The sequence below is a fragment of the Corythoichthys intestinalis genome, chromosome 20 (assembly GCF_030265065.1).
Source record: "Corythoichthys intestinalis isolate RoL2023-P3 chromosome 20, ASM3026506v1, whole genome shotgun sequence".
Taxonomy (NCBI): domain Eukaryota; kingdom Metazoa; phylum Chordata; class Actinopteri; order Syngnathiformes; family Syngnathidae; genus Corythoichthys; species Corythoichthys intestinalis.
The window spans coordinates 13,602,386-13,862,500 of record NC_080414.1 but is presented as its reverse complement, the minus strand read 5'-3'; the positions used below and the strand labels follow the sequence as shown (position 1 = coordinate 13,862,500).

The 260,115-nt window shown below is 40.0% G+C and overlaps 2 protein-coding genes and 2 non-coding genes across 6 annotated transcripts in view; 3 read left to right on the top strand and 1 right to left on the bottom strand.

Moving 5' to 3' along the window:
• The window catches only part of prpf4bb (pre-mRNA processing factor 4Bb), a 17,935-nt gene extending 1,312 nt beyond the window's left edge, over positions 1 to 16,623 (top strand). Inside the window, exons 3-15 of one of the 2 annotated variants that reach the window (XM_057825038.1) lie at positions 1,775 to 2,886; positions 2,963 to 3,136; positions 6,435 to 6,593; positions 6,706 to 6,787; positions 6,850 to 7,051; positions 7,413 to 7,486; positions 10,643 to 10,733; positions 10,808 to 10,955; positions 11,029 to 11,320; positions 12,057 to 12,171; positions 12,243 to 12,394; positions 12,466 to 12,552; positions 15,327 to 16,623. In XM_057825038.1, the coding sequence (XP_057681021.1) occupies positions 1,775 to 2,886; positions 2,963 to 3,136; positions 6,435 to 6,593; positions 6,706 to 6,787; positions 6,850 to 7,051; positions 7,413 to 7,486; positions 10,643 to 10,733; positions 10,808 to 10,955; positions 11,029 to 11,320; positions 12,057 to 12,171; positions 12,243 to 12,394; positions 12,466 to 12,552; positions 15,327 to 15,530 (2,892 nt within the window). In that variant the 3' untranslated portion in view covers positions 15,531 to 16,623. Of the gene's footprint in view, positions 1 to 1,774; positions 2,887 to 2,962; positions 3,137 to 6,434; positions 6,594 to 6,705; positions 6,788 to 6,849; positions 7,052 to 7,409; positions 7,487 to 10,642; positions 10,734 to 10,807; positions 10,956 to 11,028; positions 11,321 to 12,056; positions 12,172 to 12,242; positions 12,395 to 12,465; positions 12,553 to 15,326 lie in introns of both variants that reach the window. The other variant, XM_057825037.1, reaches the window with a different exon arrangement.
• Positions 16,624 to 21,026: 4,403 nt separating this feature from the next.
• gli3 (GLI family zinc finger 3) lies at positions 21,027 to 258,209 on the bottom strand. Of its 2 annotated transcripts, none has more exons than XM_057825060.1 (15): positions 257,919 to 258,209; positions 211,073 to 211,246; positions 169,677 to 169,898; positions 131,113 to 131,218; positions 77,853 to 78,064; positions 67,128 to 67,292; positions 56,739 to 56,940; positions 53,631 to 53,853; positions 53,053 to 53,166; positions 50,259 to 50,399; positions 32,777 to 32,926; positions 32,536 to 32,700; positions 31,928 to 32,221; positions 28,834 to 29,224; positions 21,027 to 28,472 (listed from the first exon to the last, which is right to left on the bottom strand). In XM_057825060.1, the coding sequence occupies exons 2-15, from the start codon at positions 211,203 to 211,205 to the stop codon at positions 26,257 to 26,259; spliced, it is 4,734 nt and encodes a 1,577-aa protein (XP_057681043.1). In that variant the 5' UTR covers positions 211,206 to 211,246; positions 257,919 to 258,209; the 3' UTR covers positions 21,027 to 26,256. The 2 variants fall into 2 exon arrangements, with proteins under 2 accessions (XP_057681043.1, XP_057681045.1); XM_057825062.1 differs by having other exon boundaries at positions 169,677 to 169,895.
• trnat-cgu (transfer RNA threonine (anticodon CGU)) lies at positions 58,036 to 58,109 on the top strand. The gene has a single exon. It is a non-coding gene; the product is annotated as a tRNA-Thr (tRNA).
• Positions 59,803 to 59,876, top strand: trnat-ugu (transfer RNA threonine (anticodon UGU)). The gene has a single exon. It is a non-coding gene; the product is annotated as a tRNA-Thr (tRNA).
• Positions 258,210 to 260,115: the final 1,906 nt, after the last annotated feature.

Below are 260,115 nucleotides of genomic sequence, written 5' to 3'. Positions count from 1 at the left end.
GCTTTGCATTGAGCGCTTTTCTTTTTTGAACATTATTTTTTTTGAGAGTAATATTATTTTTGTTGTGCTTTCACTAAATGATACTGTGGCGACTTAACTGTTCCGCCCAAATGCATGATGGGAAGTTGGGCAGCCATGACTGTTAGTCGTGGCTACCAAAGCTTAAGCCAATAAAAGGCGCGGTCCAATGAACGCCTGTTTCCACTCGCATTTCCCTGCCTTTTCGCTCTCAATGTGCTAAAACGGCGTCATTGTAAACTATTTGAGGCAATGCATGAACAGGTCATTCCGTCAATTGCGTCAAATATATATATATTTTTTATTTATTAATTAAAGGGTATGACAACACCTGGGGAAATGCTAATATTCCATCATTTATCCATAAACGCATGTCTTTTGGATTCATATCATGCCACTTCGTGTAATTACACACATCGCAACACCAAGAAAATGATAGAAATTTGGATCGATTGTCAAGCTAAAAGGACCCGCCCACGAGATCCCGGAAATCTAGCATATTGTGTGCGTGACATCACTACAAGGAAACAACCGGCTCAGTGCTTAGTACTGAATGGCGGCGATGATAGCGGACAATTTTGTTTCTAGTTGCAGCGACGAATCCGACGTAACGAACATTCTCCTAATGGTGACGAGGAGAGTTATGAACCTTTCTTTGGTGTTTTGGGTTATCAATTTGAGCCCAAACGAAAGCCAATGCAGCCTAATGAAAGGATCATTGAGAGGAGCAATCACACTGATGAAACACCGGCAACATCGTGTGGGAAACACCGAATGGTTTGTTTTGCATTTCTTTTTGTGAAGCTGATACACCGTGACCGCAAAATAATGTAATGTATAGAATAATTATCATTTATTGTGCTATCATAGGTTTTCACTCTGCCAACAGACACAAATATGAATGGGATTCAAGGATTTGTTGTATATATTTTACGAGCGATAATTTATACATGTGTCCAGTCCTATATCCAATGCGTGATATGTTTTTAATTATAAAAGAGTACGCACTCTGGCCATTTCGAGCTTGGCTGCTCCGCTCCTTTGGTTAGCCTGGGGTGGTCTCATCAGAGCCAGTCGTCCTCTTTCTTGATATCTCGGGACATTTAGGTGGCTGCGCGTGTTTGGTGGCTGCTTTCATCAGCAATTTCTTAGCAAAACCTGATTTCATTTGTCCATAGTTCGAATAGCTTTTAGGTGTAAAATGCGCACCACACAAAACCGTGCCGGAGGCTGGTTCTGCAAAATTAGCCCTCTTAGCACGGACGAACTGTACTCTTTGTCAGCGTAGTCCAGCTCTTTTTCTCGCGTTCGGGAACTCATGGGTACTACATTGCGACAAATGGCTATTTGTAGACCACATAGCATGACAGGTTTGAACCATTTTAGCGATTTTTTGATAAAACACGAACGCAACTCTCTCATCGATAAACAATGATTGCACCTGCCTCGACCTTTCGTTTCCTTGTTATGACGTCTCCGCCCCATTCGGCTGTTTCCGGAATAATTTGGGAAATGTTCGTAATTTTCGATCTATTTTCAATAATTGCTCATGAATGCGATTTATTTTTTTGTTAACTTTATTAATATTTGTTATCTTGCCACATAACGGTTCTATTGATATCTGACAGCCCCTTAGTGTTTTAATACCCTTGAAAAATAATTAATTACCGCGCGTTAACGCGATAAATTTGACAGCCCTAAATTTAACATGTTAAAAGTTTCAGTTATGACATTATCGCGCTCATTTTATTACAAGGAGGAAGCAGAGACTAACGGCGAGAAGGCCGAGGAGCCCGTCAAACAGCAAAGCGGTGGCAGTGCAGGCAAACACAAGAGAAAAAAACACAAGCATCGCAGCAAGCACAAAAAACATAAGCACGCCTCTGAGGAAGACAAAGAACGCAAGCGCAAGCATCGGCACAAACACAGAAAACATAAGCGCAACAAGGAAGGCGCTTCACCCTCAGCCAATGCCGCCATATTTGCGTCATCGGGCAACAGGAAAGGCGAAAGCTCCCCATCCTCGGGCAACCCCGGCGTGGACGATCGGGCGCTGCTGGAGGACCTGGAAAAGCAGAGGGCCATGATTAAAGCGGAGCTGGACAGCCAACTGATGGAAGGGAAAGTCCAGTCGGGCATGGGCCTCATATTGCAGGGTTACAACTCCGGCTCGGAAGAGGACGGAGCTGACGGTCGGGTCAGAAATGGCGAACAGCGCAGGAGGGGCAGCTCAGGGAAAGTCAACTCCCCTCGCGCGAGCGGTGGCGGCAAATCCAGACGTGACTCCACAGAGGCCAGTAAGACCGCCTCCAAGCGGCACAGCCCCAGCAAAAACACGGAGCGGACCACGAAGGATTCCAAGCCGGACAAGGTGAGCAAAAGCAGTAAGGACACAACCGTTAAAGACAGAGGCCGTGCTAGGAGCGCCTCAAAAGAGAGAAAACATTCAGAGAGCACTGACAGGTCGAAGGAGAGGGGCGGGAAGTCCCCCCCGGAGCAGAAAAGCAGTCGCGCCGAGAAACCCCGTTCCTCACCGCATCGGGAAGAGCGGCCGGCGCAGGAAAAAGCACGACCCCGATCCAGGTCGCCTGCACGGGAGCGGCCCGGTCGCTCCGACGCTGAGCGAGACAAAAGACCAAACAAGTCCCCGTCCAAAGACGCTTCGTCCGGCAAAGAGAACCGCTCGCCGCACCGACGGCCACAGCCCAGCCCAGTAAGGAAGCGCAGTGCCTCACCTCGACTCAGAGAAGCGCGCCACGCATCAGCCAGCGGCGCCGACCGCGTCAGGGTCAGGTCGCCGCCACCCAGGAGGGAACGCTCGCCAGTATCCCGTAGGAGAGAAGTTGAGAGGCAGGAGTCGCCAGTCAGGTTAGTTGACTTGCTGAGAACAGGCCATGTCCTGGTTTTTGACCGTGATGGTTAAGCGTCTCCGACACTTACTCAGGAAACGGCTGCGACCGGAACCCGGGTCAGTTCGCGAACGCTCGCGAGACAAGAGTCCACCGGCGCCCTCACGTCGCAGGGTGAGCCGTTCACCACTTAGGCGCCGCTCCCCATCGCCGCGCCGACGCTCCCGTTCGTCACCCCGTAGGCGGAGCAGGTCTCCACTCATACACAGGTAAGAATGGACTTGATCCCTCAATTTTTCAATTACAAGTTAGCCAAAATCATTAGACAGGCATGAAAATCACTCACCGTTTTGAAGTCAAAAGGGGTGACCTACGTGATTTGTGTAGATCCGAGAAGAACATTTTTAAGGGGATCGGGGGGTTGTAATTCCATCTAACTAACTAACGACATGTTTTATTGAAGTTGCTAAGCCTGTTGCGAGATGCAATCCATTTGTCGCGAGGTAAATAAAAATGAGGGCGATAATTTTCACGACTGCGTTTTATCGCCGCGTGCGTGCATGCATGCATACATTTGTGCGTGCGTGTAGAGAACATGAGACTCCAGTTCATTTTACAGATGTTTATTGGTAGTCAAAACGCCGTAGAATTACAATTCAGACATACAAAATAAGGAAACACATGTATATTAAACACTGGAAACATTAGCATTGCTACATTGAGACTAATGGGGAAAAAAAGACAACCTACTTTAGCCTGCTATAAAAAAAATTGGCAGTCTTGGCCAAAATGCAAACTTGCGGTTAAAAGGGGACATTTCAAACATTAAAAATAGCTGGTTAACAGCATTTGCAAACTAAAAAATGAAAAGAAAAAAAATCTGAGTGACATCACAAGCATTGACAATAAGTGCTTTTTTGCCGAGTGTGAAGCTGTTAGGGGTTTAGCGAACGTACTTCTGGTGAACATACCAAAATAAAAGCACGCCACATTCATATAAATAACAATTTTTGGAGTTAATCCTCCATAGAACTAATACTATAATATGTAAATACTATAATACTACATAATTCACATTTTACACTAAGAATAGCTTTAAAATTACACCCTTTTTGAAAAATATGATTGGCAGTGAATATTATAATTCTTAAAATATGATTTTATATCTTAGTATACTATAATAATAATGCTATTTTTTTTAAAGTGTTTTGAATAATGTTGGAAAGGAGACGTCGGTGTTCTGAATCTGTTAACATTGTTATTTACATGTTTATTTGTACTTTAGTAAAGAATTTAAGTATTTTTGTGAATTAACAAGCGTCAACAAAAATTTCTTTTCTAAATTAGTAAAAAGTGGACTAATAGTAAAAATTGTCGGCTAACTAATCGGGAGAAAATGAGTCGTTTGGGACAGCCCTACCGGAACATATTTCCTCCACACCCTTCTCACCTTTTTAACCTCTGACCCACTTTCATGCCTGATTAGAGAGAGGTGAGACGACGACTTTAAAGCACATCCTTAACTTATTGTCTGATCGGTTTAAGACGTATGGTAAGGTAGATCCACACTGGCGCTTTGAAGCCAGATGCTGTTCAAAATATTCCACTTCCGAGCATATATTTAGGCGCTTCCAGGAGTTCACACAAACAAGCACAGAACAGAAGGTCCAGTCCAGAGTCTAATCCAGGTTGTACTGAATCCATTTTTGGAGATTCCGTGGGTTCCTCTGGTTTGATTTGGCAGTTAAAAACTTTGTCGACTTCAACCGCAATGGCGTACCGCACGCAAGACGTCACTTTTGCTCATTAATATTCATGACGTTAGCAATTGCTGCTAGGTGGGTCAAGCTCGCGTTTGTCCCAATGCTAAATGCATGTAAATAGTGTAGGCACGAGATGTTTACAGAGCTAAACCTACCAATTCTTTCGGAAAATGATGTCCCTTGTGCCAAATTCACTGGCAAAGGTGTGGAAGAACATACAAATTTTCAATTCAAGAAATGGCTTGAGTCTCGAGGGCTGAAAAAGATGGGGAAAAGAGCCGACCCAATCCAGAGGTAGCTTTTTTATCGACATCTTTTTCTTGTGTGGATTGCCTTACTCCACTGACAATGACATTCACCTGTTTCAACAATCTATCCTTAACCACCATATGCCCTGTCTTTCTTATATATTATATCCTCTGGTTGTCTTACGTCTCTGGCCGTTCTTGGGGGTAATTTACGTTGCCATTTTTGTGTAGCGATCGCAAATGCTACTCAGTGACAGCCAAAGAACACTTTTAATTTTTTTATTAATAAGAAATCTTAAGTCTATAATTTATTTACACTTTTCCCCCTTACTAAAGTTGTTTTTTACAACAGAAAAGGTAACAACAGTGGCAGTCAGATACCATTTCATTTTTTTTCAGGTCATTCATCTGACAGAAGCAGCATTACAAAACGCCACGCTAAAATATAAGTAAAAATATTAAAATGGCTTACCTCTTCGTCCTTTGTTGGACCATTGCCCCCAACAAAATGTTTACTGCATATGAAGGTGAATGGCTTCCCCTTGCTGGCGTTAAAGTAGTCTTTTGGACGTCCACAAAAGTTGATCCATTGTTCACATTTTTTCCTCTTTTTTTGGCTTCGAGAAACGCATGAAGAAATATCCTTCATAGGTCGTAATTTCTAGAGTCGTTTTTCCATAGCAGCAGTGTTTACTCGGCATGTTCGTTTTTGAAAGATTACCAGCAGAAAACAAGCAGTCATAACACGAGTTGTATGCGAGGGCTTGTCTATGTTGACCCACTTCCGGGTCTGGAGGTCTGGAGCAGAGCTGTCAAAGATGGCGCCACCCAATTTTCGCTCAGGAATCGTCTATGATTTCAAGAATTTAGACAAGTTTAAGGTGAAGAAGGTCCTTAAGGATTAATTGGCCATCAAAATAGCTGTCGATTAATTTGCTATCGATTTGTTGTCGATCAATTGTTGTATAGGTGGAAAGGGGAAAACAAGGGTAAATTAGGGGGAAAACCCTAGGTTGAGAAGTGGGGAAAGGAGCGTGAATGAGCGGAAAACATATTTGGTAGAAATGGGAAAATTAGTATGGATAAGGGAAAAATCAATTTGTTGAAAAAGTGAAACAAAAGGTGTGATGACGGAAGAAATACTTAGCTGGTAAAGAGGAAAAACCTTGGTGGATGAGTGAAAACTCTTCAATTCAATTCAATAAACTTTATCTCTTGGGAGACTTCCCTCAGGGAAATTAGTTTCTAGTGTCCATAACTCCACAGCACCAAAGATAAAAATATAAGGTGCAACATGGTAAAAAAGTATAGTAAAAAGGATTAAAAACATATAATTTAAAAATGAAATCAATACAATATGCTATTACTTAAGAAATACATTGAAAGAAATAATGCACACCAGGCAGACTTAGGTGGAAAAAGGAAAAAAGGATGGGAAAAACAAGGTGGTGGGTGAGGGAAAACCACTTTTGTAGAAAAAGGAAAAATGTAGGCAATGTTTCTGCCTTCAATTAATAATTTTTTGATGTTAACAAATCCTCGATTTTGGTCGTCAGGTCCGGCGACAGAGACCGCTACGGGAGGCTCCGGCAGTATCGGCGTTCAGCGTCACGTGACCGCGGCAGGAGGCGAAGACGGAGTAGAGACGAAGACAAGTTCAAGGGAAGTCTTTCAGAGGGCATGAAAGTTGACCAAGAGTCTTCAGACGATGATATGTGGGTAACATCTCCTTTATTCTACTAAACCAGGGTACATATTTTCCACCTGAAAAATGGCAGGCTTTGACTAATGCTCTACTTTTTGTAAAGTTTAATATTTCCTTTGCAGGTTAGACGATTTTGACGGCGAAGAAATCGATGAAGAGGCCTTAATCGAACAGCGCCGACAACAACGAATGGCCATCGTACAGGTTTGTCCGTCCGTTTCCTCGCTCCATTTTTCTCTGTATATAACATGCTCGCTCTCCTTCAGAAATACAAGACGGCGAGCGAGGACGCCAACATGGTGTCTGAGCCCAGCAGCCCGCAGAGCAGCACGCGCAGCCGCTCGCCGTCGCCTGACGACATCCTGGAGCGAGTTGCTGCTGATGTCAAGGAATACGAGCGCGAGAACCTCAACACCTTTGAGGCCAACATCAAGGCCAAGCACAACCTCATCGCCCAGGAGAAAGACGGTAAGGAATAGGACTTTCATTCAATTTGGTAGTTTTCGATCTTTTGTTGATGCTGTTTTTCCAAAAATGACATCACAGTTCTGATGTATTGCCAAACTCTGGTTTGAGAGTCAATTTTCTGGAAAAGACACGAGCAAAGTTCTTTTAATGGTGTGTCTCTCTGTCATGTGTTCATTCAGTTGCTGGCTTGTTATCCAAAAAAGCCTGGCTGTGTCTGCCACCTGCAGCATGTTTTGATCTCTGCAGAGTATGTCCAGCAAAACACATGGAGCAGATATACTCTGTGACGACTCTGTCGCGACAGCCACGAGCATTCACCTTTCTCCTTCTGTTTTTTGGATATCATTCTCTCCTCTAGCAGGGACCAACCCGAAGAAGCCGTCGGCGCCCGACATGTTCACCGAGTCGGACGACATGTTCGCTGCAGACTTTGATGTAAGTCAATTTGTGTTTGAGATGCGTTCAGGCGATTGTCGTAATCGTTGATTGCCAAAAAATTGAGGCTTATATTGGTGATCAGACGTGAGTGTATTTTTTTTAACCCTTTCAGGGACATAGGGCACTATAGTAGACATCTATACAGAAGTTAGCATTAGCTTAACTCATTCACTGTCAGCCCAGGTCACAGAGTATGTGTTGTAGTACTAGTAATTATTAAAAGGGGGAAATTGATATTGAAACAACCTAATAAACTCCCAGTTAAAGTGGATTGGATGTCTATTGCAGTCAATAGCTGCCAAATCTTTAAGATATGTGAGATCACGAGAGATTTATATATTTAATAAAACGATAAAATTCCGAGAGCAAAATACACACTGGCCACAGTTGTTTTTGCTTTCATATTATGTATTTTATTTATGTATTTTATAATGATTTAGAAATGATATTATTTTATTTTTATCATTTTTATTTGGAATTATTTACATTTTTTATTACTCAAGGCTTTTAATATATATACATATAGACAGGTAGTCTCCGAGTTAGGAACGAGTTCCGTTCCTATGATGGCGACGTAACCCGAATTTCCACATAAATCGGAATTAACCCTTTAAGTACCTCTACAAAATAACTTTCCAAAAAGTCCAAAAGGATTGTATTTATTTAAAGTGCATGTGACACGAAAAAGCATGTTTATTTCATAATACACGCGGTATTTTATGCTCCTGAATGATATGGACCGCTTGGATGTGTGTGGAAGCGATCGCTATATTTATTTAGTTATTTGAATCCCACGCCATGAAAATGAGTGACTTCCAGCTTCGGTCTTGCATTGAGGAGGAGGGAGCTGTGACGTGTACGGTAGAAGACGTCCTCTTCACTGTACAGCGTACTGTTGTGTATGAGGACGAAGGATTCAGCTGATTTTGCGGATTAATATGTTTATTTTTCGCATCACGCCAGCCAAACGGCTGCAGAAAAATCTTGCTGTATGAGGGAGAGGCAAATGCGCCTTTTTGGAGTTTCAAAAGGTTCCCATTCACCGTGGATATTGGCCAAAACAAGCCCGACTACAGTGGGGCCATTGGACTTAGGAGGAAGTGAGTAAACATCTTGTTTAGTATTATGTCAAATATTAATACAGCTATTACAAAGTAAACACTACAAACTTTCTTTAAATAAAGGACTACTTACGTTTGATCATTGATAGGCATGTAAAAAGCTCTCCTCATGCACATTAGCACGTTAGCTGCACAACAACTGCAGCCACCCTCCTCCGGGGAACGAACTGTAAATTGCTCTCTGCCGGGTGGTTTGCTGATCCACGAAGACATTCAACAACTCAGTCATCATGTCAAATAATCCAGGCGAGTTATGTGTGATTTTCCGCTTCGAAGACTTTGAAACATCACTCGGTTCGGGTTAGCATGTCGGCTAGCTGTCACGCCTTTTGGTTTGTTTACATTCTCCGAAGCCGGGGAAGGGAAATGACATACAGTATGTCCGATATAGGTGTCATAAAATATCGTTCGGGAGGTGCGACAGTAAAGGTGAAGTCGACAGTTTTGACCATTAATAGTAATTTTGCCATGTCGTCCTGAATAAATGCATTTTTATTATTTCATATTCCATTTAGCACAAGACTGTTATTTGTGTCATAACCACGCCGTTTATTTAGCAATTGGGGAAAATACTTGGATAAAAAGAATATCTTGTAAAAATATTGAAGTAAAGAGACAGAAACAATGACATTTTGCAGCTCTCTTCATCGCGTTTTCCTCGTTGTGAATAGTTCCCCCTCGACGGGCTGACTGGTCCTTCTCAAGCCATTTATATAGCTATTGGGGATAAATACTTGGATAAAAAGAATATCCTGTAAAAATATTGGAGTAGAGAGACTGAAACAATGACATTTTGCGGCTCTCCTCGTCGCGTTTTCATCGTTCTGAATAATTCCCCCTCAATGGGCTGATGAATAGTAAAACCGATGAGCCCAGTCTACCGCTGACGTCATCCACCTGTTGGGGACGCTAAAGCCCTATAATGGTAGGCGTGGCTAATCAGCAGATTAAAAGACTAATTTCTCGTCATCTGCGCTTTGCTAAATTGATGTATACAGTCGAATCGTCTCAAAATATGATTCTAATTCACATAATAATGCCATTTAAGACTTTTTTTTTCTCATGTCGTATGCTCTTTAAGTAATGGAGGATACACTGCCCTTTAGTGGCAGCGTCTGGTCTGGCTGGACTCTCGCCTTGTATGACTGAGAAGCAGACTTAGACGTCTGACATAGATAAAGGATAGATGCGCTCTGGTTTGGCCTACATAAGGCTGTAAGTTGTTTCAGCTAATATATGTTTGTGTATGCATTTGCAATTAAGTTAACAGCGTGTGAATTTGCTATGAGAATTGTAAATATGTTAGCATTCGTAGTGTTTAAGCTAGCGGACTTTTGTTAGGCAAATTAAGCTAATTTAATATACTAAATTTACATATGATTATTGATACACTGTATACTGGACTGTCTCAGGAATACACAATATTCTAATTTCCTGACTGTCTCAGGAAATTAGAATATTGTGTATTCTAATTTCCTGAGACAGTCCTGTATATATACACAGGACTGTCTCAAAAAATTAGAATATTGTGTATTCTAATTTTCTGAGACAGTCCAGTATATATTTTTAATTACCATTTGCAAAATATGTTCTACCAACACTGATAGATTTTTAGTGACACTTAAGGTCCAAATCACAACAACATAGCACAAACAAAAGATAAAAATTATAAGAATGTAATAAAATAAAAATATAAACAAAATAACAATTAAAAATAGTGAACTACAAACTGGGTCTCCTTGCGACCCACTTTTAAAAGGCACCTATACCAGCGCTTCCAAAATATAATGTAAATGATAATATACAGTGGGGAGAACAAGTATTTGATACACTGGCAATGGGTTTTCCCATTGGTAGTGTATCAAATACTTGTTCTCCCCACTGTATAAATAATACTCCAATTGGATGCTAAATAGGGACTGCAAGTTTAAGATGTTTGTCTGTATGAATGTAATCAGAACATTTAAGGGAAAAATAATCATAATTGTTGCATGAAAGGGTTCATTTGTAAATAACACTATTATGTTTGCAGAGTGCCCGGATGAGAGCCTGCGGCGTCGGCAAAGACTTCAAGGAAAATCCCAACCTCAGGGACAACTGGACCGACGCCGAAGGCTACTACAGTAAGTTCTTTCAAAACGGGATCGCTTTCAAATACGCGTTCTTCTCATTGAAAACCACTCACGTTATCTCAAAGGGGTGAACATCGGCGAGACACTGGACAAGCGCTACGACGTGTACGGCTACACGGGGCAAGGCGTGTTCAGCAACGTGATCCGTGCTCGAGACACCGCCCGAGCCGGCCAGGAGGTGGCGGTCAAGATCATCCGCAACAACGAGCTCATGTATGCGATCTTTATTAGTAAAAGAATCATTTTCAGTTTTTAAATAACGTACATTGACATGGTTTTTTTTCAGGCAAAAGACGGGTTTGAAAGAACTAGAATTCCTCAAGAAGCTAAACGATGCCGACCCGGACGACAAGTTCCACTGCTTGCGTCTTTTCAGACACTTTTACCACAAGCAGCACTTGTGTCTGGTCTTTGAGCCGCTCAGCATGAACTTGCGGGAAGTTCTGAAGAAGTACGGCAAGGACGTGGGGCTGCACATCAAGGCCGTGCGCTCTTATAGTCAGCAGCTCTTCTTGGCCTTGAAGCTGCTCAAAAGATGCAACATCCTGCACGCCGACATCAAACCCGACAACATACTGGTAACTAGAGATGCCGCGATTAATCGGCTAATCCACAACAAATTGGTTATCGAATTCATCGACGACTGTTTTGATAGTCTGTTAAGCACTTAAGAGACATTGACAAGAAAACGGTCTTTTGATTTTATCAATTGAAAATATTCTTTCTTTTTAGTTTATGCTTATGGAAAAGGGTAAAAAACTAAATATTTTCCTTGTTTTTATTTAAAAACATTTGTTTTAATTAATTGAAACAGGAAATATTTTCTTTTTTATTAGAAACGGAAAATGTACTTTTATTTCATTTTTTGTTTATGTACAATTCTAATAAAAAGCCACTTACAGAGGGAAATTAAGTAAATATTCAGATTTTTTTGTTTTCATTCATCAAAGGGAAAAACTAACTATAAAGATATTTTCAGTTAGAAGAAAATGACTAAATTCTATTACTCCGCTATTTTTAAAAGCTTTCAAATTTTATTATAAGATGTAATTATATCTAAACCATATATGAACCTTTTAGTTGCCTACTAAACTAAATATACGTAGATTTTTTTTTCAGAAGGCAAAAAAGGATTACAATTCAAATTTTCCCACTATTCTTAAAAGTTTTCAAAATTGATTATAACATAATTATATCGAAGCAATATATGAGCCTTTTAGTTGCCTAATCACAAAAATAATAATTGTTGCAGCACTACTGGTAACTTTTTCACTCAAAAAAAAAAAAAAAGTCTTATTTTCATTCCTTTTTTAGGTGAACGAGTCTAAAACCATATTGAAGCTGTGCGACTTTGGCTCGGCATCGCACGTGGCCGACAACGACATAACGCCCTACCTGGTCAGCAGGTTCTACCGAGCCCCTGAAATCAGTAAGTTACCTTTACTCGCTGTTCAACTTTAGAGTTTTCACTCCTCACCATCCGTCTCCGCCGCCCGTCAGTCATCGGCAAGCCGTACGATTACGGCATCGACATGTGGTCGGTGGGCTGCACGCTCTACGAGCTCTACACGGGAAAGATCCTCTTCCCGGGCTCATCCAATAACCACATGATCAAACTGGCCATGGACGTCAAGGGCAAGATGCCCAACAAGGTAGGCCGGATACGCTGTTACATCACCTACAATGTGATGATGATGCAATGCTGCTGTTATTGTTTCCGCAGATGATCCGCAAGGGATTGTTCAAAGACCAACATTTTGACCAGAACCTCAACTTCCTCTATATCGAAGTGGACAAAGTCACAGAAAGGGTGAGACTGCTTGCAACACACGCTCAAATTGACAGGAAAACCTTTGACATGTAAAAATGGACACTTGGTTGAAGAACTAGAAATAAATATCTGTAGCATATATGAAAAAATTTAAAAAAAAAAAAAAAAAAATTGTACGTGACACGTTTTGTTTGTAAAACAATAAACATTTATTTTAAGAAAACAGTAAATATTTTTAAAACATGAAATCCAAGGAGTGAAAAAATGTAATAAGTAAAATATAATAACAAAAGTATATAGTAAGGAGCAGACGTTTTTGCACCCCTTATGATTTTGCAAGTTCTACCCACTTCTGTTAAAGACACACTGCTTTTAACGAGATATTATCACGTACTTACCTTTTTTCGATCCAAAAACGCCGTGTAGCATCTATCACCGAGTGTAAAGACACAGGTTTGATTGCCGTTTATGGCTGAAACATGGTCATTTACAAAGGGGGCACGACGTGAAAGTCATCGACAAAAATGAGTGGTGGAAAATTCGAGAGTTTCTTTTTCAAATATTTACCCTTTAAACGCCCCGCCCCCATTTTTCTTTCTTTGGATCGATTATTTATCATCTAAAATATCGGGGGAAATGCGACAGCAGCAATAAAAAAGACAATTAACCAATAGTTATGAGGTACATACAGTGGGGCAAATACGGTAAGTATTTAGTCAACCACTAATTGTGCAAGTTCTCCCACTTGAAAATATTAGAAAGGCTTGTAATCGTCAACATGGGTAAACCTCAACCATGAGAGACTGAATGTGGGAAGAAACCCCAGAAAATCACATTGTTTCATTTTTAAAGTATTTATTTGCAAATCATGGTGAAAAATAAGTATTTGGTCAATACCAAAAGTTCATCTCGATACTTTGTTCTGTACCCTTTGTTGGCAATAACGGAGGCCAAACGTTTTCTGTAACTCTTCACAAGCTTTTCACACACTGTTGCTGGTATTTTGGCCCATTCCTCCATGCCGATCTCCTCTAGAGCAGTGTTGTTTTGGGGCTGTCATGTGGCAACACGGACTTTCAACTCCCTCCACAGATTTTCTATGGGGTTGAGATCTGGAGACTGGCTAGGCCACTCCAGGACCTTGAAATGCTTCTTAGGAAGCCACTCCTTTGTTGCCCTGGCTGTGTGTTTGGGATCATTGTCATGCTGAAAGACCCAGCCACGTCTCATCTTCAGTGCCCTTGCTGATGGAAGATTTTCACTCAAAATTTCTCGATACATGGTCCCATTCATTCTTTCCTTTACACAGATCAGTCCCTTTGCAGAAAAACAGCCCCAAAGCATGATGTTTCCAGCCCCATGCTTTACAGTGGGTATGGTGTTCTTCGGATGCAATCCAGTATTCTTTCTCCTCCAAACACGAGAACCTGTGTTTCTACCAAAAAGTTCTATTTTTGTTTCATCTGACCATAACACATTCTCCCAGTCCTCTTCTGGATCATCCAAATGCTCTCTAGCGAACCGCAGACGGGCCAGGACGTGTACTGGCTTCAGCAGGGGGACACGTCTGGCAGTGCAGGATTTGAGTCCCTGGCGGCGCATTGTGTTACTGATAGTAGCCTTTGTTACTGTGGTCCCAGCTCTCTGTAGGTCATTCACTAGGTCCCCCCGTGAGGTTCCTGGGATTTTTGTTCACCGTTCTTGTTATCATTTTGACGCCACGGGGTAAGATCTTGCATGGAGCCCCAGATCGAGGGAGATTATCAGTGGTCTTGTATGTCTTCCATTTTTCTAATAATTGCTCCCACAGTTGATTTCTTTACACCAAGCGTTTTACCCATTGCAGATTCAGTCTTCTCAGCCTGGTGCAGGGCTACAATTTTGTCTCTGGTGTCCATCGATAGCTCTTTGGTGTTGGCCATAGTGGAGTTTGGAGTGTGACTGACTGAAGTTGTGGACAGGTGTCTTTTATACCGATAATGAGTTAAAACAGGTGCCATTAATACAGGTAACGAGTGGAGCCTCATTAGATCTCGTTGGAAGAAGTTAGACCTCTTTGACAGCCAGAAATCTTGCTTGTTAGTAGGTGACCAAATACTTATTTTCCACTCTAATTTGGAAATTCTTTAAAAATCAAACAATTTGATTTTCTGTTTTTTTTCCCCACAGTCCTTCTCTCATTGTTGAAGTTTACCCATGTTGACAATTACAGGCCTCTCTATTCTTTTCAAGTAGGAGAACTTGCACAATTGGTGGTTGACTAAATACTTATTTGCCTCACTGTATCAGTGACATATTTACACAATTTTTTTCATTGTGATGTAATTTGTTTACGCGAGTGGATAACTTTTTAAAGTAGTTTTTCTTTTTAAAACTAATTATTAGACATCAATTAATGATTCTAAGCTTAAAATGATAGACCGTTCGAATAAATTACATTACTTACCTTCTTTTTATGGCTTGGTTGAAACAAAAGTAGTTGCGATGTGTCCAGAAACATGGGTCTCCGGGATAAAACGGTCAAATTAAAATAGTCCTGGGACATTTTGCGCCATTAAACTGCTATGGCAGCATATGGACATATTGTTATATCAAACACAACAGTTCTTTTGGCTTAAAATAACGCAGTTTATTTAAAAGAGGGGGGAAAGAGTTGTGTGTGTTTTCCGCCACAGATAAATAAATTATTTGGACATGTTTCATGTACTCATTAGCTGCCATTGACGATGCAAGACGTCTAATCCATTTTGACTAGGAGGGGCGAATAAATGAAAATGTGAAACTGACCAATTTGCTCGCTTTGTGCTTTCTAGGAGAAGGTGACGGTGATGAGCACCATCAACCCCACCAAAGACCTCCTGGGCGACATGATCGGCGGTCAGCGTCTCCCTGAGGAGCAGCGCAAGAAGGTGATGCAGCTCAAGGACCTCCTGGACGCCACCCTCATGCTGGACCCCGCCAAGCGTATCAGCATCAACCAGGCCCTCCAGCACGCGTTCATCCAAGAGAAGATTTGACCAACAACCGAAACGGCCAGACTTATTTTCGCTCATTATTTTTGTAAATACCACACGGAAGATTCAACTTCTCAATTTTTCGATCGTTCCAATTAAACGTTGAGTGTAAATAATGCATGCTTTCAAACGTTCCGTGTACAAAACAAGATCGAAAAGAATAGTTTTTTGTTTTTGTTTTTTTTAGAGCACGGCGGCGTGCTTGAAGTGCCTCCTGTTGGCGCCTCCTCGTATGACACCTTCTTGTACATAGTCGCCCTCGTCATGGTTCTTTTGTTCCCTCGTTCACAAATACATGGTTCGGTCCAATCTGGTGATTTCATTGAAAATGACAGTAGTTGATGCCCAGAGAACACCTTCACTATACTTTTTAGTAATAAATGGTTTCCTAATGATCAAACTTGCCTCTCTTCATTTTACGCACACGTGACATTGAATGTAGAGTTTAATTTGCTTGCCATTGACGGCGATAGATGTCCAATATTGTGCATTTGAATTTTTCAAATGGTTTAGTCCATAAAATCTTAGAGGAGGAAACCTCTGGACACCTCACGATACAATTTGCAATATGAGGCTCACAATACCGATCTCACGATATGGCGATACAACACTTATCAATACATTGGTCAGGAAATCATTTTACAAGTATTAAACTGAAAAACAAGCCATTTTCATCTTTCTGCTGTGAATTGGAATGAGTTTATCACTAGTAGACTAGAAGACGTCCAATCCATTTGAAGTGTCAGTGTGGCAGCGAATGAATTGGATGTCTATGGCCAGGAAATAAGGTCATTTTGGTGCATTTCACGTCATTTACTGTTGGTTTTCGGTCATTTTTGTTTTTGGGGCATTTACAGGTCTTCAGGTATCTTGTTGATTTTGGGTTACTGAAAAGGAAGGGGCTCAAGAAAGTCCGCAAATGAATAGGAAGGGACTCAAAACCAACAGGAAGTAACCTGGAAATGCCCCAAAATGAACAGGAAGTGACCTGTAAATGCTCATAAAAGTGGCTGTGAATGCTCTGGGTTCAGTGCTATTGACAGCGCTAGACGTCCAATCTAGTCTAAATGAGTTGGAAGTCTAGCGCAGTGAGCTAACGTAAATACTATTCTAATGGAAGATTTTTGTAGCAACTTGTTAGTTCCTTTAGAAAAAAAAAAAATTAAACGGTACCACCTTTTTAAAACAATATATCAATTCTTTTTTTTTTTTTTTTTTTTTTTTTATGGAGGAAAGGGCCAAAATACCAGCAACAGTGTGTGAAAAACTTGTGAAGAGTTACAGAAAACGTTTGGCCTCCGTTATTGCCAACAAAGGGTACATAACAAAGTATTGAAATGAACTTTTGGTATTGACCAAATACTTATTTTCCACCATGATTTGCAAATAAATTATTTAGAAATCAAACAATGTGATTTTCTGGGTTTTTTCCACATTCTGTCTCTCATGGTTGAGGTCTACCCATGTTGACAATTACAGGCCTCTCTAATATTTTCAAGTGGGATAACTTGCACAATTAGTGGTTGACTAAATACTTATTTGCCCCACTGTATCCTTTTTCCAGTTTTATACAAATCAACCATCCTTGTCTTCAGACAGCTCTTTTGGCCGATCCACGATGCACATCAGACAATGCTTCTCATCAAGACAATTCTTACCAGGTGTGTGCTTTATAGTGGGCAGGGCAGATTTAAACCACTCATTAGTGATTGGGCATACACCTGACTTAAACTGTATGGTAAAAATGGTTTTCAATTGCTCTTTAAATCTCCTTAGGCAGAGGGTTCGCTTATTCTTTTTCCCCCCTTCTGTCATTGTTTTATGCTATCCTCATTAAAATATGAAAACCTATAAATGTGTGGGTGGTTTTAGTTAAAGCAGACACTGTTTTTACAGCTGTGTGATTCTGACAAAGATCAGATCACAGTTGATGGTGATTTTATGCAGAAATGTGAGAAATTCCAAAAGGTTCAGATACTTTTTTCATACCACTGTATTGACAAATACAAATTGACAGATACAACAGCAGATTATTAGCACTTTAATTGCTCCTTTAAAGAAAACAACTACTGGAATAACAACTCATTTGTAATCACTACTCGAGCAGCCTTATCTCTAAGAATTAGTTGACAGTGCAAAATGATTTCGAAACAGCAGAAAAACAGCTATGCATCTAAAGGTGAGAAGGTCAAGTGATGGACAAAAAGGCAAACATTACTCATACCGTAGCATGTAGCATATATCAATTCTTGGCAGAAGCATATCGATAATCTTTTGGGCTACAAAGTATCACCATATAGCAAATTTTCCAATACGTTGTAACACCTACAAAATAACAAAAAAAATCTGCATTGATGCATAGCAGTTTTTTCGTCAACGATGGCGATAACGATATTTCGTCAACGAACAATTTTTTCATGACGATGACGTGCTCAAACTATGTCTTGGGAGACTAAAACAAGGAGATGGATACCAGTTGTCGTGTGACATGAGAATGGGATGAAAATTAACCAGTTTCTGGCATAAAATCACAATGTGTGATATTTTCTTATTGTATGTGTAGTTAGAACGCATTTAGCAGTGCTTGGTTGTGTTACTCATTCGATGTGTTGATTTGTCATCACTTTTGCACTGTTGGTTTATGTTGTTCCAACGTTGAAAACCTTACAAAACCTAAACGTCATTTCGATTATTAATGATATTGGAACAACGCTGAATCAATGTTGTTTTCCTTCATTTTCAACCATGATGCTATTAATGCTTTCAAACATGATAATATTTAGATGTCCTACTTTATTTACAGACAGAAGAAACAGCTAGGCTGACTAATAAAATATTATACATGAACGATTAAAAAAACATCAAATACTTCAATTAGGAATAAATAATAGAATAAAAAGTTGTCGAGATTTCAAAATTATTTTAAACTGAATCACAATAGAAAACTTCATTCACTCTCAGTAAAATTATTTCAAACTTAAGCCTCCTCCTCACTCAGTATAACGAGCTTTGCTGTTAATTTAGCAGACCGACGTTAAATAAACGTTGATATTCCATCAAAATCATCAGTATGGTTGACATTGAAAATTTCGACAATAAACAATGTTGAATCAACATTGCAAATACCGATGACGCCTGACAGTGACGTTAAAAAAACGTTGTTCTATGGTGTGTCAGACGATGGTTGGATTAACATTGTTTTATAGTTGATGAAATAATGTTAACAAATAGTTGATATTTGATTGACCGGGAAATATGATTGAAAAGTCATCGAATTATGGATGAGCGGGAGTTATGGTAAAAAAAAGTGTTGTGTTGAATGAATGCTTTAATGAATGAATGAATGAATGCTTTATTTTGGACATGAGAAAAAAATAAAAATAATAGACAAAACAAACGAAAAACAAAATGATTTTTTTTTTTTTTTTTTTAATCAGACAGAACCAATGATATTCTTGAGATAACAGAAACAATAGTTAAGACAATAATAATAATGATAATAATAAACAAGATCAGAATTTATTCATTGTGTCCAAAAAGGAGTAGGATGAAGCATTTGCTTATTAAAACCTACCCCCCATTTCTATTCCTTAATTATATCTGTCCGCCCTATGTAACTAGTCCTCATATTAACAATGAAATAAACTAAATAACCATATACATAAGATGCAAGATAAACCAAAATAAACAGGACTTAGCCAATAACAGATTTGTGAAAACCCCCTATAATTTAACCCCTTCCTCTTCCCTATACCCAGTGAAAACCATGTGCTTGTACCACTTCCTAAACTGGGTCATGCTTGGACATTGCTTGAGCCCCTCATCTAGTTTATTCCACAGCTTCACTCCACAAACTGAAACACAAAAACTTTTTAATGTAGTTCGTACCCTCTGATGCTGTAAGTGAAGCTCCCCCCTCAAACTGTATTGTCCTTCTCTGTTAAAAATAATTTCTGTATATTGCCAGGAAGTGACCTGTGTGAAGCCTTATACATTAGCTGAGCTGTTTGAAAATGAACCAAGTCCATGAATTTTAATGTTCCGGAATTTAAAAATAATGTATTTGTATAATCCCTATAACCAGCGTTATTTACTATTCTTATGGCTCTTTTTTGTAAAATGGATAGTAAATTTATTGTACATTTATAAGTATTACCCCAGACTTCTGCACAGTAGTGTAAATATGGCAGGATTAAAGAACAGTAAAGTATGTGGAGTGATTGAGCGGGAAGACAGGTATCAACTCAAACGAACTCCACTTGAAACGCCTTAGCCATATTTAAAGGTAAACCTGTTGCTTTTCTTTAGAGCCTTTATCAAATTATCAGCAATGATGTCTGACGGTAGATAAACCGCGTTTGTCGTTGAAGTTGTACATAAATCGGTTTGCCTGACATAACGTCACAAAGTTGTTAAAAAATGGTGCATTTGCTGTGCTTGGCATACAAGCGAAGACCTACTTAGCATAGATATTCGCTAAGTAGAACTTAGGTCAGACAAACGTATTTTTTTCCAATTAAAGTGCTAAAACCATTAGATATGACACATCCGAGCCTTGTCTAAATTAATTTATTGAACACAAATGCAGTCATTTCTCCTTCGTAGCTAGCTAACTAGCTAGCTCCGTTCCCATATGTAGCCCTAATTTGGTTTGGGATTAGTTGAGAAACTCACTTCACGGCAAAATACTGACGTTTGTTAAACTAACCCATGACACCTGCTTGAATTCCTTGATATGAATTAACTGTGAAAGCCGTTTTGTTTGTATTTTTGAGATTCACTGAAGAGGCACATAGGGATGGCCGCGTCACAATATGCATTTGCTGCTGTTGTGGCTATTTCATTCGGTTATTGCAATTACTAATGTTCCCACACGAGTGCGCCATAGGCTCGATAAAGCTATGCTAGAAAAAATCTTTCAAACTAATATCTTCTTGATTATTTTCTTACTACTTTATACACAAGTGGAAGTCATCGTTTTTCAAGTCTCAAGTAAATCTGAAGTCTTTGCCCTCAAGTCCCGAGTCAAGACAGACTCAAGTCGATTCGTAAGTACACTTTCAGTTTCAAGTCCTTATGAGTCATTTTAACAATATTGTTGCTATTTAATTTGGATGACACGTATGCGTTCAAAATGTAATTTATAAATGTCAGTAAAAAAAACCAATTATTGTCTCACATGTGACTTTTTAAACTTATTGTGATTTTATGATTTAATTTTATTGTGTGCGTTGTTTGGACTTTGTGACTTGATTTTATAAAGTAAATATTATGACCGTCTCTGCCACGTAAATATATACATAATTATTTACCAGTGACCACATTAAATTGTTTGATAGTATGTGTAACCATTTAACCACACGTTTATATACACAAATATTTGTGGTTTTGAAATATTAAAGATTCACTCCTAAGTGAAACTGGAGTTCTTACATCTAATTTTAAAAAAGTGTCTAGTGAGAAAATCTCACAGAAAAACACATCAAGTCAAATATAATTTCCATTTTTATTAAAACAATACAAACATTGGGAGTCAAGTTATAAAAGAGCCGAGTGGCCCCTCTGGCTGGCTTGCTGGGTATTTGGGTGGGCCGGTGAGGGGGGCCCACCCCCCTGCCGGCTCGCAGGATGTTCCCCTTTTTTCCTACACAAAGCATAACATATGGACACTTTTTTTTATATATATAGTCATATATTTATATATAAAAAACAAAAAGCACAGTAAAATGTGAAAACAACATGAAATCAAAGTAGAATGCGTTTGACAAATAAGGACTTTTCCCACAATTGGACATTTTCATATAAATGTTCAATTTTTTTCCACCTATTTTTTTGTTCTTCATTATTCACAATGGAAGATTGGCAGTGTTTCTTCTCTTTACTGAAACGTATAAGGCACATACCTCAATGCAATTTCCTCCTTTGAAAGGAAACCGTTTTGTCCATTATTTATTAAAAAGTCAAGAATAACATCAATGCCCTGCTACAAAAAAAGACCAAAAAAGTACCCAGAAACAAACAAAAAAAATGTACCTCATTGCTGTAACGCCAAACTACTTTTGATACTGCGCGCATACGAACTAAAAAAAAAAAAAAAAAAAGCAAGGCAACAATAAGACTAACACTGCTGATGACGTCTGCAATACTTGACGGCGGAACACATTCGCAATTTAAGAGCTTTGGAGAAGACAAAATTATAAAATATAAACCAACTCATCACTGTACAGCATTTTTTTAAAAAAAACATGTGCTGTTGGACCAGCGTCAGCGTCCATTTAAGACAAAAGTACGTACGTGGGCGAGCACCTGAAAAAGGAGAATATAAAAAACACTGTTACAGTATATACACTTAAGTACCGCACCAGACAAACTCAATCATAATGCTTGATTGTTTTAGCCTAGTTTCCTTTTTTCCCCCACTTTGTTTTCAATTCAAAAAACATTGAGTAGAAATACTGACAGGAAATCATGGCAGGGAACTTTTTTTTTTCTCCCATCAGGCGCCATTAAAAGTCTGCTGGAATCTGTGAAAACATGATGCAACCACCAAACTGATGTTTGAAAATTCAGCCACTAACGCCTGTTTCACCTAGCAACATGAAATTTGGCAGACATGTTGGTCATAACTAGACCCATAAAAAAGTCTCAAGAACCCATGCCCGAAAAGAAACTGGAAGCCAGGACTTTTTGCTTTAAATGAAACAAACATTTTGGCTATTTTTAATAGATATTGAATGAAAATTCAGCCCCCGAAGCTAGTTTAATTTAGCAACGTGAAATTTGGTAGACATGTCGCTCATTAGTAGACCTACAAAAAAGTCTCAAGAACCTGTGCGTGATAAGAGACAGGAAGTCTGGCATTTTGGTTGAATTGAAGCGGACATTTTGGAAATATTTAGGCTAGTTCTAGATGACCATAAAAAAAAATTCAGCCCCTTGAGCCAGTTTAATTAACCCTAATTTTCGGACTATAAGCCGCTACTTTTCCCCCTCATTTTCAATACTGTGGTTTATAGTCCAGTATGGCCTATTTATTGATTTATTTGGGTTAATCAGTAACACTTTATTTGACAGCGGTGTCATAAGACTGTCTTTTAATTATGACACTATCATGGGCATTAATGAATGCTTATGACATGTCATTAAATATCATCCGGCAAATTATGTCACTAACTTCATTTATGTCCAGCTCTAATTTTTTTACATCCATTGAAAAGCGAGATAATTTGCCGGATGACACAAAATGATACCTGTCATAAGCATTCATTAATGCTCATGGCAGTGTCATTTCATAATTATGATGGTCTTATGACAGTCTGATGGCATTACTGTCAAATAAAGTGTTTCCAAATAACACTGTATAGTCCAGTGCGACTTATTTGTTGAGTGGGTTAATAGTTGGGCTTTCAAAATTATCGCGTTAACGGGCGGTAATTAATTTTTTGAATTAATCACGTTAAAATATTTGACGCAATTAACGCACATGCCTCGCTCAAACAGATTAAAATGACAGCACAGTGTAATGTCCACTTGTTCCTTGTGTTTTTTTTGTGTTTTATCGCCCTCTGCTGGCGCTTGGGTGCGACTGATTTTATGGGTTTCAGCACCACATGAGCATTGTGTAATTATTGACATCAACAATGGCAAGCTACTAGTTTATTTTTGGATTGAAAATTTTACAAATTATATTAAAACGAAAACATTAAGCGGGGTTTTAGTATAAAATTTCTATAACTTGTACTGACATTTATCTTTTAAGAACAAGTCTTTCTATCCATGGATCGCTTTAACAGAATGTTAATAATGTTAATGCCATTTTGTGTATTTATTGTTATAATAAACAAATACAGTACTTATGTACCGTATGTTGAATGTATATATCCGTCTTGTGTCTATCTTTCCATTCCAACAATAATTAACAGAAAAATATGGCATATTTTATAGATGGTTTGAATTGCAATCAATTACGATTAATTAATTTTTAAGCTGTAATTAACTCGATTAAAAATTTTAATCGTTTGACAGCCCTAGTTAATAGGTAACACTTTATTTGACAGTGGCGCCATAAGACTGTCATAAAACGACATTATGATGGCCATTAACGAATGCTTAAGACAGATGTCATTAAGTGTTATCCGGCAAATTATGTCACTAACTCCATTTAGGTCCAGCTTGAATCTTTTACATCCATTCTGAGATAATTGATGTTTGTCATAAGCATTTATTAATGCTCATGGCAGTGTCATTTCATAATTATGACATTATGTCTTATGACAGTCCTATGGCGCTACTGTCAAAGTTTTACCAAATAACATAACTAGCAGTTAAACAACTGGAATAGTAACTGAAGAAATAATTAGCAAAGAACATGAATTTTGATTGTTATTTACATCTCCAGCGCTACAATTCATGCTAGGAGGCATGTTGGACGACAACAGTGGTGGCAGCAGAGGTCGACTGTCTCCCCAAGGGAGCAGTGATTGCCAAATGAAGTTCTTGAAGCAATGATGGTGGTTCATTTGGTCTTATGACAGTTGTGTGATGCCGCTGTCAAATAAAGTGTTACCAGTTAAAGTCTGAGCGGTGTAAATATCCCATAATACAGTGAGGGACAGCTGCGGCTCATAGTCCAGTGCGGCTTATCTATGAACAAATGTCGTTTTTGTGTCAAATTTGGTTGGTGGCGGCTTATAGTCAGGGGCGCCTTATAGTGCGAAAATTACGGTATAATTTAAAAAATGCGTACATATATTTTAATAAATGGGTTTTAAGCACTTCAAATGTAATAATTTTGACAAGTTTTAAGCAAGCTTTATAGTCCGAAAATTACGGTAATACCATGAAATTTGGTAGACATGTCGCTCATGAGTAGACCCCAAAAAAGTCTAAAGAACATGTGCGTGATAAGAGACAGGAAGTCTGGCATTTTGGTTTGAATTGAAGCAGACATTTTAGAAAGATTTTGGCTAGTTCTAGATGACCATAAAAAAAAAATCAGCCCCTTGAGCCAGTTAAATTTAATGCCATGTAATTTGGTAGACATGTTGCTCATAAGTCAACCATAGGCGGAGATGCGGGGCGGAGGAGGGGGTGTGTCAGTGCATGTAATTGACTTTCTTATAAACTGATTTAAAGGGGAAGTTCAGAATTTTTGACATAAGACAATCTTCGAGATTGTGGGGGTTTATATAGTGGGTGGAGTAGGTTTCAACAAATTCCGTGCAGTTTGCTAGTTATTTGTTCATTTCAGGGCTCCGGGGTGGCTATGCTAGCGCGAGTCATTGGTGCCCACTTAGCATACCAACAGCATATGCACGCATGAGAGTCACAGATGACCCATGCAATCAATAGTGTTGGCTATATTTTCAGGATAGTTATTACAACCTACCATTGCATGTCAATAATTGTAGTATGAACAGCAACATTTGTAATCCAGCAGCTCTGCAGGGAACAGGCTGTCTAGGAGAGCAGGGCGGAGTGATATCACATTGTTTTTCTCACCGCTGCAGACCGAGAACGAGAGCCGAAGCACTCCTGTCTATTGTGGTCGCGTTACGCATATAAAACAATAGTCCTGCTGAATGAAATGAATTACAGCAGTTTAGCGTGACATTGTTTTGGCTGCGTAAGTATTTCGAACAATGATCTATATTTTGATTTTTTTTTTATTTACTATGTTAAATCTGTTAATATCGTTTTTTATTGGCATGCTGCTAAGCAGGCGCCATTGATTCGCGCTAGCTTAGCCTCTCCGGAGCCCTGAAACTAACAAATAACTGAGAAACTGCAGGGAATCTGTTGAAATCAACTCCACCGACTTATTAAACCCATGCTAACTCGAAGATAAAGCCTAATGTCCAAAATTCTGAACTTTTGAAATAAAGACCTAGCCGTTAAAATGTTGGCTATTAAAGTTGCAAAGCAATAAAACAAGCAACCAAAATTAATGAAATGAACAAGAATATATATATGTATAGTAAGTTAATTTTATTGCTGACATTGTGTTCCATGGTCAACATGTTTTGACCCCCTCCCATAAAAGTCAAACTCCGCCTATGTAGTTGACCCACAAAAAAGTCTCAAGAAAGCATTCCAAAAAAACACACTGAAAGTTGCCACTTTGGTTTAAAGTGCCAATTTTAGAGCTAGTGAAAGTTGGTATATGTACAAATTGACCCACAAAAAATTCATAAATCCTAGCTTGAAAAGAACACAGCCCGTCTGCCATTTTGGTCTGAACTCTGAAGTGGCCAATTTTGGGTCGTTTAGGATATTTCCAAGTTTTCCTCCAAAAATCAAAGTCTGAGATTTTTGTTTCATTCAGTAAAACTCGAAGCTCGGCAATGACAATAAGTCTATATCATTGTTTGTGGGCGTGGCATGGTTGCAAAGTTTGATGGCTCATTGGAACAGGGAGTACTGGTTTATAAAGAATACATGCGTTATTATTCATCTTCTTGTGTTTTTTTTCTGACCAATAGTGTTTACAGCAAAAACAGTGACATTAAGTAAGAATACTGTTTGAAGGAGTAAGCTCTTATTGTCATACAAAGAGAAAGGCTTGGAAAAAAAGCCTTCATTCCCCAAAAAAGGAATACGACTATTAGCTATACATCATTTTCATCTCACATGTTTGTGAGAGTAAATCTTTTGAAAGAGCTATTTCCACTTTTGGCCTTCACATATACCATTTTTTTTCTGAGAGGAGACAGTAGAGGAGAACGAGCGACTACTGCATGATGGCGAGAAACTTGCTTTCCTCGGCAAGGGTGCTGAGTAGCGAGCTCATGTCGCCGATGGCCATGTTGTTGACGCCGGGGGCCACCACGGCCGGGAACGTGGCCGACGCCCGCGGGGTTGTCAGCCGAGAAGAGGTCCTGGAGAGACCCTGCAAAATGGAGGGGCTCAACGGGCCAGAAACCAGACTGCCTTGGTCGAAGCCGTCCTCTATCATGGCGTCAAAATCCAGAGCAATGGCGTCGTCCAACGCAGCGGTGGGCACCAGCGTGCCATCTACCGTGCTGGTTACTTGGTCGGAGGCAGGAGACAAGAGGGATATGGAGTCACCCGGACCGCTGCTGCCATCTATGGTGTCCAGCAAGTAGTGGTCTTCCACGGTTGGGAATGAGGCTGTCTTAGGATCCGTTTGCTGGAAGGAAATGGGATCACTGAAGCCATGCTGGAGGTATCCGTGTTCTGGAGCCTCCAGTTTCAGGGAGGGGAGCGTCCCACCATTCTGCAGTTGCTGCGGGACTTCAGTGCAGCTTCTCTGGTTGAGATGGTTCCTTACAGAGTTCCTGTATGTGTTGACAAAAGGGCGTAGTCCTTGCTGATTGGAGTGAAGGACCTTATCCTGGGAGAGGCTTTGGAGATTTTCTATAGAAGCCCGACCTTGGTTGTGACATGTGACTCTGCTGTTGAGATTCTGCTGGAAGTGGTTCTGCGACCTGCAGGGTTGGTACAGAGATTCATCAGTGGTCTTGGGGAAGTGAGGTCTGGCAAAGGTATTGGGTGGGGCTCCTTGCATTTCCATACACGTGTTGGGAGACGTCTCCAGTTTCACCCCAACAGGACCTTGTGTCAGGTTGACCTGAGAGCAACTGCCGTGGACACTCAACGACGCGTTCTGTTGCACCACCATGTTTCCAAACCTGCCAAAAGGTTCTGAAGCAACCTGTCCGCCAGACCACTTTACGCAGTTGCGATCCCTCTGGGGCGAGCGATCGGCGCTACCGGAGCTTACTTCGTTCCACTGGACGGGGAGCAAGCTGGGGCTCCTCCTCTGGACCATCTGCTGCTGTTGGAGGCAGTGGTTGGCCTGGAAGTTCACCCCCTCTGTCCCATCCACCAAGTGTTGCGAGCGCTCTCTTTCACATGAGACGATTTGGTCCTCGATGTGCATGTAGGGGCCACCGTCTTCCTGAACTTGGGAGCGGAGGTACTGTACCATGTCATCCGGAAGGATATCTTCATCACCCAGAAATGAGTAAGCCTCTCCGTTACCTTCCATGGCCAGAGCTTCCAATGCGGCGTGCTCCGCAATGCTTGGAGTGTATGTGGGGTGTTGCAAGCTCCTCTGCAGGTTCCCCTCGGAGCGGTTGTAGTTTTGTAAGCTCAGGTTGTGCGTGTCGATGGGTGGTGGCTGCTGCTGGGACAGAGGCGGCAGAGGGTGGAGGTTGCTCAGGCTGTTGAAGCGCTGGACAGGGGGTAGTACGCAAATGTCAGAAGGCTGCGTCCGCACTGGGTCACTGGCCCTCCGGTTGCCTGACACAGGACCCTCGCCGGGGTATAGGACCCTCCTCCTGTGGCCTGAATGTCCCATGACCCTGTTGGCATCGTTGCAGCGGTGCGGCGCGACAAGGGGGGGCAAAGCATGGTTGGTTCCGCCTTCATCCATCATGGCCATGCGAGCTTTGAGGCTCATTCGTTCCATGTTGGGTAGCGGTGTCGGTGGCGGACCACCGGTCGCAGCAGCGTACTTGGCCTTCAGGTGGTAGTGCTGCGCGGGTGTTAAAGTGAGCATCCCTCGGGACCCTCCCGCGTCCCCGCTACCTCCAACGCCTCCACAGACTCCACCAGATAATACGCCACCGCTCCCATGCGCCCCGCCTCCGTAGTGGCTGGCGTCGCTAGAGCGGCGGGAGGCATCGGTAGAGATAGGGTCGTACGAGTCGGTGGAGCTGAGGTTGTGAAGGCGGCGGTGCTGGGCGGCGGCTGCCACGCCCTCGTTTTGGGAGGCCTGGCTGGAGCGGCGGCTGGAGAAGCACGGCGAGATGCCCGACGAGCGCCGACTGCTGCTCAGGTAGGCCGAGCTAGCGGCGCTCCCGCTGCTGTCGCGACGGTCCCGTAACAAGTTGAGCACCGTTAACTCAGTCGTACTGCCTAGCTCAGGGTGAGCAGGTGGCTGAGGAGCGGATGAAGACCAGTGCTTGCCCAGGATGGATCCTGAGGAGACACATACAAAATCATTTAAAATATTTTCATCTTGCTCATGCGAAATGAACCCTGGAGTCAAATTAAAATGACTTAAGTCCATAAATGTCCAATTCTTTCCAGATCTTTATTGTTGTGGACATGAGCAACAGCAAGGATTGCAGCAGGTGTCGCCATAAAACACGGTTACATGCTTTCTCTATCTGCTGTGATCCATAGCGGAACGGCAAATTTGTTTTTGCCTGTGCCAGGAGATGGCAGGATAATTTATTACGTTGGGTGTGACTCATTGTGTGAACAGGTGGTTTTCATCTTGGAAGGCGAATATTTGAGAAAGAGTTTCTCACAGGCTTGAAAAGTATTCAGAACTCACCCTTCCCCTGGATGCCGGCAAGTGCAGACCCCTTGGGGGGCGGCATGGGAGCCAGGGGCCCCAGCCTGGGCATCGCTCCGTTCACTTGCTTCAGCCTCTCCATCTTCATGTGCTCCATCCAGCGCAGGGGGCGGCCCACGCTACGCCTCGCCTGCAGGGTCAGCATGGCCGCCGTCGCCGTGGAGACAGTGGAGTCCATAATGGGCGCCGGCGCGACCCGGCATCCCTCCTCTGCCTCTTCCTCCTCCTCGTCCTCATCCTCCTCATCTAACCCCTCCCCTGGCGAGCGTCCGGCGCTCACAGTAAGCTGGACTCCACCGCTGGGATGGACGCTGACTGGGGACTGGTCACTGCTGCATGTAGACTGACCGCCAGGGCTTGGCTGAGACGTCTGTGGACATAGAAGTTTCAGTCTTACTTACAGTACATAATAAACATTCATTTTCATATTTCATGGGCTAAAGCGCTGAACAAAACACATTAAAACTGGTTTTAACGCTGCTTTGTTTTTAAGTTACCATCTTGTTGTAGCATCGCAATCTTATCTGCTCTTTTCTTTCCGGAAAATAGCCTAGCTGCCGGTCTGTGTGCTCCACTTGAGCCGAACAAAAGAACACTTTGCGTTCGGGGCTCTTTCATAGGACATACAAATAAGATGAAGGCCTCAAGCGACACTGACTGGTGACTAATTAGGTTGTTTACCCAAATGGCTGTCGGGATCGGATATTTTTTGGCAGTGTTTGGAGACGTTTCATCCTGTTTACTTTTGATAAGTTTGGCCGCATTTATGAGCTCTGAGCACTGTCTGCCATCAACACTTGGCACAGTTGTACGTGGTGGAATGCAGCAAGCAATATGAGAGACAACCTTAATGAATGAGAATGGAAGGGAAGTTCGATAAGAATGAAAACGTCACACATTTGTGATGAGATGAGTCATGAGACTGTAAAATAAGAAGACACCTGTCTCACCTGATTACCCACTGTCCTTAGAAGACAACAAAGCAATGCCCAAGCATCGGATAGAGGAGAATATAAATTTGTTAGAAGAAGTAGATGGTTTATTCAAAGGTAACATGTCAATCTAGATGGGTTTGTATTTCCTCCACTGGTGCAATTTATGTTCACACAACAGTTACCTACAGTTATGGACGAAATGGCACCCCTGTTTTTTTTCCCAGACATTAACACAATTATAAATGTTTACAGTATGAATGTGTTTATTTTTTTGATTTGCATTTGAAAAACACAAAAAAAAGCTGAAGAGAAAAGCCAGAATGAACGCAATTTTACACATAATGCAAAATTTGGGCTGGACAACATTTTTCAACTCAATATTTGGTTGCGCATGCTTTAGATGAAATAACAGAAAGCAATCACTTCTTATAACCATCAACAAGTTTTGTGCACCTCTCAGATGGTATTTTGGACCACTCTCCTTTTGCGAACTGTTCTAGGTCTCTAAGATTTGAAGGGTGCTTTCTTGCAACACAAATGTTGAGATCTCTCCATAGGTGTTCAATGGGATTTAGATCCGGACTCCTCGATGGCTACCTCAGAATTCTCCAGAGCTTTGTCTCCAACCATTTCTTGTTGCTATTTGAGGTATGTTTTGGGTCATAGTCCTGTTGGAACACCCATGACCTCTGACGCAGACCCGATTTTCTGACACTACATCCGACATTGCGGTCCAAAACATTTGATAGTCTCCAGATTTCATGAATCCTTGCACACTGTCAAGGCACCCAGTGCCAGAGGAAGCAAAACAACCCCAAAACATCTTTCTTTTTTAGTCTGCACTGGGTGCCTTGACAGTGTGCAAGGAGTCATGAAATCTGAAGATGGGCCGCAATGGAGAGTGTAGTGTCTGAAAACTGGGTCTGCGTCAGAGGTCATGAGTGTTCCAACATGACAACGACCCGAAACATACTTCAAATAGCAACAAGAAATGGTTGAAGACAAAGCACTGGAGAATCTAAGGGGCAGTTTACATGGCCACTCTGCGACACAAAGACGCAATGAGTGAGTAGCGGACTCGCCTCACGTGCATATGGTGTCGGCGAAGACGAAAAATTCAGAATGCTGCCTCCAAAGTGGAAGAATCTAATTGCCAGGGATTGAGGGGGGCTTCCTAGGCATGGATATCAAAGGCTCCCGCGGTGCGAGACCGCGCATTAAACGTCAGCACTTGTACACGTCACATTGAAAACAGCAAATATGGCGGAATGTCGGGTTTAATTTACTGTTTTAGTAATATTTTTAAATTAAGTACGTTGAATGTTTCATTTTTTGTGCCTTTTTGAAAAAAGAAAATGCCATTGCTTCGAGTGGGCGGGCATATTTTTTTCCGGGCTGAGGGAGCATGGTGGGGTCAAAGTGCATCATTCTCTGTCGTCCTGTAAATCTGCACTACCCCCTAGGGCGTGGCATGAATATTACAGCGTTTTCATGCGGAATTGCGACATTGTTCAAATGGAGACGCAAATGCAAATTTGAAATTTTTCGTATTCTCGGAGGGTCACCATGTAAACAGCCCCTAAATCCCATTGAACACTATGTAGAGATCTCAAAATTGCTGTTGCAAGAAGGCACCCTTCAAATCTGAGAGACCTGGAACAGTTCGCAAAAGAAAAGTGGTCCAAAATTCCATCTGAGAGGTGCACAAAACTTGTTAGGGGAAGCGATTGCTTTTTGCTATTTCTTCCAAAGGATGCATAACTAAATAATGAGGTGAGGGTGCCAACAATTTTTGTCCAGCCTATTTTTTTAGTTTTGTCTAAAATTGTGACAATTTTGACATTTTTTTCCTCAGCTGTTTTGTGTTTTTCTAATGCACATCCAAGAAATAAACACATTCGTACTAAAAACATTTGTAATTGCATTAATTTCTGTGATAAATTCTGTATTTTCTGGAAAAATTCCAGGGGTGCCAATAATTTCATCCATGGCTGTATACCTCAGATAGTAGGTGAGATGCAATTCAAAAACAATTCAGTTCACTTAAAACACAACTGCACCAAAGAGGGAAGGCAACAACAGTTCCATATGAACCAACTAAAGTTCACACTAAAACTCATCCTGATATGGAGTCTCACCATGGGCTTCTCCGTCTTGATGGATTTGACCTGCAGACAGTCGTCCTGCTTCGAGGTAACGTGGTTGCTGTACTCCCTTTGGTCCGCGTAACCACCTAAGCCGAGCTGCCCTGGCGAGTGGCCCTGTCCATTGGAGCCCGGTTCGCGAGGTTGCGCAGGGGGCCGTGGGTAGTCCCCACGCTGCTTTTTGGTGACATGTGCTTCGGGCCCGTGCACCGTTTTGACGTGCTTGCGCAAGGAGCTTGGATCGGTGTAGCGCTTGGTGCAGCCGGGGATCTTACACACATAGGGTTTCTGACAACGAAAACAAACAGTGAACCCTGTTTTTTGAGTAGGATGCTTTCACTCTAGTACAGTGGTCTCAAACCGGTCCTCAAAGGGCCGCAGGGGGTACTGGATTTCATTCCAACCAAACGAGACAAATACCTTTTCACCAATCTGGTTTCTTACAAGTGTAATCAGTTGATTGCAATCAGGTGCTGCTTATGTTAGTAGAAACCTCATTGGTTGAACTGTTTGTGCTGGATCTGTTGGAACAAAAACCAGGACCCACTGCGGCCCTTTGTGGAGTCGGTTTGAGACCGCTGCTCTAGTAGGTCGAAGCGTACCTCATTTGAGTGCGTACGGTTTTGATGCTTGGCTCGATCCGAGGCGTTTGAGAAGGCCTTGTTGCAGCCTTCGTGCTCACACACGTAAGGCTTCTCACCTGTATGCGAGCGCAAGTGAGTCTTGAGATTCTCCAGACGGGAATAAGCCTTGGTACAACCCTCAAACTGAAAGCCGGAGAGGATACGTCTTACGCTTTCTTGTGTAAACACGTCACGAAGAGTCAGTCAGTCGTAGCCTTACCGTGCACTTGTGAGGCTTCTCGCCAGTGTGCCTCCGCATATGGACCACCAGCATGTACTGGGCCTTGAAGGGCTTCTGTTCCCTGGAGCATTCTTCCCAGCGACACACAAACTCCTTCTTCTCACCGTGGATGTGGTCATTGTTGATGTGCTGCAAACACATGAACACGTTGGTTTCTTCCGTGTAAACAGAAACTTTCTGCAGGGTTTGTGATGTGGAACAAGGAAGATCCATGACAGTTACTGAAAAATGTGTGCAGAACCAGGTAGTGGGTAAGGACAAAAGTTCCATTCTTGTGTCTGTTCTGAGTTGGCGTTTCAAATTTTAGCCTCTAAAGAACCAAAAAGTGAGAAAGTGTTTCATGAGTGAGCGCACTTAAAAGCCTTTAGAGGTGAAGTCACCAATTTGCCTCTAGAAGAGACAATTTACACCAACATTGACCTCAGCAGCCAATCTGAACTGTCTTTTAGAGACTACGGACAATAAAAGAAGCTCATAAAAGTCTGGATTTTTCCTTTTCACACAAGTGCTTTCTCGGAGTTGTCAGGGTCACAGCCCTTCCAGGCAGGCCTCGACCCCCCCCCGACAATGGCATCTTTGTCCCGCCCCCTTGGCCTGACTCTGACCCACCAAGCATCCCGCTTTTGCAACATTCGTACCCCGAGGCCTCATCTGGTAGAACAACTGCGGTCATTGGAAAGTGGACCTCCATTACTCTCGCATGGCACTTTTTTAATTTTCAAATGACAAAACGAGACTAATCCTGCGGAAAATGATTGGGTGGTCGATGAGCGTTAGCCAAGTCCCCCCCTCGCCTCGCCTCTTGAGATTGATCTCCTCGGTCGGAGGCCCTTTAGCTGCCGCTTTGCTAGGGAATCCCCGCGGCGACCGATCGCGCTGTCGGCCGGCCGCTCAATATCCTCCCGAGAGCGATGGACGGGCGGCGCGGCGGAGTGGCGGACGGATACGCGCTCGCGCCCGCGTCCGCACAAACGAAGGAGGCGCTTGACGGATGTGATGCATGAGCCGGCGAGCTGACAGCGAGAGGGGAAAGCTAATGGCAATTCTTATTGGATCAATAATCTCCATGCTGAGCGGACGCGACGACATCGACAAACAGGTGCTGATAGTGGCCGCGCCGCGCTTATTCATCTTCCCCCTGCCAGCTTATCGGACCACAAGTGTAAAAACGCCACCAAGATGGATTTAGGGGGGGAGGCGGCTGACAAGGTGCGCGTACGGGGGGGAGACATTGAGGTCGCGTGTGCGCACACAGCCACTTGTTTGGTCGTCCGGATTTTTCGAGCCAAAGTATACGGGTCATTTCAGAATTGGGGGACAACATGACATTTTTTATACCGTTCAGATTTTGAACTATCATCAAAAACTACTAAAACAAGTTCATTAGTAAACTAACCTTCCCTGAGACCAAAAACTAAGCGAAAAGAATGCTTGAAAATATTCCTGGAACGCCCCCCGCCCCACACACACACACACACACAACATGCTAGCATAGCATCTGTTTGCATAAACTTTTTGGCATCGTAGAAGTATAAGATAGATTTGACAAAATCTTTGAAATAGTTTTCAAAAGGAAATTTGCCCTTCTATTTTTTCATTATTATTTTTTTTTACTCAACAATAAGTTTATCCTCTTGGTCAGCAGTTACAGCTAGCCAAAAAGCTAGCTTAGACTCTTAAGAAAAAGCTAATTCTACCACAAATTTACTAGCAACTGATGTGTACAGTGATCCCTCGCTACTTCGCGCTTCAAACTTCGCGCCCTCAGTCCATCGCGGATTTTTTTTTCAATTGAAATTAATAAATAAAATGCATCTGATAGAGCTGTCTCGATCCGATCACGTAGTCTCTCACTCTTGCTCCTGCCGCTTTTCTTGGTCAGGCAGTGAACTGGAGTTTCTTATTAAAGTTAACGATGATTGACAGACGTTGAGGTTTGAGCTTGCCAGAGACGCTTGAAAAGCCGAAACTTCAAAGGGCCGTATGCATCAATCATCGTTAAACTTGTTAAATAGTTGCTGTGACAACTCATTGTGCGTAAGTGAGCAGCTTGTGCGGAATTGAGTGGACTCACTCAATGAAGCATTTAATAAAGACAAGCATTTTTTTTGCTTTATTCTTGTTTAAATATAATTCAGTGGGACACTAACATGCTTAAAAATAATCGCAATTACATTTGAAGTGCTAAAAAACCCATTTATTAAAATATATGTATATTTTTTAAATTATACCGTAATTTTCGCACTATAAGGTGCCCCTGACTATAAGCCACCACCAACCAAATTTGACACGAAAACAACATTTGTTCATAGATAAGCCACACTGGACTATGAGCCGCAGCTGTCCCTCACTGTATTATAGGATATTTACACCAAAAGATTTTAACTGGTAACACTTTATTTGACAGCGACATCATACGACTGTCATAAGACCAAATGAACCACCATCATTGCTTCAAAAAGCTTCATTTGGCCATCACTGCTCCCTTGGGGGAGACAGTCAACCTCTGATGCCACCTGCTGTCAACACTGTTGTTGTCCAACATGCCTCCTAGCATGCATTGTACCACTACAGATGTATATAACAAACAAAATTCCTGTTGTGTGCTAATTATTTCTTCAGCTACTGTTGTAGTTGTTTCATTAATTGGTAGTTATGCTATTTGGTAACACTTTATTTGACCGTGATGCCAAAAGATTGTGATTAGACAATCATATTTATGACATGAGACTGTCGTGAGCATTAATGAATGCTAATAACACATGTCATTTAGTGTTATCCGGTAAATTATCTCACTTTTGAAGGATATAAAAGGTCCGAGCTGGACATAAATGGTGTTAGTGACATAATTTGCCGGATGACACTTAACTCATTCACTCCCAGCCATTTTCACCGGAGCAAGGCCCTTCGCTCCCGGCCATTTTACTGGATTTTGACTGATTTTGTAAGGCCCACAGAAAATTCTGTTCTATTCCTATATGAACATGGAACCCACCAAAAGAAAGATTACGCTCTTCTTTCAGCAGAAAAAAAGTTAGTTAATATCTTTTAAATTCTTTAGAAATCAGCATTAGAAAATAGCTTAGTTTGAGCAATTTTCCAATTTCTGATAAAAAAAAAAAAACTGAGAAATTGAGCTTTTTGTGAAAGCATACATTTCAAACATAAATTTGACTTTAACACAGCTATTTTTCGCTTATGTGACATCCCAAACATCTGAATAATGTTTTCTTTCTACAAAATAGCAAACAACAAGACAAATAGAGCATTTGATCGCAAAGTAACAATTTATTTACACATAACTAAACTATTGAACTGTTGAACTATTTGCGCACATAACAACTGGGAAAGCTCTGGGCTGCTCCCGGTTGAATGAGGTGGCTCTCAGTAATCTGATGAGTCCGGATCAATATCGGTCTCACCTTTTTCATCATCATCTTCATCGTTGGTTTCAACCTCGGGCTAAGGAGTAACGCAACGTGAGCTCCGCAGAACGCGTTGTGGCCATCACCGTCTCTCTCATCAAGATAGATTTTTTTTAATCCTTCTTTGACAATGCTTTAGTTTTCTTTTCAAAACACTCCTCCGGGGTCGTTTGCCGTTTTTTCTCGATCGTTCTCCACATTTTACTCAAATTGTCACGTGTCTTCAGAAGATCCCTCCAACTTCCGTTTCCTGACTATTTTTCTTCAATTCCTTTCTTGGCCCGAGATGAGTTCTTACCAAATGCGCTACTGACCTCCAGGGGCCAGTTTTATTGCTTAAAAATGGGTTTTAAGCTTTGTGCATTATATCTTAGATAGATCGGAACCTATAGATGTCCCTTGTCAAAAAGACGTATAAATACGTTTTTGGGACACTGAAGCAATTAGAAATAGAACATATTTATACATTTTTGGGAAGAAATGACTTAATGACATCTGTCATTAGCATTCAGTAATGCCCATGATAGTGTCATGTCATAATTATGATGGTCTTATGATGCCACTGTCAAATGAAGTGTTACCTATTAACCCAAATAAATCAACAAATAAGCCGCACTGGACTATAAGTCGCAGGATTCAAAATGAAGGAAAAAAGTAGCGGCTTATAGTCAGAAAATTACGGTACTTTTTTGCGGGGGGGGGGGGGGGGGGGGGGCATGTCTTATATATATCTCTCTTTCCAATGCTAAATCTGAATAAATACATTGAACACACAATTTTATGGATGGGGTGGGCTACTTTGCCATTTTTCACTTATCGCGGCGGGTTCTGGTCCCCATCAACCGCGAAAAATGAGGGATCACTGTAGTATCGGAATAAGATAATCCTAAAATTCTAAAAATCTTTATTTATTTACATGGGTATGTTTATCATCTTCATCAGCAGAAACAGCTAGCTAAAGCGCAAGCTTCACCTGAGAAAAAGCTATTATTAGTCCACCGTTAGCTGCCACATGTTACTGTGACTATGAGCTAATTAAGTCGAGCAGAAAATGAGCAAAAGCTAATTTTTAAAGAATTTTGAAGCCGAAATGTTCCCTTAATCATCCAAAATTTATCCTTACTTTGGCTAAAATGTTGCAGTCTCTATGGGACGCATGAGAATGTTTACAAGGCCCTTCCCCCGACCAACACAACACAAGCCCGGGGACCCGCAACGTCGTTTAGCTTTTATCAAACACCCGCCTAATAAATCATACGCTCTTTTGTGATGTCACTCGGCAAAGTGCTTTGTTGTAAAGCACAGGGAGGCGAAAAAAGAGAGGAGTGCAGTTGGAGGGGGTCGGCTGAGGGGGGTTGCAAGGGAGGCGGCCGCCGTTGGCATGTGTAATTCAGTGCGCTCTTTTCATCTCGCGGCGAGATACTCCACGCCGATAAGCGGCCTAATCCTTCTCCCCATCGAAAAAAAATCTGCATTTTACCAATTAAAGGCCTGCGCCTGCAGTTAGAAAACGAAGGGGGGGAGTTGTTTTTACTCGGATACTTTGCGTTTGAACACAGTGGGAGCCAACAGGCCCTCGTTAATGCCACCTATGGGTCGTAACTAGGGCTGCTGCGAACAATCTACAACTAATTGATTATTTGTCAACAACTACTTTGGTAGTTGATTCATCGTTTAGAGATGCCATTGAGCTCTAAATCGACAAAATACTGTTTTTTTAAACTCTACTCATTGGCTGCTATCAACAGCAGATTGGACGTCTATCGCTGTCAGCGGCAGTGAAGGTATCTGTTAATTTTTCAATTATAAAATGTTTATTATAAAAGTATATATTATATAAATATTATAAAATAGAAATTAAATAAAAAATATTGTACTATTTAAAAGGAAAAATCTGAACATCAGTTTACTTCGAAAAATTATTCATTTAAATATATATATATTTAATAAGAGAAGATACTTTGCTCTTTTTAACTTTTTTAAAAAAAAAATTGATTTGGGAAATATATATTTAAAAAATAGCAAAGGAAAAATCAATAAATATTATTTTTTTATATTATATACTGTATAACTATATTTTTTAAAAAATATATATTTTTGCACCCATTTTTTTTCAATTTTTTAAATAAAAACGCAAAAATGAAAAAATACAGTAAATACACTAATATTTGTTCATTTTTTATTTTTTTAAAAGTTATTTTTATTATAAGAGGGAAATATTTTATATATTTTTTCATTTTCTCTCTGATTTATTTTTTCCATTTTAAACATGTTTATAGACTTTTTAAAATAATTTTTTAATGTACCTTTTTTTTATTTAATTAGGAAATTATATATTTTAAATTAAAAAAAAAAAAAAGGCAAAAATATTTCTTCATCCATATTAAAATGTTTACATGTCTAATGATTTAATTTGAAAACAAGTGAAAAAATGAAAAACTACCGTAAATATTCTATTTATTTATTTTTCCATTTTAAAATACTTTTTTTTTTTTTTAATTTGGAGTATTTTTTACTAGTGCTGCAATGATTAATTGCTTAGCTCGAGTAATTCGATTAGAAAAATCGAATTAAATTTTGCTGCTTTGAGTAATCGTTTAATTAAAGTGGCGTTGTAATGGTTTGTTTTGAAAGTGTTTGCATTTAGTTTTATCAATTTTGGGTGGATACATTGCCCACTAGTGGCAACAGTGATGTGACATAACTCATTTCACATGGCTGAATCCAGCTGCTCCCTGTTAAGAACAACATAAGCCAAGTTTTTGTTTGAGCTAATGTTTTTTTAATGCATTCATAATTTAGTTTATAGGTATATTTTTGCCGTTTTTTGGGGGGGGGGGGTAATATGTGTTTGAACCATTTTTTAAAAGCATTGTAAAAAAAAAAGTTAGCATTTAGTTAGCCATTTGTTCTTTTGTTTTACTTAGGTCCTCATTTATTTATTTTTTTTATACCGTTTGAGGCTCACCTCAGGTGTTTTAATTTTTTACGTTCCTTATCCGATTACTCGATTATTTGAACTAACTAGTTCATCAATTAACCGACTACTAAAATAATTGATAGCTGCAGCCCTCATTTTTTTCCTATTATTTCTCATTTTCTCTTTCATTTTTTAATTTGAATTGTGTTTATAGAATTGTTTTCATGAAAAAGTAATTTTTTTAATTTAATGAAAAAAATTGTATTTTAAATTTAAAAAACAAAAATGGAAAAAAACCTTTCTTTAAAAAAAAAAAAAAAAAATCTATAAATATCCCGATTTCTGTAACATTAAATACCTGATTTATATATGAACTGTTGAATCAACAAACTGCAAAAAAAAAAAATGTGTTAACATGAACAAAACACAAATATGGATTTACAAAACTTGTAATACTTCAACATACTTCCATGACGCCAATGTACTACTTCATTAAAAGCGCATTCTGACAAACTACAACGCCCCGTTGGACAACAAAAGACGTTGTAGGGAGGCCGTACGAGTGCGTTATGCGAGAGTGGGCTTGATTGGGGTTGTGAGACGGAAAAAAAAAAAATCCCACTTCAAGCTCAACATTAAAGAAGCCACCAGGCAGGCCTTATCTTGAAAAAGTCGTCCCTCTGAGGGGAAAAAAAACGCCAGGGAGGGAAAATGAAAGTGAAAATGAGAACGGGGAGAAGTGCGTTGAGGGGGTTCACCCCCCAAAATCAAGAGGCGGGTCCAATTGAGCAGGCTCGGCCGCAAATGGAATCAATGAAATAAACAGCGCAAAGTAAAAGTGACACCCGCCTCGCTTGTGCTGACTGGCCGGGCTAGATAAGTGAGCTAAATTGCACAGATCCCGCCTTTATCTTATCGGCCCCTGCCGATAAAGTAGCGCGGCGTGTTTGAGGCTGGAGAAATATGCGCTTTTGAACAAGGTGGAGCGCAACGAGGGTGGTGTGAAGGCTTAATTCCCGAAATGAGGCCAAGTGGCCGCCACTTCTGAAGAAAGCTGTTGATGTTTTTGTTAGCTATACATTTTGATTGACATTTGTTTGGTAGCTGCTAAAACGACCGTTACAGGGCGCTGGTTGGCTGCCATTGACGGTGATGGACGTCCAATCCATTTTGACTTGGAGGGGGCGAGTCATTGGCAGTGAAACGCGAGCATTCACGACCAGTGCTCCCAGTTTAGACAAATTGGGGCGTCTACTGTTGTCAATTGTAGCCAAAGAGTTTATATAAAAAAGTAAGTTGAATTGCACAAATTTAATTTCATTGAAAACAAAGTATTTTTTTTACAAAAACGGGCACCTTGTTCCAAATATGTATGTTAAAAAATCATTACAAATTTGTAATTTCAGAAAAAGAAATGCAAATGACTGAAAGATGAGCATTCACGGACATTCGTCCAATTTCAATTAATTGGACGTTGTATTTATTCCCATATCCTGTATTTGTTCATTTCATTTGATGTATTCGTTTCTATATGGTTTGTCTTCTTTCTGACTTTTTTGGGGATAAGATAAGAGTGCAGCTCTCAGGTGCTTCTGTGAAGGAAGGCGGTGAACAGATAACACAGCTGCCAAGTACAATTCCCGTTTCTTGTGAGCCATTAATTCTCTTAAAGGGAACCTCGGACTTATTATAGGTCCTAATGAGCCACAATTGTTCTCTTTTACTTAAATATGTTATTAGAAACACATAAAATATTGCAATTAATTTAAAAAATCTATAGTAGTTAGTACATGTTTTGACCTATGGAGGGCGCCATGTTTTATGCGTGCAATGGACGCTCGGGGTGATGACGTCCAACACATTCGTACATCGGTTAAAAGCGGCGCGTACTTACTATTTGTGTTTTTATTGAGTCTTTTATTACCGTTTCATTGCCTCAAAATACTTTTTGCATGTGTTTCCCTCTCATACTTTTAAACTTTGTGTTTTCTTCTGGTAGCTTTAAAGCAGATTGATGATCTGTAGACCACATTAGTCACGTAGCATATTTAAACCACCCTTATTTGATATTATTACGTTTAATTCTTTTTATAAAGGCATTTTTAATATGTTCTGTCTGTATGCATCTTAACAAAACAAGCCGAAAGCGCACATCACTACTTTGGGTGTCAAATTCGCCTCTTGTAGACGTTTCGCCGATGTAGCACACTTTGGCAGAACACCGTTTTTTTTCCCTACTCTCGTCTCGTCTCATCCCGTCTTTCCTGTTCATTTTGCTTTTGCTGCTTATTTTGTGAAATATCGACAGTGCTGTCATGCTCAATAATGTTCCTCTCAGGTTCAAATTGAAAAGTTTGAACAGATGGCATGTTTATGTCGCTAGAGTCATACTATTGAACACAGGCAGCGTAGCCATGTGACGTCACCGCCCTGCGACGTCAACAACAATGGCGACCTACTAGTTAAACTCATTTTAAAAATTGTATAAAAACGAAAACATCAAGAGGGGTTTCAATTCAAATTATTTGAATTCATAATAACGTTTATCTTTTAAGAAATACAAGTGTTTCTTTCCGTGGATCCCTTTAATGAACAGGAGATGATGACTCACAATTCAGGAACAAAATTAAAGCATTAATCACCTAAGCTAAATGCATTTATTGAAAAAAGAACAATAAAAAGCTAGACTGAATTCCTCCAAGTGCTCCAGGTGTCCTCTCGGAGCTTCAGCCCCGACCTTTCAATGCATACATTTTTTGTTATCTCATCCCAGTACCCAAATTAACTCTTCAAAGAACCTGTGAAAACAGAAAATCGACTTTTTTGTTCTCTAACTTCACCATCAGTGTCAATGGCACGCAAAAAGTTAAATACTATGAAAAAAAAATAAAAAAAAATTTTTTTTTGGGGTATTACTTTGAGCTGTACACATCATGTATTTTTGTTTTTATTAATTTTAATGTTGTTAATTTTGCTTTTGTTAACATTTAATTAATTTATAAATGTGTAATTTCATAATAAAAACAATATAAAATACAATAATGATGAATAATTAATCATATAATATTAATTTGAATCAGTTTTAAGTTAATTTCAATGACGAAAAATAATCACTTTCCATTTGTTTGTACGTTTTTGTTCAGGATAACTCAAGAACAAATACAATATAATAAGAAAAGGTAAAGATGATTACATTTGGGGCTAAGAGGTCAAAGGTCAAAGTTTTTTTGTTTTTTTTTTCATGTTTAACTTAAGTTACTAGATTAATGGACACTATGTTTTGGGAAACAAAAAAATAATATTTTTGTCAATAATTTATCAACATTTTTCTTGATTGTTTCAAAATATCCTCACATTCAATTAAAACAATTTTCAATGACATTTTGCAGAAACCAATCACTGAAAAGTGGCATTTTGGTCAAGATACCGTTTGTTTGCAATTTTGTTTTTGTATTTTTAGGGGGGGGGGTGTCAATTTTTGAGTGCAGAAGTTAAAAAAACAACAACAAAAGTTAACACATTACAATGCAGGTTTACAGAGATGAATAAAATACATTTTTGATAACAAGTAATAGTAAGTAAAAGTTTTTTTTTCGTAATTTCTCTAAATAAAAACACTTTTTCTAAAAACAAATATCCATAAATTACAGCAAAACCTCTTTTTAATGAACAAGTTGACAATTTTGCCTTTTTTTTGTCGTCATTTTTCAGCATTTTTTAATTTTTTTATTTTAAAGTGAATAATCTATGAAAAAAACACTTTTCACAAACACATTTAATTTTGGCAACGTCACCGTTTTCGTGATTAGGACATCATTTTTGTCAATTCCGACATAGTTGAAGGGTATTTCTGACTAAGTCCAACTTGGTACTGATCCAAACTCGCATTGTCTAGCCTTGGAGGAGGGAGGTCTTCTTTCTATCATACTTCTTTTTTTCTACATTTCTGCCCTCAAGCAAATTCAGAAGGAGGGCTCCATTGTTTGCTTAAATGGAAATCCCCCTCACCCAATCAACCCGAACACCCCCCTCTTGAACCTCCCCAGCAGGCTTGTGAGGGGGGAACCCGCTGTGGTCCAAATACTCTACTTATCCTATTACTGCGAAGATGGGGAGCGAGTAAGGGGGGGCCGCGAGGCAGATAAGAGCGCCTCGTCGTTGGGTCGGCTTGAATTAGACGAAGTGGCGACTTTTAATGACATCTCGTTGCGCATCTGTAGGAAAATGAGAAATCAAAAAAGCAAAAAACAATTGCGAGCAAATGGATTGGCACAATCGATACAAGCTGACGAGGCACCCAAAAACATGGAATATTGCCATAAATGGGAAGATTTGTCCATTAATGAACCCTGCATTTATCTGAATATATCCTGTATACGTCCAAAAGCGTCTAAAATAAATGAGTACCGTAATTTTCGCACCATAAGGCGCACCTGACTCGAAGCCGCCACCGACCAAATTTGGCACGAAAACAGCATTTGTTCATAGATAGACCACACTGGACTATAAGCCGCAGCTGTCCTCACTGTATTATGGGGTATTCACACCAAAAGATATTAAATGGTTACACTTTATTTGACAGCGGCATCATACAACTGTCATAAGACCAAATGAACCACCATGAAGCTTTGAACCAATTGGCTGCAATGCTTTATCGCTTCAACAAGCTTCATTTAGCCATCACTGCTCCCTAGCGGGAGACAGTTAACCTCTGCTGCCAGCTGCTATCAACTCTGTTGTTGTCCAAAATTTCTCCGAGCATGCATTGCAGCGCTACAGAGGTAAATATCAATCAAAATTCATGTTCAGTGCAAATTATTTCTTCAGTTACTGTTCCAGTTGTTTCATTAATTGCTAATTATGGTATTTGGTAACACTTTATTTGACAGTGGAGCCATAAGACTGTCATTAGACAATCATAATTATGACATGACACTGTCTTGAGAAGAAAAAAATTAAACTTAAGTACCTATTAACCCAAATAAATAAATAAGCCGCACTGGACTATAGGCCACAGGATTCAAAATGAAGGAAATAAGGAGCGGCTTATAGTCCGAAAATTATGGTAATCAATAATCGGATTAGGAACATTTAATGCGTTACAGAATACATTTTAGGGATGTAAAATACAGGCTTGCTAAGATTGCACTTTCAAAATAAAATTCCCAAGTGTTTCTTCAAACTATGAGGATTGCACTTTTATTTTAAAATAAATTAAAATACCTGAGCTTAGCCTCAAATAAATAAATAAATAAATAAATGAGAATCTAAGTACAACAAAAGACCAATTGCATAGCAAAAGTCTGCTTGTATATTTACAGGTCTTAATAAAAAAAATCAGTCAGGAAGCTGCAGCTAGTGCAGAATGCTGCAGCCAGAGTCCTCACAAATACAAGGAAACTGGACCACATTACACCGGTTTTGAAATCGCTACACTGGCTTCCAGTGAGTCAAAGGATAGACTATAAAATACTACTGCTCGTCTACAAAACACTTAATGGCCTTGAACCAAAATACATGCTTGATTTGTTAGAATCGTATGAAACATCTAGACCCCTAAGGTTGTCTGGAACCGGTCTCCTGTATGTTCCAAGAACAAGAACCAAGCAGGGTGAGGCAGCATTTAGTTATTATGCCCCTCACCTCTGGAACAAGTTACCTGAAGGTCTGAAGTATGCTCAAACTGTTAGCTCCTTTAAATCAGGGCTAAAAACGCTTTGTTTAGCACTGAATATCCATAACTGTCTATATATTTCATTCTATTTGCTTTCTATTCTTATCTCCATTGCTGATTTCAATTATTAGCAGTATTTGTTTTATTTATTTATTTATTTATATATTTATTTTATTCTATTTGTGATTAAATGTGATTTTTATGTATAATTTTATTTCCTATTTCGATTGTCTTTTTTTTTTTTTTTTTAACGTTCTATTGATTTTAATGTGATTTTTATGATCTTCATGTGACGTAAAGCACTTTGAATTGCCTTGTGTTGAATTGTGCTATATAAATAAATTTGCCTTGCCTTGTTTAAATGCTATAAAATGCTCACATTTTTTAACAATGCTCTCGACAATTCGTTTAAACACATATTCCCACAAAGAAACTGCTTAACATACCTATAAACTAAATTTCCAACATATTACGTCAAACAAAAACTTATCATATGTTTGCCTTAACAGGGAGCAGCTGGATTCAGCCATGTTAAATGTTTTATGTCATATTCACTGCCAAATCAATAAAACTAAAAGCAAACACTTTCAAAATTAACCATTACAACGCCACTCTAATGAAACGAATGATCGGAGCAGCAAAATTTGACTCGAAGTTTTTTTTCCAGTCCAATTACTCGAGTTAATCGATTAATTTTTGCAGCACTAAAATGAATATATACTGTATATGTCAAAAAGCGTCGGGGAATAAAATAGATGAGTAGATAAAAATAGTGATCATTTCAGGAAATTAAGTTGAAAAATACAACAAAAAATCCTAAATTCAAAAAAATCGTTTAAAAATAAAGAAATATTAATGGGAAAAAATGCAAATTAATTAAAACTAAAAAAATAAAAATTCATTATGAATTAAAAAAAATAAAAAATCATTTTTTTAACTCGCTGAACTCACTGGCCATCGACAGCGCTAGATGTCCAATCCATTTTGACTTTTAATTATGTTTAAAAAATAATACAAAAATACAATAATGATTCATAATTTGAAAAAATACATATATAATAATAATTCCTAATATTTAAGTGGGTATAATTATCCATTCTTGAACGCCTTCATGTTTGAATTGATTTGAATACTTATACGTCAAAAAACGATGTGGAATAAAATAATAAGTACATAAAAATAGTGATCATTTCAGGAAATTAAGTTGGGGAAATCCTAAATTCAAAAAATCATTTAAAAGAATAATTATGAATGGAAAAAATATAGAAAATTATTTACAAATAGAAATTAAAAATTCATCATGGAAATTAAAAAAAAAACAATTTTTTTTTTTAAACCACTGACATTGGCTGACATTGACAGCGCTAGAGGTCCAATCCATTATAATTTATAATTTTATATACAATACAATATTGATTCATAATTTGAAAAAAATGGGGACTAATGGGGATTAAAATAATGAGTTTTGAGATTATTTCTAACAATTTCATTGAAAAATCCTCAAATTAAAAAAAATCCTTAAAAAAAATAATAAAAATCAAGGGAAAAATATGGAAAATTAAAAATCAAAATAGAAAGCATACATTCATTATGAAATTTAAAAATAATAATAATATATATTTTTTTAATGTTTCATTTTTGTTTTTATTCTATCCCCAATTTTGAACTCATTGGCTGCCATTGAAAGTGCTAGATGTCAAATCCATTTTGACTTATAATAAAATAAAAATATATTTTTTTAAAAATTATAATATAATAATAATAAATGATAATAGTAATAAAATAATAATATAAAAAAACAATAATGAATAATATAAAAATAATTCCTAATATTTCAGTGTATTTTTTAATGAAATATAAAAAAATATATATAAATAGTCATTTGGGGTAAAGGTCTTAAGTGTCAACTTTTCAATCGTTAAATAATAGAAATTCCCAGGGTGCATTGTCTGCCATTGATGAGGATGATTTAATCCGTTTTTTTTTTTTTTTTTTAAATGATTCAAAACACAAATTTATATATTTTCACATTTTCTGTTTCTCATTTAACCAACTAAGCAGATCAACTCATTGGCTGTCAACGCTAGACGCCCAATCCATTTGACGTGGGAGGGTGGCAGCGAATGAACGAACGTTCATTCGCTGCCACCCTCCCATGTCAAACGGATTGGACGTCTACAAGTGATAAACTAATTTCCATTCACATTTTTTTTTCATTTCAATAACCAAAAAAAAGTACTAAAAATGCACAACAATTTGACATAAATTTGAAGAAAAGGATGTCGGTCGAAAGGGCCACCTGGTGCGATGCCGACCCCAACCCCCACACCTCCCACACTCCCCACCCCATCCCTCCAACCCTTCTCGCCATCTGAAATCGGCGCAAGAAGTTGTCAAGATCCTCCCGCGTTTGAGCGTCGCCCTTCAAAGATGGGAGGCAGGCGGCTCGCAGGTGAGGATATCAATTATAGATAGAGGTTACCACCACGATTGCCGTGTCAAGACGGAGAACAGACAGCCGTGGAGAGCTTGCGCGCGCGCTTCTCCTTTTTATGCTCCCTCCTCTAACTCGATGTCTGACAGGAGATGATTTCACAGTGGACGAGCGCCGTGACCTCACAAAGAAGCTCGCAATCTACAGAAACACCTTTCATAGCGTCGTTGACGACTCTAAATAATGTGTCTGTCCTGTGATGGAAAGGGGATCTTCCATTTAAGACATTTTGTAACATGAATCCATATTGTTATTGAAAACAATATTTGCTTCAGTGCTATATTTGGTGAAAATAAACATTGTGTTTATTCAAAAAAGTGGTATAGCGATCAATCGCTTCTTTGCACTTTGCACCCTCAGTCCACCGCAGATTTTTTTTCCCAATTAAAAAAAAAAAATACAGATGAGCTGTTCCAACGATGCTCAATTGGTACCAAGGGGCCCAAAGAGTGTAAAGAAAATATTCCCCACACCATTACACCACCACCACCAGCCTGAACCGTTGATACAAGGCAGGATGGATCCATGCTTTCATGTTGCTGACGCCAAATTCTGACCCTACCATCCGAATGTCGCAGCAGAAATCGAGACTCATCAGACCAGGCAACGTTTTTCCAATCTTCTATTGTCCAATTTTGATTATTGTGCAAATTGTAGCCTCAGTTTGCTGTTCTTAGCTGAAAACAGTGGCACCCAGCGTGGTCCTCTGCTGCTGTAGCCCATCTGCCTCAAAGTTCGACGTACTGTGCATTCAGAGATGCTCTTGAATGAATGAATGAATTTATTGTCATCATCATCATAATCATTGACAGTTTCAGAATGTGGAATTTGCCCGAGACTCTTCTCTCTTCTGCCTACCTTGGTTGTAATGGGTGGTTATTTGAGTCACTGTTGCCTTTCTATCAGCTCCAACCAGTCTGGCCATTTTCCTCTGACCTCTGGCATCAACAAGGCATTTCCGCCCACAGAACTGCCACTCACTGGATATTTTTTCTTTTTCGGACCATTCTCTGTAAACCGTAGAGATGGTTATGCGTGACAATCCCAGTAGATCAGCAGTTTCTGAAATACTCAGACCAGCCCTTCTGGCACCAACAACCATGCCACGTTCAAAGTCACTCAAATCACCAACTGTGTGATGCCATCATGTCAATATGGACCAAACTCTCTGAGGAATGCTTCCAGGACCTTGTTGAATCTATGCCACGAAGAATTGAGGCAGTTCTGAAGGCAAAAGGGGGTCCAATCCGTTACTAGCATGGTGTACCTAATAAAGTGGCCGGTGAGTGTATATATGAGTTGTAAAGCAATTAACTGCTACAAAAATGAATGAAATGAACAAACAAAAAAATTTTTTTTATAATGGGTCAAAATTATTTTTCGAACAAATCATGTGACCAGCACCTTAGACGACCATTTGCTTTGCATAGAATTTAAATATATATATATATGTTAAGGGAGGGCAATTATATTTTTCAACATTACTTCAATCAAAAAAGTTGCTTCAATAAAAAAAAAATTAAAAAAAATTTAAATCAAAGAAAAATAGCTTTCACATGCATTTAGTTATTAGTTTTTTGAGTTTCAAATTTATTTTTACATTCAAAAACTTTTTTTTCTTTTTTAATTGAAGTGACTTTTTTTGGTTGAAAATGTATATTTTGGTTGAAGCAACTTTTTTTTTTTATTGAAGCAACTTTTTTTGGATTGAATACTAAAGATAAAAATCTACCTACATATGGCTCCGCCCAGGGGATACAATTTTTGACTGGGGTAACTACATTGGCACGACACCGGCGGGCGTACCATATTCAATGAATGACAATCTTGGCGAAAAGTATTGCCTAAGCAGCCTGATTTAGAATTCCCCTCAAGAATGATGGGAAACAAAAAAACACTCATTGTCAACTTATTATTAAAAACAGGGGTGCACATAAGTGGTCCGCATGCGCGCATGCGTACTGGACGTAGAAAAACGCGCTGGCCCTCAACGGCTTCCATACGCTTTTGCGTACCGATAGCTGACCACTGTTTGCGGCGGACACGAGAAAATCACTTCTCAAAATGTCAAAGAGGCAGGCCCCACTGAGTAATTATTTCCGTGTTCCCCCACCCCCGTCAAAAGACAGACGACAGAGACGTCACCGGCGCAACCGAAACAAAGGACTTTTGCCGAAAAGTGGCTGCAGAAGGTACCATAGCTAGAAGCAAATGATGCTCGCACGGAAATGTGGTACAACATTTGCCATGAGAATCCCAATGTCGCTGATAAGAGCAGCGCATTTTATGTAGGGTCAAAGAATTTCCGCCATCCAAACTTTGAGAAGCACGAAAAAAAAACTGAGCATGTGTCAATTAAGCAACTATCGATGTCAGACAGGACCCTACTCGCCCTATGGACAAGTGGTGGAATAAAGTTAATGAAGAACAGCGCCATGAACTGACAAACGTGTTTTTGCTCGCATTTACCAAAGCTAAACATGCACGTTCAAGAGCGCTTATGAGGAGGACATCCCACTTTTACAAAGGCTTGGAGTTAATGTGGGAGCCGCATCATGCCTTATTTTGAATTAGTGCTTTTATGTTTATTTCTTTACATTTCACTTCAAAGTAATGGCAATTTTGTTGTGCCAGTTGATGTTAATCAATCATTAATTGTTAATATAATTAAAGGTAATTGGCTTTATGTAAAGCTTTTCATAATTTTATCGCATCAGACGGGTCGGCTCTCAAGCTCAATGAGGACCAAGTCACATTTTCAGGTCCTCCTCTGAGAACCTGGGCAAAAAAAATATTCTAGTAAGGTAATTTTATTGCTAACACTACATTTCGGGTCATCAACATGTTGTGCCCCCCCTTGCCCCAAAAGTCAAACTCCGCCTATGATATACAGTACGTTCACTTGTACAGTTTATCTCACTTGTTGTTGCGTTTTGTTGTATTTTTACCTGAACGAGTTGCTCCTGGGTGTCGAACTCGCGGCAACAACTCTCCCAATGGCAGTTTGTCTCATAGACTACCTCGGGCTCATGCTTGCCTTCGTCCTTGTCGCCCTCCTCCTTCACCAACGTCATACCGTCGGGGTGATCCTACCAAAAATTGATCACAACGTCAAAACCGTTCTTTAAAACCCCAAATTTCAAAGTTATTCCTAATATTTTGACTTGTTCCCGTTACTTAGCGACCACATGTATTGGCAGTGACCTTTTACTGCTTTTTCCAGCACAGAAGCAAAGCGGGGACTTTTGGAGGAATACGAGCCGCTCTTCCTGCTGCAGGCGCCTCCATTAACGCACGTATATTTCACTGTCACACTCGCCGGCCGCGAACTTTCCGTCGCACTCCACTTACGGCTGTTATTTATGAACACTTTGATTCGAGCGAAACGGGCGTTTCCTCCAAAGCGTAAAAGTTGATCCAGATGAACAGCTGCTGCTTATTTGTTGCCCATATAGTTAATACAAGAAAATGTTGTAATTGGCTGCCATTGACGGCGCTAGACGTCCAATCCATTTTGACTGGATGGGGTGAATGAATGAACGTAATATGGAACAAATTGATTGGACGCCCAGCGCTGTCAATGGCAGTGAAACATGAGCATTCCCAGCCAGTCCTCCCAGTTCAAATGAATTGGGATGTCTATTGTTGTCAAAGGATGGCAATATAATAATGAAAGTGGAAATGCACACATTTATTGTAATATAAAATATAGTATTTTTTTTGTTAATTTTTAAAAAATATATTTTTTAATTCCAAATTTTTATTTTCAGATATATATGTGTGATTTTATTTAAAAAAACAACAACAAAACATTCATGTTAAATGCAAAAGTCAAATTCTGATTCTAATCTTTTTTTAATCAAAAATTAAATGTGTTATTGCCATGAAATTATTCATCTTCTTAACATTTTTTTTATTCATATAAAGTAAGCATATTTGTAAAAATATTTTCCATCAGCATTATGAGTGCAAATAGAACTTCCCCTTCCTAAAAAATAAATAAATAAATAAAAACTGAGCCTTCCATATGAATGGATGATACAGTGGTATGAAAAAGTATCTGAACCTTTTGGAATTTCTCACATTTCTGCATAAAATCACCATCAAATGTGATCTGATCTTTGTCAAAATCACACAGATAAAAAAAGTGTCTGCTTTAACTAAAACCATCCAAACCTTTATTGGTGTTCATATTTTAATGAGGATAGCATGCAAACAATGACAGAAGGGGGAAAAATAAGTAAGTGAACCCTCTGCCTAAGGAGACGTAAGGGGGCAATTGAAACCAATTTTTACCAAACATTTTAAGTCAGGTGTGTGCCCAATCACTGATGAGTGGTTTAAAGCTGCTCTGCCCACTATAAAACACACACCTGGTAAAAAAAAAATGTCTTGATGAGAAGCATTTAGCATAAAGAGCTGTCTGAAGACCTGTGATCAAGAATTGTTGATTTGTATGAAGTTGGGATTGGATACAAAACCATGTCTAAAAGTCTGGATGTCCATCAATCGACAGTCAGAGTTGTCTACAAATGGAGAGAGTTTGGCACTATTGCTTCTCTCCCATGGAGTGGCCGTCCATCAAAGATGACACCAAGAGTTCATCGCAGAATACTCGGAGAGTTAAAAAAGAACCCTAGAGTGTCTGCTAAAGACTTCCAGAAATCACTAGAACAGCCCAATATCTCAGTGCACACATCAACTATATGTAAAACTATGGCCAAGAATGGTGTTCATGGGAGGACTCCACTGCTGTCTAAAAAACATTGTTGCTCGTTTAATGTTTGCAAAAAGGCACTTGGACACTCCACAGAAGTTTTGGCAAAATATTTTGTGGACTGATAAAACCAAAGTTGAATTGTTTGGGAGTAACACACAACGTCATGTGTGGAGGAAAAATGGAACAGCTCACCAACATCAACACCTCATCCCCACTGTGAAGCATTGTGTAAGGAGCATCATGATTTGGGGCTGTTTTGCAATCTCAGGGCCTGGACAACTTGCAAACATTAATGGAAGAATGAGTTCAAAAGTTTATCAGGATGTTGTGCAGGAAAACCTAAACAAGAGTTGGATGCTGCAATAAGACAATGATCCAAAACACAGAAGTAGATCAACTTCAGAATGGTTTCAGAAGAATAAAATACACGTTCTGGAGTGGCTAAGTCAAAGTCCAGACTTGAACCTCATTGAGATGCTGTAGCATGACCTAAAGACAGCGATTCATGCCAGACATCTCAGGAATCTGACTGAACTACAGCAGTTTTGTAGAGAAGAATGGGCCAAGATTAGTCCTGATCAATGTGCCAGACTGATCTGCAGCTCCAGGAAGCGTCTGGTTGAAGTTATTGCTGCCAGGGGGGGCGGGCACAAAATATTAAATATGATGGTTAACTTAATTATTTTTCCCCCTTCTGTCATTGTTTGCATACTATCATCATTAAAATGTGAAAACATATAAATGTTTGGGTGGTTTTAGTTAAAGCAGACAGTTTTTTCATCTGTGTGATTTTGACAAAGATCAGATCACATTTGATGGTGAATTTATGCAGAAATGTGAGAAATTCCAAAAGGGTTAGATACTTTTTCATACCACTGTATTTTACTATAACTTCAACCCAAATATGGATTTATCTATTTATGAACTCCACAGGTTTGTGTTAAAAATCCAACTAAATTGTTCTGTTTCAGTCCAGTTGACCTCATGAGAAAATGATTCCAGGTGCCATGAGGCATCAGTACCTGTAAACTGAGCGCTCCCGGGCTGGGCATCTCCTCCTCAGGCTTCATTTTAGAGCGCTTATGGTGCATCGGGTCACCGGTGCTGCTCACTGCAGACTCGCTGGTAGGTTTAATCTGCACACGAGAACAAGGCGTCATTATGTTGCCAACGACTCCCGACTACGATGATCCGCTGAGACGCTTGTAAGGCGGAAGACCGATTCAATATTCTGCGTATTTGAGTGCGACGTGGCGGCGGTAATAAAGATGGAATACGGGCTTGAAGCGTGGGCCCGCACATATAGGTAAAGCCAAGTAAAACCCCTTTGGATCCATCCATCCATGTCAATAACGGCCCCCCTCCCTCTCTTGTGATTAATGGAGCGAGCGGCGGGATGCGATGCTAACAAGCCCCTCGTTGTCGGGCGGCGTCCGCGTCGGGAAAATCCCAGGAGGAAGGACGCGGTGGCTACCGTTTCCGAGGTGTGGCTGGCGCGCGCTATTACCTGTTATGATGAATGGCCAGAGGTGGCTAAAGTACTCACGCTGTACTAGAGTACAGATATAGTACTTGTGTAAAAAAAGAACTGATCGATCACCTGCGAGGAGTCGCCAGAGACGGCAGAGCGGTCGCTTGTGGTGAGCCCGGCGGCGGCCGTGAAACCGGACACGGGTCTCTGCGTGGCGAAGGCCGGCGTCGGGTGGATGAGCGGCGGGCTGTGGCCGAAGGCGGAGCCGACCATGCCCGGCTGGCGGCCCATCAGCTGCTGGTGCATGTGCAGGGCCACCGGCGTCGGCGGGTAGGCGAAGCTCAACGCGGGGCTGATGCAACAAGAACAAAGTTGGGTTCAATGAAAATGATTTTTGCAGTTTTCCAATAACGGACTTTAAATCAAAACACAATTTTGATCTCAAAACATTCTGTAGTTATGAAAACTGCATGAGAAAATGTTTCCGGTACTAAGTATCAAAGTTGATTCTGTAGAAAACACAATTGAGTTGCTATTCATCCCTCCCCGCTCCCTGCTCCCCCAAGGACAATCTGACATGAGACGACGTTGCGCTAATGCCGGAACCGGCGGGGCCCGCGGCGAAGCTTTGCCGGCGAGCTCGTTAGCATGCGGCGGTGGCAACGTCGTCCTCGGAAAAGAAATGATTTGTGCGATAAATAAAAAGTGTGAAATCGAGCTCAATTCGTCAAAGCCTTACGAAAGACGGTTTATTTCGAGTGCGCACCTAGTACTGAACTTGCTATATTTTAGGCTCATCATGAAAACCCGAAGAATACATTGAAAACAAGTGCAGAGAAAGTTAAACCTAACAAATTCAAGGTTGTTAATGTCATAGCTCTGTTGCATGCGGCGTGTCCACTCAAAAGCGGCCCATGTGGGTGACCCTCTCCCTGGCAGCTAGTCGCACAACCTCCCTGGCGGCTGGTGTCAGTCACACGAACGGCCAAGCGGCCAAAGAAAACAAGACAGAAAGAACCGGCGGGGGGAAGATCCACGGCCCCACCCGCGGTCATTGATCAGCGATCCGCGCCAGGAGCCCGATCAATCAAGCTGCAGGCCCGGACCGCCGTTCCGTTGACAGGACCCAAATAGGCCGAAGCGGCACGCTTATGACTGATATGACAAGCCGGCGGGCCCCCAAATGCGTCTCGGCCCATTGATTTCCTCCGCACCGGTAATAAGATCAGCAGACTTATGAGCCGTGGAGAGCGAGAGGCGTTACGATGAATGGACATACGCGCGAATATCTTCGCCTACGTGGACCAAGTGAATCTATCTTTTATCTGTTTCTGAAAATGTTGTCTTTTGCCACAATGTGGAGTAACAATAGTCTAATTTACGAGTTTTTCTGCTCAGAATTCCAACAGCGAGGGTGGGTGAAGATCCAGAATTACTTTCAAGTGAGCTATCCACAATCCTTAATAGGTGAGTCAGCTTAAAGATATCGATGGAGAATGTAACATAAGAACCAGAGAAATTGAAATTTCTGTTGTCCTCTGATTGGTTGGTCGGAGCATAAGTTATTGGCTGCCATTGACGGCGATAGATGTCCAATCCATTTGGCGGGAGGGGCGAATGATTGTTCATCAAAGAAAAAAGGCATAAACAGGCATGCCCCAAAAAAAGCATGACGAAAAATGGGAATTATGCATGAAGACCTGCAGTCTGAACCTAGCCTTAGAGTGGTGGGCTAAATACAGTGGGGCAAATAAGTATTTAGTCAACCACTAACTGTGCAAGTTCTCCGACTTGAAAATATTACAGAGCCCAGTAATTGTCAACATGGGTAAACCTCAACCATGAGAGACACAATGTGGGGAAAAAAAACAACAGAAAATAACATTGTTTGATTTTTAAAGAATTTATTTGCAAATCATGGTGGAAAATAAGTATTTGGTCAAAACCAAAATTTCGTCTCAATACTTTGTTATGTACCCTTTGTTGGCAATAATGGAGGCCAAACGTTTTCTGTAACTCTTCACAAACTTTTGACACACTGTTGCTGGTATTTTGGCCTATTCCTCCATGCAGATCTCCTCGAAAGCAGTGATGTTTTGGGGTTGTCGTTGGGCAACACAGACTTTCAACTCCCTCAACAGATTTTCTATGGGGTTGAGATCTGGAGACTGGCTAGGCCACTCCAGGACCTGGAAATGCTTCTTACGAAGCCACTCCTTTGTTAACCTGGCTGTGTGTTTGGGATCATTGTCATGCTGAAAGACCCAGCCACGTCTCATCTTCAATGCCCTTGCTGATGGAAGGAGATTTTCACTCAAAATCTCTCGATATATGGCCCTATTCATTCTTTCTTTTACACAGATCAGCCGTCCTGGTCCCTTTGCAGAAAAACAGCCCCAAAGCATGATGTTTCCACCCTCATGCTTCACAGTGGGTATGGTGTTCTTCGGATGCAATTCAGTATTCTTTCTCCTCCAAACACTAGAACCTGTGTTTCTACCAAAAAGTTTTATTTTGGTTTCATCTGACCATAACACATTCTCCCAGTCCTTTTCTTGATCCAAATACTCTATAGCGAATCGCAGACGGGTCTGGACGTGTACTGGCTTCAGCAGGGGTACACGTCTGGTAGTGCAGGATTCTGTTAAAGCGATCCATGGATAGAAAGACTTGTAGTTCTTAACAGAAAAATGTTAGTACAAGTTATAGAAATTTTATATTAAAACCCCTCTTAATGTTTTCGTTTTAATAAAATTTGTAAAAATTTCAATCAAGAAATAAACTAGTAGCCCGCCATTGTTGATGTCAATAATTACTTACATAATGCTCATGAGTGCTGAAGCCTATAAAATCAGTCGCACCCAAGCGCCAGCAGAGGGCGGCAAAACTCCATAAAACACAACAAGTGAGCGTTTCACTGTGCTGTGATTTAAATCTGTCTGAGCGTGGCAATTGCGTCAAATATTTTAACGTGATTAATTTAAAAAATTAATTAACGCCCGTTAACGCGATAATTTTGACAGCCCTAGAATTTATTAATGCCCATGATAATGTCGTGTGTCGTGTCATTAGAACTTCACTTAACAAGGGGACACCATGTAGGGAGACGATACAGCTAATCGTGGATCAGAAAGCAAGAGGGAAGTCAGGACACATTCGGGTATGACGTAACTTTTTTGTTTCTGTGTATAACAATGAGTTGAGTCATAAAAATCTGGAAATATGGATTGGATTCACCTGATGGCTCCGGCCGACAGGTGTCCGTAAGATCCGCTAGTGGACGAGCTGGAGCGCGAGTTGTTGAGCATGGTGACCAGCGAGTTGGGCGAATTGCGGATCATGGTCTGCAGGTCGAAGCTGTGTTCCGACAGCGGCGAGATGGGCAGCGGCCGCTTCCTGCTGGGCCGAGACGGTAGCCTGGGGCTGGAGAAGCGCGAACCTGCCGGGGGGAACTGAAAGTTAATTCCGAAACCCTTCAAAAGTTTTGCAGATGACATCTTTGTCAATCACTCCACAAAAGGGGCCGGCGTGACGGAGCGCTCGGCTGTCACTTGATTCACTGCTTGCATTTCACGCCGAAGAAAACAAGCCTTTCATGTCGGCCCGAATGCTCCGACGGTGTATGCTAATATGTCTCGCGGTCCAATTTGACTCCTCATTCAGATGCAATCACCGTAGCGCTGGAAAAAAAAATGGGGGTTTGAATGGGTAAAAAAGGCGGCAAAAGGCGGCCGCCATTCTCCTCGCGCGCACAAAGAGCCACGGGTGGAGATTAAAACATGACTTTTGTTGTCTTTTCACACGCCGATGTCACAAACAAGACGGCGAACAACAGCGGGAGGGGGCGGAATCGGGGGGGGGCACCGAGGGGATGCGCCACTCTGTGACACAATGACTTTGTGACTCAAAACTCGCAAATAAAACATTTTGAATTGTTTCATAAAAGGCAAACAAAACCGGCTTACGCAGCTAGATCACCCCAGCCCCCTCCGCTACCCGAACCGCCACCCTCCACAACCACCCCCGTATTTACGTCCTCCACAATCCATCCATCTCCCAAATGTAAATGCTCCGTCTCTTCGCTTGACACATCCAACGATTACAGAACGCTCCATTCACATGTTAATCAGTGTGCGTGTGTAGCGCCGCTGTTCTGGCCCGAGTTTGTACACGAAGCTTTAAGGAAGGCAGCAACTAGCGCAAAGTCTCTCGAAGTGCTACGAACTCATAGACCGCAATTGACGACGGTAGACGTCCTGGCTCGCGAAGTCGCAGGAAGTAATGGCATGGTGCATAAGCTACCCGGCTGTCCATAAATCAAGAGGAAATTAGAGGGACAGTTCAGCCTCCCTCTTTGTACCGGCGTGAGGCCGATTCATCATTTTGCCGCTGTGCTAATAAACATCCGTCCCGTGAGGCCTTTCTATCGGCGCCGGGTGTCCGCCCCCCACAAGGTGGAAAGTGTCCCTCACCATTGCAAAAATTTGTTAGTCAGATTTTTTGCACAGACTGTGAGACAGGTATACGTATAGAGGGCGCTGTGGCTTAGTTGGATAAAGCGCCTGTCTCGTAAACAGGAGATCCTGGGTTCAAATCCCAGCAGTGCCTTTGTTAAACAAAATAAAAATGGAACAGATAAGACATGTAAGCCTGACTTATGCTCCTGCGTTGTAGTGACTACGGCGTTATTCGATGGTTCTCTGGCCAGGTGACGCGTTGCTCTGTAATTCACCGGCAAGCCACTAGAGGGGTGTTGTGTTATGTTTGTACGGTTTGGGGGCATGCTTGTTGACTTCCTCTTGTCTAGTTTAACAGAGAAAAAATAAATGATGCAAGATGGAACACTTGAATGTGGATCTTCAGCTCATCAACATTGAATAAATGTTTTTCATACAAATGTTGAGGCGCAGGAGGCGGTCTGTCCAACTTTTGATGCCGCATAGAGAGTTCTAGCCTCGGGTGAAAACCAGCTAGCTGTGGCGGCTAGCTTCAAACTGGTGTCGAGCACTTCGTCCAGCGTTTTGTCCGACGTCTGCAAAGCCCTCTAGCCTGATTTGTGTGCCGTGTCCTACAACCAGCCAGTGGCAAGCCAGAGCAGATTTCTGGCATCTATTGAAATTCCCAAACTGCGTTGGAAGCCTTGATGTTAACGTTATCATAAAAGCGCCGAGGCACTCTAAATTAGTTATTATGTATCGTGTGTGAACTGTCAGTTGTTGAAAATTAAGCATCAAAACAACTATTTTGAAAGCAAACCTGTGCTTTATTCTTCATATATTTGAAGTGTGACACGTAAATAAGTCACAGACTGACAGCAAACATATATACACAATAAATGATGAAGTGCACCAACAAAAAATACGACATAAAGTGATAAAAAGCTGGCAGTTTTTGGCCGACTGGCCACTCGATTCCGAACACACACGTCTCGGTGGTTTCAATCGCTGACCTTGCCATTTGGCAATCTTTACGATGTCTTGACGAGACTTGCTCTTCGATGATACTCCCGTCGGCTTGGTCTATTTTTGCATGTAGAAAAATAATGTTTTACAATGGCGGTGATTTCGCGCTGAACGGGAAACAACAGTCTGAGCAGACCAATCACAGTCCATTTCCCCCACGTCATATGCGTTGACGTGACGCTAAGGTTTGAAAAATCAATAGGTACACGTCAGGCTACGGCGCAGGGTTGTAAATCGGGTCTTCCTTGACGGCGCAGTTCTGAGGCGGAAGCTACATCATTTTTGGTCGGCATTGGCTGTCACAACGTTGATCAAATCGTGTTTTGTTCCAGAGCTGGTTGTGGGAGCGTTCCCTACGTCGTAACTACAACCAATTCAAGCTCATCAAGACTGTATTTAAGCCCAGGCGATCCAAGAGAAGGGTGCCAAGATATTAACTTGCTCGGTGCCATTTGACACCCTGCCACCCTAGTTTTGAATCCCCTACGTTGTGCTGGTATTTGAGTGTATTTGTTTTGTTGTATTATCGGCTCTCTGGCTACCGCTTAGGTTAGTATTATTGATCCCTGTCGACCTACTGTCACGGACCCATTGTGTTATTTCCCCTTTTCCGAAATCGCGTGAATTTTTGTTTGTATTTAATAAACCCTTGAACGCATTCCTTCGTTGTTTTCTGGCTGGAGGTACAACCTTGTTTCCGCAGTTGCCGACCCTAACATCGGCAACAAAATAAACCGAACATTTGGAAAAGATGGACGAGCTCAAATTGAGAGGTTTTTGTTAGTTGACAAAAGACAGTAGAATAACACGTTGATCTATGCTGGTCCCATCCACTTGTGGGCGCTGTGGCTAAGTTGGTTAAAGTACCTGTCTTGTAAACAGGGGATCCTGTGTTCAAATCCCAGCAGTGCCTCTGTGGAACGAAGCAATTAGCATATCAAATATCAATTGAGATTTTGTAGCTAGTTTTCTGCCATTGATTGAAAGGTAGTTGATCATTTAGCACTCAAGGCTAATATTTGGGGGAAAATAGCCTGTGTTCTACTGCCATTGCTAAAGAACAAAAGGCAGTAGAATTTTTTTTCTTTTAACAGTCAAAGACGAGAGTCTATTTTGTCATTTGTTTTATCCGAGGTTTGAATAATCATAAAAAAATAATATTTTGTGGGCTTGTGATATGTGCGTTGGATCACATGTTCTCAAAGGATGAGCTAGAGCTGTGGCTGAGTTGGTTAGAACAGGGGTCTCCATCTGCCGGGCCGCGGACCGGTACCGGTCTGTGGCGCATTTGCGACCGGGCCGCAAAGAAAAAATAATTTAATAACGACCACATTCTGGCTGAATTAACCCTGTGCCCCTGCTTAACACACCAATATCTCTGTCTACTCTAGATATAATACTACGGGATGGATTACAATGTTGTCATAGAAGTCCATTGATTGGACTGCTATCAGTACATCTTGTTTGTGTATATAATATATCTATGTGCGCTTGTCCTCGATAATAGCGTGTTAATAGGCCGCGGCGCAGCACATTTGTTCCCGGAAATAATTAGCCCCCACACGAGCGTAGATAACAGGAAAACAGACGTCTTGGGAAATATTTTTACGGCGAAAAGGATATTTTTACGGCGAAAAGGGCACCTGACGAGCCTACAACCTCGAAGACCCACGAACTGTGAAGGAGTGGATTCGTGACCCGTTTGTGAATAAACAGAGCGATCACAAATGACGGTGACCTTATTAAACGTACATTTGAGACAACAACTCTACCGAGGTTCTGGATTAAAGTCATTCTGGAATATCCTGACATCGCTATGAGAGCATTGAAAACCTTGCTACAATTTCCAACATCGTATCTTTGTGAAGCGGGCTTCTTAATTAATGTTTAACGACAAGGCGAAGTCGTTAATGGTGAGCGCGGTGTTCAGCTGTTGTGTGAAGCTTACATGGCAGGATGAATCTGAGGAGAACTTTTCTACAAGTCCTTCCATGATCAAACGTAAGTTAATATTCCTTTTTTTCAAGAAAGTTTGTAGTGTTTACTTTGGAATCGCTGCATTTGCGCATTTTGCGGCTATGTTTAACGTTACACGCATGCGCAGAACCGCATCGTTGGAATTTTTGATGGGTTGCAAAATCTGTCAGAACACCGGTCCGTGAAAAAAAAGACCCAAATAACACCGGTCCGTGGTGCAAAAAAGGTTGGGGACCCCTGGGTTAGAACACCTGTCTTGTAAACAGGGTTCAAATCCCAGCAGTACCTTTCTGAAAGCAAGCAACTGGCCATATTGAATCTAGATTGAGTGGTTTCACCTATTTAACTGCTGTTGATTGAAGGGTACTTGATCCGGTGGCTCTAATAGCAGATTCAAGGCTACATCGAAAAATTACAGATAGCCACTATTCTACTGCCGATTGCCCAAGAACGAAAGACCGTAGAATCACTTTTTGTTTTTATAGTGAAAGAAAGGAGATTGTTAAGGGGGTTAAAGGGTGCTGTGGCTTAGTTGGTTAGAATGCCTGTCTTGTAAACAGAAGATCCTGGGTTAAAATCCCAATAGTGCCTTTCTGAAAACAAGCAATTGTCTATCTTGATTGAGCTGTTCAAGCTAATTTGCTGGTTTTGATCTGGTTGCTCTCGTGGCAGAAAAAAAAAGCCAGTATTCTACTGCCATTTTCTAAAGCTATGAGAGTGTATTTTGTCATTTGTTTATTCGAGTTTTGAATATTCATAGAAAAGAATATTCATTGGATCACGTGTTAATAAATGAAGATCTAGAGGGCATTGTGGCTTAGTTGGGTAAAGCACCTGTCTAGTAAACAGGGGATCCTGTGTTAGAATCTCAGCAGTGCCTCTCTGGAACCAAGCAACATCACTTTTGCGCATGACGTTACCATTTGTGGCTGGGCGAGTCAACCTCGCGTTTGTCCCCAATTGTAAACGAATGAAAATAGTGTACGCACAAGATGTTTACTGAGCTAAACCTACCAATTCTGTCCGAACATGATGTCCCTGGTGCCAAATTCACTGGTAAAGATGTGGAAGAACATACAAATGTTCAGTTTAAGAGATGGCTTGAGTGTCGAGGGCTGAAAAAGATGGGAAAAAGAGCCGAGCCGACCTGTTTCAGAGTTAGCTTTTTTCTTGTGTGCATTGCCTTACGCCACTGACAATGACATTCTCCTGTTTCAACAATCTATCCTTTACCACCATATACCCTGTCTTTCTTATATATTATATCCTCTGGTTGTCTTATGTCTCTGACCGTTCTTGGAGGCAATTTACATTGCTATTTTTGTCTAGCCAACGAACAGTGTCAGCGACAGCCAACGAACGCTTAATTTTTTCATCAATAACAAATCTTAATTCTTTAATTTATTTACACTTCCCCCTTACTAAAGTTGTTTTTTACAGTGGCAGTCAGATACGATTTTTTTTTTTTTTTAGGTCATTAATTGTTAGACAGAACCAGCACGGCAAAACGCCATGCTAAAAAATAAGTAAAAATATCAAAATGGCTTACCTCTTCGTCCTCTGAAGGACCATGGCCCCCAACAAAATGTTTACTGCATATGAAATGTGAATGGCTTCACCTTGCTGGCGTTAAACTGGTCTTTTGGACATCCGCGCAAGTTGATCCATTCTTCACATTTTTTCCTTCGAGTTTTTGGTTTCGGGAAACGCATGAAGAAAACATCCTTTACATGACGTAATGTCTAGAGTCGTTTCTACAAGTTCCATAGCAGCGGTGTTTGATCGGCATGTTCTTTTTTGAAAGATTACCGGAGAAAACAAAAAGAAATAACATGGTTTGTATGCGAGGGTGTGTCTATAATGTCCCACTTCCGCGTTACGATGGCGACGTCACAGTCTAAAAATAGCATTCGTGCGGTACGCTATTAGCAAGTTGAACTGGGAGCTGTCATGCCACTTTCAAAGCAAATTTTAGGGGGGGGTTATAGCCCGTATTCTACTTGCTGAGTTTGTGGTATGGCTGTGGCTTGTGATATGTACGTAGGATCACATGTTCACAAAGCAGACTTATAGGGCGCTGTGGCTTCGTTGGTTAAAGCGCCTGTCTTGTAAACAGGACAGCAATTGGTAGCTCAAATAGAGATTGATGGCTTTGTTTTGGAAAAAAAATTGCCTGTATTCTACGGCTGTTTGCAAAAGAACGAAAGACAGAAGAATTTTCTTTTAAAGGTGAAACGAGAATATTTTTTTCTTTTGTTCAGGGTTTAATATTCTGTGACAGGGTTCACTAAATCTGGACCTCGATGCCATCTATCCCGTCGTGTTTTCCATGTCTCTCTCTCTCCAACACACCTGAATCAAATGATTATGTCATCAGCAACCTCTCCAGAAGCCTGGTAATGAGCCTGATTTTTTTATTCAGGTGTGTTGGAGGAGGGAGACATGGAAAACACGACAGGAAAAGTGGCTCCGAGGTCCGGATTTAGTGAACCCTGTTCTGTGGGTTTGTAAAACCAGCTAGCAGTGAATGAGAAAATATCATGCAGCCCTTTGCGATAGCCCCTTTCAAACTTATATCCCGCAAAATTCCCGTGTAAGGTGACGCAGGATTTACCCGTGTCAAGGCTGTTAGACATGGGGTGATGTACCAATAGTTACCCGGGTTGGACACTTTCAGAGTTGTCCAGTGTTGGCGACATGGCATTCTGTGACAGCATTTAATAACCCGGACATTACGTCATTTTTGGTCGGCATCGGCAACAAAATAAACCACAAATTTTCCAAAGATGGACGACTGGTTATCTCTTCCTCGGCTCTAAGATCCAGTAGCAGTTTAATTTTGTTATGTTTCCACTTTAATTTAGCTATTTTTCCAGTTTGCCATGTTGATATTTGCAATGTTTGTTTACCGCTTTTCGTCTTACAGCGAAGAAATGACGATCAGCCTGCCCTGATGTTTACGTCATCTCCTTTACGCTGTGACCCGGGAATTTAACGGCTGCTTTCACACATGCCGTGTCCCGGGTAAGTCCCAGACATTATATTTGGACGCGACCCGATTAATCTCTGTGTCATCTCCGTGTCAGTCGACCCGGAAAATTGCTTTCAGACTTAAGGGCTACCCGTTTAAATCCCGGGATTTAACCGCAGTTCAGCGTATGTCTGAAAGGGGCTGAAATGTAACTGAAGTGAATGTTGTCATCCCAGTTCCTGTAGCTTTACAACTGCCATTGATTGACAGGTAGGCAAAGGTCAATGTCGGGCTGGCAGCCCTCATGATAGACTGGCTGAATTTTGAAAAGAAAAACAGTTGATTTTCTTTTCCTGGTGGAAAAAAAGATTCTACTCTTTCATTTGGTCCATTCAGTGTGTGAAAAAATATTCTGCGGGCTTATGAAAACAGCTTGAAGTGAATGATTCAATATCATCTAGCCATTCTAATACAATAATTATCTTTAGTCCAATATTTATTTGTTTGTGTGTTCCCTTTTTCTGTTGACTAATTAGATACCAAATGAAGTTCAAGCACGTGCGATGATTAAAAAACGAAGAAATTAGGCAATCAATCCAGCCGTAATATCGTGATATAATACACGTTTTAATTGGGCAGTAAGAACGTAGACAAAAGCACACGATTGTTTCTTTAGCTCAACTCGCACTGAAGGTAATTACGCTCAAATAGTCGCCATAGTCCAGATTATCACGTCAAGCCTCCTGATGGGAGTCAATTCCGTTCATATTTTAGCCGCGGATGAGCTATTAGCGGCAAGGATCACAGGCCGGTTTTAAGTAAAGAGCAGCATATCCCGCTTAAACGTGCCCCTAATTGTTTGGTTCCCTCCATTAATCTTAAAAAGTGACAAAGAAGAAAGGATTTCCAGTACGATGAATGGCGGGACAGTCCAATTCAAGCGTTAATAGCAATTAATTCCCTGATATCCGTGCAAGTTTGCCCACTTTTAATTAGTTTGTCGCTCCCCATCAAAGCTCCGACCTCGCCCCGTTTTCTATTTACAATTTAAAATAGCTGATTTGCATAAGTCCTCGATAATAATGGCTCGTTTAAATGAGGAATGAACAATTTAAGACAAAACCAAAACAGTTACAGCGGGGCAAATAAGTATTTAGTCAACCATTAATTGTGCAAGTTCTCCCACTTGAAAATATTAGAGAGGCCTGTAATTGTCAACATGGTTAAACCTCAACCATGAGAGACAGAATGTGGAAAAAAACAGAAAATCACATTGTTTGATTTTTAAATAATTTATTTGCAAATAATGGTGGAAAATAAGTATTTGGTCAATACCAAAAGTTCATCTCAATACTTCGTTATGTACCCTTTGATGACAATAACAGAGGCAAAACGTTTTCTGTAACTCTTCACAAGCTTTTCACACACTGTCTGTCGTTGGGCAACACAGACTTTCAACTCCCTCCGCAGATTTTCTATGGGGTTGAGACCTGGAGACTGGCTAGGCCACTCCAGGACCTTGAAATGCTTCTTACGAAGCCACTCCTTTGCTTCCCTGGCTGTGTGTTTGGGATCATTGTCATGCTGAAAGACCCAGCCACGTCTCATCTTCAATGCCCTTGCTGATGGAAGGAGATTTTCACTCAAAATCTCTCGATACATGGCCCCATGCATTCTTTCCTTTACACAGATCAGTCGTCCTGGTCCCTTTGCAGAAAAACAGCCCCATAGCATGATGTTTCCACTGCCATGCTTCACAGTGGGTATGGTGCAATTCAGTATTCTTTTTCCTCCAAACAAGGGAACCTGTGTTTCTACCAAAAAGTTCGATTTTGGTTTCATCTGACCACAACACGTTCTCCCAGTCCTCTTCTGGATCATCCAAATGCTCTCTAGTGAACCGCAGACGGACGTGTACTTTCTTCAGCAGGGGGACACGTCTGGCAGTGCAGGATTTGACTTCCTGGCGGCGCATTATGTTATTGATAGTAGCCTTTGTCACTGTGGTCCCAGCTCTCTGTAGGTCATTCACTAGGTCCCCCCCCCCGTGTGGTTCTGGGATTTTTAGTCCCCGTTCTTGTTATAATTTTGACGCCACGGGGTAAGGAGGGAGTTGAAAGTCCGTGTTTCCCAACGACAGCCCCCAAACATCACTGCTCTAGAGGAGATTTGCATGGAGGAATGGGCCAAAATACCAGCAACAGTGTGTTAAAATCTACTAAAGATAACAAAGGCTCTGACTTTAATTTGCACGGATATAACATGACATGTAAAAACATAATTATCTGCTGTGTCTACCGAGCTCCTGATTCAAATGTCTAGTTTACTGATTATATGGAAAAGATACTGTATAAAACGAATAATAAGCATGTTTTTCGCTGTGGAGACGTCATGTCTGATGAAATTGTTACAGTGATCTTTGTGTGCGCCAATTGTTGCCACCATGTACACCTTAGCAATGTATCCTTTTAAGAGACTTATAAGAAAAGCATTTTGAGTCGCTACTCACACCAGCTGTGATAACACATAATCACTTTTGCCACACACATAGCCACAACAAAATGTTTCCACAGCAAACAGATGCAAAAATGTCAGGGACATGACAAAGCCATAACCTTGTACGCCCTGAAATTAATCGAGCTGCTTGACTGGACGCTGAGCTACTAAACCCAGATTGTTTATTGTACAGTTTTGTGGCCATCTGATGTATGTACCATGTCTGAATGTGCGTCTTTAGTTGTATGGGGGACGGGGAAACTGATAAGCATATGCTTCTTCCCGTCTGACTTTGTCTTCTTCTTCGGTTCCTTCTGGCAAATCATATCACACTTTGAAATTGTCAATAATTGTCAATGATACTGATGATGATGATGACAATAAAATTATTCAAAAAAAAAAAAAAAAAAAAAAAAGCTTGTGAAGAGTTACAGTTTGGCCTCCGTTATTGCCAACAAAGGGTACATAACAAAGTATTGAGATGAACTTTTGGTATCGACCAAATACTTATTTTCCACCATGATTTACAAATAAATTCTTTAAAAGTCAAACAATGTGATTTTCTGTTTTTTTCCCCCACATTCTGTCTCTCATAGTTGAGGTTTAACCATGTTGACAATTACAGGCCTCACTAATGTTTTCAAGTGGGAGAACTTGCACAATTAGTGGTTGACTAAATACTTATTTGCCCCACGGTATATTACGAAATCATCCACTTACTGTCCATGGCTTGAAGGTACTCCATGTGGAGGGCACCGGCGGCGCTCGCCCCAGCAGTGTTGGCCAGTGATGGCAGCAGATCGGCCGAGTAGGGGCTTCGGTGGCCCGCTAGTAGCGCCATCTGGTGGTGGTAGTACTCGGATGGCGTCAGGCCAGCATGAGGCGCTATGGACCAGAACACATTCAAGTTTGAAAAAAATTGATACTTTTGCAGTGTCGTTTTCGTCAACGATAACGATAAAGAAAATATTTCGTCAATGAACACTTTTTTAATGACGATGACAAGACGATAACGAACTAAAAACGTGTTTTGGGAGACTAAAACATAACGAGATGAATGCCAGTTTTCGTTTAACGAGATGAGAACGAGACGAACATGCGCAATAGTTTCTGTCACATGTTCACAATGTGTGAAACTTTACATGTAGTTAGCCTGCATCGTAACAGTGTCTGGTTGTGTCACTCATGTGACGTGCTGCTCAAACTCGCCAGTGTTCTCTCCTCTCAAGGCTTGCACACACGGTAAGATTTGTTTTCTTATCTTGCCCAGAGAATATATGCAATGTTGCTTTAGCCTTTAAAGGTCTTTGTTGAGTCATCATCACACACCAAATGTTACTCAAAGCGTTAACATAGCATTCGTGTTAGCATTAGCCTAATGCTAACAGCGAGCATCCTCATAAACTCTAAGACAACTTTTTTTTTTACATACAGTTTTTGGCCTCCAAGTGGGTATAATTAATTGAAAATAGTCTACTGTTTTTCTGCTGAGTGCAGACTGCTTGGAGACGGAACAATATCTGCTAGTCTGTCAATATTCATTCGAAATAGTTGGAACTTGGAAATCTTTATTTTTGGGTTAACATTTTTTTTAAGTTTACATGTTCAGTGAACGCCAACTAAAACTAAGCAAAATTAGTCTTGGGTTTTTGGGGAGTGTATCATGAGGAACTAAAGAAACGAGAGAATATTTACTGTTCAAAGAGATATTATTTTTAGGTTTATTTTCTATTTTTTTATAATTTATTTTAAGGGTAACAGGTAAAGTGCAAACAGAACAGGTCCTAAAACTGAGCCTTGTGGAACCCCACAAGAGAGAGAAGTGCTTGAGGAGGAAAATTCTCTTATCGTTACCTTGTATAGTACTTTCCTGCCTTTTATTTATCATGTGCTTTACAGTGATCCCTCGCTACTTCGCTCTTCAAACCTCGCGCACTTATTCCATTGCGGATTTTTTTTCAATTACAAAAAAATTAAATACAGATGAGCTGTTCTGAGCCGACCATGTAGTCTCACTCTCCCTACTGCTTTGTTGGTCAGGCAGTGCACTGGAGTTGCTTATTAAAGTTAACGGTGATTGACAGATGTGTAATGTTTGATCTTGCCACAGATGCTTGGAAGCCGAAGCTTTAAAGCGCCGCATGCGTCAATCATCGCTTAACTCGTTAAACAGTCGCTGTGGCAACTCATTGTGTGTAAGTGAGTAGCTTGATCGGATTTGAGTGGAATCACTCAATGAAGCATTTCATAAAGGCAACAATTTTTCTACTTTATTCTTTTTATAAAGACAAGAATTTTTCTACGTTATTCTTGTTTAAAAAAATGGTAGGACAGTAACATGTTTAAAACTTATTACATTTTAAGTACTTTAAAAAAACATTTATTAAAATATACAGTACTGTGCAAAAGTTTTAGGCAGGACACCTGCCTAAAACTTTTGCACAGTACTGTATATATATTTTTTTAATTATTAAATTTATTAGGATCATGGAAGCTTCCACTTGGGGAAAATATATACATACAGTATATCCTGTATATACATAATATAATAAAAATCTATATATATATATATATATCTATATATATAAATCTATATATATACAAAATTTATTTTTAATTATATTATGGGGAAAAAAAGTTAAAAAACATGTGTTATATACACTCACCGGCCACTTTATTAGGTACACCATGCTAGTAACGGGTTGGACCCCCTTTATCCTTCAGAACTGCCTCAATTCTTCGTGGCATTGATTCAACAAGGTGCTGAAAGCATTCCTCAGAGAGTTTGATCCATATTGACATGATGGCATCACACAGTTGGTGCAGATTTGTCGGCTGCACATCCATGATGCGAATATCCCGTTCCACCACATCCCAAAGATGCTCTATTGGATCGAGATTTGGTGACTGTGGAGGCCATTTGAGTACAGTGAACTCAATGTCATGTTCAAGAAACCGGTCTGAGATGATTCCAGCTTTATGACATGGCGCATTATCCTGTTGAAAGTAGCATTCAGAAGTTCGGTACATTGTGGTCATAAAGGGATGGACATGGTCAGCAACAATACTCAGGTAGACTGTGGCGTTCCAACGATGCTCAATTGGTACCAAGGGGTCCAAAGAGTGCCAAGAAAATATTCCCCACACCATTACACCACTAGGCAAGGCAAGGCAAGGCAAATTTATTTATATAGCACAATTCAACACAAGGCAATTCAAAGTGCTTTACATCACATGAAGATCATAAAAATCACATTTAAATCAACACAACGTAGAAACGAAGACAAAAGATCGCATTTAATCACAGAATAAAAATAAATAAATAAAATAAAAATAAAACAAAAACTACTACTAATAATAATAATTGAAATCAGCAATGGAGATAAAAACAAGAGGAATAGAAAGCAGGTAGATTGAAATATATAGACAGTTATAGATATGCAGTGCTAAACAAAAGCGTTTTTAGCCCTGATTTAAAAGAGTTTGAGCATACTTCAGACGTTCGGCTAACTACCACCAGCCTGAACCGTTGATACAAGGCAGGATGGATCCATGCTTTCATGTTGTTGACGCCAAATTCTGACCCTACCACCCGAATGTCGCAGCAGAAATCGAGATTCATCAGACCAGGCAACGTTTTTCCAATCTTCTATTGTCCAATTTCGATGAGCTTGTGCAAATTGTAGCCTCAGTTTCCTGTTCTTAGCTGAAAGGAGTGGCACCCGGCGTGGTCTTCTGCTGCTGTAGCCCATCTGCCTCAAAGTTCGATGTATTTTGCGTTCAGAGATGCTCTTCTGCCTACCTTGGTTGTAACGGGTGGTTATTTGAGTCACTGTTGCCTTTCTATCAGCTCGAACCAGCCTGGCCATTCTCCTCTGACCTCTGGCATCAACAAGGCATTTCCGCCCACAGAACTGCCGCTCACTGGATATTTTTTCTTTTTCGGACCATTCTCTGTAAACCCTAGAGAATATTGTGCCTGAAAATCCCAGTAGATCAGCAGTTTCTCAAATACTCAGACCAGCCCTTCTGGCACCAACAACCATGCCACGTTCAAAGTCACTGAAATCACCTTTCTTCCCCATACTGATGCTCAGTTTGAACTGCAGGAGATTGTCTTAAACCATGTTTACATGCCTAAATGCACTGAATTGCCGCCATGTGATTGGCCAGTGAGTGTATATCTCTTTCTAAACTTAAATCTGAATAAATTTTAAAAAAGTGTTTTTTTGCGGCTTTTTTGCAGTTTTTCAATTATCGCCGCGGTTTCTGGTCCCCATTAACCGCAAAAAATGAGGGCTCACTGTATTTTTCTTTGTTGTAAAGCACTTTGCGGACCTCTTAGGTCAACAAACGATGAATCAACTATCAAAATAGTAAATTTGATAATCAATTAGTTGTCGAATACTTGTGGCAGCCCTACTACTTACAGTAGATTTCTGTACGCTGGCACGTTTAGCTAATGTTTGTATCTGCTGTGTGCAGATAGGCAACCGCTTCCTTAGACGCTCTGTGCGGGTAAAAACAAAAGGCCTAAATCTTCCCACATATATCTGCGGCACGCACCAATGTTGGCTATCCCGCTCCCCCCCCACACCCATTCATTTTCCGAGTCGTTCCCCCTCGTTACGGCGTGCCGTAAGTCCTTGAACCGTAGCCTAAAAATAAACATCTGGCACTGGTGGGTTTTCCTTATGCAAATATTCCCTGAAAGAGGGAAAAGACGGAGGTTTTGGATGCGGATATGGAATGTGTTGAGAACCACAGAGTTCAACACGCCCCCCACCCCCACCGGCTCCCCAGAATGAGGAGATTTCCAGCATCCGATTGGCTGAATGGTGGTATAAGATGGGGAAAAAAAGATGCTAAATTAATTTGATCTGGGTATTATATCCCTGGTGGAAGTGGGGAGTCGGTCGATTGTCTTGGTTGTTCCGCCCCGGCTTTGCATTTGCATTGAGCCGTAATGTGGCCCATTCAGGAGAAGGCAAACGCGCCAGAGCAAGAAAGAGAAGAAGAGCTTTGCTTGGGGTTTCTAAATAAGAAACGCTGGCATCGGCGGGCGATCCTGAGGGCATCGCGCGTAGTGAGTGTGCGCTTACGTGGTACGCAACTTTCTTTTGCACTTTCTTCTTCCGCAGAAAACATAATGAGAAAACAAATGAAAAAACTATTCGAAGGAAAATTATTAAAGGATAAAAAAAAAGATTAAAGACATAATAGTCAATAATTTTTTGTGTCGCAATGATTTATCGGTTAACTGAAGTAATTCGAGCTTCAAATTTTGCTGCTTCGAGCATTCGTTTAATTAGAGTGGCGTTATAAGGGTTTGTTTTGAAAGTGTTTGCATTTAGTTTTGTTGATTTGGGTGGATACACTACCGTCTAGTGCAGTGGTCTCAAACCGGTCCTCAAAGGGCCGCAGGGGGTACTGGATTTCATTCCAACCAAACGAGACAAATACCTTTTCACCAATCTGGTTTCTTACAAGTGTAATCAGTTGATTGCAATCAGGTGCTGCTTATGTTAGTAGAAACCTCATTGGTTGAACTGTTTGTGCTGGATCTGTTGGAACAAAAACCAGGACCCACTGCGGCCCTTTGTGGAGTCGGTTTGAGACCGCTGGTCTAGTGCAGGGGTCTCCAAACCGGTCCTCAAGGGCCGCTGTGGGTCCTAGTTTTTGTTCCAACCGATCGAGTACCAACAGTTTAACCAATTAAGTTTCTACTAAAAAAAAGCAGCACCTGACTGCAATCAACTGATTACACTTGTAAAACTCTAGATTGGTGCAAAGGGTTCTTGTTTTGTTGGAATGAAATCCTGCGCCCACTGTGGCCCTATGTGGAATAGTTTGGAGACCACTGATCTAGTGGCAACAGTGAATAAGATAACTCATTTAACATGGCTGACTCCAGCTGCTCCCTGTTAAGACCAACATAAACTAATTTTTTTATGCATTCGTAAATTAGTTTGTAGGGATATTTAGCAGGTTTTTTGTTGTTGTTGTGGGAACGTATGTGTTTGAACGATTTGTTAAGAGTATTGTTAATTAAAAATGTTAGCATTATATAGCAGTTAAGCTAGCTGACGTTTGCTATGAAAGTTAGCTGATTGTTCTTTTGTTGTACTTAGATTCTACTTTATTTAATTTTTAATACCGTTTGAGGCTAAGCTCAGGTGTTTTATTTTTACATGAAACTGCAATTCTGCATAGTTTGAAGAAACACTCGCATTTTCGCATTTAATGCTCTTTGAAAGTGCAATCTTAGCAAGCCATTGCTTTACATCACCTAAAATTTATTCCGCAACACATTAAATGTTCCTAATCCGATAACTCGATTATTCAAACTAACTAGTTGATAGAGTAATCGAATACTAAAATAATCGATAGCTGAAGTCCTAATAATTTTTCACAAAAGAAGGCACAAAAGAAGAGCAATTAAAACCAAATAAAGCTTCATTAGATGTTTTTATGTATTGAAAATTAAAATAAGTACCTTTAATTTGGAGGAAAAAAAAAAAAAAGGAAAATACTGAAAAACATTTTTGGGGGGATAAAAAAAATAATTATTGTACAAAATTTGATAATAATTCCTTTATTCGTTCTTGGGTTAGTGCAAAATTCCTTTTTTGACCTCTGTGACTTTTGACCTCCTGACCCCAAAATCCTAATCACCCTTTACACTTCATCTTACAAAAATATCCTGCAAAATTGATAATAATCCCTTTTAGGGCTGCAGCTATTGATTATTTTAGTAGTCGATTAATCGATGAACTAGTGAGTTTGAATAATCGAGTAATCGGATAAGGAACTTTAAAAATTAAAATACCTGAGCCGAGCCTCAAACGGTATAAAAAATAAATGAGGATCTATGTACAACAAAAGAACAATTGGCTAACTTACATAGCAAACGTCCGCTAGCTTAAATGCTATAAAATGCTAAAGTGTTTTTTTTTGACAATGCTCTTAACAAATGGTTCAGACTCATATTCCCACAAAAACAGCTAAATATACCCATAAACTAAATTATGAATGCATTAAAAAACATTAGCTCAAACAAAAAGCTTGCGTTGGTCTGAACAGGGAGCAGTTGGATTCAGCCATGTGAAATGAGGCAGACCAGAGGGCAGTGTATCCACCCTTATCAATAAAACTAAATGTAAACACTTTTAAAATAAACCATTACAATGCCACATTAATTAAACGAATACTCGAAGCAACAAAATTTAATTCGACAATTTTTTCCTAATCGAATATTCGAGTTAATCGATTAATCGTTGCAGCACCAATCCCTTTATCCGCTCTGGAGTTATCTATAACACAAACAAACACAATTGTATACATAATGTCCGCTTTCTTAGGTTTCGGAGTAAGTTAATAAATGCTAAAAAAAAAAAAATAATAGAAAAACACAATGTGAGAACCCAGATAATCCCACCCACTTTTAAACCTTCATTAGATCCTGTTAATTCATTTAACACCATTCAAACGCTGTCCAATAAGAAGGCACGTTGCTCATATAGGAACCACACCAAAGCTGAGGATGGGTTAATTAACCAGAGTGTCGATTACAGAACTAATTAGCATGAAAATCATACGAAACACAAGTAATTACTATTATAAAGATTTGAAAATAGAGGTGGCAACGTTGTCATAATGACTCCATTATGAAGACAGCCGCCTATAGCCGTCAATGGCTGTGAATGAGCTAAATTGCCACCTCCTAAATACGCGTTATCTTCCTAACAAAGATCCTTCTATTTATTATAGTAATCCTTCGATTTAACAGTAATAAAAAATAAATGAAAACTCAAACTCATGACACATGACTCACGGCGGATTTTTCCACCCTCAAACTGATGAATCCAAACATGACGTCAATCAAATCTAATTATCTTTTCATCAAAAAGCAATTACAGACTCCATCCACCCCTTATATGTGAACTTGACCCCGCCCCAACCCCCCACTAGCATGTAACAGTAAGTGACCCTCGCGGTCTTGAACACGACTCACAGATCAAAAGGATTAGCCTACTGCGCACCCCCCCGGCACCTGCACGTGTCACATGACCTTTGAGCGCTAGACTGAACCCCAGGGTCCTAATAAAGATCGAAGCAGTTGACTTTCAGTACCAGGAATTAGCCTGATCTCGCCAATCAGGAAAGTTGTGGCCAAAAATCGATCGTAGCAACTACATTTTTCTTCAAGCGGAGGCGATTGTTTGACTGCAAGGAAAGCACAGCTTCCCCCACAATGTCAAAAAATAAGTGATCAAATTTTGTATTTTGTTGTGTGTAAATTAGGGCTGTCAAATTTATCGCGTTAACGGGTGGTAATTAATTTTTTTAATTAATCACGTTAAAATATTTGACGCAATTAACGCATGCACGGAATGACCCGTTCATGCATTAAATAATAAGTATTGTGGCTATCTTTTTCTTGACATGCTTATTTGAACACAACACAGAACATACTGCATACCATTTGCAGCCACTACTAACAGTCATGGTTGCCCAAGTTCCCATCATGCATTTGGGCAGAGCAGGAGACGATCTTTATCCTAACATGCTTAATTGAACACAACGCAGAACATATTGTATACTATTTGCAGCCACTATTGACAGTCATGGTTGCCCAACTTCCCATCATGCATTTGGGCGGAACAGTTAAGTCGCTACAGTATCATTTAGTGAAAGCAACAAAAATAATATTCCTATCTCTCAAAAAAAAATTGTGTTTACAAAAGGAAAAGTGCTCAATGCAAAGAGAACTGGCATTCCCAATGAAAATAGCTATGCAAAATACACATAAAACTTACTCAGACTTTGCCTTGGCTAGATGTCTAATTAATTAAAAACTCGCCATTGACACCTTGTGGTGTATTTCAATCACTACCTTACGTAGTTGAAGACACTGTGGAAGAACGGCAGGGAGCCCATGTGACGTCCCGCTCGGCGACGTCAACAATTGTGTCTCATCTTTCCATTCCAACAATAATTTACAGAAAAATATGGCATACTTTAGAGAATTGCGATTAATTACGATTAATTAATTTTTAAGCTGTGATTAACTCGATTAAACATTTTAATCGTTTGACAGCCCTAGTGTAAATGTAATTGACTAAATATGCGCTACAACCAGTGTTGTCACAGATTACTTGAAAAAGTAATTTAATTACTGATTACGCCTCAAAAAAGTAATCTAGTTACTTTACTGATTACTTCATTATCAAAGTAACTAAGTTACTTTAAAAGTAATCTATCAGTTACTTTTTACCCATTTTTCTCCCTTTGCCGCCTCAACATAAGAATGACAACAGAAAGATGTCATCACATGTAATTGACTTTCCGATGATTGAATTTAAAGGGGAATATCAGAATTTCGCGCTAGCTTAGCCACTCCGGAGACCTGAAACTAACAAATATTTGACAAAGTGCTTGGAATTTGTTGAAATCAACTCCACTGACCAATTAAACCCTGCTAACTCTAATATTAAGCTATATGTCAAAACTTCTGAATTTTGGGTTATGGTTAACAGCATATCAGTGCCAATGTAAAACAATGCAAACTGACTGCACAAAATTGCAAGGGTGGTGGCGGGTGCGGATGCGCGTGCACAACCCCGAAGTACTCCTCTCAACAAACAAGCGGTCAATTTGGCCACAAAACGTGGCGACAACTAAACACTTTACACTCAATCGGACTTACAACACATCCAACAGAGGCTAAACGAACACATCACCTCACGGCATAAATGTGCAACACGCATATGATGTAAACAAAGCTTGCCAACTTGGAGCGATGACTGCACGTCGTTACTTTTGCTGATACCCTCCAGAATGAAGGAAAAATACTCACCTTCATTCATGGATATCCACAGATCAACATTCCCTCGCAACGTCTCAACACTCGGCTCGAATGTCCACCAGCCTTAGTCCCACAACACATATGATGCGGGTCCAAAACAGGAAATAGCTAAGAGGTTGTCATGGAAACACGTACCGGGAACCTTCTATTTTAGCATTTTCTATTCAAAATGCTCTTCGTCCATGCCTACAATATTCTTCATTCTACATACGTTATGAGGCAATGGAAAAAATAATAACGCAGAGACACTAAGGAAACTAACTTTAATTACTGGTGTAGAAAAATGAACGCGTTAGATTACTCGTTACTGAAAAAAGTAATCAGATTACAGTAACGCGTTACTGACAAAACTGGCTACAACTCACTCAACTTTTGTTCAGAAGTGCTTCTTATCACTTGTTACGATGTGCCTACTTGTCATTCATTCGCACATCTTCACAGTTCTTTAAAACATTCATCCCCAACCACCGGGCTGGGAATAAATAATTTCTTAACGGTCGCAATCTGGCCTGTGCCTCTTGACACATTAATATGTCTGTGTACTGTGTGTTGACTAATCCGAGTAGAGAATTGCGTGCGTCGCCCTTTAGTGGTTGGACGCCATTACAGGAGGGTTTGCACACCTATAGCAGCCCAGCATCACTCAATGTAAACAGTAACGTTAGCTGCTGTTGGTTGTGTGCTGCAGTCCCACCTCAGCTATGGTGGATGGGACACTATAATAAAACTGGATAGTAGGGCTGCAACTATGGATTATTCTTATAATTGGTTCATCGGCCAATCAGAGACTTCACTATCAGTTGAAGGGACACGGGGGTGATCCATAGGGGGCCTGTTTTCAAAAACTTAAAATTCTAAAATTTTCAAAACCAAAGCCGCTATCGACCTAAAACCATGACGTGATCGGACCAGATCGATCGGGATGCCGATCGATCGGCACATCTCTAGTTGTAACAAAAGCGGTAGCGCATCATCTGTAAATTGGGGTTTCCAGGGTAAAACGGACAAATTAAAAATAGTTCGGGGACTTAATGCGCCATGAATCTGCTATGGCAGCATATAGACATATTGTTCCATCAAACACAAGTTCTTTTGACTTAAAATACAGCAGTTTATTTTAAAGAGGGGTGCAAGAGCTGAAACTGCTTTTTCAGTCTTGTCTGTGTTTTCTGCCATATACAATCACAACTTATTTAGATTGAATTCCGCTACTGCGCAGAGATACAAAATCCAACATGGCAGCCATCACAAAACAGAGAGCTTTTTAAGTTTAAAATTCTCGTAAATAAATGCTTAAATCGTAGAACTTCTCTAGATATAAGCGTAAAACAGTCTAGTGTAAAATCGGGTGAAACTTTCCTAATCATCCTAGCGACACTTGCTTTGTTAAAAACGACTAGCGAAAAATCAAGCTTATTTCTGGTGTTTTTTCTATTGTAGCTGCTTGTGTTTGGAGGCTTGACTCCTGGCACTCTAGTTTCTTTCCCTTCCGAATAGTGGGTGCCATTGAGCCCCACCACCGTCACAAAGTACTCACAGTGCTGCTTTCAAGAAAATGAAGACCGGTTTCCGCTCACCGTCGGCAGGGCTGAGGCCTCTGGTGGCCGATAGCACGGAGATGGAGGGGCTGGCGAGGGGCTGCAGGGAGCGGAGGTAGTCCATATAGTGGTTGTTGTACGGGTGCGACAGGTGGAAGGGGGTTTCGGCCCCGACCGAAGGGTTCCGTTGCGGCGAGATACGGATGAGGGAGATGTCCGAGAAAGCCGGGGTGCCCGTCAGCGCCGGAGGCCTGTGGAGGAAAGAAAATAAGACGGGAAAAAAATTTGTTGCGAATCCGTTGAATATTGAGGAAAATTTAATCAAACTCAAATCTAATAGAATTTTGTTTTCCCAGCTTTTACATCAACAATAGGTAACTTTTCAACCGTTATAAAATATTTTCATAACATTTGTGATGATATGTCGACTGACAACTTGTTCAATGACACCTCTTTATATCTTGAGGGGGTCTGTATCACTTTCACCGGCTTTCGCGCGAATTCTGCAAAGAAGGCGGAGCAACAGAGACAAAAGAAAAAGAAAGAGTGGCTACCAGGATATACAGATTAAACATTGGCCTGGCTTTCACTCGCTGGTAGGGATGGGAATCGAGAACAGGTTCCTATAGAGAACCGGTTCCGTGTGTTTCAATTCCATGGAATCGTTTGGCAGTTTATCTAACGATTCTCTTATCAATTCCAACCGGCACGAATTACGTCACGTAATTTACGCATGTTACACACAGTCGAACCAGCAAGTAAGACTACATGAATACTCAGAGTGACCAATCACCAAGTATAATCTGAAGAGTTGTCACCAAGTAATTTTCCATTGATTTTCACAGGCCAGTCATAATTCATGAGACTACTAAAAGAAATGGTGATTTTTTCCCAAAAAGTCTATTAATGGGTGTAACGTATTCCTCGTCGAATACTCTATAAGAAAAATATAACATATATGCATCTAAAATAATCCTAAACGATTTTATTAGCAATTTTAATACTCCTGTTAGAGAGGTTCATTGGGTATGCGTTGGTTCCCATAGCAACCAGTCAGTTACTTCCTATTCTTGTCCTACGTCACACGCGCTGCGTATTCTGGGACCGAGAATAGGCGCAAGGTGTGAATTTCGAGCAGGGGGCGGCGACTTGTTAATCTGTGTGCGTCCATGAACGAATGTAAGTATTTCCTCTTCATGTCATAAAGTTCTTATGATAAGTAAGAGCCGTTATCAGCGCGACTGTTTCATGTTTTTACTGTTACGTCGGCTGGTTGCTCCCGCACGTCCTGGCTGCGTCGAGGAGAGCGTTGTTTACATTATATTCGCGTTGCACATTTGTGTTAAGAGGGAATGTGTTAGTTTAGCATCTTAAGATGATGTTGTACATCCATATGAGTGTAAAGTGATAAGTTTTCGCCACTTTTATGGCCAAGATGACTGCACGTGCACGCAGCGTGCTTCCGGTTGTGCGCGCGCACTCGCGCCCCCCACCTTTGTGTTCATTGTACAGTGCGAGTCATGCATATGTGTCATTGACTGCTTTCCAGTCAATTTGCATTGTTTATTGCATCAGCACTAATATGATGTAATTTTCTTTACTTTCAGAACCACAAATATACCCACACATTCCAGTCTTCTTCCACACACATACAAATACATCAACATTATTCCACGCATGCGCTCATCTGCTCATTGAGTGATTTTCATATCAAGTGCCATTGCCTGTATATAGTTGTGCCTGTTGCCAAGTTGGATTAAAAGTGCCAAAGACCAACTCCACTCTCCGCTCCTTGTGTTCTAACCGACACCCCGAGACGAATGAACCATAAAACATATTGAACCCAGAACCTCATACAGTCCATTAGTCCAAATTAGAATCGATAAGAGAATCGATAAAGAATTGAATCGTTAAGCAATATCGATAATGGAATCGGAATCGTAAAAAACTTATCAATTACCATCCCTACTCGCTGGTGTGACGCCGCCCCCATCAACCAAACTCGTCAGCGCTGACGAGATCGGGTGGTGTGGTTGGGTTAGCCACACTAAGCCACACGGTTGCTAACCGTCATATGCTATTGTTTAGCCACAACTGGATTCATTACTAGAGGTGGGAATCTTGGGGCACCTCATGATTCGATTACGATTACAATTCAGAGGCTACGATTCGATTATAAATCTGTTTATTAACGCCAGCAAGTCTGTCATTTCGCATGTAGCTCTCAATACATGTGCTAACGCCGCAGAGTCTTTCATTTCGCATCCAGTTCTATATACATGTGATATCTACCGTAGCATTATGTGGGCGTAGTTTGTAGCAACATGGGAGAAGTTTGTAGCAATTGGGCGTTGTTTGTAGCAGCTGTTGGCGGTTTCTTTTCTAGCGGCACGAGTTGTGGAATGTGGATGTTTACTCTCGGTCCGTTCCTCATTGTGTCCCGAAGACCGCGCTGATGGTGTTTTAGTTCCGCCTTACTTAGCATATTTAAATAATCGGAATTAGGGCTGCAGCTATCGAATATTTTAGTAATCGAGTAATCGACTGAAAATTCTATCAATTAATCGAGTAATCGGATAAAACTTTTTTTTTTTTTTTTTTTAGGTAAAGAGCAATTATAAATATACATGAGAAAAAAGACATTTAATCCAATATTGAACAATTTTCAGTCAATCAATGTCTTTATTTTTGATGTACATTGTTGAAAACAGCCAACAATTGCATCTAAGATGTGACTAGAAAAAAAAATTCACTGCTTTCACTCAAAAAATTCGATCTTATAAAAAAAAACAACATATTTCTTACCTAAAAATGTAATTATGCTTAATAACACACATCACTTCAAAGCTACGTGTTTTTCCCACGTGTTTCAATTTAATTTCCATCTGTGTCAAGCTATTTTTAACTTTAAACTAGTTAAGTTTTAAGTTAGTCTCTAAACTGTAAGTACTGATAGGATTTTGAGTTTTTGCAGAGTTCAAAATAAATGTATGGTACCTGCCGTATTGGAGCACATTAGGGACCAATGCTACTTGGTGTTTTATTCAGCAATGACTACTGAGCTAAGACTGACAGTTAGCTTTATTATGTTTTAATTTTACACCCTCATCACTCTACAGCGCTGTGTTTTTACAGATTAAATAAAGCCTGTAAGGCACGTTAGCCACTCATCAACAGTGGTCATAATCAATAGAAACCTAGCCCTCCGAAGGGCTAACGTTACGTGAGCGAGTGACAGTAACGTTATATTTATTAACGATGGGAAGTCTACTGCTTAAAGATGGCGGCTGTTTACTAACGCTGCCCAGACGCGGCCGAGTCTGTCATTTCGCATCTAGTCCTAAATACATGCGATATCTATGAGACGCATCGGACACTACCTGCTACCACGCTAGCAACATTCGGGCGTAGTTTTAGCAACGTCGGCACAGTTTGTAACGGCTGTCGGCTGCAGTAAGGTATTTTTTAATTGCTTCTTCCTCTATGCACGTGACGTCAGCGCGTTGTCCCGCATTAAAAGTAGACCGGGCAAAACGTGATGCTTAGAGCTGGCAAAATGAAACGATTCCTACGATTCCTCGAGGTGAATAAAATTACTCGGATCAGTTTTTAAACTCGAGTTACTCGAGTTGCTCGAGTATTCGTTTCAGCTCTAATCGGAATATGGATGTTTGTGAATTGTTCTTGAATCTTCAGTGGCCGAATCGTGAATAATCTAAGAATCTGAAATTTTAAACATCTTTATTCATGACCTTATTATATTTCATCCTTCACACAGCCGCTGGATACAGAAATGTTGTTTAATCTATCTGCAGGCCATCATTATTTTTTTACGACACCAAGCGGGTGTGCGCTGGTCCTCATGGGAAACGCAGTCTTACTTAAGGCAAAACACTACCGCTTTTGTCCACCAGCGTCGTTAAAATCGACTAAAACTGAAGAATTACCAAGTGTTGAAGTGTGAATTACCATCTTTTAACCCTTTAACACCTAAACCTATTTTGGCCGAATTTGCATGCATTTAAAGTTGCCTTTATATTTCAAAGAAAAAATTGTTTACAATGGCCAAGTTGGGTCCCTTTTTTCAGGACACCTTGAACTTCATGTCCAAACTGTTGTTTTCTTCACTGACCAATTTGAATCCACATTTTGGACCCAAAAAGACAAAAAAAAATCCCAAAATCTTTTTTCAAAATATGTAATGTTGACGTCCCACTGACAACCAAACATGCTCGACCAACCGTTTTGAAGCTTGATCATATTTATTCAACTTGTTAGGATAAATATTCAATAGAAAAAAATAAGATTGAATAGTTTTATGTTTGACAATTCAACACAAACAGCAGGTATGGTCATAGGCGTTTTTGGCCTTTACACATACTATGGTCAAAACAGGTTATATACAGTGCAAAATAGTGAGAAAAAAAATTATATATTTCATCTAACACAAAAAGGGGTTGGAGGATATCTCTTTGTGAAGTTAGGTGTCGTACCCATCACCTTATCAAAAGTATATACCTACATGCAATCAAGCTTCTCGAACACACATCTACATAAAAATGGAAAAGATTATAGTAAAGAAAAAGTATATATAACATTGAAAAAAAGTATTTTAAAAAATATTGACAAGTAGTTCAGTTCAATTAAAATTTTTCAGGCATGCAACCCAATAAAGCTTTTTTTTTTTTTTTTTTTTGGCGCACTCAATAAAGCTTGAACAGGTCACGGAGCTGCGTCACACACAACGTGACACAGCCTACTCTTTCGCCGTTTGCGCGCTGCCGTCACTTCTATTCGCCGAGACGCCCACTCATGCAAAGAAAAAGACAACAAATACGGCTCATCTTCTTCCTTGAGTTAATGAAATAATGCATTAACTTGCGCTAAATGTAGTTTTATATTCATTCTGCACGTTTCAAAGTCGCTCGCTCAAACCAACCGGCCGTTGCTTGCGTCGCATGCCTCCCTTTCATTAGTTGGCGCATCGTTCAGAAATGTATTAAAAATGATCACATCCGGTTCGTCCTTCTTGACATCAGAACGGCTCTTGGGATATGTAGTCATTTGTGCTGCTTTCGGTTTTGAAAAAGGACAAAAAATGATGGAAATATGGAGATAGATACATGGTCCATGCAGCGTTTGAATGCATATTTATGCGTGTAATAAAACTATAAAACTCAAATGACATTATCTCCCGTTTTTCTTGGCCGATTGACTTCAAATAAAAACTGGTGTGGACATCAACGTCCGCACTTTCAAATGAGACCAACCAGTGGCACGTGGGTGACGTAATTACAGCGTGACGAAGCTTCAAAGACGATATGCGTAAACGCGTCGCTGCCGACACGTTCGGTGTTAAAGGGTTAATCTCCAACAGGATTTTGCATTTCATCTGTTCGTAATTTTTATCTTTTGAAAACTTGTTTTTTATATGATAATTCAACCGACTAAGTTTTTCATTAATCCCTTTAATCGTTCTTGAGTTATCTTGAATAATAATTGGATGCCTGTTATATTATCAAACTGAACCTAAACAATTGTTAAAAAAAATACCACCCTTTTTAATCATTTCCAACTTCACAGTATAATATTCTACCTCACCGCATATGATCTTAGAATTAATAATAATTAAATTTATCTATAGCTTTTACTCATTCGCTGCCACTGGTTTTAGCCACGTCAATTCTAGCCAATGAGTTCATCTGACATTAACATGGCTTCAAAACGAATCCGGGTCTTGACATCCCTCCTCCGACACTTCCCGGGATCAAAGCGAACCTCGACGGCGGCGCCGTCCGTCATCGACCCGCTGGCCGCTGACCGCCAGTCTTCAAATAGAACGTGCGAACTGCTTTTCTTCCTCTTTTTGATGTGCCTTATAAAAGCGGACAAAAGTTTCTCCCCCGTCTCCGTCCTCGTAATTGGCTAGGAGGGGACGGAAACTTCATAATGATGGCCTTCATCACAAAGGCCTTCCCTGGAGGATCTGGAGAAATCCACATATCAGCCACACATTAACAGGCTGAGAGATTAGAGCGAATTAGCCCCCCGTCTCCTTCTCCTTCCTCCCGGCGGACCCCGCGACAAAAGACCCCGAGAGGAAGCCGGGACCGAGAGCGCGTCGCCAGATCCGGCCGAAGAGTTTGCCTCGTCGTGACCTTGAACCTCGGAAGGGGGTGAGCGGAACGGACCAATTACGACCCCCGATCCCCCTGTCGACCGCGGCTAATGAAAGAGCTCAGGCCGGGGGCCAATAATGAGAGCGCCGCACATTATTAAAGGTTGCACTTTCTCGCTGCTAGCTAGCGGCGCCTTTCTTTAATTAGCCCGAAGGGTCTGTCAGGGTACGTTCAAGGCTTTCGCTAGGTTTGAGTGTCAACACATTTCAACATAGAGCTGTGGTTTAATCAAGTGTGCTTTCGGATGTTGTTTTTAGGTAGGGGTGTGAAAAAATATCGAAACGGTGATATACAGTGGTACCTCTACATACGAAGTTAATCCGTTCCAGGAGCTTGTTTGTAAGTCGAAATGGTCGTATGTCGAGCAGGATTTTCCCATAGGAATACATTATAATTCCATTAATTCGTTCCACAGCCCAAAAACCTGCATTAAATCCTTAAAAGATACTGCTGGTACTATTACAAATGGCAATTACATGTAGCAAAACAAATAAATAATAAATAAAAATCGGATTAATAATATAATAATAATAATAATTCCTGTAATAGTGTAACGAAACGGGTTCTAATAAGGCGGACGTTTTTTTCTGTACCTGAAGGCACCGCGGGGCTGACGTGACAAAGAGGGAGGGGAGCGGGTCAGAGTTTACTTTCGCTTTCAATGCTTTCTTGAGAGCATCGTCAATTGCGGCAGACAGCAGGCGTTTTGTGTTGAATAAGTTGTGAAAGAAATGATGAAAACGTGGCGAAGCTGGCGATTTCTCTGGAGATGTTACCACAATAAGAATTGTCAGCTTAACTTATAAAGACGGCGAACGATGGTCGGAGGAGGACCGTGGAGATGTATTGTTGAGCCATTTCACCCCACGCTCATATTTTTCTGTCATTTGCATCTTCATTTAGAAGGTAAGTGTCAACTTTTTCCTTGTTTCACCACCTGTACCAACCTTTTCTGAAACCTGTGTTGATTTGTCACACAAGAAAATCCGCCGTGCATTCGTCTGCGGTGCTGCCATTGTCGTCGTATTTCGAGCATGTCGTCGGATGTAGAAACAAATGGCGAGTCAAATTTTACGTCGGATGTCGAAAAGTTCGTGTGTCGAAGCGATCGTATGTAGAGGTACCACTGTATATTGATACTTTGTATCCCAAAAGGTTATCGATATGCTCCTGCCAAGAATCGAGATATCGTTTTAAAAAGGTGTCAATGTCTAAAAGAAATAAGGCTGTCAAACGATTAAAATTTTTAATCGAGTTAATCACAGCTTAAAAATTAATTAATCGTAATTAATCGCAATTCAAACCATCTCTAAAATATGCCATATTTTTCTGTAAATTATTCTTTGAATGGAAAGATAAGACACAAGACGGATATATACATTCAACATACTGTACATAAATACTGTATTTGTTTATTATAACAATAAATCAACAAGATGGCATTAACATTATTAACATTCTGTTAAAGCGATCCATGGATAGAAAGACTTGTAGTTCTTAAAAAAATAAATGTTAGAACAAGTTATAGTAATTTTATATTAAAACCCCTCTTAATCAGGGCCGGCCCAGCCTATACGCAGACTATGCAGCTGCATAGGGCACCTGACCACTAGGGGGCCCCCAATCTGGCGATTGTTTAATTAATATTCTATTTTGTTTACTACAGTTCGCTTTATTTTACTTTTGTGAGTTTTGATACTTGATTACAAGCTTAAAACAATAAAAAGTTCTTCCTTAACTTCTTTCCTCTTTTAGAAAAAGGTTTGGCGCTATCTACTGTAAGTACTGACAATCATTTGGGGTGAGAAGTTTGAAGTATGCAGTGCAACAAAATCTGATTAATATATAAAATATGGACGTATGGGTTGGATTGCATGTATGGGTTTCACAGTACACTGTGACGAAATGATGGGCCAAAAATATGGGCCCCTTTGCATTATTTTGTTTAGCGCCCCCAAATGCCCTGGGCCGGCCCTGCTCTTAATGTTTTCGTTTGAAGAAAATTTGTAAAATTTTCAATCAAAAAATAAACTAGTAGCTCGCCATTGTTGATGTCAATAATTATACAATGCTCATGGTGCTGAAACCCATGAAATCAGTCACACCCAAGCGCCAGCAGAGGGTGACAAAACACCAAAAAACACAAGTAACAAGTGGACATGACACTGTGCTGTCATTTTAATCTGTTTGAGCGGGGCATGTGCGTTAATTGCGTCAAATATTTTAACTAGAGATGTCCCGATCGATAGGCATCACGATCGATTGGGTCCGATCACGTCATTTTCAAAGTATCAGAATCGGCAAAAAAAATATCGGTCATGCCTTTTTTTAATATACAGTATATATATATTTTTAATTAAATCGTTTTGTATTTGTATTTAACGTTACAAACATAATATGTTACACTCATCCAGAGTCTTTAGTTTAGGCTTGAGGTAGGGTTATCAAATTTATCCCGATAACGGGGGTAATTAATTTTTTTAAAAATGTATCACGTTCAAATATTTAGCGCAATTAATGCATGCGCTGCACGACTTATTCACGCATTGTCGCGCTCAGTCTGTAATGGCGCTGTTTTACCTATACAGAGAGATAAAAGGCAGCGTTTAATGAGTAGAGTGAATTTTGGCAGCCTTTGCAGCCTTTTATTCATTGGCTTAAGCCTTACAATCCCTCTCCCTACGATTAGAAATATCATGGGAAGCAATGTGGGGAAGCAAGGTAGCAATTGATCTTTTTCTTAACACCTTAAGGTATTTCCCAACGCAGAGAAGATTTATCAATTGGTAGCACTACGCACAGTCATGGTTACTGAAAGCTCAACAAATACACTGGATGGCAATATTTAGTCACAATATACAAAGTCACAAGTCTTTCTATCCGTGGATCCCTCTCACAGAAACAATGTTAATAATGGAAATGCCATCTTGAGGATTTATAAGCGCTAATAAATAAGATTAAGGTTACTGTCACGTAATGTTAGCCCTGCGGAAGGCTAGGTTTCTATTAATTATGACCACTGTCAATGCGTGGCTAACGTGTCGTGCATACAGGCTTTATTTAATCTGTGAAAACATAGCGTTGTAGAGTGATGAGGATGTAAAATAAAAATTTAATAATGCTAACTGTCAATTTTAGCTCAGCAGTCACTGCGAGATAAAATACCAAATAGCACTGGTCCCTAAAGTGCTCCAATTCAGCAGGTATCATACATTTACTTTGAACACTGCAAAAACTCAAAATCCTATCAAGACTTACAATTTAGACTAACTTAAAACTTAACTAAACTTAAAAATAGCTTGACACCAGAGGTTGCGCTAGACTTTTTCGTTGTCTGTCATTTTGACTGACAGTGTCATAAAAATCCGGTCATAATCTATTTTTACCCGTCACTTACATTTTAAAAATGATAATAATGACATATTCAATAGTATTTAGTTTTCATTCATTTTTAATTAATATTCTGTCCGAACCAGCTTGACAAGAGGCAAATAGACAGCGGACTGCACAAATCAGTGACGGGCAGACGTGCCGTTAGCAAAGCGACGAGGGCAGGACGAGGGAATTGCGCGCGGAAGTAAACATACAAGAAGAACGGAGTTTATTCAACATGGCTAGTGCGAGACAGACTGTTGTCAATGTCTCGTGTCGATGTGTTTTAGCCCATTTAAAACCGAATTTACCGCGGATTGGAACATATTCTCAGCTCTCCCGTTCGCCATCCGTGTTGATGTAGAGACGACTTTTGGCGCGCAAAAGTGACGTTGCTCGTGAAGAACACGTCACGCAAATAAACAAATCTGATTTGTCGATTGATTTTGTACCTACTCGAGAGGCTGTGTCCCAGACTTTTCTCTCAGTGTTTAAAAAATACAGGGAGAACAGTCTGGCCGTGCCAGGCAAACACTCAGTTGCCTTGACATTTTTCCGAGTAAGGCCAACGACGTCATGCATCAAGAGAGACAATAGCTAATTAATATGCTCACTCGCCACCCTGTGGTCTGGGGTGTGAATTGCAACCTGTCAAAATGACGGATGGACTTCAGTTTTTTCCGTCACCGTTTTAAAAAACCAGTCAACGACGGAAACTATTCGGTTAACGCGACCCCTGCTTGACACAAATAGAAATTCAATTGAAACACGTGGGGAAAAACACCTAACTTTTAAGGGATGTGTGTTATCAAGCGTAATGGCATTTTTAGGTAAGAAATATATATATACAGTTGTGGTCAAAAGTTTACATACACTTGTGAAGAACATAATGTCATGGCTCTCTTGAGTTTCCAGTTATTTCTACAACTCTGATTTTTCTCCGATAGAGTGATTGGAACAGATACTTCTTTGTCACAAAAAACATTCATGAAGTTTGGTTCTTTTATGACTTTATTATGGGTGAACAGAAAAAAGTGATCAAATCCGCTGGGTCAAAAATACACATACAGCAGCGCTAATATTTGGTAACATGTCCCTTGGCCATTTTCACTTCAATTAGGCGCTTTTGGTAGCCATCCACAAGCTTCTGGCAAGCCTCTGGTTGAATCTTTGACCACTCCTCTTGACAGAATTGGTGCAGTTCAGTTAAATTTGATGGCTTTCTGACATGGACTTGTTTCTTCAGCATTGTCCACAAGTTCTCAATGGGGTTTAAGTCAGGACTTTGGGAAGGCCCTTCGAAAACCTTAATTCTAGCCTGATTTAGCCATTCCATTACCACTTTTGATGTGTGTTTGGGGTCATTGTCCTGTTGGAACACCCAACTGCGCCCAAGACCCAATCTTCGGGCCGATGACGTTAGGTTATCTTGAAGAATTTTAAGGTAATCCTCCTTCTTCATTATCCCATTTACTCTCTGTAGAGCACCAGTTCCATTGGCAGCAAAACAGCCCCACAGCATAATACTACCACCACCGCGCTTGACAGTAGGCATGGTGTACTTGGGGTTAAAGGCCTCACCTTTTCTCCTCCGAACATATTGCTGGGCATTGTGGCCAAACAGCTCGATTTTTGTTTCGTCTGACCACAGAACTTTCCTCCAGAAGGTCTTATCTTTGTCCATGTGATCAGCAGCAAACTTCAGTCGAGCCTTAAGGTGCCGCTTTTGGAGCAAAGGCTTCCTTCTTGCACGGCAGCCTCTCAGTCCATGGAGATGCAAAACACGCTTGACTGTGGACACTGACACCTGTGTTCCAGCAGCTTCTAATTCTTGGCAGATCTGCTTTTTGGAGATTCTCGGTTGAACCTTCACCCTCCTGACCAATTTTCTCTCAGCAGCAGGTGATAGCTTGCATTTTCTTCCTGATCGTGGCAGTGACAAAACAGTGCCATGCACTTTATACTTACAAACAATCGTTTGCACTGTTGCTCTTGGGACCTGCAGCTGCTTTGAAATGGCTCCAAGTGACTTTCCTGACTTGTTCAAGTCAATGATTCGCTTTTTCAGATCCACGTATGTATATTTTTGACCCAGCAGATTTGATCACTTTTTCTGTTAACCCATAATAAAGTCATAAAAGAACCAAACTTCATGAATCTTTTTTGTGACAAAGAAGTATCTGTTCCAATCACTCTATCGGAGAAAAATCAGAGTTGTACAAATAACGGGAAACTCAAGAGAGCCATGACATTATGTTCTTCACAAGTGTATGCAAACTTTTGACCACAACTGTATAAGATCTAAAAGTTTTTTGAGTGAAAGTAGTGAATTAGTCATATTTTTTATTCTAGTTACATCTGAGATGCAATTGTTGGCTGTTTTTAAAAAAAGGACATCAAAAATAAAGACATTGATTGACTGAAAATGGTTCAATAATAGATGAAATGTCTTGTTTTCTCATTTATATTTATAATTGCTCTTCACCTAAAAATATATACGTTTTATCCAATTACTCGATTAATCCATAGAATTTTCAGCCGATTACTCGATTACTAAAATATTCGATAGCTGCAGCCCTATAACAAAGAACTAGACGCGTTAGTAAAGAGCCGCCATCTTAAAGCAGTAGACTTCTCAAGAAGGCTCTGTTTTAGAGAACCTTCCTAGCAGACCTAAGTAACTTTCTATCTAAATTGCTCCTAAATCGGCAAAACTTAACTTAAATCTATCTTTAAATGATAAAAGAGTTTTAAAACTTACACATGTTGAAAATAGACAGAAGGGAACTAATGCAAGAACGGGGTGAATTTTAACAACTTTAACGGTTGATTCACAACATTAAATAACTTCCACACATAGCAAATGTTACTATTTAGTTATCGCAATATCCGCAATACCCCTGTGTCTAGTTAAGTTTAGGGTAAAGAATTGGGCAAGGACCAACTGTCCCGAAAACCCTTTAAACTTCACATTGTGTGACCTGTTTTTTGGGTTTTTTTGGGGGGGAGGAAAAACATGAAAATTATCACCTGTTACTTTGCCAAGTAACTAATTACTCTTATAATTCAGGTAACTGAGTTACTAACGCAATTACTTTTTGGGAGAAGTAATTTGTAACTGTAATTAATTCCTTTTTTAAAGTAAGATTAACAACACTGGTTACGAAGGAAAATGAAAATGCAGCTATTGATCTATTTCACTGGATGGAAAGACTGAAATTAAGAAATGAAGGAAACTTCTATAAACGACTGTAGTATGATCAAAAAAATTGAAGATGTGAACTGATTTTATAGTGTCTGGCACATGTCCAGAAGACCCCACTGTTCGGGAATACCGCTAGACAGGACTCTGAATAGAGAAAACTGACCCATGGCATCGTTTGATCTTGGAGGGAGTGCGGCACCCCCACATATTTACCCGGGTGCCTGGCAACTCCCTTGTCAGACAAAACATAACTCACATTCCATGAAAGAATTTCTATTAATTTAAGTTATGAGCCGTTTCTCTGTCTCTGCAGGTTGCACTGTATTTCTTTCTGGTGCAGAGGTATTCCGGCGTGGCACTTCCTGTTGCTCCAGACCGCTGTGTCAACACCGTTCCCGCCGCCACCGCCGCCGCAATGATACCTCCAACGCCCGAATGAAGCCGTCGAGCGCCCAATGAAAACCCTTAGTGTTGACGTGACCTCGGACAAAAGACGAGTCTCGCAAACCTACGCCGTCTCCCGACGGCATTTTTAGACCCTGGCACACGCACGGTCGTGCCGAAGCGCGAGTAAAACAACATCCTGTGGCCGCTTACACGCCGTGTCGTAAAAGACGCCGCTTTGAGCCGCGGGGAAGGAAATGGATTCCACATGTGCGTTACTAACTCTTTCCTTGCGCGCCGTCGGCGAGACATTGTCGGGGGGCTTCGAGGGGGTTGTGTAAATCTTTATGAAGGTGTGGGAAAACTGGCATGCATTCCTAATGTCAGGTTGGACTTGGTACACAGTGTAAGCAGACAATGTAACAGTCATAAATTCTTTATCCTATGTGAATAACTACAGTAGTTTATTTGTTTATTTGTTGCAGCAATGCTTAGACAAAGTCAAACCGATGACACTGATTTACACCTGATTCACAGCATTCCAACTCTAAAATGTTTAGAGCTGAAAAAATTACTCCAATAATTCGAATAACTCGATTTTAAAAATTGATCGAGGAATTTTCTCCGCTTCAAGGAATCATTTAATTTTGCGGCGGATACATTTAATTTCCAACCACGGATGAACATACAGTGGGGCAAATAAGTATTTAGTCAACCACCAATTGTGCAAGTTCTCCTACTTGAAAAGATTAGAGAGGCCTGTAATTGTCAAAATGGGTAAACCTCAACCATGAGAGACAGAATGTGGAAAAAAAACAGAAAATCACATTGTTTGATTTTTAAAGAATTTATTTCCAAATGAGAGTGGAAAATAAGTATTTGGTCACCTACAAACAAGCAAGATTTCTGGCAGTCAAAGAGGTCTAACGTCTTCTAACGAGGTCTAACGAGGCTCCACTCGTTACCTGTATTAATGGCACCTGTTTTAACTCTTTTATCGGTATAAAAGACACCTGTCCACAGCCTCAGTCAGTCACACTCCAAACTATGGCCAAGACCAAAGAGCTCTCGAAGGAGAGAGAAAAAATTGTAGATCTGCACCAGGCTGGGAAGACTGAATCTGCAATAGGTAAAACGCTTGGTGTAAAGAAATCAACTGTGGGAGCAATTATTAGAAAATGGAAAACATACAAGACCACTGATAATCTCCCTCGATCAGGGGCTCCATGCAAGATCTCACCCCGTGGCGTCAAAAAGATAACAAGAATGGTGAGCAAAAAATCCCAGAACCACATGGGGGGGCCTACTAAATGACCTACAAAGAGCTGGGACCACAGTAACAAAGGCTACTATCAGTAACACAATGCGCCGCCAGGCACTCAAATCCTGCACTGCCAGACGTGTCCCCCTGCTGAAGAAAGTAGACGTCCAGGCCCGTCTGCGGTTCACTAGAGAGCATTTGGATGATCCAGAAGAGGACTGGGAGAATGTGTTATGGTCAGATGAAACCAAAATAGAACTTTTTGGTAGAAAAACAGGTTCTCATGTTTGGAGGAGAAACAATACTGAATTGCATCCAAGAGCACCATACCCACTGTGAAGCATGGGGGTGGAAACATCATGTTTTGGGGCTGTTTTTCTGCAAAGGGACCAGAACGACTGATCTGTGTAAAGGAAAGCACGAATGGGGCCATGTATTGAGAGATTTTGAGTGAAAATCTCCTTCCATCAGCAAGGGCATTGAAGATGAGACGTGGCTGGGTCTTTCAGCATGACAATGATCCCAAACACACAGCCAGGGCAACAAAGAAGTGGCTTCGTAAGAAGCATTTCAAGGTCCTGGAGTGGCCTAGCCAGTCTCCAGATCTCAACCCCATAGAAAATCTGTGGAGGGAGTTAAAAGTCCTTGTTGCCCAACGACAGCCCCAAAACATCACTGCTCTATAGGAGATCTGCATGGAGGAATGGGCCAAAATACCAGCGACAATGTGTGAAAAGCTTAGGAAGAGTTACAGAAAACGTTTGGCCTCTGTTATTGCCAACAAAGGAACTTTTGGTATTGACCAAATACTTATTTTCCACCATGATTTGCAAATAAATTCTTTAAAAATCAAACAATGTGATTTTCTGTTTTTTTTTTCCCCACCTAATGTCTCTCATGGTTAAGGTTTACCCATGTTGACAATTACAGGCCTCTCTAATATTTTCAAGTGGGAGAACTTGCACAATTAGTGGCTGACTAAATACTTATTTGCCCCAATGTATTGCTCTTTACTTAAAAAAATGTTTTATCCGATTACCCAATCGATGGAATTTTCAGTAGAAAACTCGATTACTAAAACATTCGATAGCTGCAGCCCTAGTACATGCACTCTTACTCGCATGCCATTAGCACTACCTGCTCTACGCTTCATGCGCCAAGATAAAAGCATGTCCCGTTCTGCCCGTCAAGTTAATGCCTCACTCGAGTCAGAAAAAACCCAAAAAATCGGATTTGCGCATTAAGGCCTGCGGTATGAACTTAGCCATAGAGAAAAAAACAACCACTCATGCACACAGTCACACCTACGAAGCTTTTAACATAACTGGAAACTGCCATTTCTGGAGAAATTACAATGCGGCTTTGCTGTGGTAGCTACAGATCTATCAGGTCACTTCCTGTTAATTTGGGTACATTTCGGGGACATGTCCTGTTGATATCCTTTTGGGGGACACGTCCTGTTGATATCAGTTTACTTCCAGTTCATTTGGGGACATTTCGTGGTCTCTTCCTGTTGAAATCTGGTCACAAAATGACAAAGATCTATATTGGTAAATGGTCAAAGAACTTATGTTTTCCTGCCATTTAAAATGATTGGGAAATTTGGACGTACATGGCTGTCAATGACATCCCGTTCGAAATGAATGGGACCATTTTTGGTGAATTTTGGTGGAACCGTACATTTTTGCCAAATTCTGTATACAACTTTTATGACCTTTACCGTCCCAGAATTTTCAATGTGTAAATTATGCGATTCGGTCAAAAATTGTAGGACAATAGTGTTTAGAACATTATTTTTTTTTGGTGTTGTTATTTTTTTAAATCACGTTTACGGGCGAACGGAACATTTTTGGAGGGTCGTTCGAAAAAGTGTTGAGCGAGAATTCTGGTCATTTTTACATTTGAACGGTGACGGTCGGTCAAACAATTCGGGCCATGCGGCGTGCCGAAGAAACGCCATTCCAAAAAAATAAATAAATAAAGGAATTTTACTATATGGGCCTTTGCCTTGCAAAGCACCATCTAAAAAAAAAAAACGTAACCGCAAAAACCTAGGGCTGTCAAACGATTAAAAATTTTAATCAAGTTAATCACAGTTTAAAAATGAGTTAATCGTAATTAATCACAATTCAAACCATCACTAAAATATGCCATATTTTTCTGTAAATTATTGTTGGAATGGAAAGATAAGAAAGAAAATTTGTTGTGCTTTCACTAATTGATACTGTAGCAACTTAACTGTTCCGCCCAAATGCATGATGGTAAGTTGGGCAACCATGACTGTCAGTGGTGGCTGCAAATGGTATACAGTATGTTCTGCGTTGTGTTTAATTAAGAGTGTTACGAAAAACATCGTCTCTTGTGAGAGATAGGAATATTATTTTTGTTGTCCCTAAATGATACTGTAGCAACTTAACTGTTTTGCCCAAATGCATGATGGGAAGTTTGGCAACCATGACTGTCAGTGGTGGCTGCAAATGGTATACAGTATGTTCTGCGTTGTGTTTAAGAGTGTTAAGAAAAACATCGTCTCTTGTGAGAGATAGGAATATTATTTTTGTTGTCCTTTCACTAAATGATACTGTAGCGACTTAACTGTTCCGCCCAAATGCATGATGGGAAGTTGGGCAACCATGACTGTCAGTGGTGGCTGCAAATGGTACACAGTATGTTCTGCATTGTGTTCAATTAAGCGTGTTTAAAAAAAATAGATCGTCTTCTGTCCTTCTTCCCCACGTCGTTCGCCACAATACTTATATTGGATGTGAAAGAGTTGCCAGAGCTTAAGCCAATAAAAGGCGCAGTCCAATGAACTTCTGTGTCCACTTGCATTTCTCTGCCTTTTCGCTCTCAATGTGCTAAGACGGCGTCATTGTAAACTGTTTGAGGCAACACATGAATGGGTTATTCCGTGCATACGTTAATTGCGTCAAATATTTTAACGTGATTAATTAAAAACATTAATTACCGCCCGTTAACGCGATAAATTTGACAGCACTACGAAAAACCTTTAAATCCAGCCACTTACAAGCCAAGTTATGACTTAATTCATACACTGCCATTGACTGCGATAGGCATCCAATCCTGTCACCGTCAGAAATGTCTAAAACCTTGAAATGACACATTCCTACTCCCTTTCTTGGGAAAGAACACAAAACATATAGAGAAGGTGTCTAACCAAGGTCTGCACTCCATCAATTCTCCAGCTTTTAACTTTCACGTTCCCGGTCCGTTTTTCCACGCTACAATCAAAGCTCATTCCAGCCAGCGAGATAAGAACAAAACAAATCTACTGAGGAAACATGAAAGCCAAATTACACAAAATGTCTGCTTTCCCCCTCTGGTAATATCAAAGGACTCCACATGACTTTTATTGCAGTTTTTTACCAAGGACTTCCTTCTTTACGTGACCCAAATATATTGTTATTTACTTGTTTTAATACACGGTCGATGTCTTCCCTACTGGGCTTCGGAGTATATCTTTTTTGTTTGTGTTTACAGGTGAGGGGAAGGTGAAAGTATAAGCGGCGGCAGAATTAGCTGTCAGTGTTTGGACTTCCTGCGGCTCGCCCCGGGCTAACGGACCGCGGGACAACAAAAACAGGAAGGAAGCGCATCCGAGCATCCGTCTTTCCTTTCGCGCCGTCCGACGGGACGCCGGGCTAAAGACGGCCGCCCCCCATCAAACTCCAACCCCTGACCCCCACACGCGAGCGCGTCAGGTGCCGTCCAAAACAATAGCTAGCGCCGCCAGACGGCGCGTAATCCTTCAGATTGATCCGAGCTGGCGGAGTAGACGCGGGAGGGAGCATCAGGTACAAGACGGGAATAATACGTTGCCTTTTTCGCCGTGAAATCCATCACCGACCGGCTCTTAATACATACTTGCTTTGCGTGAGCGGGAATGTGCGTGAAAGAAGGCCGGCCTAGTTTGGCGCGGCTCTTACATCCATCTTGTTGGACTAATAAAACGTCAAGCGCCGCAGCTTGATATTTCATCATCAGGCTCGGGCCGACACCGCCGGGGCGCCGTTACGCAGAAAAGTGCTAAAAGGATGGAGGGGGGATCAATCGGTTTTGGTACAAGTTTGGATGGAGATGACCATTGGGATATATTTTTAGAAATTCTTTAAAATTTGAATATGAATACTTGAATATCATAAGCTTCAACAAGATGCAGTACGAGACTCTCACAAAATGGGATATGTGTAACGAGTATTTTCTTTTCTTTTATAATACGAGAATATTTTCCGACAGTTTGTGGAAATATATTAATTCTAGGGCTGTCAAAATGATCGCGTTAACGGGCGTTAACTAATTTTTTAAATTAATCACGTTAAAATATTTGACGCAATTAACGCAGATGCCCCGCTCAGACAGATTTAAATGACAGTACAGTGAAACGCTCACTTGTTGTGTTTTATGGAGTTTTGCTGCCCTCTGCTGGCGCTTGGGTGCGACTGATTCTATAGGCTTCAGAACCCATGAGCATTGTGTAAGTAATTATTGACATCAACAATGGCTGGCTACTAGTTTATTTTTTGATTGAAAATTTTACAAATTTTATTAAAATGAAAAAATTAAGAGGGGGTTTTAATATAAAATTTCTATAACTTGTACTAACATTTTACTTTTAAGAACTACAAGTCTATTCATGGATCGCTTTAACAGAATGTTAATAATGTTAATGCCATCTTGTTATAATAAACAAATACAGTCCTTATGTTGAATGTATATATCCATCTTGTGTGTTATCTTTCCATTCCAACAATAATTTACAGAAAAATATGGCATATTTTATAGATGGTTTGAATTGCGATTAATTGCGATGAATTATGATTAATTCATTTTTAAGCTGTAATTAACTCGATTAAAAATTGTAGTCATTTGACAGCCCTAATTAATTCAATTGCCCCCAAAAACATATAAATATGTTCTATTTCTAATTGTTTCAGTGTTCCAAAGATGTATTTATACGTCTTTTACGTTTTTTTTCCAATAAGACATCTCTGGGTTCTGATTCAATTTAGATCCAAAGCACAAAGCTGAAAATCCATTTTAAAGCAATAAAATTGGCCACTAGAGGGCAGTAGCGCATTTGGTTAGACCCGCAACCCGATTCAACGGCAACAAACGGCCAAGCCGCACGGGCGGGCATCGGCAGAAGACAACAAAATAAATGCCAGGCGGCGGATGACCGAGCAGAACAACCGGTAGGACGCCCGGGATGCAAGGCGCTGGACGACCGAGCAGAACGACCGGGACCACCAGTGCAGCGGACGATGCCTTTGTGTCCGTGCTGCTCGCGAGCAGAGCCCGCAGACACTCAAAAAATTTCATCTTTATGAGACGGACGGCGATGAGGGAAAAGTTTAACCAGCTGTCACGACCAGAACAGCGTCATCTTTCAGTTAGTTATGTGTAAATAAATTGTTACTTTGCTATCAAAAGCTCTATTTGTCTTGTTGTTTATCTTATTTTGTAAAAGTAAAACATTATTCAGATGTTTGGGATGTAACTAAAACAAAAAATATCTGTGTATAACTCAAAGTTATGTTTGAAATGTATACTTTAACAAAAAGCTCAATTTCTCCGTTTTTTTCATCAGAAATTGGAAAATTGCTCAAACCAAGCTATTTTCTAATGCTGATTTCTAAAGAATGGAAAAAGATATGAACTTTTTTTCTGCTGACAGAACAGGGTCTAGTCTTTTTTTTTTGGTGGGTTCCATGTTTATATAGCAATAGAGCAGAATTTTCTGTGGACCAAAATCAGTCAAAATCCAGTAAAACGGCCGGGTGCGACGGGCCTTGCTCCGGTGAAAATGGCTGGGAGTGAATGAGTTAATTTTACTTATTTTTATTTACAATTTAACTTTATGTTAAACAAAAGATGTATTTAAAAAGTTTAACACTCACATTATATACCGTAATTTTTGGACTGAAAGCAGCTACTTTTCCCCCTCATTTTGAATCCTTTGGCTTATAGTCCAGTGCAGTTTATTTGTTGATTTATTTGGGTTAATAGGTAACAGTTTACTTGACAGAGTCGTCATGAGACTGCCATAAGACCGTCATAATTATGACATGACACTATTATGGGCATTAATGAATGCTTATGACCGATGTCATTAAGGGTCACTCGGTAAATAATGTCACTCCATTTACAGTGGTATGAAAAACTATCTGAACCTTTTGGAATTTCTCGTATTTCTGCATAAAATAACCATCACATGTGATCTGATCTTTGTCAAAATCACACAGATGAAAATACAGTATCTGTTCTAACTAAAACCACCCAAGCATTTATAGGTTTTCATATTTTAATGAGGATAAGATGCAAACAATGACAGAAGGGGGTAAAATAAGTTCGTGAACCCTCTGCCTAAGGAGACTTAAAGAGCAATTGAAACTAATTTTTCACTGATGAGTGGGTTAAAGCTGTCCTGCCCACTATAAAACACACCTGGTATGTCTTGATGAGAAGCATTGTCTGATGTGCATCATGGCTCGGTGAAAAGAGCTGTCTGAAGACCTGCGATCAAGGATTGTTGATTTCTATAAAGCTGGGAAAGGATACAAAACCATTTCTAAAAGTCTAGATGTTCATCAATCGACAGTCAGAGAAGATGTCTACAAATGAAAGCGTTTGGCACTGTTGCTTCTCTCCCAAGGAGTGGCCGTCCACCAAAGAGTTCAGCGCAGAATATTCAAAGAGGTAAAAAAGAACCCTAGAGTGTCTGCTAAAGACTTACAGAAATTACAGGCACAGTCCAATATCTCTGTGCACACATCAACTATACCTGTATGTAAAACTATGGCCAAGAATGGTGTTCATGGGAGGACTTCACGGAGGAAGCCACTGCTGTCAAAAATAATCGTTTAATGTTTTGCAAAAAGGCACTTGGACACTCCACAGACGTTTTGGCAAAATATTTTGTGGACTGATAAAACCAAAGTTGAATTGTTTGGGAGTAACACACAACATGATGTGTGGAGGAACAATGGAACAGCTCACCAACATCAACACCTCATCCCGACCGTGAAGCATGGTGGAGGGAGCATCATGATTTGGGGATGTTTTGCTGCCTCAGGGCCTGGACCACTTTCACTCATTAATGGAAGAATAAATTCCAAACTTAGTCAGGATGTTTTGCAGGAAAACCTGAGGCTGTCTGTCAGACAGTTGAAGCTAAAAAGAGGATGGATGCTGCAACAAGACAATGATCCAAAACACAGAAGTAAATCAACTTCAGAATGGTTTCAGAAGAAGAAAATACACGTTCTGGAGTGGCCAAGTCAAAGTCCACACTTGAACCCCATTGAGATGTTGTGGCATGACCTAAAGACAGCGATTCATGCTAGACATCCCAGGAATCTGACTGAACTACAGCAGTTTAGAGAGGAATGGGCCAAAATTAGGCCTGATTGATGTGCCAGACTGATTTGCAGCTACATGAAGCGTCTGGTTGAAGTTACTGCTGCCAAAGGGAGGGCTACAAAATATCAAATGTGATGGTTCACTTACTTATTTTTTCCCCCTTTCTGTCATTGTTTGCATACTATCCTCATTAAAATATGAAAACCTATAAATGTTCGGGTGGTCTTAGGTAAAGCAGACCCTGTTTTTTCATCTGTGTGATTTTGACAAAGCTCAAATCACATTTGATGGTGTTTTTATGCAGAAATGTGAGAAATACCAAAAGGTTCAGATACTTTTTCATGCCACTGTATGTCCAGCTCGGATCTTTTACATCTATTCAAAAGTAAGATAATTTGCCAAATTACACAAAATGACATCAGTCATAAGCGTTCATTAATGCTCATGGCAGTGTCATGTCCTAATTATGATGGTCTTGTGATAGTCTTATGGCACCACTGTCAAATATGTTACCAAAATAACATAACTAGCAGTTAATGAAACAACTGGAACAGTAACTGAAGAAATAATTAGCACAGAACATGAATTTCGATTGTTATTTACGTCGGTAGCGCTGCGATGCATGCTAGGAGGCATGTTGGATGACAACAGTGTTAATAATAATAATAATAATAATTATACATTTTATTTTTAGAGCGCTTTTCAAATTCCACAAAGACGCTTCACAAGACAGATGGAATCACAATACCAACAAAACAATCATAAAAAGATTTAAAATTATCTATGAGCAAATGCCGTTTTCGTGTCAAATTTGGTGGGTGGCGGCTTATAGTCATTTGCGCCTTATCGTACGAAAATTTTGGTATTTCTTTTATTGTAGTATTTACATTTACTGTATACTGTAGATTTAGATAGTATGGATAGTCTATATATTTATGACATTCCTTTATATATGTTTTTTTTTTTTATTCGTTTTATATTTTATTTTTTTATATTTGGGAAAACGCTTGTATGGAAAATATTTATTCTTTTGGTATTTATTTCTAAAAAATATATACTGTATATTATGCACAGCATATATTCTATATTTTATGTATATAGTAGGTTTAGGGTTAGTTAACCCTTAGTACGAATCATCGAGTAATCGAAATAGGAACACAAAAAAGCAAAATACCTGATTTTAGCCTCAAATGGTATTTAAAAAAAAAGAATGAGCATCTAAGTACAACAAAAGAAAACTAGACTTAGCTGGGCAAGTTAGCCCAGCAAAAGACTTTTGCTGGGCTAACTTGCCCAGCAAAAGTCCGCTAGCTTAAATGCTATAAAATGCTAACTTTTTTTTCTTTTCTTACAATGCTCTTAACAAATCATTCAAACACATATTCCCACAAAAATCAGCTAAAAATACTAAGAAATTAAATTACGAATGCATAAAAAAATATCCCCTCAAACACCTTATGTTGGTCTTGACAGGGAGCAACTGCATTTAGCCATGTTAAATGAGTTGTGTCATATTTACTGTTGCCACTACAGGGTAGTGTGTCCACCCAAGCAATAAAAAGAAATATTAAGTATTTATAATATTAATTAATAATAATAATATAATATTAATTATGATATATTATAAACGAATCTTCGAAGCAACAAAATTTAATTCAAAGCTTTTTTTACAATCCAATTACTCGAGCGAATCGATTAATCGTTACAGCACTACTATGTCGTACTATGAACTACTTAATTTATTCATTTTTTTTTTGTTATGTTAATTAAAAAAAATCATGCTGCTGTTGCAATTTTTAATATTGTATAATAATTTATAAATTATTTATTTTTATTGTATTTATTTTATAATTGTATATGATTATTGTTTTACTTCATAAGAATTAATAGCTGTAATTATGTACACCAAGTACCAATTGTAGTATAATTTAATGATTGTCTAACAAAGCCTAAAAATGAATCATTTTATATTGCACATACACAGAAGTAAAAGAACGTGTTTTAAAGTGTACTCCAAACATCGTCTGCATGTTTTAATTTGAAGAAAAAGTGAAAATCCTTCATTTCGCCGCTATCAGTGCTAACGGACGTCACATCTGATAAGGCGGCCATCTTAATGCGCTGCAAATCCATTTTGGCTGCTGTGAGAGGAGTGAAATTTCAAGCGGATAAAGAATGGAGACCTTGCCTCAAACTTGAGGGAGGATGTGGGGAAAAACTCACCGTTCGTGATCATTTTATAATGCCATTGACGGCGGTAGACGTCCAATTCATTTGGACTGTGAGGGGCAACCGAATGATAAGCATTCACAGCCAGTCCTTCCAGGTATAATAGATTGGATGCCTATCGATGTCAATGGCAGGCAATGAGTTCATTTTAGGTCACTTCCTTGTTAATTTTAGGGTACTTACGGGTCCTGTTAATTTTCTGTCACTTCCGGTACATTTTGGGGTCACCTCTTGGACATTTTGGATCATTTTCTGTCCATTTTAGGGCATTTTCGGGTCTCTTCTTGTTGATTTTGACCATTTCTGGGTCACTTCCAACTGATTTCGGGCCACTTTCTGTCAGTTTTGGGGCCCTTACAGGTCTCTGTTTGTCAATTTTAAGTCACTTCCGGTGAATTTGGGGGCATTCATGGGTCACTTTCTGTACATTTTGGAACACATCCTGTTGTTTTTAGGTCATTTCTTGGTCACTTCCCGCTAATTGGTTGCTTCCTTTTGATTTTAGGGCATTTACATGTCACTTCTTGTAGATTTTGGGTCACTTTTGATCAGTGACGTGCGGTGAGGTTCATGGTTGGTGAGGCACTGACTCCTTTAGTGTCAGATTTCCAAATATATAAACCAAAAAGGGTAGCTTATTCAATTGGCTACTGGTTATTTCATATCTCATCAGCATTCTTCACAAAACACGCACACACGGTACATATTATCGATACGTAAAGTAAGAAAATAACATGCATTTGCTCTACACACTCAGTGTGTTGGCCGTCGCAATTCTATAATTCATGCAACATAAATGAGAGTAAAGAGTGGTGTACAAAACCACAGAATTCAATTCTGACCTTTAGTGAAATATTCAGTTGTTTTTAAAACTTTTAATTCTGATACTTTAATCAATTTATTACAGATTGCTAAACAAAAAGTGTGAAAAGAAAAAATATTTTATTTAAGGCCAAAATTTAGTTTTTAAATATTCTATTGTATTTTTCTTAGTCTCAGCTCTTTTTTTATAAGATTGAAATGAAAACTGTTTGTGGTCTTGCGCCTGTCCTTCACCACAAAAACCGGTGTTACTTTGGAAGGACATAGGTTTGGTCTCAACATTCGTAGGGACGATATAACAGCATAACCTGCCTATAGGTACACTTTTTGCTGGGGACGGGACATTAATAAGACATAACAGATTGGATGAAGGGGGCAAAGGGCCACATTTGTCATGTATATGAACTTAATTAATTAATAGGCAAAATGATCAATGCAAAATAAATCCTTATCTACTGAAAATAACTTTTACGTGCATTGGTTCAGATGATACACTGTTCGATTCAAACCTTTGTTTTCAAAAAATACTAAAGAAACATTTTGAAAACTTCCTGAATAAATGTCTGGTTTTTATTAGCAAACATAAACATAATGAAAATAATTCACTTAATAATGGTAGGGTCAATTCTATCCTTACAACATATGGAACTATTGAAAGATCTAAATTCTCATTACATTACATAATACATACAACATTATATCATGCAAAAAAGGTAAGGTTGCTTAAAAGTTGGTGGGGACAATTTTAGCATCCTGAAAAGTTGGTAGTGTTATGTCCCTACCGTCCCTATGCAAACCTACGCCCTTTTTGTAAAAGTCCTCCTTATTTTCCTTTACTTTAAAAAAAAATCCGCCTCAATGGAGAGGATTGCTTCAATTAGATCGTTCTGTGTTCTATTTGACAAGCCAGAAAACACAGTGGATGTGTCCAAATGTCTAGCTAACCTTTCATCTTTTTCAGCAAAACCATCTAATCGTTCTACATATATGCCACGTTTAGAAGAGCTTACACGCTCATCGTTACCACGAAATGTTAACTCCTGTTTAGCTAGGATACAGGTTGCATTAATGAGGTCTTTCAAACTCTTTCGGATTTCTTTTACCTTAGCATTGTGGCTGCTACCGTTGAGCTTCCGCTGTTTGTCAAAGCCAAATCGATCCTTGACCTTCCAAAAGTTTTTAAAGCAATCAAGCTTTGAATGTGAGTGGTCAAGCTGAGCTCTGATGTTTGCTGAGGCTTCGTGGTAGTTTTTTAATGTCACAATATCTCGTGTTAGTCCAGACATTGGCACAAGTTGAGAAGAAAAGGCAGGGAAAGCAGCAGAGGCGATTTTTCGAAGGACAGCCACATACCAAGTCTTTTCGGGCGTACCAGTCCGTTTAAAAAGCGCGAGTTATCTTCTGTCCCGCAGTTTGAAGCAAACCTTTTAGCTCTGGTGTGGTGTTAATCGCGTCCACTTTTGACGGAAAGTCCAGTTTCACGACCTCCTTTCAGTGCGGCAGAGTACTATCTGCCGCAACCTGTGCCTTTTCACTGTGGTTTTATTTCCCATCAGCAAAACTAAATATGTCGCTAACAAACATTAAACTTTAAGGGTTAAAGACATTAGCCAGACTGTAGAAAATCAGGTCAAATAAACGTATCTGAAAACATTATAATGGCGACATGCAGATGTACGGCAACCAGCACGCTCCAATTCCATGTATCAACCCAGTTTGTTATGGATTGCGCAATCAGAGGTGAGGCTTCACTGGTTGCTGCCGCACCTCTCGTTTCATTTCTTTATTTGAACAGGAAATTGGCAAATTCAGCGATTTTGATTATGAAAAATGTTTGAAATGAGTCATACATAAAGAGCAATGGACAAATATTAATATAAATTTGATGCTATAATTATTTTTTTGTCATGAGCCTCACCTGCCTCCCCTGACCGCACGTCACTGCTTTTGATACATCTTTGGGCATTTGGGATCACTTTCTGTTCATTTTAGGGCATTTCCGGGTCACTTACTCTTCATTGGTCACTACCTGTTAATTTTGGGCATTTCCGTGTCACTTGCGATTGATTTTGGGTCACTTTCTTTTAGTTTTGGAGAGCTTAGGGGTCACTGTCAAATTTAAGTCACAGTGAATTTTGGGGCATTCATAAGTCATATTCTGTACATTTTGGAACACATCCTGTTGATTTTAGGTCATTTCCGGTCACTTCCTGCTAATTGGTTGCTTCCTGTTGATTTTAGGGCATTTACAGGTCACTTCTTGTAGATTTTGGGTCGCTTTTGATACATTTTTGGGAATTTGGGATCATTTTCTGTTCATTTGAGGGCATTTCCGGGTCACTCCTGATTGATTTCGGGCCACTTTCTCTAGGTTTTAGGGCACTTACTGGTCACTGTTTGTCAATTTAAAGTCACTTCCGGTGAATTTTGTGGCATTTCCAGGACACTTCCTGGTGATGGGGATGTTGTGTAAATCTCCTTGAGGGCCTTGAAGGTGGAAAAGCGCTACACAAGTATAACTCCATTACCATTGAGGCATTTCAAAGTCACTTCTTGTTCCCCTTCATTTTGGGTCACTTTTGGAACATTTTTGGGCATTCTGGGGTCACTTGCTGAGATTTGAAGCTATCATATTGATTTTAGATAATTTCCGAGTCACTTCCTGTTCATTTGTCACTTCCTGTTGATTACCGGTCACTTACAGTTTACTTTAGATCACTTTCTGGTGATTTTGAAACATTGCCAGTAAATTTTGGGCTATTCTGGGGTCATTCCTGTACATTTTGGATCATTTCCTGTTAGTTTTCATTTCCGGGTCACTTGCTGTTCGTTGGTCGCTTCCTGTTGCTTTTGGGGCATTTCCAGGTCACTTCTTGTTGATTTTGGGTTACTTTTGGTACATTTTTAGGCATTCCGAAATCACTTGCTGAACATTTTTGGATTATGTCATGTTTATTTTAGGTCATTTGTGGGTCACTTCCAGTTCAATGACCGCTTCCTGTGGATTTTGGGCTATTTCCAGGTCACTTCCTGTTGATTTTGGGTCACTTTTGGTGCGTTTTTGGGCATTCCGGGGTCACTTTCTGAGCATTTTGGATCATTTCATGTTGATTTCATGTCATTTCCGGGTCACTTCCTGTTCATGAGCCACTTCCTGTTTATTTCAGGTCACTTTCAGTTGATTTTGGATTCCTTTCTGATGATCTTTGAAACATTCACGGGTCACTTCCAGAAAATTTCTCTTTCTGTTGTTTTTTTGGGGGGCAATAAGAGGAGGCTATGTTTTTTCATGAAAAATAATGACAATCAATAGAGAAACAATGAAAAAGTTAAGAAAATATACATTTGAGTTTATTTTTTTAATGCACGTAGTACCAAAACAGGTATGTAGTATTTTCTGGACTATGGATATCGAGTTGAAAATTTCAGTCGGGTGACATCAGTATGACACGCTCACGCACACACCTGTCTGTTATCAGTCCCTCTCAGCTGCGCACCTCTATTGTGCTCGACGGGAGCGCCGTAAATGGAGACCTCAAATGTGAATTGCCCGGGATAAATGACTGGTGTAAAGAAACGCTAATCCGCTAATGTGCTACAAACAAGAGATGAATGTCGCCCTTCTCCTTTTTACACAATCCTTTTATTAATGTACCTAAATGACACTTTACTTATGTCAGCCAGCGTTTACAGATTAGGAATACAATAAATCACATGTGTGGTTAACATGGAGTACTGCTATAGGTAAGTTGTATTGCAAATGCTACTGTTGTGAATTTAAATGAGTCTATCAGGACTAGAAGTCCAATCCATTTGAAGTGAGAGGGTGGAGGGTCCCACTTCAAATGGATTGGATATCTAGCCAAGTCAATGGCAGTCGATGAGTTAAATATATGTACATATTGCTGTTGTTGCTAGTTTTTTTTTTATTTTTTTTTTTTAAGAAATTGCTTTCATATTTGTCCACTTACAAGGTTGATGATTTGTGTATGTTTGGACTGCCACGATAAATCAACCAATTAACAACTGATTGACTTCCAAATTAATCGACAATATTATCGTTTATAAATTTGGGATTTAAAAAATAAAAAAAAATAGGGGGGGGGGAAACCCTACATTTTCTGTATTTTTCCCATTGTGTTTATTTATTTACAAAAATACATATTAAATAAAAATAGCAAAACTACAGTAATTGATGTGCATATTATCTATATTTATTATTCAAATGTATTCATGTACAATTTTTCAAAATAAAAAATGAAAAAAAAAAACAATAGCCAATTAATCTTTTATTTCATTTATTCATTAAAAATGTAATTTTAAATAAAACCAAAAAGGAATTTTTTTAGTTGAATTTTTTAAAAATTAAAAAACACACCAAAAAAAGCAGAAAATATTAAATTTTATTAATATCTATTGAATTTTTCAAATTTAAAAAGAAAAAGGATTTGAAATACTGTTAAGAATGTTTATAATAAATAATAGTTTTTAATAAAACTTTTTTTTTCATATTTATTTAAAAATGACAAAAAAAAAAACTACGTTTTTAATTTTTTGTGAGGAAAAAAAGGGGCAAAAACTACAAATATTCTCTTATTCTTTGCTCAGCGCATATTTTTGGTATATAATGTGATTTATATACAGTATGAGCCGATCAGTCGACAAATTGACAAAATGTGATTACCGTAATTCTCGGACTATAAGGCACCACCCACCAAATTTGACACGAAAACAGCATTTGTTCATAGATAAGCCGCGCTGGACGATAAGCCTCAGCTGTCCCCACTGTATTATGGGATATTTAACCCAAAAGATGTTAACACCCGGTAACACTTTATTTGAAAGCGGCATCATAAGACTTTCATAAGACCAAATGAACCAGCATGAAGCTTTGAGCCTATTGGCGGCAAAGCTTCAGTGCTTCAAGAAGCTTTATTTGGCCATCACTTCTCCCTATGAGAAGACAGTCAATCTCTGCCGCCACCTGCTGTAAACACTGTTATCTTCCAACATGCCTCCTAGCATGCATTGCAGTGCTACAGATATAAATAACAATCAAAATTCATGTTTTGTGCTCAATTTTTCTACAGTTAGTATTCCAGTTGTTTCATTAGTTGCTAGTTATGGTATTTGGTAATACTTTATTTGACAGTGGCACCGTAAGACTGTCATTGGAGAATCATAATTACGTCATGACACTCTCATGAGCATTAATGAATACTTATAACAGATGTCATTTAGTGTTATCCGGCAAACGATCTCACATTTGAATGGATGTAAAAGATCCGAGCTGGACATAAATGGAGTTAGTGACATAATTTGCCGGATAACACTTAATGACATCAGTCAATATCATTTGTTAATGTCCATGATAGTGTCATGTCATAATCATGATGGTCTTATGACGCCGCTGTCAAAAGAAGTGTTACCAAATACCATAACTAGCAATTAATTAAACGACTACAAGAGTAACTGAAGAAATAATTAGCACAGAACATGAATTTTGATTGTTATTTACATCTGTAGCGCTGCAATGCATGCAAGGAGGCAGGTGTTACCTATTAAACTAAATACATCAACAAATAAGCCGCACTGGACTATAAACTGCAGGATTCAAAATGAAGGAAAATTAGCGGTATTCATTATTAAAATGTATTTATGTACAATTTTTCATAATAAACCAAGGGGAAAACTATTTTTAATTGTTATTTCATTTCATTTATTCATTAAAAAAATAATTTTAAATAAAAAACAATAAGGAAAACTATTAAAAAAAAATAAAAAATAAAAACACACTACAAAAGCAGTAAATATTCAATTTTATTAATATTTATTGATTTTTTTTATTTGAAAAAAAAAAAAACAATTGAAATACTATTAAATTTTATAATAAATCTTTTTTTTTCTTCCATATTTTATTTATTTAAAAATGACTAAAAAAACTAAATGTTTTTATTTTCTGGTGAAAAAAAAGCAAAAACTACAAATATTCTCTTATTCTCATTTTTGTTTTAGTAAATAGTGTATTTTATATACAGTGTGAGCCGATCTAAGCTGACTAATTGACAAAAAGTGATTAATCAACGATCAAAATAATGTGGCTAGCCTGACTCATACATGTGACTCCGCCCAGATTCAAACGCAGAACCCCAAACCTGTAAGACCCCCTTTCCAACCACTACCCCACACCGCCCTTTTCCCATCTAAAAACCCACCCCTCCCAAAAAATCCCGTTCAACTCCATTTAAGGTCCTGAAATGCTGCTTCAAAAAAAAAAAAAACCCAGCATCTAATATAGCAGCTCCAATCTGCCCCATATATTTATCTCCTTTCTCTCTAAATCCTGCATTTTCAGAGCGCCGCCTAACTTTCCGTATTCCCCCCCTTCCTCCCGGTGAAAATTGAAGAGGCTTTATGTCAAATGCGGCTCAAGCCAGCCTCTCCATATCAAACAAACGCGGCGCGAAAAATTACCGCGGCGACGATAAGGCTGCCAGATAGAGCTCGGAGAGCCCGGCGAGGACCGACAAAGAGGAGGAGGAGGAAAGTGAAAGCAAGTGACTCTACTCAATTATACTGCAAAATTGGTATGACTGAATATTTTTCATTCAGGTGACTGATAGTATCAGCCGGGCTGCAATGCAGATAAATAAAGGGAGGCTTCTGTCAAGAATAAACACCATTAATCATCAAGAGAGCCGCTGCGTGACCGCCTGTCCTCCGTCCCCCCCACTCCTGAACGCGAGAAGTGGGCGAGAGGTGACCCGGGACAGATGAAGATGAAGAAGCCGACGGGGTCTCCGCGACAGCGCCACCTATCTGCGCCGAGATAATCGTGACGGCGGTTGTAATTTATGACGCTTAGCTGTAATCTGTCTTAGTCTAGACTGTATTCAAATGCTTCATTGGAATATTAGGACGAAACATTAACTGCGCGATATGATGAGATACGTTAAAAGATAGCAAATGAATGAATTGGCTCTCTTACTAGGGGTGTGACCAGTGCGGATCCTCGTCTTTCAATGAGGGGAAGCTCAAAGTGTGTTAGCCTGTGAGTGCTTTGTGACGGTGGAGCAGCTCAGCGGCACCATTTGATCGGTAGGGAAAGAAACTAGAGTGCCAGAAGTTAGGTCTCCAAACACAAGCAGCTACAATAGAAAAAAGCACCGGAAATAAGCTCCGTTTGTTAGGAACGGCAAGCCGTTAATGTGGATCCAAAACACAGACCAGGAGATCAGTAGAGTAAATGTTTGTATTTAATAAGTACAACAAAAGGAGCACGCTAACAAACGCGAGTTTAACAAGTACAACAAAGGAAGCACGCTAACAAACGCGAGTTTAACAAGTACAACTAAGGGCACGCTAACAAACGCGAGTTTAACAAGTACAACTAAGGGCACGCTAACAAACGCGAGTTTAACAAGTACAACTAAGAGAGCACGCTAAAATGCATGAATATAACAGAGTACAAGAGTCTAACTACAAAGTCCAAAAGAGCACTAAAGTAAAGCTAACCAAACCAGAATACGACCGTAGAACGTCGGGAAACTCGAAGGATGACGATGAACACACAGGCGGTAAGCAAGGCAAATAGCAAGCAATAGTCCGACACTTGCAGATGGTGACAGGCTTCCTTAAATACTGAGCTTTCCTAATCAAGCACAGGTGTGTCGTGTTACCCCGCCAATCTGGCTCAATCAGGTGCTGCATAAAGAAAAAAGAACTGAGAACACACACAAATATGACAGAACCCCCCCCTCAACGGACGCCCCCTGGCGGACCACCTGGTTTCGTGGGATGAAGGGAGTGGAAATCCCGCAGCAGCGACGGATCGAGGATCCAGGAGCGGGGGACCCATTGGCGTTCCTCTGGGCCATAACCTTCCCAGTCGACCAGGTACTGCACCCCCCTACCCCGCCTCCTAGAATCGAGAATAGAACGCACCGTATACACCGGCCCACCGTCAACCATGCGAGGGGCAGGCGGAGGCACTGGCGGAGGGTTCAGGGGGCAGGTGGAGACCGGCTTGAGCAGAGACACGTGGAAGACCGGGTGGATCTTCATTGAACTGGGAAGCTTGAGCCTGACCGCTACGGGGTTCACCACAGAGTCCACAGCAAAAGGGCCCACGAACCTAGGGCCCAGCTTCTTGGAAGTCCCAGCAAGGTGCAAATCCCGCGTTGACAACCAGACCATCTGGCCCGGACGATAGACCGGAGCGGGTCTTCTGCGGCGGTCAGCAATCAGGCGGTTGCGGGCCGCAGTGCGGACTAGTGCTGCCCTTGCGTCCCTCCAGACTCTATGGGCCCTCCGCAGGTGCACTTGGACGGACGGTACGACGACGTCGACTTCTTGAGAAGGGAACAGTGGCGGTTGGAACCCGTATGCAGTCATAAAAGGTGACCTCCCAGTGGCTGAGCAAACGAGGGTATTGTGGGCGTATTCCACCCAAGGCAGGTGTGAAGACCAAGAGGCCGGATGCAGTTGGCAAACGCAACGGAGGGCAGCCTCCAGCTCTTGGTTGACCCGTTCTGTCTGCCCGTTGGACTGTGGGTGGTAGCCAGAAGACATACTTGACGTGGCCCCCAAGGCCTTGCAGAACGCTCTCCAAACACGAGACACAAACTGGGGTCCCCTGTCAGAAACCAGGTCAGACGGAATGCCATGGGGTCGAAAAACGTGCGTTACCAGCAGGTCAGCGGTCTCCAGAGCTGAAGGCAACTTTGGGAGAGCGACGAAGTGCGCCATCTTTGAGAACCGATCAATCACTGTCAAGATGACGGAATATCCCCTTGAGCGTGGAAGGCCAGTGATAAAGTCGAGTGCAACATGGGACCAGGGGCGAGATGGAACAGGCAATGGGCGCAGAAGTCCCGCTGGAGCTTGATGGACTGATTTGCCCCGAGCGCAGATGGAACAAGCTGAAATGTAGTCCATGACGTCCTTTCGCATACCTGGCCACCAAAACCTCTGGGAAATTAGGAAGAACGTGCGGGACACACCCGGATGGCAGGCGAACTTTGAGGTGTGCCCCCACTTCAGCACTCCCGCACGCCGAGCTTCTGGAACAAAAAGTTTGTCAGCAGGGCAGCCTCCGGGCACCCTAACACCTCGTAGAGAGTCTTCCACAAGCCGCTCGACCTCCCATCGTAGTGCGCCGATGATCAGGTTCTCAGGAACAACAGGCTCCTCTGAAGGCCTCTCCTCCACTGGTTCATGAATCCTCGACAAGGCATCCGGTTTCCCGTTGCGTGATCCTGGACGGTAAGTAATCACGTAGTTGAAACGCGTCAGGAACAGCGCCCAACGGGCCTGGCGTGAGTTGAGGCGCTTGGCAGCCCGAAGGTACTCCAAGTTCTTATGGTCGGTGAGTATCTGGAACGGCACCTCCGTCCCCTCCAACCAGTGCCTCCATTCCTGCAAAGCCTGGACTATAGCGAGCAGCTCCCTGTTGCCGACATCATAATTTGCCTCTGCGGGGGTGAGGCGGCGAGAGTAGAAGGCGCAGGGGTGCAATCTCTGGTCGACTGCAGACCTCTGGGATAGGATGGCCCCCACTCCGGAACTCGACGCGTCAACCTCGACCACAAAAGGAAGATCTGAGTCAGCGTGAACAAGGACAGGAGAGCTAGTGAATGCCCTTTTTAGACTTACAAAAGCGGCCTCCGCCACCGAGGACCACACAAATGGGCGTTTATTAGAGGTCAGCCTGGTAAGGGGCTCGGCCCTCATACTATAGTTCCGGATAAAACGCCTGTAAAAATTAGCAAACCCGAGGAATCTTTGTAGCTGCTTACGTGAAGTGGGGGTTGGCCACTCTGCCACTGCCTGAATTTTGGCTGGGTCAGGCCGTAGTTGCCCTTTTTCTACGATAAAACCAAGAAACTGCATTGACCCCCGGTGAAACTCGCACTTCTCGGCCTTGACAAACAACCTATTTTCCAGAAGTCTTTGCAGGACCATGCGGACGTGTTGGCGGTGTTCCTGCAAGCTTCTTGAAAATATTAAAATGTCATCTAAATAAACAAAACAAAAGATATTTAGCATGTCACGAAGCACATCATTTATGAGGCTCTGGAAAACGGCAGGTGCATTAGTCAGACCAAAAGGCATGACCAGGTATTCAAAATGTCCGAGCGGGGTTTTGAAAGCGGTTTTCCACTCATCCCCCTCCCGAATCCTAACCAAATGGTAAGCGCTGCGTAAGTCTAATTTAGTATATATGGTGGCTGATTTTAACGGTGCGAAGGCCGAATCTAACAATGGCAGTGGGTATTTATTTTTAACAGTAATCTCGTTAAGGCCCTGGTAGTCGACGCACGGCCGAAGACCCCCATCTTTTTTACCAACGAAGAAAAACCCTGCTCCCAATGGTGAAGACGAAGGGCGAATTAGGCCAGTTGCCAAGGAAGAGGTTATATATTCTTTCATAGCCTCCTGCTCAGGTTTAGAGACTTTGTATAATCTCGAGCTAGGCAGAGGGGCATTGGGCTGCAAGTCAATGGCGCAATCGTAAGGACGGTGCGGGGGCAGGGTCTTAGCCTGGTCTATACTAAAAACGTGTTGGAGATCATGGTATTCGGCAGGCACATTTACCAAATTAACAGGCTCGGGAACAGTTTGGGCTTGATCAGGAAGTAGGCACGCCGAGCGTAAACAGTGCGCGTAGCAGAAGGAACTCCAAGTCACTACTTGTGTCTTAGCCCAGTCAATATTAGGGTTATGCACTTTTAGCCAGGAGAGCCCTAGCACAACCGGAGCCGATTTGCATGGCATAATCAAAAAACTACGGACCTCAAAATGATTCCCGGACAACTTGGTTTTAAGCAGGGGCGTTATAAACCTTACGTCCGCCAGGGGTCGCCCATCGAGATCTAAAACCCTTTTGGGAGAAGAGAGTCTTATTAATGGACATTTAAGCGCATCAACAACACTCTGGTCCATGAAACAGTCATCTGCCCCCGAATCTATTAAGGCAGTGAACCTAAAATTAACCCCACCATGCGAAACTTCTCCCGGCAATTGCAGTCTCATTTCACTTAGAGTTTGTTTTAGTTCTTTCAACTCGTTGCGAGGCAAATCATTTGACTGATTGCCATCACGTACGAACCTGGGCCCCCCTCGGGCGAGAGGAACCTCAGGAGCCGAAGATCCAGGACGACGTGAAGGAATCGCGTCACAGGTGGAGATGTGGTGCCCCGGCAAGCCACAGTAAAGACACAAGCCTGCCCTCATCCGTCTCCGCCGCTCCTCCGCAGGAAGACGACCGCCGCCGAGTTGCATTGGCTCCTCCCCCGTCAGGACCGGACTCCGCGTCGGCGTAGAGGCAGATGGCGATTCGATGAAGCCCTCAGCACGGACCCCAGCTGGGCCGTTCCACGATGACGACGACCCCTGACGTCCCCGCTGCTCCAAGGCTCGTTCCCTCTCACGCTCCTTCAGCCGATTGTCCAATTTTACGGACAAAGAAATCAGGTCCTCCAAGCCCGAAGAATCCTCCCGGGCCGCCAATTCGTCTTTCACCGCAGAAGACAACCCCCGCCGAAAAATTCCACACAGCGCAGCTTCGCCAAAACCGCACTCCACGGCCAAAATGCGAAATTGAATGGAGTAGTCCGCCACGCTAAGATCGCCCTGAAAAAAATCCAGCAGGCGGCTGCCTGCCTCCCTGCCCCTAACCGGGTGATCAAAAACCCTCACAAACTCAGTTTTAAAAATCTCGAACGATTGACGGATCGCGGGATTAGCGTTGCTCACCGCCATTGCCCAAGTGGCCGCTTTACCGGCGAGGAGACTCATAGTATACGCTACACGGGACCTGTCACTTGCAAACGTATATGGCTGTTGATCAAATACAAGAGAGCACTGGTGCAAAAATTGTTGGCAAGCGCCAGGTTTTCCCTCATAACGATGGGGGTGTGGCAACACCGGCTCCCGAAAAGAAGCCGGTGGAACAACCGGAGACGGGGTGGAGTGATCGGGCGCCGCGGCAGCGTTACCTACACCACCGGTCCGTGCAGGTGGGGCCATATTTTCTATTCTAGTGGTTAATGCGGTGGTCACGTTCACAAGTTCATTTAATAATTGTTCATGCTTACTGATCGTATGGCCATGACCGGCAAGTGCATGGCGAATACTCTCCGAGTCTGTGGGATCCATGGTCGGACTATTCTGTTAGGAACGGCAAGCCGTTAATGTGGATCCAAAACACAGACCAGGAGATCAGTAGAGTAAATGTTTGTATTTAATAAGTACAACAAAAGGAGCACGCTAACAAACGCGAGTTTAACAAGTACAACAAAGGAAGCACGCTAACAAACGCGAGTTTAACAAGTACAACTAAGGGCACGCTAACAAACGCGAGTTTAACAAGTACAACTAAGGGCACGCTAACAAACGCGAGTTTAACAAGTACAACTAAGAGAGCACGCTAAAATGCATGAATATAACAGAGTACAAGAGTCTAACTACAAAGTCCAAAAGAGCACTAAAGTAAAGCTAACCAAACCAGAATACGACCGTAGAACGTCGGGAAACTCGAAGGATGACGATGAACACACAGGCGGTAAGCAAGGCAAATAGCAAGCAATAGTCCGACACTTGCAGATGGTGACAGGCTTCCTTAAATACTGAGCTTTCCTAATCAAGCACAGGTGTGTCGTGTTACCCCGCCAATCTGGCTCAATCAGGTGCTGCATAAAGAAAAAAGAACTGAGAACACACACAAATATGACACAGTTTTACGCCAGTCGTTTTTAACAGGGTCTCTTCAGGTTTCGACAAGCTGAATTTAAGACTTGTTAAGACTTTTTTTTAGGATCACAGGGTTTCCCCTAAATAGAGAAGATTGTGGCGCACCGCCACACCAAAATAAAAGCCGACATGCATTGCAAATGAGATTGTTATTAAAGATACATTCTAATTTATAATTTGTATATTTTCTCATCTGACCAAAGCACACTGTGGGCACACTGGGTATTTTTGTGTGAGACCAAGATTGAGCTTTTTGGCAATAAACACTCTGAGTGGGTCTGGCGTGCCACGAAAGATGCGCATGCTGAAAAGCACCTCATACCCACTGTGAAGTATGGGGGTGGGTCAGTGATGCTGTGGGGCTGTTTCGCTTCCAAAGGCCCAGGGAACCTTGTTAGGGTGCATGGCATCATGAATGCTTTGAAATACCAGGGCATTTTAAATCAAAATCTGTTGCCCTCTGCCCGAAAGCTGAAGATGGGTCGTCACTGGGTCTTTCAGCAAGACAATGACCCTAAATATATGGCCAAATTTACACATAAATGGTTCACCAGACACAAAATCAAGCTCCTCCCATGGCCATCTCAGTCCCCAGACCTTGTTTTGTTGGCAAAAGGGGGTTGTTGTTGTGACACACATTATTTGATGTCAAATAATTTTTTCATTATGTGGGATTTTTTCCGCACTGAATGAATGCACTTGTATTGAAAGTTGGATTTTTCTCTCTTTTTCTATTAAGGTCCCATATTATTTGAATTTTAAAAAATTATTAGAAGCTAAAAAACACATCTTTTTCAGGGGTGCCAATAATTATGGAGGGCACTGTACGGCTATGGTAGATATCACATATATCTAGAACTCGATGTGAAATTACAGACGACGGTCGTGTTAGATCATATGCCAAGAACTAGATGCGAAATGACAGACTTTCCCGCGCTAGTAAACAGGCGCCATCTTAAAGCAGTAGACTTCTCTAGAAGGCTCTGTTGTAGCGAACCTAATTACTTTTTATCTAAAAAAAAAAAAAAAAAAAAAAACAAATAGGCAAAATCTTGACTTTAATCTATCTTTAAATGATGAAACAGTTTTAAAACTTTCACGTCGAAAGTAGACAGAAGGGAAATTATGGAATAACGGGAGCAACTTTAACAACTTTAACGGTTGATTGACAACATTAAATTAATGGCGTACCGCACGCAGGCTATTTTTAGACCGTGACGTCGCATCGTAAAGCGGAAGTAAAGCCGAAGTGGGACATTATAGACCCGCCCTCGCATAGACTTAACGTAATTTGTGCTACTTTTCGCCGGTAATCTTTCAAAAACGAACATGCGAAACGACTCTAGACATTACGACACATGAAGGATGTTTCTTCTTACGCTTCCGGAAACCATAAACTCGGGAGGAAAAAATATGAAGACCGAATCAATTTGCGCGGACTTTAACACCAGCTCGGTGAATCCATTCACATTTCATATGCAGTAAACATTATGTTGGGTTGGCATGGTCTTTCAGAGGATAAATAGGTAAGCCATTTTTATATTTTTAACTTATTCTTTTAGCGTAACGTTGTGCTGTACTGCTTCTGTCTGACAATGAATGACCTGAAAAGAATTACAATGGTATCTGACTGCCACTGTTACCGTTTCTGTTATATATATATATAAAAAAAAAAAACTTTAGTAAGGGAGAATTGTAAATAAATTATAGGATTAAGATGTGTTATCAATGAAAAAATTAAAAGTGTTCGTTGGCTGTCACTAAGTAGCATTTGCGATCGCTACAAAGCTAACTAAATTACCCCCAAGAACGGTAAGAGACGTAGGACAACCAGAGGATATATAAGAAAGACAGGGCTGATGGTTAAGGATAGCTTGTTGAAACAGGAGAATGTCATTGTCAGTCGGGTCGATAAAAAAGCAAAAGCTATGCTTAGGTCGGCTCGTTTTTTTCATCTTTTTCAGTCTTTGACACTCAAGCCATCTCTTTAACTGAACATTTTTATGTTCTTTCACATCTTTGCCAGTTAATTTGGCACCAGGCACATCATTTTCGGAGAGAATTGGTAGGTTTAGCTCTGTAAACATCTCCCTCGTACACGATTTCCATTCATTTCCTATTAGGGACAAACGGTGGCTTGTCCCTACTTAGCAACAGTAGCTAATGTCATGAATATTAATGAGCGGAAGTGACGTGTTGCTTGCGGTACGCCATTGAATGTAGTTTAAAGCTGCCGATACAGAATGGGGACTTGAGTATTTTATTTACTGTTTTTAACGATTAACTTGATACTGAAATAGTAGTTTGTTTAGCCTGAGAGGATTTCTGAACAATTTTGGAACTAGTCTACAAAAAATTAAAAGCGGGGTGGGGGGGTTGTGGTGCATCAATAATCGATTTATAATCAAATCGGAGCCTCTGAATCGTAATTGAATCGTTAGGTGCCCAAAGATTCCCACCTCGAGCATTAACCACCAAAGTGAAGTCTAAGGGTAACTGTAGATGTGCGAATAAACTGAAACTGAACTAGTCTTGAAACAAATCTGTATAAGCAAAGACATTGCAATAAAATAATGCAAACTGGTTCAACTTGAGAGTAGCTGAGATCTGTCATGACAGAACATCGCTTCAATGATATCTGGCGCCATCTAGCGTCGTGAATGGGTATAATGTCTAGACCGCGAATATAAGACGACCCCCACTTTTTCAGTCTTATTTCAATGAAAAAAAACACCGTCTTATATTCGGGCCAATACGGTAACTGATAATCAACAGGAAATGACGTGAAATGCCCCAAAATGAACTCATTGCCTGGCATTGGCTGCCACTGACGGCCATAGAAATCCAAGTCATTTGAAGTGCATGGAAAGGTTACTCCTGTCAGCTCCTGTCAGCTCATCACCCTGAACACACCATCCCCACTGTCAAACATGGTGGTGGCAGCATCATGGTTTGGGCCTGCTTTTCTTCAGCAGGGAAAGGGAAGATGGTTAAAATTGACGGGAAGATGGATGCAGCCAAATACAGGAACATTCTGGAAGAAAACCTGTTGGTATCTGCACAAGACCTGAGACTGGGACGGAGATTTATCTTCCAACAGGACAATGATCCAAAACATTAAGCCAAATCTACAATGGAATGGTTCAAAAATAAATGTATCCAGGTGTTAGAATGGCCAAGTCAAAGTCCAGACCTGAATCCAATCGAGAATCTGTGGAAAGAGCTGAAGACTGCTGTTCACAAACACTCTCCATCCAACCTCACTGAGCTCGAGCTGTTTTGCAAGGAAGAATGGGCAAGAATGTCAGTCTCTCGATGTGCAAAACTGATAGAAACATACCCCAAGCGACTTGCAGCTGTAATTGGAGCAAAAGGTGGCGCTACAAAGTATTAACGCAAGGGGGCCGAATAATATTGCACGCCCCACTTTTCAGTTTTTTATTTGTTAAAAAAGTTTAAATTATCCAATAAATTTTGTTCCACTTCACGATTGTGTCCCACTTGTTGATTCTTGACAAAAAATTAAAATTTTATATCTTTATGTTTGAAGCCTGAAATGTGGCGAAAGGTTGCAAGGTTCAAGGGGGCCGAATACTTTTGCAAGGCACTGTAGATGTCCAATACGTTTGAAGCGGGAGGGATGGCGGCGAATGAACGAATGTTCATTCGCCGCCATCCCTCCCGCTTCAAATGTATTGGACGTCTACTAGTGATAAACACAATTCAATTCACAGCAGAAGGATTCATTCATCTTCCGTGCCGCTTATCCTCACGAGGGTCACGAGGGTGCCGGAGCCTATCCCAGCTAACTATGGGTAGTAGCCAAAGCATTTTCTTTTTCTCAGTCATAACACAATCTTATTCGCAGAACATCTCAACTTTTTCACCTTAAAATTCCAGCTTTTTTCCCATGCAAGCATGCTAAACAACTGCACACAATACCTAATTCAACCCAAACACAGAAAAATACTCCCAAAAAACATTCTCTCTTGGACAAAAACTCCCCACGTGCCTTTTGTCTTGCTATTGTTTTCCACCGTGCGTGCATACGTGTATGTTTGCGCGCGCACTCTGCCTCATCCCATCTGTAGTTGAGATAAGGCTGCGCTCTTTATGCCAAGCACCGCGCCGCTCCTCCGTGCGCAGATTGGGCGCCCTGACAACAGTTTATGTAAATAACAAAACAAGGCACGCATCCTTGAAAACAAGCACAACAGAGGACGTCGCGCGTCAAAGTTAGCGAATAAAACTTGCCTGGAAGATGCCGCGGAATGCAAAATTACCCTTTTCGCTCAACTGTGTTGAATATTTGAATTGGGCTTGAAAATACAAGGCCTTAAAGTCCATTTCGCCTCAAAAATGTCTTACGGGTGAATAAAAAAACAAGGATTAGTACTTATTTTTGCTTTAAAGTCAGTCCAGTCTTTCCTCTTGCAGCTGAACAAACACCAATGGAATAAAAAACGCACGCCCGCACGGTCCAGACAAGCAGAAAATAACGTGTTTTTTTATTTTGCCTTTTTTGGAAACCATCTGTTGCGAAAAGTGGTTAGCAAAAGTACGATGTCATATATCGTTGACGTTTGTTTGCTTTTGCAGTTTTTTTAATTTAGGGTTGTCAGATATTTTTGAGGGTTCAGGAAGGTTTTTTTTTTTTTTAACAATTACTGTTGAGTGAGCAGTTTAGTGCAGAAAATTTGTGATGTTTTGAGGATAACATCCTATTTTTTCAATAATAAGGTCACACTGTTTAGATGAAGTCATTTGAATAGGAAATGAAAAAGCTGAAGTCACATTATAATTGAATTAAAATGCTTTATTTTCATTTTTGTAATGGAAAATATGACTCTAAAATTATTTCAAGGGATCCACGGATAGAAACACTTGTGGTTCTTAAAAGATAAATGTTATTATTAGGGTTGTTCTGATCATGTTTTTTTAGTCCCGACCCCGATATTTCCCGATCTGATTGCTGTTTTTTTTGCTCCCGATTCAATTGCAATCATTCCCGATAATTTTTCCCGATCATATACATTTTGGCAATGCATTAAGAAAAAAATGAATAAAACTCGGACGAATATATACATTCAACATACAGTACATAAGTACTGTATTTGTTTATTATGACAATAAATCCTCAACATGGCATTTACATTATTAACATTCTTTCTGTGGGAGGGATCCACCGATAGAGAGACTTGTAATTCTTAAATGATAAATGTGACTTTGTATATTGTGACTAAATATTGCCATCTAGTGTATTTGTTGAGCTTTCAGTAAATGAGACTGTAGCCATTTAACTGTTCTGCCCAAATGCATGATGGGAAGTGCAACCATGACTGTGCGTAGTGGCACCAATGGATATATCTTCTCTGCGTTGGGAAGTAACATAGGGTGTTAAGGAAAAGATCAACCACTACTGTTCTTCCCCACATTGCTTCCCACGTTGTTTCTAATTGTTGAGAGAGGGATTTTAAGGCTTTAGCCAATTAAAAAGAGGCTCCAAAGACTGCCAAAATTCTCTCTACTCATTTTACGCTGCCTGTTAGCTCTATATATAGGTAAAACGGCGCCATTATAGATTGAACGCGACAACGCGTGAGTGGGTCGTGCAGCGCATTCGTTAATCGTTAATATTTTAACGTGATTAATTTTTAAAAAATTAATTACCGCCGTTTACGCGATAAATTTTATAGCCCTACTTTAAGCCAAAACTAGACTCTGAATGAATGTAAGACATTTTGTCTGTAACGTTAAATACAATTAGAAAAGTATTTAACTAAAAAATATATATATATACAGTGATACCTCAGCTCACGAACATAATTGGTTCCCAGAAAGTGTGTGTAAGGCGAAAAGTTCGTCTTCCGAACATTTATTTCCCATAAGAAACCATTAAAATGAGAATAATCTGTTCCCAGGTCCCCATAAAACATAATTTTCTACTAAATAAGCCTTAAAACTACACAAAAATATACCTTATTTTCTTTAATGTCTTCTTAGGCTTAACACTAGCCTGTGGTGGGGTCTTTTTCGGTCCCATAATAGCAAACGTACACTCAATATGTTCCAAAATGTCTATCAAACACAAACCACGTCCGCACTCAACGAAAGGGAAGGGACGAACTGGGACGCCGTGAGCGTGCGTCAGCTTCGCGTGGCACTGTTCGACCGCGTGGTTTGGTTCATCCGCCGAAAATTAGTTCGTCAGCAGAGACTATATGCTCGCGAATTTAATGTTCTTGAGGCGAAAAGTTCGTGAGCTTAAGCGTATCACTGTATTAAAAAAAGGCATGTCCGATATTTTTTTGCCGATTCCGATACTTTGAAAATGACGTGATCGGACCCGATCGATGAGTTAAAATAATTTGATATTGAAACCCCTTTCTGATATTTTCGTTTTTATACAATTTGTAAAATTAGTTTAAATAGTACGAGAATGACTCTAGCGACATAAACATGTCATCTGTTCAACCCATTCAATTAGAACACGAATGGAACATTAATGAGCATGACAGCACCGTCGATATTTCTCAAAACGAGCAGCAAAAGCAAAATGAACAGGAAAGACGGGATGAGACGAGAGAAGGAGAAAAAAAATGGTGTTCTTACAAAATGTGCTACACCGGTGAAACGTCTACCAGAGGCGAATTTGATACCCAAAGTACTACCGTGCACTTTCAGCTTGTTTTGTTGGATGGTTTGGACGTCTATCGCTGTCAGTGGCACTGACACAGCAATTACTGACTAAATATCTCCACTTAAAAACAGTATTTTACAGTGCCCTCCATAATTATTGGCACCCCTGAAAAACATGTGTTTTTTAGCTTCTAATATATATATTTTTTAATTCAAATAATATGGGACCTTAATGGAAAAAAAGAGAAAAATCCAACCTTCAATACAAGTGCATTCATTCAGTGGGGAAAAAATACCACATAAAGAAAAAAAATATTTGACATCAAATAATGTGTGTCACAATTATTAGCACCCCTGGTGTTAATACTTTGTACAACCCCCTTTTGGCAACAAAACAAGGTCTGGGGACTGAGATGGCCATGGGAGGAGCTTGATTTTGTGTCTGGTGAACCATTTCTGTGTAGATTTGGCCATATGTTTAGGGTCATTGTCTTGCTGAAAGACCCAGTGACGACCCATCTTCAGCTTTCGGGCAGAGGGCAACAGATTTTGATTTAAAATGTCCTGGTATTTCAAAGCATTCATGATGCCATGCACCCTAACAAGGTTCCCAGGGCCTTTGGAAGCGAAACAGCCCCACAGCATCACTGACCAACCCCCATACTTCACAGTGGGTATGAGGTGCTTTTCAGCATGCGCATCTTTCGTGGCACGCCAGACCCACTTAGAGTGTTTGTTGCCAAAAAGCTCAATCTTGGTCTCACACAAAAATACACGGGCCCAGGCTTCAACTGGGACCGTGTGCTTTGGTCAGATGAGACCAAGATTGAGCTTTTTCCATTAAGGCCCCATATTATTTGAATTTTTAAAAAAATTAGAATCTAAAAAACACATCTTTTTCAGGAGTGGCAATAATTATGGAGGGCACTGTATGTCTACTTAGGTTATCCTTATCCATTAAATGAGTCTAAACCATTTGAAATGGATTGGACGTCAATGAGTTCAATGATAGGACATAATCATGACAACTGATTTTGGGATCAATAATTGAAAAGTAAAGCTGTAGGACCCCCGGTTTGAGAACCCCTGCTTTCATTGACTCATCCGGAGTAATTATCTCCTAAATCCACACTGGGTCAAAAGGCAGCTCAGTCAATAAGAAGCTTTTGTTGTTGCGGTCCACACAACAAGAGTCCGGGCTTCTGGGGTCCCCCCCGCACCCCCCACCGACTGTGCTCTGATGCTGATCATTGACTGTGCAAATAGTTGCCATTGTTGCGAGCAGTCGCTAGGTGACAGTGCTCAAGCTCGACCGTGTTTTCCAGGGTCGCGCAATAAAAGGAGGACCCTTAGCCCCGGTACAAAAGCGGTGGCGGGCGGTACCGGGACCCCCACGGATGGGTCGGAGCTTTAGACTTTCAACTGGGAGGGGATGGCTGTGAATCATCAAGTTTCAGTGCCAAAGCGGAACGTCTTTTTTGTATGATTCAGTTGTCTTATGCTCAAGACCAGGCTATCTGAGACAACGACTTGTTCAGGACCAGAAGTAAGCAAAACCTTTGGGAGTAGAGACTGAAACCAGACAAAGATTGAGAGTCTAGACAAGATCAAGACAGAGACAAACTAAGATTCAGACGAGATCAAGACAAGACCAAGATTGAGAGAAGCCAACACTTTGACCAGACGAAATGCAAGACAAGATCAAAATTGAGACAATCCAAGACCAATAAAAGCCATGATAAAGACGAGACCAAGATGAAGAGAAGCCAAGACCAAGAGAGGGACAAGCCAAGATAAGAACAGACCAAGAAAGGGACAAGAAGACCAGACCAAGACAATAAAAATCAGTTCTAAATCTTAAAAAAAAGACTCCATATAATGCCATCAATGAAGTTGAAGTTCTGTTCTTGCCCAGTCCGAGACTAAGACAAGATCAAACCCTTTGGGAGTCAGAAGTCGGACAAGACCAAGACCCTAAAAATATTGTCTCAAGGGTTACAACACGACAAAGTCCAGTGCGTTTTTTGAGAAAATATCATCTCATTTTTCGTAAATCCTCAGTTTTAAATCCAGAAACTGCGACCAGGACACTCGTTCCCTCTTAATCTTGCCCTCCCTTTCCAAGCCTTGGGCTTTAATATTGAATGGCATATTGGTACCTTCCCCCTTCAGAAATTCATAAAGTAAACGATTAGTCTGTAATTGCGCCCTGTTGCCTAATAGCCGAGAAGAGGTAAGGAAGGGGTCTGGAGGAGAGAACTGGAAAAACAAAGGACAGTTAATTTGTGATTTCCTCTGCTCATTCGAAGGCAAATTAAGTGTCAAACAGCTAATACGGAGCATATTTCATTTTATGAGCTTTTAATTCAATTCCGCCCGCCTCATAACGCCGGGCCCTTTAGCCCGCGCCGCCAACGGCCGCGCCTCGTCCCAAAGCAGCGTCCATAAATAAACACGTTTCAATTAGGCTTGTCACGCTAATAGGATAGGATGGCGTCGTTGCGTACTGACAGCGAGCGAGGAAACAAGCGCGCCTCGTTTTTGGCGGTCGGCGCGTAAAGAAAAGGGGGAAGCCGGGCTGGATTGATGGAAGCGCCGCAGGGTCCGACCCAAGTGTAATTACAGCCCGTAATGAGAGGCTGCATGGGGAAGTACTGCAATAATAGCGCCTGTGTACTTAGCCACAGTTCGCACGGCGCTAATAACGATGAATTCTTCTCACCGAGGAGGACTTGTTTAAAACAATGCCATATTTCTCCAGAAGCCTGTCCTATGCATCGCCTGCAGCAACAGCACACGGAGGAGTGCATCATTTCTTCAATCTGGAATTTGGGATTAGATTAGATGCTATAATGTCGGAAAATTCAACAGTCAAGGGCCATTAGGGGGAACAATAATCAGGTAGAGGAAGAATTAGTAAAAAGAAAAATACTACACACTAGAGGAAGTACAAATTTGCTTTCATTCTTGAGCCATCACTTTTCGGAGAATACCTTTATGCCGCATGTCTGATGCAGGCTCCAAAAATCCAGATTGAACATAACGGTAAACCCGAACCATGACCCTCTTGTTGTGCTGTGTGCACGACCACAACTGGGATTGATCCGAGACTTCCAAATCGCTGAAAGTAACCCAAGAAACGGACTTTTGGAGAGTCATGACCAAGAACAAGCCTGACAAAAACCAACACTTGCCTGAAACAAAATCAAGATCAAGACTTTTGGGTCTCAAGAACAAAAATGAAAAAAGACCCAAAATGAATCTTTTAGCAGTGAAGTCCAAGACAAGACCAAGATCTTCTCCAGTGTACCATCTTATCACAAACCCTGTTAACCTCAACCCCAACCACTATCCTAAACCCAAATCCTGAGAACTAATCTACTCTAATCCCAATAGAAACTCAGCCCAATAAAATGAATCTTAGTGTTAAATGGAGAGTACTTACAGTGGGGCAAATACGTATTTAGTCAACCACTAATTGTGCAAGTTTTCCCACTTGAAAATATTAGAGAGGCCTGTAATTGTCAACATGGGTAAACCTCAACCATGAGAGACAGAATGTGGGGAAAAAACCAGAAAATCACATTGTTTGATTTTTAAAGAATTTATTTGCAAATCATGGTGGAAAATAACTATTTGGTTTACACCAAAAGTTCATCTCAATACTTTGTTATGTATCCTTTGTTGGCAATAACGGAGGCCAAACGTTTTCTCTAACTCTTCACAAGCTTTTCACATACTGTTGCTGGTATTTTGGCCCATTCCTCCATGCAGATCTCCTCTAAAGCAGTGATGTTTTGGGGCTGTCGTTGGGCAACACGGACTTTCAACTCCCTCACCCTGTGGCGTCAAAATGATAACAAGAACAGGGAGCAAAAATCCCAGAACCACACGGGGGGACCTAGTGAATGACCTCCAGAGCTGGGACCACAGTAACAAAGGCTACTATCAGTAACACAATGCGCTGCCACAGACTCAAATCCTACACTGCCAGACGTGTCCCCCTGCTGAAAAAAGTACACGTCCAGGCCCGTCTGCGGTCGCTAGAGAGCATTTGGATGATCAAGAAGAGGACTGGGAAAATGTGTTATGGTAAGAAGAAACCAAAATAGAATTTTTTGGTAGAATAACAGGTTCTCGTGTTTGAAGGAGAAAGAATAGTGAATTGCATCCGAAGAACACCATACCCACTGTGAAGCATGGGGGTGGAAACATCATGCTTTGGGGCTGTTTTTCTGCAAAGGGACCAGGACGACTGATCTGTGTAAAGGAATGAATGAATGGGGCTATATACCGAGAGATTTTGAGTGAAAATCTCCTTCCATCAGCAAGGGCATTGGAGATGAATGGAATGTTTTGTACATTTGTTTCAAAATTGTTCAAAAATCCTCTCAGGCTAAACCAAACTAATATTTCAGTATCATGTTAACAGTTTAAAACAGTAAATAAAATACTCAAGTCCCATTCTGTATCAGCAGCTTTAAACGACATTCAATTAATTTAATGATGTGAATCAACCGTTAAAGTTGTTAAAATTCTCCCGTTATTCCATAATTTCCCTTCTGTCTACTTTCGACATGTTGACATTTTAAAACTGTTTCATCATTTAAAGATGGATTCAAGTTAAGATTTTGCCGATTTAGGAGTATTTTAGATAAAAAGTTAATTAGGTTTGCTACAACAGAGCCTTCTAGAGAAGTCTGCTGCTTTAAGATGGCGGCTGTTAACAACGCGGCAACTAGTAAACGGCAAGTCTGTCATTTTGCATCTAGTTTTTTTTTCACATGTTCTACCGGCGCCGTCGTCTGTCATTTTGCATCTAGTTCTACATATATGTGATATCTACTATAGCCGTATGTGGCCGTATGTTTGTAGCAACTAGCAACTGGGCGTTGTTTGAAGCAGCGGTCGGCCGCAGTCAGGTATTATTGTTTTTTTTATCTAGCGGCATGAGTTGAACATGATATTTACTCTCGGTCCGTTCCTCATTGCGTCCCGAAGACTGCGCTGTGTTTTAGGTCTGCTTTACCTGGTATAATTCAATAATCGGAATTTGGGTTTTTGTGAATTGTTCTCGAATCTTCCATGGCCGAATCGCAAATAATCTCAGAATCGGAAATTTCGCACGCCTCTAATGGTTACCATGCCCAAGGCGCTTTACATTCACACATCAATGGTGCTGCTCCCATGCTAGGTGCTGACAACCCATTGAGGGCAAATTAGGGTTTAGTGTCTTGCCCAAGAGCACTTCGACAGTGGGCAGTCGTAGCCGGGAATTGAACCCCTGACCCTTTCTTCCCAGCTACCAACTGCGCCACGGCCATTCTAACACGGCAGTTAAACCCTACCCCCAATCTTTCGTTCCAGACCACCAGCATTAGACATCATTCCCTTGCCTATTGCATTCTTTCTGTCCCAGAATGCAGTTCACCTACAGTTTGAGAAGCTTTACGACCGGATAAATTTTCCGGACGAGCCCCCAATTACCGGTTTCACAACAGCCTCCCTATCCCAACAAATAGTACAGTTCACTTCAGGTTGTTGAAGCCTTTGAGCAACCTGAAGTCGTCACGGGTAAAGCTTTATCGCTCCCCGAATCCAGCTTTTGTTGATGCAAAATTCCAGATCCAGACTTTTCCTGTCTTTAAGCTAACGACTCCTCTAAGATTCCTGTTTTCATCGGCGGTGGCAGCTGCCGCGCATCCTGACAAGAACGGATCCCGTTTCAAGCAACCTACCAGTGTGCGATCCATGACGCTTTTCATGCAAAGGCAAAGTCGTCAAATCCTGACAGCTTCACGTCTGTCAGAACGATACCGAAAACCAAACGACTTTTGGGACATCCTGCGTCTTACGAGCTGTCTCAAACTGTTCCCGTAAAGTCGGGATTACACAACTGTTCAAAAACCGTCCCCCAAAATTTACCTACAACTCTTGTTTTATAACCAAACAGAAAAAGTGCAGTACTCAAGGTGTTGCAGCGGTCGCTTGGCAGATAACTCCGCGGAACTCGTCCCCTCCTTAATTCAATTCTCCCCCTGACGGATAACAAGCCAGCCTGTTTGTTCGCGGCCGTGTTTGCCGGCGCGTGTTCGCCCCATTATCTGCGCATAAGCTAAATGCTAAATTATATTTGCCATTTTGTTTGCCTTGACACGGGGCATCAATCAGCTCCCCCCGAGAGGTGTGATGGGCCGGCGCATAAAAAATTCATTACGCTTAGCGCCGCGCCGGCCGGGGGGAGATATGACGGCGTTGAAAGGGAGGCGCGGAGGAAGAGGAAGGAAAAAGGGGGCGCTGATAATGATGAGGAATATCAAACATAATGCGGCCCAAGTAGCTGCCCCGTCCAATTTGTCCTCGTCGCGCGCTGATCGCTTCCTCCGTGTCCCAACAAACGCAGGCAGGACGGCGAGGCGTGCCGACACGGGGAATACAAATGACGCCGTGTCACAAGGGGGGGAGTGGAAATATGCGATTTTTTACACCATTACAGGGGACTCATTTAACTCAATAACTGCCAATGACGGCACAAGACGTCAGTGGTGTGCAATGATTTAAATACTATGAAATATATCAACTACTTTAGGAATTTACAGTGGGGCAAATAAGTATTTAGTCAACCACTAATTGTGCAAGTTCTCCCACTTGAAAATATTAGAGAGGCCTGTAATTGTCAACGTGGGTAAATCTCAACCATGAGAGACAGAATGTGGAAAAAAAAAAAGAAAATCACATTGTTTGATTTTTAAAGAATCTATTTGCAAATCATGGTGGAAAAAAAGTATTTGATCTATACCAAAAGTTCATCTTAATACTTTGTTAAGTACCCTTTGTTGGCAATAACGGAGGCCAAACGTTTTCTGTAACTCTTCACAAGCTTTTCACACACTGTTGCTGGTATTTTGGCACATTCCTCCATGCAGATCTCCTCTAGAGCAGTGATGTTTTGGGGCTGTCGTTGGGCAACACTGTTCTTGGTCAGGCATTGCACTGGAGTTGCTTATTAAAGTTCACAATGATTGACAGATAGTTAAGGTTTGATCTTGCCAGGGATGCTTTTCAGTCAAACTTCAAAGTGCCTCGTGCTTCAACATCGTTTAACTTGTTAAACAGTTGCTGTGGCAACTCATTGTGTGTAAGTGAGCAGCTTGACTGGACTCACTTAATGAAGCATTTAATAAAGACAAGCATTTTTTAAAATTTATTCTTGTTTAAAAATAATTCAGTGGGACAGTAACATGTTTAAAAATTATCATAATTATTACATTTGAAGTGCTTAAAAAAACAATGTCCCCAAATCAACAGGAAATGACCAGATATCAATAGGACGTGTACCCCAAATGTCCCTGATTGCATTTAAGCTTATGGAGGGTAATGCCATTGACGTCCATGGACGTCCAAACTTCCCATTCATTTCCAACGGCATTTCATCATATTTTTCATTCTATTAATGCCAATGTACTTAGATTCCATTGACACCTATGTAAGTTGATACCAATGACGTCAATGGACGTCCAATTTTTTCCCATTCATTTTCAATGGCAAAAAAAAACAATATCCCCAAATGACCAGGTAAAGACCAGATATCAATAGGACGTGTACCCCAAATGTCCCCGATTGCATTGACGCTTATGGAGGGTGCTGCCATTGACGGACACGGACGTCCAAATCTCCCAATCCTTTCTAATGACGTTTACTTTGTTTTATGCCATTGATTGGCATTATTGTCCATTCTATTGATAGACCTGAGAGGGGCTAAGATCTGTATTTCCACAGAGGAAAGACCCAGGTGTAATTTCTCCCAAAATTGCAGTTTCTAGTTACATTTGAAGTGCTTAAAAAACATTTGTTAAAATATGTATATTTACATTTTTTTTTTTTTTTTTTTATGCTTTGGGGGAAAAAAGGTGAAAAAAGCATGTCTTGTATGTATCTCTTTCCATTGATAAATCTGAATAAATACATTGAACGCACACAAATAAGAACATTTTTTAAAAATGGTGGCGGGGGCGCTCCTTCATGCGCAGTTTTTCACTTATCGCGGCGGGCTCTGGTCCCCATTATCCGCGATAAACGAGGGATCACTGTATTTCAGTTATTTTTTGTAACTTTCTTTATTTAATTTAGGTTAACATAACACTTATGTTCCAATTCGCTAATGTGTTTTGAAAAATAAAAATCCTGTTCAATGGAATTTTTGTTTTGTTTTGTTTTTTCAACCTGGATATCTCAAAATAACACATTTTAGAGCTGTAATTCCAATACCGTGATATTTTGGCTTAAGGTTATCATACCGTCAGAATCTCACACAGGCACATGCTTAATATGAATGTATTTTTACCTCTTCGATGTGCAATCTTTGGCTGCTGCATCTTATACTCAGGTGCGACTTATAGTCCGAAAAAACTGTTTACGTGTACATACGTTTATAAATATATAATATATAATATATATAATTGCTTTTTTTTTTCAAATGACCAAAAATATTCACCGACGGTCTTAAGTGTAAAAAAAATAGGGTTAATGATCTTACTGTAAGTATCAACTTTTGAATAGCTGTCCACTGTAATGACCACTGTTTAATAGTTTAGAGTGAACGTTGAAAAAATTTGACAAGCAGAATCTAAATGTTGACTAAAAGTAGCACTTATTCTCACTCACTAGCTTCCAAGAAATTTGAGGATGTATTTATATATACTTGTAGCTTCCGGGCTTCCTTCCGCCTGGCGGGATCAAAGTGCAGCGCCGAGTACACGCGCAATACAATCCGGGCGTCAGACACACACAAATGAACACGTGTCAGGGATTGGTGGGACCCCCGGAGCATGTGATCCTCATAAGAGCCGCTCATCAAGTACACTCACTCCTGACACATGCGATCGCCACCCCCTCGCTCCTCTTAGTCACATGATCAGAAGCCGCCAAGCGTAAATCAAGGTAAATACACGGTGTCACCAGAACAAGCTGGAAGTATTTGTAATTACAAGTAAGGCTGAAACGGGTTCCAACCACTCAAAAATGCTTCGGTTTTGAACTTTAAAGTCATCTATCGCCGTCAAACGGTTGACTTACACGTGGAGTGGGGGTACAGGGGACGGCTCGTAGATGTAGCGACCCTGCGAGTGTCTGTCGTCGATGGGCACCGGAGGGTGAAAGGCCGGGAAGAATTGCGGTGCGGCTGCGAAAGGACAAACACAGTCAATGGTTAATAAATGGATGCATTTAAAAATAGACCAATTAAGATGTGGCTTTTTTAGAAAAGGAACCAAATATATACTAAATAAAATGTAGAAATACATCAGTGCTAGATCATAGTCATACTAAATATAACACCAGTAAAAGTTTGGAATAACTAAAAGCAAACATAGAAAATTGTTGGCTAAAAATATAAAAAAAATAGTAGAAAATAAATACTAGAGGTATCCGATATTTTTTTAACCAATCTTCCGATATTGTCCAACTCCAAAAATCTGATACCGATATCAAACGAAAACCGTTATATGCGGTCGTGGACTTAAAATATTATGGCTAATAGTATTGTGACGTCTAAATGGATGCTTCAATAATGATAAATGTAACAACTCCAAGGTTTTTCAAATAAATATTCAGTGAAAAATTACTTCAACTGAAGTTATGGAAAAAGTGCCAACCGTAATTTTCGGACTATAAACCGCTACTTTTTTCCCTAATTTTGAATCCTGTGGCTTATAGTCCAGTGCAGCTTATTTATTGATTTATTTGGTGTTAATAGGTAACACTTTATTTGACAGCAGCATCATGAAACTGCCATAAGACCGTCATAATCATGACATGACACTATCATGGGCATTAATCTAGTGCTGCAACGATTAATCGATTAACTCGAGTATTCGATTAGAAAAAAATATTCAAATTAAATTTTGTTGCTTCGAGTATTCGTTTAAAGTGGCTTTGTAATGGTTTATTTTGAAAGTGTTTGCATTTGGTTTTATTGATTTGGTTGGATACACTGCTCTCTGGATTGCCTCTTTTCACATGGCTGAATCCAACTGCTCCCTGTTAAGACCAACATGAACTAAGTTTTTGTTTGAGCTAATGTTTTTTAATTCATTCATAATTTAGTTTATAGGTATATTTAGGCATTTTTTGTGGGAATATGTGTCTGAACCATTTGTTAAGAGCATTGTAAAAAAAAAAACAAAAAAAAACTTTAGCATTTTATAGCATTTAAGCTAGCTGACTTTTTCTTTGTAAGTTAGCCAATTGTTCTTTTGTTGTACATAGATCCTCATTTTAAAAATCTATACCGTTTGAGGCTCAGCTCAGGTATTTTAATTTTTCATGTTCCTTATCCGATTACTCGATTATTCGAACTAACTAGTCCATCGATTAATCGACTACTAAAATATTCGATAGCTGCAGCCCTACATTAATCAATGCTTATGACAGATGTCATTAAGTGTCATCCGGCAAATTATGTCACTAACTCCATTTATGTCCAGCTCGGAAATTTTTACATCCATTCAAAAGTGAGATAATTCGCCGGATGACATAAAATGACATCTGTCAAAAGCATGCATCAATGCTCATGGCAGTGTCATGTCATAATTATGAGTGTCTAATGACAGTCTTCTGACGCTATTGTCAAATAAAGCATTCCCAAATACCATAACTAGCAATTAATGAAACAACTGGAACAGTAACTGAAGAAATAATTAGTACAGAACATGAATTTCGATTGGTATTTATATCTGTAGTGCTGCAACGCATGCTAGGAAGCATGTTGGACAACAGCAGTGTTGAGAGCAGGTGGCAGCAGAGGTTGACTATCTCCCCCAAGGGAGTAGTGATGTCCAAATGAATTTTCTTGAAATAATGAAGCTTTGAAGCCAACCGGTTCAAAGCTTCATGGTGGTTCATTTGGTCTTATGACAGTTTTATGATGCCACTGTCAAATAAACTGTTACCGGTTAATATCTTTTGGTATATATATCCCGTAATACAGTGAGGACAGCTACGGCGTATAGTCCAGTACGGCTTTTCTATGAACAAATGTTGTATTCGGTGTCAAATTTGGTGGGTGGCAGCTTATAGTCAGTTGCACCTTATAGTCCAAAAATTAAAGTGCTTTTACTGTACTCTAATAAATACTAAAATGAAATAGTAAACTTCAATTAAAATTCAATTTTAAATCACTCAATATAATACCTCGGCAATAGCGTACCGCACGCATGCTATTTTTAGATCGTGACGTCGCATCGTAAAGCGGAAGTAAAGCCGAAGTGGGACATTATAGACCCGCCCTCGCATAGAAACAAGGTAATTTGTGCTACTTTTCGCCAGTAATCTTTCAAAAACAATCATGCCGATCACACATTGCTTTTTTGAAACTTGTAGAAACGACTCTTGACATTACGACACATGAAGGATGTTTTCTTCATACGTTTCCGGAAACCAAAAACTCGGGAGGAAAAAATGTGAAGACCGAATCAACTTGCGCGGATTTCAACACCAGCTCGGTGAATCCATTCACATTTCATATGCAGTAAACATTTTGTTGGGTTGGCATGGTCTTTCAGAGGACAAAGCGGGTAAGCTATTTTTATATTTTTAACTTATTTTTTTTGTGTAACGTTGTGCTGTACTGCTTCTGTATGACAATGAATGACCTGAAACGAATTACAATGGTATCTGACTGCCACTGTTACCGTTTCTGTTGTATATTTATAACAAAAAAAAAAAAAAAAAAACTTTAGTAAGGGGGATGTGTAAATAAAATTAAGAATTAAGATTTGTTATCAATGAAAAAATTAAAAGTGTTCGTTGGCTGTCACTGAGTAGCATTTGCGATCGCTACACAAAGCTAACTAAATTACCCCCAAGAACGGTCAGAGACGTAGGACAACCAGTGGATATATGAGATTGACAGGGCTGATGGTAAACAGTAGCTTGTTCAAACAGGAGAATGTCATTGTCAGTCGCGTCTATAAAAAAGCTAAGGCTATGCTTAGGTCTGAACATTTAACTGAACAATTTTATGTTCTTCCACATCTTTGCCAGTCAATTTGGCACCAGGCACATCATTTTCGGAAAGAAATGGTAGGTTTAGCTCTATAAACATCTCTTTCGTACACGATTTCCATTCATTTCCTATTAGGGACAAACAGTGGCTTTTCCCTACTTAGCAACAGTAGCTAATGTCATGAATATCAATAAACGGAAGTGACGTGTTGTTTGCGGTACGCCATTAAAAAAAATGTAAAGTAATGCAAAGCCATTAGATACCGTAAATACAGTACATCCCCTAAAATATAAAAATAAATATAATACTACTAAAAAATAAATTATTGCAATATATTACCATCATTATTTGCATTATAAATCACTCAATCTAATATAACACCAGTGCAAATTTTAAAATAACTAAAACTAGGGCTGTCAAACGATTAAAATTTTTAATTGAGTTAATCATAGCTTAAAAATTAATTATCGTAATTAATCGCAATTCAAACCATCTATAAAATATGTCATATTTTTCTGCAAATTATTGTTGGAATGGAAAGATGAGACACAAGACGGATATATACATTCAACATGCTGTACATACAGTGGGGAGAACAAGTATTTGATACACTGCCAACGGGAAAACCCATTGGCAGTGTATCAAATACTTGTTCTCCCCACTGTAAGTATTGTATTTGTTTATTATAACAATAACTCAACAAGTTGGAATTAACATTAACATTCTGTTAAAGCGATCCATGGGTAGAAAGACTTGTAGTTCTTAAAAGATAAATGTTAGTACAAGTTATAGAAATTTTATATTAAAACCCCTCTTTATGTTTTCGTTTTAATAAAATTTGTAAAATTTTCAATCAAAAAATAAACTAGTAGCTCGCCATTGGTGATGTCAAGAATTACACAATGCTCATTGTGCTGAAACCCATAAAATCAGTCGCACCCAAGCGCCAGCAGAGGGCGACAAAACACCAAAAAACACAAGTAACAAGTGGACATGACACTGTGCTGTCATTTTAATCCGTTTGAGCGGGTCATGTGCGTTAATTGCGTCAAATATTTTAACGTGATTAATTTAAAAAATTAATTACCACCTGTTAACGCGATAATTTTGATGGCCCTACTAAAAACAGAAATATTAAATTAGGAAATAAAGACAACAAATTCTACAAACAATTCTACATATTAAAAGTAAATACAAATAATATGCATTTTAAAACTATGTGATAAAAAAATACAAAAAAATATGTAATTGCTACGTGTCTGTCACATATTAACAAGTTACGGTGTGTACATTTTTTTTTTTCAATTTGGTGACCCTCTAAAACCCAACTCATTTTGAAACAGCTAATGATTTTTCTCGTAAAAAAAATATTCCAATCTAAAAAAAAAAGTCAAAATTTCCTCCCTTTTTTCAAACTTTGCACTATGAAATAACGCAGGCCGAGTTGTACAGCAGACAGGCCTGCATGAGGCCTCCTTCCAACAGGCAATTCCAATCCAAATTTTCCTCCTCCATCCAGACTGCTGTGCTAAGCGCGTGTTTGTAAAGCGAGAGACAAGCTGCGACGAGCCTCTGAATCAGCGGGCAGGTCCGCTTGTGAAACTTGGACGCCGTTCAACAGCAACAACAAATGATGACTTACCACCTTTACATTAACAAACACACATCTCCATTCACACGCACTCGCACACTTCTCCATTCACACGCCGAGCGCACGTGTCGCTTGAACGCCAGACCTCGGCGCCCCCGGGCCAAGCGTGTGTCAACATCTGCATACCTTCACTATCCGGGCTCTTGTTTTTTTTATATATCGACGTGATTTTTTTTTTTCAATTGGTTGGCGGGCGGAAACATCTGGCGGCGCCGTGGCAGGTGGCCGACAGCTCAACAAGCGTCGCTTTATAAACCTCGTCGCTCAGCCGTAGCGGTGTGGACAAAAGTATTGGGACGATAAGATCTCTTTTCTGGGAAAACGGGAGCAGTGATGGCATGCCTTAAAACACTAACTCTGCGTTGGAACCTTCATTTGAAACCCTTACCTTGAATTGAAACACTTAACCCAAGATAGTCTTTCTGTGAAACCTGAAACGTTTTAAAATACTTATTTGAAACCCTAACACTACGTTGAAACCCAATCTTGCCTTTGAATCTGAAACTCTGATTTTAGAAAACACTTTAAAATCCCTAAATTTTATCTGAAGCTTTAACTCAGGCTTTAAACTTTTGAAAACCCAAACCCAGGTTTAAGTCTATTTGCAAAACTCAAATCCTACTTTACAATCATATTTTAGAACCCTGAACTTTATTTTAAAAACTACTTTAAAACTTAAGTCTGAAAACTTAAGCCTAGTTTAATCCAAAACCCAAACTCAGGCTTTAAACCCTCACTTCAAACAAAAACTTTTGTCTGGATTGTAACAGTGTTGTTTTCGTTTACGATGACGATAACGAAAATATTTCGTCAACGAACATTTTTTTATGATGATAACGTCACGATGACGAGCTAAAAATGAGTCTTGGGAGAGAAAAACATAACGAGATCGATGCCAGTTGTTGTCTGACAAGACAAGAAGGAGATAAAAATTTGCCATAGTTTCCGTCATAAGTTCACAATGTGTGATATTTTCTTATCGTATTGTAGTTAGCACGATCTTAGCAGTGCTTGGTTGTGTCACTCATGTGAAGTGCTGCGCCTCCAACGCACAGGCCTAAGCGCGTGCCCATTCTAGGCTCCTTTTATGAAACGTGTCAGGTACTGCTTGGTAAGTTTTGTTTTTTTATCTTGGCTATCGCATGGTGCTTTAGGCTTTTAAAGGTCTGTGCAGAGTGATCGTCACACACTAAACTAACTTGTAGCGTTAGCATAACGTTCGCGTTAGCATTAGCATTAGAGCGGTGACTCGATGAGTGTCTTCTTAAACTCTTGGAAAATGTTTTACATCCAGTTCGTAGCGTCCAGGTGAGTTTAATTAATTGCAAATAATGTGCTGTTTTCCTGCTGAGTGTGTATGACCATCATGAAGATGTTGATGTCCTTGTAGACTTTACACTTATGTGCTCATCTGTCAAAGTCCATGGAAACCTTTTATTTATTAATTAATTAATCTATTTATTTATTTATTTATTCACGGACTAAACTTTTGAAGTTTACAGACGAAAACATTTTCAGAATCGTCGACTAAAAGTTTTCGTTGACTAAAACTAGACAAAGACGAACCCATTTTGAAATAACTCAAATATGACTACGTAAGACTATTAAGTATTTTTGTCCAAAAGACTAAGACTAAGATGAACATTAAAAGAGCTGCGAAAAACAACACAGGTTTGAAACCCTACTTTATTCTTAAAAACCTATTCCTTGTTTAGACCTGAAAGCTAAAAATCCTGCTTTAAAACTCATGAATTTGAAACCAAAACCTTCATTTATCTCTTATTCAAAACCCCTAGCTCAGGTTTTCAACCTAAAACCCTTGCTTGAAACTAGAGGTCGACCAATATCTCAGCCAGCCGATATATGGACTTTTTTTTTTCCAACATCGGCCATTGGCTGATTAATGAAGAGAATAAGCCGATAAAAAAAGGATTTTGATCTGGCATCTGTGTGGGCAACTGTGGCTGCTGCTGACTGACAGTAGGACCCCGGAAAGACCCTGCAGATTTTGTTTAATCTTGCGTGACAGAATATACAATGTTGCTGTAGCCTTTAAATGTGTTTACTAGGTGAGCCTTACACTCTCAATGTAACTCGTAGCGTTAGCGTAGCATTCGCGTTAGTATTAGCTGTAGCATTTCGAGCAACCTCTTAAACTTTCACTTGATTACATCTCGTTGGGTTCAATTATTTGAAAATTATTTACTGTTCTTGCTGAGTGTGTATACAGCGGTACCTATACTTACGATTTTCTCTACATACAGAATATTCAGGTTACGATACGCCCCAACGGGAAAATGTTGCTTCTTGTGATGAAACAAATTTCAGCATATGAAAGGCAAAAATACAGTATGGACTGCTACTCGCAGCACCCAGAGTTTACTGAACGTAAAATAATTATAGCCGCCCTGTGATTGACTGTTGCCGAGCATCCAATTGGCTAAGAGAGACCTCTGCATGTGTATGTGCATATCCAAGCGTCCTCTTCATTCGACCTGCTGGCCATGAGGTGTTCCGACAACTTTACATAGGTGTATTAACTTATATTCTTTACTATATTTTGTTTTTTTACACAATATACAACTCTCATTTTTAGTTTTTTTGTGCAATAATCTAATTGTAACATGTATTTTTTCCATGTTTTGATGCATTTTTATGCTTTATAAAACATCTATGTCCGAATTTTGGGGGGCTTGGAAGGGATTAGAGCATTTACATGGAAAATGCATCTGTACTTCTGGAATTTTTAGTTTAAGAAACTACTTCCAGAAGCAAATAATTTCGTAAGTAGAGGTACCACTGTAATCTTAAAAAAGTGCTGCGTTCGTTGGCTTGGTAACACTAGAAAGATTTCATCCTTTAAATCTCAGGTGATCATTGTCAATTTAAAGCTTTTGAAGCAATATTTTTTAAAATTGCCTTTCATAATCTACATGCGTTTAAAAAACAAAACAAAAAAAAAAGTATATTGGCCTCGAATATCAACTTACAAAATCGGCTTTGGATATCGTCAATCAGTTAAAAACCTTATTCCCTGGTTAAAATCTCAACTAAAAACCTGAATTTAGTCTTAAAACCCAAAATTGATTCTCAAAACCTTAAATCTGACTTCAAAACCCAAACCCTATTCCAACTTGAAACTCTAAACAACAAACACTTTCCCACTCATTTCCAACAACCCGTCCAACCTACATTACCCAGAATGCTTCTGTTCTATCCAGTCCTCTCCTTCCTTTGTGGTTTATTTGATTTCAACTCGTAAGTTTACTTAAGCCGAGCTCTATCTAAACAGAGCCCCCCCCTCCACATTAGCCAGGCAAACGGCCGTGTGTCACCGGGGGGAATGTACACACTCAAGTAGGGTTGGGGAAGGGGGGGGGGGTCTTGATCCATCCTGCAATCCATCTCCACAGCTTCCTGTGGGGACTCCACAGTGTTTACTCCGGCACTGAATTGCAGCCGCTCTTCTGGTTAGTCAAGTGGAAGGGCATTTGAGGTTGCTCATACAGCCCAGGGGGCGCTCTGGGGGGTGGGGTGCTAGTCGGAGCCCCGAGCTGAAAGTCGGGTTTTGATCAAGACTTTTCATCATCATCCAAATTTTTCCTCCTAATGACCCTGATGTCACTTTACGCAGAAGCTATGTTACTTTTTTTTGTTCTTTTTTTTTTTTTGGACAAGTCATTAAGACATGATTACAAGTGGGTCTTAATAAAAGGCAATTAGAGGCAAACTTTGACGAGGTTCATTAATTTCCACATAGCCAAATATCCAGTAAGTTCCCCCTCAATTAAAATTTGGACGGTAATTGCCTCGGCCATTTGTCGGACTCATGAATGCTATCAAAAGAAGAGGATCAAGCATAAAACACTTCAATTCTCTTTTTAAGAGCATATTTTTCTGTTTTGTTCCATTATTATGAATTGAACAGACAATCTCAGCTTCGACAAGGGGCTGCTGAGGGATTGTCAAGAGATAGCGCTCTGCTTCTAGAGGTCCGCCATTTGTTAATGTGGAACATATGAAGCCCTACGCTGACGCCTTTTATTATGCCACCTCGCTCAGGATGACTGAGCTCACCGTTGAGGCACTCTCGATTGACGCCAGGCACCAGAACTCAATGACATACGTAGGAGCTCACTAAAACCAAAGCCAAAGAGCATTAAATGCGAATAGAAAATAAAATCCCAGAGTGTTTTTTCAGACTAGATTTACAAGAGCAATAAATGCATTTAAAACTAAATTAAAATACCTGAGCTTATCCTCAAAACGGTATAAAAAATAATAATAATAATAAATGAGGATCTAAGTACAACAAAAGAACAATTGGCTAACTTGCATAGCAAAAGTCCGCTAGCTTAAATGCTATAAAATGCTAACTTTTTTTTTTTACAAAAGCTCTTAACCAATTGTTAAAACACATATTCCCACAAAAAATCCTGCTAATTATACTTCTAAACTAAATAACGAATACATAAACAAACATATTAGCTCAAACATAAACCTACCTTATGTTGGTCTTAACAGGGAGCAGCTGGATTCAGTTATGTTAGACAAATTATGGCATATTCACTGTTGCCAGAGGGGTCTGTATCCACCCATATTAATAAAACTAAATACAACACTTTCAAAACAAACCATCACAACGTCACTCTAATTCAACGAATCCTCAAAGCAGCAAAAGTTGATGCAATGCTTTTTTTCTAATCAAATTACTTGATTAGAATTGATTAATCGTTGCAGCACTAGAAAAAAATCATAATGGACATAAGTACATTTATATCAATTTAATCCTGAAACTTCATCGATTACTCAAGTAAAAACGTTTTGGTTTTATGTTTGAACTAGGGCTGCAGCTATCGATTATTTTATTAGTCAATTGATCTATGAACTAGTTAGTTCGAATAATCGAGTTATCGGATTAGGAACAAAGAAAATGAAAATACCTGATCTTAGCCTCATACAGTATAAAAAAAAAAAATAATGATAATAATTGAGGATGTAAATACAACAAAAGAACAATTAGCTAACTTGCATAGTAAAAGTCTGCTAGTTTAAATGCTATAAAATGCTTTTTTAAAGGCTCTTAACAAAGCGTTCAAACCCATATTCCCACAAAAACAGCTGAATATACCTATAAACTAAATTACGAATGCATAAAAAAAAAAAAAAAACATTAGCTCCAACAAAAACTTATGTTGGTCTTAACGGGGAGCAGCTGGATTCAGCCATGTTAAATGAGTTACGTCATATTCGCTGTTGCCACTAGAGGTCAGTATATCCACGAAAATCAAAAGAAATAAATGCAAACACTTTTAAAACAAACCATTACCACCCCCTTTAATTAAACGAATACTTGAAGCAGCAAAATTTAATTCGAAGCGTTTTTCTAATCGAATTACTCGAGTGAAGCGATTAATCGTTGCACTAGTTTGAACACTATATGACATTTCCTGCTTCAATGCAGGATTCTAAATACTTCATGCCTCTGTTGAGCCCAAATTTTAGACTTATAAAAGGACTAATCCGAGCAAACACTAGAAGGCTACGTACACAAATCTCTACTCCGAATAGTCTAATGTTGTTGCTACTTCAGCAGACTGCAAGGCAATGCTGTTGCATGCTGCCAACTACTGCACGGGAGTAGAAGTGCAGCCAATGAACTGTTTGTTTCCAGCAAAAACACACATGGAAGTAGTAATACATACGGATTTGGAATAGATACGAGAATTGTGTGACGTAATATCACGATATATCTCAGAATCAAATTTTTTTTGAACACCCCTACATGGACCTTTTCTAAAATTCCACCAAAACTTTAGAAGAACTGCACAGGAACTGTACACAATATTGGAACTAAATTGCTCAGGAACTTCATTCACATAAACAGCATAATACTTGACTAAAACAACACTAGGCTTATCTAAAAATCCACTTAAACGGAGCTAAAGCTACATTAGACCTACATTAAACCACTCTACAAGAACTATACTAGTACTTCACTAAAACTACAAACACTTTTAACCTGTCAGTTCTCCCTGATGTTCTCCCGCTGTAAGTCACAGTCATTTTTTATGTTCCTAGAGCAGGTTTAAACTGAAAAATTAATTTTTTGCATGTTTCCGACATACTCTGCCAATAAAAATGATCCCTAACTATTAGGGTTGTTCCGATCATGTTTTTTTGCTCCCGATCCGATCCCGATCGTTTTAGTTTGAGTATCTGTCGATTCAATTCCAATCATTCCCGATAATTTTTCCCGATCATATACATTTTGGCAATGCATTAAGAAAAAAATGAATTAAACTCGGACGAATATATACATTCAAAATACAGTACATAAGTACTGTATTTGTTCATTATGACAATAAATCCTCAAGATGGAATTTAAATTATTAACATTCTTTCTGTGAGAGGGATCCACGGATAGAAAGACTTGTAATTCTTAAAGGATAAATGTGACTTTGTATATTGTGACTAAATATTGCCATCTAGTGTATTTGTTGAGCTTTCAGTAAATGATACTGTAGCCATTTAACTTCTGCCCAAATGCATGATGGGAAGTGCAACCATGACTGTGCGTAGGGCTACAAATTGATATATCTTCTCTGCGTTAGGAATGAACATAGGGTGTTAAGAAAATGATCAACTACTACCTTTCTTCCCCACATTCCCACGTTATATTTATTTGCTGAGAGAGGTATTGTAAGCATTTAGCCACATAAAAAATGGCTCCAAAGGCTGTCAAGCGCTACCTATAGGTAAAACGGCATCTTTATAGATTGTACGCCTCAATGCGTGAGTGGGTCGTGCAGCACATGCGTTAATTACTTAACGTGATTAATTTAAAAAAATTAATTACTGCTGTTAACGCAATCTCCGCGACCCTCGTGAGGAAAAGCGGCATGGAAAATGAATGAATGAATGAATGTTAACGCAATAAATTTGATAGCCCTACTTTAAGCCAAAACTACTCTGGATGAGTGTAAGACATTTTGTCTGTAACGTTAAATACAATTAGAAAACGATTTAAATAAAAAAAATATATATATTAAAAAAAGTCATGTCCGATATTTTTTTGCCGATTTCGATACTTTGAAAATGACTTAGTAGCAAAGCACTAAAAGTACTTTACAACTACCTAAAACAACAAGGCAACACCATACCACTATGAAAGGGAGATCCCAAAACCCGGCCCAAAAAAAAAAGTTTTAAAAATAGATTCAAAAACAGGCCTGAAAGACGCCTCAAATCCGCAAACTGAACGCAGAGCTGTGATTAAGTTCGGAGGTAAGCATTCAAAGTTAATATCAGGTTTAAGCGGCATTTTGGTCTTTGCTTGCAGCCGTTCCAGCACGTGTTGGTTTGTCCATCATCGCAAGCTGAAATTATATAGAATCCGTCACTTTGTGGGACACACGTGAGTGACTTGGAGGGTTGGTACTGAATGATTGTGTTTTTCTGCTAGTCGTCCAATTCATTTCAACTGAGAAGGTTGACAGCAATCATTCGACCAATGGTAGCCAGTGAGCTAACCAAACTTGGAATTCACAGTATAGCTGCTTTTTCTATGACCCTTTCCAAAAACACACATCTTTGCGACTGAATGATTTAATAACCTGGATCGTTTTAGGTCTAATTGCCTAATTAGCACCCAATAAACTCCTTGCTAGAGAGAAAAACTCATCTTGCATCCGCTCCCCACCCTTATTCCACCCCCCGGCGTCTATCCCAACCCGGATCAAGGAGCGAGGGTTATTTCACCAGGCCTCTACGGAGCGGCAATCTATCTCCCGCATTTGCTGAATTTCTCCAGATCGGGATAAGCTGGGGGGAGCCCAACAAAGCGCTACGTGCCGGTCTCTCCGCCCAAATGCCTCCCCCGCTTCCTCCCCTCCCAAGCCGGGAGAGATTCACACAGCAGTTTAGCAGCCTCGCACACCTCCCTTCCCTCGGTCTTTATCTCCGTCAGATCCTTCTCTCCGAATGCTGATACGTCTCCGACACAAGGCGAGTTGATTTAAACCTCGAGTTAACTCGCCGACACCGGGATACGTCTATTTTATTTCTGACCCGCCGGGGATGTATTGGCCTCGTTCCGACATTCCGTATTTACGGGGAGAGTGATTGCTGGACTAACAAAGAAATTAAGGGTGGTGTTTTGTCTAAGGGAGCTGTAAATGTCCCAGGCCGTTCCCTCCTCAAACTGCGTTATCGCTGATGTCGTAGATAGGAGGAAACATGCGGCAGAATGTTTCAAAATAAAGACGGGGCCAAATATCTGCTGGTGAAACGCCAAAAAAAAAACAACAAACTGTATCAGAACTAAAGGACAACACTGAAACTGCAACAAAACTAGACTGATTCGACCAATAATAGAACTATACTACAGCTACACTTGAACCACAAATACTAGAACAACTGTTGAACAATACTTGAAACTAAAGATGTCCCGATCGATCGGCATTAAGTCATTTTCAAAGTATCGGAATCGGCAAAAAAATATCGGACATGCCTTTTTTTAATATACATATATTTTTTAATTAAATCGTTTTCTAATTGTATTTAACGTTGCAGACAAAATGTCTTACACTCATCCAGTCTTTAGTTTTGGCTTAAAGTAGGCCTATCGAATTTATCGTGTTAACGGCGGTAATTAATTTTTTAAAAATTAATCACGTTAAAATATTTTACGCAATTAACGAATGCGCTGCACGACCCACTCACGCATTGTCGCGTACAATCTATAATGGCACCAATTTACCTATATATAGAGCTAAAAGGCAGCGTAAAATGAGTAGAGTGAATTTTGGCAGTCTTTGGAGCCTTTTTTTAATTGGCTAAAGTCTTAAAATCCCTCTCTCAACAATTAGAAATATCGTGGAAAAGCAATGTGGGGAAGAAAGGTCGTAGTTGATCTTTATCTTTACACTCTATGTTATTTCAGAGAAGATACTGTATATCAATTGGTGCCACTACGCACAGTCATGGTTGCACTTCCCATCATGAATTTGGGCAGAAGTTAAATGGCTAAAGTATAATTTACTGAAAGCTCAACAAATACACTAGATGGCAATATTTAGTTACAATATACAAAGTCACATTTATCCTTTAAGAATTACAAGTCTTTCTATCCGTGGATCCCTCTCACAGAAAGTATGTTAATAATGTAAATGCCATCTTGAGAATTTATTGTCATAATAAACAAATACAGTACTTATGTACTGTATGTTGAATGTATATATTAGTCAGAGTTTTATTCATTTTTTTCTTAATGCATTGCCAAAATGTATATGATCGGGAAAAATTATCGGGAATGATTGGAATTGAATCGGGAGCAAAAAAAAACAGCAATCAGATCGGGAAATATCGGGATCGGCAGATACTCAAACTAAAACGATCGGGATCGGATCGGGAGCAAAAAAACATAATCAGAACAACCTTACTTGAAACTGTACTATGTGATAATTTAAACATAACTGTTCGACCTGAAATAGAAGTAAACATGAACTAAAACGTAACAACACAAGACTAAACTGAAGCTATTCTAAAACTGCAATCAGTGTTGTTTTTGGCAACCCTTTTCATTTTCGTCTTACTCTTAGTCTTTTGGACGGTAATACTTATTAGTCTTAGTCATATTTTAGTCATCTCAAAATGTGTTTGTCTTCATCAAGTTTTTGTTTTTACGAAAACTCAACACTAATTTAGTCTAGTTTTAGTTGACGCTTACTAAAAAGGTTTTTGTCTGTAAAATTTAGATAATCTACTCCAAAAATATTTTAAAAAAGGTTTCCAACTATTTCAAATTAACATTGACAGACAAGCACATATTGTAGCGTTGTCTACAAGGACAACGGCAATTTGGTGATAATGCATACTCAGCTGGAAAACAGTACATTATTTTCAATTAATTTTACCCACCTGGATGCCACGAACTATATGTTAAAAAAAAAAGTTGTCCAAGAGTTTAAGAGGACGCTCTCCGTTAGCATTAGCCTAATACTAACGAAAATGCTATGCTAACACTACCAAATCCTACCGTGTGTGCAAGCCTTGAGACTGGAGGACCCTGCACTGGTGAGTGGGGGGGGGGGGTGGGCACAGCACGTCACAAGAATAACACAAGCAGACACTGCTACGATGCAGGCTAACTACACATGAAACGTCACATACAGTGGGGCAAATAAGTATTTAGTCAACCACTAATTGTGCAAGTTCTCCCACTTGAAAAGATTAGAGAGGCCTGAAATTGCCAACATGGGTAAACCTCAACCATGAGAGACAGAATGTGGAAAAAAAAAAAAACAGAAAATCACATTGTTTGATTTTTAAATAATTTATTTGCAAATCATGGTAGAAAATAAGTATTGGTCTATACCAAAAGTTCATCTCAATACTTTGTTATGTACCCTTTGTTGGCAATAACGGAGGCCAAACATTTTCTGTAACTCTTCACAAGCTATCCACATACTGTTGCTGGTATTTTGGCCCATTCCTCCATGCAGATCTCCTCTAGAGTAGTGATGTTTTGGGGCAGTCGTTGGGCAACACGGACTTTCAACCCCCTCCTCACCCCGTGGCGTCAAAATAATAACAAGAACGGTGAGCAAAAATCCCAGAACCACACGGGGGGACCTACTGAATGACCTACAGAGAGCTGGGACCACAGTAACTCTAGATGTTTTAGAATTGGGCTCGGGCAATTGTACCAACCCCCCCCCCTTTTTTTTTTGGGAGAAAAAAAAAACATGAAAATTATCACCAGTTACTTTGCCAAGTAACTAATTACCCTTACATTCAGTTAATTGAGTTACGCAATTACGTTTTGGGAGAAGTAATTTGTAACTGTAATTAATTACTTTTTTAATGTAAGATTAACAAAACTGGTGACGTAACATATTTTAACCTCCCTTATTTAATATTACTCCGTTTAAGTATTTTCTTAAGGCATCTTTAGTATGTTCTGTCTGTATGCATATAAACAAAACAAGCCAAAAGTACACGGAAGTACTTATGGTGTCAAATTCGCCTCTTGTAGACGTTTCGCCGGTGTAGCACATTTTGGCAGAACACCGGTTTTGTCATACTCTCGTCTCATCCCGTCTTTCCTGTTCATTTTGCTTTTGCTGCTCGTTTTGTGAAATTACAACTGTTGTTCCTCTCGGGTTCAAACAGATGACATGGTTATGTCGCTAGAGTCATACTCTGGAAGCCCGGCAGCATGACCATTTGACGTCACCAACAATGGCGACCTACTAGTTAAACTAATTTTACAAATTGTATAAAAACGAAAACATCAAGAGGGGTTTCAATATCAAATTACTTTAGCTCATAATAACGTTTAACACTTAAGAACTATAAGCCTTTCTATCCGTGGATCCCTTTAAAACTACACAAAAGCTAAGCAAAGCTACTGCCTAAACCAGACATGTCCAAAGTCCGGCCCGGGGGCCAAATGCGACCCGTGGTCAAATTATATCCGGCCCCCAGCCTTTGTCATATAATCAATAACGTCTGGCCCGCAAACAGACTTAATAAATTGGTCAGCAGTACTGCTAACAGCATATGAAGTAGCTTACACACTTAATGGTGCTCCTTATTTACCCACTAAAAGGCAGCAGCACTCTAAGGAACATTAGCCCGTGGGACCTTTTACTTCCAATTTTCTAAAATGGCGACAATCAACAACAAAAAAAAGTTGACTGCGATGGCCGACGGCTGTTTTTAAAGAGTTCAATGTGAGGCGATATTACCAAACAAGACACGCTGACAGGTATGACAAGATTACAGGGAAGATACGCAGCGAGAAATTGAAGCAACTTCAAGCTAGTTTCATTTCACAACAGCAGTATTTCGCAAGAGCCCGAGAGTCGAAAGAGAACGCCACAAAGGCTAGTTGCGAAATTTTTGAAATGATTAATTAAAAAAAAATAATAAAGCAAATGTGACACACAGAATGGCTTGCTAAAATTTCCGGCTAAAATTTTCGGCCCCCCACATTTTTACCACACCAAATCTGGCCCCCTTTGCAAAAAGTTTGGACACCCCTGGCCTAAACTGACGCTACGCTAGCCCTACAATAAAACTACACCAAACAACAAAAAAGTAGACCACTAAAATGAAGGTAAAAGTAGACTTCAACTCCAGCTGCACTCTCTCTCCGGAAGCTAATCGCTTGTTTTCGCCCGTTCTCCAAAACAAGGACAAAGTTGTAATCCATTTAGCGCACCCCCCGTCAACCACATCCACCCCGGAATAATCCGCAAAGATTGTAAAGTGCTATCAAGGGAAGAAAAAGCAGCAGAATATTAGGGGAAGTCAGGCAGGATTGCAGGGGGAACTTGCGTCACGGTGAATTCGGGCCTTTTTGTCACGCGGGTGGCGCTCTGGGCTTCCCCGCCGCCCGGACGCGGATACAAACCGGTGCTGTAAAAAAAAAAAAAAAAAAAACTCGGATGGGATTAAGCACCGGCGGAGTGCTTTAATGAGACCTGAAAAGTTGCCGGGGCCGGGGCGCCGCTTCCCAGAGGTCCGCCCTCGCGGCCCCAGCGGTGCCGGCGGCGCAGCCACATCAAAGGGAGAATCCGGAGACGGTCGGAGGGGGGGCGGAGGGGAAGGTGCCCCGCGCGGAGGAATCCCTTATCTCCTCCTGAGAGGATGCTGCTCTCGCTCTGCGCTCGGAGATTGTCTGGAGCTGCCACCTGTCTCAGGCATCTTTGAAGGCAACACTAAAGCCTGTGATGGGCCTGACCTCCTTGCGCTCCCATTCTTTTATGTCTCTCTTCATTTTAGGCTTTGTTACTCACGCTTCCCCCCTCCTCCGCCTCGCCTGCCAAACCGCCACCTCTGCTACCGCCGTGCGCTTTCTCTTCCTGTAGACTTCTTGACTCACTTACACTCAGCAAGAGAGATATCACAGCGGTCAGAGAGGATTTAATCTTCAAAACAGCTCAATTACAAACACATTATATTGGAAATATTGCAAAAGTAATATACCGTGACAATGTAACCCTATCAGTTTTTGGCATGTTTCAGAATTTTCCTGAATTGAATCTCATTAGTAATGGACAACAGTGGCACCTCCAGAAACTTTTCATAGGGGTGGCCAGATGGGGCAACTTAAAATCTTGGGGTGGCCAAAACTAAAAGCCATAATTTCAGGTTTTCATTATATTTTTGCAGTAAAAAGGTCGGGGAAAACCATCAGAAAGACTCAAGGACACGGCTACTGATATACTTTGGTGTATTGTGTAATATTTGATGTTACTAATGATTTAATGTGTATAGTCCATAACTGTCCAGTCAACATTTTGAGTTCCACAACAATTCTGTTTTATTGTGTTATGTATATATTAGGCATAAGGTGTATATTAAACTAGGGCTGTCAAACCATTAAAAATTTTAATCAAGTTAATCACAGCTTAAAAATTAATTAATCGTAATTAATCACAATTCAAACCATCTCTAAAATATGCCATATTTTTCTGTAAATTATTGTTGGAATGGAAAGATAAGACAAGACCGATACTGTATATACATTCAACATACTGTACATAAGTACTGTATTTGTTTATTATAATAATAAATCCACAAGATGGCATTAACATTATTAACATTCTTTCTGTGAAAGGGATCCACGGATAGAAAGACTTGTAATTCTTAAAGGATAAATGTGAGTTTGTATATTGTGACTAAATATTGCCATCTAGTGTATTTGTTGAGCTTTCAGTAAATTATACTGTAGCGACTTAACTGTTCTGCCCAAATGCATGATGGGAAGTGGTTCAACCATGACTGTGTGTTGTGGCTGAAAATGCTATACCTTCTCTGCGCTGGGTACACTACAGGGTATTAAGAAAAAGATCAACTCCTGTCATTCTTCCCCACGTCGCTTCCCACAATATTTATAGTTGCTGTGGGAGAGATGACAAAGCTTTTCCCAATTAAAAGCGTGGCCCCAATGAATGCTTGTATCTACTCCACTCACTTGACACCACCTCTTATCGCTGTATATAAGTAAAACGGCGCCATTGTAGGCTGTTTGCGGCAATGCGGCAATCGCGATAAATATTTTCACGTGATTAATTTTTAAAAATTAATTACCGCCCGTTAACGCGATAAATTTGACAGCCCTACATTTAACAAAACAAAATAAATGCATTCATTTGGGATGAAATGCATAACTGATGCTACAACAATCTAACGATATACTGGCAAGCGGGGTGGCCAGTGGGGTGGCCAACCAATTTATAGGGGTGGCCGTGGCCACCCCTGGCCACCCCCTGGTGGCGCCACTGATGGACAACAGTACTATGGTTTAACAGTAGATGAACCGTGTTTCAACTACAGCAGATGGCTACAGCGATGCACTACTACATTTGAAACATAATACCGTAATTCTCGCACTATAAGGCCCACAAAATTTGTCAAGAAAACGGCATTTGTTCATACATGAACCGCACTGGATTATAAACCACAGCTGTCCTCACTGTATCATGGGATATTTAAACCAGAAATATTCATCGGTAACACTTCATTTGACAGTGGCATCATCTGACTGTCACAAACAAAATGAACCACAATGAAGCTTTGCAGCCAAGTGGTTCAAAGCTTCATTGCTTCAAGAAGCTTCATTTGGCCATCACTGCTCCCGAGGGGCAGACAGTCAACCTCTGCTGCCACCCGCTGTCAGCACTGTGGTTGTCCAACATGTCCAGCATTCATTCCAGCGCTACAGATGTAAATAACAATCAAAATTCATGTTCTGTGCTAATTATGTCTTCAGTTACTGTTCCAGTTGTTTCATTAATTGCTAGTTATGGTATTTGGTAACACTTTATTTGACAGTGGCGCCATAAGACTGTCATTACACAATCATAATTCTGACATGACACTGTCATGAGCATTAATGAATGCTTATAACAGATGTCATTTAGTTTTATCCGGCAAATTATCTCACTTTTGAATTGATGTAAAAGATCCAAGCTAGACATAAATGGAGTTAATGACATAATTTGCCGGATGACACTTCATGACATCTGTCATAAGCATTCGGTAATGCCCATGATTGTGTCATGTGATAATTATGACGGTCTTATGACAGTCTTATGACGCCGCTGTCAAATAAAGTGTTACCTATTAATCCAAATAAATCAACAAATAAGCCGCACTGGACTATAAACCGCAGGATTCAAAATGAAGGAAAAAAGTAGCGGCTTATAGTCCAAAAATTACGGTAAATTATTGCATGAACTACAACCCCCCATATTCATAGATTTAAAAATATATTTTTTTTTTTTTTACTTTTTCATATTCGTGGATTGTATTGTTTCCCTGATTCACATATTTTCAGATTTTATTTGTCAATTCATTTTTTTCAGTGAGTTCTTTTTCTAAAAGTGCTTTTGCTCACGTTTAAGTTGATTTTTTTTAGGGCTGTCAAACGATTAAAATTTTTAATCGAGTTAATTACAGCTTAAAAATTAATTAATCGTAATTAATCGCAATTCAAACCATTCTAAAATATGCCATATTTTTCTGTAAATTATTGTTGGAATGTAAAGATAAGACACACGACGGATATATACATACAACATACCATACATAAGTACTGTATTTGTTTATTGTAACAATAAATCCACAAATGGCATTATTAACATTCTTTCTGTTAAAGTGATCCACGGATAGAAAGACTTGTATTTCTTAAACGATAAATGTTATAGTTACAAGTTATAGTAATTTTATATTAAAACCCCTCTTCATGTTTTCGTTTTAATAAAATTTGTAAAATTTTCAATCAAAAGTAGAGTTAATATAATAATAAGAAGAATAAAAATAACAATAAAAATAGAGTGACCAAAGTCTAAGTTTTACGTGTATTTTGTATAGCTATTTTGATATGGAATGCCAGTTCATTTTGCATTGTTGTTTAACTGTGTGTCAGAATAGGGCCTCATTACTATAGACTGAAGTGCTTTTCTTTTTGTGAACATTATTTTTTTTGGGCGAGATAGGAATATTATTTTTGTTGTGCTTTCACTAAACGATACTTATGTTTGTTGTTAAGGAGTTGCTGAAGCTTATGCCAATAAACGGCGCGGTCCAAAGAACGCCTGTGTCCACTCGCCTTTACTCGCCATTGTATAACATGTATCTGTACATATCTTACCCAAAATACAACAAGAGACACATAATTGCCACTAAAAGAAAGAAAACTTACCGAAATATGTGTGGAGCACAAATAGCAATTTGCATTACATTGTGAATACAGCATAAACGTCTCACAACTACTAATTCCCCCACGTTTAGAAGAAATAACATGAGTATGGAACAGCGCTGCCCCCAAGCGGCCGGTGGCATTCTCTTCACTCTTGATGTCCATAAGCGCCTCAATGCCTCATTGTAATCTGTTTGAGGCAATATGCGAGTGGGTCATTCAGTGTATGCGTTAATTGCGTCAAATATTTTAACGTGATTAATTTAAAAAATTAATTAACGCCCGTTAACGCGATAATTTTGACAGCCCTAATTTTTTTGAAATTTTGTTTTCAAATTTGACTGATTCAAGGATTTTTTTTTCTGACTGACCCATTTGCAGATTTTTTTTTTCAATTATTTATTTTATATTTTTACGATTTTTTTTAAATCAATTTTTTGTTGTTTGATTTACTGAATCATGTCTTTTTTTAATTTAACACCTTCAGACCTAAGCATGCTCCTGAAAGGCATGACGCGTTCGCGTCTGTAAACTAATAAATACACTGAATTTAGTTGCTATTGCCACTTCTGGGAGATGATTGGATGAAACTTTACCCATCAAAATCAAATCATGAGGTTTGGCACGCCCTCTTTGCTATTTTTGGCTCTTCAAAAATGGCTGACCAAACACAATTTAAAAAGGATAAGGTAAAGTGCTCATTTCTCATTAAAAACACATGAACATAAACATTAAAAATAACCAATAAAGGCAAGAAACATCCCCGATCAAAAAATTGCACTTTGTTCTAATGTTTGAGTAGAGTAAAAATCATCAGCGCAGATTTTTCTTTCTTTTTTTTTTGTTTTGTTTTTTTGCCCACGAAGGGGTTAATTTAGTTTATTTGATCAAATATGAACCTTTTTAGGGGCAAAACCAACCTATTAAAAGCACTTCTTTCCAAATTTTGATCACTACCAGCTCTCCCGATTCAAATGCATTGGATGCCTATCACTGCCAATGTTAGCGAACCAATTAAAACTGCAATACCATTCAACAAGAAGTACAATAAAACTAAACAAAAAGAAAACTTCAACTAGATTAAAACTGCAGTCCTCTCCACTTTATTGTGCAAAGAACAGCATGTTCAGCATGTTTTTGCCTCTCATTAGAAGTGTAAAGTAGCTCAAGTTGTGCCCCGCTGAGAAAACTTAACTTATCTCTGACACAATACAAAAAAAAACAACACGAGCAATGGGCCCGAACTAACTAACACACACACGATTATCCGGCTAATAAGGAGGCCGACGAGGCTCTAATCAAAGTCTCATTGTCGTCAAGACGCCGCAAATCTTGCTTTTAAGCCTTCGCAACATCAGCAGAGTGTTTTGTGCGTGAATGGCGCGATTAAGAAAACGGGGAGAAAGAAGCGCTAGGACGGCGTTAGACAGATGTTGCCGAGCTGATACCGCGGAAAAGCGCTGGTCTTTGAACGTCCTAAGTTCCCTGGAAATTCTGCTTAATTCTCCTTTAGCCCCCTTCGCGTTTAATCTCGTCATTGTTAACGAGAGCCGTCGTTATTTCTCCGGACCGCGTCACATGACTTTAAGACACTTGAAACTCCGATGACCCCTCCCCCCGTAGCCTTCAAGTCATGAGGCGCTACAAAGAGAAGCTGGCATGCCAGATCAGGGTAGCGAGAGATGCCTCTAATAAGCTGTAAAAAGTGGATCATCTGATTATCCCTGGTGTGCCGGACCACCGGGACCCCCGTGTTGTTCTGTCCTGATGAAAGGCACGGGCCGCGGATGGAAGGCGTCCCTTTCGTTCGCCTGCAGAGCGCCCCGGGCTGCTTCTTCTTCTTGTTAACGTTGAGGGACTGCACCTCGCCACCGCGCTCAATATTTCAAGCGTCGCAAAGACAAACGTTTACCCCGGGTCTTCGCACCTCGGGCTTTCTTTGAAGGCACGCCAGCTGCTTCTTGTCAAGCTCTCCGTTGGGTCGCGCCTTGCTTTTCAAACCCCAATGGTAAACTTCAACGACATTACAGTAGACAAGATGTACACTCCAACTTAACTGGTGCCTTCTCGCTTCAGGGGTTCTCAGAAGGCACGCCAACCTCTTCTCGTCAAGTTGGACGAACCGAATAACAACACTCGACATGAATTTGTGAACTATACAATGATCTAAAATAGACCAAACTACAAAATATGTGACAAAATATCGAAATGGTGATATACTGTATCGTGATTAGGCATGTGTTGGTTACCAGTTTCACGGTTTACCGTGGTGTGAAAACGTCGCGGTTTCAAAACCACTAAAATTTTCCGTCAGACCGTAGTGCGGTATTCGCTATTTTTCATGTGTCAAAAATGCAGCCAGAAGTGGCTTGGCGCGGCAGCGCTCACCCCCCCCCGTTTGTTGCTGTGTGTGAAAGTGACGCTATCATCTAGACAGCCAGCGAACCCAAAAACAAATACTCCAAACCAGAGGTTGCGCTAGACTTTTTCGTTGTCTGTCATTTTGACTGACAGGGTCATAAAAATCCGGTCATAATCTATTTTTACCCGTCACTTAAATTTTTAAAATGATAATAATGACATATTCAATAGAAGTGTTGGTCAAAAGCGGTGCGTTACTTACTCAACTCTGAATAAATTGAAGAAACTACCAGCCATGTTGTGTCCACTCTCTGCTCTGTTGATTTGTCATCCAAGACTCGGGGTGCGTTCAGGTTTGAGAATAGCGCACGTACTTCTGACTCCAATCTGTTTGTCCCTGCTCATTCAATTAGGCTACGTTCATACTACAGGTCTTAATGCACAAATCCGATTTTTTTGTCATATCCGTTTTTTTGGCGAGCCCGTTCAGACTGCTTTTGTCCATTGAGACCATTCAAGTATCACGCATGCGCTCTAATTCGCAGTCCGACACGCGCTGGTGCGCAGAAGCATCAAAACAAATGACAAGTCATCCGTCATTCCAGGGATATCATATTTTGCTTTTCAAAAGGAGGAGACAAATACCAGACATAAATAATCCCCGTTTAGGCTTATATTCACAGTTTATATGGATCGATAGCATGCACGCACTGTCCGTGCATGTCACACACACATACGGGCAGTTTGCCCCGACTCTCCAAGACGGGCTGCAGCCAGACCCCTCTCCCGACTCTCGGCCGTGTAGGAAATGTTGAAATATAGCTCACATAGAGCAGAGAGAAAACCGATCATTCTTATGCTTATCCTCAACCCATTTTAATTTTTTTATGACTGTTGTCAAGCCCGGCCCTTCCTCAAAAGCCGTGTTCACTGCAAGCTAGGCGCTAATAACGCACAGCTGAAATCGGATTTGGGACACTGGACGGTACAGACCGCCGCGACAGTCTGGAAAAATGTGGCCCAGATCGGATTTGAACCACATACAAAAATGACCCAGATCGGATTTGAAATGGTCCACTTCTATGCGACTTGTCCCGTTCAGACCATCAAGTTAATGCCTGACTCGAGTCAGAAAAACACGAAAAAATTGGATTCGTGCATTAAGACCTGTAAAATGAAAGTAGCCTTAGACAATGCTCTCCAAAGCTTCCTAACGTTTCCGTGTTTGCTACACCTGAATGCTAGTTCGGACATTTTTCCGAGTAAGGCCAACGACGTCATGCATCAAGAGAGACAATAGCTAATTAATGTGCTCACTCGCCATCCTGTGGTCTGGGGTGTGAATTGCAACCTGTCAAAATGACGGATGGATTTCAGTTTTTTCCATCAGTGTTTTAAAAAACCGGTCAACGACGGAAAATATTCGGTTAACGCGACCCCTGCTCCAAACATAAGCTGTTCTTTTCTTCTATTTTTTGAGCTCTCAAATCATGGTAAGTGTAATATACAAAATGAATACATTTAAAACGTTGTACAATTGTATTTTTCCATTTGTGAGTAGCTTCAACAGATTAGCACCATGAAAAAGTTCGCCAAAAACAACACACACATTTTCCTTTCAAATTCAATATACAAACTAACTAAAAGCTTACAAAGACGAATGTTAGCGTGGAATTAGCTGGGAGAGCAACTTCGTCGAGTGTTACAGCCGCAGAGTGAGAAAACAAGCTTGATTCGCTTGAATGAAGGGGAAAAAGGGATATCGTCAAAGATCGTTAATTGCGAAAGATGATAAGCACAAATCCACGTTCGCTGGATCAAGGAGAGGTGTCACTCAATGTTTTTTTTTGTGTGTTTGTTTTTTTTTTTTTTAGATGAAACCTTTCCACAACAATATTTACATTTTAACTAACTTTTACATTTTTAACTAACTTATTAACTTATAAATTCTTTATGTTCTTTTTAACACAAAGGCACAAATGACACAGTGGCTGAAAATGGCGAAACTTCACTTGAGCTTTTCCACCCTCAAAAAAAAAAGTCATGCAGTATAAATTTTCAAAAATTTTATTCAGAACTGTTTTCACTTTTTTATAGAAATTATTTTGTTCTTGCTCTAATCTTGAGCAACTTGAGCCGTGGCTGTGGGTATAGTCTATAAGTTATAGTTTAATTTTATTTAAAATATTTGTTTTTTTTTAATTGATAATTTATTTATTTTAACAATATATTCATGTTCCAATTTGCAACTATGTTTTGAAAAAAAAAATCCTGTTCAATAGAAAAAAGTTATTTATTTTTAACCCATAAATCTCAAAATAACACATTTTGGAGCTATAATTGCAATTCCGTGATACCGTGAAACCGCGGTATTTTTGCTCGAGGTTATCGTACCGTCAAAATCTCATACTGGCACATGCTTAATCGTGATACTTTGTATCCCAAAAGGTTATCAATATGCTCCTGCCAAGAATCGATATATCATTTTAAAAAGGTGTCAATGTCAAAAAAAAAATTTAAATTAAAAAAAAATTTTTTTTTAAAAAGGAACCAACAAGTTGCTACCAAAATCTTCCACTATAATAGTGTCTCAGGTAACTCTATGGCTGCCATTGACGGTGCTCGACGCCCAATCCATTTAGACTGGGAACGTTCGTTCATTCGAAATAGGGCTATCGATTATTTTAGTAGTCGATTAATCGATGAACTATTTAGTTCGAATAATCAAGGAATCGGATAAGTAACATAAAAAATTAAAATACCTGAGCTGAGCCTCAAACGGTATAAAAATATAAATGAGGATCTATGTACAACAAAAGCACAATTGGCTAACTTACATAGCAAAAGTCCGCTAGCTTAAATGCTATAAAATGCTAACGCTTTTTTACAATGCTCTTAACGAATGGCTCAGACACATATTCCCACAAAAATGGCTAAATGTACCTTTAAACTAAATTAGGAATGCATTCCAAAAAATTATTAGCTCAAACAAACACTTATGTTGGTCTTAACAGGGAGCAGATAGATTCAGCCATGTGAAATGAGGTAGACTAGAGGGCTGTGTAGCCACCCAAATCAATAAAGAGAAATGCAAACACTTTCAAAACAAACCATTACAAAACCACTTTAAATAAAACGAATATTCAAAGCAGCAAAATTTAAAATGAATCTGAGTTAATCGATTAATCGTCGCAGCACTAACTCGAAACCAGAGCATTTGCAGTCATTCTGTCTGATTTTCGGGGCATGAACAGATCACTTGCTGTTCATTTACAGGTCATTTCCTGTTGAGTCAGAGTCACTGCTTATTCCTTTGGGTGATTCCCAGGTCACTTCCTGTTCTGTTACTCAAAATAAACAGGAAGTGACCCATAAAATACCCCAAAATCAACAGGAAGTAATATAAAATCAACAGGCAAATGACCTTAAATGCCCCAAAATGACCTCATTGCCTGGCATTGGCTGCCACTGACGGCCATATTCGCTGCCATCCCTCCCACTTCAAACAGATTGAACGTCTACTCGGGGCTATACAAATAAAACTGAATTGAATTGAATTGATAAACACATTCCAATTCACAGCAGACGCTTGTTTTTCTGTTTATTAGTTGTTTGTAGAATATCCTAGAATGATTTCCTGACCAATGTATCGATAATCGTTGTATCGCCATATCGTCAGATCATCGTTATCGTGAGCTTTGTAACGCAAATCGTATCGTAAGGTACCAAGAGGTTCCCACTCCTACTTAAACTCCAACTACAATTTACCCTTCTTCTTCTCACCTCTGGCTTTCCGCGACGTCTTTTCTTGTCAAGTTGTCCGAGAGTCACTCTCCGGTTTTTAACCCCCCCCACGCGACCCCAACCCCCTCTGTCCAAAACATACACACACCGTTGAAGATAAATGGAAATGTCTCGTGCAGTCCACACCAAGCGGCACGCTGTAATTACTTGTCGGCACGGCAAGGCCGTTGTTGTGCCGATCACGTTCGGCGGCGGTGACAGCCGGCTCACTCAGTTCAGTGGTCAGCTGCATTTTGATATTGAGACGGACACGTAGACGGACTGATGGACGTTCTACGGCTCAGCGGCCTCTGAGATCAGCTCGCCGCAGCAGTTTTGCTACCAAACAACCCCCCTTGGACTCTTTTCCTCTCTTCCGCGGATCACAGGGTGAGCCAGGTATTAGTCACCTCCATCCAGGCGGTAACAGGAACACTCAAACGAAACTCCCTCTTGACTGCCAATGAACAATAAAAGAACTCAACAGAATTCAATAAAACAAAAGTAGACTACACCTGAACGATTCAATACCTAAACTAGAGTAGACTCCAGGAAAACTAATGAGAACTACACTAAAGTACTTGAGAGCAGCAATAAAAGAATCCTAGAACTACACTTGAATAATACTGTACCAGATCCTAAATTAATTAAAATATGTTGCTGTAATAAAACTAAACAAGAGTTACAGTTGAACAACAGTATTAAACTACAATTTCATGACAGCGAAAAAACTATAGACCAGTTTTCTGAGCGAAAACTGCGCAGCGCCATCTTTGACATTTTTTTGCCACTGATTTCCGGTTTAGATTGACTTCCAGTTTAGACAGAAAACCATGAAGTGCGGTTGAAGTAGACAAAGTTTTAAACTGCCAAATCAAGCCAGAGGAACCCACTTAATCTGAATTAATGGATTCAGCACGAAGTAGATGAGGCTAAGGGAGCAGAAATGCGGAAGTAAAACGGAAGTACCTCGGAAACCTGTCTATACAGTGGGGCAAATAAGTATTTAGTCAACCACCAATTGTGCAAGTTCTCCCACTTCTAAAGATTATAGAGGCCTGTAATTGTCAACATGGGTAAACCTCAACCATGAGAGACAGAATGTGGGAAAAAAAAACAGAAAATCACATTGTTTGATTTTTAAAGATTTCCAAATTAGAGTGGAAACTAAGTATTTGGTCACCCACAAACAAGCAAGATGTGTGTGTGTAAAGAAATCAACTGTGGGACCAATTATTAGACAATTGAAGACATACAAGACCACTGATAATCTCCCTCGATCTGCGGCTCCATGCAAGATCTCACCCCGTGGCGTCAAAATGATAACAAGAACGGTGAGCGAAAATCCCAGAACCACACGGGGGGACCTAGTGAATGACCTACAGAGAGCTGGGACCACAGTTACAGAGGCTACTATCAGTAACACAATGCGCCAGCAGGGACTCAAATCAGGCAATGCCAGACATGTCCCCCTGCTGAAGAAAGTACACGTTCGCTAGAGAGCATTTAGATGATCCAGAACAGGACTGGGAGAATGTGTTATGGTCAGATGAAACCAAAATAGAATTTTTTGGTAGAAACACAGGTTCTCGTGTTTGGAGGAGAAAGAATACTGAATGGCATCCGAAGAACACCATACCCACTGTGAAGCATGTGGGTGGAAACATCATGCTTTGGGGCTGTTTTTCTGCAAAGGGGCCAGGACAACTGATCTGTGTAAAGGAAAGAATGAATGGGGCCATGTATCGAGAGATTTTGAGTGAAAATCTCTTTCCATCAGCAAGGGCATTGAAGATGAGATGTGGCTGGGTCTTTCAGCATGACAACGATCCTAAACACACAGCCAGGGCAACAAAGGAGTGGCTTCGTAAGAAGCATTTCAAGGTCCTGGAGTGGCCTAGCCAATCTCCAGATCTCAACCCCATAGAAAATCTGTAGAGGGAGTTGAAAGTCCGTGTTGCCCAACAACAGCCCTAAAACATCACTGCTCTGGAGGAGATCTGCATGGAGGAATGGGCCAAAATACCAGCAACAGTGTGTGAAAAGCTTGTGAAGAGTTACAGAAAACGTTTGGCCTTTGTTATTGCCAACAAAGGGTACATAACAAAGTCTTGAGATGAACTTTTGGTATTCACCAAATAATTATTTTCCACCATGATCTGCAAATAAATTCTTTAAAAATCAAACAATGTGATTTTCTGTTTTTTTTCCCCACATTCTGTCAATAATGGTTGAGGTTTACCCATGTTGACAATTACAGGCCTCTAATATTTTCAAGTGGGAGAACTTGCGCAATTAGTGGTTGACTAAATACTTATTTGCCCCTCTGTAATCGCTAGCTGCAAGCCCTACTGTCTTCATAAAGAATGTTTTGCCACATTTTTATCTTGAGACGGACATGCTAGAGCTCAGCAACCTTCCCCCTACGGAACACGGGACAAGCCAGGTAGTTGGCAAGTCACTAATACCTCGTAAATGGGAATCCCGGCGCCAAGACATTGGATTGCGCCTTCAGTCGAGTGCGATGATACTTTAGAACGAGGATTTGACGACAAAAACAATACACGGTCATCAAAAAACTCACTTTTCCTATCTAAATTCTTAAGCGGAGAGATTTTGACTTCACCCTGATTTTCATTTTCTCTGCCAGAAACGAAAGAATGGGCTTTAAGTCCCATCTTGGCAAATGAGGGCAAAACGTTTAAGAAAGAGGCACTTTAAAAGAAGACGACTGTTGCTGGACGGCTGACCGGATAATCGTCGCCTAATGTAAACAGATGTCGCATTCACACTTAAAGACAATTAGGATCTGGCCAAACAAACAGTCATTAATCCACGTGGCAATCCTTATCCTCTCCGCCGAAAGCCACGGGTGTATTAGCGCCTTATCCGCCGTGTTTGCTTGAGAAAAGCAGCTAAGACGCAAGCGTTGCCGCGATTAGGCCGCGCTCACAATAGGGGCCGCCTTTCCGTCGCCGCTCGAGTGGGTGGAAAGCCCAAAAGTAAACACGGGCTCAGGTCGAGTGAGGCCCGGTCTTGTTCAAAAAGCCGCCAGGTGTGCGGAGGCTGCAGGTGGCTGCGTATTTGCATGTTTTATGTGCTATTGTTGCCCCAAAAATGCTCAACTCAGGCTTGCCGTCTAGTCATAAAAATGCCACTGAAAGCGATACTACATAAATAAAAAACTCCAAATGATTTTTTTTTTTTTTTGGGATAAACTCTTTCAGTGCCATTGACGATGTTCAGTGTTGCAATATGATTATTTTCTTTCGGTAAAGAGCTATCTAGCGTGCTCATTTTTCCAAACCATTAATCTGCTTAAAGTTAGTTTCGTTAGTATCTGCGCGTTACTATTTTGTTATTGCTTCATTATGTATGTAGAGTGAAGAATATTGTAGTCATGTACAGAGAGCATTTTGAATCGAAAATGTTACAAAGGTTCCCACTATGCGTTCGTTTCCATGGTAACCGCTCATAGTTACTTCACGTTTTGGTCACGAGTCAAACGCGCTAAGTGTTTTGGGACTGAGAAAGGCATGACGAACGCGGGTGCACATTCGAGCCGAGTGCAGCCACCTGTTGAAATGTGTGAGGGAATGTTGATCTGTGTGCGTCCATGAATGAATGTGAGTATTTTTCCTTCATTCTGTCGGGTTCCAGCAACAGGTTGGCTACATGCGCGGCCATTTCGTAGCTTTGCCGTTCCAACGGCAGGTAGTCATCGCTCCAAGTCGGCAGCGTTGTTTACATCATATTGGTGTAACACATTTATGCCGTGAGGTGAGGTGGTTGTTTAGCATCTTTGGGATGTGTTGTAAGTTAGATTGAGTGTAAAGTGCTTAGTTGCCACCACATTTTGTGGCCAAATTGACTGCGTGTGTGTACCACGTACTTCCGGGTTGTGCGCGCGCATTTGCGCCTGCCCCCACCTCTGTGTTTATTGTACTGTTTATTGCACAATTCATTTGTGTGTTGTTGATTATTGTGCTGTCAATTTGCATTGCTTTACATTGGCACTGATATCTTCGGGTTAGCGGGGGTTTAATTAGTCGGTTGATTTTAACAAATTCCATCCAGTTTGTCAGTTATTTGTTAGTTTCAAGGCTCCACAATGGCTAAGCTAGCGCGAGTCAATGGTGGTTGAAATCAACTCCATCGACTAATTAAATCCCGCTAACTCGAAGATTGAGCCTCACGTGAAAAATTTGGATCTTTCCCTTCAAATTCAATTATCGGAAAGTCAGTTACATGCAAGACATTATTCCGTTGTTAGTCTTATGTTGAGGCAGCAAAGGCAGAAATAAATGGTAAAAAGTAACCCATCAATTACTTTTAAAATAACTTAGTTACCTTGATAACAAGATAATCAGACAAGTAAATACTATAATTTTTAGACTATGAGGCGCACCTGACTATAAGCTGCCACCCACCAAATTTGACACAAAAACAGCATTTGTTCATAGATAAGCCGTACCGGACAATAAGCCGCAGCTGTCCTCTCTGAATTATGGGATATGTACACCAAAAGATATTAACCGGTAACACTTTATTTGACAGCGGCATAAGACTGAAATAAGACCAAATGAATCACCATTAAGCTTTGAACCAATTGGCTCCAAAGCTTCATAGCTTCACTTGGCCGTCACTGCTCCATTGGGGGAGACAGTCAACCTCTGCTGCCATCTGCTGTCAACACTGTTGTCGCCCAACATGCCTCCTAGCATGCATCGCAGAGCTACAGATGTAAATAACAATCAAAATTCATGTTCTATGCTAATTATTTCTTCAGTTACTGTTCCAGTTGTTTCATTTATTGCTAATTCATGTTCTGTGCTACATATTTCTTCAGTTACTGTTCCAGTTGTTTCATTAATTGCTAGTTATGGTATTTGATAACACTTTTTTAGACAATGGCGCCATAAGAATGTCATAAAACCATCATAATTATGACCCAATCATGGGCATTACTGAATGCTTATGACAGATGTCATTTATGTGTCATCCGGCAAATTATGTCACTAACTCCATTCATGTCCAGCTCTTTTGCATCCATTCAAAAGTCAGATGATTTGCTGTATGACACAAAATGATGTGTCTTAAGCATTCATTATTAATGTTCAAAATAGCGTCATGTCATAATTATGACAGTCTTATAGCAGTCTTATGACACCGCTGTCAAATAAAGTGTTACCTCTTAACCCAAGTAGGCCTGCAGCTATCGATTATTTTAGTAGTAGATTAATCGATGAACTAGTTAGTTTGAATAATCAATTAATCGGATAAGGAACATAAAAAATTATAATACCTGACCTAAGCCTCAAACGTTATAAAAAAAAAAAGTTTTTAAAAATGAGGATATATGAACAACAAAAGAACAGTTGGCTAACTTACATAGCAAAAGTTGGCTAGTTTAAATGCTTTAAAATGCCAACTTTTTTTACAATGCGCTTAACAAATAGTTCAAACACACATATTCCCACAATAAAATGAGTAAATATACCTTTAAACTAAATTACAAATGCATTAAAAAAAAAAAAAAATTGCCCAAACAAAAACTTAGCTTATGTTGGTCTTAACAGGGAGCAGCTGGATTCAGCTATGTGAAATGAGGCAGACTAGAGGGCAGTGTGAGTCTAAATGCAAATACAGTGGTACCTCTACATACGAAGTTAATCCGTTCCAGGACCTTGTTTGTAAGTCGAAATGGTCGTATGTCGAGCAGGATTTTCCCATAGGAATACATTATAATTCCATTAATTCGTTCCACAGCCCAAAAACCTTCACTAAATCCTTAAAAAATACTGCTGGTACTATTACAAATGGCAATTACACATAGCAAAACAAATAAATTATAAATCAAAATCGGAATAATAATAATAATAATAATTCCTGTATTAATGTAACGAATCGGGTTCTAATGTGGCGGACGTTTTTTGCTGACCCTGAACGCACCGCGGTGCTGACGTGCCAGAGGCAGACCGGTGAGCTTGAGTTTCACTTTCACTTTGAATGTTTTCTTAACACCGTCAATTGCGGCAGACAGAAGGTGTTTTTGTTTTGAATAAGTTGTGAAATAAATGATAAAAACGTGGCGAAGCTGGCGATTTCTCTGGAGATGTTACCACAATAAGAATTGTCAGCTTAACTTATAAAGACTGGCGAACGATGGTCGGAGGAGGACCGTGGAGATGTATTGTTGAGCCATTTCACGGATGCCCACCCTACGCTCATATTTTTCTGTCATTTGCATCTTCATTTAGAAGGTAAGCGTCAACTTTTTCCTTGTTTCACCACCTGTACCAACCTTTTCTGAAACCAATGTTGATTTGTCACACAAGAAAATCCGCCGTGCATTCGTCTGCGGTGCTGCCATTGTCGTCGTATTTCGAGCATGTCGTCGGATGTAGAAACAAATGGCGAGTCAAATTTTACGTCGGATGTCGAAAAGTTCGTGTGTCGAAGCGATCGTATGTAGAGGTACCACTGTACTTTAAAAACAAACTATTGCAACGCCAATTTAAAAAAACGAATACTCGAGGCAGCAATATCTAATTTGAATATTTTTTTCTAATCGAATACTCGAATTAATCGATTACTCATTGCAACACTAAACCCAAGTAAATCAAAAATAAGCCACACTGGACTACAAGCCGCAAGCTTCAAAGTGAGGGGAAAAAGCTGCAGCTTAAAGTCTGAAAATTACGGGAGATTACTTTTTTGAGGCATAATAAGTAGTTAACTACATTTTCAATTCATGGGACAACACTGACGATGATAGAAGATCATGTGGCTCTTAAAGCGAAATTATAACTCATTAAATGAGTTGCAACGCAACAAATATGACAAATATAGAGTATGTAACTCTTAGTCCGTAAATTGCCCGTGGGCCACTATTTGCCCACCCCCGACGTTGAATCAAACACGCGTGTTACATGTTAGAGCTTGGGGCACAAGCTCGAGTGACCCCCTGGTTCAAAGCGAGAGAAGGGCGATACCGCCGACTTAAGGGAACCCCCCGTGTTCCCAACACCTGCGGCCAGGAGGAGGGGTCTTTTCCACACATCATAACTCTTACGCCTGACACTAATGTGTTTTGCGACTAGCTATTATTAGCCCAACACTGCCAACTGACTTTGCTAGGCACAACTTTGCTTAACGGCATCCCAATAAAAAGAGTTTGGAAAGGCAACATTAATTGCGTCAAGCATGTGGAATTCATCACTTTTTTACGGTTAGTATGACTTATGGTGTGGAAAAATGGAACATCATTTTTTAGCGTTTGAACTCAATCAGTTTGACTTTTCCGCATGACCTTTCGTTACAGTGCGAGCCCTCCTCCTCCTCCTTCCCGACACGGTCCGCGACCCGCACGGCTCCTTCCGCGCAAGAACAGACCGGTTCATAAAATGAGAAGTGGCAGTGTTGCTGACTGAGGTGGGGATGTAATGGCCGCTAATGTCGTGGCCTGAGGGGTTCACGACATCGTCGTTTTAAGCACGCTTTTCTTTAAAGAGGCACCTTGAGTTAATAGAGTTATGCGACACGGTCGGGGAGCTTGCTGGACTTTTTATTAATGTCCGGCTTGCCCCCAATCTGGGGCTAATTGAAGGCAAAACTAAAGAACAGTTAGAGTAAGAAATGCTCTCAGTGTTTCTGAAACAGGTACTACTAAAGTATTTACAAAAACGACAACTGAAAAATTATCGAGTTATATGTGGTAGTCAATAGAGCAGGACGGTATAATGAAAATTTACCGTTAGCGAAATTCTTCACGATGACCGACGTAATTTTGACCATGTCGGTAAATTCGGTCATTTAATAAAACAAGAAAATAGAGTCTTTTCATCCTGCTTTGACTCGGTGTTGTTCAACTATGTTCATTCCCCTTTAAGAAAGCAGTCAGTGTGCTTACGTATGAAGTCACATGGTTATCAGGAAGTCAAACAAATGCTAGCGGCTAACGCTACAAGCAAACGTGATGGAGTCGGGCCTCAAGGAGCTTCGCCAAACTTTCCCCCGACATTAAGTAGACTCTTGGCAGCCTCCAGAAGGGCTTTCACACGCTGTCCTCTCAGGTTCTCATGATTTCAGAAGAGGGTGCTTTCAGTGCTTTCTACTGGTAGCCAGGCCACAGGTTAATGCTAGCGGCTAAAGCTATAAATGAACGTGATGGAGTCGGATAGCAGCTTTAACCTTTTCGAAACGGCTGAACTTAATGAGTGGATTGGGCACGGACTGCATCTAGCAATCAGTAAGTTGCGTCATTTTGTATCTCTGAGTGTGTGGGTGATTTTTCTGATAACTTTAATGATGGTAAAACATTCAGCATAAGGTATAATCCTACAATGAAGCCTATGATATGACCACAGCGATTTTTCTCTATGTGCTTGTTTTATTCTGTGTCATTACTGCCAAAATTAAATCTTAAATATTTCATTGAAATAAGAGCAATATAGCTTTAATGTGGTTGTGTCTGTTTGGGGGGTGCATGTGTGCGTGCATGTATTTAAAAAATGCTCTGGGAAAAAAAAAAAAAAAACTGAAATCTTGAAGTAAACACTTGTGTTGAGTAATTATGTCACAGCAGCCATTAACAATAAGTTGTCTGAAGTGTACTGTTCAAGCTGTAAGTCATTTGTGTTACAATGACATGTTTGCACAGTCTCCGTATTGATTTTTATTGTTCAAGTCATACAAGCTGTTATATATGACCAAACTTGGATTCTTATTGTTTACAAGAATTTTTTATATACTTAATGTTTAGACTGCATATACAATTGTTCAATTGAAAGCTGGTAAATAAATCAACGAGAAACTGTTAATTTTATTCAATGCATTGATTCAGATTTATTTTCAAATTATATAATGGTCCGCTTCGGCGAATTTATCATCATTTATCGTTATGGAGGTAAATCTGCTTAATTTACCGTGATACGTACTTAAGGCCATATCATCCAGCCCTAGTAGTGAATTATTCACATTCTTGAGATTCTCTCACACAGACCACAGAAAAATGTGCTCTCACATACTTTTGAAACAAAGTCACGCACTACAGAATAAATATTCACTTGACACACTCACACGATATTGAAAAACTCTCAAATTCACTTCTAAAACACTGTAAAACACTGAATTGTTCACACAAACACTACTGAAAATCAATAAACATACATACAAAACTAACACACGCACAGACTACAGATAAACTCGCACATACACAACTGAAACCCTCTCTTACTCACTACTAAAGCACTCACACACCAACTAAAACAGTCACAAACATTACGGAATTAGCTCTCACACTCACTACTGAAACATTTACAGACAAGTTTCCGAGGTAGTCCCGCTTTACTTCCGCATTTCTGCTTGCGACTTTCGTTTTACACTTTCTACATCCAAAACAACAGCGAAGTTGGAGTGACATCTTGTACAATAGTATTTTACACGTGTGAGTAGCTTCATTAGCACAAACACAACAGAATGTGAGGGAGTCATCATATCCATGAACACCACGAAAATGTTCACCAAAAACAAAACACACATTTTCCTTTCAAATTAAAAATACAAACTGACTAAAAACTTACAAACACAAATGTTAGCCTTGTCTTAGCTGGGAGAGCAACTTCGTTGAGGTTATAAATCTCACGGCCACTAAGAACCAAGATGAATGAAGGAAAAATGGATAGCGTCAAAGATTATTAATTGCGACAGATGATCTTGCCCTAAGCACAAATGCACATTTGCTGGAAAAGGAGAGGTCGCACTCCCAGTGTTTTTTAGATGAAACCTTTACACAACAATATTTACATTTTAACTAACTTATTCATTTTAACTTATTAACTTATGAATTATTTGTCTTTTTAACACAAAGGCATGACATGTAGACTAGAGTTGACACAGTGGCTGAAAATGGCGAAACTTCACTTGAGCTTTTGCCCCCTCAAAAAAAAAAAGTCTTACAGTAAATATTTTTCAATTTTATTTAGAAGTGTTTTTACTTTTTTATAGCAATTAATTTTGTTCTTGCTCTAATCTTGAGTGTTAGGTCTAAACTTACTTGTATCTAGCAAAATAATAAAGACCTAGAGGAGGACGAAGACAAGGATCAGACAGGAGACGGAGATACGTTTTTACGCTGACGGCCGTCAGGAGGAAGGTTGATGCGGAGCGGGTGGCTCACAACAAGCCTCTCTGCCCTCCCCCTGAGGAGCGCAACCTTTTATTGCACACACGTGAGTTTCGTTTAGCTGCTAAGGTATTCTTCACTGGGAACAGAAACCAGAATGAAACATTATGGTAACGTTTACTGAAAACAGAAACCTCACTCTTTTCATTGTGTAAACACTAAAGCACAGGCGAATAAACTGTCATAACACCTAGTTTTAAACACACGTAATTGCTTTAATTATTGTAAATACTGTTATTGTGAATACTGTTAATACTGTTATTGTGCAAAAGCATTAAAGCACATCTCACATTTAGCAACCTGAGCTGTGGCTGTGGGTAGTCTATAAGATGTATTTATTTTAATTGTATTAAATTTTTTATTTATTTATTTATTTTAACATTATATCAATGTTCCAATTTGCAAATATTTTCTGAAAAATTAAAAAATCCCAGACAAAAAGTTTTTTTTTAAAAAAAAACCCATACCTCTCAAAATAACACATTTTGGAGCTATAATTGCAATACCGTAATACAGTGAAACCGCGGTATTTTTGCTCACGGTTATCGTACTGTCAAAATCTCCTACCGCCACATGCCTAATTCCAACCATATATATAGGTGCTTCCAGGAGTTCACGCACAGCACAGGAAGTCTCAGAGTCTCATCTACGTCATGCTGAATCCATTTTTGGAGATACCGTGGGTTCCTATGGTTTGATTTTGCAGTTTTAACTTTGTCGACACAATGCTTATTTCAACCGCACTTCATGTTTTCTGTTTAAACCGGAAGTTCGGAGCAGAAATTGTCAAAGATGGCGCTGCCCATGCTTCGCTCAGGAAACTTGCCAATACAAAAAACAAACTTCTGAAAAATGATGCGCTTACATCTGTCAGTGAAATAACCAAAAACACTATTAAAATACTCGAACACGAACTACTGAAAATTCACTCACGCACACAATTGAAACACTCTCTTCCACTACTGAAGGATTTTTCACTTGCGCAACTGAAACGCTCCCACATTCCCTACTAAAATTTTCTCACACACTACAGAAATGCTCTCATTCACTCTATTACAAATTTGGATATCGAACGATCGCTGCCGGTCTCTACTAGTCGAAATGGATTGGACATCTATGGCTGTCAATGGCCGTCAATAAGCTAAGAAAGCAGTTGAGTAAAAAGCGTTAGAGGAGTGGATGCAATGTAAGCCAAGTGAGTGCAAAGCGAACAAGCAATTAGGCTCCTAATCAGATTCTCGCTCAGCCAATCATCCACCTTTGCCTCAAATTATCTCCACTATCTCACGTAAGGCTTACTCGTGCTTGTCGGGTCTCTGGCGAGGCGAGGAGGGGGGCGCGGTTTGACTTTGGGGCGTTTGATGTGAGACTTGACGAGAGCGAACGCAGCGTTCAGAAAGGCCGCCTTAATGAGGGAATTAGGCATCAAGACTCTTACCGTAGTGCGAGTCCAGGTAGCCATTGCGGGGGTCCATGGTGAAGAGGGTCCCCCGGTAGGGCAGCGCATGATCAGCCAGGTGGGGCAGGGAGCCGTGCAGCTCCTTCTTCAGCAGCGAGGGCCGCTCCTCCGTTGAAGTGGAGGGCTCCTCGCTCACACCGCGCTCCGAGCTCAGAGCACTGCGCCGCTCACGCTGGTACGGCGTACCCGAGCTCTCATCTTCTGTGAAAACAATGCAATTGCTTCATTAGAACAGGTCGTAATTGTAGTTTATTGCTTGTTTATGGTTGCAAAACTTTCATTCGTTCATCCCACATTTTTCACCCGAGTCACACTGTTCCAGCTCTAAAAGGTTCCGAAAATTCAGGCAATGTGATTTAACACAGTGTTTTTCAACCGGTGTGCCGCAGCACACTAGTGTGCCGTGAGAAATCGTCAGGTGTGCCTCAGGTGACTTGAAGTTCCGCTCTGAGACCCCCAATTTGGCCAAATTTCAAAATTGTCCGATATGTATGTGTGATACATCATTGGAAAACTTGAAATCTCAATTTTCTGGGGGACCCAAAATTTTGAACAAGAGGGCTTTTTTTAAACAGCAAAACCCTATCTGGAGGTGAGAGCACATGAGAGCAGAATTACAGACGCCATGACTTTAACGAGATATTATCGCGTAATTACCTTGTATCGATCCAAAAACTCCATGTAGCATGTATCACTGAGTGTCAAGACACAGCTGTGAATGGCCACAGCTGGATTTTTGGGGGATTTTATGGGTGAAAAATAGTAATATAACAAGGGTCGCGATGCAGAAATTGCAGACATCAAGGAGTGGTCGAGAGTTTCTTTTTCATACATTTACCCTTTTAAACTTTTTTTTCCAATTTTTTTGTTTGGGTCGATTATTTATCATCTAAAATATCGGAGAAAATGTGACAGTAACAAAAAAAAAGACAATTAAGCGATAGTTATGAGGTAGATATCTGTGACTTTTTTACAGACGCAATTTTTTTCATTGTGACATAAGTTGTTTAAAGGTTTAAAATGTGTTTTTTTTTTTTTTTAAACAAAATATGAGACATCAATTAATGATTCTAAGCTAAAAACGACAGACATTTTGAATAATAAATATAGTTAATTACCTTCGTCTTATGGCTAGGTTGAAACAAAAGCAGTTGCACAGGTCTGTAAAAGGGGGTTTTCAGGGTAAAATTGACAAATTAAAAATAGTTTGGGGGCTTAATGCGCCATGAATCTGCTATGGCAGCATATAGACATATTGTTGTATCAAACACAACAGTTTTTTGGCTTAAAATACAGCAGTTTCTTTTAAAGAGCAGTGCAAGAGCTCCGCCATGTATATATATATATTGCAATGTCCGTAACTGTGCGGGCCCTTGAAGAGGCCATCAGACTGCAGAGTGGTGACGTAGCAGGAAGAAAGCAAGGAGGGAGGGAGAACGGCGTGAGAGCAAGTTAGCGGTCGCATGTTGCGGATGCTGCTGTTATTTTGTTTATTATTTTCCATTGTTGCCACAATAAAGTGGGAAAGGCATCACCGACTCCTCTCCTTTCTATTTTCCCATTCGGGGCTATTACAATATTTTTTTACGTCGTCGGGCGGAGTTGCAGTAGGAAAGAAGAAAGGAAGGAAGGAAGGAGTAGGTAGAAAGTTCTCGGGTCGTGTGCAGATGAGCGAAGTTTGCTCGTGTCGCGTTCAAAAACTGGTCGGATTTCTAGCCATCAACGACATTGCTGTCCGCGACAATGTGGACCCAAACACGTCTACTGCACATTATTTGGTTAGACTCGTCATGTGTCGATATACTCGAAAGTGTCCTTTCTATTTTATCCATATGTGACGACCGTCAATCCTCCCCATGTTATATTACAACACATTGTTGAGAACAGCAAGGTGGCTAATGGCTAAAAATCCGAGCAGTTCTTGAACGCGACACGAGCAGCACAGCGCCATGGTGCCAAGCAAGTTTAAACGTCATCTCCAAACGAAACACACGTCGCTTCAAAACAAGTCGATGGACTATTTTGTTCACCTTCGTGAAAACAGAAACAGGCAACTTTTTTTTTGTAATATTAAAAACTACGAAGGAAAATGAGAAAGCCCTCAAAGCCAGTTACCTTGTTGCTAAATCTAAAAAGTCCAACACCGTGACAGAGACATTAATACTACCTGCCTACAAAGCCATTGTCTGCGAGATGCTCGGCCCTGATGTGGTTGAAGACATTGCTCAAGTGCTCCTGTATGATAATTCTGAGCTTTTTCAAGCCTAACTGCTATAGAAAAATAAATAAATAAATAAAAACAAAGACTGAGAGCTGTTGAAGAATAAGGATATCGACTTTGTGTTCATCTAAACAGGCTCAAGTTTCACACTGAGTCAGTATACATACTGAGAAATTATTTTTTAATTGAATATACTGTACAGAAAATAATTTTGGAACATTTTTGGTTTGTGGTGTGCCACGAGATTTTTTCCAATGTAAAAACGTGCCGTGAGTTAAAAAAGGTTGAAAAACCTTTATTTAACAGAATTTAAATTCAACAGTTCCTCAAAAAGTCTTTGTTTTTTTTAAACAAAAAAAAAACCTCCATTGCAAGACTCACAAAAAATCATTACCTCCTGTTACACATTCCCACTTTTAAAGAAACGGTCATTGTTTTTGACCAAAAAGTTCAATTTGACAATGCAACATGTGTGAGTTGAGACGTGTAAAGCATTTCAAACTTGAGGATTTCCCACAAGTCGGCTCTTAAATTCCACTTTTTTCTACTCCGTCAATTCCCATAGTGAGAGCGAGAGAGGCTTCCCGACCGCATTCCAAGCTGCCCATTAAACAGCGTCATGGGTTGTATCAAGCGCCCCCCTCCCCCTGGCCCCGCCGCCCCCCCCCCCTTTGGACTGTTCTTAAAGTAAATCTCTCCTCCTCTGTCTGCCGGAGAAATTGGGAGGAGCGGGATCTCTGGGGGGAGCGCTTCCTGGCACGCTGGCTAAAGAAGGGATAAACGGCGAGTTGAGTTCAAGGGCTGAGCTCAGCCGAGAAAGACGCGGCCTTTGACATGGGGTTTGACCTTTGAACCGACATCTACACAAGTGGGGGAGTCAGACAACCTCCGGAATGGAGTATTAAGCTTTGACCCTTCTGTTTGTTGCTATTTGGTCCACTTTGCACTTTGTCACCAAAACCTGCTGAAGGGTTAGTTTTAATCATACAAAATGTATATTGTATACATGAAGCACGAGAGTAACTTTCATTACGTGAATGTTGGTAAGGTCGACAAGTTGACCTGACAATCCTTGGACGTCTGTCGCTGTATGAGGTAACTCACAGGTGTCAAACTCGCAGCCCGGGGGCTAGATCCAGCCCGCCACATAGTTTTTACGGCCCGCGAAAGTCAGTCAGCTGCATTCACTTCATGTTTTCTCAAGTATCAAATTGAAATACAATATCTTTAGTGCTGAACGACCGATCCAAGAATACAGAGATAAGATTATATTTAATGTTTGTTATTCTTAAAATAAATCAATCAATTAACTAATCATTTTTCAAAAATTAAAAAGGCAAATAATTAAAGAGAATTCACCATTTTTTTTTTTAAATTGAAAAAATATATACAGGTTTTCCCTTTTTTGTTTTTTTAATAATATAATGTCAAGAAATTTAAAAAGAGGGGTTTAAAAAATTAGGACAACATTAAGTTTTTAATTAAAAAAATAGAAAATAGAAAAATTACTGTGAAATCTAGATTTAAAAAAAAAAAAAAAGATTTAAATGTAAATAAAAAAAACATCAAAAATAAATAAGAAACTATTTGCCTCGAAATGATTAATCTATCCGAAAAAGAGAATATCAATATTTTTTCAATTTTTTTGAGTAAATTTAGTAACTGCCTTTATTTAATTAAAAATGTGTAAATTAATTAAAAAATATATTTAATGGCTTTCTCTGTTTTTAAAAACAAAAAATAAATAAACAAGAAAAAATTTTAATAATTCAAACTAAATAAAGAAAATATTTGCTTCTAAACAATTCATCTACTTTTGATTTCAAAAACACTGCAAATTAACGGTTAATTTAAGTCGGTTACATAGACTGCTTCAATGTGAATTTTCCAATTTCCAAACACTCACTTGCCACCATTGACGGTGATAGACGTCGAATCCATTTGACGAGTGTCCTGTTAAAATGAATTGAACATCTATTAACGGCAATGACATTTGAGGATGACGCAACCAGTGATGTTTTCATTAACGATGACAATAACGAAAATATATTATCAACAAGCAATTTTTACATGACGATGACGTGACTAGCTAAAAATATGTCTTGGGAGACTAAAACATAACGAGACGAATGCCAGTTTTTGTCTGACGAGCCGAGAACGAGATGAAATACGACATTTCTTATCGTATGTGTAGTTAGCACGCATCATAGCAGTGTTTAGTCGTGTCACTCATGTGACGTGCTGCGCCCTCCTCCCCTGCTCACCGGTGTCCTCCAGACTTTCGTTTTGTGAAACATGTCAGGTGCTACTTAGTAAGTTTCGTTTTCCTATCTTGGATAGATATGCCATGTTGTTTTAGCCTTTAAAGGTCTGTGCTGAGTGATCATCACACCCTAAATGTAACTTGTAGCATTAACATAGCGTTTGTGTTAGCATTAGCATTTAGCGTGGTGAATGTCTTCTTAAACTGTAACTTTTTACATACAGCTCATGGCTTCCAGAGGTGAGTAGAGTAGCCAAAAAAATACTCAAGTAATAGTAGTGTTTCTTCTACAAAATTTTAATCAAGTAAAAGTAGTCATCTAAAAAGTTACTGAAGTACAAGTAAAAAACCTATTGATTGAAAAGAGTACTCAAGGAATAAGTAACATTATGATTAACTGCTTACAATGTCAGATTTTTTAAACAATGTATATTTTTTTCCTAGCACAACTTCATCTATATGAACTGTTATTATTATACTGTACTATAACCAGGGGTGATAGTTGGCCAGAACGTTCAGGAACGCAGTTCCAGTATAAGATTCAAGGCTGGGATGCTGTTCCGGTACACAGTGCTTTGATTCCAAAAATATGACGGCAACTGTCAAAACGCTATGTAGGGAAAAAAATGCTAAGTTGCCAAACATGCATTTCATCTCCAAGAAGAAAACAATCTATCAACATCAGATTTACATAATGCATAATAAAGTGCTTGTGTAGCGTAATCCGTTTCCACCAATATCTATTATTTATTTATTCCACGGACGGCATGGAGGTTTCCCCAGCTGCTGCAGTTATCTGAGTCTGACGATGATGAGTCACGTCAATGTGCGAATGCCTGGACTCATTTATCCGTTCAATTGACTGACATACTGACATGTGATCAGCAGAGATAGTTAGCTCTGAATGGTTCAAATGTGCATGTTTTCTGGAACAACAAAAAAATGTTTTATGAATTTATGTGACAAAAAAAGGGCAATGCAACAGAAAATGGATCAAATCTTGAAGAGCAAGGAAAGTGTTGAGAAGGCTTATTTATCGTATTTAGTTTTATTTGCTCTGATGTGGAGGATCTCAGCTGCCAATGTGCACTGTGGACTTATATTTGTTCATTTATGTTTGGCTACTTATTTATTTCCTTATGATTTAAAAAAAGTCAATGTTTGCGCGATTTTCAAAATATAATCCATTTCACTCTGCATAATATAAGTCATTTGTGCTTATTTTTCTGAATGTATGTTACTTATATCTTTATTATTATTATTTAAAAGAAAAGAAAGCAAAAGTAAATGTTGACATTAACTTCAATTTTAATATACATCCTATGTTCTGAAGTATTTAAAATTGAGATCAGTATAAATGAGGGAAAATAAATAAATAAACAAACAAACAAACAAACAAACAAAATTTCTGGCTCTGTGGCTACCTTCACGTCGGGGAGTTCCGGCAAGAAATTCTAGCCACTTTCACCCCTGACTATAACCTATCACATGACTATATAAAGCCGAAAAGATGACCCAAAAAAAATCATCAAATTTAGACCAGAACAACATAATTAAACATTATCCATCCAAGGAGCATGAGTACCCTTTGTGGAGAAAAACATAATTTCCTCTGATTGGTATAACGGAGTCATGTGATTGTTGTCACGACTTCACACTGGTGAAACTGAGGGAGACACTGTCGGCATTTCTGGCAAAGATAAAGCCGATATGTCGAATAAAAACGTAAAAAGTAACGAGATTAGTGTAGCCTAAAGTAGCGGAGTAAGAGTACTGTTTCGTCTTCCCAAATCTATTAAAGTAAAAAGTATAGCGTGGGAAAATGTGGGAAATATGACAGAGCCCCTAAAGGGACATCGACGGAAACAAAATAGATTTAAGCAATCTGGTGCGCACTATCTGGTGGTAGCCAGTTGTTGCATTGTTGCAGTTAGCTAACTTGCATGGCAAAGTCCGCTAGCTTAAATGCTATATAATGCTAATGTTTACAACAACTGGCTAACTTGCACAGCAAAAGTATGTTCCATGCCTGAATGTGCGTCTTTAGTTGTATGGGGGACGGGAAACTGATAAGCATATGCTTTATCTCGTCCGCCTTTGTCGTCTTCTCCGGTTCCTTCGGGCAAATCATATCACATTTTGTAATTGTCAATGAATGTCAATGATACCGATGATGATGACAATAAAATTCCATTAAAAAATAAAAAATAAATTTTAAGTCCGCTAGCTTAAATGCTATATGATGCTAATGTTTACCATATAGTTTCTGGTGCGCACCACACTGCTTAAATTTATTTCATTTATGTCGATGTCACTTTAGGTGCTCTGTACAAACTACTCTAAGAACATTTTTATCGAAAATTACTCAAGTAAATGTAACGCATCACTACCCACCATCATTGAAAATAATGTAGCGTTTTCCTGCTGAGTGTGTATTATCATCACTAAGGTGATGTTCTTGTGGACTACAATTATGTGCTCGTCTGTCAACGTTCATTCGAAATGATTCATTTCAACGTTTTGAGAAATTGTCGACTAAAACTAGACAAAATTTGTCTGAATTTTCGTTGACTAAAACTAAACGAAGGCAAACATATTTTGAAATGACTAAAATCTGACTAAGACTAATAAGTATTTTCGTCCAAAAGACTAAAACGAAAATTAAAAGGGCTGCCAAAAACAACACAGCAAGCAACCCACGGGTCGTTTTCTTTTTTTTTTCTAAACTGCATGGATCCTATAACGCGGAACTGACAGGCTTCGAGAAGCGAGCCGCCCTCATCCGCAGGAAATGACAGCGTCAGTTATGATATGAGCATTTAATCCCATACTGCACAGCCCGTGATCTTATTAAGGGAATAATAGCATTTATACGCTCTAAAGCTGGATTAATAGGTCTGGCTCTTGCAAAGCGCAATATTAACATAAAGGGATTTCGGGTTCATCCGACGCTGCCGTCGACACGGGCCGCAAAAAGCGGAGGCCGCCAGCGCAACGCGCGCACCGGGAAAAAAAATACGCAGCCGCATCCGTTCGGTCTGACGTCGACATCTGAGAAGGCGCGAGCTGACTGGATCTCGTATTCATGAGCTTATTTTTCTGATGTTTAATAAATGGAGCGATGTAACAGTTAAAAGGCCGCCGGGCGCTCATGTCTGCTGGCCAATTTAGCGCCCGAGATGCACTTAAGGGGTTTTCGGCGTGCGGGAAGTGCAAACATTTTGAGAGGAGGTCTCAAGCGGACGAGGTTGAAAACGCATCGGGGAAAAGTTGAGTTGCGTGTTGAGTGACTGGTGAGAAAATTTTGATTACACATGACAAACTCATGTAAGCTATACTTGGAAATATACAATGAAAAGTTGGCATGTCATAAAACTGCATTTAAATACATATTCAAATTTTTAAAATGGGACTTTTTACTATTTTTTATCGTGTACAAAAAATACATCACAATATTTACAAAATTGTAAAAAAAAATAAAAGAAAATTTAAAAATCATTTAAATTAAAATAAATTTAATTATAAAGAAAAAATTACTAAATGTACAACAAAAATTTGAAAATACTTTATAGGTAGTCCCCGGGTTACCACGGACCAGACTTCGACTTTAAGACGCCTGAGTCGCTGCGTTTTTGTTGTTGTTTTTCTTTCAATGTTGACTTTTGTTTAGGGCTGATGCTATCGATTATTTTAGTAGTCAATTATTCGATGAACTCCTCAGTTCGAATAATCGAGTAATCGGATAAGGAACATAAAAATTAAAACAACTGAGCTGAGCCTCAGTCAAAAAAAATAAATGAGGAAAGTACAACTAAAGAACGGTTGGCTAACTTACATAGCAAAGGTCTGCTAGCTTTAAATAAAAAATTTTTAAATTTTTTTTTTTTTTTTACAATGCTCTTAACAAATGGTTCAAACACATATTCCCACAAGAAACGGCTAAATATACTGATAAACTAAATTACGAATGCATTAAAAAAATTTAGCTAAAAAAAAACTTTGCTTATGTTGGTCTTAACAGGGAGCAGCTGGATTTTGCCATGTGAAATTAGTTATCTCACCTTCACTGTTGCCATTAAAGGGCAATGTATCCACCCAAATCAATAAAACTAAATGCAAAACATTCAGAACAAACAATTACAACACCAATTTAATTTAAATTGAATCTTTTTTCTAATCGAATTACTCGAGTTAATCGATTAATTTTTGCAGCACTACTTTTGTTTCGTGATGCATGCTTTTATTTTGTTGCAGGAAGCGTAGAACAGTAGGCGAGCGCATGTACAGACGCGCCCGCTCGCCTCTCATATGCACACACAGAGCAGCCGAGTGACAGAGGTGCCAGCCTGCGCGCACATTTGTTGCTTGTGAAGCATCCAGAGGCGACAGCTGTATATAACCCCTGCATGTCGGCTATACTAGTATGCCTATTATCCGGATTAGTTGTTATGCGGATAATGTAGGCGGGTAACATTACCCGGCGCTTCATATGGACTGCTGTCTCCGTACAGCAAGCGGATACTAAAGAATTGCCGTCATAAAAATGGCGACGGCATGACGGCATCGTAAACAATGGTGGCGGACGATCATGACGTGGCATTCCTGCTCCTCTTTTCTTTTCCACACATTATTCTTGAACCTTCAAACTACCTCTCAATGATATGCTGTGGTCCTCCCATCGCGGATGACGCGGAGATGAGCGTTTTTTACAGAGCTCATCTCCCGCGTTGTCTCCGATCAGCCAGCTGCGGGGCTGGCCCGTCCCAACTCAATGCCGACCGAACAGGAGTACATAAAAATGTGTAGAGGAAAATTAAAACCCAAAAAGTGACCTGCGTAGTACCCCCAGTCAAAGAGGTGTGCGATCAGTTTTATTCTATGACATTTCTGCCAGTCAAGCTGTCGCCACTTCCAGGATCGCCACTGTTATGCACAAGCACTCCTGGTTGCGGCTTCCAGGAAATATACGCAGTGCCACACCTTATGGTTCTATTTGTTATTTTCCAAGTGGTGACAGCGCAACTGAGCATCGATTGTAACATCCCAAGTAACGATGTCAGGCTTTCACTGTTTTCTAAAGATTTATTTCAATCACAACTGGGTAATTGTCAACATGGGTAAACCTCAACCATGAGAGACAGAATGTGGAAAAATAAAACAGAAAATCACATTGTTTGATTTTTAAAGAATTTATTTGCAAATCATAGTGGAAAATAAGTATTTGGTCAATACCAAATGTTCATCTCAATACTTTGTTATGTACACTTTGTTGGCAATAACAGAGGCCAAACGTTTTCTGTAACTCTTCACGAGCTTTTGCCACACGGTATTTTGGCCCATTCCTCCATGCAGATCTCATCTAGAGCAGTGATGTTTTGGGGCTGTCGTTGGGCAACACGGACTTTCAACTCCCTCCGCAGATTTTCTTTGGGGTTGAGATCTGGAGACTGGCTAGTCCACTCCAGGACCTTGAAATAATTCTTACGAAGACATTCCTTTGTTGCCCTGGCTGTGTGTTTGGGATCGTTGTCATGCTGAAAGACCCAGCCACATCTCATCTTCAATGCCCTTGCTGATGGAAGAAGATTTTCACTCAAAATCTCTCGATACATGGCCCCATTCATTCTTTCCTTACACAGATCAGTCGTCCTGGTTCCTTTGCAGAAAGACAGCCCCAAAACATGATGTTTCCACCCCCATGCTTCACAGTGGGTATGGTGTTCTTTGGATGCCATTCAGTATTCTTTCTCTTCCAAACACGAGAGCCTGTGTTTCTACCAAAAAGTTCTATTTTGGTTTCCGACCATAACACATTCTTCCAGTCCTCTTCTGGATCATCAAAATACTCTCTAGCGAACCGCAGACGGGCCTAGGCGTGTACTGGCTTCAGCAGGGGGACACGTCTGGCAGTGTAGGATTTGAGTCCCTGGCGGCGCATTGTGTTCTTGATAGTAGCCTTTGTTAATTTGGTCCCAGCACTCTGTAGGTCATTCACTAGGTCCCCCCGTGAGGTTCTGGGATTTTTGCTCACCGTTCTTGTCATCATTTTGACGCCACGGGGTGAGATCTTGCGTGAAGCCCCAGATCGAGGGAGATTATCAGTGGTCTTGTATGTCTTCCATTTTCGAATAATTGCTCCCACAGTTGATTTCTTTACACCAAGCGTTTTACCTATTGCAGATTCAGTCTTCCTAGCCTGGTGCAGGTCTACAATTTTGTCTCTGGTGTCCTTCGACAGCTCTTTGGTCTTGGCCATAGTGGAGATTGGAGTGTGACTGACTGAAGTCGTGGACAGGTGTCTTTTATACCGATAATGAGTTAAAACAGGTGCCATTAATACAGGTAACGAGTGGAGCCTCGTTGGACCTCGTTAGAAGAAGTTAGACCTCTTTGACAGCCAGAAATCTTGCTTGTTTGTAGATGACCAAATACTTATTTTCCACTCTAATTTGGAAATAAATTCTTTAAAAATCAAAAAATGTGATTTTCTGTTTTTTTTCCACATTCTGTCTCTCATGGTTGACGTTTACCCATGTTGACATTACAGGCCTCTCTAATCTTTTCAAGTAGGAGAACTTGCACAATTGTTGGTTGACTAAATACTTATTTACCCCACTGTAAGTGTAGACATGTATAAAATCAGTCGGCAAAATATCCTGGAGAAAATTTCTGTCCTAGTGTAGACGTAGCCTCAATATCTCACATGCACACACCAGACGATCATCTTGATGGGCCCGCGAAAAGCTGTCCACTTACAACAACCTCCCCCTTGGACGGTCTACTCGGGGTGTCCCGTTTATGTTCATTGCACCCGGGCCCTGTTCACATTTGTTCCGCCACTGATTGGGCCTCTATCACCGTCAACGGCAGCCAATGAGTTACTGCCACTACTGAAAATACCAGTGTAAAAGTGTTTTTTTTTCTTCTGACTCTCGAGCGACTAATGGCTCAATCACAGCGCCCAGAGGTTCATCAACGTCCCATCCGGCACCTTCGGGGCTTCATTACCGCAATCCCAACAACCTTTAAACTTAAGGGTCAATTGACTCCCGTGTGGACGCCGAGATGTCCTCTTCCACTATCTGTTTGACAAGAACTTTTCCCTCCCTCATTTTTCATTCCTCTTTTATTTGCCCGTCTTTTCCCATAGTCGCCTCACGCAGGCCGGTCGGTCCGTTCAGACTGGCACAAAGCAGCAAGCCGGGCCTCTGCGGACCAGAGGGAAACCGGGAAAAAAAATACTCCAACTATCCAGCTCTCTCTCCGTGGTGATTGAATTTCTTAACATCTTTTCAAAAAGCGCTTAAATGCCTGCAGGCGAGAGGAAGAAACAAGCTAATGGTGGATGGGGAGCGCTGAACAAATTTCAGAGCCCTTTCCTGCTCGCGTTTGAGGTTGAAAGCGCGCTGGCGCCTTTCAACTGTTCAAAGTCCTCCTTCCTCCTGCAGTGTCACTGAAGGATTTGAAAAGAAGGTAATTGTGCTCGCTGCCGTCCTGATCAGAGCGCGGGCCCCGGCTTTAGTGCTTCCTCCGCCACTAGAAAGGTACGACCGTTGCCGCGTTCTTCCCCCAGAACCGCTTTTAGCGACGGTTGTACGTTCTCGCCTTTCAACGCCCGCGAGCCGCTCATTAAACTGCGGCGGATCCCGCGTTAGGGCCCTCTTGTCCGAGGTGTCTTGTGTCAAAACAGCCGGAAACCATCGGGAATCTTCAGGTACTTTCTAGTAAAAGTGAAATAGGCTACTACGGAAGGATTAAGTTTAAATATGGCAGCAAAAGCAGCCAACCTCGATGGTCTAATCAGTCAAATCGCCTTGTTATAGCTTACATTTTCAGTGAATGCTGATAATTCACTGGCGTGACAGTGACAGACGTCCAATCCACTTTGACTAGGAGGGCGGCACCCACCCAATCAAATTGGATTGGATGTCTATCACCGTCAATGGCAGCTAATGAGTTAAATAGCCTTATATTACTCCTTGAGTAGCCTTAAGTTATATCTGAAATTATGCTGTTACTCCTTAAGTAGCCTGACATTACTGCTTTAGTTGTAATTTAGTTTTAATTGCCTAAACTTGTGTTACTCCTGTAGTAGCCTTCCATTACAACATAAGTAATCATGAATTACCTCTGAAATTGTGTTAAGTTACTCCTTAAGTAGCCTTACGTTTTAGCTTAAATTGTCTGAGTCTACTCCTTAAGTAGCCTTAAACTACTCCTTAAGTAGACAAGAAGTCAGAAGTTGTGTTAAGTTACTCCATAAGTAGCCTTAAGTTTTATCTGAAATTGTGCTAAGTTACTCCTTAAGTAGCCTGACATTACTGCTTTAGTTGTAATTTAATTTTAATTGCCTAACCTTATATTATTCCTGTAGTAACCTTGTATTACTCCATAAGTAGTCATGAATTACCTCTGAAATTGTGTTGTTACTCCTTAATTAGCCTTAGGTTTTAGCTTAAATTGTCTGAGGCTACTCCTCTAGTAGCCTTACATTACTCCTTACAGTAAGTAGTCAAGAATTAAGTCAGAAATTGTGTAAAGTCACTCCATAAGTAGCCTTAAATTATATCTGAAAGTGTGCTAAGTTACTCCTTAAGTAGCCTGACATTACTGCTTTAGTTGTAATTTTATTTTAATTGCCTAACCTTATATTACTCCTGTAGTAGCTTAACATTATTAAATGAGTAGTCATGAATTACGTCTGAAATTGTGTTGTTACTCCTTAAGTAGCCTTAGGTTTTAGTTTAATTTTTCTGACGTTACTCCTTAACTAGCCTTAGATTACTCCTTAACTAATCAAGAAGTAATTTGGAAATTGTGTTAAGTCATTTCTTAAGTAGCCTTAAGTCACTGCTTGAATTGTTTAAGGTTAGTCCTTAAGTAGTATTACATTACTCCTTTAGTAGTTTTGAGTTACTACTTGAATTGTCTTATTATTCCTGTAGTAGCCTTAAATTACTCCTGATGTAGCCTCATGTTACTTCTAAAAATATGTTCAGTTACTCCTTTAGTAGCCTTAAGGTATTACTTGACTTGTCATAAGTTACTCTTTAAGTACCCTGATGTTAATCCTTAAGTAGCACGAGTCACTTGTTTAATTGTTTTGTCACTCCTTAGATAGCCTAAATCACACCTGAGGTAGCCTTACATTACTCCATAAGTAGTCATGAATTACCTCTGAAATTGTGTTGTTACTCCTTAAGTAGCCTTAGGTTTTATCTTAAATTGTCTGATGTTACTCCTTAAGTAGCCTTACATGACTCCTTAAGTAGTCAAGAATTAATTCAGAAATTGTGTTAAGTCACTCCTTAAGTAGCCTTAAGCCATTGCTTGAATTGTTTAAGGTTAGTCCTTAAGTAGTATTACATTACACTTTCAGTAGTTTTGAGTTACTACTTGAATTGTCTTGTTGTTCCTTAAGTAGCCTTACTTTACTCTTATGTAGCTTCATGTTACTTCTGAAAGTATGATGAGTTACTCCTTAAGTAGACTTAAGGTATTGCTTGGCTAGTCATAAGCCCCTCTTAGTACCCTGATGTTACTCCTTAAGTAGCCATCTTTAATTGTTTTAAGTTACTCTTAGTCGCTCCTGTAGTAGCCTTACATTACTCCTTATGTAGTCATGAATTACTCCTGAAATTGTACTATTACTCCTTCTTAAGTAGCCTTAGGTTTTAGGTTAAATTGTCTTATGTTACTCCTTAAGTAGCCTTTCATGATTTAAGTAGTCAAAAATTAAATAAGAAATTATGTTAAGTCACTCCTTAGGCAGCCTTAAGCCATTGCATGAATTGTTTAAGGTTAGTCCTTAAGTAGTAGCCTCATGTTAGTTCTGAAAGTATGTTCAGTTACTCCTAGCATGAGTCACTTATTTAATTGTTTTAAGTTACTCCTTAGATAGCCTAAATCACTCCTGGGGTAGCCTTACATTACTCCATAAATAGTCATGAATTACCTCTGAAATTGTGTTGTTACTCCTTAACTAGCCTTACATTACTCCTTAACTAATCAAGAATTAATTCAGAAATTGTGCTAAGTCACTCCTTAAGTAGCCTTAAGCCATTGCATGAATTGTTTAAGGTTAGTCCTTAAGTAGTAGCCTCATGTTAGTTCTGAAAGTATGTTCAGTTACTCCTTAAGTAGCCTTAAGGTACTGCTTAACTTGTCATAAGTTACTCTTTAAGTACCCTGATGTTACTCCTGAAGTAGCCTGAGTCACTTCTTGAATTGTTTTAAGCTGCTCCTTGGATAGCCTAAACCACTTCTGAAGTAGCCTTACATTACTCCAAAGTTAGTCTGAAGTTACTTCGGAATTTTTAAGTTACTTCTTGAGTAGCCTGATGTTACTCCTTAAGTAGCCTTATGTCACTGTTTGAATTATGTTTAATTGCTCCTGAATTACTAGTGATTATTTCCTGCAAGGTGAAACGAATTTGGAAAGCCATCACTGTCAATGGCAGCCATTGAGTTAATTACACAGTACCCATCCTAAAAAAATGTAGTAACTAACACATAAGTGTGTCCAAAATTCTCATAAACTATTTCTAAGCAGTATTAGAGGGCTATTCTGCACCCGAACAATTCCGAGAAACCTTAAAACCATCTTTCCCCCTTGAAAGGCAGAGGTTAAAAAACAAAGACCGCTCCTTCCTCCACATGCTAATCCGCCTTTCACTCTCAAGCATCTGATTTGCCCTCCGGCCTCAACTCTTGTCAGTCTCCGAGTCCCGGACGGGCGCGTTTCAGGGGTGCACAAAGGCCCATTGCTAAAAAAAAAAAAAAAAAAAAAAACGCCCACCCCCCCCCCGAACCCATCCAACCCCCAACCGGCACATCACCACTGTCTTTTGTGAAGCCCAAACATCAGAAGAGGTGTTGTTGTACCTCTGAGCCAAAGCCAGAGAGATGCGGCGGGCACTCCACCTTCCGCGCCTCAAAGAAGCGCTTGTCAATGGCACAAACAGGTTTTGGCTGGAGCGCGAGGAGACATGAAGCGAAATCGCACAAGCGCTTCTTCTTCAAAGCTCCTCTCCTCCTGCGCAATAATCTCCCGCTCCCCCCTTCCTCCTCCTCTTTCTCTTGCAAATCAACTCCCGGGAAACACTAGAGACTCCCCCCAATTAACAATGAGAAGGAGGGAGGGGAGAAAGAAAATTCCAGCAGCTGGCTTGAGTTTAATAAGAGCACCTCTCCAAGCGGCTTAGGCTTAGGTACCTGATTCGCCGCCACGCACCGGGAAGAATCGGCGATGATTAGCCACAAGACTCAGCGGAGAAGTTCCACTGACAAGAAGCTAGAGACAATAGGGCAAAGTTCTTGCCCGGAGATGGGTTACATCACTTCCTGTAATGCAGGTCGACACCCAAGTACCTGGTAGGTATTCTTCAGGTATGCAAAAGCTATGACACGTATTAGGTACAGTTCTAAAGTATAAGTTTGAGATAGTAAGAAAAAAAAAAAAAGATGTCAATACTAGGGGTGTGACAAAATATCGAAATGGTGATATATCGTAATACTTTGTATCCCAAAAGGTTATTGATATGCTCCTGCCAAGAATCGAGATATCGTTTAAAAAAAAAAAAATTTTTTTTTTTTAAAAAGGAACCAACAAGTTGCTACCAAAATCTTCCACCATAATAGTGTCTTAGGTAACTCTAAGGCTCCCATTGACGGTGCTCAACGCCCAATCCATTTAGACTGGGAACATTCGTTCATTCGAAATAGGGCTGTAGCTATCGATTATTTTAGTAGTCGATTAATCGATGAACTATTTAGTTCGAATAATCGAGTAATCGGATAAGTAACAAAAAAAATTGTAAAATTATAATACCTAAACTGAGCCTCACACGTAATATATAAGGGGTCCACAAACTACGGCCCGCGGGCCACATCCGGCCACATTTGGTCCGGCCCCCTGGAGAACATTCCCCCCCCACAATAGTTTTATTTATTTCCTGGCTTTTTTCTATGAAGAACCCAAAGAGGGTTATTTGGTTATTATCTATTTAATTAATAGTGTTATTATTGTATCATATCATATCATATCATATCATATCATATTATATTATATTTTATTATATTTAGGGCTGTCAAACAATTAAAAATTTTAATCGAGTTAATCACAGCTTTAAAATTAATTATTCGTAATTTCATCGTAATTATTCGCAATTCAAACCATCTTTAAAATATGCTATATTTTTCTGTAAATTATTGTTGGAATGGAAAGCTAAGACACAAGACGGATATATATACGTAGATACTGTTCATAAGTACTGTATTTGTTTCTTATAACAATAAATCCACAAATGGCATTATTAACATTCTTTCTATTAAAATGATCCACGGATAGAAAGACTTGTAGTTCTTTAAAGATGAACGTTATAGTTACAAGTTATATTAATTTTATTTTAAAACCCCTCTTCATGTTTTCGTTTTAATAAAATTTGTAAAAATTTCAATCAAAAGTAGAGTTCATATAATAATAATAATAAGAATGAAAATAACAATAATAAGAATAGAGTGACCAAAGTCTGAGTAAGTTGCCAGTTCATGCCAGTTCACTTTGCGTTGTTGTTGAACTGTGTGAGAATAGGGCCTCATTACTACAGACTGAAGGGCTTTTCTTTGTGTGAACATTATTTTTTTTTAGAGATAGGAATATTATTTTTGTTGTGCTTTCACTAGATGATACTTATGTTTGTTGTGAAGGAGTTGCCGAAGCTTATGCCAATAAACGGTGCAGTCCAAAGAACGCCTGTGTCCACTCGCCTTTATAACATATATATATCTGTACATATCTTACCCAAAATACAACAAGAGACACATAATTGCCACTAAAAGAAAGAAAACAGAAATATGCGTGGAGCACAAATAGCACAATGAAACAGCATAAACGTCTCACAACTACTAATTCTCCTACTAGTAGAAGGAATAACATTAGAATGGAACGGCGCTGCCCCCAAGCGGCCGGTGGCATTCTCATCACTCTTAATGTCCATAAACGGCATCATTGTAATCTGTTTGAGGCAATGCGTGAACGGGTCATTCAGTGCATGCATTAATTGCGTCAAATATTTTAACGTGAATGATTTTAAAAATTAATTAACGCCCGTTAACGCGATAATTTTGACAGCCCTAATAATATTATATTATTACAGTGGTACCTCTACATACGAATTTAATTCGTTCCAGGACCTTGTTTGTAAGTCGAAATGGTCGTATGTCGAGCAGGATTTTCCCATAGGAATACATTATAATTCCATTAATTCGTTCCAAAGCCTAAAAACATATACTAAATTCTTAATAAATACTGCTGGCACTGTTACAAATGGCAATTAAACATAGAAAAACAAATAAGTTATAAATAAATAATTCAGAATAATATAATAATAAGAAGAATAATTAATAATTATTCCTGTAAATAATGTAACGAATCGGATTCTAATATGGCGGACACTTTTTACTGTCCCTGAACGCACCGCGAAGTGAGATAGGTCGGTGCGGTAGAGATAATACTTTCGTTTTCTTGAGAGCAGTCAACTGCTTAAGACAATGGGCGTTTTGTGTTGGATAAGTTCTTAAATTAATGATAAAAACGTGACGAAGCTGGCGATTTCCTTGGCAATGTTACCACAATGATAATTTTCACCTTAACTTATAAATAGTGGCGAACGGTGGTCGGAAGAGGACCACGGAGCTGTATTGTTGAGCCAGTTCAGGGACACGCACCCCAAGCTCATATTTTTCTATAACTTGCATCTTCATTTCAAAGGTAAGCATCACTTTTTCCCTTGTTTCTCCAACTGTATCAACTTTTTTTGAAAACTGTGTTGATTTCTCACACAAGAAAATCCACCGTGCGTTCGTTTGCAGTGCTGTCATGTCGTCGTATTTCGAGCAACTCGTCGGATGTAGAAACAAATGGCGGCTCAAATTTTACGTCGGATGTCGAAAAGATCGTGTGTCGAAGTGATCGTATGTAGAGGTACCACTGTATTTTTATTTTATTTACTTTTGTTCCGTGAAGAATCCAGAAAGAGTTATTTGATTGTGGCTTTCTGAAAAACAATACATTTTTACATATAGGCACTCCTGCAATCGTCACATCTTTTCTGTTACAAACTGATCCCGGCCCCTAATCAGATAAGGGAAAAGTTATGTGGCCCTCACAGGAAAAAGTTTGGGGACCCCTGGTAAATATATATATTATATAAAATAGCCAATATATTTAGCCAAATAATGGCAAAATATACCTTTAAACTAAATTAGGAATGCATTCAAAAAAATCATTAGCTCAAACAAACACTTATGTTGGTCTTAACAGGGAGCAGATGGGTTCAGCCATGTGAAATGAGATCGACTAGAGGGCCGTGTATCCACCCAAATCAATAAAATTAAATGCAAACACTTTCAAAACAAACCATTACAATGCCACTTTAATTAAACGAATACTCGAAGCAGCAACATTTAATTTGAATCTTTTTTTTTAGTCGAATACTCGAGTTAATCGATTAATCGTTGCAGCACTAATTCGAAACCAGAGTATTCGCAGTCATTCTGACCGATTTTCGGGGAAGTAACTGAAAATCAACAGGTAAAAGACCTGTTGATTGACAGGTAAATGACGTTAAATGGCCCAAAATTACCTCTTTGCCTGGCATTGGCTGCCAATGACGTTCAATCCGGCATTCATTCGTTCATTCGCTGCCATCCCTCCGACTTCAAATGGCTTGGACGTCTACAAGTGATAAACTCATTCCAATTCACAGCAAAAGCTTGTTTTTCCATTTCTTAGTTGTTTGTAGAATATCCTAGAATGATTTCCTGACCAATGTATCAATTAATCGTTGTATCGCCATATCGTCTGATCATCGTTATCGTGACCTTTGTATCGGAAATCGTATCGTATCGTGAAGTAACAAGAGGTTCCCACTCCAAGTCAATACATAATAAAATCTGAAATATAAAAAGAAAAAAATGCAAGAAAAATATGCCAGCCACTCCCAGTTCAAACGGATTGGACGTCTATCACCGTCAATGGCAGCCGACGAGTCAAGTGCTTTTTTGATTTGCGCTGGAATCACTCCAATTTGAACCATTCTCAACTAACGTCCTGGGAAAACCTTTTAGGATTTCTACCAATAACCAAACTGGTGAGTTCCCTCTATTTAACCTCAGTTGATAATGAATTCCGTGCTTCGGCGCCTAGCGCTCCCGATTCAACTGTCAGCAGGTAAGAGGGTCCCACCCCTGGTTAGCAGTCAGCAGCTGATTTCACACCCTGCAAAATGCCCGCTTCGATATTCATCCAGGCAAATTCAACAACTCGCACATCTCAATTTGGCTCGCAGCTACGCCGCTCTCTTTCTGTGCCGCCGGGGGTCTGCAGGGACCCTCGCCCCCGCCGCATTTGCCGCCCCCGGGAGCTCTAGCGGCCCCGGCTGCCCGGCCCTGGGGCGAATCAAAGCCGGCCGGTTTCTTCCATCTTCCCGGCGCTCACCTCAAATCAGGCTCACAGCGGGACGGCGTCGTGCCGAGACTCCGCCGGCCTCCCCCTCGTTCGCCCATCAGGGGCGCGTTGGCTCGAAACCCCGCCGGCACGTCATCAGGGCCGCATTGTGATGGAGCAATGAGCGCGGGATAGTTACCCTGCTTTTAAGACTTTTCGCTCAAAGAGCACCTTGCCCGCATTCTTAGTGGAATCAGACACCGAGAGATGCATTTGATCGTGGCTTCAAAGCCAAAAATCCCATTTAGCTCTCCCGGCCAATCGGCTTTAGACGCTCATAAGTCGGCCCGTAACCTGTTACGGACTTCAAACTGTCCTTTGTAATAATGTCTCATGATTGAGAACAGGTGTCACTTAACTCACTGACGGGGATAGACGTTTGATCCATTTTGACTGGGCGAATAATCGCTGTCAGCGTCTCCATATGGAAATAGAATGGACGTCTATCATTATTAATTAAAAAAGTAATAGAGTAACGTGACACAATTCACGCAGTAACTTTAGACTACTTACAGACACACAATTTAAGTAGTTATTTAAGGCTACTTAAGGATTACTTTAAGAGAATTCAAAAAGTAAAACTATTTAACCAGTAATTCAAGGCTACTTACAGAGCAACTTTGCAATATTCATGCAGTAATTTAAGGCTACTGAAGGATAACATCAGGCTACTTAAGGAATAACTTAAGGCAATTTAGGGAGTTACTTAACTTAATTCAAATAGTTATTTAAGGCTACTTAAAGATTCATTTAAGACAATTTAAAAAGTAACTTAAGACTACCTAACCACTACTGTAAGGCTACTTAAGGAGTAACTTTGGAAAATTCAAGCAGTAACTTAAGGCTATTTAAGGATTAATTCAAGACAATTCAAGAAGTAACTTAAGTCTACTTAACCACTAATGTAAGGCTACCTAGGGAGTAACTTAAATTCAAGAATTAACTTAAGACAAAGAGTAAAATCAGGCTACTTAAGGAGTAAGTTAAGACAATTCAAGCAAGGCTACTTAGGGAGTCACTTAACACAATTCAAGTAGTTATTTAATGTTACTTAAGGATTATTTCAAGACAATTAAAAAAGTAACTTAAGACTATTTAACCAGTAATATAAGGCTACTTAAGGAGTAACTTTGCAAAATTCAGCAGTAATTTAAGGCTTCTTAAGGAGGCACTTAACACAATCCAAGAAGTAACTTAAGGCATATTTAAGAACTAATTTAAGACAATTCAAGCAGTACCTTAAGACTAATTAACCAATAATGTAAGGCTACTTAAGGAGTAACCTAAATTCAAGAAATAACTTGAAACTAAGAGTATAATTAGGCTCATTTACAATCCAAGAAGTAACATAGGCAGAAATTTAAGGTTCCTGAAAGATAACATCAGGCTACTTAAGGAGAAACTTAAGGCTGCTTAGGGAGTCCCTTAACACAATACACTACTTAAGGATTAATTTAACACAATTTTAAAAATAATTTAAGACTACGCAACCAATAATGTAAGTCTACTTAAGGGGTAACTTGCAAAATTCAAGCAGTAACGCAAGGCCACTTAAGAAGTCACTTAACACAATCCAAGAAGTAACGTAAGGCATATTTAACAATTAATTTAATGCAATTCCAGCAATAAAATAAGACTAATTAACCTCGAATGTAAGGCTACTTAAGGAGTAACTTAAATTCAAGAAGTAACTTAAAACAAAGAGTAACATTGGGCTACTTATGGAGTAATTTAACTCAATTCAAAAAGAAACGTAAGACAACTTAACATGTAATGTACGACTACTTAAGGAGTAACTTTGCAAAATTCAAGAGGTAACATAAGGCTTCTTAAGGAGTCACTTCACACAATCCAAGAAGTAACTTAAGGCATATTTAAGAATTAATTCAAGACAATTCAAGCAGTAACTTAAGGCTAATTAACCACTAACGTAAGGCTACTTAAGAAGTAACTTCGAATTAAATGAGTTCACAAGGAAAATATCCTTCATTAATCTCATGAGTAGAGCAAATCAAATTTACCCCATGATAACCTATGTAAGGCTACTTAAGGAGTAACTTAAATTCAAGAAGTAATTTAAGACAAAGAGTAAAATTAGACTACTTAAGGGGTAACTTAAGACATTTCAAGTTGTGACTTACTGTTAAGTCTACTAAAAGACTAACAGCAGCTACCTAAGGAGACAGTTGAGGCTACTTAAGGAGTAAAGAAAGGCTAACTGAAGTAACTAAGAGTTACTGAGAAACCTAAGGCTACCTAAAGAGTAACAACATTCAATACCTAATTTAAGGTTACTTAAGGAGAATTTTAAAACACTTAAACAAGTAACTTAACTCATGTGACTCCAAGAGCTCCTTGGCCCGTAAGAAATACATTTTATCGTCAGTTCAAACCGAAAATTCCATACAGTGCACCCGGCCAATCGGCTTACGGAACGAATCGGCGAGCTTTCCAACTATCACCGATCATTGGCAGCAGGTCCTAACCTGTTACACATTTCCAAGTGTCGGGAAACGCGGGACCGGAATTAGCAGAGGCGGGGGCGGCACTCGGTTTTCTGGGGGAGTATGATCCGGGCATGCCAGTTTCCACCAGGCCCGAGCGGCAGAATCCCACTTCTGACACGCACAGACGCGCGACAGCGAAAGCGAGCCGGGCAGGTCTGTGGCACGCCGATTAGGACGGCCTCGCCAAGAGAAATGGAGACGAAGCCAAAGCAAAGAAGTGCAGAGCCAAGAGTTTGCATCCAGTGGAGAGGAGGGAGGAAAGAATAACAAGGCGGGCCAAAAACGCCACTGTGCAGTGTTAAAGCATCATTTCATGACACTTTTCAAGTGCTTTAAGTCCTTGTTATACTTAGGGATTGCAATACCATAGAGCAGTGCACAAAAGAAAACAATGTTAACATTTTTTTTTTTTTTTTAAATAAAATTCTTCTCAGTCGAAGTCTAGTCTAAAAGATGACTAAACACTAGGGGTGTAACGGTACACAAAAATCTCAGTTCGGTACATACCTCGGTTTTGAGGTCACGGTTCGGTTCATTTTCGGTACAATAAGAAAACAAAATGCAAAATATACTGGACTGTCTCAGAAAATTAGAATACACAATATTCTAATTTTCTGAGACAGTCCTGTACATTAATCCACCATTTAAAGCAGGGGTGTCCAAACTTTTTGCAAAGGGGACCAGATTTGGCGTGGTAAAAATGTGGGGGGCCGACCTTGGCTGACGTCCTTTACATAGAACAATATACAGGACTGTCTCAGAAAATTAGAATATTGTGTATTCTAATTTCCTGAGACAGTCCAGTAAATGTGCAAGTTGTTTATTACACACCTTTGTGCTTTCAACAATTGGAACATTAGGCTATACAAAGCTAGAATTCTGCTCAAAAAGTAGCAGGTATTTAAAGATAATCTAACAACAATTCGCCTTTCAGACCCCGCGTATTGGTCAGCTTTCTTTCTGAAAGAAAGACAAAAGAAGTCCTGTGCTAAAGAAAAAAAGCAATCCTAAAACAAAGATTTCAACATGTATTTTACAAATGAAATGCCTCAATGAATCATTTTTTTTCTTATGAACGGTTTTCAAGAGCTTTATTGGTGGATTTTCTCAAGTTAATGTGCCACACAGAAATTAATGAATTTAATTGTGTAAGCAGGATCTGTGTATTATTCCTATTATTTAATTACAGGTGTTTAGCTCATTTCTTTTATTTAAAAAGGCTATTATTTATTTTATTATGTGTTTATATTTTACAAATGTGATGTAGTATTCATTTATATTGTATATTTTATGTTCTATAACTTTAGTTCCTATGTGAATATTAGTTCCTACTTGTTTTGTTGTGGTAGGAGGGTTTTGTATTGAACATGGGGCTGTGTTGGTTATTATTATAGCAGAGAAGACAGCAGTAAATCAACAAAGATAAGTCAACTGTGCACCGATCTACCACTCAAGAGATCTGATGGACTGAAAAAGTGGGTTACGATTGCATATTAGTTTGAAAATCGAGCGGATCCACCGTATTTTTACACGAGTGACTTCCGGTCTGCCCGATCCTAGCTACCGATAGTAGTACTGACGCGGGATGGTCGCATCTCGCGTCAAATAATAAGCTCTGCCGTTCTGGGACGCGTCTAAAGCCTGAATTATACTCCCGCGTTGCGGTGACAGCGCAGCGACTACGGCGTCATTCGACATTCACCGCCAAGCCACTAGAGGGATGTGGCGTTATGTTTGTACGGTTTTGGGGCATGCTTGTTGATTTCTGATAGTCGGAGAAAAAATAAACAATGCAAGATGGAACTCTTGAAAGTAAATATTCTGCTCATCAACACTGAATAAATATTGAACATACAAATGTTGAGGGGCAGGCGACGCAGAAGACTGTTTCGAGGCGGTCTGGCCGACTTTTGATGCCGCACAGAGAGTTTTAGACTCGGGTGGAGAGAGCTAGCTGTGGCGGCTAGCTTTAAACTGGCGTCAAACACTGCGTTCAAGGTCCGCAAAGCCCTCCAGCCCGATTTGTTTGCCGTGTCCTACAACCAGCCAGTGGGAAGCCATAGCAGATTTCTGGCGTCTATGGAACTTCCCAAACTGCGTTGGGAGCCTTGATTTTAACGTTATCATAAATAGCACCGAGGCACTCTCAATCAGTGATGATGTATCTTGTGTCAACTGTGTTATTGAAAATTAAAGATCAAAACAACTCTTTTGACACCAAATCTGTGCTTTATTCTTCATATACTTGAAGTGTGACACGTAAATAAGTCACAGACTCACAGCAAACATATGTACACAATAAATGATGAAGTGCACCAACCAGAAATACGACATAAAGTGATAAAAAGTCGGCAGTTTTTTGCCGACTGGGTCACCACTTCGTGTGGCCATTCGATTCCGAACACACGTCTCGGTGGTTCTTCAAATTTTTTTTTTCATTCGCCGACCTTGCCATTTGGCAATCACAATAACGTCTTGACGAGACTTGCTCTTCGATGATACTCCCGTCGGCTTGGTCCATTTTTGCGTGTAGAAAATAATGTTTAATTCTATTCTACAATGGCGGTGATTTGGCGCTAAACCGGAAACAACAGTCTGAGCGGACCAATCACAGTCCGTTTTTGCCACGTCATACACGTCTGCGGGACGCGAAGGTTAGAAAATTCGAGAGGCGCGCGTCAGGCTACGGCGTAGGGTCGTAACTCGGTTCTTCCTTGACGGCGTAGGTCTGACGCGGAAGTATAACTCGGCCTTAACACGCGGCCGCACTGCGACTGGTGTGCATTGGCTGATTGACTTTAACACCCGCGTTTCTCTGCGTTCTCACGGCGGCAACGTTGTCGCGCCTTGACGTTTCTGGGTTATACTGTCCTACCGTGTTGGTCCTCATTAAAGTAGAGAAGATGGAGTAAATATAATCTACACAAAGAAACTGTAATCCGATCGACTCACAGCCTCGAAAAGTTAGGGTTGCATTATGTCAGAAACTCGTTCGGTACGCACCACGTACCGAAACGGTTCAATACAAATACATGTACCGTTACACCCTTACTAAACACAGATCCCAATCAAAACATATTTGACGTCAATCTCCGTCAACGGCTGCAATTGAGTCAATCAGGCACCTGCCCACTAGCCATTGACTAGCACGTCACCTCCTAACGAAGGCCAGCGGGCTAATTTAACTTTTGACATTTGATAGCTAAGGAATGAGGGGGGATCAGCCATTTATCTGGAACAGGATTACTCCCCCACCCTCTTTTGCCCACTTCCCCTCCATCCTGCCCCCTCACACACACATAAACCACCCGCCAAAAAAAACCCTTTCTCCGAGTCAAGCCCGGATTCATTAATTTTCCTACCGCTAAGCACTTTATCAATGACTGGCGCTGGTCCGCAGTGGTCTCTCCGCGCCTTCCGCTGCGCTCTCGGAAGTGGGACATTGCGGCCACGCGTTTTAGGGAAGTTCGGAAATGGTCGCGGCGTAAAGGTCATAAAAAACAGCCATCCTTGTTCTCAGAGAAAAAAAGCATAAGAAGTGAGAGGGGCTAATTAGCATCGCTAACGGCACGTCAGTCCGACCGTCTTCATTACCGACGCGCTAGTGTGACAAATTCGGGTGAAATGAACGGCACAGTCGGGTCTTTCATGCGGCAGCTGGCAACACTCACGCTGTCTAGCCCGTCACCGTCAGAATTTTTTTTACCAGCAAGTATGACAATCGCAATTCCAGATCGCAAGCCAGGTGCCGTAAAATAACACTCTTAACAACCTGGCGCCATTCTGGACGCACAATGACTCATTGGTACTGCTGTCACGGTACTGAAATTTTCAGCTCAATATTGATACTCCAAAAAAATACCAGATGCACAATACCATTTTTTGAACCTACTGACATAACAGACACAAAATTGACCTGGGAGTGCACCAAAATCTGCAGAAAGTGACCTGAAACGACACAAAATCAAGAGGAAGTGACCAATAGAGAGGAAGTGGCCCCGGAATGCCCCAAAATCTGCAGAATGTGACCCAAAATCAACATGAAGTGATCCGTGAGTCCCCTAAAACCAACAGAAAGTAACCTGAAATGACCCAAAATCAATAGGAAGTGACCAATAGATAGGCAGTGGCCCCGGAATGCCCCAAAATCTGCAGAAAGTGACCCAAAATCAACATGAAGTGACCCTTGAGTCCCCCTAAAACCAACAGAAAGTGACCTGAAATTACCCAAAATCAAGAGAAAGTGACCAATAGACAGGAAGTGGCCCTGGAATGCCCCAAAATGTACAGGAAGTGACCCAAATAAACTCATTGTGTCATTTACAATTAAACATTACACTGGAAGCACTGGATGTGAATGCTCATTTTTCAAAGCCATTGGATGTCTCGCCCCGTCAATGGCAGCCAATGACTTAACAAGGAAAATATCCTTCATTAATCTAATGAGTAGTGCAAAATCAAATTAACCCCATGACAACAAATTCTTAGTGAAAACACAACTAAAGTATAAATTAGAGATGTCCCGATCCGATATTTGGATCGGCTCGAACACCAATATGGGCAAAAAATGCGCATCGGTATCGGATCGGCCGACATGGAAAAATTCCGATCCAGACATCCGATCCAGTTTTTTTGGGGGGGAAAGTCCAGTCCGGGTTTTCCAGCCCATCGATTTACATAATCCATTCCAGTTTTTGCTTCGGTTTCCCTAAAATCCGGTCCGCATTTTACGGCACACCTTCAACACACTACATTACAGTCTCCCAATTTCCAAGAGACTATTGGTAAAAATGTCAGCTGTGTGGGATCATTTCACCTTAAAGGTTGACAAAGACGAAGAGGCACAGTGCAACATATGCCACCATAAAGTCAAGCATGGTGGTAAAGCTGTAAGAAGTTTTAATACAACCAACATAATCAAGCATTTAGCGAAATACCACCATAAACAATATAAGGAGTATGTTAAGAAAACCGAAGACAAAAAGAAAGGTTCTACGCAACTAACACTGGCAGAAACTTTTGCTATGCGTGACAAACTGGAACTCGACAGTCCCAAAGCCCAGGGAATAACAAGAGTCATTGCCGAAGAATTCATTCTGGATGACGAGCCATTATCTCTCGTGAGTAAAGATGCACTATCCAACACTTAGAACCACGGTACAACATGCCCAGCCGTCATTACATCCTTGAGCGATTCGGCCGTGGAAGATTCGAGAACGATTCACAAACATCCAAATTCCGATTATTGGAATATGTCAAGTAAAGCGGAACTAATACACAGCGTGGTCTTCGGGACGCAATGAGAAACGGACCGTAAGTATCATGCTTGTCATAGACCCAGGGTAATGCCAATGCTCAACTCACGGCTTTAGCTCAACTCATGCCGCTGGATAAAAACACACAAGAATACCTGACTGCTGCGGACAGCCGCTACAAACTACGTCAACATCGTTTTACTGTAGATAATAGATATGATATGTATATAGAAGTAGATGCAAAATGACAGACTTGATGGCGTTAGCAACATTGAAGTATTGAAACCTAGATGCGTTAGTAAACAGCCGCCATCTTAAAGCAGAAGACTTCCCTAGTAGGCTGTTGTGAACCTTCCAAGCGAACCTAATTAACTTATCTAAAATACTCCTGAATCGGCAAAATCTTGACTTGAATCTATCTTCAAAACAGTTTTAAAACTTTCACATGTCGAAAGTTGACAGAAGGGAAATTATGGAATAACGGGAGCAATTTTAACAACTTTAAACAGTTGATTCGCAAAATTAAATGAATTAAATGTAGTTTAAAGCTGCTGATACAGAATGGGGACTTGAGTATTTACTGTTTTAAAATGTTAACTTGATACTGAAATAGTCGTTTATTTTAACCTGATTGGCTTTTTATACAATTATTGTAACTAATGCACGAAACATTAAAAGCATCTAATACCTTGGGGGGTTTGTGGGATTTTCCACTGAGGTTGTTAGAGTGTTTTGCTTTTTTAAGACAGTTTACAATAGTATTTGCACGTTTTACTGACTATGCCATTTCTGTTTGTTATTTATAATGTTTTGTGTTTGCCACTGAATAAACAGGTCAGTTTCTTGTGTTATTCAAAATCACCTAATTCAGCTGGCTAGTTGTTATCAAGAGTACTAAAACCCTTTTCAACATGAGTCTGACAACTAAGTAAGGAGGCTAAATGACTTTAAACTTTAACACATGCTCAGATAGGCCGGTATCGGTATCGGCCAGTATCGGTATCGGATCGGAAGTGCAAAACAATATCGGGATCGGATCGGAAGTGCAAAAACCTGGATCGGGACATCCCTAGTATCAATACGTTTGCAATCAAATATCGCATCCGGATACACAATTTCAGTACCGTTACTTCAGTACTTTTCGATACTTCTGGAAAACCCTACTCATTTGGTGTCTGACCCGTTAGCTAATCGCATTGAGTTTTGGCCTTAAACATTCAGCGCGTGATTTGGACAAAGTTGAGTTCACTTGACGAGAGCTGCGAGGCGCCAATGTGCCTCACAAGGATTCTTTTATAAGCATTGTTTGCCTTCCAATTTGCGAAACATCATTACCGCATCAGCTCGGAGCGAGAAACCCAGACTTGACCTTGGCTTCACGATAAACAGCTCCCGCTCGGACCTTGTCGTTGACCGCGCTGCCAAAGAGACAAAACCTAAGGTGAACTCCGAGTCGTTTGGAGGCCATGCTTCGGAAAAACTGCGAAGGAGTCCAAATATAGCAGCTCCACTTCATGGTCTTTCACTTAAAATGTCATCTGGGGTTTCCATAACACACCGCACCCTGTGTCCTTCACCTATCCTGTCCTCTCATCTTTAATGACCTGTCCTGTTGCTGTGATGCCTCTGGGTTCTTATTTTCTAATCTGGGCATTACTTCACCATTAATCCCACATAAATACAGCTTGAGCCGCATATCTGCCTTCCTTATTGGAATGGAGGCTACTTTAGGGTTTAAGTGTGGCGCGGTGCCTCCCTTCAACTCCCTTCCGTTTAATCTCCACTCTAGTCACTCCACGCATTCTCCTTAATATCCTACACTTCACTGTCCCTCCAGCTCAGTTCATTTTCATCCACTGTACCCCTACCAAGCCCCTCCCTCGCGTGCTACACGGGGGGATTCGCACAGACCCACGCAGAGCTTGTCCCGGAGCCAAACCCAGAAACAAAGAACCCACAGAGAGAGGCCCAGACATAATGTGGAGCGCCTCTGACAGCTCTCGAAGATGAAGTCATGAGGTCACCAAATAGTTAATAATGATGCCCCTAACGCCGGCACCGTCAACACCGCCATTTAGCGGAGCAGAAAAATGAGCGGCAACGTGCGGGTGTGAGTGTCTGCGGTGTGCAACAAGTGTGGACGGATAAAAAGCTTTTAAAAATGTAATCAGATACTCCGGTGGGTCCTTTGTGGATGCCAGAAGGGGGAAAACAAAACTTTTGGCTAGACTCCAACTAAGTCCAAGTACCCACGCCTCTTTCCTTATTGGAGCTTTTCTGACATGAGACACGCCTGCGCCGTAATGGAGCCGTCGCAGTCAGGTCCGCCCTCCGGACATCTGTGAGGCCTCCCAACTGCAGGTGAGGTCGGATCGAGTAAGAAAACAAGAGCGTCTCAAGGCCATTCAAGGTGTTGTTTCAAACTGAAGACAGAAGACTATTTTATGCTCTGCTCTGATTGAGTCTGATCTCAATACAATCCCCACTAGACAAAGTGAATTCAGGAGTACGTCACCTGTAAGCAGATACAGATGTGAAGCTAATCGAACTCGAGAGCCTTTCTAGAGTTCTCCGATTTCTTTTGGACTGTTGAATCAGATGGATTCCAAAACTTCTGAATGCTCGCATTCCCTCAAAAAAATTTGATGGGAAAGAAATACGTTCACCGACTATTTGCAGGTGGTGGAATGGGTTCCACCGTTAATGGGCCTTAGAGGTCGGGGAGGGGGGAGTTGTTGAAAGACAGCTATGCAATTGCTTCACATTGCCTAAATCATGTTGCGCTGCCGACACAGACATTTGTTTCACTGCTAAAGTCTGCGCAACACATCTGAGTTCAATTCTACGCATGCCCTCTCCCTCAGAAAATCAATTCCTCTCAGAGCGGGGCGAGGGGGATTACACCGTCCCTCCCCGGATCCAACCCGACAAATGGTTCTTATCAGCTGACAGCCCCCTACTCCAGTTCCTCGTCTTCTTTTCCCCATCCAGGAGGAAAGACTCGCCACGCCAGTGTGGATGTGATCTCTGCCAATAGTGGCAACTCTTTTCGCACTCTAAACCCGAGCTATTTCTGAAAGCTCCCGGAGAAATGAGGGTGGGAAGAAAAGAGCGGAGTGCAGAGAGCAGAGAGTATCGCCGTGTCTGCTTCCAATCAATCGCCAGGAATCACTGCCATGTTCTTTGGCCTTTGATCCGAGCTCCTCTTTCGAGAGGGAGAGAGAAATCGGGATGGTGGAGAGGAGGGAGAAGAGTGAGACTGCAGGCCCAGGGGGAGTGGAGGTCAGGGGGGAGAGATTAAGGGGGCCTCTTGCTCATGCAAACCTGAAAGCTTGAGTTGATCAAGTTTGTCAGAGGCTGAGATGCAAGCTTCTGTCGTTAGAAGACCGACTCTAGTACTGCCTTGGCAGAGGTCGCCGCGGATCCCCACGGCGCGACTCTAGATAAAGTTGCTCAGGCACAGTTACAGACCTCTTGTGGACGAGTATCACCCGCAACTCATAACTTTCTGAAATGATGCCCAGTCTATGTGTATAAGTACAGTTCCGACAAAACGGTACTTTACGCTGTGCTGAGCAGTCCAAGTCATGTCCTAATTTTCTCAGAGAATTATAATCATAAATGAAAACTAACTAACATTTACAAAACCCACATCTGGCATCTTTTCTTGGCTGAGACCTGAAATCTAGCGAGTGTCATTCAAGTTGCGTCTATTTAGCCTTTGGTGCACATGTCCAACTAAAATCCACAAGTAATTTCCCAGCCAGACTCGAACCTTTAACTAATTATATGTTCTCACCACATGATGATGTGTGTCAAGGAAGCATTTAAAAGCCCAAACTGGAAAACGTTTTTGTCATCGCACATTTTCTCATGATCAACACCAGATGCGGTGTGCAAAAGCCATTAGAGGTGAATGTCCGTCACTGTTTGAATAGAAACGCCAGGCCTCTTAGGCCGGGGCTGCGCATCGCCAGCGTGACTTTAGCGAGGGCCCGAGAGCAGGCCAGCACAACAGAGCGCGAGGGAAGGAACGCACCATAATAAATCCTCCTGGCAGGCCCGGGACGCTCCTGCTTTTGTTCCTACTGGCAGGGGGGAGGCCACCGATGCCTGATAACAAATAGGAAAAAAGTACAAGCATAATCAACTACTGTTTCCCCACTTTGCGAGTTTACAGGGGCCCCGCGCCGCCTGCTCTCAGAGGAATGAAATCTGGCATGGGTGGAGCGGTGTCGGGATGTAGCTTGGCTAACCCCAACCCTCACCCCATTACATCATATCCCTCGGGACAGGCTCATTTTCTTTTTTTGGGAGGTGGCGGGGTTGATCATTGGTCTGGGGACTTGTCTGTGACCCCCGGTGACCAGCTATTTCTCACTAGTTGGTCCAGTGTGAGTATAAATGATCTGTCAGAACTCTTAATCTATCTTGTCTGGAGCTTTTTCTTCGGCAATGAGCTCCATGACTGCCGAAACTGTGACCAGCTTGCCTAGAAATCTGAGGTCCAAAGTTACTAGCATGTCCAAGTCCTGAGGCCACTGTGGTAAGCGCGTATCAGCCGGCGGCGCTGCGGCCGGAAGTCTGCCAGACGAGCGAATCCGAGGCCCGGCTGGGCAGCTCGTGTTCCCCTCCGCTCTGAGTAGCGGCGAGGCTAAGCTAATCCGGCGCCTCAGGCCCCGGCGAGGTGGCGCTGCCAAAGCCCGTCCCCCTGCTGCTGCAGGAAATTGCCTTCAGTCCAGAGGTCCGTGAAATGAGTGTGACTCAGTAGTGAAAGCAAAGCACGCCCACTGTTTTTGTGTCTTCAGGTACATCCGAAATTATCTTAGAGGATTCTGTAAGGTTTTCATGCATTTTTATGTATTATTTATGCAACAAGCAGGGGGTTTATTGGGCACAAATAGGCAGTTTTGCTGTGAGGGCTTTTTGTGTCAGCCTCAAAACGCCTCCTCCATTGTGCTGTTTGACCCCCGGGCCAGGCACTACTCCCTGGAGGTCCCTTATCCCTCCATCAGTCCTCTCTCATTAGTCCCGCAGACCCAAAACCCGGAGCGAGGCAAGATGAAGGGGGCCCCCGCTTCCTCCTCTGGACCCCGGCGAATGCACACAGCACAAATTCAGATGGAAGGAATCCCCCTCGGAGTGGTTCCGAAGCACAGCGATCTGCCCCCTCTGCTCAGATGTGTACTTTTATTCCTCAGCAACAAAAGAGGAGATTTCTCATCCCTTCGGTGGCTACACCGGGAGGGAGGAGGAGAAGGCGGAGATGGGGCAGGACACCGTGCAGAAACAGTTGATTATGAGTCCCATCAAGTGATCAATGATTTCATTAACAAGACGGATCACGCAGCTGTCATCGCGCTGACGCGGGCTGAGGGATGATTCGCTCCCGGAGCTCCATTTTCCCCAGACTCCCGCTACTCCCGCCCTGCCCTTCCAATATCCCTCTGCCGGCCACGAGCAAGCGCGGCGTTGGGGGGAAGGTTAAAAAATCGGAATGGAGCGCGCTGTTGACGGAAGGTGGGGGCAGTCACCGGGGAGATGGAGGGAACTGCGGGGTAGGGGGTGAAGGAGGGAAGGAAGAAAAGTGGAAATCCATTTTGAAACCCATTTTCAATTAGGGGTCCACAAGCTGTTATCACAGGTGTCCCAGAATGGCGGCCCGTAAGTGAAAATGTCTCCTATCCGTTTGTGAAATGAAACCTTATCTGGGCGGCACAAAGATGGCGGGGGACAGCGTATCTGTAAATTACTTTCCATCCTTGCTGTTAACGGGAACTTTATTTCTGTCAGATGACACCCCCCCCACTACCACCCCGTCATTTAAATGGCTGCCTAAAAAGACGGCAGCCCCTCTACCCTTCCATTCCGCCACTCTTTACCTGTCAGATTTTCTCCCCTTCCTTCTTGAAAGCGTTCCATTTGCCCCTGGAATTTTCTGGCCAGCTTCTTTGTTGTCCTTACTTGAACAGCTAAAAACCCGGTCGCCCATTACACAACTTTTACAACATCTTTCAAGTGCCTCCCACACTCCCCCACTGTCAATCTTTCAAGTTGAGTTCCGCATTTTCCACTAAATACGCATTTTTCAAAAAACGACCAGACCAATAGAACCTATCTCCTCCGTTTTTTCTAACCTGACAAAAGAATCAAGGGACTTTGTGGTCCACCTGCCCGTTGAATGATGAGGGTAAGAGGCAGGGGGAGCCACCTCTCCCCGACCCCACTCTCCAATCACAGTATTGTCGCGGCACAGTCGGCTCTTTTGAGTTGTCGGGAGAGAAGAAAGGGTTTGAGTAAGGGGGGAGGAAGGGACATGCGGATGAATGGCACGCAGGATGAAGCCACATTTTAGTATCCAACCATGTGGGATAGTCATGCCAACATCGCTGACTCACTCCCTAAAACTTTCATCAGGAGGGACTAGAAACTTGGCGGAATACTCCATCGGAAGTTCTCAAAGTACTCCTCTACCCACTCGGATTTTGGGCCTTTGAGTTGTGATCTGGGGCTTCTTCCGATGAAGGAAACCAGCCACTCAGGCGGCTCGGCAGCTGCTCACAATTACCTTTTTGTTTGGAAGGGAGTGTGGGGGTTAAAGTTGAGTGTAGGGTTACACCTGATAAGGGGTTATGAGTTCTGGCGCAGGGGAATGCGGCGTAATTATAACCGCCCCAAGAATGTGTAAGCTACCTTATGATTCCGAGACAGTGATTCTTAAACTTCCCGTTCAGTGAATTCAAAGCCTATCTTAGCCTGTAAGTAGATCCGGATTTAATCACCTGTGTCGTTCAACGTCGGTGTATGCTTTCAGAACTGAGTCTCGCATGATAAACTTCGGATCCATTTCCGCGAGAACAGTGGTTCGATCCAACCCAGGTCAAGAACCACTGTTCACAGGGGTTCGGTGAGGAAGTCTAAGGAGTTCGGCGATGGTTAAGGTTTATACGAAGCTTGAAAACGATAAACCGATACGACACGATATCCGGTTTTACAGGTGGGAGATACAGATGTATCGATAGTAAAGTTACTATTCAACAGTAATTAGCCATTAAATATTCAATGAACCGATAGTAGAGATAGAATTCGGCTATCGCGAGCACAAGAATCAGCTTCTAATACATTGCTTAATATTAGAGGTGTGCAAAATTTCCGATTCTTAGATTATTCGAGATTCGGCCGTGGAAGTTTCGAGAACGATTCACAAACATCCAAATTCCGATTATTGAAATATGCAAAGTAAAGCGGAAGTACAACACACTCAGCGCGCCGCGCGGTCTTCGGGACACAATTAGGAACGAAGCGAGAGTAGCTAAACATCATGCTTCTCATTACCCGGCCCCTCAGGTAATGCCAATGCTCAACTCACGGCTCTAACTCAACTCATGCCACGAGATAAAAAAACACATCAACATACCTGACTGCTGCTGAAAAGCTGCTACAAAGTACATCCACATAATGTTAAGGTAGATATCATTTATATAGGAATAGATGCATAATAGATTCGGTAGCGTTAGCAGCACATCTACAAAACGCTAGATGCTGGCGTTAGTAAACGGCCACCATCTTAAAGCAGTACACTTCCCTGCAAGGCTGTTGTAGCGAACCTTCCAAGCGAACATAATTAACTGTTTATCTAAAATACTCATAAACCAGTAAAATATTGACTTGAATCTATCTTTAAAATAGTTTTAAAATTTTCACATGTCGAAAGTAGACAAAAGGGAAATTATGGAATAACGGGCGCAATTTTAACAACTTTAACAGCTGATTCACAACATTAAATTAATTGAATGTAGTTTAAAGCTGCTGATACAGAATGGGGACTGGAGTTTTTTATCTACTGTTATTTTTGTATATTTGTTTACTGCTATATGTTAACTTGATACTGAAATAGTAGTTTGGTTTAGCCTGAGAGTATTTCTGAACAATTTTGTAACCAATGTACAAAATTTTTTTTTTTAAAAAAGGAGGGGGGTGCATCAATAATCGTTTTATAATTGAATCGGAGCCTCTGAATCGTAATCGTAATCGAATCGTTAAGTGCCCAAAGATTCCCAGCTCTACTTAATATGATAATAATTTAGCTTTTACTTCACATGCTGCGCTTGTGTCATTCACCACACAGCGCACTTAAATCGAGACCGCACGCATGATATACAGTGCCCTCCATAATTATTGGCACCCCTGAAAAAGATGTGTTTTTTAGCTTCTAATAATTGTTTTTAACTTAAATAATATGGGACCTTAATGGGAAAAAAAAGAGAAAAATCCAACCTTCAATGCAAGTGCATTCATTTAGTGGGGGGAAAAAAATCCCAAATAAAGAAAAAATTATTTGACATCAAATAATGTGTGTCACAATTATTAGCACCCCTGGTGTTAATACTTTGTACAACCCCCCTTTTGCCAACAAAACAAGGTATGGGGACTGAGATGGCCATGGGAGGAGCTTGATTTGTGTCTGGTGAACCATTTCTGTGTAGATTTGGCCATATGTTTAGGGTCATTGTCTTGCTGAAAGACCCAGTGACGACCCATCTTCAGCTTTCGAGCAGAGGGCAACAGATTTTGATTTAAAATGTCCTGGTATTTCAAAGCATTAATTATGCCATGCACCCTAACAAGGTTCCCTTTGGAAGCAAAACAGCCCCACAGCATCACTGACCCACCCCCATACTTCACAGTGGGTATGAGGTGCTTTTCAGCATGCGCATCTTTCTTGGCACGCCAGACCCACTTAGAGTGTTTGTAGCCAAAAAGCTCAATCTTGGTCTCATCTGACCAAAGCACACGGTCCCAGCTGAAGCCTGGGACCCTGTGTATTTTTGTGTTAGACCATTTTTACATGACTGACTTCCGGTCTGCCCGATCCTAGCTCCCGGTGTTCTGCCGAACACCAGTTCTTGTAGTAGTATTGGCGCAGGAGGGTCGCGTCTCGCGTCAAATAATAAACTCTGCCGTTCTTTTTGTGTGCGCCGTGTTGAGCAGCTTCGAGGACGCGTCTAACACGCGGCCGCATTGCGACTGCTGTGCATTGGCTGATTGACTTTAACGCCCGTGTTTCATCGCGTTCTCGCGGCAGCCACGTTGTCGCGCCGTTGACGTTTCTGGGTTGTATTGTCGTACCATGTTGGTCCTCATTATAGTAGAGAAGACGGAGTAAATAATAATCTACACAAAGAAATTGTAACCCGATCGACTCACAGCCTCGAAAAGTAAGGGTTACATTACGTCTAGGGGTGTCAAACGATTAAAATTTTTAATCGAGTTAATTACAGCTTAAAAATTAATCGCAATTCAAACCATCTATAAGATATGCCATATTTTTCTGTAAATTATTGTTGGAATGGAAAGATAAGACACAAGATGGATATATACATTCAACATACAGTACATAAATACTGTATTTCTTTATTATAACAATAAATCAACAAGATGGCATTACCATTATTAACATTGTTAAAGCGATCCATGGATAGAAAGACTTGTAGTTCTTGAAAGATAAATGTTAGTCCAAGTTGTAGAAATTTTATATTAAAACCCCTCTTCATGTTTTCGTTTTAATAAAATTTGTAAAATTTTCAACCAAAAAATCAACTAGTAGCCCGCAATTGTTGATGTCAATAATTACTTACACAATGCTCATGGGTGCTGAAGCCTATAAAATCAGTCGCACCCAAGCGCCAGCAGAGGGCGGCAAAACTCCCAAAAACACAACAAGTACACCTTTCACTGTGCAGTCATTTTAATCTGTTTGAGCGGGGCATTTGTGCGTTAATTGCGTCAAATATTTTAACGGGATTAATTAAAAAATATTAATTACCGCTCGTTAACGCGATAATTTTGACAGCCCTAATTACGTCAGAAACTCGTTCGGTACGCCTCCGTTCCGAACCGAGCACCACGTACCGAAACGGTTCAATACAAATACATGTACCGTTACACCCTTACTGTTTACCTTTACCATTGGAGTACCTGTGATCAGACTGATCCCAGTTGAAACGGATTGTAACGTCTCGTGCCGTTAATGGCAGCAGTAGAACATCAACGGTTTACCGTTTTTTTCATTTAATTTTGGTGTCCAAGAAAGACAAGTTATGGCCGCATAAGTTAATCACTCATCACATTTAAGTGCAGATGTCGCTGACCCGCCGCTTGTTTTTCTAACCGCGATGATATCATTCCTGAGCAACTCCCAAAAGCTGTATTTAAACATGTGACTGTTTGCTTTACCCCCTTTTTCCCATGCTTCGTGGTGAGTCACGCCATATATAACGCCGGCGAAACTTGTTTACGTAGCGATGCCTTTAACTTATGCCCTTATGAACGGCTCGCACGTCTGTCGTCGTCCGCTTTTCGATCCGACCGAGCGGGAAAGTCTAAAGACGTAACAAAACCAGAGTTGAGATCACCGCCGCCTGTGTTTAAGCTGCAGCTGCGCTCATTAGGAGCGAGAGGATTGCGGGCCGGTTTCGAGGTTTTGGGGGTGGACGGCCCCGCAGGAGACGTCTGTCAAACGGGGTAATCAGACGTCCAGGAGAAATACAAAGTGGCGACTTCGTCCCTGCATATGGGAGTTATCACAGGAAGTGGGTGAAGTAATACCGAATATCCTCGAGTATCCTGGGAAAAGTTATTGCCAGATGGCCGGCGCAGTTTTATTAATTAAGAGGGGGAAATGTGGAAAAAGCAGGGATATCATTTAGCTCCATGATTGCGCATTTTTCCTGCTGACATAATGACTGCTCGGAAAACAGCAGGGGGTACAAGCAAGATTAGCCAGATTAGAAAGAGTCAAATTCACCTGTTCTGAATTTTAGCCATGTCACTGCACCAAAAGCACTGCAAGGTCCATTTCCAGACTCTGAAGTTATTATCAGGGACAGAATAGGATCTAGTGCAGTGGTTCTTAACCTTGCTAAAAGTACCGAACCCGTGCATTCACCGAACACTTCGGAATCAGACAATCAAGCATTTTTTTCCTCTGAATTCAACACTGATTCATATAAACTAGCAAGCTATAAATTTAGTAAATTCCTGTTCAAATTTCTTGACAGCATGTTTTTAAACAGGTCAAAATTTGAGGCCATCTGTTATACTGGTGACCAGGTTACGATGTACCCGATTTACGCGATTTCAACTTTAAGACGCCGAAGTCTTGTCCGCCATTCTGTCTCCAGTCGTGTTAGTCCAAGTTCTTGCCATACCTCCTCACCCAGCAGTGTTGCCGCCGTCCTGCAGTTACCAAGGGTGTAACAGTACATGTATTTGTATTGAACCGTTTCGGTACGTGGTGCTCGGTTCGGAACTGAGGCGTACCGAATGAGTTTCTGACGTAATGTAACCCTTACTTTTCGAGGCTATGAGTCGAACGGGTTACAGTTTCTTTGTGTAGATTATATTTACTGTGTCCTCTATACTATAATGAGGACCAACACGGTACGACAGTATAACCCAGAAACGTCAACGGCGCGACAACGTGGCCGCCGCGAGAACGCGGTGAAACGCGGGCGTTAAAGTCAACCAGTCAATGCATACCAGTCGCAGTGCGGCCGCGTGTGAGACGTGTCCCAGAAGCGGCTCAACGCGAAGCACGCGAAAAGAACGGCAGAGTTTATTATTTGACGCGAGACGCGACCCTCCTGCATCAATACTACTACCGGTAGCTAGGATCGGGCAGACCGGAAGCCACTCGTGTAAAAATACAGTGGATCCGGTCGATTTTCAAACTAATATGCAATCGTAACCCACTTTATGAGTCCATCAGATCTCTTGAGTGGTAGATCGGTGCACAACTGACTTGTCTTTGTTGATTTACTGCTGTCTTCTCTGCTATGATAATAACCAACACAGCGCCGTGTTCAATACAAAACCCTCCTACCAAAACAAAACAAGTAGGAACTAATATTCACATAGGAACTAAAGTTATACAACTTAAAATATACAATATAAATGAATACTACATCACATTTGTAAACTATAAACACATAATAAAATAAATAATAGCCCATTTAAATAAAATAAATTGAAATTAACTAAACACCAGTAATTAAATAATAATAATACACAGATCCTGCTTACACAATTAAATTTATTAATTTCTGTGTGCCGCTTTAACTTGAGAAAATCCACCAATAGGGTTGTTCCGATCATGTTTTTTTGCTCTCGATCCGATCCCGATCGTTTTAGTTTGAGTATCTGCCGATCCCGATATTTCCCGAGCTGATTGCTTTTTTTTTGCTCCCAATTCAATTCCAATCATTCCCGATATTTTTTCCCGATCATATACATTTTGGCAATGCATTAAGAAAAAAATGAATAAAACTCGGACGAATATATACATTCAACATACAGTACATAAGTACTGTATTTGTTTATTATGACAATAAATCCTCAAGATGGCATTTACATTATTAACATTCTTTCTGTGAAAGGGATCCACGGATAGAAAGACTTGTGATTCTTAAAGGATAAATGTGACTTTGTATATTGTGACTAAATATTGCCATCTTGTGTATTTGTTGAGCTTTCAGTAAATGATACTGCAGCCATTTAACTTCTGCCCAAATGCATGATGGGAAGTGCAACAATTACTGTGCGTAGGGGCACCAATTGATATATCTTCTCCGCGTTGAGAAAGAACATAGGGTGTTATGAAAATGATCAGCTACTACCTTTTTTTCCCCACATTACCTCCCACGTAATTTTTAATTGCTGAGAGAGGTATTGTAAGGCTTTAGCCACATAAAAAATGGCTCCAAAGGCTGTCAAAATTCTCTCTACTCATTATACGCTGCCTTTTAGCGCTATCTAAAGATAAAACGGCGTCTTTATAGATTGAACGCGACACTGCGTGAGTGGGTCGTGCAGCGCATGCGTTAATTGCGTTAAATATTTTAACGAGATAATTTTTTTTTTTTAATTAATTACCGCCATTAACGGGATAAATTTGATAACCCTACCTTAAGCCTAAACTAAAGACTCTGGATGAGTGTAACATATTATGTCTGTAACATTAAATACAATTAGAAAGCGACTTAATTAAAATATATATATATATATTAAAAAAAGGCATGTCCGATATTTTTTTGCCGATTCAGATACTTTGAAAATGACGTGATCGGACATCGATCGGCATCCCGATCGATCGGGACATCTCTATCCACCAATAAAGCTTTTGAAAACCGTTCATAAGAAAAAAAGATGATTCATTGAGGCATTTCATTTGTAAAATACATGTTAAAATCTTTGTCATCTGGATTGCTTTTCTCTTTAGCACAGGACTTCTTTTTTCTTCTTTCTTTCAGAAAGAAAGCTGACCAATACGCGGGGTCTGAAAGGCAAATTGTTGTTGGATTATCTTTAAATACCCGCTACTTTTCGAGCAGAATTCTAGCTTTGTATAGGCTAATGTTCCTATTGTTGAAAGCACAAATGTGTGTAATAAACAACTAGCACATTTATATTTTGCATTTCGTTTTCTTACTGTACCGAAAATGAACCGAAACGTGACCTCAAAACCGAGGGACGTACCGAACCGAGATTTTTGTGTACCGTTACACCCCTTGTAAACAGTATGAAAAAAAAATTGGAATCGGCGCAAGAGAACCCGTCGTACCATTGGACGTGGTGCTGGAGGCCACCGCCTTCTCGCTGATGTCATTGCGCGCCGACGAGCCCTTGGTCGCCACGATGGTCTCCACCCTCTTCTTCTTCTCAGCTGCGGAACTGGCCTGGGACTGGGTTTCCATGGCGAATGCTCATTCCTCAGGGCCGCATCGAGACGGGATAACTGAAGAGAAGGAAGGAAGAAAAAGGTTAGGTAAGTTTAGAACTTGAAGCCATTTCAACTCCGTCGCAGCTTTATTACTTTACGGCTATCTGAAAATCTCAAGTTCTTTCAAAGTATGTCACCCTAAACTTCTGACTTCCTGCCAAGAAAAAAAACAAGGCACAAACACAACAAGATGAGATTTGGGATCTGACAAAAAAAAAGTCAAAGCGAGTGCAGATAGTCATGCTCGTGTTAGGCAGCGAGAAGAAACCTTAAGGGTATATACCGGAGAGCGTATGAAAAAATACAGTCCTGGAAAAACAAGGATTGTTTGAAGGCCCTGTTGGGAATATCATGGTGCCGGGCAATTTTTCTTTCAAAGAATAAAAGGTGGTTGAAGTTAATGCCGTCTGTGGGTTTAGAAAAGAGCGGTGCGGCATGCCGCCTGGCAGTTTGGCACCTCGGAGGCCGTCTGCAATTGCAAAACCGTCTTGGCCGGGCGCTGCTATGATTGTTAGCACTTTAACTCATTGGCTGCCTTTGACAGTGACACACGTCCAATCCTTTGGAGCAACATATGTGTTAAGATACTCCTTAAGTAGCCTAAACCTACTGCATACGTTTCACAAAGTTAGCTAGTCTTCTTCTACTCTTAAATATCCTTAAGTTACAGCTTTATTGTCTTAAGTTGCTCTTGAAGTAGCCTTACAATACTCCATGAGTAGCCTTAAATTACTTTACAAATTGTGTTGTTACTCCTCGAGTAGTTTTAAGTTACTTTTACTGAAATGTCTCGTTATTCCTTTGAGACCGTACACTACTCCTGAAGTAGTCTTAAATTGGTTAAATTATATTAAGATAATAATAAAGTAGCCTCATTTTACTCCTGAAGCAGCCTGAAGTTACTTCCGGGATACTTCCAAGGTACCTTTACTTTATTTAAGTATCTTTAAGTTACTGCTTGAATTATCTGCTATCTACTCGTAAAGTACCCTTAAATTGTTGTGAACTGTGCGAATATGCTCACTAAGTAGCCTTAACTTACTTCTTGAATTGTGTAAAGTTATTCCTTAGATAGCCCTGCATTAGTCATTAAGTACAATAACCTTACAAAAATGGGTGAATTATCTTAAAGCTACACCTGAAATAGCCTTATATTACAACTAAATTAGCCTTAAATTACTTCTGAAACTGTGTTAAGATACTCCTTAAGTAGCCTTAACTTACCTCTTGAACAGTTACTGTTTATGTGGCCTTATAGTGTTTAAGTAGCTTTAGCCTTCTTCTTGTAGTATCTTAAACTACTCCTGAAGTGGCCTCACATATCTCCTAATGTAGCCTTCAGTTACTTTTGAAATTTTGTTAGGCTACTCCTTAAACAGCTTTAAGTTACTTCTTGAATTGTCTTAAGTTACCCCTAAGGTTGCTTTACATTACTCATTAAATAGCGTTACATGACTGCTTGAATTACCTTACTCCTGAAGTAGCCTTACATTACTCCTTGAGCAGCCTTCAGTTACTTCTGAAATTGTGTTAAGTAACTTTATGTTACTCCTTTAATTGTGTACACCTGAAGTAGCCTTACATAACTCCTTAACGAGCCTTAAATTACTTCTTGAATTGTGTTAAGTTACTCCTTATGTGGCCTTATTTCTTTACCAAGTAGCTTTAAGTTTCTTTTTGAACTATACTACTCCTCAAGTTGCCTTACATATCTCCTTAAGTAGCCCTCTTTTACTTCTGAAATTTTTGTTAAATTACTCATTTAACAGCCTTAGGTTACTTCTTGAATTGTCTTAAGTTACCTCTAACATTACATTACGTGACTGCTTAACTTACTCTTGAAATACCCTTACATTACTCCTAGAGCAGTCTTTAGTTACTTCTTGAATTATAACAAATTACTCCCGTAGTGGCCTTACATAACTCCTTAAGTAGCCTTTTGTTACTTCTAAAAATTACTCCTTAAACAGTCTTGAATTACTTCTTGAATTGTCTTAAGTTACCCCTAAGATAGCCTTATATTATTCATTAAATAGCCTTACATGCTTGAATTAACTTACTCCTGAAGTAACCTTACATTACTCCTTGAGCAGCCTTCAGGTACTTCTGAAATTGTGTTAACTATCTTTAAGTTACTCCTTGCATTGCGCAAAGATAGACCTGAAGTAGCCTTACATCACTCTTTAAGTAGCTTTGAGTTACTTCTGAAATTTTGTCGAATTACTCCCTAAACAGCCATAAGTTACTTCTTGAATTGTCTTAAGTTACCCCTTAAATAGCCTTCCATTATTCATTAAATAGATTCACGTGACTGCTTGAATTAACTTTCTCCTGAAGAAGCCTTACATTACTCCTTCAGTAGTCCTCAGTGAGTCAGTTTCTGAAACTGTGCTAAGTTACTTCTTGAATTGTGTAGTTACACCTAAGGTAGCCTTACATTACTCATTGAGTAGCTTTACGCGGCTGCCTGAATTAACTTACTCCTGAAATAGCCTCTATTTACGTCTCAAATTATGTTAAGAGCAAATGAATGCTGCCAGCACTTTTAAAACAAATGCATTAGACATCTATTGCTCGATTTATTATTGTCATTTAACTGCATTTAATGTTTACATAGTTTATTTTTAACCAATGATTTAGTCTCTCATCGCCAACGTTAGCCAACGGGTTAACAGGAAACAAGTGGCTGCTCGGATGCCGTGGAAATATTTGCCTCGTCGAACATACAGACTCTCTAATTAGCCAACAGAGACATTTAATTGCCATGTACTCTGTAAAAATGCTTTATTACAAGCAGAGCAGGCGAGAGGGGGGGAAGTGGCTGTTTTGTTTGGGGGGGCGAACTTCAGACAAACACTGCCCGCTTTGTTTGTTTGACTTTTTTTTTTCACGCATGTCATCTATCCCGACCCAGAGCAGCAGGCAGCATCTGTAAGCAATTGCCAAAGAAAAAAGAAAAGAAAAACACGCACGTAATTACTCCCCGACCAATCAAAACAGAATTAAACAAGCCCGCCGTTTAATGTCTCCCACATGACCCGAAACGTGCGGTTTAATACGGGAAGCTATGATTGGCCCGCGGACCGCCGGTTTTACACCTTCGTTGCACTGTGTTGCTGTTCCTCGAATGTAGAAAAACAGCAAGTAAATAAAAGATGTGCTCTGAAATAATAGATTACAAGTCTTTGCATGCCTTTGGAATTGCACAGAAGCAGCTACCATTTGTAAACAAGCACGTCGGGATTTATCTGCGGGCCGCTTTTTGATGGGCGCGTGAGGGGTGGAAGGTTGCTTCTTTTGTTCTTTTAGCGAGTGAGGGATTTACGGTAAATGTGTTGCCATTAAATAAATGAAATTGCGTGGCTTTTTCATCCTTCTGGGGTGGTTTGAAAAGAGTTTATCGCTAGTAGACGTCCAATCTGTTTGAACGGCGAGGGATGCCAGCGAATGAATGCTTGTTCATTCGCTGCCAGCCCTTGCCGTTTAAACGGATTGGACGTCTAGAGGCGTCAGTGGAAGAGTTAAAAACGGCATTTTATGTTTGTTTTTACTTAATTTAGTGATTAAAATCTTGTTACATCATTGGAATGAAGTCAATTGAAAAAAAAATACTAAAACGGTCATTAGTAATGTCTTCAAATTTAACAGAATATAGTGTGTGTTACTCTTCAAGAAAATATATTTTTTAATTTTTGTGTTTAAAAGTCACTAATTACTTCTAAAGAAAAATCAAGAAAAAAAACGCAAGTTTAACATTTATTGTAAATGTTTGGGGGGAAAAAATGTTATTACGAAAGTTACATTGCATTTTATTTTTGTCGGAAAAAAATGGCACATACTGCACAAATATTAAAGCTTTTTTTTTTTTTTTTTAATAAGAGAAACTAAAAAAATTCAGTTTTGATTCTCCAGGGAAAAAAAGTCAAAACAGTTAAAGGGACATCAACAGAAATAAAATGATTTTAAGCAATCTGATAAACATAAGCGTTATATAGCATTTAAGCTAAAAAAAAATGGCTAACTTGCATAGCAAAGGTCCACTAGCTTAAATGCTATATAATGCTTAGGTTTACAACAATTGGCTAACATTCATTGCAAAACTCTGCTAGCTTAAATGATATATAATGTTTAAGTTTACAAGAATTGGCTAACTTGCGTAACAAAAGTCCGCTAGCTTAAATGCTATATAATGCTTATGTTTACAAGAATTGGCTAAGTTGCATAGCAAAAGTCCACTAGCTTAAATGCTATATAATGCTTAAGTTTACAACAATTGGCTAACTTTCATAGCAAAGGTCTGCTAGCCTAAATGCTATATAATGCTAATGTTTACAACAATTGGCTAACTTGCATAGCAAAAGTCCGCTAGCTTAAATGCTATATAATGCCTAAATTTACAACAATTGGCTAACTTGCATGGCGAAAGTCCGCTAGCTTAAATGCTATATAATACTAATGTTTAAAACATTTGGCTAACTTGCATAGCAAAAGTCCGCTAGCTTAAATGCTATATAAAGCTAATGTTTAAAACATTTTGCTAACTTGCATATAGCAAAAGTCCGCTAGCTTAAATGCTATACAATGCTAATGTTTACCAGATAGTTTCTGGTGCGCAACAGACTGCTTGAGTTAATTTTTTTTCTGTCAATGTCCCTTTTAGGGGGTCCATATATATCTATGTATGTATGCATGTAGACGCACAAGATAGATATTGTGAGATAAATGGTGATTTTTTTTTTCGCAATGTCATGGGGGGAAAAAATTGGCTAGAAATCCCATTTTGTAAAAAATGCGAACAATCCGAAAAGTGGAGTTTTATTTTATATAATAAATCAATAAGTGTTTTTATGAACATAACGTTCATCTTCCAAAATAAAACTTGATTTGTAATGCCATTTTATTCCGTCAGCTGCCAACACTTGAGCCCTCCTGCTTCAAATGGATTGGACGTCTAGGACTGTCAACTGCAGAAATGAGTTAAAAGCGAGACCTTTCGGACGCAGACATCAGCGTCTCTGTGTTTTGTTTATTTCAGGTCTTCATTTTGCGTTGTAATCCCTCCGTGCAACCAGCGAGGCCATTTAACGGGTTTAAAATGCTGCAATTCACAGCAAAAACATCCTTATTTTATAAGCACATTAAGCAAATCAATTTAACATAAATTATACGCCCCGGCGCACAAAAGACGTGCGGCTGAAAGTCAAACACATCAAAGTGGAGAGCGAAAATAAACTCTTGCTTGTTTTGTGTTCAGTGTAAACTTTCTTTTTGGAAACAAAATAAAGGTTTTAGGCTTATGGATGGATGGATGGATGGATGGATGGATGGACGGACGGACGGACAGACGGACGGACGGACGGACGGACGGACGGACTGGGCGGGCGGACGGATGGACAACGGATGGATGGATTGATAGATGGATGGACGGATGGATCGACCGATCGTACTTTTTGAGAAAATCTTTCTTGAAACCTGGAAGGGGCAAATGAACCCTCCCAGTCAAAATGGATCGGACGTCCATTGTCGTCAATGGCAGCCAGTGTGCTCAACTCTAAACATTAAAAGGATGAAGTCATGGAGCCGTGTTCTACAGTATTTCTCCATAAACTCCTGCGCTGTCTACTCCAATTTGCGGCACGTCCCCTTCACACATGAGCTGCTGTATTTGTGTTCATTTCATTAGGGTGACTGTTCAGTGTCGAGGGTCCCGTATCCCCCCCTTTACAGTCGGGGGCCCCGGCAACGCCGCGGCATTCATCATCATTACATCAGCGACCACCGAGATCTGCTATCTTATCGCTAGCGCAGCGACGCCGCAAGTCGGAGAGATGGAGACGATAGAGCTGGCGAAAGTGGGGTAAAATAGGGGGGCCCTGCATGCCTGCGCATGTTTTCCTGTGAGTGTTTTTGCTAATTTCACAGCTATGCCAACAACATGAAGGTTCTGCTGCACAGCTGGAACAACTGAAAACACTCGAGGGGTGAAGAAAAAGGGATGGGAGGGGAAAAAGGGGGGTTAACAGAGAATGGGAGGGGGCTAAACCCCGGAGCGAGATTATCCCAATCTCGCAATAAAACACAACGGCGTGCACGTGTTTGCATTGGATAAGGTGTTGGCCGCAGAAGGATGAGATGAGGGGCCCATCCAAACTACGCTTTAGGTGAGCGGGAAAATGACTTTTCAAGTAGGGGTGAGAACCTCTGGGTACCTAACCATACGATACAATTTGCAATATAGAGCTCACAATAACAACTATCTCACAATATGGCAATACAACTAGTGCTGCAACGATTAATCAATTAACTCGAGTATTCGATTAGAAAAAAATATTCGAAATAAATTTTGTTGCTTCGAGTATTCGTTTAATTAAAGTGGCGTTGTAATGGTTTATTTTGAAAGCGTTTGCATTTAGTTTTATTGATGAGGGTGGATACACTGCCCTCTGTTCTGCCTCTTTTCACATGGCTGAATCCAACTGCTCCCTGTTAAGACCAACGTAAGCTAAGTTTTTTGAGCTAATTATTTTTTTAATGCATTCTTAATTTAGTTTATAGGTATATTTAGCTGTTTTTGTGGGAATATGTATCTGAACCATTTGTTAAGAGCATTGTAAAAAAAAAAACAACAACAAAAACTAGCATTTTATAGTATTTAAGCTAGCGGACTTTTTCTATGTAAGTTAGCCAATTGTTCTTTTGCGGTACATAGATCCTCATTTGAAAAAATAAATAAATAAATTATTATACCGTTTGAGGATCAGCTCAGGTATTTTAATTTTTCAGATTCCTTATCGAATTACTCGATTATTCGAACTACCTACTCCATCGATTAATCAACTACTAAAATATCCGATAGCTGCAGCCCTAAATACAACAATTATCGATACATGAGTCAGGAAACCCTTATTCGATATTCTACAACAAGGGTCAGGAACCTTTTTGACCGAGAAAGCCAAAGCACCCAACGTATTTTAAAATGTGGTTCCACAAGAGCGATACAGTGTTTGTGTGTGTCTATAAACATTAAAATAAATATGTAACCGGTCTGCATGGAACTGCACAGCACAACGCGATCCGTCCCCCTCGTCCAGGTCAGGATTCGTACCCACGCCGCACAGTGTTCAGCACGGCAGGCGAGTGCACTAACCAGCCAAAAGCCCAGGCTAGCAGCTTTAGCTGCCAGCATTGGGAAGGAGGCTTATATGCAACGCACACAACGCCACGGACCTGTGTGCATCCGTTTATTTATACTGTATAGTGTGTGTTCTCATACTAAAAAGGTTCGCAGTCGAGTGTGAAGCGGTTGGGATGAAGATGGGCTTCTCTGATAAAGCTGCTGCCCCCGCGACCCAACCCAGGATTAAGCGATAGATGATGGATGGATGGATGGATGGATGGATGGATGGACGGACGGACGGATATTTTGTTGCCAGCTTGTCTGAGTCCGTTTTTGTGAGCGCTGTTTTTTCGTGAACGCATCACACGGGAGCAGGTGTGAGGTCTTCTACAAGCAGTCGCTGAGTTGTGATTGAAATACATCTTAAGAAAACAACAATGAAAGCCTAACATCGTTACTTAGAATGTTAAGATCTTGGGAAAAAACAAATAGAAACATGGTGTGGCATTGTGTACTGTATATTTCCTGGAAGTAAACCACAACCTGGGGGACATTTCCATAACAGTGGCCGAGACAGGTGGAGCCTCTCAGGGCAGCCGTTTTGTACGTCTCGCTCCTGGAAATGGCGAAAATTTGACTGGCGAAAAAGTCATGAAAGACAAAAAAGGGGTCGTCTTATATTCGCGGTCTCGACATTATACCCATTCACGACACGAGATGGTGCCAGATATCATTGAAATGAAGTTTTGTCATGACAGATCTCAGCTACTCTCCCCATTCACGACGCTAGATGGCGCCAGATATCATTGAAGCGATGTTCTGTCATGACAGATCTCAGCTACTCTCATTTAACCAGTTTGCATTATTTTATTGCGATGTTTTTCCTTATTCAGATTTGTTTCAAGACTACAGTTACAGTTAGACTTCACTTTGATGGTTAATGCAGTTATTGCAATTTTGTTGTTTTATCACAATAGATTGGTTTATTTACATTTCAAAAACCAGAAGCCATTCATTTACGAATGTGATTGCACTTTAGTTTACATATTTAAATGTTCCGATATTACGATTTGTGAGTACCCCGCAGTTCACTTGCGTGGATTATTTTTTCCCGACGCATTTTTATATACTCCAGTTTGCTCGGCATTGAATTGAGAGGGGCCAGCCCTGCCCCACTGCTGGCTGAGCAGAGACTTAACACACCACGCGACCTATGTAATATCCATCTCCGTGGAATCTGCGGCGGGAAGACCACCAATAGGCACCAAATTAAGGTATGTTATTGCAATGTACGTTTGACCTGTGCAAGATCAATGTGTGAATGCACAGCTCATCACAGCTCGTCCATGTCAAGAGAACCGTCAAGTTCCACATTTAAGTTTTTAAATTTTTGCCAAGCAAGATGTCCAATCTGTCTGAAGTGGGAGGGTTGGCAGCGAATGAACAAACGTTGACAGCAAAAGAATTGGACTGCCATGTAATTGCACGTCTATCATTGTCTATGGCACTGAAAAAAAAACTTTATTTAATTCGATTTTGAAAACTTTTTTTTCACTAGCGAGCCCATACATGGTTGCCCAGATTGCACTGAAGCCAGCCTCGTCGCTATCATGTGGTGAGGGGTTGGGTACCGGCCCCTCAAGTGGGGGCCATTTAGCAGGAATTAGTCACACCCCGCCACACACACAAATACTAAACCTCAGATATGCACATGCAAACTGGTTTAGCGCGCAGCCTTTTCACCCTTTTGTGTGGTCTGACATGCTTGAGTTGAGCTATTGCGATTCTTGCTCATTTACATCTGCGTTTGTTTGTATCTAAGTACCACGGTTGAGACTTTCAAAATAAATATGAGGTTAAGTGGAAATCCAGTATTTTAAAGTAAGTAAAAATTAAAATAAAATAAAAAAAACTAGCCAGATATAACATTAAATTTACAGTATAATGTTAAAACTAGCATATTATAATGTAATACAACATGAAACGAACCTAACTTTATCATGTTAAAATGTAGAAAACTTTAAAGTGTTGAATCTAAAAACTGAATCTTATAGGTATTAAACCGTTAAAAACGATCACATTTAAACGTAAAACTAATAATGTTAAAATGTAAAATTTGCATCAAACGCAAATCCTTCAAGGTTTACACGTAGATTTGTTTTTCAAAGTAAAACATATGATGTTAAAGTATGAAACTTATCATGTTAAGATGTAAAAATTATTACGTTAAAACGTAAAACCTTCAATGTTTAAACGTAGATTTGTGTTTCAAAGTAAAACATATTAAGTAGTTAAAACGTGAAACGTATGTTTAAACGTAAAACGTGTTAAGTTAAAATATAAAACTTACGTTGAAACGTAAAACTTTCAACGTTTAATCGTGGATTTATGTTTTAAAGTAAAACATGAAGTTAAAATGTTAAACTTATCATGTTTAAACATAAAACTTCAAGTTAGAATGTCAAACTTCAGTTAAGCCGCAAAACATAAGGTTAAAACATGAAACTAATCAGGTTTAAACGTAAAACTTACTACAGTACATACAATGTGCGCTCAAATAATATGTAACGGATTTAAACGTAAAACCCTTTCAAAACATAATACCTTAACATGTTAAACAATTCACACTTAAACGTAAAACCATTCACGTGACTTTCATAGCAATTAATCATGGAAGTTGTTTTTAGCAATAAATTTTGTATGCTAATCATGTAGACTAGTCATCCGTGAAATGTATTCCCGAAACATACATGACTAGACAAGATTGCCCCTCCCCCATTTTATTATTTTGCTCCCATCAGCCGTTTGTAATCGGCCACCAATTGTGTCCTGGAATTCTCTCGCGCTAACGCCGATGTTTGTATTTTGCGTCAAGGACAAACAGTGGCTTTAAGCGCGGCTAATAGGATTATCCCTACGAGCCGCAGACCTCTCCGCCGCCGAGGGACGCGAGGAGAGCGCGACTCGTGTAACAAACCCGCACGATGTAATCGCGACGCTTACACGACGCCTCTTTTTTGTTTGTTCCGCGCCGGCTACGTGGCAGATAAGGCAAGAATAAAGCGGGCACGCCACAAGGGCTTGCTTCAATTCAACACTAAGCTTACCAAAGTATTATTTATATATTTCTCGTCGACTACTCTTTTTAATGGTGGCCATTGACGGTGATTGATGTGCAATCCATTATATTTTGTCAATTGCAGCCTAAGCCTCACTCCTTTTATTAATATTAATCCTTAAATTACTCTTTGAATTTTGTTCATTTTTTTCACTGCGGTATTGTTGTTGCATTAAAATAATGATTACCGTAATTTTCGGACTATAAGGTGCACCTGATAAGGTGCACCTATAAGGCCGTTACCCACCAAATTTCTCACGAAAATAGAGTCCATAGATAAGCCGTACTGGACTATAAGTCGCAGCTGTCTGCACTGTATTATGGGATATTTACACTAAAAGATATTAACTGCCAACAATGTATTTGACAGCCACAACATAAGACTGTCAGAAGACCAAATCAACCACCATGAAGCTTTGAACCAATTAACTGCAAAGCTTCATTGCTTCAAGAAGCTTCATTTACTCCCTTAAAAGGGGACAGTCAACCTCTGCTGCCACCTGTTGTTAACACTGTTGTCGTCCAACATGCCTCCTAGCATGCATTGCAGCGCTACAGATGTAAATAACAATCAAAATTCACGTTCTGTGCTAATTTTTTTCTCCAGTTACTGTTCCAGTTGTTTCATTAATTGTTAATTATGGTATTTGGTAACACATTATTTGACAGTGGCGCCATAAGACTGTCATAAGACAATCATAATTATGACATGACACCATCATGAGCATTAATGAATGCTTATAACAGATGCCATTTAGTGTCAACTGGCAAATTATCTCACTTTTTAATTGGATGTAAAAGATCCGTGCTGGATATAAATGGAGTTAGTGACATAATTTGCCAGATGACACTTAGTCTGTCATAGGCATTCAGTAATGCTCATGATAGTGTCATGTCATAATTATGACGGTCTTATGGCAGTCTTATGAGGCTGCTGTCAAATAAAGTGTTACCTATACCTATTAACCCAAGTAAATCAAGAAATAAGCTGCACTGGACTGTAAACAACAGGATTCAAATGAGGGAAAAAGTAGCGGCTTATAGTCCGAGAATTATGGTATTATTAAGTTTCTTTCTTCGGGGCAAATGAAAATGGAAAATTCAGCGTGGCTGCACAGCTTAGTAGTTACTCTTTTTTGGTAGGTCCCTCTTCAATAGAGTTTTTTTCACCTAGGTGTGTGAATGTATTTTTCATCTCAGGATGTATTAGAGGTGTGCGAAATTTCCGATTCTTAGATTATTCGCGATTCGGTCGTGCAAGATTCCAGAACAATTCACAAACATCCAAATTCCGATTATTGAAATATGTTAAGTAAAGCAGAACTAAAACACAGTCAGCGTGATCTTCGGGACGCAATGAGGAACGGACTGCATTGAGGAACAGACCGCATTGCGTCCCGAGAGTAAACATCATGCTTGTCATTACCCGGCTAATGACAATGCTCAACTCACGGCTCTGGCTCAACTCATGCCGCTAGATAAAAAAACAATAATACCTGACTGCTGCCGACAGCCGCTACAAACTACGTCCATATCATGTTACGGTAGGTAATAGATATCATATGTATACAGAACTAGATACAAAATGACAGACTCAATGGCATTAGCAGCACATGTATTAAAAACTAGACGCGAAATGACAGACTTGCCAGCGTTGGTAAACAGCCGCCATCTTAAAGCAGGAGACTTCTCTAGAAGGCTCTGTTGTAGCGAATTTAATTAACTTTTTATCTTAATTAATTCTAAATCGGCAAAATCTTAACTTGAAACTATCTTTAAAACAGTTTTTAAACTTTCACATGTATAAAGTAGACAGAAGGGAAATTATGGAATAATGGGAGCAATTTTAACAACTTTAACGGTTGATTCACAACATTAAATAGATTAAATGTAGTTTAAAGCTGCTGATACAGAATGGGGACTTGAATATTTTATTTACTGTATTGAACTGTTAACTTGATACTGAAATAGTCGTTTAAGTCTGAGAGGCTTTTTGTACAATTTTTGTAACTAATGTACGAAACATTGAAAACAGCTAATAACTTGGGGGGGGGGGGGTTGTGGGTGTCATCAATAATCGATTTATAATCGAATCGTTGCCTCTGAATCGTAATCGTAATCGAATTGTTAGGTGCCCAAAGATTCCCACCTCTAGTATATATTATGGTATTTGTTAACACTTTATTTGACTGGCGCCATAACACTGTCATAAGACAATCATAATTATGACATGACACCGTCATGAGTATTAATGAATGCTTATAACAGATTCCGTTTAGTGTCATCTGGCAAATTATCTCACTTTTGAATTGATGTAAAAGACCCCAGCTGGATACAAATGGAGTTAGTGACATACTTTTCCCGATGACACTTGATGACATCTGTAATAAGCATTCAGTTATCACCATGACAGTGTCATGTCATAATTATGACGCTCTTATGACAGTCTTGCGCCACTTTCAAATAAAGCGTTACCTATTAACCCAAATAAATGAATAAATAAGCCGCACTGGACTATACACCGCAGGATTCAAAATTAGGGGAAAAAGTAGCGGCCTATAGTCCGAAAATTACAGAATTTGCCTGAAATCAATCCTTAAATTATTTTACGGTATTTCTTAAAGCAACACTGGGTAACTGTTCGACCTTTATAAAATATTTTCATAACATTTGTGATGATTTGTCGACTGACACTAGTTGAATTACACCTCTTTTATATCTTGAGGGGGTCTATACTCTGTATCGCTTTCACCAGCACTAATTAACTTTGAGGAGGGTGGCAGGAACCCTGCCACACAAAAAAACTACAATTGTGCTGAATGTTTTACGGCAGACATTTTGAGTAATTGTCGACTAAAACTAGACGAAATTTGTCTGACATTTCATTGACTAAAACTAGACGAAGACAAATACGTTTTGAAATGACTAAAATATGACTTAGACTAATAAGTATTTTCGTCCAAAAGACCAAGACGAAGACAAAAACTAAAAGGTCTGCCAGAAACAACACTGTTTAGGAAGTACTTTAAGACACATATTAAGCCACTTAACTCAAGGCTGCTTAATGAGTTATGTAAGGCTAATGAAGAAGTATCTTAGACCAATTTAAGGAGTAACTTCAAGCTACTAAAGCATCTTGAGAAGACCCCAATGTCAAGTTAACACTGGGCCAGACAGATGACGTGACCCGATTCCCGGCCTGTTGGTGCAGTCTCCCAAGAGATAAGGTGAACGCCGAGCACACGCGGTTTCGGACTCATCCCCGTCAGCACGCTTGGAATGCGTAAGCCCCTCCTGGAAGTCTTCGCATCCGCACAGGAAGCAGAACATATTACTGTGGGGCAAATAAGTATTTAGTCAACCACCAATTGTGCAAGTTCTCCGACTTGAAAAGATTAGAGAGAACTGTAATTGTCAACATGGTTAAACCTCAACCATGAGAGACAGAATGTGGGAAAAAAAAACAGAAAATCACATTGTTTGATTTTTAAAGAATTTATTTCCAAATTAGAGTGGAAAATAAGTATTTAGTCACCTACAAACAAGCAAGATTTCTGGCTGTCAAAGAGCAACGAGCTCTAATGAGGTCTAACAAGGCTCCACTTGTCACCTGTATTAACCCAGCTGTTTTAACCCATTATCGGTATAAAAGACACCTGTCCACAACCTCAGTCAGTCACACTCCAAACTCCAATATGGCCAAGTCCAAAGAGCTGACGAAGGACACCAGAGACAAAATTGTAGCCCTGCACCAGGCTGGGAAGACTGAATCTGCAATAGGTAAAACGCTTGGTGTAAAGAAATCAACTGTGGGAGCAATTATTAGAAAATGGAAGACATACAAGACCAGTGATAATCTCCCTCGATCTGGGGCCCCCATGCAAGATCTTACCCTGTGGCGTCAAAAGAACGGTGAGCAAAAATCCCAGAACCACACGGGGGGACCCAGTGAATGACCTACAGAGAGCTGGGACCACAGTAACACAAACGCCAGGGACTTAAATCCTGCACTGCCAGACGTGTCCTCCTGCTGAAGAAAGTACACGTCCAGGCCCGTCTGCGGTTCGCTAGAGAGCATTTGGATGATCCAGAAGAGGACTGGGAGAATGTGTTATGGTCAGATGAAACCAAAATAGAACTTTTTGGTAGAAACACAGGTTCTCGTGTTTGGAGGAGAAAGAATACTGAATTGGATCCGAAGAACACCATACCCACTGTGAAGCATGGGGTGGAAACATTATGCTGTGGGGCTGTTTTCTGCAAAGGGACCAGGAGGACTGATCTGTGTAAAGGAAAGAATGAATGGGGCCATGTATCGAGAGATTTTGAGTGAAAATCTCCTTCCATTAGCAAGGGCATTGAAGATGAGACGTGGCTGGGTCTTTCAGCGTGACAATGATCCCAAACACACAGCCAGGGCAACAAAGGAGTGGCTTCGTAAGAAGCATTTCAAGGTCCTCAAGTGGCATAGCCAGTCTCCAGATCTCAACCCCATAAAAAATCTGTGGAGGGAGTTGAAAGTCCGTGTTGCCCAACGACAGCCCCAAAACATCACTGCTCTAGATGAGATCTGCATGGAGGAATGGGCCAAAATACCAGCGACAGTGTGTGAAAAGCTTGTAAAGAGTTACAGAAAATGTTTGGCCTCCGTTATTTCCAACAAAGGGTACATAACAAAGTATTGAGATGAACTTTTGGTATTGACCAAATACTTATTTTCTACCCTGATTTGCAAATAAATTCTTTAAAAATCAAACAATGTGATTTTCTGGGTTCTTTTTCCACATTCTGTCTCTCATGGTTGAGGTTTACCCATGTTGACAATTACAAGCCTCTCTCATATTTTCAAGTGGGAGAACTTGCACAATTAGTGGTTGACTAAATACTTATTTGCCCCACTGTAGCTACTAGGGGTGTGACAAAATATCGAAATGGTGATACATCGTGATACTTTGGATCCAAAAAGGTTATCATTATGCTCCTGCCAAGAATCGAGAAATCATTTTAAAAAGGTATCAGTGTTTTAAAAAAAACACTACTGCTACCAAAATCTTCCACCATAATAGTGTCTCACTTAACTCTAAGGCTACCATTGATGGTGCTCGACGCCCAATCCATTTACACTGGGAACGTTCGTTTATTCAAAATAGGGTTGCAGCTATCAATTATTTTAGTAGCCGATTAATCGATTAACTATTCATTTCGACTAATCGAGTAATCGGATAAGGAACATAAAAAATACCTGAGCCTCACACGGTATATATATATATTAAAAAAAAAGAGTATCTATGTACAACAAATGAACAATTGGCTAACTTTTTTTTTCACACATTTATACAAATTTACAAACAAAAAACGGATTAACACATTTGGAACATTCTGACATAAAAACCACAGATAGCACTCTCCATCATAATAAAACAAAATCCTACTTGTTTGCCATGTTTGTATTCATACTCACACTCTCACACGACAATTGGCTAACTTACATAGCAAAAGTCCGCTGGCTTAAATGCTATAAAATGCTAACGCTTTTTATAATGCTTTTAACAAATGACTCAGACACATATTCCCACAAAAATGGCTATATATAACTTCAAACTAAATTAAAAATGCATTCAAAAAAATCATTAGCTCAAACAAAAACTTATGTTGGTCTTAACAGGGAGCAGATGGATTCAGCCATGTGAAATGAGGTGGACTAGAGGTCCGTGTATCCACCCTCATCAATAAAACTAAATGCAAACACTTTCAAAATAAACCATTGCAACGCCACTTGAATTAAACGAATACCCGAAGCAGCAAAATTTAATTTGAATCTTTTTTTCTAATCGAATACTCGGGTTAATCGATTAATCGTTGCAGCACTAATTCGACACCAGAGCATTCGCAGTCATTCTGTCCGATTTTTCGGGTCATTTACAGGTTACTTGCTGTTCATTTACAGGTTATTTCATTTTGAGTTTGAGTCACTACCTAATCATTTGGGTGATTCCCAGGTCACTTCCTGTTATGTAACACAAAATAAACAGAAAGTGACCCATAAAATACCCAAAAATCAACAGGAAGTAACTAAAAATCAACAGGTAAATTACCTCATTGCCTGGCATTGGCTGCCAATTATGGCCATAGACGTTCAATCCGTTTGAAGTGGGAGGGATGGCAGCGAATGAACGAATGTTCATTCGCTACCACCCTCCCAGTTCAAATGGATTGGACGTCTACTAGTGATAAACTCATTCAAATTTACAGCAGAAGCTTGATTTTCTGTTTATTCGTTGTTTGTAGAATATCCTAGAATGATTTCCTGACCAATGTATCGATAATTGTTGTATCGCCATATCGTCAAATCATCGTTATCGTGAGCTTTGTATGCAAATCGTATCGTACCGTGAGGTAACAAGTGAAGATTTCCCGATCGATCGGGATGCCGATTGTGATCGGACCCGATTGATCGGGATGCCGATCTTAAAGTAGGGCTATCAAATTTATTGCGTTAACGGCGGTAATTAATTTTTTTTTAATTAATCACGTTAAAATATTTAACGCAATTAACGTATGCGCTGCACAACCCACTAATGCCTTGTCACATTCAACCTATAATGGCGCCGATTTACCTATATATAGAGCTAAAAGGCAGCGTAAAATGAGTAGAGTGAATTTTGGCAGTCTTTGGAGCCTTTTTTTAATTGGCTAAAGCCTTAGAATCCCTCTCTCAACAATTAGAAATATCGTGAGAAAGCAATGTGGGGAAGAACGGTAGTAGTTGAATCTTTTTCTTTACACCCTAACGTATTTCCCAACGTAGAGAAGATATATCAATTGGTGCCACTACGCACAGTCATGGTTGCACTTCCCATCATGCATTTGGGCAGAACAGTTAAATGGCTACAGTATCATTTACTGAAAGCTCAACAATTACACTAGATGGCAATGTTTAGTCAAAATATACAAAGTCACATTTATCCTTTAAGAATTACAAGTTTTTCTATTCGTGGATCCCGCTCACAGAAAAAATGTTAATAATGTAAATGCCATCTTGAGGATTTATTGTCATAATGAACAAATACAGTACTTATGTACTGTATGTTGAATGTATATATTTGTCCGAGTTTTATTCATTTTTTTCTTAATGCATTGCCAAAATGTATATGATCGGGAAAAATTATCGGGAATGATTGGAATTGAATCGGGAGCAAAAAAAAAAAAATCGGATTGGGAAATATCGGGATCGGTAGATACTCAAACTAAAACGATCGGATCGGGAGCAAAAAAACATGATCGGAACAACCCTAGTAAGAAGAGGTTCCCACTCCTGATATCTATGCCCTTCCACTTTACCCACTCTTTACCGGCGCATTTCGCAACACATCCCGGGCCCGGTTCGGCATTCCTCCGCATCCTGTTCGCTTTGCCCGCCGCTCGCCTAAGGTGAGATGACTTCATCGGCTCCAATTTGGAAGCCGTTAATACGCTTTAAATGGCGCGGCACGGGAATTAATAAGAGCCAATAAAGCGGGCCGCCGAGGCTTCCGGTCCAGTCTTTAAGTAAACATTATGACTTTTTGCTGTGGCGGGGGGAGCGTTTGATGAACGCTGAGGCGCTCGGGAATGGCTCATTTCTCACTTAACCGTCCTGACGGGGACAGCTAATAGGCTGATTGTCCTCCGTCGTGATTATTGTGCATTATCCTCCCCTTCGGCTCTTGTTGTCGCAGCCGCTGGCTCGCTCGCCGTCGCCATTAATCACGCCGCCGTATCAATGCAAGTGGAAGTCAATGAAAGTCACTTAAAGGCTGCTTAAGGACTCGTTTAAGGCAATAATAGGAGCGTCGTAAGGCTACTTAAGGAGGAATTTATGCTTGCAAGTTTGCCCAGAGTGCGACTAATAAAGGTGAGCTCATCTTAAGGCTTCTTGAGGAGTTACTTAAGGCAAGTTATAAAGCAATTTAAAGAGTAGATTAAAGAGTTAAAATAAAGATTTTTTTTAAAAGGTAATTTATGTACAAATTTGAGACAAACAAATGAAAAAAATAATGAGAATCTAAATGCAATTCAATTAACAATGTCTATGTCAATGGCACAGAATGAGTTAAATTTATTAGGCAAGGTAAGGATTTCCAATTTTGCAGTTTAAGAAATAATTTATAGTGATTGAAGGACTAATTGAAGGCAACATAAGGATTTTTAAGGTAATTAATGAAGTTTAAGCCATCTAAAGGAGTGATTTAAGGTATATTAAGGAATTTTGAGATGACACTCACTTAGTAATTTAGGCAAGTTAATGATGAATTGAAATCAATTCAAGACTAAGTAATTTATGGAGTATTTTAAGGCAATATACTGTATGTTTTTAAGGCAATTAATGGAGTAAGGAGTACTTTAAGGTAAATTAGGGAGTTTTAAAGTACAGTATTGAACCGAATATAAGACGGCCCTGATTATAAGACGACCCCCTCTTTTTCAAGACTCAAGTTTGAAAAAAGACTTTTCGAACACCAAATTAATTTTCATACAGAAAATAATTACAGTACATCTGAAACAAATGATTATAACAATATATTTGAGAGAAAACGCATGTTATCGTGCCTAATTTAAATCTTAATATCTGAACATTTAAATATATAAACTAAAGTGCAATCACATTCTTAAATGAATGACTTCTGGTTTGTGAAATGTAAATAAACCAATCTATTGTAATAAAACAACAAAATTGCAATAACTGCATTAACCATCAAAGTGAAGCCTAACTGTAACTGTAGTCTTGAAACAAATCTGAATAAGGAAAAACATTGCAATAAGATAATGTTAACTGGTTAAACTTGAGAGTACCTGAGATCTGTCATGACAGAACATCGCTTCAATGATATCTGGCGCCATCTAGTGTCATGAATGGGTATAACGTCTAGACCACGAACATAAGACGACCCCTACTTTTTCAGTCTTATCTCAATTTAAAAAACACTTATTAAAAAAACTTATATTCCGGCCGATTCGGTAATTTAAGGAGTTTTTAAGGCAATATATGTTTTTCAAAGGCTTCCTTAATCTTAATCTAAGTACATGTAAGGCCAAGACTTGAATGGAACAACACTTCTTTATTCAGCATGCTTCTCAGCATATGTGTCACCGACACATCACAGAGATTCCTTTTATACTGTAAGACCACATCCACAGGAAGTGCACACTATGGCAACAGCAGTGTGACATAAATATGTCACAATTTAAGAAGTAATTATAGGCGACTTAAAGCAACACTAGTTAACTTTTCAGTTTTGGTCAATTTTAGCCACGCCAGTGGACAAAAGCAGTACCGAGTTTTCCATGAGGGCCAGCGCACACCCGCACAGTGTCATAAAATCATGATCTCCCAGTCACCTGCAAATGGATTAAATGACATTTCTGTTTCCAGCGGCTATGTGATGAATGAATAGTAATAAGGTAATGAATCCAGTTGTGGCTAAAGAATAGCATATTACAGTTAGCAACCGTGTGGCTTACTGTGGTTATCGCCCCCCACCCCACCCAAACTCGTAAACGGTGACGCGAGTGAAAGCCATGCCAATATTTATTCTTGAGCAGGGGTGTCCAAACTTTTTGCAAAGGGGGTCAGATTTGGTGTGGTAAAAATGTGGGGGGCTGACCTTGGCTGACGTCATTTTACGTAGACCAATATGTTTAAGCAAATTTTAGCAAGCCATTCTGTGTGTCACATTTGCTTTATTATTTTTTTAAATTAATAATTTCAACAATCTCGCAACTAGCCTTTGTGGCATACTCTTTCGACTCTCGGGATCTTGCGAAATACTGCTGCTGTGAAATTAAACTAGCTTCAAGTTGCTTCAATTTATCGCTAAATATCTTTCCTGTAATCTTGTCGTACATGTCAGCGTGTCTTGTTTTGTAATATCGCCTCACATTGAACTCTTTAAAAGCAGCAAATGAGGCAGACACAGTTGTTGCGTATTTTAGAGAAGAAATAGTCCAATGTCCACCTATCCTTGAATCATCGGCCGGCGCAGTCAACTTTTTTTTTTTTTGTTGATTGTCGCCATTTTAGAAATTTGGGAGTAAAGGGTCACATGGGGTAATGTTGCTGAGAGTGCTGCTGCCTTTTAGTGGGTAAATGAGGAGCAGCATTTAGTGTGTAAGCTACTTTATATGCTGGTAGCAGTACTGCTGACCAATTTATTAAGTGTCAGGAAATAAAACACCCAGAGTATTCTATTCAAATGACAGTCACAAGGAGAAAAACCTCCCACCTCATCGGGGATAAAACCTATTTGAAGTCAGAAACCACTCGAGTCTCAAGGTTTTAACGTGCACACTGGGTTTCGGCAGATGAGAAGCTAGGCCTCGCAAAAGTCTTCCCACCTGTCGAAGCGCACCCAGCCTTTTTATCTACAGAAACATGGTCAGAAACATGGTCAGAAACATGTCATAACAGTGGGTATGTGGTGCACGATAATTAGTTAGTTCAGATAATTGGTTATTCAGAGAGAGCCAGCACTAACTACTTCTCCTTATTTGGTGTTGTTCCTCAAAACTGGATGCTTACTGTGAAACAGAAGTGAAACTTATTACAGCTCGACTTGGGAATTTTCCACAGACCTTGGGAACTTAGCTGTAGCTGGGATGAAAGGGAGTGAAGATTAGATAAGAGTCCACATAAACTAGAGTCTCCCATGCAAGCATATAGATTCACAGCAGTTGATAATTGTGTTTTATAAGCATGAATAAAATATATTCTTTCACATTAAGTCTGTGTGCGGGCCAGACGTTATTGATTTTATGACAGAGGCTGGGGGGCCGGATGACATCTGTCCATGGGCCGCATTTGGCCCCCGGGCTGGACTTTGGACATGTCTGTTCTTGAGTATCCTTTTATCCTGGATGCCTCTCTTTTTTTTCTCCTAAGACAAAACTTTTTGTATCTTGTTGCTCTGCCATCTGTGCAGATTTCGCGCGAAAGCGTTCGCATCGACTTCCGTCTGTATAATGAATGGGGAAAGGGGGAAGTGACGCATGCCATAAAGCAGTCAGCACATTTGTAGTTTTTTTGTATATTGCCACCCTCCTCAAAGTTAATTAGAGCCAATAAAAGCGATACAGGCACCCTAAAGATATAAAAAAGGGTTTCATTCAACTAGTTGTCAGTCGACGTATCATCACAAATGTTATGTCTTACAAAAGGTTGAAAAGTTACCTTGTGTTGCTTTAAGTATACTACCTTAATTTACTTGTGAATATGCTTATAATTACATCACCTTAACTTACTCCTTCACTTCTTCTAACTTCTTCCCTAAGTTGCCTTAAGTTAGTTGTCTTTGCTATACGCCGCTTTCCCTATGAGTGCGCAGGCAAGTGTGAGTATAGGTGGGGTGGATCAAATCCTCCGAGACCCCCAGCATCCACGTGAGATCGACTCCTCCGGCGGCGCACATCAAAAGCCGAGCACGGCTCTCGTGGCGAAGTCCCGCCGACTTTGGAGACGACGCTCCACCTTGTCTTTCATATCAGCCACGTTACCCACCGCCACCACACTTGTAGAGTACACACACTCAGGCACACAATAGGGGTCTCTAAGGGTTTACTGCGCACACACACTTGCATGCACTCATTGAGAAGCCATCAAAAACACACAGCTGCGTTGAGGGGATGCGGCAAGGCTAGGAAAACTCACTCTACAGAAAAAATAAAAAAAGAAAAAGTACTGGGAAAGAAGCAATACGAGGACCTCATCGCTCACCCGCGCAATCAACCGTCGCATTCCAACTCCTGCGGGTCCGCGTATGTAAATTCCCCCCTCTGACAATGGCGGCGCTAATGGCTTAATAGCCCGCATGAGCTTGTTTGCATTGATTCCCCCACCGGGCCCCCCTTTCCAACTCGAATGCCAGAGGGATGATGGAGTTGTAACCTAGCATGCGAGGCTCTAATCACATCACAGCTTGTTTCAATAAAGGCTATATTAACATAAATCCGCTAAATACTCTCGGATATTTCACAAACTTTTAAAAGCCACGCACAGTCGCACACACCATGACAATGAAGACACAGAACTCACGAACAACTTCAAAACTTCGGTTTAACACTTGCCAATGCTTATGTTCAAAGCTAATTTGTGCAAATTCGTAATACACAGTGTGTAATTCTCGTGATTTTTCAATATGTCAATTTGTTTTTTTATACTGTTATACAATATTTGTATTATCTCCTTTGATCTCTGTCAATCTATTTTTATATTTAAATGTGTTTGTATTGTTTGTAAAGTGTATTTAAGGCCATTTTTTTGTTTTTCGAAAATGCTCTGATCTCAATTGTTTTGCTCCCAACTCAAGACAAAATAAGGTATTGTTTCCTAAAACATTTGTAGACCTAAAATTGTTATAGAGAACTTAACTACCGTAATTTCCCAAATATAAGGCGCACCCGTGTATAACGCGCACCCTAATTTTAATACCAATAAATAGAAGAATACAAGAAAATAGAGCTGTCCCGACTAGTCGACATAGTCGACGTCATCGATGACGTAAATCCGTCGACGAGCACAACATCCCGTCGACGGTTAATGAAGGGTTAAAAAATATATATGCGTGGAAAGTTCAGAATGTCGGATGCTCTGTATGCAAGCGGGGAAAGCGGCACAAAGCCAAAAAAAGCGCACCAGAGTGTCCAAAACATTGACTTATTACAAAGAAACAACGGAGGGTACACTCTTCTGTCCTGTCTCTTCAATGCCAAGCTTGGCTGCACGTCGGCCGTGAATAAACACCTCAAATGCCGTCACCCAGTTTGTAATTTTTTTTTTTTTTTTTCATTTTTTGTACACCAGAGGGTGCTGTCGCCTTACTGAATAATAATGTTTCATTGACAATGGGCCTATAAGTGCTATTAGTATTGTCCTTAATGCTAACTGAAAGGTTTAATTCATGTTATGGTTTATTTTATGGTATAGAAAATTATATAAGGTTAAAAGGTCATAAATATATAGTCTATACAGTGATTGCACTCAAGGGAGAGATTGTCAATGATAAGGTAATAAATGAAGGAAAAGGCAATTCATTGATATATAAATAAGATTTAAAAGGAAAAAGGTGAAAAGTTTTTGTTAATTTCTAATTGTGTGCACCGCAGCTCTTACGGTGTGATTACATCAAGGATGGAATAAAAGTTGTAAACCATCAGTTTAAGAGACCACCTTTTCAATCGGGATGCTACACTAGTTAATTGTATCAGCATTTGAACTCATTGTTTATTTGTGATTTATTATTGTTATTTATGTGTTTATTTGTACTTTAATAAATAATTTAAGTGTTCCAATATGTTTTTAGTGAATTGATAAGCGTTAACAAAAATTTAGTACACAAAAAACAACAAAAAAAACAATTTTTTTTAAAATTATTAGATTAGTCGACTAATCGTAAAAATAGTCGGCTGACTAATCGGGAGAAAATTAGTCGTTTGGGACAGCCAGAAAACAGATCTCGTGTACAGATACAGAAATGTCATTTTACTGACTGGTGAAACACAGCACAAGCATAGCACGTTGGTAGTTCAAAACATTACCGTAAACTGACAAAATGTACGGTAATAATATGATCTAATAACTTTTTCAACTTACCAGAATCCAGGAGAAAACAAAACGGATGTGACTTTTCTTTTAAAGGCTGCAGTATAACTTGCTCGTTTCATCATGATGAATAAATGTTTCCTCCATGGAAAAAATGAAAGTGAGAACATTAAGTCGGAAATCCGAGAGAGCTCATCGCTGTAAACACGACAGTAACAATAGGAACTATTGTTATTTGGGTTTGAGTTTCCCGAGGGACAGATATAGTTGATGGACTCAGAAAGTCTGTGTTGTGTTACGTTTGTTATGCTCCGAGTTGCGGAGCTGCAATAAACGTTGACTCAAATGAGTTCAAGAAACTAAATTCTGTGCTTTATGAAGACTGAAAAAAGCGGAATTTAACACAGACGAAATCATTCGACCGATCAGAGTGAAGTATTACCGAAACAAAATGGTGACGTCACGTACCGTAATAGTCGGCACTGGATCGCCGCATACGTTTCTTCAACACAACATGGCTGTGTCAATAAAAAAAAAATAATAATCGGTTTTTATACATATATAATATATACATTATATTGCAGGGCTGCAATTATCGATCGTTTTAGTAGCCGATTAATCGATGAACTAGTTAGTTCAAATAATCGAGTACCGTATCTTTTGGACTATAAGTCTGTCCTATGTGTTGGATTTTATCAAGTTTTATCAACTTTTCCCCAAAAAATGCAACTTATACTCCGGTGCGACTTATATATGTTTTTTTCCTCTTCGTTGAGCATTTTATGGCTGGTGCGACTTGTACTCAGGTGCAACTTATAGTCCGAAAAATACAGTAATCGGATAAGGAACATAAAAAAAAAATTAAAATACATGAGCTGATCCTCAATCAGTCTAAAAAAATAAATAAATTAGGATCTAACATAGCAAAAGTCCGCTAGTTTAAATGCTATAAAATGCTAACTTTTTTTTTTTATACAATGCTCTTTACAAATGGTTCAAACATGTATTCCGACAAAAAACAGCTAAATATACCTATAAACTAAATTACGAATGCATACAAAAATATTAGCTATAACAAAAACTTATCTTATGTTGGTCTTAACAGGGAGCAGCTGGATTCAGCCATGTGAAATGAGTTATGTCATATTCACTGTTGCCACAAGAGGGCAGTGTATCCACCCAACTCAATAAAACTAAATGCAAACACTTTCAAAACAAACCATTACAATGCCACTTTAATAAAACGAATACTTGAAGCAGCAAAATTTAATCGATTAATCGATGCAGCACAATTTTGTGACAATATTGTGTGCATTTTTTTTTTGCTCTTGTTAATTTATTTTGAATATTAAAATTAATCCATATGATAGTAGTCCCTGGGTTCCGTTCCTACACTAGCGACTAGGGTTGTTCCGATCATGTTTTTTGCTCCCGATCCGATCCCGATCGTTTTAGTTTGAGTATCTGCCGATCCCGATATTTCCTGATCTGATTGCTTTTTTTTTGCTCCTGATTCAATTCCAATCATTCCCGATAATTTTTCCCGATCATATACATTTTGGCTATGCACTTAGAAAAAAATGAATAAAACTTGGACGAATATATACATTCAACATACAGTACATAAGTACTGTATTTCTTTATTATGACAATAAATCCTCAATATGGCATTTACATTATTAACATTCTTTCTGTGAGAGGGATCCACAGATAGAAAGACTTGTGACTTTGTATATTGTGACTAAATATTGCCATCTAGTGTATTTGTTGAGCTTTCAGTAAATGATACTATAGCCATGCCCAAATGCATGATGGGAAGTGGAACCATGACTGTGCGTAGTGCTACCAATTGATATATCTTCTCTGCGTTGGGAAATAACATAAGGTGTTAAGAAAAAGATCAATTGCTACCTTGCTTCCCTACATTGCTTCCCATGATATTTCTTACCGTAGGGAGAGGGATTGTAAGGCTCTAGCCAAGTAATAAAGGCTCCAAAGGCTGCCAAAATTCACTCTACTCATTTTACGCTGCCTTTTATCTCTCTATATAGGTAAAATGGCGCCATTACAGATTGAGCGCAACAATGCGTGAGTGGGTTGTGCAACGCATGCATTTATTGCATTAAATATTTTAACGTGATACATTTTTTTAAAAATTAATTACCGAAATAATCGGGATAAATTTGATTACCCTACCTTAAGCCTAAACTCAAGACTCTGGATGAGTGTAACATATTAAGTCTGTAACATTAAATACAATTAGAAAACAATTTAATTAAAAAAAAAAAAAATATATATATATATATATATATATATATATTAAAAAAGGGCATGGCCGATATTATTTTGCCAATTCCGATACTTTGAAAATGACATGATCGGACCCGATCGATCGGCATCTCTACTAGCGACGTAAACCAAATTTCTATGCAAGTCTGAATTACCCCTTTAAAGACCCCCAAATAACTATCCAAAAAGTCCAAAAGTATTTTATTTAATGATGGAGGATACACTGCCCTCTGGTGACAGCATTGGGTATGGCTGGACTGTCGCTTTATGACTGAGCAACAGACTCTTGTCTGACTGTATAAAGGACAGCTGCGCTCCAGTTTGTCGCACATAAGGCTGTAAGTTGTTTCAGCTAATATAAACTATCGTTCAAAAGTTTGGGGTCGCTTTGACCCCAAACTTTTGAACCGTAGTGCATCATATGGGATTTTTCATGATGTACAATCCGGTTAATGAACGGTAGTGTATGTTTGTGTATGCATTTGCAACTAAGTTTACAGCTAAAGTTTGTGGAGTTACGTGTGAGCCATTTGCTATGAGAATTGTAGATACAGTACGTTAGCATTGCTAGCATTTAAGCTAGCGGACTTTTCCTAGGCAAATTAGGCTAATTTAATATAATAAATTTACATATTGATCAGACGAGACGGATGTTTAAACACCAATTGTTTTGTGTAAAGTGTTTTATCTAGGGCTGTCAAAATTATCGCGTTAACGGGCGGTAATTAATTTTTTCAATTAATCACGTTAAAATATTTGACGGAATTAACGCACATATCCCGCTCAGACAGTATTCTGCCTTTTGGTAAGTCTTACAGCAAGGGTTTTTGTGCTGTCTAACAGCGAACTCTTGTGGTCGCTTTGCGACATAGTTTATTGTTTTCTTGCCAGTTCAATATGGCTGCACGACGTCTCGGGCTGACGCCTACGTTGTAATGATGTGCTTATATGATCCTTGGACAAGATTTGTCCGTAAGTATGGTTGTTGTAAAGAATGTACATATTATGTTAGTAAGCGAAATGTTATATTTTTTGTATGAGACGCTTTTTGTTTATGTTTAGTAAACCTGTATAGCGTGCTAAGCTAACGTTGTTGCTAATGCAATGCTTGAGTACTTTTTTTTTGTAGTTTTACTACGGTCTAAAGAGGACAATGGTTTGAGGCCATTTTATTAATAAATCAGATGAAAAAGGAAGTCTGATTATTAAGGCGTCGTTCATTAGCTGTCTAGCTTGGGAAAAAGTAGACGCTTCGGAGTGAGGACAGCATAGACAGATTTAAATGACAGTAGAGTGAAATGCCCACTACAGTACTTTTGTACCGTATGTTGAATGTATATATGCATCTTGTGTCTTATCTTTCCATTCCAACAATTTATTTTACAGAATATGTATATAATTTACAGAAAAATATGGCATATTTTAGAGATGGTTTGAATTGCGATTAATTGCGATTAATTACGATTAATTAATTTTAAAGCAGTAATTAACTCGATTAAAAATGTTAATCGTTTGACAGCCCTAGTTTTATCGTTAAATGTGTGTCGTTTTGAACATTTGCGTGTTACAGCTTTACAAATTGTCAAAAGTGAAGACAGTAAAAAGCTTCAAAAATTTGCCTTGCTCGATGTCTGTAAAGCTGAACAACTTCACGTTTAGTGGGGACAGAACACGTCAAATTAATAAAGTAAAGTAAAAAATAAGATTCTGTCGGGTACAATAAGGTATTGTTTATGCGATTAATTTTTTTTTTTTTTCTTAAACAGGGACCCGGGGACTACCTGTCACTTTGGAGTCCTTTAACAATATTTTAGACTAATTTATTCATTTATTTCATATAGTAACATTTATTCCTTCTGCAGTGAATTTAAATGAGTTTGTGACTGGTTTAACACTAGTAATCATCCATTCCATTTGAATTGGGAGGGTTGGCATTTGTTCATTCACTGCCGAAAACCTTCGAGTTCAAATGGATTGGACGTCTATTGCAGTCAATGGCATCCAATGTGTTAACACAATCATATTATCTTGTATTTCAATGTCAATCGTGTGTCTTGTACAAATAAACACATTTTGTTCAACTTTTGCCACTGCCTTGCAAATTTGGAGCGAACTTTTGCAACCAGGGGTTGCATTCGGGGACCCCCCAAAAAATGGGTATACAGGTAAAGTGGTATCAAGTAATGGGAGGAGACAGAGACTTAGAAGCGCCACACACCCAACAGCTTTATAAATAATTCTAAAAGCTAACGGGATGCCTTGTCAGTGCGTGAAAACTCCAGAAAGGTCAATTTCTAGCACACAGGCTCGCATACACGCTGAGTGAAAGTCTCGCACTTATCATGCAGGGCAGCCCAACACACCGGAGACCTGTCTTGTAAATCTCTTTGTGGAAGCAGCTTTGGGGGGTGCTAGTGAGGGGCTTACACACTACTGAGCCCTGAGGTGCGGTTGCACACTACTTTCGCTAACCCCCTCTCTCCCTTAGTGGTCCTTCTCCCACACATTCACTTTACATGCGCGCTTTATTTTGGAGGGAAAAAAATGGGTCAATTTGACACGCAATATGCGCAAGCGAATGCTTACCCTCACTTTTTTTTTTTTTTTTTTCAAAACAACCTCAACCTGGCTCCGCGGGGTCCCGGTGCAGACCCCCAGAGGCTTCGGTGAGTAATGTCCTGCCCGGGTTTGGACAATGACTCGGGGCGCACGTCGGCGGGAAAACGTTGAGGGGCGCGAGGAGTCGACCACCTTTGACAAATGGATGCCTAGGTGGCCAGGGAGGAGCTTTTCTTTCCTTACATATCACTAGAATATAATGAATTCTTTGGGAAAAAGCTTGCTGACAGAAATGGTGCACCTCCAACTATGACAACATAACAAATAAAGCAATAAACATGTAAATGTATATTCGCTGTAACTTTTAAGCCACGCTAACCCTGAAAATTCAACATGTCTCGCCTGCCTTCCCAGTTCAAATAGATTGAGCGTCTATCGCTGTCAATGGTAGCAAATGAGTAAAGAAGCCTTTAGATACTGCTTGAATTGCATTAATTTATTCCTTAAGTGACCTGATTCCGCCTTAAGTAGCCTTAAGTTACTTCTTGTGTTAAGTCTTTCTTTAGGCATCTTTAAATTACTCCTTAAGTCGCCTTAAATTACAGTTTAAATTGTGTTCAGTCACTCTAGTTTCTTCAGCTTTACTTCACTTTTTAAGTACACATAAGTCACTCCTTATGTAGCCTTTACTTCTTGAATTTTCTTATAGTTACTCCTTATGTAGCCTGATGTTACTCCTTATTTATTAAATTGTGTTTTTTTAAGTTACTTCTTAGGTAGCCTTAAATCACAACTTAAGAAGCCTGAATTTACTCCGTAAGTAGCCTGTTCTTATAGCCTCAAGTTACTGCTTGAATTGTCTTTGTTACTCCTCTAGTACACTGATGTTGCTCCTAAAGTAGCCTTCAGTTATTTTTCAAGCTGTCTTAAGTTACTCCTTAAGTAGCCTTTACTTTTTAAATTTTCTAAAGTTACTCCTTATGTAGTTACTTCCTAAGAAGCCTGCTTTTACTCCTTAAGTAGCCTTAAATTGCTACTTAAGGAGTCCAAACTTACTCCTTCAGAAGCCTCTTCTCACTCCTTAAATAGCCTTAAGTTCCTTGCTTTAATTGTATTTTGTTTCTCCTTTCAAAGACTGATGTTGCTCCTTAATTAGCCTTTACTTCTTAAATCTTCTTCACTTACTCCTTATGTAGCCTGATATTCTTTCTGACATTTCTTTTTACAAATTTGAAAAAAAAAAGGTTTCATTAGGACCTTATTTTTCATATTTTGGGATTCTCTGATAATTGCTTCGTGTTGCTGGTCTTTAAGGGCTAAAGTAGCCTTAAGTTATTTTTCCAACTGTTTTAAATTACTCCTTATGTAGCCTTCACTTCTTAAATCTTCTTAAATTACTCCTTATGTAGCCTGATGTTACTCCTTATGTATTAAATTATTGCTTGAATTGTTTTGAAGTTCATCCCTAAGAAGCCTGCTCTTACTCCTTAAGAAGCCTTAAATTACAAATTAACGAGCCTGAATTTACTCATTAAGAGGCCTCTTCTTACTCCTTAAATAGCCTTAAGTTACTGCTTGAATTGTATTTTGTTTCTCCTTTGGTAGAATGATGTTGCTCCTTAAGTAGCTTTAAGTTATTTTTCCAACTTTCTTAAGTTACTCCTTAAGTAGACTTTACTTCTTAAATCTTCTTAACTTACTCCTTATGCAGCCTGATGTTACTCCTTATGTATTAAATTATTGCTTGAATTGTTTAAAAGTTATTACCTAAGAAGCCTGCTCTTACCACTTAAGTAGCCTTAAATTTCTACTTAAGGAGCCCAAACGTACTCCTGAAGAAGTCTCACATTACTGCTTGAATTGTCTTGTGTTACTCTTTTAGTAGACTGATGTCGTTCCTAAAGTAGCCTTAAGTTGTTTTTCCAACTGTCTTAAGTTACTCCTTAAGTAGCCTTTACTTCTGAAATCTTCTTAAATTACTCCTTATGCAGCCTGACGTTACTTCTAATGTATTAAATTATTGCTTGAATTGTTTTAAAGTTAGTCCCTAAGAAGCATGCTCTTACTCCTTAAGTAGCCTTAAATTTGTACTTAAGGAGCCCAAACTTACTCCTGAAGAAGTCTCACATTACTGTTTAAATTGTCTTGTGTTACTCTTTTAGTAGACTGATGTCATTCCTAAAGTAGCCTTAAGTTATTTTTCCAACTGTCTTAATTTACTCCTTAAGTAGCCTTAATTTACTTCTTTAATTCTGTTAAATGACTCCTTACCTAGTCGGATGTCTCCTTAAGTAGCCTTAAGTAAATTCTTGAATAATGTAAGTACTCCTGAGTTAGCCTTACATTACTCATTAAGTAGCCTTAACCTTGTGTTTTGTTTCAAATATGCCTACATATTCACTTGTGGATTAAAAATGATCTGTGATTTAACTCAGCCGGAAAATACTGAACCTTTGTAGTATATTGTTATTGTTTCCGAGTTTGGAAATGTAAAAAGCACCATTGATTTTTGCATACTCAAACTTGAAAACCAGTCAATTTTAGACCCGAACAGAATACAAGGGTTAAGTCACTCATTATGTTGTTACGCTACTCCTGAAGTAGCCTTACATTACTCCTTAAACCGGCGTCAATGGCAGCCAATTCATACATTTTACAAAAATGTCATGTAAAAACTCAATTTGACAGAAGTTCCTAATCAACCCTAAACTGCATCAGAGTCAAGGACATTTTTCGGGGGGCCCCTTGCGCATCGGAGAACATTTTCTGCTTCTCCTTGCATTTTTGCCTGTCAGCACAAGGCCGCCCCCGCGATTTTGCCGTAAAGTTCAGGCCGCACGATGACAAACTGTCATTAAAAATGCCTCCCTCTCTTTCAAGGAACTTGGATGCGCACCCCCCGAGTGCCCCCGCCTTCCCCCTCGCGCAGCCCTGAAAGGAACTGGGCTTTGTCTGCAGAGCAAAGGAGAGCGGAATCCCCCCTTTGCCCCCCTTTTACCCACACAGCACCATCCCCAAAACCCTGTTCCTCACTCCCTGCGGAGTATTGTTAAAACACAACCCCTCCTTCCCCTTCCCCCTCCCCCCTTCTTTCCCTCTTAAAACAGCATGCTTTGCATGAGAAAAAACGATTAGTCTTCAAATACGGCGCTGTCAAAGAGGGGGTGCGCGGGGAGCTTAAGTTTGCTCAGATAACTTGAGTTCTTCTTTTGTTTCTCTGAGATGAGGAGGCGCCATTAACGCCTGCGTCAGCGTTCTTTACACATAGAAGAAGAATATAACCTGTGCGGAAATGAACAGTGAGGAAAAGGGGGAAGGAGGGGGGCTCTTGTGAAAACATGTTTGCTGTGCTTTCAGGTATTAACCCCTGACAATTGACCTCCACTCCTGAAGACAATGCAATGCCAACATCTTGGACTTCAATGCAAAACTTTGTTAGGAAATGTTTCGAGGACGTACTCGTGTCTTGAGTACTGCTGACGGCGATAGATGTCCGATCCATTTGAACGGGGAGCGTTGGCAGCGACACTAGCTGCAGCAAACTTGCTGCGGTCATGTTTTAGGGGCCGTTTACATGGTGACTCTCCGGGAGTGCGAAAAATGTCAAATTTGCATTTGCGTCTCCATTTGAACAATGTCGCAATTCCGCATAAAAACGATGTAGTATTCATGCCAGGCCCTAGGGGGCAGAGCCGATTTATAGGGCGACAGAGAATGATGCACTTTGACCCCCACCAAGCTCCCGCAAAAAAATATGCCCGCCCACTCGAAGCAATGTCATTTTTCTTTTGTTCAAAAAGGCACAAAAATTGAAACGTTCAACATATTTAATTTAAAAATATTATTAAAACAGTAAATTAAATCCGACATTCCGCCATATTTGCTGTTTTTAATGTTTAGTAGCACCGCTGCGCAAGCCCAATGTGACGTGTACGAGTGGTGATGTTAACGGCGCGGTCTCGCGCCGCAGGAGCCTTTGATATGCATGCCGAGGAACCCCCCGTCAACCCCCCGCAATCGGATTCTTCCACTTTGGAGGCAGGATTCAGAATTTGTCGTCTTCGCCGACTCCATATGCACACGAGGCGAGTCCGCTACTCAGTCACTGCGTCTTTGTGTTGCAGAGTCGCCATGTAAACTGACCCTTAGTGTTTTGACGAGCAAGCGCCCCAACTTATGAGTTTTTCAGGTGGTTTTTGTGTGAGTTTACATTTGAGATAAAAATGAGAAATGTAGAATGATAACAGGTGCAGTTATTGATGTGGGCCACAATTCGGGACTTGATGCTCACATGAATTACACATTAAAAAACACAAATAATTAGAGTAATTTTTAGACTGTTTTTATTCAATATAGTAAATATAGTAATTTAATATAGTAATTTAGTATCGTATAGTACAGTGATCCCTCGCTACATGGTGCTTCAAACTTCGCACCCTCAGTCCATTGCGGATTTTTTTTTTTTTTTCCATTTAAAAAATTAATAAATAAATACAGATGAGCTGTCCCGATCCGATCACGTAGTCTCATTCGCCCTCCTGATCCTTTTCTTGGTCAGGCAGTGCACTGGAGTTGCTTATTAAAGTTAACGATGATTGACAAACGTTTAGGTTTGATCTTGCTAGAGATGCCTGGGAGCCGAAACTTCAAAGCACCGCATGCGTCATTCATCCTTTATCTTGTTAAACAGTTGCTGCGGCAACTCATTGTCTGCAAGTGAGCAGCTTGAGTGGATTTCAGTCGACTCACCCAATGAAGCGTTTAATAAAGACAAGCATTTTTCTACTTTATTCTTGTTTAAAAATAATTTGGTGAAACAGTAACATGTTTACAACTTATCATTATTACTGTATTACATTTACAGTGCTTAAAAAACATTTATTAAAATATATAAATACGTAAAAGTTTTTATTTATTTATTTTTTTTTACTAAACATGTCTTATAAGTATCTCCAATTTTAAATCTCGATAAATACATTGAACACACAAAAAATAGAATAATTTTTTTGGGGGATGGGCACTACTTCGTGGTTTTTCACTTATCGCAGCGGGTTCTGGTCCCCATTAACCACGAAAAATGAGGGATCACTGTATGGTATGGTATGGTATGGTATGGTACGGTACGATATGGTACGGTATAGTATTTTGTATTTACTATTTTTCATTCTATTTAATATTTTATTAAATAATTTTTCTTTAATGTAGCTTTTATTCCTATATTTTTCTTGTATATATTAGATGTTTTATATTTTTTTCTTTATCAACATTTTTAATTGTTTTTAATTGCTCTTTTAAAACTTGTATATATTATTATCTATTTATTACCAGCGCTACGTTTCCCATGAGGACCAGCGCACACCCGCACAGTGTCGTAAAATCATCAATCAATCAATAATCCATCTCCAGGTCGCCTGCAGATTGTTTAAACAACATTTCCGTTTCCAGCGACTGTGTGAAGGATGAATAGTAATAATGTCATGAATCCAGTCGTGGCTTAACAATAGCATATCTTAGTATCCTCACTTTTTTTTCCTCCTCAGACAAAACTTTTTGTCTCTTTTGTTGCACTGCCATCTTTGCAGAATTCGCGTAATAGCATTCACATCGACTTCCGTCTTTATAATGAATGGGGATAGGGGGAAGTCAGCACATTTGTAGTTTTTTTTGTGTGTGTGGCAGTGTTCTTACCACCCTCCTCAAAGTTAATTAGAGCCGGTGAAAGCCATACAAACCCCCTCAAGATATAATAGAGGTGTCATTCAACTAGTTGTCAGTCGATATAATATCACAAATGTTATGAAAATATTTTATGAAGGTTGAAAAGTTACCTCGTGTTGCTTTAAAAGCAATTAACAAAAGAATTAGAGGTGTTTTTAAGTGCTGCTTGAAACGATTCACAGCATTCTAAAAGTGACATATGAGTAAATGGAGTTTCGATGAGCAAAGATAGCACTGTAGTAGGAGTAAAAAGTACGTTAACCATTTGGAATTTCTTACGTTTCTGCATAATTTGGTTATATAAAATATTGGTCTAATCATCCAAATCTTACTGTATTGGGAATTCATTTTTTAAAAAAATGTAAGAAATGCTATCTGTAATTGTTATCATTACGATTTTTGCAGTATAAAGTATGTTCACTGGCACAATAAAAGTTGGAAAAGGGCCTTATAAGTTGCACCCGTCAAAAACGACGTAAAACCACATGTGTAAAAACATCTAACACCCCCCTGGACCCTCCGTTTCGCATTTTAGACGTCGGACAAATGGGCCCCCGCCCAGGCGCGCCCCCCCTCGAGGCAAACACTTCACCTCTTGCCGCCACACTTCACGCTGCGGCAGCCGTAACGACGCGTTCGCGGGCGAGGAGGGGTTGGCTGTCCTGCTTCTCCTCAACTATGTGAGAAAAGACAACAACGCCGACTCCTCAAACAAAGTGGATTTCCTGTCGGTGCCTCGCGGGAGACGCAGGCGCCGAGGCCGCGGTGAAATGGAAGCCGACGTTTCGCACGCTCACGATTTTGCCCGGCAGGTAAACACGCGAACCAGTTGCGTGGCGAGCAATCAGAAGCAACAGACACCACACTTAACTTAAAACCATTACTTCCATGAGCAAGTACAGTCTTGAACGGTTGATTCATATTAATCAGTCGGATGATTTAATCAGTCAATATAAACCCTTTTCAGATCGGCACTACTGATAAACATTACCAAATTGCAGACTTAAAAAAGAATGCCGCAATACAAAAAAAAAAAAAAAGTCAAATACCTCTTTTGTGTTTTGTGGGCATGGCTGAGAGAGACGTTATTGTATATCCTGAGATGAGAAATACATTCACACACCTAGGTGAAAAAACCCTATTGAAGAGGGAACTACTAAAAAGGAGGAACTGCTGAGCTGTGCAACCACGCTAAATTTTCCATTTTCATTTGCCTTGACGAAAGAAAAAAAAATAATACCATAATTTTCGGACTACAGGCCACTACATAGTCCAGTGCAGCTTATTTGTTGATTTATTTGGGTTAATAGGTAACACTTTATTTGAAAGCGGCGTCATAAGACTGCCGTAAGTCCGTCCTAATAATGACATGCCACCATCATGGGCATTAACGAATCCTAATGACAGATGTCGTTATGTGTCATCCGGCAAATTATGTCACTAACTCCATTTATGTCCTGCTTGGTTCTTTTACATCAATTCAAAAGTGGGATAATTTGCCAGATGACACAAAATGACATCTGTCATAAGCATTCATTAATGCGCATGGCAGAGTCATGTCATAATTATGATGGTCTTATAGCGCCACTGTCAAATAAAGTGTTACCAGATACCAAAACTTGCAATTAATGAAACAACTGGCACAGTAACCGAAGAAATAATTGGCACAGAACATGAACTTTGATTGATTGATTTACATCTGTAGCGCTGCAATGCATGCTAGGAGGCATGCAGAGCGAAAACGCTTGACAGCAGGTGGCAGCAGAGGTTGACTGTCTTCCCCAAGTGAGCAGTGATTGTCAAATGAAGCATCTTGAAGCAATGAAGCTTTGCAGTCAAATGGGTTATGGTGGTTCATTAGATAAAGTGTTACCGATGAATGTCTTTTGGTGTAAATATCCCATAATACGGTGAGCACACTGCAGTTTATAGTCCGGTGCGGCTTATCTATGAGCAAATGCCATTTTTGTGCAAATTTGGTGGGTCACGGCTTATAGTCAGGTGCACTTTATGATACGAAAATTACGGTAATCTGTCTGTAATTTTTGGGCAAAATATTGGCCTCAAAATTCAATATCAGTTTGTCTGTAACAACAACCACATGTTAGCATATTTTTTAAAAGCATTTCCGTTGTAAAAGTTCAATGCACAGGATGAGTTGCAAACCAGGAACTTGATTCTAATTACTGTGATTTCCATTTTGAATATTACACTATGACACAATGTGAAATTTTTCGTCAACTAAATTTTTTATGGAGATGTTTGAAGCTGACATTCACAATAAACTGTAGTAGTGAACTGAAATGAACGATTTAAGGCACTGGATGAGAGCTATACGACACTTTTGGAGACACAAAATGGCGCAGCGATGTAAAGGGAAAGTTTAAAAAGCTTCTCCAGCTTGAAGAAAATGATTGTTGAAGTAAATCTACTCATAAAAGTGTCATAAAAGTGAGAGAGAAAGAAAGTTTTTCTAGAGAAAACCAACTCTTTTGCAAATTGAAAATGGCGCAGCGATGTAAAGCCGAAGGTTCAAAAGCTTGTTCGAGTTGTAAAAATGTTTGTAGGAGTAGATCTACTACAAAAACGGTACAAATGAACAAAAAGAAGTAATTTTTCTGGATTGAAACTCTTTTGGGGGAAATAAAATGGCGTAGCAATGTAAAGCTTAAGTTTAAAAATCTAAGCGCCAGCAGGGTGCGAAAAAACACCAGAAACACAGGCAGGCAATAATATTCATTCATTCATTCATTCATTTTCCATGCATAATGCTCATGAATATAAGACAAAGGAAGAATATAACTTACAAGTTATATGCAGTTACAAACAATGTGGTGATATAGCAAGAATTGCTATGGTACACTAGCTGCAGACGTTAGCTCGTCCATTTAGCTCTCTCTATTCGTAATGAGCTCGCATTGACATACGATTACGTCAGCAGAAAGTGCTGGGATTATCAAACGTAATTCGCCAGCAGGGTGCGAAAAAACACCAGAAACACAGGCAGGCAATAAGAGGACATGACAGCATTGCAATATGCATATGGACCCAAAACCGGTAATGAAAAACCAATGTTGATATTCACCAATATCATTTTAAAATGCTTTTATTGAGCTACCCAATAATATCGACAACTCTATTCATTAGTACAATTATTCATATGGTATCATATATTTTAGTGCTGCAACGATTAATCAATTAACTCGAATAATTCGATTAGAAAAAAATGTTTGAATTAAATTTTGATGCTTAGAGTATTCGTTTAATTAAAGTGTCGTTGAAATGGTTTGTTTTGAAAGTGTTTTCATGTATTTTTATTGATTGGGTGGATACACTACCCTCTAGTGGCAACAGTTAAGATGACATAACTCATTAACATGGCTGAATCCAGCTGCTCCCCGTTAAGACCAACATAAGGTAAGTTTTTGTTTGAGTATATTAAGCTGTTTTTTGTGGGAATATGCGTTTGAACGATTTGTTAAGAGAATTTAAAAAGAAAAAGAAAAGGATTAGCATTTTAAAGCATTTAAGCTAGCAGACGTTTGCTATGCAAGTTAGCCAATTGTTCTTTTGTTGTACTTAGATCCTCATTAATTAATTTATTTTTTTATATTATTTGAGGCTAAAATCAGGTATTTTATTTTCTTATGTTCCTAACCCGATTACTCGATTATTTGAAAAAAAGGTTTTACTGAAGTAGAGCGTTGTTTTTTTTGTTTTTTTTCAAAATAGAAAATGGCGCAGCAATGTAAAACTAAAACTTATAAAGTTTCTCCTGCTATGAAAAAAATGTTTGTTGGGGTAAATCTAAAACCAAGAGTGTCAGGCAAAGAGAGAAATATTTGTTTTCATGATTTTGTATGAAATATCAAGTCAAAATACCACAAGTTGAGCAGAGTTCCAGGTGTTGTTTTTTGGTAAAAATGGGCGAATTGGTTAAGCGTTAGCAGAGGTCACAGTCTCCTCTGCGTGCCACTCTGGCTTATTTAGCAAAAGGTCGCATAGAGCAAAAATGCGCCTTGACATATCTCAAATTACAGAATATCTTTGGCCTGGCCCGTGCACCTTATCCAAAGACATCATGAAAGGTGCCTTTAGCAGCTCCTTGAAGCCGAGGGCGGGGGCGGCGGGGCGGGGGGAGCCGGGGTCCCGCTCTGGGACAATGATGGTCGGAGGTCGGAAGGGGGGAACACATAGCATATTAAATGTGCCGTCGGAGCTGGGCCGGTCCGCACGGAGGCACATCTGAGGCGTGCCCTGAAGGGACGGCTGGCCGGGGGATTAGCGGGCCGGGGAGGAACCCGCCTGCGCCCCTTTCTTGTCTCCGCTGGCTCGCACGCAAACGCGCTCGCACGCTTTTCTGCACTTTTTAGCCCCCACTTTCGTCCTCTATTCGTCTTCTTATTCAGACAAATCAAAGCGGGATACACGTTCAATCCATTTGAACTGAGAGGGGCCGCCAACCTTCTCAGACCAAATGGGTTGGACATCTATCGCCGTCGAGAGGAGTTAACCTTGTCCACAAACTTGGAATTCCCAGAGTTGGGTGTTATTACATGATTGTCGAACATTAAGCTATTTTTAGACTGTGTATATTCGGCTAAAGAAGAAGACTGAAAACAGGAAGTAGACATATAGATTCACTTTTTTAAAGTGTATATATTTGAAAAAAAACGTCATACCGTCCCTAATGTATTTATTATGCATGCATGAAGAAATCCCTCACTTGCAGCTATAAGGCACAACCATCTTCCAACAGTTTTTTCTCAGTGTAAGTGAGTCAGCCGTGCTACACGATGGCTGAAGGAGGTGAAACACCTGAACTTTTTCCCCCCATCGAAGAAAACGAAATCGCTGGTGTGGGAATACTTCGGCTACAGAAAAGTTACAGACGGCCGCGGCTTAGAGGAGGAGGTCCAACTGACATGTAAAACATGTTTGAGAATGGGGGCTGCCGAGGAGGCAATACCTCCAATATGATTTCGCATTTATACAAAATTAAAGGTTAGTAAACACTGTCATGAACGTTTCCCACCAGCTACGAGAGTTAACTCCAGCGTGTTTAGTGTGTCTAGCGGTGGTAAAACATGTTTTTTTTTCTATCTGGGAACTGCCTGTGTTGAGAAGCAGAGTGTGACTATAATGTAAACATGATACGAGTCATACACATGTGATTTTTATGGAAAATAATTCAATTATTTTTGTTCTGATGGCAATAACGTCTAGCTGTGGCTGTTAACAGGGTGCTAAAGAAATCAATTAATAGATGCATTGTCATTCGACACGTGACAATTCGATTACGATTCATAAATGTTCAAAAACGATGATTTTCCCAAATAACTTTATGACAGCCGCTCGTAGCGGAACGGAATTCAAGACACGTCTGCCGACCGGACACCTTTAACGGACGCACGCGCAGCGTTATGATGGATGCTGCCGGTTACTGAGCGAGAGATTTACTCCTTTTCAAAAGACTAGAAAATAAATTTGTGTATGAGACAGGCAGGAACCCGGCGCATGATATTGTTTAGAGCAAGAAGGGAACAGAAATAGTTCATTGCTCCTTGTCTTTCAGTTGTCCAGCAGTAGTTTCAAGTCATGTATATTGAAAAATGTCCTGAGTGTGTTGCTAAAACCTGTGTGCTTCTATAAGAGGTGGGTACATGACCGTCTTGTACTGTTTCGCCTTTATTGTTGTTGTTTTTGAGTTGTTAACAGTTAGCGCCAAGCACGTCACGTAACGTGTATTTCATATGCAGAATGTGTTAAACCATGATAAGGGACAGCGGTAACACTACAAACATGCGAAATAGTACAGAAATCTGTGAAAACAAAGAAATTGGTTAAAAGAAGTCTTATATCTAAAGACACTTTTGTTTCTAGAAAATGTGGAATTCATTCCACCTGTGTAAATTTTATTGCATTGTTGTGAGAAATAAGTACTGCCTCTAAAATGGTTAATGTTTTTGCACTTTCTTGTTAAAAAAAAAGAAGTTTAAGGGCAGCTTTTTGTTGGTGGGGCATGTTTCCATCTTTCCTGTTGAATCATTAGGATATTTTTGAAAAATTATGGACATAAATTTGTTTGGCTACTTTATAAATTGTAATGTATGATGCATCAATAATCGTGATAATCGTCTATACCGTGACCATCGTTCAATAATCAAATCGTAGTACCTTGAATCGTAATCGAATCGAATCGTGGGGTGCCTAAGATGGCACACCCCTAGCTCGCTGTGGGTTTAGGCTCACCTAAAGGACTACCGTATTGGCCCGAATATAAGACAGTGTTTTTTGCATTGAAATAAGACTGAAAAAGAGGGGGTCGCCTTATATTCGCGGTCTAGACATTATACCCATTCACGACACTAGATGGCGCCAGATATCATTGAAGCGATGTTCTGTCTTGACAGATCTCAGCTACTCTCCCCATTCACGACGCTAGATGGCGCCAGATATCATTGAAGCGATGTTCTGTCATGACAGATCTCAGCTTCTCTCAAGTTTAACCAGTTTGCAATTTTTTATTGCAATGTTTTTCCTTATTCAGATTTGTTCCAAGACTACAGTTACAGTTAGACGTTGCTTTGATGGTTAATGCAGTTATTGCAATTTTGTTGTTTTATCACAATAGATTGGGTTATTTACATTTCAAAAACCAGAAGCCATTCATTTACGAATGTGATTGCACTTTAATTTACATATTTAAATGTTCAGATATTAAGATTTGAATGAGGCAAAATAACATGCTTTTTCTCTCAAATATATTGTTATAATCATTTGTCTCGGATGTACTGTAATTATTTTCTGTATAAAAAATTAATTTGGTGTTCAAAAAGTCTATTTTCAAACTTGAGTCTTGAAAAAGGGGGTAGTCTTATAATCAGGGCCGTCTTATATTCGAGCCAATACAGTATTTATTTAAATTTTATTTAGATTTTTTTTTTTAACTTAACCTAATACTTATGTTGTAATTTGCTAATATGTTTTGAAAAATAAAAATCCTGTTCAATGGAAAAAAGTTTTTTACCGTGATACCGTGAAACCATGATATTTTGACTTAAGGTTATCATCCCGTCAGAACATCATACCGGGACATGCCTAGTTGAGTGGTCTTAAGACAAATGTTTATTTTTTGCATAGTTAAGGGATAATTAACAAGTTTGTATTTATTGCCTATGTTAATATAATTTATGTTCAAATTAGGGCAGTCAAAATTATCGCGTTAACGGGCGGTAATTAATTTTTTTAATTAATCACGTTAAAATATTTGATGCAATTAACACACATGCCCAGCTCAAACAGATTAAAATGACAGCACAGGATCATATGCACTTGTTACTTGTGTTTTTGGGAGTTTTGTCTCCCTCTGGTGGCGCTTGGGTGCGAATGATTTTATGGGTTCAGCACCATGAGAATTGTGTAACTATTGACATCAACAATGGCGAGCTACTACTTTATTTTTTGATTGAAAATTTTAAAAATTTTATTAAAACGAAAACATTAAGAGGGGATTTAATATAAAATTTCTATAACTTGTACTAACATTTATCTTTTAAGAACTACAAATCTTTCTAGCGATGGATCGCTTTAACAGAATGTTAATGTTAATGCCATCTTGTTGATTTATTGTTATAATAAACAAATACAGTACTTATGTACAGTTTGTTGAATGTATATATCCGTCTTGTGTCTTATCTTTCCATTCCAACAACAATTTACAGAAAAATGTGGCATATTTTATAGATGGTTTGAATTGCGATTAATTAAGATTGGGGCTGCAGCTATCGATTATTTTAGTAGTCGATTAATCGAAGAACTAGATAGTTCGAATAATCGAGTAATCGGATAAGGAACATAAAAAAATTAAAATACCTGGGATGAGCCTCAAACTTTATAAAAAATAAATAAATAAATGAGGATCTATGTACAGCAAAAGAACAATCGGCTAACTTACATAGCAAAAGTCCGCTAGCTTAAATGCTATAAAATGCTAATGTTTTTTTACAATGCTCTTAACAAGCGGTTCAGACTCATATTCCCACAAAAAACGACTAAACATACCTTAAAACTAAATTACGAATGCATTAAAAAACATTAGCCCCAGGGGTCGCGTTAACCGAATATTTTCCGTCATTGACCGATTTTTTAAAACGGTGACGGAAAAAACTGAAGTCCACCTGTCATTTTGACAGGTTGCAATTCACACCCCAGACCACAGGGTGGCGAGTGAGCATATTAATTAGCTATTGTCTCTCTTGATGCATGACGTCGTTGGCCTTACTCTGAAAAATGTCAAGGCAACTGAGTGTCTGAAGTTTCTTCAAAAAGCCCCAAAACGACGGTGTTGATAAAAGAGGTGAAAAAACAGGGACTGCACAAGCGGGCACGCAATTCAAGTCCATGCGCACCAGGAGGTAGGTGTAAGACTCCGTTCAGGCCACAGCAGGTGAACTGTTAATTTCATTGTTCCATAATGTAGCCTACCTACTGGGGCCACAGTCAGCTGTTTTTGTCACTGCGGAGAAAAAGTTACATATTCATCTGCTTGATGTGTGATGGCACGGTGTGGATTCTCTGTTAAGCTTGTTCGGACAGAGTATTAATTTAAAATGAATGAAAACCAAATACTATTGAATTTGTTGAAGCGGTATGCAATGTTAAGAGTCTTATTTGCTCGAATTGCTGTGTCCAGCCGCTGTAGCTCTGCTGCTCTCTGTGAACTCTCTATTCAAGCCGGTGTAGGCCGGAACGCGCGCGGCTCTTAAGTGTCTCTGTCACGTGACTGTGTCGTAGCCGCTAATGCGCTCGGCCAAATGGACACACAAGTACGGAAGGTGAATTATGCCAAACAAAGGGTCACCACAATGTCATTATCATCATTTTTAAAATTTAAGTGACGGGTAAAAATAGATTATGACCGGATTTTTATGACCCTGTCAGTCAAAATGACAGACAACGAAAAAGTCTAGCGCAACCTCTTGATTAGCCCAAACAAAAACTTAGCTTACGTTGGTCTTAACAGGGAGCAGTTGGATTCAGCCATGTGAAATGAAGCAGACCAGAGGGCAGTGTATCTACCCAAATCAATAAAACTAAATGTAAACACTTTCAAAAATAAACCATTACAACGCCGCTTTATTTAAACGAATACTCGAAGCAACAAAATTTAATTCGATTTTTTTTTTCGAATCGAATACTCGAGTTAATCCAATAATCGTTGCAGCCCTAATTACGATTAATACATTTTTAAGCTGTGATTAACTTGATTAAAAATTTTAATCGTTTGACAGCCCTAGTTCAAATATTGCAATTTGAAATTTACTAATAAAATCCAGACATTTATTCTGGAAGTTTTCCAAATGTTTCTTTAGCAGTTTTTAAAAACAAAGCTTTGAATCAAACGGTGTATCACTTGAACTAATATATATGAAATTTAAGTACAAGTCAATACAGATTTATTTTGCATTTATCATGAATTAGGTTCATATTTGTGAGAAATGTAGCAATGACCCTCGTTCTTCCAATCTGTTTAGTCTTAATAATGTCCCATCCCCAGCAAAAAGTGTACATGCGGGTTATGTTGTTATATCGTACTAAACACTGTAAAACTGACTAAAAAAGAAGACTGAAAACAGGACGTACGGCACATAAATATATTTCAGGTACGCGTTACTAAAAATACATTGTTTCAACTCTCTTTTTCTCAATTTCAACCAAGTAAACATCTTGAAGCGAGCACATTTTACCTCTTTAGATTCTTTTTACATACATAACAAACACTTTTCGAAACTTCAGTTCCCTCGACTGTATTATCCCGACAAACAACAAACAAGCCACGACAAGCGCGCAATTATCCCGAAAGGAAAGTCAACTTCCTCCACACGACGCCGGCATTAGCACGACAACAGCGCTCATTAGGGCCTCTGGCGTCATCTACGTGTGTGTGTGGAGAGGCCATAGCTCAAGAAGCTAATAGAATGTCACCTCTTCGCATTAACATGACAGGCTCCATTCTGCGGGGGCAGCGGGGCACGCAAGCGGGGGGACGCTAGGAGGGGGCCAACACAAACTCTGCATAAAAAAGCAAAGATAAACGTTATCGGGAATGTGTCGGTAATGCCGCGTCGCGGTTCGCCGAAAGGAGATTGTGAGCGTTTTTTCAGCGTGGAAGCATTCATCACGATAATGACATAATGCATTTTTTTAAAGGTGCACCTGTTTGACATCAGTACCCTTGACTTTTGGCCTTTGTATATTTTTACACTTTAAGTGAGTTTATCACTAGTAGACGTCCGATCCGTTTGAACTGGAAAGGATGGCAGCGAATGAACGTTCGTTCATTCGCTGCCATCCGTTCCGGTTCAAACGGATCGGACGTCTATTAGCGTGAAAGGCAGATGAGTTAATAAAGCAAAAATTTAACTTACACTTATCATTTGTTTTTAATATTTTATAAGCTGTCAACTGTTATTTATTATAATTTTTAGGAATATAACCTACATATTAACAACATAAATGCCAATAAGACAAGAATATAATGAAAATTACATTAAAATTCAAAGGAAAAAATGTTGTGCATTTATAACATGATGTAATATCATACCACAGTATTTGTTTCCATTGTTAAAATATGTTTCGACTTTAATAAATAGGTCAACATGAAAAAAAATATATATATAAAGACGCCAAACAAGCATGCATTTGTAAATATTTAACTTACATGTACAAATTCAATACAAAACGTCATTTTAAACCTAAATATAACTAGTTTTATCAATCTTGTTACACTATTTAACATCATTTAATCCCATTTTTATTTTAAATTTGCACTTAAATCACTTATAAAACAACTTTTACATGTTCCAAATCCTTTTCTAAAATCTGAAAAAATATTTTTTTAATGGTCCAGGTGTGAAAAAGAAGAGTATTGGTGTCGCACGAGGAAACCCGAGACGCCGGCGAGTGAGCGGATGAAATATGGAGCAGCTGGCCGAGACTTTCAAACAAAATATCTCCACATGTGGACAAGGCTTCCCCCCACCACTCCCCGCTAGCCCCCCTTCTGGAAAAATGAACATAAACTTGCCTCCTTGTGCATAAACACACGCGTGATGTTGCTGTTTGGATAATATCCAATTGGAATTACTGTCATATAATCTCATAAGAATGTAGTATTTTTATTTTTTCTTATTTAGGATTTTGACTTGATCACATACACTACCCATTGACGGTGGTGGACGTCCAATCTATTTCAAGTGGGAAGCTGCCACCTTCCCATTTCAAATGGATTGGACATCTATTAGTTATAAACTTATTGAAAGAGCTTCAAATTAGTTATTAATAGCCACATATATATAAAATAACATTTAAAAAACTTACAGTATACTTACTCTACATGTATATTTACAGTATTGTCTTTTTTTTTTTCAAAATGAGTAAATACTGATAATCAACATTTTAAAAAATGACTAACGTGTAACCTTTATAATTATAATAGTACTTCAAACTTAATACTAAAAAATGCTAGTAGTTTTACTGCATAGTAATAATTCTAATACACAAGTGTGTATGCACGAGAGTGTGTGCGTGCATAAAACACACAAAAACTCACAGAATAACGCAGTTAAGTGAGCTTGTTTGCGCTATTTTAATTTTCAAACTACTAATAATCATATTTAGGTAAAGCTTACTTTTAGTGGTCCCTAACGTCGACCTAACCTAACCCCAAAACTAAACCCAACACCACCTGTCGCCATGCTTTTTACTTCCATACAAAATTAAATACATTTTCACACGACACTAAAAAAAATTTTCACACGAACCTACACAATTTTTTACACACGAACCTAAAAAATAGGCACCACTAAAAGTCAACTTTACCCAAAACACACTCACAAATAGTGTATAACACCTATACACACGCGGAATATAGGAATTTATGTCATTAAATACAAACAAAATATTCACGCAGATAAAATTACTGTATGTTTCTGTTTTTTTAAAACACTTGGTAAAGAAATGACGTCATTATTCGCAATTACGCTAACGATAATCATGTGTGTATCTTGTTAACGTGTTCAACAAGTCAAAAAAACACACACACACGTAGTGAAATATGATCACACACGCGGCCCCCACACTACACACACACGTTACACACAGTGTGTGTGCAAAAATTAAAAAAAAAAAATAAAAAGGTCGTCCATTTTTGAATTAAACTAAAAAAAGTTTGCAGTCAAGTCAACTTTACCAACTTTTAGAAGCTTTAAAAAAAAAAAAAAAAAAAGTGCGCGGGAATTCAGCGACTTACTAGAGAGGATTCTATGCACTTTTCGGGGGTGCTGGATCCCTCTTCTCGCGGGGTGCAGATGCACCTCAGGAGGTCCTTCTCGTCCTTCTTCTCCTTCTTTTTCCAGGCTGCAACTCCCAAACGACGCGGCCAGAGTTGGTGGTCCTCCTCCGCTTCTACTTCTTCAACTTCGTGGCCTTCAAGTGCTGTCAGACAAACAAGCATCCACCCAAAAAGTCTGCGCACCCCAAAAAAAAAAAGCACAAGAAGAGAGTGCGCGTCCCGCTTGGTCTTGTTGCGTTTTTTTTTCCAGAAGAGAGGACGAAGTGTGGAACTCCAGCTGCTCCTTCCCCCATTTGACTCCTCCCTCCTTCAACTCCACACCGCCCTCTTTTCTTTTCTTTTTTTTTTTCATTTGGTGTACCCCCCTTCTTCTCCCCTTTTTTGCTACCACTCACTTGACTCAACTTTAGTTTTCCAGTTAACAAAAAACACGAAGAAGAGTGGATATTTGCGAAAATCCACATTTTTTAAACTGACAGGAAAGAATTTTCAAGTTTTGACAGCCAGTTAAAAGTAGAGTACTGGAGTAGGCCTAAGGCAGGGGTTGGCAACCCAAAATGTTGAAAGAGCCAAATTGGAGTAAAAAAAAAATAAGTCTGGAGCTGCAAAAAAAATGAAAGCCTTATACAAGCCTTATAATGAAGGCAACGGATGCTGTATGTACATATCTATATTATCTATATTATCCTAGTATAAAAACGACTACCGTAATTTTCGCACCATAAGGCGCACCTGACTATAAGCCGCCACCCACCAAATTTGGCACAAAAATGGCATTTGTTCATAGATAAGCTGCACTGGACTATAAGCCGCAGCGGTCATTTGCTTTGCATATAAATTTCCCCCCCAAAAAAACAATATATATTTTTCAAATGATTTTTTTTCATTGACTGATTTTTTTTTTTTTTTTTTTTTTTTTTGATTGAAGCAACTTTTTTTGGGAATTAAATGATTTAGACACAAATGTCCTACTCATAATATGGCCCAAACACAAAAAGGATTGCTTTAATCAAAGAATTTTTTTTCGTTGAAAATCAATCTCAAATATTTTTTCGCATTCAAAAACGTTTACCATCATTGAAATTTTTCTTTTTTTTTTTTGATTGAAGTGATTTTTCGTTTTGAATTTTTTGTTTTTTGTTTTTTTTTTGGAGGCAACTTATTTTTTGATTGAATAATGACAATAATGTCCTAGCCAAAATGTGGCCCAAACGCAAAAAGGATTGCTTTAATCAAAGAAATTTTTTTCGTTGAAAAATTAAGTGTTAAAATGCAAATTTTTCAATCTCAAATATTTTTTCGCATTCAAAAACGTTTACCATCATTGAAATTTTTCTTTTTTTTTTTTGATTGAAGTGATTTTTCTTTTTGAAATTTTTTTTTTTTTTTTTTTTTTTTGAGGCAACTTATTTTTTGATTGAATAATGACAATAATGTCCTATCCAAAATGTGGCCCAAACACAAATCAACATTACTTCGATCAAAAAAGTTGCTTCAATCAAAAAAACTTTCAAATTTATTTTTGCATTCAAACACTTTTTTTTTTTTTTTAATTATTAAAGCGACTTTTTTTTGGTTGAAAATATATATTTTGATTGAAGCAACTTTTTTTTGTATGAATAATCCAGACATAAATCTACTTTCCTATGGCTCCGCCCAGGGGATACAATTTTTGACTGGGGTAACTACATTGGCACGACACAGGCGGGCGTACCATATTAAATGGATGACGATCTTGGCGAAAAGTATTGCCTAAGCACTCTGATCTAGAATTCCCCTCAAGAATGGTGGGAAACAAAAAAAAACTCATTGTCAAGTTATTATTATAAATATTCTTGTAAGTTAATTTTATTGCTGACACTGCGTTTCGGGGCCATCAACATTTTGTGCCCCACCTGCCCCAAAAGTCAAACTCCGCCTATGATATTAATCGGTAACACTTTATCTGACAGCGGCATCATACGACTGTCATAAGACCAAATGAATCACAATGAAGTTTTGAACCACTTGGCTGCAAAGCTTCATTGCTTCAAGAAGCTTCATTTGACCATCACTGCTCCCTTGGGGGAGACAGTCAACCTCTGCTGCCACCTGCTGTCAACACTGTTGTTGTCCAACATACCTCCTAGCATGCATTGCAGTGCAACACCTATAT

Excerpts from the sequence above, each read along its gene's own strand:
- gli3 (XM_057825060.1), bottom strand. The coding sequence starts at position 211,205 with ATGGAAACCCAGTCCCAGGCCAGTTCCGCAGCTGAGAAGAAGAAGAGG. Across the intron at positions 67,293-77,852 it reads AGGCCTCAGCCCTGCCGACG|CGCCTCATGCTGGCCTGACG; the intron begins GTGAGCGGAAAC and ends TCTGGTCCATAG. Across the intron at positions 53,167-53,630 it reads TCTCTGGCGACTCCTCGCAG|ATTAAACCTACCAGCGAGTC; the intron begins GTGATCGATCAG and ends TCTCGTGTGCAG.